Source organism: Arvicanthis niloticus, chromosome 7 (genome assembly GCF_011762505.2).
Source record: "Arvicanthis niloticus isolate mArvNil1 chromosome 7, mArvNil1.pat.X, whole genome shotgun sequence".
Taxonomy (NCBI): domain Eukaryota; kingdom Metazoa; phylum Chordata; class Mammalia; order Rodentia; family Muridae; genus Arvicanthis; species Arvicanthis niloticus.
The window spans coordinates 10,874,716-11,163,073 of NC_047664.1; the positions used below are offsets into that span (position 1 = coordinate 10,874,716).

At 42.1% G+C, this 288,358-nt stretch overlaps 2 protein-coding genes, 4 long non-coding RNA genes and 2 pseudogenes across 10 annotated transcripts; 4 read left to right on the plus strand and 4 right to left on the minus strand.

Moving 5' to 3' along the window:
* Positions 1–1,561: 1,561 nt before the first annotated feature.
* LOC143443015 (uncharacterized) lies at positions 1,562–52,867 on the minus strand. Of its 2 annotated transcripts, XR_013111676.1 has the most exons (5): positions 52,427–52,867; positions 51,902–51,953; positions 31,723–31,871; positions 8,986–9,056; positions 1,562–1,968 (listed from the first exon to the last, which is right to left on the minus strand). It is a non-coding gene; the product is annotated as an uncharacterized LOC143443015 (long non-coding RNA). The 2 variants fall into 2 exon arrangements; XR_013111677.1 differs by lacking the exon at positions 31,723–31,871 and having other exon boundaries at positions 52,427–52,670.
* A 97-nt stretch (positions 52,868–52,964) lies between these two features.
* On the plus strand, positions 52,965–117,683 carry Klhl31 (kelch like family member 31). Of its 2 annotated transcripts, XM_076937920.1 has the most exons (5): positions 52,965–53,491; positions 93,995–94,289; positions 98,190–98,308; positions 109,240–110,444; positions 112,713–117,683. In XM_076937920.1, exons 4-5 carry the CDS (start codon positions 109,273–109,275, stop codon positions 113,443–113,445), a joined length of 1,905 nt encoding a protein of 634 aa, XP_076794035.1. In that variant the 5' UTR covers positions 52,965–53,491; positions 93,995–94,289; positions 98,190–98,308; positions 109,240–109,272; the 3' UTR covers positions 113,446–117,683. The 2 variants fall into 2 exon arrangements, with proteins under 2 accessions (XP_076794035.1, XP_034365020.1); XM_034509129.3 differs by lacking the exons at positions 52,965–53,491; positions 93,995–94,289 and having other exon boundaries at positions 97,893–98,308.
* LOC117712899 (large ribosomal subunit protein eL31 pseudogene) lies at positions 95,400–96,459 on the plus strand (annotated as a pseudogene).
* Positions 116,625–129,217, minus strand: LOC143443016 (uncharacterized). Of its 3 annotated transcripts, none has more exons than XR_013111680.1 (5): positions 129,132–129,217; positions 119,834–120,226; positions 118,993–119,207; positions 117,701–117,842; positions 116,625–117,604 (listed from the first exon to the last, which is right to left on the minus strand). It is a non-coding gene; the product is annotated as an uncharacterized LOC143443016 (long non-coding RNA). The 3 variants fall into 3 exon arrangements; XR_013111679.1 differs by lacking the exon at positions 129,132–129,217 and adding an exon at positions 127,900–128,058; XR_013111678.1 differs by lacking the exon at positions 129,132–129,217 and having other exon boundaries at positions 119,834–120,418.
* A 32,307-nt stretch (positions 129,218–161,524) lies between these two features.
* LOC143442938 (uncharacterized) lies at positions 161,525–163,586 on the plus strand. The gene is made up of 3 exons (XR_013111561.1): positions 161,525–161,760; positions 161,863–162,078; positions 163,334–163,586. It is a non-coding gene; the product is annotated as an uncharacterized LOC143442938 (long non-coding RNA).
* A 46,792-nt stretch (positions 163,587–210,378) lies between these two features.
* Positions 210,379–216,214, minus strand: LOC143443017 (uncharacterized). The gene is made up of 3 exons (XR_013111681.1): positions 215,449–216,214; positions 214,558–214,621; positions 210,379–213,553 (listed from the first exon to the last, which is right to left on the minus strand). It is a non-coding gene; the product is annotated as an uncharacterized LOC143443017 (long non-coding RNA).
* Positions 216,215–216,532: 318 nt separating this feature from the next.
* Positions 216,533–250,521, plus strand: Gclc (glutamate-cysteine ligase catalytic subunit). The gene is made up of 16 exons (XM_034508955.2): positions 216,533–216,975; positions 232,194–232,306; positions 233,282–233,464; positions 236,877–236,990; positions 238,502–238,560; positions 238,644–238,777; positions 242,861–242,935; positions 243,269–243,385; positions 244,242–244,380; positions 244,807–244,919; positions 245,462–245,554; positions 245,836–245,940; positions 247,869–247,950; positions 248,029–248,132; positions 248,202–248,322; positions 249,202–250,521. The coding sequence occupies exons 1-16, from the start codon at positions 216,826–216,828 to the stop codon at positions 249,411–249,413; spliced, it is 1,914 nt and encodes a 637-aa protein (XP_034364846.1). The 5' UTR covers positions 216,533–216,825; the 3' UTR covers positions 249,414–250,521.
* A 3,667-nt stretch (positions 250,522–254,188) lies between these two features.
* Positions 254,189–255,398, minus strand: LOC117712741 (proteasome subunit beta type-5 pseudogene; annotated as a pseudogene).
* Positions 255,399–288,358: the final 32,960 nt, after the last annotated feature.

Here is a 288,358-nt window from a genome sequence, read left to right on the forward strand (position 1 = left end):
GTAGTTAACAAAGGTTTTCTCCCAGTCTGTGAACTGTCACTCCACTCTACTGATTTCTTTTCTTGTGCAAGGCATTTTAGTTTCATGAAATTGTGTCCATCAATTCTCAGGGTAATTACCTGTATTACTGGCATTATTTTCAAAAAGTCCATTCTTATGCCTGTATATTGAAATAGTTTCCTCTGCCAACTACAGAGACTCTGGTTTTAAGTTCTCTGGTTGAGTAAGAACTGATTTTTTGTGCAGAGCAAAAGGCATGGATCTAGCCTCATTCTTCCCCATTTGGACATCTAGTTTTCCAAACACAATTTGCTGAAAAGACTAACTGTGACTCAAAGCATGCTTTGGGACTTTCGCTAAAACATGGGGCCCTAGAGAAGCTCGGGTTTGCTTCTGGGCGCTCTGTTGTATTCCATTGGTTTGATTGTGGGGTTTTGTGCCATTGCCACGTAGTTAATGTTATTGTGAGTCTACAGTATAATTTGACAGCAGCTATTTTCAGTAGTGTTGCTCTTTCTACCTAGGATTGCACCATCTATTTGCAGGCTTTTGTGTTTCCATGTGAATTTTCTGGTTGTTTTTTCACTTCTACAAAAAAAAAAAAAATCACTGCAATTTTAAGGGTGATTACATTGCATTATTAGACAATTTGCAGTAATGTAAACTGTTTCTGGGATATTAATTTTACCAATTTGTGATCATGGAAGGTCTTTTTACTGTCAAGTGTCTTCTTCAGTTTTCATTATACAGATTTTTTTTATTTCTATAAAGTGTACTCATAGTTAATTTTTTGTGCTATGGTAAATAGGATTTTTTTTCCCCCATGATTTCTTTCTCAACAACTTTGTTATGGCATATTGAAAAGGTACTTGGCTCTGTGTGGGTTTATAGCCTGTACTTTGCTGAAGGTGTTTACTAAATGAAAAAGTTGCAGAGTGGAATTTTGGGGGTCCTTTAAATATAGGTTCAAGTTGTCTGCTAACAGGTGTGGTTTGACTTCTTCCCTTCCTAGCTGCATCACTTGTCTTCATGTCTTACTGGTCAAGCTAAGACTTCAAGCACTTCAAGTAGAGAGATTGAGCACCTTGTCACGCTCCCGATTTTAGAAGGAGTCTTCTCAATTTTCTCATTCACCATATAACATTGGTTTGTCCTAAATAGGCTTTATCATACTGAGGTAAATTCCTTCCATTCCTAGCTTTCTTGAGGCTTTTATTACAAAGAGATGTTGAACTTTATCATAGGCTTTTTCTGCATCTTTTGGGGTGATCATGTCTTTCTATGTATTCATAAGTCATGTTACATTTATCGATTTGTATGAGTACAACTTTCTTTGCATCCCCAGTTGAAAAAAAAAACATTCAGTTATGCAGTCGAATCATTTCAATGTTTTTTTTTTTTTTTTAATTTGGTTTGTAAGTACTTTATTGAGAGAGGGGGGGTGGGGGAGAGAGCATTCATCATGGTGTTGTGGCACTATTCCTGGAGATCCGTGAACAAACATCTACACACCCTAGACAAGAAATTGACAACAGACCAAAGTACGCATACCACCAGAGTCTGACGTGCTGAACCAGTGAGTTTTATTGGGGCTACGTACAGGAGATGAAGTGACGCAAAGACCTCACCATGGCCTCCTCACCATGGGTAGCATCTCAGCAAAGCTGGAAACCTGGATCGCAGTGCACAGCCGAAAGCAAGCTAACAGGTTGAGGGAGCCCTTTCACAGCTTAGCTGCTCTGAGCCTCTTGGAGGCAACTCAGCTGTGTAAGTTGTGCATTCCTCCTCCGCTTAGTGAGCTAGTGCCAAGCTCAGAGGTGTATCCCTTCTTATCGGTGAGACAGGGTTCAGCAGTGTATTCCTCCCTTTAGTGAGAGACAGGGCCCAATTCTGCCTTGCATTCCTCAGCCTGGCCTGTTGTTGCTCATCCAGGCAACGACGACGACGATGGTACCACTGCTGCTGCCCCTGCAGAGGAACTCAGTTTCAGATTATTGTTTCTGTTCGATCCTACCTCTCCATAGCCTGTGCTGTCTTGATGTCTCTTGGTCTGTGGCTCAGGCAGGCCCCCGTCTTGTCTCTGTAGTGCAATCAGTCTCTTTCTAGCTTGCTGATAATGCCAGTGTCCCGAGGAGAGAATGCATCTCCGGGACCTGCTGCAAACCAGAGCACAGGCAGTGCCGTGTACCTGGACACCAGTCGGCTGCCACTCCTGATGCCTTCCAGTAAAGGTCTCACTTCGTTTTCTTTCTCTCCTCTTCTGCATTTTCTCTCATGAACTTAAGTCTACTGTTTTCTAGCCTGATTCCTTTCTCTTTCTCAACAGTTCAAAGGTGTCTCTTATGCCGCCATGTTACATGGAAGAACTAACAAATCTTTGCCATTTTCTTTCTACAAAGTAGAAACGACAATCTTTTACAGAGCATCAGTTTGCTGTAGCTAACCTATGAGTAGCTAATAAACGAATACACTTCTTAAAAATTAATTCTACTGGAACCATTAAAGAGTTGAAAAGAAAGTTTTTGAAGAAAACATCAGTACCTGATATTATTGACTTCTCTAACTGAATCAACTAACACAAAAGCTGTCCTGCCAGCATGTCCTGCTTTAAGAAAACAAAATACATGGTTAACTCATCCTAGATCACATTTCAATGGGGACAATTCCTGCTCTCTCTGTGTGTGCTAGAAGGCTTTACTATGGTTGAAATAAGTGGTTATTTTAATGCAACCACAATAGAATTTTCTCTACTGAAAATGAAGTGTCATATAATTCTATACATAGATTTGTAGATACACAAAGCTGAGCATAACTGCATTTGGTACTGAATATATTATATTTAAGGAAATTAAACCAAAACCCACCCAAAAGTTTTAAACATCAGCTTGAGAACCCTCATCTGAGGGATTTATTTTCTCTGAGACACACTGCATGGGAAAAACTGGGGAAGATTCACACTAAAAGCATAACTTCCTAATGTCCACATATTCATAAAATGTAAGGATATTATTTCAAATTTTAAATGCCTTATGTCATGCAGAAAATACAACTTTCTGTTTTCTAATAAAAGAAGCAATTTTCTTCCAGAATACAAAATCTAATTCTGAGTAAAAGCAACCAAAACAGAAATTCAAGGAGACTAAGTCCTGGATTTACAACAAATGTGATTAGATTTCAGAGATGCACACCTCCCCCCAGACCCCTTACTGCCTTGGTATCTCAGCTCTAACTGGAGCCAATCAGGACAAAGGCCTGGAAACTCTGAAGGATTGTGACTTTTTTTTTGGAAATACTCTGCTAAGCATTAACACCTGTAAGCAGCAGAAAGTCTACAGTACATTCTACCTGCTTTCCGTCTTTGTAAACATCTACATATACAGGTTACAGCCTCCCTCGCCCTCTCCCCACCCCTCTCTCTTCTGTTATCACATTCTTTCCTGTTATAGTCAAACCCACTTACCTCAGAATATCCCACCTGCCTCGGCTCCTCATCTTTTCCTTACATATTTATTTGACTTCTCATTTCTTTCTACTTTACTGAAAAGGAATTATGTGAATACAGAATTTCCTAAGCATGATTGCTGGTTATGAACATTTCCATAATTAAACAAAAGGTTAATACAATTAATAATTTTATTATATTATCATTATATTATTGATTTTATATTTTATATTATAATATTATATTTATATATACTATGCAATTAATTTACATGTTATCAATAATTTATAGAATTGGAAACCAGAAATGTCACACCTTCATTGTCGGTCAAACACATGTTTTAATGGTTATGCACCAAAATAAGTTTTTTTTATAATAGATATTTTATGCTTTATGCTTATATATATATTACTATGCATATTCTAGAAATTATGCAATTCTTATTTTAAACTTGAATGCATCAATGAAATTTAATCTATTTCTCTCAATATTTTCAGTTTTGTAAGTTAATGCCCCCAGATAATAGGCAGCCATCAGGAGAAAGGAAAAGTAGACCAGCCAGAGCCAGGACGTTTTGCTCAAGGGAGATGGCTCGAGTTCACTAATTGACTTCTTTGGGGATAATAAACATGTTTCCCACAAGGTGTAGGCATGAGAAGTGATATTTTTATTTGTATGTGACTGTCAACATGATGCTTCTCTTTCCATTCCCTGAAGAAGGAAGTGAGCATGTGTCTGTGTGTACTGACCAGAGAAGGGAGTAGAAAATGTACCAAGCAGACAGCCAAAGGAAAGCAAACTGAATCCAAACTGCGTGCATGGAGAGGCTCACGGACTGAGAACTTGTAAGACAATGGGAAGCACATGACTGTCATTACTACGTGGCCTATGTTGAAGCTTCACTTCCCTTCTACGGCAGTTCTTTATCCATCTCAGCAATGCTGATCTGCCCAAAGCAGCTGAATCTCTTTTATGAAGGCAGCACTGACTTTTCTATGCAGAGTAATGAAATGGGATTGGTGGGATGTGGGATCACTATCCCAAGCTACCTCTGTGGGACTCAGTCGCATGGTACAGACAAACTCTAACAAGGTCCCAGTGTTTTTGTGGGTGTGTGCTGTCGGGAATGCATCGATCTGTTAGGACTTATGCCTTTAAACATGCCTTCATGTAGGTGTTGGGTGAACCTACTGACTTGTATCTAACAAATAAGATGCAATGGGTGTCATGCTTGAAATTAGATCTTACAGATGGTGGCTTTCCTCTCGGGTGTTCATTCCCTTCCCTTGGAGTCACTGTTCTGGGGGAAGCCAGATGCAGGCCCTGAGACAGCCTATGGAGAGACCTCATGATTCAGCTTAGAAGCAGATCCCTGCCCGGGTCGGTACTCAACCAATGAACCTGCAAGGTTCTCCACTCTTCAAGCCTTGAGACAACTGTAACTTCAGCTGACATCCTGATTATAACTTCCAAAAAGTATTCTCGCCAAACCACCTAGCAAAGCTATTTTGAGATCCCAGACCACAAAGAATTCAAGGTGATGTGTGTTTGTTATTTTAAGCCACTAAATTTGAGATGACTCCTGAGCCTTAGGAGATAAGCAGTTGGATCCACAGCCAATAAGAAGCAGGGGGAGAGTTAGAGGTGGGGAGTGGGGGAGATGAAAGAGTAGCTATGCTGTGCAAAATAAGATACCAGGAACCTTGTGGGTGTATCTTAGGTCGATTTCTCTACACTCTAATATGGTTGTCACTGTCGGCTAGGCATATTAACCCAATCTGCAGTCAAAGGAATTTTGCATATAAAATAACTTAAAGATTTTTCAGAACCATACATTATGTATAGCAACACGATTTATAGTATTAAGTAATATTATAGTAGATTGACTTGATACAGTTTTAAACAGAAGAAAAAACTACCTAGCGGATACATTTTTCACATTAACCTGTTTAGGAAAAGAGATTTTAAAAATGTTCTGGTGAGGTGATTCGTAACTTGAAATTTTTCCCTCTTTTGTTCTGTTTAAACTATGTTAATGGATTGGACAGATGTTCAGTGGTTAGGAGCACCTGCTGCTGCTCCAGAGGACCTGAGTTCAGTTCTCAGTACCCATGTCAATTGGTTCAGAGCTGCCTGTAACTTAAGCTTAGGGGATCTGATTCCCTCCTCTGGCTTCCACTAACACCCCATATACATGCCATGCAGTCACCATGAGATACATACATCTGCATAATTGTGGTAATTAGAATAGGAACGGTCCCCATAGATTCATGTGTTTGAATACTTGGCCCATAGAGAGTGTAACTACTAGAAGGTATGGCCTTGTTAGAGGAAGTGTGTCACCGTGAGAGCAGGCTTTGAGGTCTCAGATGCCCACGCTAAGCCCAGTGTTACTTTCACTTCTTCCACCTGCCGATCCAGATATAGAACTCTCAGCTCCTTCTCCAACACCGTATCTGCCTGCATGCTGCCATGTTTCCAGCCATGATGATAATAGACTAAACCTCTGATCTATAAGCCAGCCTCAATTAAATGTTTTCCTTTATAAGAGTTTATGTAGTCATGGTGTCTCTTCATAGCAATACAGACCTAACTAAGACAGTAAAAAAAACTACTTTTAAATAACTTTTAAAATGATGGAAATACAACATAGAAAGAGAGTTGAAAACCTTAGAAAAGAAAGGTTATGTGCCAAGAGAAGTAGGCTGAACACAGCATCCATTGCTCAGTTCTCCAATGGGAAGGAGAAGCTGAAGCTACCTCCAGAGCAGAAGGTCAAGGTCAAAAAAAAAAAAAAAAAAAAAAAGCAGACAGATGAAGCCCATGGCCCTTGTAGACCTCAGACCCAGGTTCAGGCTCTGGTGAAACAGTGGTTCCTCTAATGAACAGGAAAGGTTAATCTCAAAAGAGATCTCACGTTGTCATGCTCAATGACTCAGAAGGCAGTGACCCCCCCTCCCTTCCACCAAGTTCCCATTCCACTTTCATATCTTTGTTTTTTTCTTTGTGACACACTGGGTTAAAACAGGGCCATTCTCACGTGCATGCATGTGAAGCTACCCACCTGTGCATGAGTATTTCACCAGCAGCTACATCACAAAAGACAATGACCTCCTCAACCCCCAGCAGCTCCTATTGGCTCCCCTTGGGTAGAGCAGAGCCCCAAGAGTCCCTGTCTACACTCTGTGATTCTGTGAGTGCTATCTTGACAGAGAATTTTTGTTTTGTATTTTTAGTATGTGTATGTAATACACATGAGTGGGGGTTCACATACATGCTCAAGTATGTGTATGTGTTCATCCACAATTGATGCTGCAAGGCCTCCTTGATCACTTTTCACCTTACATATTGAGGTAGGGTCTCTCCCTCAACTTGGAGCTCGCCATTCTGGCCAGTCTGGCTAGCCAGCTTGCTCCAGAGATTCCCTACCCTGCTACCTGCCCACTGGGATTACAGGTGAGCCATCATACCCACCTGACTTTTGCGTGAGTTCTGAGAATCAAAACTTTTCTCCTCAAGCTTACGTGACAAGCACTCTCCCTGCTGCACCATCTTGCTAACATTAATAATCTATTTTTAGAAATTGATCTACCCTAGGGATCTGGGACTTAAGATTCACAGCTTCAACTTGTTCTGCCAGCACTTCTGGACAAGTGAAGGCCCAGAGAGGCAGTTATGAAGAACAGGGGGACTGGTCCAAGGGTGTGGGCAGCAGGTGGCTGGCTCGGGCTGGGAAGTGCATAAAGAGAGACAACTCACCCTTAGTCGTTGGGAATGGATCTTATCACCTGGGACTTACCCTTTGATAACTCTGAGTCTGAGATGAGCTTGTAAATGAAACCCTGGGGCCACTATGAGTCATCCACTTCCCAAGAACTCTGAAGCTGTGAAGTGTATGTGATGGCCACACTGTATCCCTCCCTTCAGTGGAGGTGGTTAATACTCAGGAGGCCTTATAAGTAAAAGGATGGGCCATTTGCCTGCCCGGATATCAATGCTGAAGTTGCTTTACACACAATGCACTTCAGAAACCCTCTCTGAGCTACAAAGTCCACTCAGGGGATCTGAAAAGTCTCTAGGGTAAAAGAATCTATATGGCCCACAGAATGCAAAACCAACCATAGCAAGCAGAGGCCTTTTCTATGCAAAGAAGAGATGCTAAAGTTGAAGACAGCTCTCAGCAATGGCATAAACTATTGGAAAGACAAGAACCCACACATTTAACTAACTCTCTACCCTCCCCTCATGCAAGTAACTGGCATCTCCAATTGTAAGAGCCCAGTACCAGGAGCACAATGAGATATCCATGTACCTTACGTAGCAATGAAAGTCTACTACAGCCAAGAAAGTAGTAAGGGACATTGCTGTCATACCCCCTCAGTGGCATCAGGAAAACAGCAAATTTTTTTTAAAAAAAAAAATCAAAAGAAGAAAAGAAACAATATCAAATGTTGACCTGTGGGGACGGGACTCACACATTGCTATTGAGAAGGCAAACTTGACCTGCCTCTATGGAAATCGGTGTCAAGTTCCTTATAGAACTAAAAATACAACTACCATGTGACTCAGTTGTACCACTTCTTGGCATATGCCCAAAGTGAGTGGACCACAGAGACACCTGCACACTCATGCTTGTTATTGTAACACTAAATAACAGAATCAGCTTATGTGTCTGCCAGTAGATATGAATGGATAAAGAAATATATAGCTGCAAGTTGATATAATCATGTTAAGTGAAATAGGCCACAGAAAGACAAATACTGAATGACTTCTATTATTCATGAGTTTAAGAATTCTGAATATCTACATAAACACACACATACATATACATACATGCATGCATGCATACATACATATGATATGAAATCAGAAGAAGACTGTGAAAAGGGGGACTTAAGGGGGAGGAATAAGACTGAGGTGAATATGACCCAAGCACATGATATATGTAAAAGAACTTGTCTTTATGAAACCCAACATTGTGTACCATGAATAATGTACACCAATGCTTTTTTTAAAAGTATATTTTCTGGAAGGTAAATAAGCCTAATGATGCAAGAAGTGGAGTCTATTTTAAAAAGTCTTTCATTGGGAATGTTTATAGCCAGGTGTGAAATTACATGCCTTTAATCCTACTGCTCTGAAGGCTGAAGCAGGGGAATTGCAAGTTTGAGGCTAGGTATATAGGAAGGCCTGCATTGCCTATATAGTGTCTCAAACAAAACAAGCAGAAAGGAAGGAAGGAAGAAGGAATTTAAAAAGGATTAAATGAAAGGTTTGCACTTGAACATTTGAATAGGAAAAAAGGAAATGTTTACATTTGTAGCTGATCTTTGTCACTTTCTGAGTTCTTCTTTTTCCACCTCCAACCCCACCACCTCATCACTAGATAATAAAGAAAAAAGGATGAGAGAGAGAGAGAGAGAGAGAGAGAGAGAGAGAGAGAGAGAGCGAGCTTTGGATCTCATTCCCTCCTTGTCTCTTCGTGGAGCATGAGTTACTGACAACCTGCAACCTACCCCCAAGTACAACCAACAACCACTCACCTTGCCTCTTGGGACTCTCCGAAAAGTTCCCAGAATTCCAAACATCACACAACTGCAGAAATTAGCTGCGGCTGGAAAAACCAGGTTTTAGTTAGAGCATGGGGCAAAGCATAGTCAGCTGCTCAGACCGGCTGAAGCAGCCTCATATCCCACCTGAGATTAAAATGAAAATACATTTTTATAATACTTCAGTGTTTTTTTTTTTTTTTAAATATCAAAACTCCAGAATTCTCAAAACTTGTCACCACATACATTATTTGGTATACATAGTATAATGGGCAAATAAGTTCTGAGGACATCTTTCCTTAAGGACCAATGAGAATGCTCAACATTTACGACTACCTACCGTCAAGCACGATAAATTGGGTGCAAACTCAGTACCCCACTTGACTGAAGATGAGAATGTACTCTTTGTAAATTGTCCCCTGAAATCTACACATGCTCCAGGACAGGTGTGTCTACAACAACAGTTAAGTAAAATAAAAATAAAGGTAATAACTACTTTTAAATCTTTCATTGATACAGAAGAAAAAAAAAGAAAAGAAAGCCAATAAATTAGGTGTATAAATCTTTGTGGTGTTTTGGGTGAGAGGAATTTGGTGTTGCCATTGGCAGATTACAGCTTCAGAAAAAACATTAATAATGTATCCTCTAACTGTGGGCAAGAAAATAACTAGTTTGGGTAATGAGTTTCTTTCAGACCCAGCTTACATTCTGGATCTCACAAGTGTTCTTATTGTTGATTGTTTTTAAGCTCTCACCAGCCTGCTATGGCTTGCTCTGGTCTGAATGCATCCCCACCCCAGACTCATTTGTTAAAAAAACCTAACCATCTTTGGGATCATATTAAGAGATAAGACTTTTAAACTCTCATGGACAGGGTAAATAGTCATTTAAAAGAAGTCTGAGAGAGTCCTTAGTCTTTCGTGCTATTTTTAGAAAAAAATGCAAAGGCAGTGCTGAAAGTTTCTTAATCTGTGATAAGATTATTTGTTATTTGTTATTGTTATTGCCCAGTCTATAATTCACCTGCTTAGAGGCCCCGGGGTTTCTTAGCATGCACCCTGCATCAGGACCTTCCCAGGCACATAAAGAGAGTACCTGCTGTTCATTTCATTACCTTTCTACGTGCCTAACTCAGAACTGTTCGTTCTGAAATGTTTCATAGGTAACCAAGGGAAATTGCAAGACATTAAATCAAGGCTTCGCAATGAAAACTCTACATCCAGTCAAGTGAAGCAAGGTGTCCTTTTCTGGGCTCATTAAACATCTGAAAGGTCGCGCTCTATTCTAGACTTGCCCAAAGCAACTGTCCATCTAAAAGCTGTCCTATCCACCTCTGCTTTGGCCTTCTTCTTACAATTCAGAGTGTTTTCTCTCTAGTCTTCCTGTGAAATCGGTGAGCAATTACAGTGTGGATTTGACAAGATCCTTCTGTGGGAGCATGTGTGAAGGCAGCTACCTCCACGAAGGGTCAGCAGCTTTAGGAACACAGGGAGAGTTATCTGACTGTCTTGTCCCCAGCTAAGACTTTTTTTGTTTAAACTTTTCTAGGACTTTTGGAAGAGGTTATTCTTGTACGGGCACAGTTTTCTTTTCTCACTACAGGAGGCATCATGTATAATTAAGCTCTGCACTCCAAAATAGAGGCAGAAGTGCTGATCACATTACTCTCTGCTGAATGTCACCTCCCCTCTGCTCAAGAATCTCAGGATTCCTTGTATTGTCTGCAATCCCATTTGCTTTTAACACTCACTCGATCTGTGCATTCATGAAGCATTTCAGGTTAGAAAGAGACATGCAAACCACCCTGTCAGACTGTAAATCAAGGATTCTCAGCTTGCTCATGCTTCATATTTTGGATTGTAGAAGTCTCTGTAAATAAACACGAGTCCTGTGCACTGTGCAAGATGCTGAATAATATTCTTACAATTTCCCACCAGATGCCAGGAACTCCCTAGTCATTACAATGATAATTATTTCCAGATATTCTTCTTCTAGGCACTGTCCTAGCTAGCTTGTGTTAAGCTTGACACAACGGCACAGTCTGCTGAGAGGAATCACCTAGATCAGACTGCCCTGTAGGCATATCTGTGGGGAATTGTCTTGATTCTTATGTAAGACGGCCCAGTCCACTGCAGGCAGCACCAACCCTAGGCAGGTAGTCCTGGGCAGAATAAAAACAGCCTGCTAGCGGGGGCAGTATGCCTTTAATTTCAGCACTCGAGAGGAAAAGGCAGGCAGATCTCTAAGCTTGAGGCCAGTCTGATCTACAGAAGGCATTCCAGGACAGTCAGAGCTGTACAAAAACAGATACAAACAAACAAAAACAGCTGGCTAAGTGTGAGCCAGTGAGCAAGCCAGCAAGCAGTGTTTTCCCATGGTTTCTGCTTCACAATCCTGCTTGAGTTCCTGCCCTGACTTTTCTCAGTGATGGATTATTGGATGAAGCAAGCCCTTTGCTTCCTAAGTCTCTTTTGGTCAGCATGCTTTGTCACAACAGGAAGGAAACCAGGAAAAAGGACTGTTAGGAGCCGCGGTGAGTGTGACAACATTCGCCATTACAAGATGGCGCGGACATCCTGTGCTCCCACAAGTAAACAACTAACTGCGCAGGTGCAAGAGGCAAAAGCATGCCAAAGTCACTGCCCATCCCGGGGTGTAATATGGGGTGATGAGTGAAGAGCTAATCAGAAGTGAACACGCCACTCTAGGGTACATATAGCAGTGCCTTTCCCAGGCTTGGGGTCTTCCGCTTCTGCTGATACAAGAATAAAGCCTCGCTGTAGTAACTACCCGAACACTGCCTCACATGTCTCTTTCGAGGGCGAAGGGGACTTGGAAGGGACACGGAACAAAGGACAAAATGCCCTTAGTGGAGAATCACTGCTCAGATACTTGAAGGGTTGGTATGGCTTGTTCCTAGTGTGCTTCTTATTGTTTCTTTCATTTGAATCTCACAAAACCCCTGCCTCACACCGATGCCTAATGGAAATACAGTTCTTGATCTAACTTAAGTGACTCCTAATGATTTTACTAACAAAGGAGCAATGGCTAATAGGCTGAATAATGATGATTTATCTGTGGTAGGGTGCTTAGAGAGCCTAGAAGCAAATTGGAAACAGAAGTTGTGCCACTTTATTCTCTTTTGATTTTAACTAGAAAATCATCAGGAAGCTTATTTCAGCAATTTTCCACCATTAAAATTTATGCCCAAATTCCCTGTACAGAGATTATTCCAGGACTAAGATACTTCTCAGAGATAGAGGTTCTTAGGATTTCCCCAGCAACTGCGGCAGAAGCACATCAATTTAGCCAAGGAAAACAGGAACAGTGTCAAGAAAGGTGTCAATAACTTCTGCCTTGTGTGTAGTCTCCTTCAGAAACCCAGCAGGAAACTAGCTCAAAGTGTAAGTTTCCAGAACAAAGGTGGGGCTCATGCCAAAGGGATGGCTGCAGAAAGGAACTGTCATACAAAGTCTTTGTTTTGTGAACTGGCTCAGATGGATGCTATGCCTTTCTTTTTCAAAGGTAATTGTATTTATTTATTTTGTGCATATGTGTGGAAGTATGTGTGTCACTGCATGCATGTGGAGGTTAGAATATAACTTGTAGAAACTTGGAGGAACTTGCCTCCATTTGAGTCCCTGGGATCAAATTCAGATAATTAGGCTTAGTGATAAGTAAGTACCTTTACTTTGTCCACTGAGCCATCACTCCAAATCTTAGCCATTCTTATAAGGCAGTCTTATATATAAATAAATACCTATATAAAAATAGTTATTCTTATAAGACAGTCTTATTATGCAAATAAAACCAGGGAAAGTCACATAATGTCTTGAATCCCTACTCTCATCCTCTACAAAGAGAACAAGAGAGACTGGGATATAACACAAAGATTAATACATTAATACTCAGATCAGTCAGTACCCCACGCAGAAGTACTTCTTCAGTTAAACTGATACTCTTGCTATGGATACCATTAGTTTGGTAGAGGAACCATTTGAACTGCCCTGGGGGGGAAATGTATGTTATTTAGGTAGGAAAAAAATCAGGAAAGCAGAAGACATATAAGCAATGAGGGTAAAGGTCTGAGCATTTGACAGGAGACTACTAGAAGAGGACATTGGAAGGAGAGTGTCTGAAGTCAGAGTGAAGGACCTCTAAACTGACATGGTGAACATGAGCTATGCTGGAGCATGTGAGGAGTCGTGGGGTTTCTTTCAAGATGGACTGGCATCCACTAAAGGCTGCCCGCCCATCTCATGAGGCTGAGTTGACATTCCCCTGAAATGCTTCCCAACTACAGGACTTTCAGACCCTTTCTGTCCTTAAATCCTTAGCATTTATCTTCAATAACAGAATGCACATTTTCTTGAAATGTTAGTAGGTATTATACAAAATAAATTCCATGTCCAAAGAAATAGGGAATTCTGAGATAACAGAAGGTTGTCAGATGTTCAAAACTTGCCAGAGCCTTTTACTTAGTAATATTGGGGAATGTTCATGAATATGTTATGAAGGTTTTCTCAAGGGCACTGTTCACACAGCATCCCAAAGACTGTGCCACCTTTCACCCAGTGTGGAGAAAAATCCCAATCTGCCTTAAACTCACAGCAGGACTACAGCGGATGGCTGTGAGACTGAGGTCACCACACTTAGGGGCAGGACTGGTCTCTACCACAATGTCAGCATGCTTCCTAAAATGATGTGCTGCCTGGGAAAATCCCCAAGCTGGAGCTCCTGTACCCGGCAGCAATCTTCAGCTTTCCTCACACTCACAGGAACCTGAGACACAGCACACCCTCACATACTCTCTAATGCTCCATCCAGAATTGTTAGCACCAGGTCCCCCACCAATGACTTCACGGGAGAAATAACAGATGGAGTTTACTTCACACAGCTTCAGCGAGTATTTTTAAAACAACCTACTCAACATTCCAATTATTCTGAAGAGCGTTGTTAGCTTTACTATTAGTGTAAGCATTCCTTTGTATTCCACGCATCACATTTCCGTTGAATCTCTTTTTGAAAATTGTGATTTCTTTGAACCACTGTGATAGCACATTCAAAGTATATGTCCTTGAGCCACCACAGAATCTTTATTATAAAAGGGAGGAATGGCTAGTGTTTGAAAATTTTAAGAAATAAAGTAGGGGTGTTAGCAAAAAAAAAAAAAAAAAAAACCAATACAGAAAAGTATGTCAACACTTTATAAGTACCCATCCTTATTAATGACTTCAAGCTATGCAATGTCTATGCCAATAATATGAATAATTTCTGTGCCACAATGACAAAGTGGGGTGCCAAACATGACAATGTTGTGCTTGAAATCGTAGCTAAAGCAGTAAGACTAGAGAAAGAAAAGAGCTACAGATAGGAAAAGAGGTCAAAGTATCCCCTTTTTCAGATGATATGATCTTATACATTAGAAACCCCAAATAATCTACCAAAAGTCTCTTAGAGAAGGTTAAAAACCTTCACTAAAGTGGCAGGACACCGAATTAACACACAAAAATCAGACTATGTGCCAATAACATTCTTACAAAGAAAACAAGGAAGTAATCTGTCTCTTTGACAATACCCTGAACAATACCTTGGGGGGAAGTATAACCTAACAAAGGAAACAAAAAGACTTCTATAATGAAAAAATGTTAAAACTTGGAAGAAGGAAATTAAGGAAAGAACCTAGAACAGCAGTTCTCAACCTGTTCTCAACCTGTGGCTCACAGCGCTTTGGGCATCATGTGACTCTTTCACAGGGGTTACTTAAGACTGTTGAAAAACACAGATGTTTACATGATGACTCATAACAGTAACATTATTACAATAAAGTAGCAATAAAAATAAGTTTATGGCTGGGGATCATTGCAACATGAGGAACTGTATTAAGGGGCCGCAGCATTAGGAAGGCTGAGAACCACTGCTCTAAAAGATGGAGAGACCTCTCATGCTCACCAATTAAAATGGCCATCTTACCAAAAGCAATCTACAGATTTAACACAATCTTAATCAAAATCCCAGTGCCATTTTTCACAGAAAACAAACAAAACTTAAACCATATATGGAAGCACAAGCTCTAGACAGACAAGTCAATCCTGTGCAGAAAGAATACTTCCAGAGTTTTCATATTCACTGATTTCAAATTACCACAGAACCATAGTAAACAAACAAACGATATGGTACTTCCTCAAAAGCAGACTTGTGGACCAGTAAGACCGGGCTACAAATTCACACAACTACAGCCACTTGTTTTTTTGTCTTTTACTTGTTTGTTTGCTTGCTTGCTTGCTTGCTTGCTTGCTTGCTTGCTTGCTTACTTGTTTTAAGCTCAAAAAATGTATGCTGGGGAAAAGACGGCATCATCATCATCACCAAATCACGCTGGGAAACCTAGATATGTAAATGTAGCATAATGAAACCAGATCTTTATCTCTCACCTGATACAAAACTCACCCCCGAATGGATCAAGTACTTCACTGTAAGACCTGAAATTACTAGAGAAAGTATCGAATATACTACAAGATGCAGACAGAGGTGGGGATTCTCCAAATAAGATAGTCTTTCAGGAAATAAGGTCATAATCAATAAAATGAGAATTTGTAAAATAAAAAGGCATCCATACAGCAAAGGACACTGTTGAGTGAAGAGACAGCCTGTGGGCATGGCAGAAAATTTTTGCCAGTTATACCTCTCGCAAAGGATTAGTATCTAGAATATACAACAAACAAACAAACAAAAAACCATCAAGAAAAGAATTCAGTCCAAAAAGAAAAAATAAAAGAGCTATGGCACTGGTCAGGGAGTTCTCAAAACAAGAAATATAAATGCCAGTTGAACACTTGAAAAGTTTCAACATCTCTAGCCAGAAGAGAAATGCAAATGTCTAGGATCAAGAAGACAGCATAGGTGTGGAAAATGGGGATCCCTTATCTACTGCACCTAGGAGTATAAACTGGTGCAACCACTATGGAAATCAGAGTGGGAGTTTCTCCAAAAGCTCAAAGTTTAATTACCATACAACTCGGCTATTCTTCTCCCAAGGGACTCTATCTCCTACTACAGAGATGCTTGCTCCTCCAAGTGCCTTGCTCCACTATTCACAGAAGCTATGAGATGAAGTCAGCCGAGATGTTCATTGACTGAAGGATAAATGCTGAGACTGTGGCACACATACATGGTGGACTGTTACTCAGTTATAAAGCAAAATAAAATTATGAAATTCACAGGAAATTGTTGAGGTTGGTTCTAACGCTTTGAATTAATCCAGCTCCCCAAATCTAGAATCTGCATGTTCAAATGCTGAAGGTTCTTGTCCCCAGTTGGTTTTTGATCGATCAATAAAGAGCCAATGGCCAATAGCTGGGCAGGTAGACTGAGGTGGGACCTTGAGATTTCTGTGGGCTAGGGACTGGCAGAGGAAAGAGAAGAGAATAGCCATGATTCACAGGTAGATGGATTACATTTAGAGCTACAAAAAGAAAATCATCTAAATCACAGGTGAGAAGAAATGCAGCCCCAAGAAGGGCTGTCCACAAGCACCTTGGGCATCGAAGACTAGGGGGCCACCCAGAAGGAGCCAGGTCAACAAAGATAAAATATAGAATTAGAGGGTGGTAATCCAGGATTACAGGAGAAAAATGTGTGCTAGCCACAGAGAGGATTAGAACTGCCCAGCCGATGAGCTCTTGAAGGCACTTTAAAATTAAATGGTGTGAGGGGGGGTGTGCCTGTGAGCACGCACACATGCTTCTTTCATTTGCAAATCCAGATGGCTCCTGGAAAGTGCACACAAGGAGTCAAAGCAGCCTAGATAAACTTGCTGCTACAGGAAATTGTATGTACCTAGAACATACTGTAATGAGTGCAGTAACCAAGGCTCCAGAAGGCAAGTGCTACATTTTCTTTCTAATAAATGGACCTTAGCTTTAAAATTTTATATTAGAAATCACAAAGGGAGACTACCCTGGAGATAGAAAACCTAGGAAAGAAATCAGGTGTCATAGACACAAGCATCACAAACTAATACACTAGATAGAAAAGAGAATCTCAGGTGCGGAAGATACCATAGAAAATATTGACACAACTGTCAAAGAAAATGCAAAAAGTTCTTAACACAAAACATCCAGGAAATCTAGGACACAATGAGAAGGCCAAACCTAAGGATAATAGGTATAGAAGAGAGTGAAGATTCCCAACTTAAAGGGCCAATAAATATCTTCAACAAAACTATAGAAGAAAACTTCCCTAACCTAAAGAACGAGATGCCCATAAACATACAAGAAGCCCACAGAACTCCAAATAGACTAGACCAGAAAAGAAATACCTCCCATCACATAATAATCAAAACACCAAATGCACAAAGCAAAGAAAGAATTTTAAATGCAGTAAGGAAAAAAGGCCAAGTAACATATAAAGGCAGACCTATCAGAATTACACCAGACTTCTCACCAGATACTATAAAAGCTAGAATTCTGAGCAGATGTCATACATACCATAAGAGAACACAAATGCCAGCCCAGGCTACTATACCCAGCAAAACTCTCAATTACCATAGTTGGAGAAACCAAGATATCCCATGACAAAACCAAATTTACACAATATCTTTCCACAAACCCAGCATTACAAAAGATAATAGCGGGAAAGCTCCAATACAAGGAGGGGAATTATACCCTAGAAAGAGCAAGAAAGTAATCCTCTTCCAACAAATCCAAAAGAAGATAGCCACACAAAGATAATTTCACCTCTAATAACAAAAATAACAGGAAACAACAATCACTGTTCCTTAATATCTCTTAACATCAATGGACTCAATTCCCCAATAAAAAGACATAGGCTAACAGACTGAATATGTAAACAGGACCCAGCATTTTGCTGCATACAGAAAATCTACCTCACTGACAAAGACAGACATTACCTTAGAGTAAAAGGCTGGAGAACAGTTTTTCAAGCAAATGTGTGGGGAGCCGACAGAAGGCAGCTATCATCCTTGCAGCCATCTTGAGCCATATACCCTGATAAGAGACTTGATTACATTAGCCTGCAACAGCTGAGCACACTCTGATAACATCTTGCTTTAGATACCCAGGATTTTCCCTTGGGTGTGTGAGACTTAAAGGTGTGTGACTTAAGGGTGTGACTGAGAGATCAGATTTAGAGAAAAGACCTAAGGGCATGATTAAAGGCGTGACTTAGAGGCATGGCTTAGAAGTGAGACATATAAAAGGCAAGAGGCAGACAGAAGAGAGAACAGAGAATCAGACACTTCAGAGACTACAACTTGGGAGTAGGAATTAGGCATTAGGAGAGTACAACTTGGAGTACAACTTGGAGTTAGAATTAGGCAGAGGTATTAGGCACTTAGCACTTGGAAGAAGAAACTTGGAACTTGGAGGAACTAGGGACTAGGAACTCAAGACTTGGGACTTGGAGAGAAGAAGAGAGACTGAAGAATAAACGGGATTGAATCACACTCTGTCTGGTCTCCATTCCTTGTGTCCGTTTTCACTCTCTCTCTTGCTGAACCCTGACCCACAGACCGGAGCTGCTTGGAGTAGTAACAAGTTAGTCCCCAAGGCTTTTGGCAGTGTGGATCCCAACATTGATAGAGTGGTCCCCAACACAATGGTCCTAAGAAACAAGCTGGAGTAGCCATTCTAAAACTTCCAGCCGAGAGCACAAAGGGAGGGACTCATGGCTCCACCTGTATAGGTAGTTGAGGGTGGCATCAGTGGAAATGGAGGGCCTTGGTACCTAAAAGTTTGGATTCCCTAGTGTTGGGGAATTCAAGAGCAGGGAGGCAGGAATGGGAGAGTGGTGGGAACACACCCTCATAGAAGTAAAAGGAGGGGGGATGGGATAAAAGGTTCTGGGGGGAATGGGAGAGGAGATAACATTGAAAGGTAAATAAATAAACATCCAATAAAAAACAGATAATGGGTCTGGCAATTGTAGCTGAGCAGTTGAGACTTTTTGTCAACAATTTATTACAGTGATTTCATATAATCCTCAAGGACAAGGTATTGTGGAAGAGGCCCATGGAACTATAAAAGATTGGTGAGACATACTATTGCTGAGACAAAGGATGATGCTGACCCGTGAGCTTGCTGAGTGCCCTGTCAAGGGTGACTGGGGAGCTATATTGGACATATGTTCCTGACCCACCTTTGCTTGACTATATCTCAGATGGGACAAGCTGCCTTGCCTCAAGTTTTTAGACCTTGTGGGATAGAGAATTGAAAAGAGAAATTATGTCTCTTGTATTCTTCTTAAAGGTGACCAGCTATTAGGACTCAATCATGTACTGGTCTAGAAATCAATCTAATATGGGAAATAACAGTCTACTTTTGGAAGACTGGATATGGACTTTGTCAGAGACATATTTGGATGCTAGCTATAGCTCAATATGATAGGATAGCAAGAGATAATGTTGGGACAGGATCTGGATTTCAAACAAGGATTAGTGCATGTTTTAAGGCTCTTCTAATTGTCAACCTAAATTGGTTTTGTCTCTTCTACAGCATATTGTAAGTTGCATTGACTGTATAATTTCCCATTATGTTAGTGTGTTGAAACCTGGCATGTCTGTTACAGGGGTCTATCAACCAGCTTTTGTCTCACTGCCCTGAGTATTAGAAAACCTTGATTCTCTGAATAAAGCTTGAAAGTGCTGGAAGAAGTGAGTTAGGCTTTAAGCAGAAGCAAGAGGGTAACAGGCTTGATTATTGCTGGTATTCAGCTTTAATCTCATTAATTGTTAGCACCACTGCTTCTACAATAGCACTGACATGAGGAGTTAAGACAACTATTTTTGTTAACCATCTAGCTAAAAATGTTACTAATGTATTGAGTATTATACAAAAGGATTTGTATAGGTATCTGGAACAACAAATGATGCTCTATAACCCATTCAAATTATCTGAAGGAGATTCAGGGTTCAAGAGTTAGGAGCCATCCTAAGTCTCATGACAAATATGATTGGAGTAGTGTTACTTCTGAAATTCACAATGATTGTCATTATAATTAGAAAAAAGTTTAAAGATACCTGTAGGATATTTGACATAATCCTAACACCTCTCTGGGTGTGTTAACTTTGCATAGTGAGATTATGAATTTAAAGAATGCTGTTCTGTTGACCTTTGATTCTGCAAATAATGCCGATAAAGTTACCCATGACCTGAACTCAGTATTTTCATTTCAGTCAAACCTCAGAATGGCATATATTGCTTGATCAGGCCAGCCCTTCTTGTCCTGGGAATACTTTTATTCCTGCCCATCATGTTAAAGCTTATCTTTAACAACATCAACATGTTGGCAGCCAAAGTACATGGCTTAAACCTGAAAGTGGACCCTAGACAGAGTTATTAAATTAACAGGCTGGCAAGCCAAGGATGGATAAGATTCTTCACAGAGCCTTACCAACCTAAGGCAGAAGTGCATTGCCTTTGATAATGCATATTCCATGATAGATAAGAAAGGCTTTCTTGTCAGAACTACCTAAGACAGGCTCAGTCTTGTTAACAAAATAAAAAAAGAGGGAGAGGTGGAGAGGCTTTGGGGTTGCTTGGCAAGAAACTGACATGGGCCAAGGACAAGGAAAGGGACTGCTTGACAGGAATATAACATTGCCCCCCCCCCCCCCCAAAAAAAAAAGGCTTCAAGCAGGAATCTGACATTAGACTAGAATAAAGAAGTAATTTCAGGTAGAAATCTAAATTGTAGGCTACAACAAAGAAGTAATCTCAAGCAGGAATCTAAATATTAGGCCAGAAAAAAGAAGTAATTTCAGACAGGAATCTAATTTTAGGCTGAAACAAGGAAGTAGGCTTCAGACATGAAAATGACCTTGGGCTCAGATAGGGAAGTAGGCTCAGATACTTTGATCATCCTGATAAGCAGTGATCATGGGAGTGTTCACCTAACTGGGTTTAATGCCTTGCTTTTTCTTTGACTTTTGTGTTTATTGCCTTGCTTGTTCCTTGACTATTTACATCTATTGTATTGCTAGATCCTCAACCTAGAACTGACCTTAATACATGCATGTAATCAAAATGGTATAAAAGCATAAAGGTAAAGGGGGTAGAGGATAGGGGATTCTAGGGAGGGGAAATGGGGAAAGGGGATGACATCTGTATTGTAAATAAATAAAATATCCAATAAAAATAAAATTTTAGATTAAAGGAAGATGTTATTAATTTTAATTTTATGTGCATGAGTATTTTGCCTGAAGATACGTATGTGCACCAGGTGCATGCCGGTGCCTACAGAGGTAAAAAAAAAAAAAAAAAAAAAAAAAAAGTGTCAGATCTCCTGGAGTTCCAGGTGATTGTGAGCCCTCATATGGCTACAAGAAACTGAACCCTGGTCCTCTGAAACAGGGCCAGTGCTCTTTACCCCAGACCCATCTCTCTAGCTCCTGGATTATTACACTTTTGTGTGTTTAAGAAGCACATAAATAACACTCTCAAAGAATTTAAGGGAGAACACAGGTAAACAGGTAGAAGCCCTTAAAGAGGAAACATACAAATCCGTTAAAGAATTGCAAGAAAACGCAACCAAACAGGTGAAGGAATTAAACAAAACCATCCAGAATCTAAAACTGGAAGTAGAAACAATAAAGAATTTCAAAGGAAGACTACCCTGGAGATAGAAAACCTAGGAAAGAGATCAGGAGTCATAGATGCAAGCATCACCAACAGAATACAAGAGATAGAAGAGAGAATCTCATGTGCAGAAGATACCATGGAAAACATTGACATAACTGTCAAAGAAAATGCAAAATGCAAAAAGCTCCTAACCCAAAACATCCAAGAAATCCAGGACACAATGAGAAAACCAAACCTAAGGATAATAGGTATAGATGAGAGTGAAGATTCCCAACTTAAAGGGCCAATAAATATCTTCAACAAAACTATAGAAGAAAACTTCCCTATCCTAAAAAAGAGATGCCCCTGAACATACAAGAAGCCTACAAAACTCCAAATAGGGTAGACCAGAAAAGAAATTCCTTCTGTCACATACCAATCAAAACATCAAATGTAGAAAACAAAGAAAAATAGTTTTTTTCAGTAAAAGAGTAAGGGAAAAAGGTAAAGTAATATATAAAGGCAGACCTATAAGAATTACACCAGAAGCCGGGAGGTGGTGGCGCACACCTTTAATCCCAGCGCTTGGGAGGCAGAGGCAGGCGGATTTCTGAGTTCGAGGCCAGCCTGGTCTACAGAGTGAGTTCCAGGACAGCCAGGGCTACATAGAGAAACCCTGCCTCAAAAAACAAAACAAAAAAAAACCAAACAAACAAACAAACAAAAACAAAACAAAGAATTACACCAGAATTCTCACCAGAGACTGTAAAAGCCAGAAGATCCTGGAGTGATATCATACAGACCCTAAGAGAACACAAATGCCAGCCCAGGCTACTATACCCAGCAAAACTCTCAGTCACTATGGATGGAGAAACCAAGATATCCCATGACAAAACCAAATTTACACAATATCTTCCACAAATCCAGCACTACAAAAGATAATTGATGAAAAACTCCAACACAAGGAGGGAAAATACAACCTAGAAAAAGCAAGAAAGTAATCTTCCAACAAACCCAAAAGAAGATAGCCACACAAAGATAATTTCACCTCTAATATCAAAAATAACAGGAAGCAACAATCATTTTTCCTTAATATCTCTTAATATCAACGGACTCAATTCCCCAATAAAAAGATGTAGACTAACAGACTGGATATATAAACAGGACCCAGAATTTTGCTGCATACAGGAAATGCACCTCGGTGACAAAGACAGACACTAACTCAGAGTAAAAGGCTAGAAAATAATTTTCCAAGCAAATGGTCCTAAGAAGCAAGCTGGAATAGCCATTCTAATATCAAATAAAATCAACTCTCAACCAAAAGTAATCAAAAAAGATAAGGAAGGACACTTCATACTTATCAAAGGAAAAATCTACCAAGATAAACTCTCAATTCTGAATATCTATGCTGCAAATGCAAGGGCTCCCACATACATAAAAGAAACTTTAATAAAGCTCAAAGCACACATTGCACCTCACATAATAATAGTGGGGGATTTCAACACCCCACTCTCAGCAGTAAACAGATCATGGAAACAGAAACTAAACAGAGACACAATGAAACTAACAGAAGTTATGAACCAAATGAACTTAACTGATATCTATAGACTATTTCATCCTAAAACAAATATATATATACCTTTTTCTCAGCACCACATGGTACCTTTTCCAAAATAGACCATATAATTGGTCACAAAGCAGGCCTCAACAGATACAAAAAGGTTGAAATAATCCCTTGCATCCTATCAGATCACCATGGACTAAGGCTGGTCTTTAATAATAACAAATACAATGGAAAGCCCACATACACGTGGAAACTGAACAACACTCTACTCAATGATGACTTGGTCAAGGAAGAAATAAAGAAAAAAATTAAAGACTTTTTATAATTTAATGAAAATGAGGACATATCATACCAAAACTTGTGGGACTTCATGAAAGCAGTACTAAGAGGAAAACTCATAGCTCTAAGTGCCTAAAAAAAGAAACTGGAGAGAGCATACACTAACAACTTGATAACACACCTGAAAGCTCTAGAACAAAAAGAAGCAAATACACCCAAGAGGAGTAGACAGCAGGAAATAATCAAACTCAGGGCTGAAATCAACCAAGTAGAAAAAAAAAAAAACTATATAAAGTATCAAGAAAACCAGGACCTGTTTCTTTGAGAAAATCAACAAGATAGATAAACCCTTAGCCAGACTAACCAGAGGGCACAGAGACAGTATCCAAAATAATAAAATCAGAACTGAAAAGGGAGACATAACAACAGAAACTGAGGAAATTAAAAAAAAAAAAAATCATCAGATTCTACTTTAAAAGCCTATATTCAACAAAACTGGAAAATCTGGATGAAATGGACAATTTTCTAGAGAGACACCAGGTTCCAAAGTTAAATCAGGAGCAGATAAACCATCTAAATAGTCCCATAACCCCTAAAGAAATAGCAGCAGTCATTAAAAGTCTCCCTACCCCAAAAAAGCCCAGGACCAGATGGTTTTAGTGCAGAATTCTATCAGACCTTCAAGGAAGACCTAATACCAATTCTCTTCAAACTATTCCACAAGATAGAAACAAAAGGAACACTACCCAATTCATTCTATGAAGCCACAATTACACTCATACCTAAACCACACAAAGACACAACAAAGAAAGAAAACTTCAAAAAAGAAAGAAAGAGAGAAAAAAGAAAGAAAGAAAGAAAGAAAGAAAGAAAACTTCAGACCAATCTTTTTTATGAATATCGATGCAAAAATACTCAATAAAATTCTCACAAACCTAATCCAAAAACACATCAAAACAATCATCCATCATGATCAAGTAAGCTTTAATCCAGGAATGCAAGGATGGTTCAATATTTGGAAATCTATCAATGTAATCCACTATAAACAAACTCAAAGAAAAAAAACCACATGATCATCTCACTAGATTCTCAGAAACTATTTGACAAAATTCAACACGCCTTCATGGCAAAGGTCTTGGAAAGATCAGGAATTCAAAGCCCATACCTAAACATAGTAAAAGCAATATACAGCAAGCCAGTAGCCAACATCAAACTAAATGGAGAGAAACTTGAAGCAATCCCACTAAAATCAGGGACTAGACAAGGCTGCCCACTCTCACCCTACCTATTCAATATAGTACTGGAAGTCCTAGCCAGAGCAATTAGAAAACAAAAGGAAGTCAAAGGGATACAAATAGGAAAGAAAGAAGTCGAAATATCACTATTTGCAGATGATATGATAGTATACTTAACCCCAAAACTTCCACCAGAGAACTCCTAAACCTGATAAACAACTTCAGCAAAGTGGCTGGATATAATATCAACTCAAACAAATCAGTAGCCTTCTTCTAATTGAAGGATGAACAGGCTGAGAAAGAAATTAGGGAAATGACACCCTTCACAATAGTCACAAATAATAAATAAATAAAAAAAAAAAGATCTGTATGACAAGAACTTCAAGTCTCTAGAAAGAAATCAAAGATCTCAGAAAATGGAAAAATCTCCCATGCTCATGGATTGGAAGAATTAATATAGTAAAAATGGCCATCTTGCCAAAAGCAATCTACAGATTCAATGCTATCCCCATCAAAATTCCAACTCAATTCTTCATAGAGCTAAAAGAGCAATTCTCAAATTCATTTGGAATAACAAAAAACCCAGGATAGCAAAAACTATTCTCAACAATAAAAGAACTTCTGGGGGAAATCACCATCCCTGACCTCAAGCTGTACTACAAAGCAGTAGTGATAAAAACTGCATGGTATTGGTACAGAGACAGACAGGAAGATCTTGGAATAGGATTGAATACCCAGAAATGAACCCACACACCTATGGTCACTTGATCTTTGACAAAGGAGCTAAAACTGTCCAGTGGATAAAGGACAGCATTTTCAACAAATGGTGCTGGTTCAACTGGAGGTCAGCATGTAGAAGAATGCAAATCAATCCATTCTTATCTCCTTTGTAGCAGCATATTTTCCCCGTAAGTTCAGAAGACCTAAGGTGGGAGGAGTAAGGAGAGGAAGAGGAGGAGTAAGGAGAGGAAGAGGGGAAGGAGGGCAGAGATGTAGGAGGTTGGAGAACCAAGCTAGGAGTGAGAGCCGTCCTGGGTAACAAGTTGTATCTAGGTTAGTTAATTGGGAAACACCTGCAATTGTGTGGGTAGTTTGTTATTGAGCATTCCCAAACATATAAAGCCTTTGGATAATCTAAGCCTTAGAGTCTCATTTCTACTGGGCCCAAGTGGATAGCAAGATGGTCTGGGCACAGCCCAGCCTTGCGGAGACAGCTTGGAAGATTGGCAGAGCCATCTCCCACACTGGTGTCTTGTGGATGGCAGGGCCGGTGTCTCTGGCTGTCTGAGCCTTGGCAGCAGTAAGAACATGCTGCTGCTCGTGACCTCAGGCTTAGCCTAGTCGGGAACATGGTAGCCCCATATCATAAGACAGATCGTGTGTAACCAAATTTAAATATCTACAGCAACACTCCTTGTTCAAAGCTCAAGTCCAAGTGGATAAAGGACCTGCACATAAAACCAGATACACTTAAATAGAAGAGAAGGTGGGGAAGACCCTCGAATACCTGGGCACAGGGGGAAAGTTCCTGAAAGGAACACCAATGGCTTAGGCTCTAAGATCAAGAATTGACAAATGGGACCTCATAAAACTACAAAGCTTCTGTAAGGCAAAGGACACTGTCAGTAGGACAAAGTGGCAACCAACAGACTGGGAAAAGATCTTTACCAATCCCACATCCAATAGAGGGCTAATATCCAATATATACAAAGAACTCAAGAAATCAGACTCCAGACAACCAAATAACCCTATTTAAAAATGGGGTACAGAGCTAAACAAAGAATTCTCAACTGAGGAAACTCGAATGGCCAAGAAGCACCTAAAGAAATGTTCAGCATCCTTAGTTATCAGGGAAATACGAATCAAAACAACCCTGAGATTCCACCTCACACCAGTCAGAACAATTAAGATCAAAATCTCAGGTGATAGCAGATGCTGGCAAGGATGTGAAGAAAGAGAAACACTTTTCCATTGTTAATGGGATTGCAAGCTGGTGCTCCCACTCTGGAAATCAGAATGGCGGTTCCTCAGAAAATTGGACATAGCATTACCTGAGGTACCAGCTATACCACTCATGGGCATATACCCAAGAAGTTGCTTCAGCATATAACAAGGACATATACTCCACTATGTTCATAGCAGCCTTGTTTATAATAGCCAGAAGCTGGAAAGAACCCCAATGTCCTTCAACAAAGGAATGGATACAAAAAATTTGGTACAGTAACATAATGGAATATTACTCAGCTATTAAAAAACAATGAATTAGAGAAAGTCTTAGGCAAATGAATAGAACCAGAAATATCATCCTGAGTGAGGTAACCCAATCACAAAAGAATATACATGGTATGCACTCACTGATAACTGGATATTAGCCCAAAAGCTCGAAATACCCAAGATACAACTCACAGACCACATGAAACTCACGAAGAAGGAAGACCAAAGTGTGGGTGCTTTGCTCCTTCTTAGAAGAAGTAACAAAATACTCATGGGAGCAAATATGGCAACAAAGCGTGGGACAGAAACTGAAGGAGGGGTCGTCTGGAGTCTGTCCCACCTGGTTATCCATCCCATATGCAGTCACCAAAGGTAGACGTTGATGTGAATGGCAGGAAGTGCATGCTGACAGGAGCCTGATATAGCTGTCTCCTTAAAGGTCTGCCAGAGCCTGGCATATACAGAGGAGGATACTCATAGCTAACCATTGAACTAATCATGGGGTTCCCAATGGAGGAGTGAGAGAGAAGACTGAAGAAGCTGAAAGGGTTTGTGGCCCCACGGGGAGAGCAACAATACCAACCAACCAGAGCTCCCCAGGGTCTAAACCACCAGCCTAGGAGCACATAGAGAGAGACCCATGACTCCAGCTGTATATGTAGGGGAGGAGGGCATTGTCTGGCATAGGTGGGTGAGGAGGTCCTTGGTCCAGTGAAAGCTGGATGCCCCAGTGTGGGGGAATTCATGGGTGGGGAGGTGGGAGTAGACTGGTGGGTGGGGGCACATCCTCATAGAAGCAGGAGGAGGGGGAATGGGATAGGGGGTTCCTGGGTGAGAGGGAAATGGGGAGAGGGGATCACATCTGAAATGCAAATAAAATATCCAATAAAGAAAATATGAAGAAAAAAAAGAAAATCAATCTGGAATAGAACTGAAAACTTGCTCTCTGCTGATGGTGTTCTCAGTGACAGAGGGTGCTGTGCAGGCTACTGGGGGTGGGGTGGAGATCAATGGTCTTACCTAGGCAAGATATGACCCATGACACGACTGTTTAGGGGGTTAATCCACTTCCTTTTCATTGGATTTGAGGCCTATTCTACTCATGGGACAGAGTGTATACCTGCTACTGGGAACCTAGTCCAAAGCCTCTTGCTAAGCCTGGGCAGCAAGCACAAAGACATGCCTTTGATCCCCATTAATCACAGAAAAAGCCAGTTATTTCCCTAGAACCTAGGAGGTGGAGGCAGGAAGGTCCCTTGGATTTACCAGCCATCCAGCCTCGACCACCCTACTGAGTGAATTCCAGGCTAATGGACGACCCTGTCTCAAATGAACATACAAATAAAAGCCTGTGGCTAGAGAGGTCTCAGGCCCTGTAATGAAATATATCACTGTTGTTGTGGAATGGACATAGAAAGCAAGTAGATTCTCAATACTTGCGTGTTTACACTCACAGACTTGTTCTGGTCTCAGCCTTGGGCAGAAACGCTCCTTTTTGCAGTGGGTGGTAGCTAATGCAGACTCACGGTTGGGAAGAGTGAGTGCACATGAAGTGTCTGTTTAGGGAGTGCTCATCCCTAAACTGGGCATTTGTAGCTGCTCTCTTCCAACATCAGTGGAATTTTGTGGAAGCAGAAGCAGGAACTAATGTAAGAGCCATGGGGTAGGAAACAGCCGTCTATGAACGTTGTCTCCTGGATGTTACATGGCCATTGCAATCATAAACACATAGCTGCTGGGGGTGCACCCATGGACCTGCATGAAATTGGACCCTTCATTCCATCATGGATGGGGCAGGGGTCAGGGTTGTTCATGAGACCCCAGGTCTCCCTGAGGAGTTGTAGGCAGCTGACGTTTGGTGGGAGAGGAGGTTTCATGTTCTTCAATGTTGTAGCCATTCGTAAGTTTCCCGTGCCCCAATAAATAACTCCCTAACCACGCTCATACAAGCAACCCTAATTCAACTCTGCGGGGAAAGAGGAGAGGAGGGATAAAAGTAGGAGGGGATACTTGGGAGGAAAGGGGTCAGTGGGAGTAGGAGGGGCTATATGAGAGTAATGGGAAGTGCACGTGATCACGTATGTGCGTGCGTATGTATGCTCATGCACATGTTTGTCCGTAGAATTATAAAAAAAATATTGTTAAATTTTCTAAAACAGACCTGACTCTCTTCCAGGATGTAACTCCCAGAAGGCTTGGACTAGAAAAGACCAAATGGAGCTTTGCAGGCCTATGGATTGGAGGAGCTTGACAACTGTTGTCTGAGGGTTGGGGATAAAGCCCAGATGGAAAGCATGTCTAGTGTGGGGAAGATTCTGTGTTCTATCTCCAAAACCAGACGGGGAAGGAGAGGAGCTGCTGTCTGAACTAAGTAAGGTATATATTAGAGTGTACGGCTGGCATACGGAGAGAAAAATGAGTGCCGAGGGCACTGTTTACGCTGACGGAAACAGACGCACTCCTGAGAACTTAGATTCTAGAGCAGCTAGGGCTTATTTACATTGCCAACTCCTTTGAGAACCTAGTTGAAGTGAAAGTCCATTTTGCTGCTACCCTTAAAAAAAAATCTGCATGCAAAATATATATGTGGGGGGTATGTGTGTGCATGCTTGCACATGTGCATAAATGTGCTATGCAAACATGTGGAGGTCAGAGGACAGCATACGGTATTGAGCCTCACCTTCTACATTTGCTTGAGGTCAAATGCTGTGAAACATCACAAGACAACCTCCAAAGGAGCCTTTGACTTCATTTTCTGCTGGCCATCACCTGCTGGGCATGCAGCCTACCCTTAAGATTTCTCAGTGAGCCTCCCTCCCTCCGAAGAAGAGCAAGTTTGCATTTGCAAGTGACTATCAGTTGATGATAGCTCCTGGGTTAGGGATGGGAGCATGTGTCCACTTTTTCTTTTCAGCTCTGAGATCCCATCTAGTGCAGACCTGTGCAGGCCCTGTGCACACTGCCGTAGTCTCTGTGAATTCTTATGTGTGACAGTACTATTGGATCTAGAAGGCCTTGCTTCCTTAGTGTCTTCCACCCCCTATGGCTTCTGCACTGTTTCTGCCTCCTCTTCCTCAGAGTTCCCTGATCCCTGAGGGAGGGGATTTGATGGAGGCATCTCTTTTGGGGCTGAGTTACAGGATCTCTCACTCTTCGCATATTGTCTGACTGTGGATGTCTATATCTTTTCCCATCTACTGCGGGAGGAAGCTTTTCTGATGATGGCTGAGCAAGACACCGATCTTTGTGTATAACAGGAAGTCATTAGGAGTTATTTTATGCTACATGCCTTTGGCATAACCTTAACATTGGTTTCCCCTGGGTTCCTGTCCTATCCAGTCTCAGGTTCTGGGAGACTCCCCGGCATAGGGTTGCTTGTCAGCTTCTATGACGTATTAAACAGCACAAACCCCACTCTCCTCCCTGCACATACAGACGCCCCTCTCCTCTAGTGTCCACTCCTAGGCAGCTGATGAGATTTACAGGTTGCCTGCTCTGGGATTATTTTACGGAGCTTTATTGAAACTGTCCTCAAAATTCTGTTTGAATCTATTCTTAAAGTCTCTCACTAATGAGACTAAGAACCTTGAGAACAGGCCCTCATTTCTTTTGTATTATCTGGCGAGCCAGATAGGACTCTCTAATTCCAGTAATATGCTTGTTGGCCTGGCGTGGGGACATTATGGAAATGATGAAACAGGTAGGCTTTATCTTTCTGTTGTCCCTTGGGGTGGAGGAGGTGGCTTTAAGTGGCTTTAATAAAGCTTTAAGTGGCTCTGCCTCCCTGGGGGGAAGAAAAGACTCTCCCATCTTTCTCTTAGGCTTTTGTGTCTGACTAGAAGGCTGTGTGGTGGGAGGTAAATAATACCGTTTACTCTCTATCTTCTTTCTTGAGGCACAGGATTCTCCTCTCCTTTTTTCCCCCCTCCTCACCACTATTTTCTCAGAGAACTTAAGAGACTTGGGATCAGGTTGAGGAGAAGGGAAAGAACACAGAAAACTGCCCTGTGGTCCCAATACAGTTGGTTTTCTCACTGGGAAGAAGTACCATACAAGGCTAACTAACATGTTCATTTTTAAACGGTTTAAATTTCTGCCAACCCAGATGATCACCAATGTGTCTGATCTCAACCCACATCATGTGAAGGAGGGACTAGATGACATCAAGGTCACTTTCAAAGTCCCAGTGGCTCCTTGTGCTCCCAGACCAACAGTGCCACCTATGGGCACTGGACACATCTCCACCCCTTCTGCTTTTATGGATTCCTCTACACTTTGGCCTTCCTTTCTCCAAAGCTCCACTCCCTTCTATGTACCTGCTTGTCTGATCTCCATCCTGCCTTCCCCCACCCTCCTCCGGTCTCCTTTTCTGGGCAGCTGCTGAGATTTACAGAGTAGTATTGTCAGTGCCTCTATCTCAGATATGATGCAAAAAAAAAAAAAAAAAAAAAAGAATTACTATTTACAATGTAGTTCTATTGAGAGTTGGCACAAAATAAGAGCTATATGCTTATATGTTTTGTCTGCTGTTGTGAGAACTCAGTAAACAAGATAGTCCCCAGAAAGGTCCAGGTACTGACTATACAGCTCAGGGAAAGTGAGGTTGGGGGTAAGTTAGGGGCAGAGGATTCTGAAGTGGAAATTTAAGGTTCTTTGGAAAGTCAGTTTGGATAGTGTTTTTCTGGGACAAACATATGAAGGAACGTTTAGCTGAAGTGGACACAGGTGAAGGACTAAGGCTGACTCGTGAAGGAACGTTTCACGAAGACACAGGAGACAGGATGTTCTGCTAAAGCAAGCACGTGCAAGGACGTGATGAAAGATTCCTTGCTAACGACACACATGTATTGGTCCGCCTTACATTGTGTAGTTGGGACTCCACAGAAAGAACCGCACCAAAACCACTTCTGTCTGTGTGCTGCAGATTCTTGCTGCTTCTGCGGACTCAGGCTGTTTGGCAGAGTGATGTCAGCTGAGACAGCTGAGGCAAGACATCCACTGAGGCAAGACCTGTAGAGGACATGCGATGTTTGGAGGGTATAAATATAACTCGACAGTGATGGAGGCTGAGCGTGGCTTGCTTATAGACCTGGCTGTGCAGTGCTGTGAGTCTCAAATCTTCACTGATCTTCACTTGCTGTGAGAGGCACAGCCAAGAACTTCTCCTGGAGTTCCTGTTCCCTCCTGCTGACTCTAGCCAGGGCCGAGGTAGTGCCACTACTGCTGATTACTGTTTGCTATCCCAACTATCAAGTTAGGTTTATCTGTGAAGTGTTTGCAAATGATCGAGTTGCTGCTGCTGACCTGTGAACTAAACTATCGATTTCCAGACAACACAGATGGGAGTTGCTCCAAAGAACCTTTATAACCAGATCCACTCCCCTGTATCCTTTATTTCTCACTACTTCTGGTGGGTGGTGGGCTACAAGGGAGGTTAAAGCATTTATGAGCCATCATTAAAAATAAGTCTTGAAAAAAATTAAAGTTATAGGATTCAGTATTTCTCATCCAGTTCACACTCGATATGACTATTGCTAGTAGCCAGTGTCTTTAATATCAAGTCTGAGGGGCAAATCCACATCTTCCTCTGTGAATCTGTTACAACCAAACTTTCTGACTTAATTTACATAGTGAGATTCAAATTTTCTATTACCCCCTTTGCTATCCATTATTTAGTGATAAAACAGAAGGTAGAAGGCGAACAGCTGGAAGAGAAACAACGACCAAGTTGGGAACAAAAGGCAAAGCAAGCACTTCTGGAAAATCTATTCTGCAAGCCCTAAAGCTGTTGCAGGATTAAAAATAAAGCATGAAACTGAGCCTGGGGATTTGCTTCAGTGGCTTAGAGGTTGCCTAGTGTCTTCTAGGTTCAATCCTAGCACAGAAAGTAATTACTTAATCAAGTGTAAAAATGCCTACCCCATGTGATAAGATGAATTTTATTTCCTTCTTTCTAATATTCTGTCTTTACTATGTTTAGTACAATAAACACACACCACTTTTAGAACTACAAGGAAAGTACTTTTAAATTAATAAAATATGCCGCTGGAGAACTCCAAATAAAATGTTCATACATGAAGGACCCAAATGAGCAAGAATTGGTTATAAATGGAAGAGACATACAACAATAAAAGTGTTTGCATCAACAAAGGGCTCATGCCTGCTGGGATTGGGGTGGTGTGTGGCCCAGTGAAGGCTTCCTTAGCACGCTTGATGCTTTCTGTTGGTCCACAGCACAACACTAAAAATGAGTCAATATGACATTTGTTGGAAATATTTTTTCCCACCCTTTCACTCTAAGTTGGTACTTAACCTTGAAGGTAAAAGTACCTTGTAGAGAACAAAAAGATGTTTCTTGATCTATTCAGTTAACTCATGTCTTTTAATCATAGAGTTGAGGCTATTTACAGTTAATGCTGTTCAAAGATGTGTATTGTTGTGATTGTTCTTCTGCTTTTCTTCTGACTATATTCTTAGTCCTATTTTGTATTTTGGTAGCTACAAGTACATTCATTTTTCTTTCTGTAGCCTCCTGGCTGTTTATTCCTCTCTTGTTTGATGGACATAAATTCTGTGCATATTATAGGAAAATTTTCTTTCTCCTTCAATAGTAGTCAGGTTGCTATTATGTGGTCTTTTAAAACACATTGTTCTTAGGCTTCTCCGGGTTTTGAAGTTTCCATGGAGAACTTAGCTGTTGAAGTCCTTGGCATGGCTTGTGGTTTTTCTCATGCAGATTTTGATACCTTTTCTTTGTTCTAAGTAGCTAATGTCTGAACTATAGCATGTTGTGGGCCATTTATTTCCCAGTCCTGTCTATTTGGTGTTCTGTGTGCTCCTTGTTTCTGTATGGACTTGCCTTTCTTCTATTTGTGGAAGTTTTCTTCTATGATCTTGTTGAGGAAATGATCTGTGCCATTTGACCTGAGATGATGGGATGATGGATGATGATTCTTCTTCTTCTTCTTCTTCTTCTTCTTCTTCTTCTTCTTCTTCTTCTTCTTCTTCTTCTTCTTCTTCTTCTTCTTCTTCTCCTCCTCCTCCTCCTCCTCCTCCTCCTCCTCCTCCTTCTCCTTCTCCTCATTCTCCTTCTCCTCTTATCCTCCTCCTCCTCCTCTTCTCCTTCTCCTCCTCCTTTTCCTTTTCCCCTTCCTCCTCCTCCTCTTCCTCCTCCTATTCTTCCTGTACATTCCATATATTACACTGTTCGGTTAGAAAAAGGCCCAGAGCATAGCTAAAATTACTGTTCTTCAGATGGATTTCTCTACAGTGAGTGTGTGAAATGTTCTCTTTCTTGACATTGTTCTCACTTGATATTTCAAGATGTCTATTAGAAAGGAATGACAGGACACACTGCAGAAGTCTTGGGCATTGTGTTTAACTCAGCAGGGTCCTGAGTGCTCTCCTGCCCCACCCCAAAGTCAGGGGCCAAAAGACCTTAGAAGCTGCCTGCCTAGGTTCTCACTGAAGTCACCATTGGCCTGTTGCTTCTCTTCCCCCGACCTCTATTCCGTTCCCCATAACAAGACTTTAACTCTCAAGTGTTTCCATCTAATCTTCCAGCTCCAAATTAGAAATGTCACCTTTTAAATGAATTAGACTGTGAAAGGAAAAACTGCCTTTAAAGGAAAACCAAGAGCTTCAATAGCTGCACCTACTGTTTTGTTAGCATAAAAAATTAAGTTGGAGAAGGTCACGGTAACTCCCTGCCTGGACTTTTCCCATTTCAAACCATCAGTGCTATCATTACTCCTGGGCCAGCAATCCTTTCTGTAGTGAGTTGAATGTTTGCAGCCTTATGCAGCAGCTTAGAGACCTATTTCATCTTCCCTGTCAGCTGTTCCTGCCTCGAGGTCAAGACATGGAGCAACTTGTTTCTTGCATCTATTGAGTTAGCTCTATTTTCGTAAAAAGTTATTAGGACCTATTATGTTCTGAGAATCAAGCTCTGGGTCACAGAATCAGAGTTAGAGATCCTACCCCCAACGAACCTAAGCCTGGGATGTGCATCTGTACCAGGGCGATGGGCACAAAGAAGGATGAGCTCACTCCTCCTAGAAGAGTGGTCAGAAAAAAACATCACCTAGAGGTTTCATCAGTCAGCGACTGATAGTATTATGAGGAAAAAAACCATCATTCAAAGACATGGTTATTTAAATCTGTAACCCTTGGATTCATCCTCTACAAGTCAACAACAAGCCCACTATGGTGTGTTTGACTGGAGGCTTTGGGCTCTGGGTTGCAAGTAGAGAACTGGAATCAGATCTACAACACTGGGTTCTCATCCTCCCTGGGCTGGAGTGTACGTCCATAGTTAGTCCTTCACTAAGGAGAGAGAGAGAGAGAGAGAGAGAGAGAGAGAGAGAGAGAGAGCGAGCAATTACATAAGAGGTCCAATGACCCCTTCACAGTGCTTCCTAAGACCATTGGAAAACACAGATGTTTACGTTATGATTCATAACAGTAGCAGAATTACAGTTATGAAGCAGCAGCTAAAATAATTTTATGTTGGACTCACCACCACGTGAGGAACTGTTTTAAAGGGTTGCAGCTTAGGAAGATTGAAAACTTCTGCTTTATAACATAACAACTATTTAATGTTCTCCCATTTAAAAACCAGAGAGCCATGTCTGAAGTGAAGGAATTGAAAGCTGGGTCTGGAGAGTGGCACATGACATAGCACAGTGGTTGGCTGCTGTCACTCGGAGGCGCTCCAGTTCGGTGTCTGTTTCTCGTCATCTGTCACACACATTTATCTCGCCATCTCAGAGCAGACACAGACCCATTCACCATTCTGTGCCTTAGCGGCTAAGGTAAAGAAAACAATGTTCTTCACTGCTTATTATGTTCATGTACCAAACACTATATACGTGATTGATAATCTTCTTATACTCACAGGTTGCCTGGTTACAGAGTCACAGCAACACATCAAGGTCTGCCTGGCTCCATAATGAAGATCCTCCTCTGACTTTCTGAAGTGGTGTGGGCTGCGTAGACTTACATAAGTGAAATCCCGACTTAAAGAAACAAGGACGAATCCGCCAGCACACCATCATTCATTGTTTCTTACTGACTCGGGATATTCTTTTTCTACATTTTTACTGATTTTTAGTTTGTAGGTGTGTGCGTGCACACACATAGGCTTTCACACACGCAACGTGCTAGCACACGTATGCCGCTATGCACATGTGGGAGTGAGTTCTTCCCTTTCACCATGCAGACTCAAGGGTGGAACTCAGGCTGACAGACTTGGTGGCAAGCACCTTTACCCTCTGAGTCACAAGACTGGGACTTATGTACCGATAATGTTTAATTCCAGTTACCTCTGCCAACTATAACCATGGGCCTCAGTCCACTCATTGTCTCTCTGAAGCAATGTCTATTAGATGAGAAAATTGAAGTTGGTGACCCCTACATTCTTTTCTGAAAAACACCTGAGCATACAAGGTGTTTGGCCTGGGGCTCTAGGCTGAAACTGAAGCATAATTTCCTATTCTTATAATTTAAAAATATTTATTTATATCCATTGTACCTTTGAATCATGTTATGAAAAAATTTCAAAAGTATCATGTCATAAATACTCACTCAAGATTTTTCACCTAAAACAGTGGTTCTCAACCTTCCTAATATTGTAACCCTTTAATATAATTCCTTAATGTTGTGGTAATTCCCAACCATAAAATTTTTTTCTTCATATTATTTTCTACTTCATAACTGTCATTTTGCTACTGTTATGAGTCATATTGTGAAGTAGAAGTGTCTGGTTTCTTTGGAGACTCAGTTGTGTCATGTGATTTGTTTCTAGAAACTGTCTCATGAGAGGGTGTTTTGCTGAAGCAGATATGTGGGAAGATGTTTTGCTGAGATCAGACACATAGTGTTTTTTTGGAAGCTGCTTGGAAAAAGGACATGTGATGTTTTGCTAGATCAGGCACTTGAGGGGACACATGTTTGGAAAGGATGTAAATATAATCCAACAGACAGTGGATGACACTGTGGCATTGGTTTGCCTTGCCATTCTTTGCTGGTCTTCACTGGGCTTTGTTGACACTGGTTTCCATTGACAATGCTGTAACACTGGGTCACCTTTCCTTCTTTGCTGATCATTGTTTGTACTGACTTCCATAGAGAGAAACACACCAAAGAACTTATGCTGGTATTCCAGTAGCTTCTTGGTACTTTCTCAGGCTAGGGATGATTGCCAGAGCCTTGCTCTTTCTTCTGAATCAAACTGCCGTTGCTGGTTTGTGAACAGTGTTTGCGAGTGGATCAAGCTACTGCTGCTGATTCTTGTGAACTGAACTGATAATATCCTGACAATGAAGATTGAAATCATGCGAAAAAACTTTTTCTAAACAGTTTCACACTGCCCTTTTGCCCTACTAACCTTCCCTTTCTACTACCTCTGGTAGTGGTGGGCTAGAAAGCATGTTGAAGCATTTAAGAACCCTTATTAAAGGCAGTTGTGAAAAATTCAAGCCTACAATAATGTAAATATCTGATATGCAGGTTACCTGATATGTGACCCCCCAAGACAGTCCTGACCCACAGGCTGAGAACCATTGACTAATAGGTTACTATGCAAAGTCTATGTTACTTACTTTAATTACAGTATTGCAGCTCAGATATGATTACAACGTCTGTTTTCTCCAAAGAAAGTGAGCTGGATTTTCTTTTTAACACATGAAACTGCTACAATAGATTCTTTCCCATAAATGCACCATTGTTCTTGAGGACTAATGTTACTGGCAGCAGGGCTTCTGGAATGATGTACTACAGACTGTTACTGGTTTGTAACTATTTATGTATAGAATAAACCCTAAGAAACTCTAACGGCACTCCAACTGAGTGCTTTAATCTTTTTTAGACTTTGTGTATCTCTTTTAAATGTGGTCCTAGCAATTTGTTTTCATTGTGTTTTTTTTTTAAAAAACAAAAACAAAAACAAAAAACTTAGATTTTAAATTATGGACTACTTGAAACTGTCTGTGTGGTTTCTACTCATAGAATCTCCAACTTGACAGTGGGTGTGGTCTTATCTCTGAGGGGTTTTCATACAGAGCATCCAATCCATTCTCACCTGCAGTGTGTGGGTTTCTTTCTCCCTCATCCCCTGCCCTTGCATGGCCTGGTTTTTTAATCTTTCTCTGCATGACAGCTGTGAAATGAAATTTTATTTTAATTAGCATTTCTGTTTAATAGTGAAGTTGAGCAGCTATTTAGATGCTTATTAGGTTCTCAGCTGCCTGACTGGGCAAGGTAGAAGGCTCAGCTGTAAGTAGAGCAAGGACTCTACTTACAGCTCGAATTTTAATGTAAGAACTGGTAGAACTGGTTTTGAAAAGAAAAGCCCAGAACAGCAAGTTTTGACTTGATGGTGGGCAGGAAGAGTCAGTAGCAGGCTAGATAGAACTCAGGCAGCTGCTTGATTGCTTACATGAGTGGAACTCTGGGTTTGAGTCAACCACTCAGTCATCACCATTGAGACACTTCCATAAAACAGTTTCCACAGAAAGTTCTGGGCCTGTTACCTAGTTCTGGTTATCTGATGCTTTTTGGTGCTAATGAGCTCAAGGACAAAGAGTGAGTGTGAATGCTCCTGTGAGCTTGGTGATTCCCAGGCCCTGACCTCTTGTTCCCTGAACCTCTGGAGTTGGATGAAAGGTGTCATCTGGGAAGGGCACATAGACTTGGGTAGGATGTATTTAATAGCACCTTTAGAGTCTATCTTCCAGTCAGCCAGAGAACCCACGTTTCCACTGTTGACAGTTCCTGACAGCTTCCTAAAGCATGAGTAAATCAGAAGGACCTGGCATTTCATCTCATTCTCTTTTTCACCCAGACTAACACATAAAATTGCTTGGAGAGCTTCAGTGTATGGCAACCTGGTTCACACACATTTATTCCTTGTTGCCTTGATGACTTTCCTACTCCCAGGGCACCTGCTCTTACTTCACACTCATAACTCAGCTCATGAACCTCCTCCCAAGGCTGTATGCTCCTCTAAATTAAAACTTTTAGTTATTTCCCCACTTGGGAAAGGGAAATTTTTTTACTCAAGGCACATAGCATTATTCAAAGAGAGCTACCAACATGACCCACATGCCTCCCCTTATTATACTTGTGTTAGTTAACTTTGTAGCTAGTTAACTGTGTAGTTGTTGTTGGTATCAGGCTCCGAACCCAGTGACATCACATCTAGGCGACCCCCACATCGTTGTCAAGGCAACAGCCGCACACTCCCAGAATCCACCTGGCTACCTCACCTTTACCTGGGAGATACTACGTCACCGCCCATATAAAACAGGCAGGACCCCCCCCCCCCACTCGATCTCTTATCTCTTCCACCTTCCTCTCCCCACCTTTGCCCTATCCCCTGAATAAACCTCCTCCCCCTTGGAACCGAGTGGTCTGGAGTGGCCTGTTCTGAACTGAGGACTTTTTCTTAAAACTAACATTGGTGCGTTGGGCCGAGTTCGAATACTTCAGGAACTGCTGTGCTGCCAGCTGCCGCAGCCGCTAGCTGCTGTGGCTAGGCCTCTACCACTGCCACCATCGCCTCTATGCACGTGGACTCCATCGCTGCTATCTGCCATCACCAACCGCATTAATTTCCACCGCTGCTGCAGACTAACTATGCCTGTGGCCCACCACGTGGTACTCTGCCACATGGGTTAGGCAGCCAGACAGGCCACACAGACCTCGCGGTTCCACTTTCCTGATACCAGACTGCATAAGCCTGCAAACACACACCGGCATATTGATTGGTAAGGAGATTCCAATTGGCGGGAGGGACCCTAGACGCCCAGATAAGGCCTGGCCAGCCTTCCCTGGGCTGAGAGGTGTTGGCATTTGTCTGCCCCAGTCCCTATGACCGGCCTCCTAGCTGAACTACTACTTAGGACATTGGCCATGGCCCGCCCCCCCCCTCCCCCCCTCGAAAGCAGTTTACAGTCTCCCTCCCCGCTCTGAGCCCTTGCAGCTGCCGGAAATCCTGGTACCAGGTTAAACTGCTTTTGGCTGAACTCCAGGAGTTCACTGCCGGGGCTCCTAGGTTGCCTGATTTTCTTGTTGTCTTTACATTAGCTCGGTAAGCCCTCCCTGTCACCCAATGGGCGCTACATTGTCTTCGGCCGCACCCTCAGACACCCCACTGGGTTGTCTCCTTAAAAACCTCAGATCTCTAAAATTAACGCCTGCTTTGAGGCCTTCCAAATTGATACATCTCTGCAATGAAGTTTGGATTCGGTATCCTCTAGATAATGGTTTAAAATGGCCACCTAATGGCACACTAGACCCAGTCATTTTAAAGGGTCTTCATACATACATACAGCAGTCTGTTATCATCAAGGAACACGGCAGCATCGAGGCAGGCATGGTGCAGGCAGAGCTGAGAGTTCTGCATCTTCATCTGAAGACTGCTAGTGGAAGACTGACTTCCAGGCAGCTAGGATGAGGGTCTAAAGTCACACCCACAGTGGCACACCTCCTCCATCAAGGCCACACCTCCTAATAGTGCCACTCCCTGGGCCAAGCGTATACAAACCATCACAACCATGATGGCTATAGCATGTGATAGAGAAGAGCTCTCGTTGCGTGGTGAATAAGAAGGAAAAGAAAGGGGACTGGAGGGTAGGTATAACCTTCAAAGGCTTCCCTACTACTCTTCTAGTTATGCTCTATCTCCTGAAGTTTCCAGAAAAATCTTTAAATAGTGTCTTCAGCAAAGATCAACTATTTAACATAGAAGCATGTGGGTGGACATTTCATAGTTAAACCATAACATTTTTATTATGTAGCCTTTCATATACATTCAATCACATAGTATGTCCTTTTGTGTGTGGCTTATTTTCCCTTAATCATATGTTTGTAAAATTTGGTAATGATGTTATATACACTAGTGTTCCTTTCACAGCTTATAGCATCTTTCTTACCATGACATCGCATGTGTTAATTTGTGTCTTTAACCTGCAGATGAACATTTTATTTTTACTTTGTGATTCTGCCTAGAACATTAAGCCAATGCTCCTTTGGTACATACGTGCACAAGTGATTGTGTTACAAATATACCTCAAACTATACTTCTTGGGTCATGAGACTTTTGGATTCAAATCCAGCAGATACTGAGAATCTCCCAAAGTGATTATATAATTTACATTCTCATGAGTAATCTTACTTTTATTTTTTTTCTCCCCCTTTGAGCTGGGGCTTTCTGGCTGCCAGAGTAACTGAAAAACAAGTTCTGGATTCAGTGAAAGACCCCAATTCAAGGGACTAAGGCAGAGAGTGAATTGTATGCTTCTCTTGTAGGTGTTCCTGTTTGGTCCTTTTTTTAATTTGATGAGACTGTTATGTGAATTCTGCTCACTAATGTTGACTCTAATCATCTGTACATACAATTTTACTTTTTGATTTTTTTTCTGTTATATTCTCTTTTTGAATCCCAATCAGCTTCTCATTCTCTATCAATCAGAGAGAGAACAGTGTGTCTCTTCTCTCAAGTGGCAGCTATGCACAGTTTGGTTTATAAGCACTGTTGAAAAGGGGACAGGATTCAAAAAAAAAAAAAAAATCACTTTAGTTCATGTTCTCAGAAGTTTGAGTGTTAATGTCCTAATCCCCAAGTTAAGAGGTGGAGCCCTTGGGAAGTAATTAGCCTAAGAAACAGGACCCTCTGAGCATAGAAAGACCCCAGTGAGACTTCTCCCCTCTCACCATGGAGGGCACGGTAGAGGACACAGCTATGAGCCAGAAAAGGGGCTGAGTCCAAACACTAAATCTTTTGGCACCTTGATCATAGTCCTCCCAGTCTTCAGAGCTATGGGAAATAAATGTATAGTATTTATAAGCCAGGATGTTGTTATAACATCCCTAATGGACTAAGACAAATTACTCTTAATGGGCAAGGCTGAATGTGGAGACATCAAAACAAACTTAGATGGATGGAAAGACTGTGGCTGACCCAGAGTGCTCACAGGGTGCATCTTTTTATCTGCAAGAGCTGAAGAATGTCTCTTAGATGCTAAGAGATGCTGAGTGCCTCCCTCTGGGTCTTGGTACATGCTTGGCACACTCCTGCCTTGAAACCTTTGAATTACCCCTCCTAGTCTTTACTTCCCTCGTCTGTGTAACCTCAAAGCTTGTACCAGAGAGAGATATAAAAGTTGCAGAATAATTCCTGGCGTCCAATGTCTACTATATAAACAGGGAAAGAACACTGAGAGCTCAAGGACAGCTGCATGGAGAGCAGCGAGGATTCACTTAGGGAAAACTGACTGGTGTTGGGGAAGGGAGAAGAAAGAGCTCCTGAATCAAGTAAACAAAGATATGGAGCTGTCATGGGCCAAGGCTTCTCCACATACATCTCAGAGGCCAAGGTCCAGGAAGGAGGATAGTAAATGGTATGTAATTAAAGTAGAAAACTATCTTGACTCACAAAATAAATGGCCATTAAGAAACAGATAAAGAATCTTGGGCTTTTCATTGTGTTTCCTCCAGGCTTTTTAACTTAATTCATTATTAACATTTGAGTCCAAGGCACATGCCGGGAGGTTGTTCTACCCACAATGAATGAGCAGTGTTTGATTTATGGATACTTCATTACTCGGAGTCTGTGGAGAGACTATCCAGGTTCAAAACCACCCTCCTCGAATCTTGACTTTGAATAAGACAGTTAGCTACTCTCCTTTCTGGATCCTTAACTGTAGAAAGGGCTGATGGAAGGGCCAGGCTTACTGGGTGCTTATAAGACCAAATGTAAGAAAAGACGATTTGGAAGTTCTTGCTATACCACTCAGCACACAGCAAACTCTAGATATTAGTAGTTTATAACATTCCTATTTCTTTAATAGTTTCCTTCCGTTAAAGAATGAAAACTCTTCCCTAAGGGACAAAACTTGTAAGTATGATGCTGTTTTTACCAAGAAACCAACCTAGGATTATGTCACATCCTGCTCTGCCCAGACACTTCGAGACAGACACAAGCACTGCTTCTAAAATTTTGCTCAGCCAAATAGAAACATGATAATGGCTGCTGAGATCTGTGTCCAGATGAATTAAAACTTAATAAAATAAAGAAAGCCTTATATTTCTGGTCATTATTCTGCTTCGAAGAGCTGCTTTTTTTTTTTTTTTTTTTTTTTTTTTTTTTTTTAAGTTTTCCTCTACTCCCAAAGCTTAGCTTTTCAAAGAATGATTAGAAGCCGGACATACATAATTGCTTATTTTCTTGTCCTGTTCTGTAAGCAGCTAGACTGTAGCTGGACATGCTGCACAGAAGTCATGACGTAGAGACACTAGAATTGGTGAGAGAAAGACCCAAAGGGAATGAGGGTATGTCAAGCAAGTTCACAATTCCAGACTAGATTTTACATGTTTCTGGTGTGTCTTAGACAGTTGGACCTGGTGGACAAATGGATATCAGGACTAATGAGATGCCATCACTCAAGAAAGTCACTTGACAAATCCCGATTTTGCAAAGAAATGCTGTAGTGTGGCATCAGAGTCACGACAGCACCCTGGAAACTATTAACTGTGCCTAGATCACCCTCCCACTGGATGTTCTTCATATCTAAGCTTAATGTTTTTAGCACATGCCTCTCTCTCAAGTCTATTTTCAGCTATATATAAAGGATTAATGAAAATAACTCCATCTCCTATGATTAATGTCTCGGAAGTGCATTCCATCTGAGAATTAATAGGGATATGTGAATAGCTTTAGAGTGATCTCCAGAGGAGTCGGGTAAAGAAAATGAGATCACATATCTAAGTTTAACATTTGAATCTTTTTTATGATTGACATTGAACCTCAGCGATAAACCTTGGTGAATATTCATTTTAAAAGAAGTCATACCACAGAGCTCCTTCCTACCATGGAGAAGGTAGAGGAGACAGGGACTTAAAGTTCTGGGCTAACGTAGATTCCATTAAATGCTGATATTCTCCTACAACAGAGACAGAACCCCGATTGTACAAGTGTAACCCCTAACCTTTCAAATCTTCTACAAAGGGAGAAATATTTCTTACTAAGAAGACAATTATAAAAGCAAAGTAAAATCAAATCAATAATTTACAAACCATTAAGAACATGCAGTGGTGACATTCATTCTAAAGCCAAGAAAAAAGCCAGGTTCAGAACTAAGTGTTTTAGTTAGGAGAGATGACAGAGGTTCTGGTTAGTCAACAAAATGATGGACTGGGTATTAGGACTATCTTGTACCTCACTGGTACAAATTGGTATAATTATGCTCTAATTGTATTTTGAGAGAAAAGTTTCATTTTAACAGGAAGGGTGATATGTAGGAGCAGCTAAGGGGGAAGGAGTACTGAGAGGAAGAGAAGGAGTAAGGAGAGGAGAAGCTAGATGATGAGAGAGAGAAGGGGGGGAACATGGAGGCAGATGTTCATGTGTCTCCACCAGTCAAAGATAGTTGATATATATAGGTTGGGTATTGGGTTACACTTCTGATTGAGCATCACCAAACTTATAAAGCCTTTGATTAATATTTTTTTAAAAATGTATAAAAGCAAAAAGGAAAAGGGGGCATGGGATAGGAGTTTTCTAGGGAGGGGAGTTGGGGAAAAGGGATGGCATCTGAAATGTAAATAAAATATCCAATAAAACAATAAAATAAAAAAAGATAAAAAAAAAAAAAAGAACATGCAGTGGTGAATGAAGTGTGGTATAAGTCAGGGAGACAATACAATTCTAAACAGTTATGACTGTTTAGCGATTACCGTATGAATGTAAATATCTACATGCATCTATACTTCTTGTTGACTTGAAATGGAGCTAGAGAAATTTGCCTATTACAAAAATATATGAGGATTTGACAACTAAGTCTAGAGATTTTATATCACATATCAGGAAGTATGTGCCTTCTAAAGCTTTAAGAGCACATTATTATCATACTCAAACATGGTTAGTGGTTATTTGAGTGAGCGCAGACAGAATCACATAAAAACAACAGATGCAAGAACGCCTAGATAGACTCACTAATTGCAGAGGCTGGGGATTTGGAGAAAGAGGTCGAAAATACCCCAGAAGCAGGTGTTGTAGGCATTCCTGTGGCCTGCGTGGGCCTTGTGGGTATTTGATGTGGTAGACAACAGCTTGTTCGAACACAGGGCTGAATAAGACAGTTGGCAGGGGGATTACTGGCTTGGGGAGTTGCAGATTAGAGAATGAGGAAGAGATGATTCAAGCCCCATGTGGGGCCAACTCAGGCAGTATTAGTTTCTGGCTTTTAAGACTCTGCCTGCTCCTGTTCTGGCTTATAATTCAGGTTCTCTACACTCACCCGTCTTAAACTGCAGAGGGTATCCCTGAGTGGACCTCTTGCCTGCTCTTCCCAGGACTATCTCTCCTGCCTGTGAGGCCCTACTCCCCACCTCAAGCTTCTTCTCCTGACTGGCTCTTTCTAGTTGTTTAGGACTCAGCTGAATTCTTATCTCTTCACGGAGAAGATTCTCTTTCCCCTCCTGCCCACAAGGTTCAGTCTCTGCATCTTTTATCAGGTTCTGCATCTTTGTTATTTAAACACTTGTTTGAAGTTCCTTATCTCCTGCCCAAGTTGAAATTTATGAGAAGGAACTTAATCCCAGCACTTTCCATGTTATAAGCATACAGATAATTGGTGAATGGAATGAATGAATGAATGAATGAATGAATGAATGAATGAATCTCCAAGGTGGCTTCAGTTTGTAGCTTTTTCTGCTTGATGAGCTCTTGCTTTAGTGGCATTGGCCATGTGCTAGAAGCACCCAAGTTCCTTGTTACCAAGATCTGTGAGTTAGTAGTATGTTAGCCAGAACTAATTCTCTTTGGTTTGTTAACTAGCTAATGTGATCACTGTGCCACAAAATAAAATCCCCTGACCTAGACAAAAATAATTTTGAGAGTTTTTGTCTTAAGACCATACATAGAACACCCATTTCTAACAACATAGAAAAGTATATTTCACACCATAGAACACCTAGAAATGCTGAATGCCAAACACACCTTCAAGTTTAATATGCAAGTACCATAAGAAATATTCCTGCAGGGGACTCTTGAATCATTCTATCTTTTTATGGTTGAGAGATCCTTGAAGAAATCATCCACTGAGAGGGAAGAAGCAGACACTTGGCTTAGCTCATTTGGCTTCCAAGGGAGGAAAACATCTCCCACCATAACCCGCAATCATGACTTTCCTTGTCATGGATTTCAGGTTTATCTCCCAGAACTCAAAACTCCTAGTTTGAATAACTGACATATTAATGAATTAATGGATTCTTACCCTTGAGCTGTTTAGCAGAAGCCAATGTTAATCTTTTCTAAAGGAGCACAACTTAATCCAGGACTCACAGGAACCTCACAGGCAGAGGCTTAGACACGGGTTTATAATCCAAGTCTATGCAATATTCAGTACACACCACACACACACACACACACACCACAAAAACATGAGCATGGCACAATGAATAAATGCCTGGGAATTTCAGGTCAGTCAGGTATCTACTGAACATTCTAAAATAATTAAACACATGAAACAGTAAAAATTAGGAAAAATAAAACTGCAGAAGATAAATCAATACAATGCTGATAAATGAAACATGGGTGCTCAACAGATAGATAAAAAAGAACAAAGTGAGTATTAGCTAGCTAAAAGATTATTCATAGAGACAAAGAGATGGAAAGGATGTCTAATAGACGCTCCAGACAGATAATATAATGAGATGTCAATATTTGAAGGTAAAGCGATTAAAAACTTTATAAGTTTTTTTAAAAAGATTGACTTACCAGAATCAGAAAGTTTAAAAGTGCTAAGTAATATAAGTAAGAGCAAATCTGTGTATGCACAGTGCAGAAAAGAAGTCAAAGGTCTTAAATAAGTTCTTGAGAATTTTATGCATGAATACATTGTATTTACATCATTTCCATCCCTCCTCCCCCCTCTAATTCCTCCTATGTCTCCTTCCATTCCCTCTCAAGTTCATCACACACACACACACACACACACACACACACACTAGTGTTAACCTGTGTCTTGAGTTCTAATAGTAACTTTTTAATGAAGTTGGGTGCTTTAGAGCTTGGTGTATATATGTTTAGGATTGTCATGTCTTCCTGCTTAATTCTTCCCTTGTTAAAAATAGAGTGCTTTTCTGCATTTCGTCTAATTTACTTTGGTTTGAAGTCTATTTTGTCAGACAGTAGGATAGTGGTAGTAATGCCTGGACCCATTTGTTGGAAATATTTTTTCCCACCCTTTCACTCTAAGTTGGTACTTATCCTTGAAGGTAAAAGTACCTTGTAGAGAACAAAAAGATGTTTCTTGATCTATTCAGTTAACTCATGTCTTTTAATCATAGAGTTGAGGCTATTTACAGTTAATGCTATTCAAAGATGTGTATTGTTGTGATTGTTCTTCTGCTTTTCTTCTGACTATATTCTTAGTCCTATTTTGTATTTTGGTAGCTACAAGTACATTCATTTTTCTTTCTGTAGCCTCCTGGCTGTTTATTCCTCTCTTGTTTGATGGACATAAATTCTGTGCATATTATAGAAAAATTTTCTTTCTCCTTCAATTATGGCTGATAGTTTTCTTGGGTAAAGTAGTCAGGTTGGTATTATGTGGTCTTTTAAAACACATTGTTCTTAGGCTTCTCTGGGTTTTGAAGTTTCCATGGAGAACTTAGCTGTTGAAGTCCTTGGCATGGCTTGTGGTTTTTCTCATGCAGATTTTGATACCTTTTCTTTGTTCTAAGTAGCTAATGTCTGAACTATAGCATGTTGTGGGCCATTTATTTCCCAGTCCTGTCTATTTGGTGTTCTGTGTGCTCCTTGTTTCTGTATGGACTTGCCTTTCTTCTATTTGTGGAAGTTTTCTTCTATGATCTTGTTGAGGAAATGATCTGTGCCATTTGACCTGAGATGATGAGATGATGGATGATTCTTTCTTCTTCTTCTTCTTCTTCTTCTTCTTCTTCTTCTTCTTCTTCTTCTTCTTCTTCTTCTTCTTCTTCTTCTTCTTCTACTTCTCCTTCTACTACTACTTCTCCTTCTACTTCTCCTTCTCCTTCTCCTTCTCCTTCTCCTTCTCCTTCTCCTTCTCCTTCTCCTTCTCCTTCTCCTCCTCCTCCTCCTCCTCCTCCTCCTCCTCCTCCTCCTCCTCCTCCTCCTCCTCCTTCTCCTTCTCCTCATTCTCCTTCTCCTCTTATCCTCCTCCTCCTCTTCTTCTTCTTCTCCTTCTCCTTCTCCTTCTCCTCCTTCTCCTTTTCCTTCTCCTTCTCCTCCTTCTTCCTCTTCCCCTTCCACTTCCTCTCCTCCTCCTCCTCCTCCTCCTCCTCCTCCTCCTCCTCCTCCTCCTCCTCCTCCTCCTCCTCTTCCTCCTTCTCCTCCTCCTGTACATGTAATTCATAGATTTGGCCCTGTCATGGTCTCTGAAAGTTTTTGCATACTCCTCTAGTGTCTCCTTCAAGTCTTGTTGCGTTCTTTGATTGAATGGTCTTGTTCTTTTGCTTTATTTTCAAGCCCTGATATTCTATTTTCTACTTGATCTATTTTATTGTTAAGGCTTTCCCCCCAAGTTTTCTAATTGCTTTGTTGAATTTTTCAATCCTACTTTAATTTCAGCTTGACATCTGTTTGCTGAATTTATTCTTCAAACCATGAATTGTTTTTCCTAATTTCATTCTGTCTACATTTGTGGTTCTTAGACTTCAATCAGGAGTTTGTGCCCAGTCTCTGTAACTCCCTTCTGGTTCCTGTTCATGGCCTCTTGGCCTCAAGTCCTCTGCATGTCTTGATTTCATTGATCATGTTTAAAATTATTCTTTTAACTTCTTTGTCTTGAGGCTAATCCAGTTAATTCACTTTAATAGCATTTCTATAGAGTCTGGAGGTTGGTGGTGATACTACATACTGTCTCGTTTTTTCATATTGGTCAATGAGTAGGCACACAGGTCAAAGTCCAGACAACAAAACTCTTAAGAAGCAAAAGCAATAGTATCCAAAACGAGCAATGACACTGATATTCTACACAGTGACTGAGAAGACAGTATGCCAATGTTTTCAAGATACTTAGAAAAGATAGTTACTTGGCTTAAGTTTTATGCCCATGTAAACTGTTGTCAAATAATAATAATGGAGTGTACTTCCTCATGCTCTACAGATGGATGCAATTTAAGAGAAGTGAAACTAGCTTAGAAGACAAAGGTGGGCTTCAAAACTACAAAATAAGCAAGCACTTAACAGATAGGAAGTCAACAGGATGGCTCTGCTGGTAAGGTGTGTATACACAGTGGAATGACGTGAGTTCAATTCCTGAATTCTACAAGGTTGCAAGGAGAACTAACTTCTGAGTTTCTAGCCTATAAAAGTCCAAAACACGTGTGCAGGTGTGCACATGCACACAAACACACACACAACACAGAATCTAAAATAAATAGGTAATAAAAAGCACAATGTACGTAATTATAAACAGGATTGGTTATATGAGATAACCTAGTAGGAAGGACTAATCTGTGGTGATAGAATGAGAGAGATTTAGAATGTGACAGTAATTGTTGGCTTAGAGTGTTATAATGGTTTTTCTATTATTTGGGAGGTAGATAAAGACATGTATTGACTCTACAATTTGAGTCACCTGTGTGAGATCACACTGTAAATATCACCACTAATGGAAGTGAAATGTCTAATTTTTTTAATTTAATTTTTTTACTTATTCACTTTACTCTCCCTGCCCCCTACCCTCTGGTCACCCTTTCCCACAATGATAAACTGGTCTAAAAAAAAAAAAAAAATCTGTGGTCTGGTGCAGAGTTCACAGTATGAACCTCAGCAGGAAAGCTGCAGTGTGACTAGCCTTGTGAAAGCTGTGTCCTCCTCCAGAGGTTCCTCCTCTCTGGTCTCAGTCACCCTGCATCAATCTGTCTCTCAGCACAACTTCTTCAACTCTGACATATGGAATCATGAAATGTTGCAAATGTAAAAGGGTTTCTGTATGTGCAGTGACTAACACTCCACACAAAGCCAGACGAGTTAGCAACCTGATGCCTCTGCCAGCTCTCGCCCTGTTGCTTCCTGAAACTTCACCATATCCTTGGTTCTTATAAGGTCAAGTTCTTCAAGAGAAAGTCAATCCCTCCCAAAGCCTTCTGAGACTCATCTCCATCCCCACAAGAAGCTTCACAGGATCCCACTGGGAATCAAAGCCTTCAAAAATTCCTTGTTACAGTTGTGTTGGAAAAACTGTATATTTACCAATAAAAGAAGGAAACTTGAATCTGTATCTCTCATCTTGAATGAAAATTCAATTGCAAGTAGATCACACACCTTAATGTTAGGCCCAAAAACTCTGAAACTTTTAGAGGAATGTTGGGAGTACACTGTAAGATTTAGACTTGGGTACAGACTCTCTGAAAAGGATTCCTGCTGTTCAGGGGATAAGAACAACAATTAGCAAGTGGGGTCCCAGAAAATTAAGTGGCTTCTGTGATGTGAAGGAAACTGATATTTCAGTGAAGAGGTAACCTACAGAATGGGGATTAAAAGCTTTTTCAGCTATATATCTGACTGAGTGTTTAGTATACATAAAGGGTTTTAAAAAATGAAACATCAAGAATGCAAGCAACCAAATTGAGAAGCAGTTGGCAGAACTGAATAGGGAGGGAGTTCTCAAAAGGAGAAATACAAACAACTAATAAATTTTCTAAAGTGTGTTCAGCTATCAGGGAAATTCAAATTAAGACAGAGATTTCATCTCAGGAATCAAATGATTACAAATAATAGGGTTGATGGGAAAAGAAACTTTTTTTTTCACTGTTGGTGGGAGTAGAAACTATTGTATCCATCATGGAAATGAGTGCGGGGGTTCTCAAAAGTAAAATAGCTAAAAGTCGAATCTCCATATAACATAGCTAGACCATTCCTGGGCACATAGCCAAAGGATTTAGTACCCTACAACAGAGATACCTATGCTTCTAAATTCACTGTGGCTCTATTCAAAAGAGGAAATAGAACCAGCCTCCATGTCCATCAAGTGAGGGATGGATAATGAAGATGTACACACAAAGGATAAGATTATACCCTGTGGCAAAGAAGAATTAGATTATGAAAATTTCAGGAAAAGGAAAGGATTTAGAAAGTATGCGAGAATAACCCATGTCCAGCAAGACAAATGAAATGGCACACTCTCTCTTTCATATGTGGATCTCAGCTATGAATTTTAGAATAGTGTGCTTAGTACTGAGTGCTTGCACAGGCCAGAAGACAGGAAGGAGACATTAGCACAAGGGAGAGGGGATAGAAGAAAACACTGGGCATGAAAGTGCATTGGGGGGAAAGCTGGGGAAGTCTCAGGCGTGTGGGGAGGAGAGGAAAAGGGATGGATGGGTGGTGTGAAGTAGGGAAAGGTCACATAGAAACTAGTTTCCATCAAAAAATATAATCTATAAATCTAATTTGTTTGTTTTTGTTTTATTTTTTTTTTCAGAAGTGTCCCTACAGGTGAATAATGCTTCTCCCAGAGGCCATGGACTCTTAATAAAAATCCTAGAGTCAGATGTAGACTACTTCCCCACATGTTGTTAACCCAGACACCCTTCAAATAATACAAACCAGTACCATGTTCTTGGTTATCCACTAGAACTTTATGGTAAGAGCCTATTGCTAAAGACAAAGACATCTCACACACTGACCACAGGGCACGGAAGACTCAAGCTAAAGCTGAGGTGGAAGTCTTCTCCCTGCTAGCTATCTTTTATAGCGGTAGAGGTGCTGTGTAGAGTAGAGTCCTGGAGGAGAAAACTCATCTCTGGTGCTTACAGAGCTATGGATTCTGTGAGCTACAGTAGTAATCTGTGAGGAAGTATGTGACTTATGGGGGTAACCAACCCCCCCTTGTGCTTGAATTGGATGACCACACTACAGATGATCATTTATGTGTGATCCTGTAGACCTGGCCAAAACCTCTGCTACAGAACTCAAAGGCTTCGGACAACTACTACTACTGTTTTGCTAAATCGTCATGCTATCCAACAGTCTTCTAAATACTCACAGATAAATGCTGCCCTCGGCCTTCGGCCTTCATCTGGGAAGCTCCTTACTGACTGCAGCATACAATTAATTGAGAGAGAGAGAGAGAGAGAGAGAGAGAGAGAGAGAGAGAGAGAGAGACAGAGAATATGACACTATTCATTTATCTGTATTTCATCGTGGATGGGGAGAGCCCAAGAGAACCCAACCCTACATGAAGCACTAAGCAGCAATTACCAGTCTGTGGTGGCTTAAATAAGATGTCTCCATAGTGTCAGGTTTCTGAATACTTGGTCCCCAGTTTGTGACACTGAGTAGGTTTAAGAGGTGTGAATTTGCTGGAGGAAGTATGCTACTGAGTGTGGGCTTTGAGGTTTCAAATGTCATGCATTCTCCTCTCTCTCTCTCTCTCTCTCTCTCTCTCTCTCTCTCGTCTCTCTGTCTCTCTCTCTCTGTCTCTCTGTCTCTCTCTCTCTCTCTCTCTCTCTCTCTCTCTCTCTCTCTCTCTCTCTCTCTCTCTCTCTCTCTCTCTCTCTCCTCACCATACCTCTTTGGGCTCCTTTCATAGGGCTCTGCCGCTCTGCAGCTTTACCAGGAAGGGAATTCATAACTCGTTTTAATCTCTGGACGCCTGGAACAGGGAGAAACCTGCAGGTTCTCAAGCAGCTTTTTTTCCTGCTATTAGCATTTCAGCTGAAGCCTTAACTCCACAAACAGAAGGCACAGTGTGGAGCGAGAGGTCTCGCCCCGCCCATTCAGCTTCTAGCTCGCCAGGGCTCTTAATGCGCCTATTGTTACCTAGCACTGAAAATAGCGCGCTCTCTCTTAAGCCTCACTGCTATTTGTACTTGTTCTGTACTTGTTCAAAATGCCTGGCTGGTTGCTTTTATCTGTGAAAACTTGCATAATTCCAGGGCAGTGCTGCACACATTTATTGGGGGGGAGAAAAAACATGTTCTCTCCCAGCTGTGCGGAGACGAAGAGAATCCATTAAACAGGCATACATTTTAGCAGGCCAGCTTGGGATACAGGTTGTCATGATCACTTAGCCAAGCAACAGTAACAACAACGAATCAACCGCTGAGTTAATTAGAACCCAGACTCATAGCCCATCCTCAGCTCGTAGAATGAGCACTATTTTCCTTTGCCCTAATTACAAGATAATCTTAAATATTATCATTTTGTAAAAGACCCTGTAACTACAAATTACTTCGTGAACCATGTTATTGGGTCTCAAAATGTGACTGCAGTTTGAAGACAGTTTTGCAACTTGCAAAACAAAACACAAAGGAAAATGTCGTCACCAAAGAATAGCACTGTTACCGGGCAATGACTACTCCACCTCTCCGTGGATGCTGTGCGCTTTGCTCCTCAGTTGCCCCCACACCTATCTTTGAAAAGACGTCAGGATGTCTCTTTGTTTTATCAGCAGATTATAGGTGATAGGTGGTAGATTCAAAAAAGCTGCCAGGGGTGAGTGATGTTTTTCCTGGCAACAGTGTTCTTGTGTGGCAGCAGAGTGAAGAAACCAACCATCAATCATTGTTTAAGATGCTATGTCACCACCATCACAATCAACGGCAATGAAACACAGAAACTAAAAGAACTTTCTGTAAGTAAGCTTGATTAAACTCGGGAACCATAGCAGGCTGTTAGATTACTACTATAGAATTTTCTTTGAATATTTGCTCCGAAGGATTACAATGCTGGAGACTTACAGAGCCCCAGTTTTCCCAGGTGTGCTAGCATCATGGGTGGGAAATCTAGGGAAAGAAAAGAACTCGTGTCTCTTGGACTGTGGAACAGTAACAGAAAATTTGCCACCATTAGAGTGGCGACAAGCCTATTCCCAAACACACAGCTTCGTGTGTGTGTGTGTGTGTGTGTGTGTGTGTGTGTGTGTGTGTGTGTGTGTGTGTATTCAAACTTTTTTAGAACACCAAACTAAAGGTGAAGGTTGAGAAACTCCGGCGATAATTTCCAGCTAGTCTTTACAGATGGTCTTCTACGTGATCACCACTAGGGGGCGAGCAGGCTGTTTCAATTTCCTAGGACCTTTTCCCCACTAGAGGCGCTGAAAGTTATGGAGAGAAGAAGCAGGCTAAAGTCTTAACTGAACACTGGATACAGGGGTTGGGATTCTCTCTCAGGAATCTTAGTCTTATTATTATTAGTCTTATATATTATTATATATATCATATATATCTTTATATATATGATATATAATATATTATATATCATATATATAATATTATATATTATAATTATTATTAGCCTTATTACTAAGAGAATGGATTTCAATGTAAGCTGGCATGGAAATTAGACACATGATTTAAAAAAAAGTAGCCACATGGTAACGAGGGAAGCTTTAGAGAAAGAGAAAGGACGCCCAAAGTATCAGGAAATGCATTGGGTAGGTTCTGGAGGGAGGAGGGGGAAGCGAGGGAGGAGGAAGGAGGGAGGAGGGAAGGGGAAGAAAATGGCTACATTGTACCTCTCCCGCCAAAGCTCATGGTGGCTACTAGGGACTGGGGTTGGGGATCATAGAAAAGAAAATTACAGTATCTTGTTAAGGGAACAATTATCATGCCTGTCTCTTTAACATGGCTTAAGGTGAGCCTACTTTCCTAGGGGTGGTATCTTGCCCTGGGTAACTGCCTGGCCCAACTAGCACGTTAGATCTCCGCCAGGCCAGAGATTCTGTTCTCTTGACCGGAAGGAGTTTTTTCTTAGTGAGCATTTTTACCGGTGCTCTAACACTTTGAACTTCACACACCTCTTACCCTTTGTGAGTCACTAAAGCCCAGGGGTGGGTGAGCAGCATAAAAAGTACTCAATCGGAAGCGGAAGTCTGTGCCTTTGACAACTTTTGCGTCTTAAAATATTTCTTCACTTTCCGAAGATTGCACAGAGCTAGTTCTGCACAGTCCCTGGACATCCACATGGTCCCCGGCTGCTGCCCCAACCAGGGATGTCCTCATGTTCTCTAATGGTCATATGAGACATTGACATAGATCTGTTGGTGTTTAACCCCAGGCTCAGACTTGGCCCTCAGTGGCAGCTTGAAGTGGGACCTCACTGTCACCCGGGTGCCAGGGCTGGCCACTCACAACAGGCTCTTCCTCTCTGCCCTGGAATCTCGATGTCCATCTCTCTTCATGATGTTCAAGCTGTTCTGCTTCTCATTCTCTCCCATCTGAACACTACATTTTCCTTCATTGTGGAGACTTTGATAACTAGACCTTGACAGCTAGCCTCAAAAGGAGGAAGTGGACGGATAAGGGAATAGACCTAAGGGCTAGCTTTAGGAATGTAGCCTAACAGTTTTTAGCAAGGCAGAGGGAATGAGGGAGAAGGGCAAGGCCTGCCAGAACCATATTTGTCATGCTAGCTACAGTTCCTTCAAATTTGCTGTAAGGCCAGCCTGCACAGCACTCTTATGGAAACATGTCTGGCTTCTCCATCTTCCTAATCTACCAAATGTGCCGGGAGGTGAAGCTACTATAGCAGTTCTTCATCCTAACTACATTTCTGATCGTGTGGGGAGCATCTAAGAAAGCAGTTCTGGGCTTTCTCCCCAGTCTGGTTGATGCCTGAGAACTCTCCAGATGATCTCCAGAGTGTGTCTCAGAGAAACTGATGGGATTCTCCATTTTGAGATTTCACAGGAGACACAAAAATTCCAAACAAGTATACAGGCAACTACAGTCTTTCCTAACATTGTTAAATTGTTTAAAAAAAAAAAATAGCCGGGCAGTGGTGGCACACACCTTTAATCCCAGCACTTGGGAGGCAGAGGCAGGCGGATTTCTGAGTTCGAGGCCAGCCTGGTCTTCAGAGTGAGTTCCAGGACAGCCAGGGCTACACAGAGAAACCCTGCCTCAACCCCCCACCCCCAAAACAAACAAACAAACAAAAAACCAAAAAAAAAAAACCCACAAAAAAAACCAAAAGAAAACAAAAGCAAGCAAACAAACAAACAAAAAAAGCCTTCCACTGCTGTTGTTGCAAGGGAAATTATTTGAAAATAAAACTGAATACAATTTTGCAGAAATGTTTATCTTGGGTAACCTTTAGGGTTTTACAAAGTATCCCCCTGCTACCACCCTGAAAGTGCTTCACTCTTCTCCTCATTTTCCTCTTGGATCTTCCACTACCACTAAGTTTCTGGCCTCCTCATCAGGCAAGGACAGAGAGATAGAGGAAGTCATAGTGGTGGTGAGGTCTGTAGGTCTTGCTGCTGGTGCTGGTGGTAAAGGTGAACCCAATCCTCAATTCTCTGACCCAGCTTGGCCTTCCTCTAGCATGCCGCTGCAAGCCAAGGTCAGAGGCTCTGGTTCCAGTTGCCACCTTTATTGCTGCACCTAGGCCATCTTCGCTGACCAGCATTGTGTGCCTTGGGTACTTAGGCTCCAATAAGGGTCTGAGATAGAATGGTTTCTGAGTCTATTCTGGCCAGACAGCTAAGAAAGTCAGAGCCCTATAGACAGGAATGGGGAAAGAGATAAGATGTACCTCAGGCAGCTCCGGTGGCTGGTGGTACCAACCTATCAGGCACCTGACTGGTTCCAGTGAGGGAACAGATTCAGTTTGCTCACAATTTGGACAGGTCTGGTTTTCAGCAGTTGTGGGTGTCAAGAAAAGTATCCAGCAAAGAAGAATGGTTTGGGATGGTACCAGGACAAAAACAGACATTGAAGTAAAAGGTAACATTTCTTTGAGTCATGCATCTGTGACTAAGATAGCAGGCTTCCTCCGAGATAAGGACAGAGCACATTGGGGTTGTTGAAACGGTGATTTTTAATATAGAGACCTGACGTGGTCCCCTCTGGCTCAGGGATTTGCTTCCTAGGTCTCAAGGAACATTGATTCATGAAGGCAACTCTGTGAGAAAGGCAGAGATAAGAATTGATTTTAAGGAGAATTAACCCAAGACCTTAAGAGCAATGGAGCCCTCGGACAACATTTGCAGTATGGCTGTAGGATGCCCCATCTCTGTCAGTTGCAGGAAAGCCTTGCAGCAGCAGGATTTTCTTCTTGCATTTCCTTTGCTGCTGTTTCTATTAACCCCTGGTGGACACAGAGCATTGCAAGAGAGTTCTGTGGCAACAGAACGGGAGTCCCACCTCGCCAATGGTCTCCATGAGGTCCCAGGGAAGCTGGGAAATGTTTCAGTCAAAGGTTCCACTGGGAAACCATCAGCACCCCCAAATTAGGATCACTCCAGGGAGGCTTATATACTGATGTGTGGACTGGGTGAAATGTGTAGAGATAATATGGTCTTAGCAACAGGGTTACTAGGCCTGCAGCTAGGGTGCTGCAGTGCGCTCAGTAGGAACACCAGGAGAACAGCATGGAGAGAAGGCTGACTTGAGATAATGATGACTCCAGGCCAGCCTGGAGGTCCATATCAGCCCTCTCCCATAAGAACAATAACTTCTCTCCCTTCCCTCCTGTGGGCCAATGCTTGGGTCTCCAATGGCTGGAGCAAAGGAGTTGGTAGCTATAGTTTTATTAAGTCTGTTCTGTGGAAGATTTCAAGCTGGATACAATCAGACTCACTAGAAATAAAACAGCTCAATATCTCCATTGTTTGTTCAGAAGTTCACATGAGAAGTCTCCACACCAGGCTGGCAAGCTGCCTCTAGACCACTGGTTCTCAACCTGTGGGTGGAGACTGCTTTGGGGGTTTCCTATCAGATATTCTACAAATCAAATATTTACCTTTTGATTCGTAAAGGTAGCAAAATTACAGTTGTGAAGTAACAACAAAAATACCTTTACGCTTGGGGGTCACCACAGCACGAAGAACTATATAAAAGGGTTGCAGCATTAGGAAGGTTGAGAACCACCGCTCCAGCCCTAGATAGCATCATAATAATGTGATTAGCCAAGGAAGACCAGTGAAGAGAAGCAGACCTATTACAGAGGCCGTGGGGAGAGGTGAGTCAGAGCTCAGACTCTCCATGATCTACATCTCCACCCAGCTTCCTTCCCTTCTACATCTATCCATCTGCTAATCCTTCAGGTCATTCATTCTTGCAGGCCAGTCTGTTCTCATTTCCTATTTCCTCTCCCCCCTCCCCCATCTCCTAAAGAGTATGGACAAGCCAAGGTCTCCTGGGACTGTAGCTGCTCTGTTACCTGATAAAGTGGCTTTGTTATCAGTGTCCTCTATTTCTTAATGTGATTAGTCAGTCCTCAAGGGTGATGGTATTTTCACGGTGAGTCTACCCCGGTTATGACTGTGTTCCAGGGGAAGACATTACTTGTGGGAATGCTTTGAAGCCTGGGTTCTTGTTGGTTTCTCCAAAGAGGATTTCTGTTTAGCTGGGAACATATGGGATAAGAAATACCACCAGTGCTATTTATATTCTTGGCTTGGGATCTTGAAGGACCAAGAAGGTACTGACTTTGAGCCCCAAACCTTCTTAAGACCTGGCCCCACTAAATATTCTGTTTGCTTGGTTGGTTTTAATGCTTTAGGATTTTACATACAGAAGAGGTAGAAACTATACAAGGTTCCTTGCTTCCCATCTTTGAATGACAATCTTCAGAATGCTAATTTAAATAGGTCTCTCTGGCCTGCCTAGCAGGGCACTTCATTTTTGTCCCCTCTCTCCTTTCCTGTAACTATGTATCTCAGTCTTCTATTAAAATCAAAGTTGTAAATCCAGGTGGATAAAGATACCCCCTAGAGGCATTCTGAAATAAGGGCCCTGTCATAGTAGCTTTTTACAATGAGCTTTGAGCCAACAGTATCCAAATAATAATAGCTTCTTTAATACTCACAACAAGCCATTGGACGTCCTGGGATGATCAACTGCACTCATTCTGTATTCTTTCATAAGAGCTAAAGCTGCCTGTAGTGACATATGCACCAATGAAGCTAGTGTGTCTGAGAGTCAAGTCCACAGTCTTCTTCGCAAAAGCTATAGCTGTTTTGATTTGATCAAATATGGGGACTCTCTTGTGTATCAACAGTTCTGAATATTTTTCATCACATCTGATTCCAGGATTCTTGCCAGCATCTCTGGCCCAGAACCACAGAAAGAAGAGAATCCTGGAAATCATGATGCCTTAGGGGAGGCAGAGTCTCTGAGGCTGGAGGAAGGGCCGCAGAGCTCTCTGATGAGTAAACAGAGCAGCCTTTAGGTCAGATCATACATGAATCTGTGCTCAAAGTTCACTAGTGCCTTTGCCATGTAAGAGAAATTACCGAATGCTGTTAATAATGCTTTTTCTCTTCTCTGACAAAAGAAGTATGATGAAATGTAACCCTGTACTTGTTGACTGGCTTACTGTTGTTGAGAGTCTGTCAGTGCCTCTGTGGACCACAGAAAACTGTGACCCTCATTACAGACATTTTGATGCCTTTGTTTTCAGGCTCAAGGAATCTCCCATCCTCATAACCTTTAAGTGATTTACAGTTCCATTTGCCTGGGTTTATGAAGCAGTCTCTTAGAGCTAACAGCACTGAGAGCAGATTGGCTAATTATCGTGCATATTGTGCTTATGTAAGACAGTTCTCCTTTTTACTGCTCTCAGTAATTTAGTCTTCCTAGAAACAAACTCTGAACAAAAAAATATCGCATTAAATGCTTGAACTAAGTCTCCTACTTGCTTGAGTGCAGTAACCATAGTCACGACCTGTATCCAAAAACCTCCAGGACTCACAGACCTGAATCGGGCTAACCAGTAAGAACTGGCTCTGTCACCTTAAAAAGACGAGACAATGTACTCACAATGAAAAACAGGCTTTAGCTGCTTTCTGCACATTTTCTTGACTTAAAAAAAAACACAAGAAAACAAACAAACAAAAAAGAAAACAAAACAGAACTAGCCAGCTAGTGGTGCATGCCTTTAATCCCAGCACTCAGGAGGCAGGGCCAGGCAATCTCTGTGAGTTCAAAGCCAGCTTTGTCTTTGGAGTAAGTTCCAGAACAACCAGGGCTACACAGAGAAACCTTGTCTCAAAAAAAACCAATATATATCAGAAGTAAGCAGATACTTCTAGTTTATTATCATCTCATTAACATTTCTATTTTCTAAGATTCAATTTCCGATACTGAGACATTTAAGAAGGCAACACTTTTAGATTTATTTCCCAATGAGGAAGACTTATTTAGAAATTAAAGCTTCAGTGTATTATAATCAATGATGATGGGAGGTCATCCTTGGCCATCCTGTAGAGTGCTATGGGGTGGAATAGCCAGGTCATCTGTTAGATTTAGTCTTAGTTTTTTGAGGACCCTCAAAAGTCAGTAGACTTCCAGAGTGGCTACACCAGCTTGCCTTCCCACCAACAGGGAAAGAGTATTCCTCTTTCCCTACAACATCAGCGGCTTTTGTTGCCAATTGTGTAGCTGGTCTTAGCCATTCTGACTAAGATGAGATGAAATTTCAGAGTTGTTTTAACTTGCATTTCCCTATTAGCCAAGGGTGATGAAAACTTTTTGAGGTGTTTCTTACCCTATTTTATTTTTTAATTGTTTAAATAAATCCCTAGCTCATTCTTAAGTTTGGTCATGTGTTTTCTTGACTCTTTGTTTCTTGAGTTCTCAGGTTCTGGATATTAATCCTTTGTCGGATATATAATTGGCAAAGAGTCTCTGTAACTCTGCGGGTTTCTTCAACGTTTAGTCAGTTGTTTCCTTAGCGATACAGAAGACTTCAGTTTTATGAAGTCTCTGTTGTAAGGTATTCACCAGAGAAGACTGCTCAGACAGATTTAAGCTGATAGAAAGTCTTTATTAGCCAGCTGGCAACCACACTGGGTGTTCAGGATCCCAGTGTAGCACCAAGCTTTTCTCGGGGTGAACTTTTAAGCACAGGAACTATATTCTGGGTTGACGTATTCCAGTTAACAAGACAGTTAGCCAGACATGGAACAACAGAAGCCAAAAAGTGAGTTTAGTACATTTAAAGACTTTCCCAGAACTATGGACTTTAATGGACTAGGTCTTTGTTTTACTTTTGGCAGGTTGTGCTGTCTATGGGCTGAGTTTTATGGCCTGAATGATATTTCTATTGTGGAGTCAGTTGTGCTAAGGTCTGGGGGGCCTTCCAAGTCCTGGTGCCATATTACAGTCCCATTTATCAACTGTTAGCCTGAACTCCTGGGTAAGTGGAGTCCTCAGGAAGTTCTCTCCTGCACCTATACCTATATCTTGCCGATGTTTTCTTCTAGCAGTTTTAAAACTTCAAATCTAAATTGATGACTTTGATCTGCTTGAAGCAAATTTCTGTGCCTGATGATAGACACTGATTCAGTTTCATTCTTCTGCATGTGGGCATATAGTTTTCACATCGCCATTTGTGGAAGATTCTGTATTTCTCCAGTGTATGATTTGACCTCTTTGTTAAACATTAAATGGCTGAATTAGTGTACTCATGTTTGGGTTTTTGATTTTGTTCCATTGATCTACATGTTTGCTTTACAGCAATGTCTTTTTTTTTTTTTTTTTTTTTTTTTTTTTTTTTTTTTTTTTTTAGATGATGTGGCTCTGTAACATATCATAAAGTCTAGAATGGCTCTCCAGTATTACTCTTTTTGCACAGAATTTCTTTGGCTATCTGGTGTCTTTTCTGTTTTTGGTTTTGTGTGTGTGTGTGTGTGTGAAGAATGTTGTAGGTATTTTGATTGGCATTGCATTGAATCTGTAAATCGCTTTTGGCCAGTCATTTTCAAAATCTTCTACTTATCCATGAACACGAGATGTCTTTCCATTTTCTGGTAGCTTCCCCAGTCTCTTTCTTCACAGATTTGAAGCTTCATTCTACTTCCGTAGTTAGATTTCCCCCCCCCCCATGCCCCCGCGACACTTTGTTTTTGCTGATATTGCAGATGGGAGTGTATTCACAATTTCCTTCTCAGTATGCTTGTTGGTGGTGTATAGAAAGGACGCTGATTTTGTAAGTAGATTCTCTACCCTGTCACTTTGCTGAATGTGTTGACAGTTTCTAGAAGTTTTCTGTTGGGATTTTGGGATTGCTTATGTATAAAAGCATACTTTCTGCAAATAGGGATAATTCAAGTTCTTCTTTTCCTATTTGCATTGTAGTGGTAAGTAGCTAACCCATTCTAAACTCCCCACCAGCAGCTGCGTGCACTCTTCTCACTACCGCCTCAATGCTGTGGATTCTCAAATGAAACACACACACACACACACACACACACACAAAATCACCTTATTTGTATTATGACCTAAGCAGCTCAATGGCTGGTCCACTCTCAAACTTCCACATTGCTAACGCCTCCCCTCTGATACTCCTGAATTATTGCTTACTAAAATCTATATTCCATCTTTGCTACTCCAGACCCAAACAGGGGAGGGGCTGCTCTTCCCCGATTCTTACATGGCTGTGTGCTTTCTCTCCTGCAGATCTCAGACCTGATCCTCCTGCTTCCTTGGTATGGCGATTCTAAATCCTTCTTCTTCTCTGGGTTCCCTTGCCGGGGAAATCTAAAGTCCCGCTTCTGTCTCCCTGCTCAGCCATTGGCTGCCAGCAACTTTATTTGGCAACTAGAGCCAAGTGGGGACAGAGATCCAGGGTGTCTTTCTGTGTAATTTGGGAACTCAGTTAACGTGATATAAGCAATAAACCAAGTCCACAACATTGCATCCCATTAATTTTCTTCTCTTGCCTTGTTGATCTGGAAAGTTCTAGAACTCTGTTGAAAAGAAGTGAGGATAGTGGGCATCACCATCTCGTTCTTTCAATGGGATTGCTTCAATCTTTTTTCTGTTTAGGATGATATTGGCTGTGGGTTTGTTACATAAGCCTTCATCTTGTTGACGTGTGTTCTCTCCCATCCTACACTCTCCAGGACTTTTATCACAATGACATGTTGGATTTTGTTAAAGGCCTTGTCTGCATCTATTGAGATGGTTATGTAGTTTCTGCCTTAAGTCCATTAATGTGGTTTATTATATTCATTAGATTATGTATGTCGACTCATCTCTGCATTTCTAAAATCTGTGCTCAGCACTTACATTGCCACCCCATCCTCAATAGCTAGGAGATGGAAACATCCTAAATGCTTTTCAAATGATGAATGATAATGAAAACATGGCATATATGCATTACAGCCTTAAAACTTTCCTTAAAACATGAAATTTCAGGTATATATATAAATATATAGTCATAGGAAAGATTATATCGAGTGAAGTAACTCAGATCCAGAAAGACAACGTACGGTGGCCTTTTCTCTGTTCTGTGGTTTCTAGCTACAAGTCTTCACATACGAATATATAACCTGGAATAACTGCAGAAATTAGGAAAGTACAAACGGACAATGGCAGTGGGGGGCTTGAGAGAGAAAGAGCAGAATACTGGTGAGATGAAGGCAGAAGCAGAGAAAGTGGAAGGGTTCCAGCTGGGAAGGGAGGAGAGAGTGCAACACACAAGCAGGAGGTAGGGGGACAAATAACACCAATGTCGCTTGATCTCTTGCTCTTGCTCTCTTGATCCCTTTGTCCCCTCTTCTCTTCCCCCAACCCCTCCCCTTCTCCACATGCTCATGGCCGACCTCCATATTCTCTCTCTTTCTCTCTCTCTCTGCCCTTCTCTGTCTCTACTACTCTCTTAACTCCCCTCCCCATGCCCTGAATAAACTTTATTCTATACTAAAAACAAAAAACAAAACAAAAAACAAAAACCATCAAGTTCCATGATTGGATAAAGCCTCAAAATTTTTATATATTTTGTTTATGTAAATATATACACTATATAGATAGCAATAGATGATATAGACTATATAGATGATATAGATATTGACAGATATTGATATAGACATGGGTATAGATATAGATTGTAAATGAAATTATGTCACTTGAGCTTACAGTGTTCCCCACAAGAACCATAGACTAAGAAAAACCCAAGTGCCAAATGAAAAAGCCTTCTTTTAAGATGTTGGTCGGAGTATCCATGTGAGTCCCCAGACAATAAGGCTACTGTCGTTTGTTGTCCTTGGACACCTCTTGGAGGTTGAAGGTAAACCTCCTTCCTGCAGTCTAGCTTCCATGGTAACAGGAAGTACTGTGTAAGTGGCCAAGAGAAAGTGGCAATTAACACTCCTACCCAGCTGTCACACTTAGGAAGCACAATCGTGACCAGCGTGCAGGCTATCCTGAAAGTCGCAGTGAGACTCACTTGTTGATGGTAACCTATGGCTGGGACTAGGAGGTCATGGATCTTAGAAGAGACTCTATGACTACAACTCTGCTAGGCTAGCTTAATCCCTTACCACGTTTTTAACCTTGGTCTTACACCCATAGACAAGGGTAGCTACCATCCCTCACTAAATAAGCTTCTCTTTACAGTAAATGGAGACCATCACAGAAAAACCACAACTAGACACAAAGAAAATTTCAACCAATTGTGGGGATGAAACCCCAATGGGTACATCTATACAACTGCTCCTGCATGTATGGCTCAGGGAACACAGATAATACCAGGAAGTCTGCTATGAAACAGCCCCGCCTGTAAATGGCTGCACAAACAAGATCTGAACAACAGCAATATCAATAGGCAGATGAGTAGAGAAGGTGTAAAATCTCATGGGGTACTTATATATTTGTACATATATAATGTACATATTTACATTATTATGTACATTATATATTATGTTAATATTATATATAATATATCATATTTTCTATTACATATCAATGTATAATTATATTACATAGTAATGTATAATTATAATATATTACATAACATGTACTATATATTGTGTGTATATTATACTATTTGTGTATATATATTATATTTGTGTGTATATATATGTTTTTATATATACATTTGAGAGTGCAGGAGGGGTACATGAGAAGGAGTAAAGAAAGAATCTGAAGGAATAACAAGAAAGATGAAATTATTGTCTTTTAATTTAAATGTATTTAAAAATGAAATAAACAAAACCAAAGGAAGATCGACAACAATATTTAAGCAGCCATGGATTGTAGGATTTCATTTTTCTTCAGAAACGAGAGCACACTGCCCCCTAGTGGGCCCTGTGGAGCCTTGGCAGCCTGCTGCTCACTGCTGTAGTCATTCCTGGAATGAAGACTTGGTTAAGATCTAACGAAATTGTCAGCTTCTTCCTGAGAATCACAGCTCACCTTATCAGGAAGCTAAGAGTTTGGAACGACTGTGGGGTTTCACTCCACCGCGGACCCTCCATTTCTCTCAGCTCCAGAGAACTGCACCAGCCAGCATCGTCCCCAGCCACACGTGTGCACGTGTCGCAGTTACTGCGGGACTTAAGACAGCACAATGCTGGCTACCTGTAAGCTCCCAAATCCAAAGCTCCAGCTGGCACCCGGAGTCGTTTTCACCCCATGGCTTCCATGTAGAGGTCAGAGAACAACTTTGTGGATGGAGTCAGTTCTGTCCTACAGGACAGGAGCTCAGGTCGCCGGGCTTGTCCGTCTCACACTGTTAGCTGCTAAACCATCTCTCTGGCCCACTGTGCATCATTTTAGATAATTTTCGACAAATCATAGAAATCACCATATATTTTTAAAGCTGCATATTATTCCCTCCTATGGAACTGCTATAATTTCTTTAGGTTTTTGTTTCCAGCCTAGCCTTTAACAGCTGAACAATCTCTCTGTTCCCCTACTCCTCCTTTTTTTTGAGACAGGGTCTTTCTAAATAGCCCTGGCTATCACAGAACTCACTGTGTAGACCAGACTAGCTTTGAACTCACAGAGATCCACCTGCCTCTGCTTTTCGAGTGCTGGGATTAAAAGGCATGCACTACCATGCCCAACTGGAAATATTATAATTTTGAACCAGTCTTCTATTGATGTGTAAGATTTCTCTCACTTTTTGATATTCTGATGACTGACCTTACATATAGACAATGTAGGAAAAATTCCTGAGGTGAAATTGACAGGTCAGTGATACAGAATTCAAAAAGTCTTCTATTTTTGGTAAATGTCATAGAATCGCCTTCCACAGGGGTTTGCTACTTATTAAGGCAACCACCAACTTAACTTGATTTAAGTATATAGCTTGATTGAAACACTTTGTAACATAATGAAGAACACATTTGAGTTCACATTCCTGACATACACTGAGGAATCTGGAATTTCCTGAGTGTCAGAACAGTCTTTTGCTGGGACTCGAACTCCCAATAAGGCAGTGACTACCAGCAGGACTTCTATTAACTTTCAGGTGAGGAAGAGGGATGCCAGAAGAACTGGCCATGTTATTGGACAGTCGGAAAGTCCAGTTCCATTCTCTGACATCTCGGGGAGGAGAGAGAAGCTATAGAATTGAGTTCATCTTCCAGAGGCATGAAGTCAGTGATTCCTAAACACATCTCATATAATTCTCATCCCCTGAGGATAGAGGAGACTGGCCTCTGCATGAACAGACCAAGGAGTCAACAAAACAAAGCCCAGCTTTATGACACCCCCACACACATACACGCACCGTTCGTTCTTAAACAGGAGGCTTGATGTTGCTGAGTTCAAAGCCACCACAGGACTTTCCAGTTAGTGGTAAAAAAAAAAAAAAAAAAAAAAAAAAAAAAAAAAAAAAAAAAAAAAAAAAAAAAAAAAATCCCATGTGGTTTTTAGATCTCTAAGCTTACAACTGAAATACAGTAAGTCACCCCGCAGTGGACAGTCACCAAAAACTCCTGGGGAGTCATAGCGGGGTCGCAGTGAGTCCTGGCCCCTAGCTACTTTTCTTAGAGGAAACAAAAACAGCAACAGGAAAACCCAGTGTGCGATGTCTAGTGTGTGATTTAGGACCTTAAACGTCCATTTTAGAAATGGGGGAAGGGGAATCTCCAAAGGTCGAACCCTGGGAAAAGAAAAATCTGTTATCCTCCTCTGAATGCAAACTTGTTTACCCTGAGAGTGGCAGCATCGGCCTTCCGCGGCGTTCCAGGCTGGTCTGGGGTATCGCAGTTGGCTGAAATCTCTAGGAATTGGTGTGAGTCATTAAAATGGAACGGGTCTGTTTCTCCTTCCCGCTTGGTACTTGGCTTCTGTTTTATGAGGAACATTAGTATAGACGATAACTTAGGCAAGCCAAAGGAAACACAGGATAAGCATTGCTCAAAATTTCATTTAGCCTTGGGGTGTGCTTGTCAGGGCCGAGTCAGAGTATTAATCCATTCCTTCTCTTTCCTCCTCTTCACCCTCTTCTTTTCTCTTCTCTTCCTCTCTCGTTTCTTACTTTTCTTCTTCTCCCATCATCCTAGACAGCCACCATTTAAGCCCTCACATGTTAAAAAGGTTTTCCCCTCTTTTTGTTTCTCGGTGCTCAGCCGGAAACTGGTTTAACCTGAGCTTTGAAAGGCCTTTGGCATCCCTCGGCTGTGGGTACTTCAATTCCCAGGGGAACCTCAGCCTTCTGAACCTCCCTCGGAGGATCATTTCTTGTGTTCAATTAGACTTCACCTCAGACACGTGCATTCCAAGAGGCTCAGACATGGCCGAGCAGAAGCCTTAGTGATAGCTAGTTGTGTGACAAGAGATAACCACCGAGCTTTGTGCCATTTGGGAACTACTTCAAGGCCATCCAGGCAAGACTAAAGGCACTTTCATAGATAGGTTCCCTTTTGAGGTTTTAAAAACAAAAACTGTGTATTTATTGTGGTCATGGATAAAATTTATTCATATATGCTTTTATTTTGTTACTTTTTTAAAAAAATTATTGATTGATTATGTATACAGCGTTCCTCCTGCATGTATGCCTGTAGGCCAGAAGAGGGCACCAGATCTCATTGTAGATGGTTATGAGCCACCCTGTGGTTCCTGGGACTTGAACTCAGGACCTCTGGAAAAGCAGTCAGTGCTCTTAATCTCTGAGCCATCTCTTTAGCCCCCATTTTGTTACTTTTTAAAAATATTTCATTTTGTCTATTCATTGTACTTGGTACTGGGCTATGTAAGGATGTTTTCATAGTATATATTATTCATTAAATATACTGTTCATTTCTTGTGTTCTCACTAGTGTCTTCTGTATTGTTTTTTTCACTCTTCTGTTTATAGGTTTATTTTTTAAATTTTTCTAATCTTTACATTTTTGTGTGCAATCTGATGAAACTGTAAGAAAAAAATTATTGATTCTTCTCACAAACAGACAGGGAGTCTTAAAATACTGTATCCACAATCACACCCTCTCAGATATAAATGTTAAAATTCAGGTGAACCCATCCATTTAATTGAAAAATAGTTATTTTTTATAGTTAACAGATAAAAATAAGCATAGTATCTGTGTATCTCATGCTTAGCTACTCTGTTCTATACCTGATAGCCTTTGGGATATTATTTCTTGAAATGTTTAGTTATCTTTTTGTATAAGCTCACACTGTATTGCCTTCAGACACTTAATCAAAACTGTTTTCAGAAACAATGCATGCATGTCCTCGGGTGTTTCTCTCTAAACATCACTCTTAATTCTAAATTTAAAATTTCTCTGATGGAGAGGAAAATGTTAATTGGAATTCCACATCCCTAAAAGAACAGGCCCAGGATTACAGATTTTTAGAAAGAAATTATTATTTTGATTTTTCCCCATTGACAGTTTTTGTTTTGTTTTTTGTTTGTTTTCATTTTTTGTATCTTTTACCACAGGCAGATTTTTCTGAATTTGGCCTTTTGATGACAACATGACATTTGAAGGTGGCCTGGCTCTATATAGGGAGTCTTAGGTCTCCCCCCCACACACACCCTTTTTTTTCCCCTGAGACAAGGTTTCTCTGTGTAGCCCTGGCTGTCCTGGAACTCACTCTGTAGCCCAGGCTGGCCTCGGACTCAGAACTCCACCTGCCTCTGCCTCCCAAGTGCTGGGATTAAAGGTGTGTGCCACCACCCGCCGGCAGGTCTCCCCTATTTTGTGTATCCCTGAGGCCTACCAGGGTGTGAGACTTAACAGGTCTCCACATGTCTAAGCATGTGTGTGCACCTGCATTTACACGTATACCTGTGCCACGACATCAGAAAAACAAAGCAAAGATGGCAAGACACATTGAAGTTCAAGAAGACTAAACAAGCAAGAATTCCCTAGCAGAGAGGACCAACACCCTTTCTCTGAAACAGGGAGACCAAGAAATGACATACATGTCAAGTGTTGCAAAGTTCATGTCCCAGACTATAATGCAGCACCACTTACAGGACAGAGTCATAGAACACTGATGCATACAGGTTATCACTGTTTTCCCGAGTCCAGCAGAAGTCAGTTTGGAGTTTAATGAAAGATTTACTTGCCTTGATGAGTTGAAGGGATGGGAGGAAGTACAGCAGTGACCAGCGAAGCCTGGGGATCCAGTATTACAGGCCGTTCCTCTGCCCTTCACATGCCAATCACTACCTCTGCCTTTAAGGGCTAATTGACACTCACCTGTGTCCTCTGGGAAAATCAATTATTGTGAGTGGCTCTCTACGGATTTAACAGCAGCTACCTAAGGACTGTTACCATTTTCTCTATTTCAGTTCTTAGGGTCCCAGGTCATACTGGAAATTACAAGGTGAGTCATACTTTATTGTGATCGGTGTAACACTGGCTCTGCTCCATGAGGTCAAAGCCTGATTTTAAATGTGTCATTTAAGCCCGACAATTAGATCTTGTTGCACTTTCAGAAAAAGCAAATAAAAACTAACCCAGAAGAAATTCATTCTTAAAATGAATTACTCTCAAATTTCTCTGCCTCAAACTCGGCAATATGTAAGAATATTCACCACATCTAATGAAAATGTGACCTAATTGGAGAACTTGCCACTCAAGTGGCATGTTAAGATTGAAAAAACTACATTGTATCTTAAAGGGGAATCACAAAGTAATCTCCCATGTGTGTTCCAGTGTCATGGACATTGAGAAATGGCTGTGTTGCCTCAGTCACCGGTAGTGCTGGAATTTAGGTGGGATGTGTTTCTCTGACCATGGGCCTGGTTTAGAGATGGTGGGCCACCAGAGACAATGTCTGGTCATTGGCATCAAGAATTCAGATGGATCCAGCCATGGCACAGGACATGCAGACTAGAGCAGACAGAATATGTGATCTCAACCAAAGATGGGCCTCTCGGGATGTGCACAGGTTCTTGAGGAAACCAAGTACATCCTACAAAGGGCTCTGAGTTCTCAGGAGACATCTGGAATTGCATTTAAACAGAGACAGAAGGTAATATCTTTTACTTAGCACACAAAACAAATATAGTCAAATTAAAGTGAAAATTAATAACTACAAATAGTGAGTGATTGTTTAGCATAAACATATCTCATGTGATATTTGGTGCATTTTATATTATAAAAACAATCTTTATCTGTAATTAAAAAATTTAACTGGGCATTCTGTATTTTCCTTTGCCAAGTCTGGTGCCCTTAAGTACACTGTTTTAGGTTTTTGGTTTTTTGGCTTTTTGTTTTCTGTTTTTTTGGGTTTTGTTTGTTTGTCTTCTTCTTCTTCTTCTTCTTCTTCTTCTTCTTCTTCTTCTTCTTCTTCTTCTTCTTCTTCTTCTTCTTCTTCTTCTTTTTTTGGAGAGGAAAGAGTTTATTTCATCTTATATCTTACAGTACATTATGAATGGTAGTCAGAAAATCAAATATGAACTTGGAGGCAGGCACTGAAAAAGAGGTCATGAAGGAAGAGAATTACTATATTATGCAGACTGATTTCTTATTTCAGCTGTTCAGGGATGGCACTTGTGATAGTAAATCATCAGTCAAGAAAATGATTGTTGACCTACTAGAATATCTGATGGAGACATTTTCTCAACTAAAGTTTCCTTTTTCAGTTTGACTCCTGTTAGACTATATTTGATAAAATTAAGAAAAAAGAATGAAAGAAAAAAAAGAAGGAAGGAAGGAAGGAAGGAAGGAAGGAAAGAAAGAAAAATTTTTCTCAAAGAACCAGCTCCTGGTTTTGTTGATTCTTTGTATAGTTCTTTTTGTTTCTCCTGGAATGATTTCAGCCCTGAGTTTGATTATTTCCTGTCATCTACTCCTCTTGGGTGTATTTGCTTTTTTTTTGTTCTAGAACTTTCAGGTGTGCTGTCGAGTTGCTAGTGTATGCTCTCTCCAGACTCCTTTTGGAGGCACTTAGAGCTATGAGTTTTTCTCTTAGCACTGCTTTCATTGTGTCCCATAAGTTTGAGTATGTTGTGCCTTCATTTTCATTAAATTCTGAAAAATCTTTACTATTTATTTCTTCCTTGACCAAGTTATCATTGAGTAGGGCATTGTTCAGTTTCCACGTGTATGTCGGCTTTCTGTTGTTTTTGTTGTTATTGAAGACCAGCCTTAGTCCGTGGTGATCCGATAGGATGCCTGGGATTATTTCAATCTTCTTGTATCTGTTGAGGCCTGTTTTATGACTGATTATATGGTCAATTTTATTTATTTTATTTATGAGGTGCTGAGAAGAAGGTTTATTTTTTTGTTTTAGGATAAAATGTTCTATAAATATCTGTTAAATTAATTTGGTCAATCACTTCTGTTAGTATTACTGTGTCTCTGTTTAGTTTCTGTTTCCCTGATCTGTTCATTTATCAGAGTAAGGTATTGAAGTCTCCTGCTATTATTGTGTGCAGTGCAATGTGTGCTTTGAGCTTTAGTAAAGTTTCTTTTCTGAATGTGATGCCCTTGCATTTGGAGCATAGATGTTCAGAATTGAGAATTCTTCTTGGTAGATTTTTTTTCCTTTGATGAGTATGAAGTGTCCTTCCTTATTTTTTTTTGATAATTTTTGGTTGAAAATCGATTTTATTTGATATTAGAATGGCTATTCCAGCTTGTTTCTTGGGACCGTTTGCTTGGACCGTTTGTTTTCCAGCCCTTTACTCTGAGGTAGTGTCTGTCTTTGTCACTGAGGTGCATTTCCTGTAAGCAGAAAAATGCTGGGTTCTGTTTACATATTCAGTCTGTTAGTCTATGCCTTTTTATTGGGGAATTGAATCCATTGATATTAAGAGATATTAAGGAATAGTGATTGTTGCTTCCTGTTATTTTTGTTGTTAGAGGTGGAACTATGTTTGTGTGGCTATCTTCTTCTAGGTTTGTTGAAAGAAGATTACTTTCTTGCTATTTCTAGGGTGTAGTTTCCCTCCTTGTATTGAAGTTTTCTGTCTATTATCCCTTGTAGGGCTGTATTTGTGCAAAGATATTGTGTAAATTTGGTTTTGTCATGGAATATCTTGGTTTCTCCATCTATGTTAATTGAGAGTTTTGCTGGGTATAATAGCCTGGGCTGGCATTTGTGTTCTCTTAGGGTCTGTATGACATCTTCCCAGGATCTTCTAGCTTTCATAGTCTCTGCTGAGAAGTCTGGAGTAATTCTGATAGGTCTGCCTTTATATGTTACTTGACTTTTTTCCCTTACTGCTTTTAATATTCTTTCTTTGTTTTGTGGATTTGGTGTTTTGACTATTACATGACTGGAGGAATTTCTTTTTTGGTCCAGTCTATTGGAGTTCTATAGACTTCTTGTATGTTGGTAAGTTTTCTTCTATAATTTTGTTGAAGATATTTACTGGCCCTTTGAGTTGGGAATCTTCACTCTCTTCTATACCCATTATCCTTAGGTTTGATTTTCTCATTGTGTCTTGAATTTCCTGGATGTTTTGGGTTAGAAGCTTTTTGCATTTTGCATTTCCTTTGTTCAATTCCTTCACCTGTTTGGTAATGTTTTCCTGTAATTCTTTAAGGGATTTTTTGTGTTTTCTCTTTAAAGGCTTCTACCTGTTTACCTGTGTTCTCCCGTATTTCTTTAAGGGAGTTATTTATGTCCTCCTTAACATCCTCTATCATCATCATGAGATGTGACTTTAAATCAGAGTCTTGGTTTTCTGGTTGGTTGGGGTATTCACTGTGGTGAGCGAATGGGGTTCTGATGATGTCAAGTAGCCTTGGTTTCTGTTGCTTATGTTCATGCCCTTGCCTCTCGACATCTAGATATCTCTGGTTTTAGCTGGTCTTGCTGTCTCTGACTGTGGCTTGTCCCTCCTACAGCCTGTGTGTCAGCACTCCTGGGAGACCAGTTCTCTCCAGGTTGAATTTGGGTATGGAGAGCTATGGCACAGGGTCAGCTGTGGGCACAGATGGAAACCCGAAGGATCCTGTCCCTGGCTTTTCCTTGGTTCCTGTGTCCTGATGATCCTGGGCTGGTCCCTCTTGGACCAGGAATTTGAGCAGAAGTGGTGGTGTTACCTGTGCTCACAGGTATGCCAGCACTCCTGGGAGATCAGCTCTCTCTCAGCAGTATTTGAGTAAGGAGCATTGTGGCACAGGATCAGCTCTGGGCACAGACCCTAAAGCACACTGTTAAGTGAAACAAAACAAGTTGCCAGCCAACCCTTATGCTTGGAATGATTCTGTTTAGTAAAGAAATTTCCATGCATAAAGATGCTTACATAAATAGATACACACAGCCTTGGGTGTTTTGCCTGCATGTTTGTCTGTGTACCATATGCATGCTTGGTGCCTGTGGATCCACTGGGACTGGAGTGTCATGTGAGAACTGAATCCCAGCTCTCTGAAAGAGCAGCCAGTGGTCTTAATCACTGATTCATCTCTCTAGATACGCCCCCATCCACAGATTTTTTTTCTTTTTTAGTGAAAAATATATGTATACAAACCAGTTCCCACTTGTATACTTTCTTGCTTTTTCTACTTCTGATATTTTGTATTAAAAAAGAGCTTAAAGGAAGTAATGAATGTAATATGAACAGAAATTGACAAGTAGGACCTATGAAACCTAAAACCTTCTGTACAATAATAGAAGCAGTTGAAGAGACAGCCTAGAGAGAGGAAGAAAAAAAAATCTTTGCTATATATCTGATAAGGAATTAATTTCTAGAATATACAAAGAACTAAAACCAAAAACTAAATAATAAATAAAATAGCTAATGAAATGTCAGAGCATTCTCAAAAGGTGGACTATAAAAGACCAATAAGTATATGGAAAAATGTCTAGTCTCACTAGGCATCAGAGAAATGCAAATTGAAACTACATTAAAACTCCATTTTACCCTAACCAAAATGGTATTCAACAAGAAAACAAATAATAACAAATGGTGGTGAGGATATGGACAGGAGATTCCCTTATACACTTCTGGTGGAAATGAACCCAGTTCAACCACTATGGAACTCTCTATGGAGGTTTCTCAAAACACTAAAAGTAGTTCTTCTACAGGACCCAGATGCACAACCCCTGGGCATTTATTTGAAGGATTCCAAAATGGGCATATCACAGAGATACTCACATCAGTAACTTCACAATGGCTAAATTATGGAACTAACCCAGCTGCCTAACAATAGAGGAATAGACCAAAAGAAGTATTTCACACAGTGGAATTTTACGTGTCCATAAAAAATAGACAAGCTTGAAAAAGCAAGTGCTTTTAACTGCTGAGCCATCTCTCCAGCCCTGATATGTAAAATTATGTATGTTTATATGACATAAAAGTAGAACTAAACTTATCTAGGGATACAAAGGGTCTAATGAGAAGTGGGGAGAGAACCTCAGTTAGAGGATGTGGAGGTTTGAAAAAGAATGGCTCCCATAGGCTTATATATTTGCAAACTTAGTCACCAGAGCTTGACACTATTTGAAAGGATTAGAAGGATTAGGAGATGTAGTCTTGTTGGAGGCAGGGTGGGCTTTGAGGTTTCAAAAGCCCAAACCATTCCCAAAATCAACCTCTCTCTCTCTCTCTCTCTCTCTCTCTCTCTCTCTCTCTCTCTCTCTCTCCTTCCTGTCCCCTGATCAGGTTATAGCTCTTAGCTGCTCCAGCACCATGCATGCCACCATGCTTCCCTCCATGATGGTCATGGACTAAACCTCTGAAACTATAAGCAAGGCCCCTATTAAATGCTTTCTTTTATAATAGTTTCCTTCGTCACTGTGTCTCTTCCCAGTAATGGAAGAGTGACTAAGACACAGCATATAGATAGGAGTTATGCTCAACATATAATATATGCTTGCACAAACCTTTAAAATGAATTCATTAAAAGTGAAAAATACATAAGTAGTGGGTTCTAGAGAGAGCATGGGGTTTCTACTCATACAGATCATGTTCCACTGGTGTCAATTTGATTCCTTCTTGTTTAGTTCATATCAGGTACTGAGCAAAAGGGAACCCTTGGGAGCCCACTGAAGGCAGAAACTTCTAGGTAAGGCATTAGATTGGTGGTTCACAAACACAGCCCAAGGTTATATTGTAGCCTGGGCTAGGAGTCAGTTTGTACCATGCTAATCAACAGAGTCCCAGGAAGCAAATGTTTTCAGATGAGTCCAAAAACTTGGTCACTGAGCCTATTTTTAAAACTTTGTGGTCCATTCTGAAAGAGTTAAATTGTGTCCCTCAGATACTGTGCATAAAACCACCCTAGAAAGCTATACTTAAATCATTGGGTTACTGGCAGTCTTGAATGTTTAGCCCAGTCTCTATGGTGAAACACAGCCATGAATTTAACCCCCGAATGTCTCCATGGTTTTTCTACGATAGTTATTCCACTTGTTAACACATTTTTATCTTTGACTCCTCCTCCCTTGGTACCTCAAAATAGTCAAGCATGCAAACCATTTGTTCCCTCTGATTCTATTTTCAGAGTGGCCTTCTTTTGGGCAGGGCCAATAGAACAGGTGCAGGAGTTGCTGTTCAGTGCATCTGTAGCCAGAAAATAAAACAAAATCCGTATATTTGAGAGATATGGAGACCAGCTCAGAACTGCTCTTAGATGGCTCTTATCAGGTGACCTCAGAGGGTACCAAGAGTGGGTGTGTTTTTGGCATCATCCCAATGACAGTAAAATGAAGAATTTATTTCTGCATTGTCCTGACTTTCCTCACAGAGAATTCAAGTGATGGTTGAATTCTTAAGGAGTTAGCAGGGTCAGACAGAGCAACAGGCAAAAACTTAATGTCTTCCTATGTTATATAGTATTTTATGCAGCAGTAAGATTTTAAAGAAATTTTGCCTCATCCGGCCAACAACCTGGTGAAGGACATTGTTAGGAAAACAAAGAAGAGAAATAGTTACCAAGGCCCTCAGGGATGTCCAAAAATCAAAAAGTTTATTTCTTCTTTTCTAGCCGGAGGCTGGGTGGATTAACCTTAAATACCAGTTAGATAGAAGGCTTCAGAGGAGGATGGGAGATGGCATGTGCTTCCCTTGTGCAAATTCAGTAATCCAGCCTCCTAGTAGAAACCACAGTGGTAGCCACAGCAGGCCATCTGTGTCCGTATAACAAATCCACACGCCCCAGCTTGAGTTTCTAAGGTGCAGAATAGAAGGAAAGGGCCTGTCTGGAGTCAGGAAGACAAGTCTTCACTGCATCTTGCTTTATAAGTGGTAGGAACATCTTGTCAAAGTCCATGCTGAGCTAATTTTTAACCTCAGCTTATAATTCTTTAAGCTCACCACATTTCTCCCCATGAGTAACTCACGTATTTAGAATCTGTTTTACATAATGTGACCTCAAATTATATTGAAATACCTTAGGCTCGCCATTCCATGATGTAAGTGCCTCATTGCTGTTGGTGGCATTATACTGATTGTGATTTTGTTTTGCAGCAGTAAGGTAAAGGCCCTGACTTTAGGTTGTAGTCTTCCCTGAAGTACACGGCAGTACCAGGATGCACAGTTCAAGTTCAGTGCATCTTTTCTGAGTTTATTTCTAACTCCTTTCTTCACACCTTCATCTTGGTGTGTTCTGAGGCTCGGCAGGAATCAATGAAAGCATTGTCATGGATGTGTTAGTTACTCTGGGTGTGTCAGGCAGAATGAAAACCCCACTTGCCACTGTCCTCTTCCCCTGAGCCACCATCTATTCTAGGTTATATCATCCATTCAGGAATACCTGTAGTGGATATTTTTAGACAATGCTTGTCATGAACTATAAGTAGGGATGACCAGAAGAGAAATTAAAGATAGTTTACTAAGCTGAGAATGGTGGCTTGGGCCCATGATCAGAGCACACAGAAGGCCGAGCAAAGAGGAGCAGGCCTTGGCTACATAGCAAGGTCAGACAACCTGGGCTACACAAAAAGTCATTATGCCAAAAATTTAAATAACTTATAAATTTACTGATGTTTATATCCTTCCCCTACTCTGAACAATACTGTATAGCAGTGTAATAACTACTTATATTGATGAAAAAAGTAGTGATTATTATATTTGCGTTGCTTAAGTAAATCCATAATGTCAGTTTTTATCACTCTTTTAGCCACCTTAAAGCCTTCACTAGCTAACACCACATTTCTCATGAAATGTTCACGAAGCAACATCTGGGGACAAGCAACTACATGACCCTTCCCCCACAGGACTCACAAACATCACAGAGACTGGAAGCTATAATCATTAGTACAAGCAGGATGAAGTGCTGAAGGAGAGATACAAATGACATAGGAGCTATTTCAAAGGACCAATGACCACGCCTGGGGGGGGGAGGGGCGGTGCCTTGGAGGTATCCAAACAAGGTCTTGATAGTGGGGAGAATTTGATGTGTACAGAGAGAGGGCCTCGCAGGGAGACTCAGAAGCATGGAAGCAGAGAACCACATGGATGTGTTCGGGCCACAGGAAGAGAGGTATACGGTTCCATCAACATGAAGGCACATAGATCAAGAGGAGATAAAGAGTTAGCTCCTGCTCAGTTACAGGTTGTAAGTCCAAACATTACTGCATGAGAAAATGTATTTGTGTATCTTCCAAAGAGCCTGATGGGATAATACTATCATCACCTCCAATTCATAAATAAGGAAACATGCATAAAAGTTAATTCATCCTGCTTCCTAGGACACATGTTCCTGAGTCTTTGGGGTCATTTAGCGCCATCTATAAAACCTGTTAAGTCCTCTGATTCTAGATATTAACAAGACTATGTCTGCTTTAGTAGGTTTGCTGGTAGCCTTGGTCATCCCTAACATTTCGAAGTGCACAGAAACACACTTAAATCACATTTGAAAGTCAGATGTGCAAGTCTAGAAGTTAATAACGCATCCTATCACATGAGGATATTACATGACTGTATCACTTGCAGGCATAAGCATCACCGTGTCCAAACTGCAATGTTGCAAAATCACCTTACTTAACACGGTTGCCCAGACAGTGACTTGTGACTCCCAAACAGATCTGTAAACAGCAAGATCTCTAGAGGGATCTGGCTTAATTGATTCACTTAATTAAATAATATTTTCATACTCCTTTCCAATAGTTTTGTTAGTATATCTTAAGTGTATAGAGTAAAAAAGGTTTCATTTCTTTCCCGTTCATCCATATAATATGCTTTTTGGTCACTTTCGCCTCCTCTATTAACCCTTTCTCTTCTGCATTCCAGTCTTAGTCAATGTTCTATTGCTGTGAAGAGACACAGTGACTAGCTCTTACAAAGGAAATCACTTAAATTACAGTTTTAGAGGTTTAATCCATTCATAGCATGGTGGGAAGCATTGCAGCACACAGGCAGATATGTTGCTGGAGACAAGCTAAGAGTTCTACATCCAGATCTTCAGGCCAGAGGAAGAGAGAGCCACTGAGCCTGGCTTGGGCTTTTAAAACCTCAAAGCCCACCCCTCAGTGACACACTTTCTCCAACAAGGCTGTACCTCCTAATCCTTACTGCCACTCCCTAAGCGTTTATATTTATGAACCTATGGGAGCCATTTTCATTCAAACCACCACAATCCCCAATAGATCCCTTTCACGTCCGTCTATCCTTTGTTTCCTCTTACTCCCATGTAAAGCATGTATTACTTGTCTTTGTGTGACTAGCTCATTTCACTTCCCATGATGATTTCCGTTCCCAGTGTTTGGGCTACTGTGGCAGAGAATCCAGAGTGTTAGGTGCTCCTGCTGTGAAATAACTGACTTGGCTCAGAACATGGAGGGATGTTAGGAGCCGAGGTGAGTGTGACAACATTAGCCATTACAAGATGGCGTGGACATCCTGTGCTCCCACAAGTAAACAACTAACTGCGCAGGTGCAAGAGGAGAAAGCGCGCCAAGTCACTGCCCATCCCAGGGCGTAGTATGGGGTGATGAGTGAACAGCCAATCAGAAGTGAACACGCCACTCTAGGGTGCATATAAGCAGTGTCTTTTCCGGGCTTGGTGTCTTCCGCTTCTGCTGACACAAGAATAAAGCCTCGCTGTAGTAACTACCCGAACACTGCCTCACGTGTCTCTTTCGCGGGCGAAGGGGACTCGGAAGGGGCCCGGAATAGAGGGAGAAAACAAAATTCTAAAACATGCAGAGCATCAATAGAGAGGGGTCAGATACCAGAGGATAAGTTTGGTAACATTCTTAATAATTAATTTATTTTTACTTTATGTACATTAGTGTTTTGCCTGCATGTATGTCTATATGAGGGTGTTGGATCTCCTGGAACAGGTGTTACAGACAGTGGTGAGCTGCCATATGGGTGCTGGGAATTATATTAGGCACAGATTGTGACCTCACAGACCCCCACAGACTACAAAGTATACCAGGAGTCCAACTTGTATGCAAAAGCAGAGTCTTTATGAAAGCTTGAGCTTGTACCCTCCAACCTCTCCAGCACAGTGGAAGGTGTGGAAGGGGCCTGAGCTGGTACAAGCCTTGCCCATTTATCATGGTAGCAGGGAGAGGGACTTTCTAGCTTGGCAGTTACACAATTGTCTGACATTTGCTTGGTGCACATCTATAGTAATGAGTTCCACTTGGTATGAACAATGGTTGCTAGCTTAATCAATCAATCTAGTTTAGACATTAGGTACTTTCCCCTTAAGAACTGATTGGTTGTTGCTAGTTGTGAAGTGGCTATTTGCCCATGGCATTTGTGATTGTTACCAGGGTGACATGGCTCCTGGAACAAGTTGGGTTTTTTCCAGTAACTGAGTTCATTCAGAGGGCAAGTTAATCATAAAATGGAGTTTGAAAGCAAAACAGAGTTTGTAATGTTAAGCTCGGCCCTTCAAATTGAATCCGGGTCTTCTGGAAGAGCAGCCAATGCTCTTAACCACTGCGCCATCTCTCCAGCTCCATTTGGTTACATTCTTAACAGCTTGCCTGATAAAATTGGAACTGTTTAAGTTATTGTCTAAACTGACAATGATATGCAGTGAGAAGCAAGTCCATCAACACACAGCTCTCCAAGGAAGCCAAATGGTTTTGTATTGTCTTTCCACTGTGTTGTCTTTCCACTGTTATTAATAATGTGTCATTAATAATAATGATGAAACATAAGCCCTATGTTATGAGTATTTGTTCCCCACCTCTAACCCTTTCATAGTTTTATTCCCAACTTACAAAATGTAGGAGCTGCCCTTTTGGAAGCTGACTAGGTCATGAGGGACTGGGCCTTTCTTTATAAACGGGCCCAGCAAGCCCTACTTCTTCCTTCTACCATGTGAAGTGAAGACATGGAGAAAACACCACTTCTAGGAAGTAAGAAGTGGCCCTTCCAAATACGGGATCAGCCAGTGCCTTGATCTTAGACACCCACCCCACTTCCAGAGCTGTGAGAAAACCATTTCTGTTATTTATAGAGTCCATCCCATCTAGTTTGATTATGGCAACCTGAAAAGTCCTAAGATAGACGAGACCGTGCACCTTCCAATACTGTGCAGTTTTAACCTTTATTACAGACATGGCTAGAAAAACTACTCACTGTGATAAATGAATTGATTTTCATAAAATGAAAGGAATTTCTTTTAGCATGGGAAACACAGGCTCTCTGCATGTGAAACTCTCCCACGGAAGACCTGAGGGCACAGTCTCGCTGCTCTATCCCTAGGGTGCAACAGAACTGCCTGCTCAAAGGCATTTGTGCAAGGTTATGCTAGTTATTGTCAAATTCATCTCCAGGATGCTGTCCCCTGGCAGGCATTGCATCAGAACACTGCTTCCTGCCTGTTCACCCATCTCTGGTACTCTGCGAATGCTTTTGACTTCCGCCACAGGGAAACATGCTTCCATTCTGCTTAGCCTGTTTTTCTTTACTCTGTGAATTTATGTCACACAAGCTCTGTCCCCGTCTCCTCCTATTGCAAGGTATTTATTGTGGCTCTCAACACCAACAAACTCCTTCCACTTTTTCCTCTTATCAAAAACAGAGATGCCACAAGCTATATGGAGGTCACATTCTGATAAATTTCTTATAAACGGAAAATAATCTAAGTGGAAAAAAATCTATGTAATGCACTTGACCTACCTAATATCATATAATAGCAATATGAAAGCCTCGGGATTATCAGTGTTTTTCTCATGAGCCTGTGGCTAATGGGGAGCTTGGCCCTGCCATGCTACTCAGCACTGCCAGGGAACATTATGCATATGTATCAATAGGAGAAACATCGTGCAGTGAGTCACTGTGTCCTGGGACCCATGTGTATCCATATATATATATATATATATATATATATATATATATATATATATTTCCAGCTTTCTGGAATTTCTCTTCTTGTCTTGCCTGTCATGTCCTATCAAAAAACAAGCTAACATGAAAAGGGTTAAAATCTCATGGTGTCCTCCCCCTAGACAAAGAATTACAGGCAACTAATGACTGCTGAGAGCAGAATCAGTTTCTTCCAGGAATGATCCCCTTATTGGTTATCCAGTACAAAGTTGCTCAGTCATGAAACCACAAACAACGACTATATATATATATATATATATATATATATATATATATATATATTCCACTTGTGTGTATACTCATGAAAATGCCATAATTTATATCACGACTTATGAGTATAAGAAGAATAGGAAGAGTTAAATAAAAGTCAGATTCCGAAAGGTTGAAAGGAGGATAAGAGGCAGCAGGTTGGTCAAAGGAGCAGCATGTTCATTCCTGGACATGAAGACATTACTGAGATAGGCACGGAGCCTGAAGACTCCCAGGAGTCCTGTCTCACAGTGCTAGGTCAGGCATGATAGCTGCTGGGATCTGGGTTCAAAGCAGGCCTTTCCACCAACATAACAACAAAGCCTAGCTGGGTGGAGAGCCAGACTCCATCCACTGGAGGCAGTGGAAATCAGGACCACCCATGAACTCAGCTCACTTTCTCAGTCTTACACAGCTCAGGGTCCCTGCTCAGAGAATGGTCCTGCATTCCCTCTGTCTAAAGCTTTAAGCCTGCTCACATGTCACTTTTTCTGACAAAAAAAAAAATAAAACATTGTCAATATAAATTCAGCTTCACTCAGTTCCTTGGAACATGGGCAGAAGAAAGTCAGATTCTCGGCTAAAACATTACCGGAATGACTTCCAGCCCCGTTTCTTTTGTAGTTCTTGTTCCCCAGCGAACTCTCCTGTGCTGAGCCTCTGTCTCTCTGTCTCTCTTGGCATTCTTGTCTTCCAAGCCACCAGAATAGCAGGCTGAGCTCTGCTTACAGCAGCAAGAAGCTCTCCTAGCCCAAGGTTCCAAATGGTCTCATGGCCTCCCTGTAGACAGTTCCAAAGGCTTAAAATCCTTGTGGTTAAGTTTATCAGAGTGACGGTCCCACATATCGGTACCGACTTCTACCTTGGTGTCTTTTCCTGTTGTTTTGACAAATGTTCTAACAATATCAACTCAAGTGTGAAGGGGTTTATTTTAACTCACAGCTCAAAGTACAATCCTTCATGTCAGGAAAATCAAGGCAGAGAGAGCCAAGCAGCTGCTTACAAAGAATCTACAGTTAGGAGAGACGGGATGAATGCTGCTGCTGCTCAACCCACCATCTTCTTTCTGCACCGTCTTGAGCCCCCATCCCAGGGAATGATTCTGCCACAATGAAGATAGGTCTTTGCACATTAACTAACGCGATCAAGATAATTCCCCACAGGCATGCCCAGAGACCCATCTTCCAGGTGAATCTTGATTAGGTCAAGTTGACAACATCATCATAGAGATTAATCCAGAAAGGTATGCAGGGAAGACGTGTGCATTTCAGTGTTGGAGTCTGTCAGAGTTTGGTATTTTACTTACCCATTCCTTTAGTGAACCGCCATTGTCAGTGCACAGTGGACATTCAAAGAAACGTGAATGGTAACCTAAAGATTAACCGAAGTTTGAACATGTACTCTTAAAAACACCCCTATAGAATCCCTTATCTCAAACCGATCTACTACTAACAACAAATTACTCTGAGGAGGTAGCTCAGTGGGTACAGTCCTTGCTATGCAAAGGTACAGACCTTGAGTTTGACCTATATAAAAGCTACTGCTGTAGTATACATCTGTAGTTCCAGTGCTCCTGTGGTGAGATGGGCAGTGGAGACAGGAGCATGGCAGCCAGTCTGATGTGCACAGCAGCGAATCTTGGGCGGCATGAGCTGACACCCAAGGTTGCTCTCAGTGACCTCCACATGTCTGCTGTAGCACATGCATAGCTACACTCATGTACATGAGCAAACAAACACATGTGCACACACACACACACACACACACACACACACACAAATGATTAAGCTGCTCTGTAAGTTACCACTATGATTAAATGATTAAAGTCATTGAAATTGTCTGATACTTTTATAGAGGAAGAAAAATCACCTGGCTCATGTACTTCTCTTACTCTACCGACAGATTCGATCAGTGCCAGGTTTGTGTATATTTAGGTCCAACATCTGGGTCAGAGTAAAGAACTGGTTTAAAATCAAACTGCCAGGGAGGATGATAATTCACTCTTATTTTAAAAAACAAGAGATTTTCTGAAGCTTTATGTACACTTAAAAAGATAAAAACAAATGTGTCACTCTTTCTTGCACCCAGTTGTTCTTTAGTTGAGGCAACAAACATTTAGACTGACAGTACAGTCTATATGTATTTGTGTATAAGGCTGGTATGGAAAACTACAAATGAAACAGACTGTTCTAGAAACCAAGACACTGTATATGGGAGTGTACACACTTACACACAGTAACAGTACCAATTACATAGTCATTCTATTTTTCTACCATTCTGTTAAGTCAAAATCCTGGCACCCATTATTGCTGTGTTTATTTATTTATTTAATCAACCTTCCCGAGGTGACAATGTCCTTCTTGCTCCTCCATCCCTGCCTGCCACATACACTCCCTTGGCCCCACTCACATTTGCACGTTCCATGCCAGGTCCCGATGGTAGGCATCAAAGATGCCATCTTGTTTGCCTACCTCCAGTGAGCCACTACAGAATGACACTCTCCCAAAGCACCGTGCTTGGATAAAAACTCTGATCCAGCTGTTCATCCACCTGGGTACCTCCTTGTTCCATCTGAGCTCTGATTCTCTAGCTGGTGCCAACCCAGTATAGACACAGCCCTTACTCTGCTTGAGTATGAACCCTGAAAAGAGTCACTGTTCCATGTGAATCATGTCTTCACTGGGCTTTGAACCTGCAATCCTGTCAACATTGTCAAATAGGCAATAAGAGCACAGGACAAAGGTGACCAAGCTGCCTATGTATTAGCTAAGGTTGCAGGGTGGGGGGCGGTGCTAGAGTGCTGCAGAACAGGCAGGCCTTCCTGGCACACAAATTCTTTAACATTCATCTCTAGTGGCTGGATCACATTTGAACTAGCCGCAGTGATTACTGGCGCCAGTGCATGTGCCAAAGGAAGCTTTTTGTTCCCCAAACTTTCCGCCAAAACTAAACCAATACTCAAGGCTTTCTGTGGCTATTCTTCAAAACCTTTCTCTGGTGTCAAGCTGACCTGTTAATAAAGCAAGTAAGTCTTTGTTTCATCTTGTTTTTATACATTCAGATCCTGAATTACCTTCCTAAGTCTACGCCAGGTTTGAGGATTCTGACCCACAGATCAACAATGACATCTTAGGACAATGGCTAGACTCTTACCTGATGACCTTCAAGGGCCAGCCATGCTCTGTGAACACATACATAGAACAGTAACACGCATAGCCCAGGAGAATGAACAGAGAATGCAGAGTGCACGGGTCATCCACACATTTGGCTCTTCAGTGCACATCTCTGCCTGAATCTCTGGGTGCCCAGATTGGCATTCATTTGTGCATCTCTGGAACATGGTTCTGGAAGGAAGAGAAAATGACTTCTGTTCAGAAGCTGGGAAGTGATAATTAAGACCAAACTAAAACTTAAGTTCACTATGGGTTTAGTATAATCCAGACATCAAGCCTAATTCTGGCGGTTTATGTTGGAGAACTAAGCACTGCCTCTGGGCTGAGCTCAACCCTGTGAACCAGCTGTATTTGTCCATAAGAATGTTTAAGAAGTGTGTGGCAATGTTGCCAGCAGGCATGTATTCCTGAGCCTACTGAAGTGCCCCTCCTTTACGTTTTAGAGCAGATACCATACCCTTCCTAGACGTGTGTGTGTGTGTGTGTGTTTGTGTGTGTGTGTGTGTTGCGGACTAATCAAATATATACACAGTGTGTGTGTGTGTGTGTGTGTGTTTATTATTTATTAGTATAGAACATTTCAACAATCCCTGTTCTTTTAAGGGTTCTCATTAGCTTAGGAAGATAATTTAGAATCTGAATGTATAAAAACAAGGCAAAACAGACTTCAAGGGCCTGCTGAAGCCACAAATGTCTTATTAACAGGTCAGCTTGACACCAGAGCCTTTTTTTTTTTTTTTTTTTTTTTTTTTTTTTTTTTTTGAAGAATAGCCACAGAAAACCTTGAGTATTGGCTTAGTTTGGGTGGAAAGTTTTGGGAACAAAAAGCTTCCTTTGGCACATGCACTGGCTGCCAGTAATCACTGCGGCTAGTTCCTCTCAGGGGAAGCTTCCACCTTTCACCATGCATTCCTTCTAACCAGAAAGTCAGCAGTCACAGAGCCTGGCCAGTCCATACTCTTTATAGGAAGGCAACAGACGGAGCCATGAGATCTGCCTTTCTTTGGATCTGCGCCCGTGGTGGCCAGGGGATGCTGGACTGTTTACTTTGCAGCCAAAGCCTCGATTTCCTTCATCCCAGAGTGAAAGGACAGGAAGTACCTGAGCTCAGCATCAGTCAGCTGCCAAGTGTTACATTCTGATTTCTTTTTTTACAATGTGTGTAAAAGAAGGTGGCAGAGATGGGATGGTGCCTACTTCACTCATTCATTAATTTGGTGAGGAATGATTGTGTGCTGGGATACAGATGTGGAAAGACAGGCCACATCCTCTGTGAGAGGCGGCAGACGGTAAACAAATGAGTGTCAGATCAATGCTTTATAGGACGGAGCATGGCAATGCATGGAACACTGCTTGGGTAGAAACCATGGAAATGAGGTAGATGACCTCTCAGCCATGACCTCGGTGGGAGGGGCTCTACCTCCAAAGCTCACCCCAATTTGCTTCTGTTCTCCAATGCAGTCATCAAATTGTCCCACTGTTCTCACGCCCCATGTCACTTACAGCCCCATGACAACCTTACAGCAACAAAGCCCTTTGTTGAAGTGGGTTTCTGTCCAAACAGCAAAAGCTTTGTCAGACTGAAATGTTCTTAGTCACCCTTTGTGTACATTTTAGTTCATTTCCCCTTGAGTGTGGGTGGAGGCTTGAGCTCTCTCGTCCTCAGTGTGTTCCTCACCTCAGCCCTTTGTACAGTTGCAGCCATCCTAGACAGTCACCGACTTTTTATAGCTTGGGTGGCTTGCAGGTACTTCCTCCAATCCCAGACCGCACACTCTCCCAGACTCCCCTACAATTGCTATTATGCCCGAGTGCCCTGTTATCGGGTAAACTCTGTTCCTTGTTGCAATTTATTGTACTTGGAAGACAGAAACAAACACTGCCTCACGCTGTCTCCAAAATTGGAGTTGTTCATAGGATCGGTGGAAAAGTAGATCCCAGCTCCTAACTCCCCTACCTTAGCCTCGTCTTAGTCATTATAAAATGAGAGCCAGGGCCTGGAGAGATGGCTCCATGGTTAAGAGCACGTGCTCCTCTTCCAGAGGACCCGCGTTCAGTTCCAGCACCCATTTCCGGCAGCTCACGGTTGCCTGTAATGACAGACCCAGAGGATTCAGAGCCCTCTTCTGGCCACTGAGGATACCCACATACACATCATATACACTCATATAAACACAAACACATACATTATGATAAATGTTTTTCTTTTTACTTAAAGGGGGGGGCAGGTACAAGGGAAGATAGTCTCCTTGCCCCAAGCTTTGAACAAGAAGAAAGTATTGCTTTTCTTTTCCAGTTTCAATCGATCAATCCAGGCTGAACAGGAAAATTAGGAGTGGTAATGAGGCTGAGAGGAAACAGTAGAGGAATATCCTACACACGTACCTGAGCGTGAGTCCCCACCAGGACTGATCATCTTTTTAATAGCTCTCCCAAGAGAAACTGAGCACTAGGCAAGAGGGTGCCAGGAGTGAGAGACTGCTGCCGGTCCCTGGGAGTCAGATCTCTTACCCAGCACAATCCCTGCTTATTTTTTATTTCTCAATTCAAATGTCAGCTTATCCGGAAGCCTTTGTCCTCCAGATCTCGGGCTCAGAGTAATGGTATCCACTCCATTAGGTGGGGGAAGGCGGGGGTTCTGTGGGACAGACCACTGAAAAGCACCTTGTAGGTATTCACTCTCCTACAGATAGTCAGTGCTCAGTCATCTCAAAATATATACATACTAGAAAATCAAATTAGCATAAATTTGGGGACACTGGGTTTCTCCTAGGAAGAGGGAAGAAGTGACAGGAGAAAGAAAGTTATTAATACTCTATTTAGCCAGTGGTTCAAACCTCCCTGCCAATCCCAGCGGTTTGTGTGGGGAAGGAGTAAGCTGGGTTTGCTGTTAATTTCTTTTCTTTTGTCAAGAAACTAAAATCAGCTTTAACAAGATAGAACAGGTGTAGCTTTTAAATCTTTTCTAAGTGAGGTGCTGAGGATTTCCTTCGTGAAGATTGGAGGCTAAAGCTTCATGTGAGGTCTTCATGCCCAGCTTTCAGGATAACAGTAGTCACAAACCATCTTACTATCTGTGTCGATTTCAAAGAGCAGAAAAGCCTGCTTATTAGCAAGTGCTATTTTTTCAAAAACTCAACCACCCAACCATCCCTTTATCACATGCCCACAGCTTTAGGCAAGTGCCAACTTGTGTTGATGTGTTTATTGGTTTGGGTTTTCTGTTTGTCTCTTTAATATCATGTCACTACTGTCATATTGACACCCCTTTCCTCAAAAGCTAGCCATATTTATCACATGCGTCATTAAAGCGGGTTACATGTTGTTCAGGTTGTTTTGACAGGGAGTCACACCATGTTCAACATTTAAAGATTGCATGTGTACATATGTTGAAGATTTACATGGTTCATGTGGTGGTTTGAATATACTTGGCTCAGGGAGTGGAACTATTTGGAGGTGTGGCCTTGTTGGAGTAAGTGTGTTACTGTAAGCATTGCACTATCTATGACACCTACCAAAGAATTTATTGTTGTTTTAACCAAAAAAAATTTTTCATTATTCATTTTCGAGACAAGATCTCATTATCTAGAACAGGCTGGCCTAGAACTTGCCCATCCTCTTGTCTCAGCCTTCCATGGTGCTGACATTACAGGAGAATTCGTGGTGGGTGGGTGGAGGGGCGGCAGGAATCAGGTAGACTCACCTTGATAGGCCCTGGAGAAGGATGTGCAGGATCTAACTAGATGGAAAGGTTGAAGTTATTTTGAAATTCTTTACTTTATTCACTACAGTTGTTGTCACAAAGCATAATTAACTGATTTTATCCTTTATTACTTATTTGTTTTGGAGAGAGAGAGAGAGAGAGAGAGAGAGAACATGTGTGTGAGCACATATAAGTTTGCCATGGTACACACATGGAGGTCAGAAGAGAACCTGTAGGAGTCAGTTCTTTCCTTCCACCTATGGGAGTGGTGTTCAAACTCTGGTCATTAGGATTGGTGACAGCCACCTTTACCTATAGACCCATCTTACAGGCCCTGGTTTTTATTTTTGGAAGAATAAATGCTTTCAATCTGCAAAATCCTTTTGCTGGAGGCTTATCTGCTTTATAAGGGGCTATGTGCTTCCAGCTGACATAACTTCCGCTACTGCTACCGCCTGCTCTGGGTCTGACCCCCTTCTGCTGTGGGCCTGGCTTGCTAGCATTCTGAATGTCCAATTATAGTTGGGTGTAATGGAGTGCTCTCTCTCCTCACACCACACATAGCTGCTGACCTCACTGCTCACTCAGCCATTCCGTTTTGGGCCTTGGAACGGCTCTCACGGTTCTGGTGACACACAGGTGGCATTGCTGAATCGACCATGACCCACATAATTCAGGTTTCCAAAATGTAATTTCCATGCAGCTCCCATTACACAGATATGAATATGGTTTGTGGGTGGGTGGGTTGATCTGCTTCATTTTAAATATCATTTCTTACTTCCACGGAATGCGTCTTCCTTCTGCCAGCCCTTCACTCAAAGTTTCCTGCCCCCAAGTACATAAACTAGGACAGCCCCAATCCAGTTCACCTGGTTAGTTCCTTCTCAGACGGAGACATGGCAGGGCCAGCCATGAGTCTGAATAAAAACATGGGACACGGATAAATATATATTTAAAAGGCCAGGTAAGGCTTTGTGCACACATATTAAAGCCTGAGACAGCTGAAACTGTCTCCTTCAATAGTCTTATTTTTTAAAATTACCTTTGACCTCTTACTGGGCCTAGAGCTGTACATATCTGTGCTAGGTTTCATTCTTTGAAAGTATGGGGCCAACAAGCTCCTATCTCTGAGCAGGAAATGCCAAGATCCTGGACCACTCCGACCATAACTTTAGGAGCCCTGCAGACTACAGGCTAGCATGTCCCACTGACACTTTGAGTCTCAGCTTCATGGGGTGGTTGTTGGAGTGGCATGTGACCTGCCCTTTTCCATCTCTAAGTTTATTAGTCCGGGCCTTCTCTTTTTTACTTTTGATTAAAATGACGAGGGTTTGCCAATCTTGCCTATGTTTTCGAAGAACCAACTTTTTGTTTGATCAGTTTTATGTACTATTTTTTAGTCTCTATTTCATTAATTTTGCCCCGATCTACATATTATATTTCTTGCTATCTTCTGCCTTGGGGTTTTGGCTGCCTTTGTTCTCCTCAGACCTAACGGTACGTCATCAGGTTATCTGAGACCTTTCCGAGTTTTTAATGGCAGCACTCCAAGCCAAAACTTTCCTCTGAAAACTGCATCTGTTGTATCCAAAAGGCTCTGCTTTCATTTTCACTGGATTCCAGGAACTCTGAAATTTTCTCCCTGATTTTTTTTTCAATGACCCGGATCACTCAAAAGTAGCATATTGTTTAATATCTAAGTATTTGTATCGTTTCTACAGTTTTTCCTGCTACTGATTCCTAATTTTATTACACTGAGGTGATAATATACAAGAGATAATGTGTGTGTGCATGTGCTTGTGTGTGTGCATGTTTCTGCATGTATGTACATGCGTGTGTGTGTGTGTGTGTGTGTGTGTGTGTGTGTGTGTGTGTTAAGACTTGCTCCAGAACCTCAGAGGTGGTTTATTATCGTTGAGCAGGAAATGCCAAGAACCTGGACTATTCTGACCATAATTGTAGGAATAGGTAATGTGGGCTGGCTAGAAAAATATGTATTCTTATTTCTGTTAGATGGAATATTCTGTAGGTATCTATTAGATACATTTGATCTGTGGTGTAGTCTAATTCTGAAGTTTCTTCAGTGATTTGTAGCTAAAAGCATAAGATTGATAGAAAATTTATTAAGACATTCTTCAAAAATTGTCAGAAGACAAATTTACACCATTTTTGTTTGTTTTTGGTTTTTGGTTTTTCGAGACAGGGTTTCTCTGTGTAGCCCTGGCTGTCCTGGAACTCACTCTGTAGACCAGGCTGGCCTCGGACTCAGAACTCCACCTGCCTCTGCCTCCCAAGTGCTGGGATTAAAGGTGTGCACTACCACTGCCTGGCCTAAATTTCCACCATCTTAACCAGACAATAACATATAACTTCGAGCCAAGCGCTCTGCCAGAAAATCATGCTCTCTAGATTTCAGAGAGGCTGAGTCTTCAGTCATGCTACACCAGACGAGAGTCCACCTTTCTTCAGTAGATTTTCTTTCTGTTATTTGATAACTCCAGGCAACTTGCATTTACCGTGTGTTCCTGCAGTCACTAGAGAACCATATTCTGTATTTTGAGGACTATGCCGTACTTTCAGAAGACCCCGTGATACATTACCTCCACATATACAAGCAAAGTTAGAACAAAATAGCACTGCTGCTTTTGAAACGTCCCAGCAGAACATGTGACTGGCAAGCTCCACTTACATCAAGAGCCTCTAAGCACCGCTGAGCACAGCCCAAGCACAGGGGCGCTTCAGACAGTCTTGGGAGGTTGAAGAGTCACAGAGACAGCTACAATTTGCATTAAAGTTTGTGTTTCATTGGGCTTCATGGACTTTCAAAGGCCTTTGATGGACTTTCAAATTACGTATTGTTTGCTTGAAGATTATGTGTTTGAAATAATAAGGCATACCCTTTTCTCTCCCCTTGACCAAGGGAATAATTCAGGTCTATTATCTGAAAATTCTTCTCTTCATTCCCATTCTTTGAGAAGAGTGAGTTGTCCCTAACAGAATTTCTTTCCAGCAGAGATCATGTCTTTCTCTGTGTGTCTGTCTCTTTATTTATATGTGTCTCTGTCTGTTTCTCTGTGTACCTCTGTCTCTCTGTGTGTGTCTCTGTCTCTTTCTCTGTCTCTCTCCAGGTCTCTCTGTGTCTCTCTGTTTCTGTGTCTGTCTGTCTCTTTCTGTGTCTGTATCTTCGTCTCTGTCTATGAAATTAACATTTCATGTTAATTAGGAGAAAGAGTGTTTCTTGTCTCTTGTGTCCCATCTTTAAGCCAGCTGTTCTTCTTGAAAACAAAGAGGTTAATGCTTGTGTATAATGAACATGTCAGATTAGTTCTTTAACCCTTGTTGATACGTCAATAAAATGGGCTTGACCTTTTTAAGTGCCCAGTCATGAGAAATTCTGTGTCAGAATTTCAGGGTGTTTCCTGTGTCCTAAGGAGTATGTATGTCACCCCGGTTCCAAATTACTGCTCACCAGAACTTCAGCCCAAGCCTGGCCATTGCTCTCCCGTCATGCCACTGTGTGGCGCACAGGGTGACTTTTTACTACTTGCTATTCAAAACACGCACCAAGGGAAATGTGCAGTGGATTCTCCTGACACTGCTGTGTTGTAGAGAATACTTCCAGGGCAGAAAGAAAACAGAGATTTGATACCAGACAGAAACAAGGGAGAGAAAGGTGCCCCCCCCCCCAGCTAATGGTTTCTTTTATTCTTGAGTGGAACATCATGGCAACGGGAACATGTGGCAGAAGACAGTTGTTCATATTATAGATAAAAAGCAGAGAGGGAGGGGGAAGGGGCACCAGCTCAGTCCAACCTTCTAAAGTTTCCAGGACCTCTCAAAACAGTGCCACCAGATGGGAAGCAGATGTTTAAAAACATGAGCCTGTGAGGAACATTTCATATAAAAACAAAAGTTTTCTTATTTTCTTACTTTTTGAGATCTCTCCTCTTTCTCTCTCTCTCTCTCTCTCTCTCTCTCTCTCTCTCTCTCTCTCTCTCTGTCTTTCTGTCTGTCTCTATCTACCTCTCTCTTTCTCACTGTGTCTCTCTGTCTTTCTCTGTGTGTCTGTCTCTTTGCCTGCCATTCTCTGTGTGTCTGTCTCTCTATTTATATGTGTCTCTGTCTGTTTCTCTGTGTGCCTCTGTCTCTCTGTCTCTGTGTGTCTCTGTCTCCTTCTCTGTCTCTCTCCAGGTCTCTCCGTGTCTCTTTGTTTCTGTGTCTGTCTGTCTGTCTCTTTTTGTGTCTGTATCTTTGTCTCTGTCTAACTGTGTGTATCTCTCTGTATCTCTGTGTCTATCTATATGTATCTCTCTGGTTCTGGTTCTCTATGTGTCTTTCTGTGTTTCTGTCTCTCTCTCTCTCTCTATCTCTCTATTTCTGTGTGTGTGCCTCTCTGTCTCTTTCAGTGTCTATATCTCTCTGTCTCTGTCTGTGTGTATCTCTCTGTGTCTCTGTCTCTCTGTGCCTGTCTCTCTCTATCTCTGTGTATGTGTCTCTCCTTGTCTCTATCTCTCTCTTCTCCCTCTTCCTCCCCCTCCTCTTCCCCCTCCCCTGCCTCTGTCAGCCTTTGGTTATGTTTCCCAGGACAGTCTCAAACTCTGTCTTCCTACCTCAGCCCTGTTAATAGCTGAGGTTAACAGATGAATGCCACTGGACTCAGATTCCTTGTCTTTCCAGTAAGGCCATTGCTGAGTAGCAAGTGTTCTAAAGCCTTGCTGTTAGCAGCATATGGCCCTTGGACTGACAGTATCACCATTACCTATGAGCCTGTGTATAGTCAGGCTCTCAACTGCCCTCCTCTAGACAGACCTACCTTGTATAAATTCCACACTGTTCTCAAGTAACTCCTGTCTGTGTTACTGTGAGAAGTAGCCTTTACAATTACATACTCTTAGTGTTCTAAGTAAATAGGCAACTTAATAGCCAGGTTTATAGACTGCAGTAGCCAAGTGTACTCTAAGCCTATTATTTGCTGTCCAACTGTTCTTTCAACTATATGTACTTTTTATTATATTTTATTTAATTTCTATTAAATCGAAATTTGTTTGATTTTAAATTATGAGTTTTATTAAATTATAAATGTATAATATCTTAACTCTACATACACTTAAATTTTTAAAGGAGAAACATTACATCTTATTACATCATAATCTTGGCTAATAGTGTTTCGAAACTTTTGGAAAAAATTCTTAGAAAGGTTTCACACACTGGTGGGTAGTGGTACACCACCTTTAACTCCAGTACTTAGGAGGCAGAGGCAGTTGGATCTCTGAGTTTGCGGTCAGCCAGGTCTACAGAGTGAGTTACAGGACAGCCAGGACTACACAGAGAGACCCTGTTTTGAAAAACCAAAGGGAAAAAAAGAAAAGGAGATAGAAAAAGGTTTCACACATAACCTGAAACTTACAAATTTAACATTATCAAAGAAAGAATATTTGTACATTCTTACAAAGGCCACTAGAAAGAAACAATGAACTAAGAAACTGGAAAAGGTGTGTGTGTGTGTGTTCTTGTGTGTGTGTGTGTGTTTGCGTGCGTGTGTGTGTGTGTGTGTGTGTGTGTGTGTGTGTGTGTGTGTAAAACCCTTCTTACACTATAAGGTGACATTAAATACTCCGGTCTATTCACAGAATGGCTCTCTGTGGCTGCTCTGGTGTCTGGCTGTATCCTTCCACATTTGTGCTCAGCTGAGATAAGAATCTTCTGGACGCAGTGACTTGATGCTCTGGAGCTGTTCAGTCCTCTGGATGCTTCATCCTCTCCGCTTTATACCCTGAAGCCTGTAAGAAGAAACTCAGCATCGACCCCGCCCCCAGAATCGCCACTTCCTCCGCTCCCTCTGTTACCACAGCTTCCTGCTCAATACGGTTCCTCCAGGTTCCAAAGTTTCCCTCTCCATTGTGCCGTGGCTAAAAGAGTGTGAAGGTAATTCCCATAGTCATTATATTTTACACTTTTGTCATCTTCTCAGCAGTGGCCGTAATTGCCTCCCTTGTCCCAATTTTGCCTGCCATAGCCAGGTTTCCACCAGTTCTCCTCCTCCTCCTCCTCCTCCTCCTCCATAGCCAGGGCTACCTACAAAGTGCCCCCCCCAGCCCTTCATCATACCCATGGTAGCCACCCCCAGATCCATAGCCACTTCCATATCACACATCCACAATAAATTTGCTTCCTGGTCCTGGTCCAAAATTTCTGCCACCACCATGAGATTCCACCGAACCAAAGTTTCCACTTCTTCTATTTTTGGCTCTTTGGATCTCTGCGTTTTTTGTCTTTCTTTTTTTTTTTTTTTTTTTTCTGCATTGTGACCATTGATGATGTGATATTTTTGTGATTCAGTTCTTTCCCATAGGATCATGGCCTATGCCTCTTTTCTTCCCAGACTGCCTATTGGTAATTTAAAAAGTATTATTTTGATTATATCTTTTTTTTCCATGTTCTTCAGAGTAACATCTAGTGATGTTCTTCAGCATCTTCTTTAGCCCCACAGACAGCTTCTTTGAGGGCATGTGGCTCTGGGTTTTCAAGATTCCTCTATGGGAATGATCTGGCTCGGCACCTCTCCCCTCAATTAAAGAGCCTTGCACCCAAATCAGCGTCAGCTTCAGCTGTGGACGGTGACCGCATTTACGAAACCAAATAGTCTTGATCGCAGGGCCCCTCCTAACCACACAGTCTGTGCACTTTCCCATTGCTCATGGTAGCTTCTCAGACTTTCATCCGTGGTTTCAATTCAGAAGCCACCAACAAAGAGTCTAGGAAACTATTCTTTTTCTCTTTTTCTTCTCCACGGGAATAGTTTCTAGAGTGTCCTCCAACCTTGGCCTCTTTAGCTCGGTTTCCCACAGCCTGAATGAGGTAAGAATTCCGCTTATTGGGCTGGAGAGATGGCTCAGTGGTTAAGAGCACTGACTGCTCTTCCAAAGGTCCTGAGTTCAATTCCCAGCAACCACATGGTGGCTCACAACCATCTGCAATGTGATCCGATGCCCTCTTCTGGTGTGTCTAAAGAAAACTACAGTGTACTCATATACATAAAATAAATAAATAAATCTTTAAAAAAAATTCCGCTTATTAATTCTGCACTGTCCCACCCTGCTCCTGAAAGCACGCAAGATGGGATCAGCAACACACTGGTGCTGCTGCAAGCTGGCCTGTGCGTGGGGGAGGGGGAGAGAGTCTTTCCTGTCTCTGCCTCCCACTTTGCCATAGGAATGCTGGAGTTGATGTGAGCCCTACCATCCTGCCTTTCGTAGGTTCCAGAGATTGAGGTCACACGGGGGTTTTTTACCTGCTTAAACCATCGCATCGCACTGGCCTGATGGTGGGATTTCCGTATATGGAAAACAGGGTTGAATGCTTGAGCCATTTACCAGCATCAAGGCAGTGAGGCTTACTGGAATACAAGGGTGTTGGCATTTAGTCTAGGCTCCGCCCCACAGTTACCTGGCAATAGCTAGTTGTGCCTGACTCACTATAAAAGGGCTGCTTGGCTTTCCAACTTGGGCCCTGAAGAATGGTTCCTGCAAAGAAGGGTGGCGAGAAGAAGAAGGGCCGTTCTGCCGTCAACGAGGCGGTGACCTGAGAATGCACCATCAATGTTCACAAGCGCATCCATGGAGTGGGCTTCACGAAGTGTGCTCTTCGGGCACTCAAAGAAATTCGGAAAGTTTGCCGTGAAGGAAATAGGGACTCCAGATGTGCGCATTGACACCAGGCTCAATAAAGCCGTCTGGGCCAAGGGAATAAGGAATGTTCCATATCGCATCCGAGTTCGTTTGTCCAGAAAACGTCATGAAGATGAGGATTCACCAGACAAGCTCTACACATTGGTAACTTATGTGCCTGTTACCACATTCAAAACTCTACAGACGGTCAATGTGGATGAGAACTAACCTGCTGAATGTCAAATGAAGTTGCAGTGCTGCCTCAAAAGGGGGGGGGGCTGTTTGCCCCTCCTCTCTCTTGCTCTCTTGCTCTTGCTCTGTCCTCTTACTCCTGTCCTCCCTCTCTCCCCATTCCCTTCCTCCCTTTCTCCATGTGCTCATGACTGGCTCCTCCTCCTCCTCCTCCTCCTTCCTCTCTCTCCTCCCTCAACTCCACTCCACATGCCCTAAATAAACTCTATTCTATACTATACTATACTATACTGTCCTGTGACTGGTCCCTCAGGGGAAAGCATGGCCCCGCAGAGGCACTCCCTTCCCCTACTCCTGACTATACATTCACCAAATATATTCCTTCTCTTTATCTTTTTATAACACCTAACAAAAGGTACTTCAAGGTATTCTGGAGATGGAAGTAGGAGGAACTCTTGCGTCTAGGCTTTCAATATTAGCCCAGGCAACATAGTAAGACCTCATCTCAAAACCAAAAGTAGAACGACTTCAATGTGAACCATTAAATAAACTTCGTTAGTTTGTTTCTCCCACATTCTGTGCTAAGGATGCACAAGTGGGATCCAAACATCTAAGATCAGGCCAGGCGTGGTAGCCTATGCCTTTAATTCCAGCACTTAGGCAACTAAGGCTAGAAGCTAAGTCCATGGGTAGCCTGGACTACATAGTCAGCTCCATGTTAGTCCATGAGTATCCTGGGTTACATAGTCAGCTCCATGTTAGTCCATGGGTATCCTGGGCTACATAGTCAGCTCCATGTTAGTCCATGGGTATCCTGGGCTACATAGTCAGCTCCATGTTAGTCCATGGGTATCCTGGGCTACATAGTCAGCTCCATGTTAGCTTTGAGTTACATAGGAAGACCTGGTCTCAGAGAAAGAAAGGAGAAAGAGAAAAAAGGAGAGGGAAATGGAAAGAAGGGGGGAGAAAGGGAGGGAGCCCTTTCTTCATCACACCTGTCTTACTGCTACTCCAGCCTCCACTCTTCTGAGCATCTTAAAATCCTCTCTTCACTGAGATTTCTCTCTTTTGTCCCCAATATCTGGGACTACTCAGGTTTCTGTAGCTCCAGCATTTAAGAATGCAGAAAGGTTTCCTCGGTAGGCCACTACAACATCTGATTGATGCAGGGTAATTAGGAAGCTTCTTTTCGATGATCTGTCTGCCTGTTACTGAAGACGATACCCCACTGACCTTTAGAACAGTCATTTCGTACCCTGGGTGCCTATTAAAAGCCCTCTGTCAATTACAATCACTCATACTGCTTTTCTTGCATGAAGTGTTGCCAGAGTAGATGTCTTCCAGCATGCTTCTGAGCAAATTTATTTATCGTGGACCCTCCTGCCAATCAATGGCTGATGGAGAGCTGGTCACAAGCCTGGCTTTGTTAAACTATGAAATGTCAACTCCATAATGAGGTGAGCAGAATATCTCCTGTCCGGGTAAACACGTCTCCTCCTCTACAGAACAGACTATTTATAACCAGTCTCCTCACAGGACCTGAGGTGACGGCTATTTACCTTCCTAGAAACTAACTTTTGCCTACAATTCTCTTTTTACAACTCTTTTCTAGTCCCTGCTTCCATCAATTGCAACCGAACATCCATTTAGCTAATTTTCTTTCCTCACACCCATTGAGTCCTTGACTAAAAAAACAAACGAACAAAACAACCTGGCCAGGTCAAGAAACCCAACCCTTCTCCACCGAAGAGGGCACCGCCCTCTACCCCAGCATTGCCCTCAAGCTAAAGACCAAAGAGGGACAGGAGAGTTCAGGCTGCTCCAGGCCAGCGCGCAGGCTCAGCCGGTTTGCGCCAGTGAGATGGCAAGGGTTGATTCTAAAAATTACTGCCACTAGGGTTTGTCAGGCGGCTGCTGGTGACTCCTCGCTGGTTTCCCTTCTCCCGCCCTCCCTTTTTCTCCACAGATCACCTCCCCAAAGGAGTCTGCTGTTAAACCTTCCCCATTACCAGCGGGCTCTCACTTCACACCGGGAGAGAGAAGCTGGGACCGCAAACTGTCAACTCGTGCCGACTGGATCCTAGGGTGTGTATGGCTGTGTGGGTGGGAGACAGTGGGGGTGTCTGAATGTTGGTGGCAATAGAGCTATTTTCCTGCAGGGTATCTCCAGCTGGGTGCTACAGGTCATGCCCCTTGATCTGAAGTTGGGAGACAGAAAACTTTGTCCTGGAATTTGAGAAATGCTGTAACCAAGGAAACAGACACAGTAACTGATACGTATGAGTGATACGCTCTAAAAGTAAAGTTATGTGAGCTTTGTATTGGTTGTTTTAAATCTCTATACATTAAATCGTATACGTTTTCCTTCCACTATTTTATAGAGAAGAAAAAGCAAAGCAAATTCTTAGGGCTTGCTCAGGAAGTTTAGAATTCCATCTTTAACTTCATTTGTAACCACTTAAACATGTGGTTTAGTCAACACAACGGATTGGGAGAGACACAGGTTTACCGGTTTTAGCTGAATTCACAATACAAAACTCAAATGAACTCTCTCACTCCCCAAAATATAACTTCTTGACAAAATTGAACTCCTATGCCAGCAAATACCCTACATTTGTTATTTGACAGAAAATAAATATAGAGTTTTTGTTCTAAATGTGCACATATGGTTATCATGGTCTATGTTTCACGTTTTTAAAAAACCATTTTGGTGACGAAATGGCAAAGTGGAATCCCTGTTTCAACGGACTTAACTAAAAATGGGCAGCTTGGGCTGTGTCTGTTTCTATTCTGGGAGGCAGAGCTGATGAGTCCCGACAGATGCAGCCCTTGGAATGCTACAGGGACAGAGGGCAGGCACAGCTGATTCTCACCCTTAGCCAGAAGTCCTGTGCTTGCCAGTGAGTGACACTCCGGCACACCTGCACACTCAGGGTGGTGGGCAGTGAGAAGAATGCTCTCACACAACAAGTGACCAGTATTCTGCAGGCTTTGACTAGAAATCAGGTTGAGAACGGGAGTGATTTTATTTAAAGTCAATCCTTTCACATAGATTTGCCCACTTCCAGGTGAGAGCACAGTCATGTTTCCATTTCTTGGCAACATCAGCCCAGTGGTTCTAAATGTATTTTGAACTGTGGACTTTTTCAGGAACTTAAAAAAAACAAACAAGCAAAAACTTCAATCCACTTTATAGAAAAGTATCATGAAGATATGTGAGTGGTGGGTTCAGAATAGTTGTCAGAGCTCATGGGCTATCTAGAACACAAACCCAGAGCGGAGGAGTTACCAGATAAAAGGGCATCCTCATAAACTACCAATACAAAGCAGCTTTTGGAATAAGTATGCCATTCATACACACACACACACACATGTGCACACACATGCACACACACACACACACACACACACTTGTGCACACACATTCTGGTTTATCTGAAATCCCAAGTATGCATCTTATATTTTATTTGCTGGGTGATAACTCAGAATTAGTTAAGTAGATCCCATGTAAAGAATCTTGTCTTCATTGTACTCATCTCTATCTGAGAAAGAGTTAATCTGGGGATTCAAACAGCTGTTTGAGAGGAAATCATTCCAGACCAGATCCTGGCACCTCTGGCAGAAAACAAATAAGGGGAACATAGCTCCAGTCTGACAAAAGGTTAAATTAAAACCCTAAACTCTGTATTGCATTCAGGCCTTGCAAATGGTTAGAACAGAATTGATTCCAAAATCCAGTTTCAGTTCTGTGATAAGCAAAGGAATTTGAGGCTTTAAGACTCAGTTTCCACAGGCCATAGTTGGGAGAGGGGGAGACTCAAAAACTCAATTTCTAATTCCCTTACAAACATAAAAGGCAAAGATAACATAGAAACACCTTTTTGTTAAAACTTTGCTGGGCCTGATAGCACATGTCCTTAATCCCAGCACTCAGAAGGAGAGACAAGTGGACCTTTGGGATTTTGAAGCCTGACCTATATAGACAGACCCTGGCTCAAAATATAAATTTTTTTCAACAAAACCAAAAACCTTTTTTAAAATCCTTTATCTTGAATACAGAGAATCAAATTTTGTTAACTTTGTGTTTAAAGTCTCAATATCTGTAAATAAATTGAAGCCCAGCTCTTAAGTTAAATGACATTGGCAATATTTATTTTTAAGAAAAAAAAACGTGATAATTTCATGTTCAACTTGATCCCTACAAAGAAGTACTTAGTCATGTAATCAACAAATTAATTCATAAAATTCTCTCTCTGTACTTAGAGTTTTGCCTCGCCCAACCTACTGGAGTTTTGTATCCTTACCACCTTCAACTGAAAAGGAAACCCACAGGATTTATGTGGTTCCTCAAAACCTTTACTTCTCACTCAAAAACACTTTGACAACTGGGGCTGGAAAGAACTATTTTGCAGTCTCCATGTGTTTGATTTGGAGCTTGGGTAGGCGCCAGTGGAGCAGGAAGCCTCCTCCAACCCTCTGCTCCCCATGCAAAGTCTCTTCTTTAACCCTTGTGCAACCCTTGTATGTGTGAGTATGACTTGTGTGATTATAGAAGAAAAAAATTTAACTCTGAATTTTGATTTTTCCATTTGTAAAATATGCATAGTACAAGATTTTTAAGATTTCTGCATCATTTAAACTTAGAAAATAGAATTATATAAAGTAGGTAACCAAGACTCTAACATACAATAAGCCCTATGAATTGGATATATCCTAGGTATATACTATTACTTAGAGAGAAATGGCTGTATCTATTTACATTTAATACATATAGATACATAGTTGGTGATCTATATTTTAGAATTATTAATGTATTTAAATTTGGCAAATACAAAAGATGATGGACAATGTGATTATTTGCATAAGCCTTCTCAGTTGCTAATCGGGTATAGAATATATTATACCATCACCTCACTGTGGAAATTGCCTAGGAGACCAGAGCCGTGCGGGCAGAGAGGAAGGACCTGTGGAATGGTGTGGTACCCATTCTTACCATTCTCGCTGGTTCCACGAAGAGCTCCTCTAGAGGCCTGGGGCACGGCGGAAAGGAGACAGTGGCACCGTTGTCAGTTATTATTAAATGTTATATCTGGAAACCCTCCAAGGAACGAAGGCAGAGCTTGGGTAGGCCCCAGTAGAGCAGGAAGTCTCCTTTAACCCTCTGCACCCCATGCAAGGTCTCTTCTTTAAACCTCGAAGGAAGAGGCAGAAAGGGACTAGCAACGTTCATCCGGTCTCACAAGCTCCGCTGCTGTGGATGGCCTGCTCTTTTCAGCATTTCCCACTAAGGCAGGAACCCTGTGAAAAGCACAAGGCATCAATAGTTCCAAGACCACTCTGAAAAGTTCTTCTTCCCTTTGAGCATAAAGGTGGGAACTCATCAGAGCTGCCATGAGCGAGAAAAACAACTCAGCACATGATTCAGGAAAGTGGGGAAAGAACCTTGAAGCCCCTCTCCAGGGTAGCTTGGTGAGAGGGCGCAGCTCACTCAGAGCTCGGTGATCTGAGTTGAGCAAAGCCTCCTAGGTAAATGGGAAACATAATGAGGCCATCAAGTGCAAGCACACATGGTGGCTGGCCATGAAGCATGAGTTTGGCTTATTGGAGGGAAAGCTGTAAAAACCAGGATAAACCCTCATCCAGATTTCAGCTCATGCACAAGTACAATAAAATAGAATAGAATGCATTTGGAACTTATTCTGAAATAGAAAAGGAATATTCTAGAATATTGTAGGCGAATGAGTAAATTAAAGTGAGCTAAGTTGGTCATATATATATATATCTTCGTTGGAATGTCAGTCAGTAGTATTACTATTCTAGTCTTCTTCAGGGAACCATAGTGTTGAGAGCTCATGGGTGGGTTGCTGTTTTTAACAAAATCTCAATTGTTTCATTTTACTAATGCTGGGTGAAACCCTGGTAGCTCAAAGAGGCAAGCACCCAGCCCACCCTCCTCCTCAGCCAGCATCCCAAAAGGAAAAGGAAGTTCTCCTTCTCCATGTGGTCTCCGAAATCCCTCAAACTAAATGTCCTTCTCTTCTACTTCCTGTGTCTCTCTATCCATCCTCCTGACTTCCTCTCACTCTCTATGGTTTTGTTTTTGGTTTTTTTTTTTTTTTTTTTTTTTCCCTATGTTCATTCACTGTCAACTGGTTGCTGGCTCCACCTAGGGTTGACTTTATTTAATCCTGTTTACAAAAACAGAAAGCTCTTGGATTAACGTGTATGCTAGTGCTGAACCGTGTCACAACTAAAAACAGTTTTCCTTTTCAGTAAATAGCACAACCTCATGGTTCACAGTGTAATCAGATATCCCCTGTCTTGTCTAGAAGACATCCTATCTATAAATAGGCATCCCAAACCTCTGGCTGTTACAGTCTTTCTTTCCCATCTTCCATGATTTTCTCTGAGTCTTAGGTGCAGGAGCTGTGCTTTGATGTATAGGTCAGGGCTGGGCACCCCACGCCCACTGAATCTCTGCATTTTGGCCAGTTGTGAATCACTACAGTAATTTCCAGCTCTTGCAAAAAGAAGCTTCTTTGATGAATGGCAAGAATTATTCTCATTGGTGGGTATAAGGATGGGCATTTAGAAATGCACTGGTGTAGAAACTTGAAAGTAGAAATTTCTCCTCTTGTGTCTGACCTCTCAAGCCAAGGGCCGCTGGCTAGGTTTACAGTACCAGGCATCAGTTCCCTCCAGTTGACTCAGCCTTAAGTACAAGTATACAGCTGTTGGTTACTCTCACAATAAAAGTGTCACTATTTCACCATTTGAGGTATCCTGTTTGTTCATTCATGTTGGTGGCCCATTGACTTTATAACTGGGTAGGGCTACTGATTGCTCTTATACCCTGGCGACTTACATAGCACCTTCTGATACTATGAGAGCCAGTCCTTGGGGTAAGGCTTGCAGGTCAGTTCCAGCTCCATCCCTCCAAGCCCTATATCTATGTTGAAAGTGCACAATGTCCTCAAACATAGGTCCTTACCTTCGAATTCTGGAAGACATCCAAGAGCAGCGATAGCTTATATTGTTTGGGGGATTCTCTTGAACCCCCAACTCTGACCAACAACTCTAGAGGAGGGTTCTCATACTTAGTACTGGAATTTTTGTTAGATCATCCATGGCTCTTAGGGGAACATTAACAACCCAAGTGATGTAGCTTCTTTAAACATGTATCTCTATATAACTTTAGTTAATAGTGTGATTCCCTGTATCTTTTCAAACCTTATTAGTGTTATTTACTCCTCTCTTCTCCCTCTGTATTGTCCTCCTTCCCCAATCCTAGTCAAAGCCTCCAATCATTTTTCCCATCCCCACTTCATAGTGCCTGTATCTCATCATTCCCCACTCCAGAGTTATTCCATCTCTTTCACCTGGTTTCTGTGGTTACTACAGGTTACATATTCACCTGTATTCATTACATTCCTCACTACATTCACTATATACATCTAAATATCTGGGGTTTAAAATGAGAGAACACGCAACTTTCAAAGTTCCTGAGCCTGCTTATTTTACTCAGTATGTTTTCTAGTTCCATTTAGTTGCAAATCTCATGACTTCATTTGTTTTCTTTGCAGTTGAGTAGTATTCCACTGTGTGCATGTACATTTTAACTACCCATTAATCAGCTGAAAGACATTCAGGTTGTTTCCATTTCCCAGCTCTTGTGAATAGACATCAATGAACACATTGAGCAAGTTATCCATGGGCTACGAGGTTGAGTCCTTTGAGCATATAACAAGGAGTGATATCTTAGTTACTTGTCTAGTTCCCTGATAAAAAATATCATATCCAATAAAGATACCTCTGAGGGATCATGGTTCCAGAGAGTCCGTGACCATCACGCTGAGGAGCACGGCAGCAGGCAGGTAGGCAGGCAGACAGGAAGGTAAGAGCAGTAGCTGAGAGCTTACATGTAAGAACACCATCCATAAGGCAGAGGGAGAAGAAGGGAGGAAGAAAGGGGGAGGGAGAGAGAGAAACTGGGAAAGGCATGGGTTTTCAAAACCTCAAAGCTAATTCCCAGCTACACATCTTCTTCAACAAGGCCACACCTCCTACATCTTCCCAAACAGTTCTACCAACTGGGAGCCAAGCATTCAAATATATGACCCTATGGAGGCCATTCTCATTCAAACCACCACAAGTGGAAGATTCAGTTTTAGGCTGTTGACCATGCACCATACTGATTTGCTGAGTGGCTGCGCCAGTTTGCAATCCCACCATCAACGCCATCCGTGAATAACTGTTCCCTGTTCTCCACCTCCTCACCAGAATATGTTGTCATTTATTTTCCTGTGCTGATCCTTGCTGCTTGGGTGAGATGCAATCTTAAGATTGTTTTAATTTGCATTTCCCTAATTGTTAAAGACAATAAACACTTTCTGAGGTATCTCTTGCCCATTTCTATTTATGCTTTTGAGAAATATCTTTTCAGATCTACAGCCCACTTTTAGTTGTCCTTCTGTTTCCTTCACTCTTTGCTTCTGAGTACACACACACACATAATATATATATATAGTATATTGTATGTTATATGTAAATATATAATGTGCATATAGAAATATTGTGTGTATTTCTATATAATTATACATGTATAATTATATATATTCTTTGCTTCTGAGAATATATTTATAAATAATCTGGGTATCAATCCTCTGTCAAATGCATAGCAGGCAGAGATTCTCTCCCATTTAATGGGTTTCCTATTTACTTGATTTTTTTCTTTTCCGTACAAAATATTTTTTATTTTACGAAGTCCCACTTGTCAGCTCTTGGTCTTAATTCCTCTGCAAATGGAATCCAATTCAGAAGACCCTTTCCTGTGCATACATTTTGAATGGCACTGCCTATGCTTCAGCATCTTAGGTCCCACACTGAGGTCTTTGATTTGGAGGTAATTTTATGAAGGGAAATAGATACAGTCTAATTCTGGTCTCCTACACATGGACATCATCTTTGTTGAAAATATTTTCTTTTCTTCAGTGTAAGTTTTCTGCATGTTGTCGAATATCCGATGGCTATACTTGTATATTCATGCTTGGATCTTCTGTTTTGTTCCACTCTTCTCACATCTATCGTTGTACCAGTACCATACTCGTTTATCCTGGTTTTACTTCAATATCTCTGAAGTCTATGTTGAAATTTGGAGTAGTAACCCCCCTGGTGCCTGTTCTTTTTGCTTAGCATTGCTTTGGCCATCAAGAATCTGTTGTGATTACGAATAACTTCAGGATGTGTATTTTTAATCTCTAGGAAGAATGATGTAGGTATTTTGATTGAGATTGCATTGAATCTGCAAACTGCTTTTGGTAGGGTGAACATTGCACAATGGTAGCTCGACCCATCCATGAATGTAAGGTGTCTGTCCTTTTTCTAGTATCTTTCTCAGTCTTCAGAGATTTAAATTTTTCATTGCAGTGGTCTTCCACCTCCTTGGTTAGGCTTACATGGAGATATTTTATCTCTTTGAGGCTACTGTGAAGGGAGTATCCCATGATCACTCTCTCAGTATCTTGCCTTTGGTGTATGAAAGGGCTACTGGGTTTTGTAAGTATATCTTGTACTCTGCCACTTTAATGTTTCTTAACCCTTTCAACCCCAGTATCTCTCTCTGTCTCTCTCTCTCTCTGTGTCTCTCTCTCTGTCTCTCTCTCACACACACACATACACACACACACACACACACACACACTGCTGTGATCCCATTCCAACTGTGACAGTGGCCCTATGCTTCTGCATCATCCATTTTCAGGCTAGTTGACTCAGCAGGTGAGGGCCTTGTTTTCTTTGTGTAGGCAAAGACTTCAAAAGCTCACACTGTGGATAAGTAATAGAATTTGTATCAGCGCCATGCTTTCATCACCATTCGGCTTGAAATGTGATCTAAATTTCCTTGTAATCTCTTCTTTCAGCCATAGGTTATACAGAAGCATGTTATTGAAGTATATTATTTAAATTCCTAAGTTTGGATGTTAAGTAGATGCTGTTGTCCAATACAATGATCATCAGCCACTTCTAACTACTAAGTGCTTAAAATGTGGCTAACCCAAAGAAAGATAAATTAAGGTCTAAAATGTACACCTTTGGATGTTAAACAATCCTTTCACAAGGGTCCCCTAAAACCATCAGAAAACACAGATATTTGTCAGTTACAATTCATTATAATTACCATATTCATTACAATGAACCACTGCTCTAGACAATTTGGCATGCACATAAATTTTCCACAGGCTTTATACATTCATGTTGTATGTAACACTTCACAGAAAAATACAGAAACTAAGATGGGGGTGTAATCTGCTGGCTGTCTGCTCAACTAGGATGTGACTCCCAGCAGCTCAAAACAACAAACAAACAAAACCATTGTGGGAAGTAGATACTGAAGACACAGCTTGATTGATTTCACACCTGCTTAGAAAACATAAAGCTCTGGGTTCAAGTATTACCACATAGAACCAGACATAACGCTGCACACCTGTAACTCCATCATTCAGGAGGTAGAAGCCAGAGGATCAGGGGTTCAAGATCACCCTCACCTACATAGCAAGTCTAAGGTCAGCCTGAAATGCAAGAAACCTTGTCTCAATAGCCAACGACCGACAACAACAGAGAGCATCAAGAAGAAACCCTCCCACCCACTGATTTCTCTTTACACTGAGACCACTCCCTCTGTGCTTTAGCTGTCTGCTGTTGCACCAACACAATCATAAACTTTAGTATTTGAAGTTTTCCTCTTTATTTTGAAAAATCGTATTTAAAAGAGTTTAGTGGGAGAACAGTCTAAGTTTCCCCAGACGATTATCATCCCCAGAGTTCTTGGGAGATTCAAGATCCCACTGGGTCTCCCCTTCCTGAATCTTCTGCAGACTCTCCCCTCATGGTCTTAGTGAATGTGGTTCCCACAAATTCTGTTGCCCAGCTCTTCCAGTCAGAAGTAATTCCTGTTAGGACTATAGCTGTCCTGTGCAGTACCAGCTCCAGCCTGCTCTTGGGCTAAAAGCCATCAAAACATGTTTGCAGCTGCTGACTCCCTGCAAAAGCATCCTTAGCTTTTGCTCCAGTGTCTTCAGTAGATTCTCCTGCTTTTCCCATCCCCACTCTTACTTCTAGCTAACAGTTATAACATTATAAACGAATTGGAAACTTATTAAGGAAAAGGGCACGGCTCATGTAAAAGTGACACAGAGACTAACAGAGTAGAAGAAAACATTTAAAACCATAAATTACATTATCCTTGATTCTAAAGCCCACTAGTCACACGTACGCAGAATCTTCTGCTGAAATTTCCCCCAGAGCCTCAGCATATCAACATGTTTAAAAACAAAAACAAAAACCTTTCAGAAGGCTCCCAGAATGCCCTGGACCCCATCATGATTTAGAACTGAAGAATTATGCAGGTCCCCTCAGGGTGCTTTCTGAGACCCAATTTCAACACGGTGACCTGAATCCTTTCTGGTTAGCAGGGCCTCTGCTTTATCAGTTATTTGTGTTTAAAATCACCTCTACACCTACATGCCACTAAGAAATAAACATCTAATAACAGATAAACAAAATCGTCTTAGTTAGGGTTACTATAGTCACCTTAACTTTCCACTTCATCATCAAAGGACATCAGGGCAGAAATCTAGAGGCAGAAGCTGATGCAGAGGCCATGGAGGATGCTAATTATTGGCTTGAGCCTTGTGGCTTGCTCAGCCTGCTTTCTTATAGAACCCAGGACTAGGAGCCCAGGAGTGGCACCACCCACGATGAGCTGGACCCTCCTCCATCAAGTTTTAAGATTCACTAATTAAGAGAATGTCCTACAGGCCTGTCTACAGCCTGATCTTATGGAGGCATTTTCTCGGTTGAGGTTCTCCTCTCTCTGAAGACTTTAGCCTGTGCAAATTTGACATAAAACTAGCTAGCACAAGGCTACTTAGCCATTTAGTCTAAAAGGAACACAGATTACTCTTCCAAGTCCAGGCTTTTTCTGAAAATCCATTATGTGCACAAATAAAACACTGGCTACCTGGGTTCTTCCAAGGACTCAGACAAGGCCTACATTTCCTCTGTTATAAATGTAGCTTCTGGCTTCCAGTTGGCATTTGTTCCATCTTGTCTTGTGAGCACAAATTACATGTTCACTGTACACCGTCATTCCTAGAAAACTGCTGTCCATCCATGCAGTAGTGGATGGATATTGTATATGATGAACAAAGTATGTTTAAATTTCCTCAAACAAACCCAACAAAGGGGGACATTCACCACATAAGTGCCATGCGTTTTGGAAAGTAACTGCAAAAATCAATGAGAAAGAACATATGTTTGTTAAATATGAATGTAACTATGACAATTTGAGCAAAGTAAGAAAAAACAATGCCCCAAACAGGCAGAGCCTCTGGTCTCTGGCTCCATGCTGCTGTCTTGCTATGTCCTACTGGGCAAGCATAGGGACAAGTGCCATTTGGAGCAGAGAGGGCAGGTCACAAGAACACAGATCCTTTGCATCAAATTCTCTGACAAACCCTATATTATATAACAGTCACTAAATTCTAACTACAAGTATAGTTTCAAATACACTAGGTTTCACCTATCACATTGCTACCAATGTTGCTAAAAGGGTCCTCTTTTCATAATATTTTATAAGTTTGCATGGATTCCTAAACTTTAATATTTTTTAAAGGAACACCTTTCAGGTGGTCACTTTTTGGTTAAGCCTTTCCAATATTTCTATTCCACAGTTGAACCAGAGAACTGCTGGTTGCTGCTGGGCCAGAATTGCTTAGCCAAACACCCTTTGGGAGAGTTCATCTGAAAATACACACATTTCTAGAATCACAGTCAATGTTTGAGGCTTGAAATAATGTCACTGAGATGTGACATTAAGCATCTCGCTTGATGTCTTTAAACATATTTTGAGGATTAACCTACTTTATGCAATTATAAAGCTATTCTTATAAGGTTTCTAGTATGATATTTCAAAGCCCAAAGCACAATTAAAATATATTCATATCCTTCTCTTTCAGTGAGCTGTTGACTGTGACAGCGCTGCAGCTAACATGGCACCCAAAAAGAAGACTATCAAGAAGAACAAAGCAGAGATCAACGAGATGACTATCATCGTAGAAGACGGCCCCCTCAACAAGCTGAATGCTCTAAATGGGCTCCTGGAGGGAGGCAACAGCCTTAGCTGTGTTTCTTCTGAACTAACAGACACTTCTTACGGCCCCAACCTACTGGAAGGTTTAAGTAAAATGCGGCAAGAGAGCTTTCTATGTGATTTAGTCATTGGTACCAAAACCAAGTCCTTTGATGTCCATAAATCAGTGATGGCTTCATGCAGTGAGTACTTTTATAACATCCTTAAAAATGATCCGTCGACGAAAAGGGTAGACCTCAATGATATCGCCCCTTTAGGCCTGGCCACAGTGATCGCATATGCTTACACAGGAAAGCTGACCCTCTCTCTGTACACAATAGGAAGCATCATTTCTGCCGCCGTGTACCTTCAGATCCACACTCTTGTGAAGATGTGCAGTGATTTTCTGATACAAGAGATCAGTGTTGAAAACTGCATGTATGTGGTTAACATTGCCGAGACATATTGCTTGAAGAATGCAAAAGCAACAGCCCAGAAATTTATCCGGGATAACTTCATTGAATTTGCAGAATCAGAGCCATTTATGAAGCTGACGTTTGAACAGATTAATGAGCTTCTCATAGATGATGACTTACAATTGCCTTCTGAGCTAGTAGCATTCCAGATTGCAATGAAATGGTTAGAATTCGACCAAAAGAGAGTGAAGCATGCTGCAGATCTTTTAAGCAACATTCGCTTTGGTACCATCTCTGCACAAGACTTGGTCAATTATGTTCAAACTGTACCGAGGATGATGCAAGACGCCGATTGTCATAAACTGCTTGTGGATGCTATGAACTATCACTTACTGCCTTATCATCAAAACACGCTGCAATCTAGGCGAACAAGAATCAGAGGCGGCTGCCGAGTTCTGATCACTGTCGGGGGACGCCCTGGCCTGACTGAGAAGTCCCTCAGTAGAGATGTTTTATATAGAGACCCTGAAAATGGATGGAACAAGCTTACAGAAATGCCAGCCAAGAGTTTTAATCAGTGTGTGGCTGTGATGGATGGATTCCTTTATGTAGCCGGTGGTGAGGACCAGAACGATGCAAGAAACCAAGCCAAGCACGCAGTCAGCAATTTCTGCAGGTACCCATTGCTTTGCTGGTAATACCAATGAATCAAAATTGCCTTGACCCAGAATAAATAATGCCTGCTATCTTTGTTCATTAGCCAAGTAGTAGTAGCCGTAGTACTGCTTTAGAGATTTTGCACATTTTTGATAAAGTGCATCCAAGACGTATGCACCCTAGATTTCTTTTATTTACTTTTAATTTATTACTTTTTTAATTTTTTAATTTTAATTTATTACTTTTTAATATTTTTTTTCAGTTAGCATGCAAAGAGATGGATTTCATTTCGGCACGTTCATACGCATATGCCATTACGCTTTCTTATGCACACCCCTTGCCCACTCTGTTTCCCTGCTCTGCCTCTCTCTTATTGGTTCCCTTGTGCTTCCCTACGAGTCCTCCCTCTGTTTCCATATCACACAAATTTTGTTAACACCCTGCCCTTAAAATTTTTCCCTCCCCTTTCATGGTTACCTTCCTATTTTTATCACATCCACACAGACACAGACACAGACACAGATAGACAGACAAACCGACAGACACACACAGGGAGAGGGAGAGAGACACAAAGAGAGATGCGAAGAGATTTAAATTCTGCTTATGAGAACACGTGGACTTGTCATTTTGAATCTAACTTACACTTTGTTTAAGATAATGCTCTCCATTTGCATCTATTTCTCCCCAAACGTCATACTTTCATTTTTTTAGTCTCTGAACATTCCCATTGTGCATTTCTCACGCATTCTCTGTGTCCATTTGTCTGTGTAAGCATCTTGACTAATTCCAGCTCCTGGCTACTGTGAATGGTGCAGCAAGAAGCACAGAAGTGTGCTCGCCTCCACCGTGTGTTGACTCAGAGTTCCCTGGGTTCACCTCCTCTGGGTCAGATGGCAGTTCGGCTTTGAGCTTTCTGAGAAACCTTCATATTGATTTTAGTCACTGTTTATACTCTTAACAGCAGTGAATAAGGGTTCATCTCTTCCCACACCCCCATTAATCTTTTTGTCATTTGTTGTCTTAACACCATCTCTATATATTTTGTATTTATAGGTATAAATATATTCTTTTAAAAAAATAATCCAAGCAATTGATTTTTAGATTTTTTATTCCTTCTTGGTCCTGAGCCGAGAACTCTACCTCTGAAGCGAGCGCTCTACCTCCAAGCCGCAGCTTCAGACCTGTGCTCAGTTCTTATCTATAGCTGTACTTCCGGTTTTTTGTTTGTTTGTTTGTTTGTTTTTTTGGTTTGTTTTTTTTTTTTTTTTTTGGTTTTTTTTTTTTTTTTTTTTTTTTTTTTTTTTAGATACAGGGTTTCTCTGTGTAGTCCTGGCTGTCCTGGAACTCACTCTGTAGACCAGGCTGGCCTCGAACTCAGAAATCCACCTGCCTCTGCCTCCCAAGTGCTGGGATTAAAGGCGTGCGCCACCACCGCCCGGCTATACTTCCGGTTTTATTTGGGACAAGGGTGAACTCTATTGACAGAACTTCTGAACTCTGTGAACAAGGGTCCATGTATTCACTGGCTCTGCCTCCTTCCCTTCAGCTGGGTTTCTCACCGTTTAATACACAAGCCAGTTTTCTTTGTATTGATTTATATACTGAAAATACTACAGCACAAAAACAAACAAACAAACAAACCTATAAACTGGAACTTTTACCAGTAGGACACTACTAAGAGAGATCAAGTCTTTGTTGATGTTTTTATACATAATTCCATTGGCCTCTTTGTATCAGGTTCAAAGAGGTGGCTTTGCTTTCTACCAGTGCAATGAATGGCCAAGACAGACCAGTGAGAGCTTTTTAAGAGAAGAAATCTAATCAATCAGGCAATTCCTATCCTAATTAAGCAGCAAGAAAGAGCTAGGGGTATTGGTGTCTGAAAAATGGGTAGAATCGCTTTTAATGTACAGGTTCCCTCTTAAGATACCCAGTTTCTATCCTGTGGCCCATTAAATCCGGGGACGGGATGAGGTGAGAGGGAATTGATAAAGGAAAGAGATTTTGGTGGGAATCTTTTGTTGTGGTTTGGTTTGGTTTGGTTTGGTCTGGTTGTTTTGGGGTGTGGCTAAAGTAAATATTTTCTGAATGGGGAGAAAGAAGGGTATCCCCCCTCTTTTTTCTGAAAGAGATGGGGAGGCGGAACACTAGCTGTAGCGGGGTGGGAAAGTTAGAGGTGGAGCTGAACTGGGACCCTTCCCTGTAGGGCGGGGGACAAGGTCAGGATTCCCACTTCTGCAACACAGTCCCCCTGCTCCGGCAATCAAACTGTCCTCTGTCATCTCAGGTACGATCCCCGCTTCAACACCTGGATCCACCTGGGCAGCATGAACCAGAAGCGCACGCACTTCAGCCTGAGCGTGTTCAACGGGCTCCTGTACGCCATGGGCGGCCGTAACTCAGAGGGCAGCCTGGCTTCCCTGGAGTGCTACGTGCCCTCCACCAACCAGTGGCAACCCAAAGCGCCGCTCGAGGTGGCGCGCTGCTGCCACGCCAGCGCCGTGGCCGACGGCCGCGTGATCGTGACGGGCGGCTACATCGGCAGCGCGTACTCGCGCTCCGTGTGCGCCTACGACCCCGCGCTTGACGCGTGGCAGGAGCTGCCCGAGCTGAGCACGCCCCGAGGCTGGCACTGCGCGGTGGCGCTGGGCGACAGGGTGTACGTGATGGGGGGCAGCCAGCTGGGGCCGCGCGGGGAGCGCGTGGACGTGCTCACGGTGGAGAGCTTCAGTCCCGCAGCGCGCCAGTGGAGCTTCGTGGCGCCGCTGCCCGTGGGCGTGAGCACGGCGGGTGTCTCGGCGCTGCACGGCCGAGCCTACCTGCTGGGCGGCTGGAACGAGGGCGAGAAGAAGTACAAGAAATGCATCCAGTGCTTCAACCCCGAGCTCAACGAGTGGACGGAGGACGACGAGCTACCCGAGGCCACCGTGGGCGTGTCCTGCTGCACGCTGGCCATGCCCAACAGCGTGTCCCGCGAGTCACGGGCCAGCTCGGTGTCCTCCGTGCCGGTCAGTATCTGAACGCATTGCTTCCCAATGTGGTCAAACTGTGAGTGGGCCACCAGGAAAATATACACCATTTACTACAGTGATGGTCGTTCAAAGTCGATCCAGAGGAGCCCCTGGACGGCTTTAAATTCTTAGTTTAGCACCATCTACCTCAGTCTGTCCCCCACCTTCCACCAACAAAATAAAGGGTTGTAGCCAACGAAAGAAGCAATTTCATTCTGCAGCCACTGGGTGGCCAACGGAGTTTGTTACAGTCACTCTTCCTAAATTCACAGCAGTTACACAGGCGCTGAGATTTTCCCACGGTGTACACGTGAAACTTACTTGACTATGCAATTTCCTATCCAAAGGAGTATTTTCCTCTCTGTTTCTTGGGGTGGGGGTGGAGTTGAAAATACCCATTTCACATTTCCAAGTGAAAATAGTGTACACCTATTCATTCTATTATTTCAACATAAAAATTTCTTTCCCCCTACTTAACTTGAAAGAGCTTTTAAAAAGACCTCATGACATAGCCACAAAACTCTAAACGAGATGTGGATGGAAAGCTATACATTCTACCTGGGAAACGACAAAGTGGCAGTTTGGGATTAATGGTGTGTACACCCCATCCTGTCCTTGAAGCTTCTGCCATTTTCCATCATAAAATCCTACTCTCAGAAAAGGAACAGTTTTCTGCCATTTAAAGCATTTGGCATTTTTCTTAGAAATATTTCCACTGTAATCCCTTATCCTCAGAGAGAGAGACTTTCGTGTGTGTGTGTGTGTGTGTGTGTGTGTGTGTGTGTGTGTGCTGGATAGTAAACCAAGGACCTGGTACACACTAGCACTCTACCAGGGAACTACATATCCAGCCCTCTTTTATTTTCATTTTTGAGACAGGGTTTCACTAGGTAGACCAGGCTAGCCTCAAACTCCCAGTGTTTCCTGAGTGCTGGGATTAAAGGTTTGTGCCACCTCTCAGACCTCTTTTTTTATTTTACAGTAGGATTTTACTAGGTTGGCCTTGAATTTAAAATCCTCCTGCATCAGCATACCCAGTAGCTGGGATTACAAACCTGTACCACCAGGTACAGCTTTATCTTACACAGATATGGTTAAATTGCCTCTAACGTTAACCCAAATAATCACCAAATAATACTATGTTCTTCAATATCATTAACTACACCTTAGCCTTTGACTGTACAGCCAACAGCAGTAATTTTACTGACTCCTCTTTCACGTGGAGATGATGAAGTAATTATTTGGGTTCTCAGACTTGGCAATCACCAGATCAATAGATGAGCTCCTCACTGAGGAATGCTGATAGTGCACTTAAAATATTAACCCCAAAATAATGCTCGTTATAATTTACTTTTGTTAATACCACTTATTCCAACTTGCTTTGCAAATCAAGGTGTATCTGTTTTGTTTTCATTTTAGTTTTTTTTGGGGGGGGGTATTTTGGGTTTTTTTTCCTAGGGGGACAGGATCTCACTATGTAGCTCTGGCTGCCCTAGAATTCATTAGGTAGACCAAGCTGTGCTCAGACTCGGTGAGATTTGTCTGTCTCTGCCCACTGAGTGCTGGATTAAAGGCATACGCCACACCGCCTGGCAAAGTTGTATTTTCCTGCTACCATTTCCTTGAGTTAACTGCCAAGTTTGGAAGAAAGGGAAAGAACTGTAGTAAATGATGCATGTTTTCTTTTAATATATCAGTTTATTTTTCATAGCATATTTGTTTTGGGAAGGAAGTGCCTATCAACTAGTCCTTCCTTCTGTACAATTAGAGAATTTGGAGTGATGGAGAGGCATCTGGAACTATATCTTGGTTATCACCAATCCCAGCCTTTCCTACTACAAGTGTGTGATAGCTGTAATGGTCATGTCTAAAGCCCAGTTCCCTTGTCTGTGAGTTAACACATCTGTAGGTGCAGCTAGACTCAGGATGAAGATATTTGAAAACGATGCATAGCAAACATGTACTGAATATTTCTCCCCTCCCCCATCAATACAGCACAACAGTTTGCATAGCAATTGCGGGTTATTAGATATTATAATAACATAGAAACAGTATAACATATAGAAGAAGGTGTGAGAAGGTTGTATGTAAATAGTACATGCCATTCTGTAGATGGGACATGCGTGTCACGTGTGTGTCACAGGCACTGGTGTCCTAGCAGGGGATGAGGTATGTCCTGGTACCAATCTCCCAAGGATACTGAGGGATGACTACATTTTATTCCAACTGTGAAAAGTGGTTCAAATAAAACATTCTTGTAATGACCTTCCTCATCACCCCTTATGAAAAGTTCTTTTTGGGGTATTCAATGGTGACACTCAGAAACAGACTGTAAAAAAAAAGTAAGATGCCATTAGCACAAAAACACACAGAGAAAGAGGAGTTTCATCAATTACAGGGAAAACCTAAAGGCGCCTGCTCCTTTGACTCCATGATTGTGCGGGTTGGAAAACAAAACTGTGAGAAAATGTTTTGGGGGAGCAAGCTATTCACTGGCCAAGGTCCTAAGTTAGCAGCGATGCAACTCCATTTTCAATGCATCGTTTGGCCACAACTTGCTAAGGGCATCCGTCGCATCTTCTCATGGCAGTGTAAGCATGCCTCTGCAACAGAAAAGCCTACAGTATATGGGTAATTTTGAGAGAGAGAAGGATGCTTCAGTGTGGGCTAATAATAATACGTGGACAAATAGATGTAATTCATTTATGTGCACTAATAGCTGTGCCTCAGTAGAGAATGTAGGGCTGTGTGACGAGATGGACCTCAGGCTCTAGATGAAATAGATGCCAACACATTGTAGCATCTTAGGATTTAAAACATGGGGAGGGAGACAGAAAATAGAGGGACCTCTGTTGGAGCTGGTAAGGTAGGCTGTAAGGCCCACATGGCTGCTTTCCAGAGGTAAACCACAGCCCTATTACAGCTGGGTAAATTGCAGTCACTTATGTTTTGTGTTATTAATCTGAAGACACGGGAATTAGACAAAGCTGGGCTTACCAAGTCCAGGGTGCGCTGAGGTTGATAGAACACGGTACTTGAAAGCTAGTGAGTATCTGAGCCCCAGAAGAGCCTGCACTGCCATTAAGGACACAAATACAAGGAGACGCAAAACGTTCTGTTACCTTCAAAGTCTTTAATCCATCCCAAGTTGCTTCTCCCCGAAAGCACAGTCCACTTTCCAACTGCAAACCTTACATGATTTTACTGTGGTTCACGCTCGCCTTTATTCAGTTATAGCCCCAAGTCAGGACCCAAACATCTTCTTCTGTTTATTTTTTTCTCAAAGAAAATGACTTGTGATTTTCGTTAGTACCTGAGTTCCGTGATTAAATAAATGTACCAGCTCAGCTTATCAGAAAATACCTTGTTACCCAGCAGCCAAAACAATAAAACTCAAGCTGCCTTTTTCTGAATGGGCCAGAAACCCGATAAGAATGTCTCCAGGAAGCCAGATCTTAATAGAGTATGTCCATCTTCTCTGGGCTCCTGGGCCAGCCTGTGATCTCTCACTCACAGTTAATTTCGGTAAGCTGAGCGCATTTCATTTTCACTTCCTGTTGTAAGGATGGGTCACAAATAGAAGGCACTTTGACATTGCCCTCTGGCCTGGATGGTGAGGATGCAAGGAAGCTGTTACAGCTGAGGTAATAAGGAAGTGAGTCCTGAAAGGTTCTATGCTTTAAGACAGGGTGATGATGATATGTGTGTTTTACAATGTGTATGTAAATAGAAGGTGTGTGGAAATAGGAAGTAGGCTCTCTGCTCCTGCTCCCATCATCCTGCCCAAGTGTCTTCAGAATTCAGCTAAATTATTAAGTTAAATGGACTTAAGTCAATTTGTTGCATTTGTTTTTTCTTAGTTACAACAGACTCAAACTTTGTAATTGCTGAGAGCTGGACCCCTACCCCAGCACTGGCACAGAGCAGCAATGAAAGGCCTCCTTTTCATAGCAATATAAATTATACCCAATACCTTCCATTCTAAATTACTAGAACTAAAGGATTAAAATATTTACAATTTACCCCCCATAACATGCCTTTTAGCATCCCCTCGAAGGGATTTTGACACAAAATGTTTATCTTGGATACTCCTTTAAAAATGTTTGTTATGATTGTTTATCCAGCAAATTTTGGCAGAAGTCTCCTTGGCTTAAAACATTCTGGTTTCCTATAAAGAACGACAAAGAACACTGTATTTCGTCTTCTTTTGTAAGCTCACCACTGTTAATAAAGCTGTGTACAAAAGAGTTGGATCAGTGCTCACCGTCCGGCAGTTTTGAGTGTTGTTTCTTTGATGCTTGGAGTATTTATGTTTTCCTTATTTAGTTGTTGTTACTATTCGTCGAAGCGGAGACAACAGCAGCAGAGAAGAAATGATCATTGAAAATGTTGCAACAGCTTTGAGACTAGAAAAAGAAAGAGGCATAAGACAGCACTAGTGGTTAAAATGACAGAAATCTACTGTTGCCATTCAGTCCTGATATCTGTAAGTTAGATTGCCTGTAAATTCTCATCCTAAGTCTACCTGAGAACCTCAAGGACAAAAGACCAAATCCACTATTGTCCAATTGGACCAAGCTGTATTTTGGGGTGCACTTGGAACTGGCCAGCTGACTGGTGCTAAGACAGAATCTGAGAGAATAGCCCCTGCTGGCCTCTTGAGATCCTTTTCTAGGAGAGAGAAGGTGTTCACAGGGGCGAGAAAGTTGGCTGTTAGACACCGTTAGCAACATACAATGAACAGGAAGGAATAAGGCTAAGGGTATATATCATGTGAATGGGGTCACAAGCTTAGGTTGATAAACATGTTTTGCAGTTTACATCAGATCTAAGAAACAGGAACTTACTCTTAATTACAAATAGAAACCTTTACATGCAAGGACTTAACACAGGACAAGCAGGAACTTATTTTCTAACTATAAACAGAAACCTTAACCTGCATAGGACAAATAAGAATTTATGCTTAACGGTCTTAACTGCAAATGAAAACCTTAGCCTATGAGGTATAATTGTTCCTGTTTTGGTTTTCCTGAACACAGACCATCTCACACAGACTCACCGTCGTTTGCAGTTGAAATAAATATATAGGAAACAGATTCTTATTATTCTGCAGAAATCTCCTAACCATGCTTTTTTATCACAGCTTTTCAAATCTAATCAAGTACTTAAGTAATATTCTTGAAGCCAGCTTAGTCATATCTCCTACATACTAAGTGGAAACATTGTAGTCTTAAGCCTCTCTGGGCCCGGTAGCCACATGAGACTAGCTGCAAACAGAAGCCTGCTGGTGCCAAAGTCCCAGTTCTGAGCATGGGAGCCAGAGGCCCTAACTCTCTGAACTGGCTTTGAAATCCCACATAATCCCAACTTTCTCTTCGGGTTTCTACTCCTTCCAATTCACACACCGGTCTCGCTCCACATTCAGGGCAGATGTGAAGTTGCTCAACAGCGTTACTCACATCCAGGCTACCCTGGGATGTCTCAAATGAGTAACTATTTGGCTTTGATGTTTTGGCCGAAGCTTGGCGAAAAGACTTGAAAAGTATTTAAACTTACCTCTAGGCTTTCCCCTCACTGAAGTGGTACAGAAAAATCCCTGAGGTCTATCTCAAGAACTTCGGAGGCGGAAGGGATTCTTCCTGGGGCTGGTTCTCGGAAACACTAAGGTTTTGTCATTGTTGTTTAGCCGCATTGGCCGTTTGATTTAGGAATAAGTTTCGTGTGCTCATGAAAACACCGATCTTCCACCCAATTCCAGATCAAACAGGCTCCTTTGGGAATAATGAGAAAGAAGGTAGTTGGAGAGATGCAGTAACCTGAGAAGCCTAAGTTCTTACACAGCTGCTTTCCTTAGGCCTCCCAAGACAGCCTGACCACAGCTCCAATTTTGTCTTGTTATTGAACTTTAACTGCAGAGGTGACTGAAAAGTTAAAAACAAAACAAAACAACAACAAAAACCACTGGCTTTCTTTCATTGTTATTGCCAGAACAGGAAAAGGGGAGACACATAACTTTTATAATTGTAGCCAGCATTTATCTCCACCCGTCAGTCACAGCGTGCTCAAAGAAGGAGCACAGGTGGCAGAAGTTAATAACCCATGCCTTTTCATCTGGCTCTTGTTGTTTTGAGACACAGGTCTTCCCAAAGACCCTACATTCCAGCTTTCTGTTTCCTTCCATCTAGGGACATCTCCACTCTCAGTTAAAGGGGAAAGCTGCAAAAGCTCTATTTTTGCTAGCTCAGTATGGAGGCTATCTATATCAAATCTGCTCATTTCTCTATTCACGGGCCCTACCTAAGTTCAAGTGTGTTGGGGAAAGTCTTATGTGCACGTGGTTAGAAAGCCTTTGGAAAAAGTAGTTTTCACAGTCTCTATGAAATAAGCGGCCACTTACCTTCTCCATGGTTGTCATCATGACTCTACCCAACTCCCATTTGACTCCGCTGACCCTGGGCTGAAAGCCCCCTCTGGGTCACTTCCTAATGCTACCTTGTCCTTCCTTTATGTTCTGTCTCAGCCCAGCATCCTTACAGGGAGGTCTAGAGCAGGGATGAAATGTATGCTGTAAGCCTTCAGCCTTTGCAGAAATCTAGATCCCACAGACCATCAAGAAGCATCTACGGTTTGGAAAATGCCCTCTTCACTGTTCCCAGCCTGGGTCTCCATTTCCCTCTTCATCCGGAATTCTGAACATTCTTTGGACATTCCTCCCGTCTTAAGCTTTAGTGTATACTGTACGCCTGTGACCAGTGCTGCTCACTGCAGTCGGAGGAGGAGTTCTCCAAATCTGAAAGGGAAGAAAAGCAAACATGCAGAGAACTTAAAAGAGGACTAATGTGCATCTATTCTTAGTTGCTGTTGTGAGGAGTCCTGGGGCGGGGTGAGAAGGACAATAAAATGGCTGTGATCTGCCCCCCAAGTCTTATTCCCTAGCCTTAATAAATCTTTCTTGTTGACTGAAGAGTTGCAACTTGAGAGATGTTTTACGGCATCTCCATTCTGCATGTGTGCAGCCAAGGAAACCCCGTGTGCTAGCGTGATTCTTTCCATTGTTTAGGGAATATTCTTCCAACACAGCTGGGCACCAATCAGAAGCTAGAATACCCTTGTGAACAAGGTACGTCTTCCTCCGGGATAGTAAAGACCTGCAACCTTCCAGGAGGTGGCTCTGTTGCCCGGAACACACTCATTAAATGAGGAAAGCCAACTCTACAAAGAGCAATTAAATTAACAAGCCCATATTTTGGCAAGCTCTGAGTTCTCCAGGTCTCTCCCAGGGGAGAGAAAGGTAAATTCAACCGATGTCTGCCCTCAGAGGGATCAGAATTAGTCCAAGGTTTTCTAGCCAACTCCTTTGCTGGTTATTTCTCAACATTACGCATGGCTACTCTCTCTCAGCTATTAGGACTACATCCTACAGGCTGACACTATGACCTATATTTGTATTAGTCTGCAAGAGGCTGAGAATATTATTAGACATGCGAGTTTTATATTTCTTTCTAGCCCTCTCTTGACTTCAGCATTGTGCTTCTGGTCACAATTACAGCTCTCCCCAGCTCCTGCCAGAAGACCCTTTTCCCAGTTTCCAGCTTGTAATGTATTTGCATCACCAACCATAGCCTATCACCATGGCATATTTTCTTGTTGGTTTATGTTCTGGCATCTCTTTAAGAATATGTTTCTCAGCTGAGAGGCCATGGCACACACCTTTAATCCCAGCACTTGACAGACAGAGGCAGGTGGATCTCTGAGTTCAAGGACAGCCTGTTGTGCAGAGAGAGTTCCAGGACAGCCAAGGCTACACAGAGAAACCGTGTGTGTGTGTGTGTGTGTGTGTGTGTGTGTGTGTGTGTGTGTGTGTGTACATATGTATATGGTTTATAAATATGTATATGTATGTGAATATACATACACATATACATATGTTTATATATACTTCTTAATAAGGAAGATCTTTTATACCTGACTCACTGCTACATGCCCAGTATTTAGAACAGTGTCTCGTTTACGACAGAGCCCAGCTGTCCTAGGTGAGTGGATGAAGGCAGTAATAAGTCATCATGACTTACTGCAGATTGACTTGTATTCCAACAGTACTCATTCATTTAATCAACAAGCATCTGCTGACTGTCTATCACATGCAAAACACTTCCCCTTACCCCAGGAATCACTAGAGTTGAGAACAATCGAGTCACCATCATGATAACTAGAACTCTACCCAAACCATCTGGAGGCAAGAAACAAAATTGCTTGGAAACATTATAGGTGAAATAAATTAGGCAATGAAATCTTTACTACCTATTTCTTTATTAAGCAACCTCACAAGATTGATATCTCTGGGGCTATTTCCTCATTATTTTTAATTATAGCTTTCTCCCTACAACTGCCAAACATTCTAATGCATGCTAGAGCTAGTTTCACTGTTTAGCCAGTGATTGCTCAATGTTCACTTTATATATGTATGTATATATATATATATATATATATATACATCCATACACATATATGGATATACACATAACCATCATCTGATAGTATAATAGTGTGTGTGTATATGTGTGCATGCACGTGCATGACACAGCTACATATTTGTATGTGGCAGGAATTTTCCTGCCCATTGTATTTGCAGTGGAGCTCAGTGATTGGGCAGTAGAAGAGGTGGGTGGAGCTGGGAGTTGGAAAGAGACAGGAAAGAGGAAGGAGAGGAAGAGAAGGAGAGGAGGAAGAGAGAAAGATAGCTGCAGATGTATGGGTCTCTAGCAGTCTTGAAGAATTATTTATATCAAAAGGTTAGATATTGGGATAACAATTCTATTTGTGTGGGCATCTTGTGTATTGAGAATCTGCTGATCTATGAATCTATTGGATAATCTTTAAGCATTAAGAGTCTTCTTTTTACCGGGTACTGGGAAAATATATCTACCACATGGGGGTGGCGGAGTTGGCCCCTGAGCCATGTTTAGAGTCATAGACTCCACAGAGCTGACTGGCAGAGACAGCAGCCATGCTAACATCTTGTGGAGCCAGGGCCAGCACCTCTGCCACTGCTAGTATGGGAACATAGAGCGAGAACATGGCGGCAGCCAGGGAGCTAACCAAAGCTGGGCCACCCACAACATTTGTATTCCAGGATTAATATCCCTTCTGAATCTACTTCCCTAAAAGAAAGTTAAAAGAGCTAACAGGTAATTCCATCAATTCCTTAGGTAACCACATTCCTGGTAATGTAGAGAAGCCTGAGACGTTTGAATCTACATATAGACACTCAAGGCCACTTCTGCCTCAAGAACAGGAGACAGAACACTTTCTAGGAGAAGGACACTTGCACCCAAACCATGGTGCCCTTGAAAGCTCAGAAGTCTCCATTAGTGGCTCTGTCATTTTCCTCAGACAAGTCACTCACAGCAAAGTCCTGAGTAAGAGAACAGTGAAGCTCTATGCTGGAATCACTAGCATATTAGGAAAATGAGATATTGTTTAAAGAAATAAAAGGTGTCAAATTCTGTGGCTTCAGAGGTCTTCACAGAGGCTTCCTTCTGAAGATGACTTAGTGTACTGGAACCTAACCCTAGGGTGACTTTAGGAGCCAAATGCAGAAAATAGCAGGGCTATGAATAGAATTATCACTGATGGTCCCCATCCAGGGATACTTGCTTTGAAAAGACAAAAACTGGCTCCAACAAAAAACTATGGAAAGCTAAGTTGTTTCCATTGATTTGTCCTGAGATCCACCTCATTATGTAGGTGCCATTGGTGACATTCAGGCCACTGCTTCTGTCTTCCTGCATGTGTCTGCGTACACAGAAGAAGGCATTTTCAGGGAGAGAAGACCTGCTTGGTAGTTACCGAAAACTTAAGACTCTGGGCTAAAGAAATAAATGAATCAGGAGAGAAGTAAGCACATCCTAGTATGTAGGTAGCATGAGTTCTCTGCCACAGTATGTACCACTAGCACACTTGTGTACAGGATGTGGGTATGATCAGTAAGGCTTTGATGATTGCCCCTAGGTTTGCTTTAGAGCATGCAGTGTCCAGGGCTTACAGGTTGGTTCCTCTGCCCACACTCACCCTTTTCCATTTTTCACTAAGCACTGCATAAATAATATCTTTCCATTTTTGCAATGAACAAAGCTGCAGAGCATGATTTAGCTGTTCCTGGCCTCCACTCTAAGCCCTACTGAGGTGAGATTTTAGTTGCTGGGTGTTTGTTTAGAGAAAAAAAAAAAATACCCTGGCAAGGTTCAAGTCTATCAATTATGGTGCTCAGACAGAATACTGGCAACCAGAAATAGAAACAAAAGAGAGCCTGCTGACTGCCACAAAAAGTAATAAATTTTAGAAGTCTGTAACAGGTGCATAGTACCTTAGATTTGTCCCTTTTCTGTTGCTATGATAAGACGCTATGACCCAAAGCAACTTACGGGAGTGTTTGGCTTACAGGAAAGACGGATAAGAGTCCATTGTGGCTAGAAAGCATGACAGCAAGCAGCAGGCATGGCGGCAGGAGCAGGAAGCTGAGAGCTTACATCCTCAAACATGCGCCTTAAGCAGGGAGAGCACCCTCAGAGTGAGGACTCAACCCCCACCCCAGTGATGTACTTTCTCCAGCGAAGCTCTACTTCAAAGGTACAACAACCTCTCCAACAGCGCCACCAACTTGAGGCCAAGTACTTAAATATCTGAGCCTCTGGGTTACATTTCCTATTCAAAACACTATAACCTTGTTGGTATGAACTGAACACTAGTTCTTTGGGTTTCTTGGAGATTATGGTTTCTACTGCCAGGATTGATTTTATAATAAGAACTCAACACATTTTGAAGATAGAACGAGAACTAGCCAAAAGTTCTTGCTAGTTGGGTAGATGAATATCAGACCATGTGCATTCAGGTGCAATTAGGCTTGCTTATAGCAGATCACATAGCCCTGAGCCACCCACCTAGAACACAATCCTCTGAAGCTACAAGCTCTTTGTTAGACAGCAGTTATCAAAAAATGTCACAGGTCACAGATGCAGTTCAGTAGTACAGTATTAGTTATCATGTGAAAAGCCCTGGACTTGATTCCAAACACCAATAAATAAAAGATGGCCTAGAGAAATGGGTCAGTGGTTAAGAGCATTGGTTACTCTTCTAGAGGACCCAAGTTCAAGCCTCAGGATGCATGTGGTCACTCATTACCAGCTGTAACTCTAGTACCAGGGGATCTAGTCCTCTTTTGACCTACACAGGCACAGTGCACGGACATACATGCAGGCAAAATACCCTGCACACAAAACAAATAGCAGGTAAGCAAACAAGATGCAAACAAGACCACCTCTTCACTTGAGGATACATTAGACTTTCTTGATAAAGAAAACTCACAAACTTTTTAGCTCATGAGATGCTGAAAGCTCAGCTCTAAAGACAGACATGGTCGATGAAAGAAACACCAAAATCACTCCAGTTCCAAGAGACTAAATCCAAATGCATCTTAAAGGCATCTCAAAAGAACGTACAACAGCTTTAGAGGGAAATCATGGAGAGTTTGAATAGAAAACACGAAGTGGAAGCTTCTGGTTTCTTTGAATGTCAGTTGTGTTGGATAATGTTTTGCTGGGGCAAATGTGAAGGAGTGTTTTCCTAAAGCAGACACAGGTGAAAGGATGTTCTGCTAAAGCAAGCACGTGAAAGGATGAGTGATGAAGGATTCTTTGCTAATGACACGTATGTATTGGTTCAGCTTACAATACATAGCTGAGCTCTGTCGTAATTCCATAGAGAGAAGTGCACCAAAACCTCCTCCGGTGGTGCCCCGGTGGTGCTCCGGTGGTGCCCCGGTGGTGCTCCGGTGGTGCTCTGGTGGTGCTCGGGTGGTGCTCTGGTGGTGCTCTGTGGTACTCTGGTGGTGCTCCGGTGGTGCTCCAGTAGTGCTCTGGTGGTGCTCCGATGGTGCTCTGGTGGTGCTCTGGTGGCTTCTCACCACTTTCAAGGACTCTGGCTGACTGGCAGAGTGATGTCAGCTGATACAGACTCATGAGAACTTTCGCTAAGACAGACTCACATGCTGAAGCAAGACATGTACTTAGTGAGGCAAGACATGGAGGGACACGTGATGCTTGGAGGGAGTGTAAATAAGACTCAACGGACAGTGCCGAGGGCTTAACTTGCTTGCATGGCTAGCTTTGCAACACTTCTTGATCTTCACTTTGCTGAGAAAGGCACAGCCAAGTACTTCTCCCAGTGTCCCTGGTGGTCATGGTCCCTCTTGCTGACTTGTGCCAATTTGCCTGAGGCCTGGTTGTCTCAGGCTAGAGAACCTGACCTAAGTTTGAACTCAGGTAAACAGGCCAGAAACCTAAAATTAGTTTCCAAGTTACCCGCCAACAAAACCTGAGCCTAGCTCCAGTCTCTAGGCTAATCCCCAACAAGAATTTAGTCTCCAGGTTGCACCCCTAAGACCAGCATCTCAGGTTATTCCTCCAACAGATCTACAATCCCAGGTTAGTTACAAGCCTACCCCCTGCCTAATGACTACCAGTGCAGAGGGAAGCAAAAAATTAAGTTTATGATATGACTCCCAGCACCAGCCAATTATGTCAAAGGCCATGGTAGCTCTCCAATTAGATGCTCAAACACACACACACACACACAGAGAGAGAGAGAGAGAGAGAGAGAGAGAGAGAGAGACGCGTGCACACACAGACACACATGCTTATAGATTTCTATAAAATGTTTCCCCGATAGACATTCACGGCTACTCTTCACCAAAACTTCCTCCACGACAAAGGAGCACTGAGGGGTCCAAGCTATTGCAAATAAAAAGACCCTAGTGTGATTGCATCGGCTCAGATCCTGTCCGTTTTTTTGGAGATCACAGACATTTCCCTGGCACTACAGTGCTGCCACTGCTGGTTTGTGTTCTCTATCCCGACACTATCGAACTGAACGGCTGGTATATTGGAGAAGTGTTTGCGAGTGGATCAAGCCGGTGAATCAAGCCACCGCCAATGACTCCCGTGAACTGAACAGCTGATTTCCTCGCAACGAAAATGGGATTTGCTCAAAAGAAACATTTCTAAACAAGTCCACTTCTCCTGTATCTTAATAACCTTTCTTTTCCACTTTGGTAGGCGGTGGGTTAGAAGGGAGATTAAAGCATTTAAGAACGCTTATCATCATTAAAAATAGAATGAGAAAAAATTAAAACCACAAAAATGTGTTCTTTAGGAAACCCTAAAATGCTTTTCCCAAGAGATTCTAGGGTAAAAGGAAAGCGTTTGGGAATGGAAGGACATAGAAAAGTACGACTAAATGGTTGAAAACTCCAACACACCACGTTGTGAATGCATTAAAGTGCCTGACTGAAACCAGGCTGAAGAGGCTAAATTGTGAGCTTCATTCTGGAGAGTTACACTGTGCTCTGGTTTGCTCTCTGTTGATGGGATAAGCACAATGACCAAAAGCAGCTGGGAGACTGTAGTGATTTGAATAGGACTGGCCGCCATAGACCCTAGTGTTTGAATGCTTGGCACTGTTAGGTGGTGTGACCTTGTTGGAGGAAGTGTGTCACTATGGGGGTGGACTTTGAGGTCATCTATGCTCAAGTCTGGCCAGTGTGATGCTGCTTGCAGATCAAGATGTAGAACTCTCTGCTCCTTCTCTTCCCCTTCTCCTGCACGCTGCCATGCTTCCTGCCATGACAGTAATGGATTAAACCTCTGAAACTGTAAGCCAGTTCCAATTAAATATTTTCCTTTGTAAGAGTTGCTGTGATTATAATGTCTCTTCACAGCAATAGAAACGAAGACAGGGAGAAGAGGGTATATTCTATCTTATAACTTTCAGGTCACAATCCATCACTGAGGGAGATCATGCAGGAACCTGGAAGCAGGAGCTAAAGAAACCATGGAAGAACGCTGCTTTAGTGGCTTGCTCTCTGGGCTCACGCTCGGCTACCTTATGTGTACCTTCTAAAACCACTTGCGCAGGGCTGGAATCATTCACTATTAATTGAGTCCTACACACCAATTGTTAATCAAAGAAATGCCCCCCCCCCATAAACTTGCCTAAAGGCCAATGTAATGGAGGCAGATGGTCCTAACCTGTATCAAATTGACAAAAAAAGTAACCAGCATGAGCACACACACATAGAGAGAGAGAGAGAGAGAGAGAGAGAGAGAGAGAGAGAGAGAAAGAGAGAGAGAGAGACAGAGAGAGACAGAGAGAGACAGAGACAGAGAGACAGGGACAGAGAGAGAGAGAGAGGGAGAGGGAGAGGTATGGAGAGAGAGGGAGAGAGGGAGAGAATAACAACACAGAACGACACAAGATGGATAAAAAAAATAGACCATACAGACTGTCAATCAGATGTCAGTGTTAAGGAAACACATGATACTGCCAATGCAGGGTTTTTTTTCCCTCAAAAGGCTTAAAGGAGAAAAGAAAATAAATGAAAAGCTTACAAATCAAATAGAAAGTTACCAATCTGTGCGAGCAGTCTGAAAATCGGCATGTTGGAACAAAGGATCAATAGCTTCAGCTGACACATCAAAGCCTTGATTGCACCATATCAGAATAAAAGTCAGCAGAGAATTGATTGAGTTATCTCAGTAAAAATGCAATGCCCACCCACATAACGAGTAATGTTTGAGCCAGGCCTAGGACGCTTGGGGCCTGCCCGGTCCTCCAGTGGAGAAGAGGCTAATGCTGGGCCCTCCACAGCCTCAACCCCAGTTCTGCCTACACTCTCCCCAAGAACTGTTTCTCTCTTCCTACGCAGACGGCTCTTTAATCAGTGCTACATTAGCTCTTGTTGAGGGTCAATATCAGCTATCACCCTAAAGCAAGATTTTAAAGGATAAGTATTACAATATTGTTTCCACTATCATGGAACCAGCATTACATTTTAATTGGAAAAGAAGGTCATAATTACATACATATTGTTGAGTTTTGGCAACGGGTAGAAACATTTGAAAAAATCATGACCACTCATCTCTGTATGCTATGATAGCTATTTAAAAAAGTAAAAGTAATAAAAGTCAAAACCAGCCTGTTGTCTTAGCATTTGGGAGGCTGAATTCAGGGCCAACCTAGGCTTCATAATGAGTTTGAGGCAAGTCTAGGCTAGAGAGAAAAACCCTGTCTCAAAACAAATTAAATTAATAATTACCTAAATAAATTTTTATTCATTTAAAAATATGCATTTAAATTCTAAAAGAGCCAGACAACCAATAACATCTTCAACTAAATTTACTATGTTTTTACTAGGATAAGCCTAAGGCATTCATTGCAGGAGTTGGTGTTTTGTGATCATTGATTTCTCATTTTAAAAGTTCTTTTAAAAGTTTATTATTTAGGTTATTTTTTGCTTTGTATTTCCATGTTGTTTGCATTGAAAATAAAATTTTATACATATATATGTGTGTGTATATATATATTATAGATATTGTATATATAGATATATATCATGTGTATCACATATATGACATGTTGAAGTCTATGAATATATCCATTTGGATATATTTAAAAAATAATTTTAAGAACTATAATTCTATTATATATTCTATCCCAATAGCAAAAAAAAATGCAGCACTAACTAAATAATAGCAGTTAAACTATAAAGAGATTAGTCTAAACAGCTCTTAAGGAAAGAAGATGCATGCAAGTTACCTGGGGCCACAGGTGTGACAAATTACAGGTAAATGCATACTTACCTTTTGAATTTTTGTGTCTAGCAACGTTCCAGGTATGGGGGAAATCAAAGATGAATAGACTGTGTCTCACCATCCCTAGGGGTAGAGGAAAATGAAGCAGGAGACTGGGGAGGCAGGTAAACAAATTATAACTGTATGATGTAATATCTGTAATTACAGGGGTATGTGCAGGATCTCGTGGGATAGCTGCTAAATGGATGGCAGATTTTATTGAGAGAGGCCGAGGGCTGGAGAGATGGCTCAGCCGTTAAAGGCTAGGCTCACAACCAAAAATATAAGAGAGAGGCCGAAGCAAAGGAGGAAGCTTCAACCTGAAATTTTTGTTTTTATTTTTTAATTGAAAAAAAAAAAAACCATACAATATATTCTGATCAAACTCCTCCCAGATCCTCCCCACAATGGTCTGGAAATTCAGCGTGACTGGGAGTAATACGGTATGAAGTTTTCGAGAAATGTTGACATCTATTTGTCTCTTCTAAGGTCTTTGGAAAGCAGTCCAAAATGGGAAATGAAAAACTAGAGTTGATAAACAAAATTGCTAAACACATGGTCTGGAGTCTGGACCCCAGTTTCTGCAATTGTAAGGATCACAATCAATGATCCTTACTCACACTTACTATCACACCTTACTTACTCCATCAAGTGGTTATAAATATGCAGTTAAGAAATATATGGGAAAATATTTTGAAAACACAAAGCTAGTCTATATATTTGTCAAGATCATGACATTTCTGTATTGAGTTACCTACAGCCAACATTTAATTACCACTATCACAGATGAGAAATATGTGGCTCCTCAGAATTCCATAACATATTTCTTCTTGACCTTTGCATGTCTGTTCTGTCTTTGGTTTCCAAACATCTTTGAAGAAAAAGCCTGGGCACGCTTTGTTACCCTAGACATGCAGAAGAATGAGGAAGGTGAAGGAGCCAAGGAGCTAGAGACAAATCAGAAGGTGAGCTCCTGAGTGTGCCTCCAACTCACATTCCCTCCTACACAAAGGTACACAGGACACCAGAAAGGAATGAGAGGGGGTGAATATTTCTAACAAACATTCTAGTAGCCACCAAGAACAGGTAAGGACACATTGTATCTACATGATCAACAGTAAAATTCATCTTTGTAATAGTCCACTGAGGGAGAAATCATGTTTCAAAAGCTCAATGCAGAAGAAATTCCTACCTGCCTGCACATTGCTCTTCCCGTGCTCCCAGCTCATCAAAGGCCACTGTCTTAGCGACTCGCTGTCCAGCTCTATGGATTCTAGGGGTACCACTGTCCACCCCAGGAACTGCCTCTCATCCTTAATCTCAGCTCAAATGACACATCTGATACCAAACGACAGAAATACCTCCTTTTCTTGAAGCCACTCAGCTTAGATTTGTGGATAAGAATCCCGGTCCTAAAGACAAATCTACCTCCATCTTAATCCCAGACCTGCTGCTTTTGATGGCCTCTCAGGCTTTGAACTCTTGTCTACAAGTGAAAGGCTGTTGTGGGGACGTTAATAACAGTTGATACATAGATTAATAGCAAATGTTATGTTTTAAATGACTGTAGAAGCTTAAACTTTGGAATAGTCATATTGAGGGACATTGGAACCTTTAGAAGAGGATGCAAAGTGGGAAATTCTTTTTTTTTTTTTTTTTTTTTTTGAAGGGACTGAAAACATCAAACTGGGATCCAAAAAGAAGCCTTTCCTCCTTTTATTTGTTTTTATTTTGTTTTGTTTTGTTTTGTTTTTGTTTTCCAGACAGGGTTTCTCTGTATAGTCTTGGCTGTCCTGGAACTCACTCTGTAGACCAGGCTGGCCTTGAACTCAGAAATCCACCTGCCTCTGCCTCCCAAGTGCTGGGATTAAAGGCGTGCGCCACCACCGCCCGGCACAAAGTGGGAAATTCTTAGGTTATTGGACATACACCTCCAAAGGGAATTGTTGTTCTGGCATGGCATTGTATATTTATTGTCCAAGTACACAGGAGCTGAGGTAGGAAGATCACACAAGTTTTATGACAACCTAGACCTAGTGAGGTTGAGGCCTGAGCTACAAAGTTATACACTGTTTCAACAATGTAGAGTCTGTAAGGGAGGTTGTTACAAAGCCCTGACTAGTACTCTCTCAGCTCCTTTCAGGAATTGGTATAAGTGTTTTGTCCCATCACAAGCCCCCACTATGATGAGTTGCCCTTACCAGAAGCCCAAACAGATGGAGCTGCCTGGTCTTGTATTGAAACTTCCCAACCGTTAGCCAAAGTAAATCTTTTTTCTTGATAAGTCAGTTATGTTAGGTTATCATAATAACATAAAGCTAACAAGTAGTCAGGCCATTTCTGAATATCTGAATGTGGAAGAACCTTTGGAAGTGGTTGTGGGAAGAATTTGGAACAGTGTGGAGAAGCTGTTTAAAGAAGTTTGGTGGTGGCGCACGCCTTTAATCCCAGCACTTGGGAGGCAGAGGCAGGCGGATTTCTGAGTTCGAGGCCAGCTTGGTCTACAGAGTGAGTTCCAGGACAGCCAGGGCTACACAGAGGAACCCTGTCTCGAAAACCCAAAATAAATAAATAAATAAATAAATAAATAAATAAATAAATAAGTTTGGCCCCTGCATGCAGCTTAGTGAGCAATTCTAAAGAGGGCTCATTCCAGAATGTCAATAGAAATGTGGACATGAAAGTCGGTGTTAATTGGGTTTCCATGGAAATGAAGGCTCTATTAGTTGTAGAAATGCAGCCATGCTTAGATCACTATGGCAAATAAGTTTTAGTTTCTTGTCCAGACCCAAGGTTTTGAGAAAGACAAACCTTAACAGTGATGGAGTTTACTATAAACAGGAGATGTCAAGAAAGTAAGCATCTGTTCTGTGACATGGCTATCACTGGCTTCTTTTAGTCACATTTACAGTAAGAGGATGGAAAAGGAGTGAAGTTAAAAGATTTGAAAACTTCTTGGATATACACATAAAGATGCAACTAAAGAAGTTGAAAACAGATTAGCACTGACAAAAAGAAAAGAAAAACCAGAACCTAGCATGTTAGCTATTTTTTGTTGTTGCTGGTGCTATGATAAAACACCACAATCAATGTGTCTTATAAAAGGAAGCACTCACTTTGGCTTACAGTTCAGAAAGAACACTTATAGTGGTAGAGGAAGCTTGGCAACGATGACCAAAACAGGAAGCTGAGAGCTCACAGCTCTATTCACATACAGAAAGCAGAGAGAATAAAATGGATGTAGGGTGAAGCACAAACTCTGAAAGAAAGACCTCAGTTACACACTTGTAGCTTCTAAAGCTTTCCAAACACCTCCAAACAGTGCCACCAACTGGGGACCAAGTGTTCAAAGAATTGAGCCTATGGGGCATATTGCTCATTCAAACTCCACCAGCTGCAACACCACCGTGGTTAGTGTTAGTCACTTTTCTATGGCTGTGAAGAGACACCATGGCCAAGACAACTATTATGAAAGAAAGCATTTACAGGGGCCTTATGTACAGTTTCAGAGGCATAGTCCATTATCATGGCAGGGAGCATGGTGGCTCGTAGTAATTGAGAGCTACATCCTGATCTATAGACTAAGAGAGCATGACACTGCACCTCACTTGGGCTTTTGAAACCTCAAAGCCCATCCCCAGTGACACATATCCTCCAACAAGGCCACACCACCCCTTAAACCTTCTAATCTTTTCCAATAGTATCACTCCCCAGACTAAGCATTCAAATATATGAGCCTGTGAGGACCATTCTTATTCAAACCACCGCAAACACGCACTTATCACAGGCTCAAAAGTGTAGCACTGGGGCCCAAGAGATGGCTCAGTGGTTAAAAACACTGAATGTTCTTCCAGGTGACCCAGGTCGTATGCCCAGACTCCACATAACAGCTCATTACTATCTGTAACCCCAGGCTCAAGGGATCTGATGTCCTTTTGTGGTGTATGAGTGCTCCATGTATGCATGTGATATGAGAAATACAGACAGACAAAATATCCACACACAGAAAACAATTTTTATTTTTATTTTTTACTTTTGGTTTTTCGAGACAGGGTTTCTCTGTATAGCCCGGGCTGTCCTGAAACTCACTCTGGAGACCAGGCTGGCCTCAAACTCAGAAATCTGCCTGCCTCTGCCTCCCAAGTGCTGGGATTAAAGGCGTGCACCACTACTGCCTGGCCAGAAAATTATTTTTTAAAGTGTAGCATTATTGATTTGTTTCAAAGACTTTTATGTTACTTTTTTTTTTTTTTTGTCACTGTGATAAGATACGTAATAGAAACAACTTAATAGAAAGAGGACTTATTTTGGCTCACAGTTTTGAGGGATACAAATCCATCATAATGGGGAGAACCAGGCATTTCCATTCATAGCAGCAGTAGCTCACAACACAGCTTGGCAGAAGAGGAATATGGTGATTTGAATATTCTTGGCCCATGAGAAGTGGCATTATTAGGTAGAAGAGCCTACTGGAATAGGTGTGGCCTTGTTGGAGGAAGTGTCTCTGTGTGTAGGTAGCTTTGAAGTCTCCAGTGCTCAAGCTCTAGGAGAACAGACCCTCCCACTGGCCTCTTGGCTGCTTGGACAAGCCAGTCTCCACCTGGCTGCCTTTGAATAGAGATGGAGAACTCTGGCTCCTCCAGCACCATGTCTGCCTGCACACTGCCATGCTTCCCACCATAATGATAATGGACTGAACCTCTGAAACTGTAAGCCAGCTCCAATTAAATGTTTTCCTCTATAAGAGTCTGGGAAGAGGGGGATCTAGCTCAGTGGAAGAGCGATTGCCTAGCAAGCGCAAGGCCCTGGGTTCGGTCCTCAGCTCTGAAAGAAAAAAAAAAAAAGAGAGACTGGAAAGACAGAGGTGACAGCCATTATCCTGAGGGTAGAAACTGAAGGCAGTGTGAACAATATATCCAAGAAAATAACTATGTTGGCTCCATCTGGAAGCAAATATCCCTCCAAAGACTGACCCACATGTTAACATGCCTTAGTCATGGTGTCTCTTCACAACAATGAAATCCTAAAACAAGGAAGCAGAGAGCTCAGGCCAGAAGCAAGGCTACACCAGCCATTCATTCTTTTCACCTAGAATGGTGCCACCAGCTGGGAACCAAGTGTGCAAACACACGAGCCTATAGAAGACATTTCACATTCAAACCACAACAGTCTGGAGCAGAATCATTTCACCGAAGAGCTCATGACTACCCTGTTCATCTAGGACTGCTACAGTATTCACCTGCCAATGCTCAGGCCACGGTTGCTAAAATTCAAGAATATCCACATAGTTTCCCGGTGGGAGCAGACCTTGGCATTGCCCCCACCACACTCTACTTTTGGAGGTTTGTGAAAGGCAAGTTATGAGGTCATGGTAGCTTCTATAATAAACCATATGAACAGCAGTCATAAATTCAGATGTTGAAACAATACCAAGCCTTGTTATAGTTCATCAACCCAGAACCTAAGTTGCTAAGTTTGCCAAACTATCTTTTTCTTCTTTTCAAACAAAACAAAACAAAACAAAACAAAAAAAGGTCTGAGAGCCTGGCCATGTGAATGCAGGCTTAAAGTATCTACAGTTTCCCTGTAGGCTAATGCCTACTGGATCCATGAGAATGAAGCAATGACACTTCAGCTTCAGTGGAGAGCCTGGGAAGACAGAGGTACCAGGTACATCCAGTATCCCGAGAATAGGAACTGAAGTCAGTGTGGAAAACATATCCAAGAAAATAACTGTGTCGGCTCCATCTGGGAGCAAATATCCCTCCACAGACTGACCCACATGTCAGGCAAGTAGCTTAAGATTTAGTATTTTGCCTGTTGAGTTTCACAACTTCCTGATCCATCTATTTAATTTCCCTATTCTTCCCTTTTGGAATGAGCTAACTAGCCTGTGCATATTTCCCGTTGTATCCAGGGAGTACACTCCTCGAATTTTGACTTTTTTGTGGGCTCAAAGATGAATTTTTCTAGTCTTGGAGACATTAGACTTGGACCTTTGAGAAAATCTTAAGCAATTAAGACCTTGAATTCTTAGTGTCGCCAACTGGTTGAGATTGACTCTGCTCTACTTAGAAAACATAAACCTACAAAATAGCCTGGTTAGTTTTAGAAGCCCTGAACTTTGAACGTTCAGTGACACTCAATGACTTTTCAGGACATCTCCAAGAGTGTGTGCCAGAGGCGCCGTGACTTTATGTGTTAAGTCTCTGCACTCTGCATCTGGAAGCTTTCAGAGCTCTGGACTGCAGCTGTGCCTTCAGATCTGAGCTCAGTTTCCAACTACTCTGACTTCTCAGAAGCCAGAACTAGTAATTATTAGTGGATCTCTGAAATTATTCTAGTGACAGGGGCCTGCAGCTCTTTCCCAGTCTTGGCTCTGAGCCCTTAATTACCCAGGAATGTAGCTGGACTTTGGCTACTTTGTGAGTTCTTTTTTCTTCCACCCTTCTCCACCCCTTTTCTTCCACCCTTTCAGCCCCCTAATACTAGATATGAGGGGGGGGGAAGAATAGAGGGGAAAGGGGGCCACATTATCGTTAGATTACTTCCTGCTGATTAGGGCTCTCCAATTCCTTAGGGTAAATTTGATTTTCACCGTCAGGATATCTAATTTCTTCTTTTACTTAACAAACCATGACCCGTAGCAATCAACAGCAACAGACCAACAACCAACAGTGCACCAACCGCAACCGCACCTTTTGGGGCTCTAGCATTTATGTACCCTACGAAGAGTCCCCAGAATTCCAAATGTCACACACTCCCAGAACTACCTGTAGGTGGCAAAATCACACCCTTACTTGAAAATGAAGTAAATTATAGTCAGCTGCTCTCTGAATTAGACCCGCATCCCACACCTGGGATTAAAGCAAAAACGGGAAAACATATTCTTAGAATAGTTCTGTGATTTTAAAAGAAACCAAAATTCTCACTACACAGGAACTATTCACCAACCCTCCAGATGCTGGTTGTTCTTGACACTAATGGGCCTTGGTGTTGTCTGTGTTTTATGAAGACTGTTCAGTCTGCTCTCCTTGTGCTTAAAAGCCATCAGTAGACAACAAAACAAGAGACAAGTGGGGCCCAACGTCATAAGTTAATGAGATGGCTCAGCAAGTAAAGGCAGTTGCCACCAAGCTTAATGGCCCAAGTTCAAGCCCCAGAACATATATAGTGAAGAAAGAGAACCAATTCCAACAAGTTGTCCTTTGATGTCCACATTTGCACTGTGGCATGTACAACCACTCCACTCCACCCCCCATATTAAATAAATGTAAAAAAAATAAGTTTTTTAACTAAAAAATTAAAAGCACTGAGATGGAGTTTTCTTAAGGCCTATGCTCAAGAGAAAATTGCAAATTTTGACCGATGTTATTGCATTCAACTAAAAACTTCTACACACTAAAGAAGACTATCATCAAAAGGTGATTTGACAGAGTTCTCAACAAACTCCAAATATTAAGCACCAAAAAAGAAAATCAACAAAAATGAATTTGAGAATCCTGGCAAAGTCAACTTCACACCAAAATTAGGCCAAGGAAATAAAAATCATTTCACATTGATTAAGGGAACAATGAATCAAAAACAATTCTATATGTGCATGTGTCAAATGTTGGCACACCTAATTTCATAAAACAAACCCTAATGAATTTAAAGTATAAATTGACCTCAGCACAAAACTAGTGAGTGATTTCAATATTCTAATCAATAGGCAGATCACCCAGATCAAAAATAGTAACAGGGAACAAAGAAACATCAGAGTTATATGACAGTACAGATCAAAATGAATTTATTAGAAACCTGCCTAATAGTCCATACAAACACTTCAGAAAACAGTTTCTCAGGCCTATGTTAGAGAACATTTTAAAGTCTTCCTCAGCTATATAGGGAATGTCAAGAACACATCTCAGTATTTTTCCTACATGAATAACATGATTAGAACAAGATTAGAAAAAAATCAGGAAAACAATCTCTTTCATACTAGTGTTAGAAATGAGATTCAGAATGCGAAGAAAGCAGACATGGCAAGATTTATTCTTGATCAAGAGGGTACGCTTGCAAAGAAGAACACACACCAAGATAGTAAGTGCACTTGGGTTTTATTCTAACTCTGGTGGTGGTTGTGTCTTTTTCCCATTGACTAGGCTCTGACATCACAATTTTTTCCAGTGGAGAGGATTAAAACATTTGCATAAAAGTCTCACAAGGTGGGGAAGATGAAAATTTAACTCCTTGTCCTAAACACCAGTTTTATAATAGAAAAGGCTCATTGTTGATATCTCCTACAATAGTGTCTTTTAAAATATCTAGGAAATGGACTTATCCACCGAGCTTAAATGACGATAAGAAGTGTGTGTGTGTGTGTGTGTGTGTGTGTGTGTGTGTGTGTGTGTGTGTACAAATACAAGATATAGAGGCCAAAGAGGCCAAGATGAGAGGCCTCGGTGTCATTACCCTTGGACACCATTCACTTTATTTTTGAGACATGGTCTCTCACTGGGACCTAGAGCTCACTGATTAGAGTATGCTGGGTGGCCAGTGAGTCCCAGGATTTGATGGCTTCCCTTCTCCAGCCCTGGGAATTGTAGGCACCCGCATTCTAGCTTCTTAGGTCTGAACCAGGTCCATGTGTTTAAGCAACAAACATTTCAGTGGCTGAGTTTTCTCCACAGTCCTTTACAGCAATGTTTTACTCATCTGCTAACCGTGAAATTATATCCATTTCAGGAAAATGAATGGAACTGGAGATCACCGTGTTAAGCAAAATAAGCTGGACTCAGACGAATACTACATTTTTTCTTGTGTAAGGAACATATGCATGTATATTATGAATGCATAAATAAGTATATATGAAAGACATAAGAATGAAAGTGTGAAAAGGTGGTGAGAGGAGAGTTGAAGGAGGGGAGAAAAGGGAAAAGCACAAAGTAGATTTAAAAAGATAAAATATCTCACATATTATGTAACATGAAGGGGATGGGGGAGACTCTTTGAAAGCAGGAAGTGGACCTGTGAGAGGAGGGGACATAGGCCTGTAAAGATCATGGTAAGCATGAGAAAAGTTCAATGATACACATGCATGAAAAGAGCCTAGCTATGATAACTGCAAAAAATTAAAAACACCGTGTAAACAAACTTGCCATCACCACTCACATGTAGAAATGATCTATACAGGTAAATGTAATGTAGAAAATGATCTATATTTTCTACATTAGTTTTATCACAGCTGTGGTGAGTATGTGGCATAGGTGTTTATCTTGACTCTCAATTTCAAAAGCTTTGGACCTTAGCTGGCTGTTTCTATTAAAATGAGCCTGAAATGGGGGGTGGGGGGGGAGGGTGCATCACATGGTAGACAAGAAGGGCAAGAAGCAGACAGGATGTCTTTGCTAGCATGGTTCTTTCTCCCCACACCCTTTCATTTTATCCGGCTCCCCAGACTATTGGGATGGTGCTGCCCACATTCGGGGTGGGTCTTCCCTTTAGTTATTCATCTCTGAGAACACCCATGAAGGCAAATCCAGAAGTACGCTTAAGAAATGCAGGCTGTCTTCGTTTGCTGTCTGTTTCTGACCAAAAACAACTTGGGAAAGGAAACAGTTATTCCACCTTACACCTCTTGGGTCACAGACTAAGGGAAGTCGGGGCAGGAACTCAAGGCAGGAACCTTGAGGCAGAACTAAACAGAAGTCGTGGAGGAATACCACTTACTGCTTGTTCTCCGTGGCCTACTCAACCTGTTTTCTTATAGCACCTCAGCCTACCTGAGCACCTGCACCATCTAATGTGCCTGAGAACCCCTCCCACATCGCGATGAATCAAGAAAATGTTCTCACAGACTTGCCTGTGGGATACGCTGATGGAGGTGTTTTCTCAGTCAAGATTTTGTTTCTAGACTTTATCTTGTGTGTCAAATTAACAAAAACACTAACTGGCACATTACTATTTCTCAGTCTAACAATATTTGCCATCCAACTTTGTTATTTCTGTAATGGCAGTAACATAAAGGAAATTATATGTTTTGTTGACAACATTCTCATTTAAACAAGTGAAGAACAACTTTTTATTTCCCTTTGGAATGTTACCTAGATAGTCACCATTAGGAAAACTCAGATCTGTGACAATGTCACACATAGTATGAGCACAAGCTTTTCATCCCTTCATCAGGACAGGAATGGATACATTTGTATCCACCTTAGCAGAGATCCTACAGCTGAGTGAGAGTGGGCATTTGATGGGACATTGTCACAGTTGCCTCTGGCAATGAATAATATACTGACTTATTATCATATTCTTTCCTTATATTTATTCTTTATGTGTCAGTTGACTTTATATTAACTTTTAAAGTTATGTACATTAGAGGTTATATTATCTATGAAAATAATTTCAGGACATTTTAAGAAGTTTTAGGTTTTTATTATAAATCAGAAATGTAGGGCAGGTAGAATTACAACCTGGTCCCAGAAGCAATTTTGTCTCATCCTTTCTTCTGTTGGCCATTTTGACAGCAGGTGGTGCTAGAAGAGAGGCACTCCCCCAAAGACTTACTGGGCTTAAACCCTCTACCTTGACACCTCTCCAAATATATATAAGTACATAAGTAAATAAACTTGTAAACAACCACTTTTACTTTTTTAAATTTGATTTTATTGGTATATTTCTGGTGATCTGGCCAGAAATTGGAGAAAATGTAACTTTATATGGTACCCACATGGGTTACAGTCAGTCCACTTCTAAGGGAAGTCACCAGTTCACTGGTGACTCACCAGTTGGGTGACATCTATAAGTCTGGTGTCTAAACACAAGAAAGATCCTGCAACCTTGATACAACCTGTAGAGTCAGATTCTGCATTATGAGAAAAGCATACAGGAAACACTGGGTTTTGGTAAAGAAATCATCCAATGTTCAGGTTAGTATAAAGTATGACATGACCTGAGTTCATAATCTTAGTTGAAACTATCATCAGGCCTCTTAGCTCAACAATGAGGATTTCAGTCATTTAATGAGAAGGACCACCCTCTGTCAAACAGCTAAAGAACAAGGCAATACATCTTAGCTACTTTAATACCTCTGCCTGCAAAATGTCCTATCTCTGAGCCTATGGTGAGCCTCTTAGAAGGATTATAACACTGAAGCACAGCTTTTACCAGAGGGTATGTATGCTTCTGATATGCCAGGTACATGGTATTATTCAGATTTGAGTCATCAAATATAGATCAAATTAAGGGGAAAGGCATTGAAAGAAAACAAAGACATCAGAAAGTTTCCTCTGACAGGCACAAACTAAGACAATAGGTGTTACATGAACACTGAAGAGTTTAGACAGTACAATGCTTTGTTATAGTTTATGAGCTCATGGTACTCAAAAAAGCTAATACAGTCGAACAATGGCTGACATATCAGGTTTGTCAGTCATATTATCAGTACTTGACAGTTTGCCAAACTGCCCTTGGCAATGGTCCTGGATTCACACAACAAAAAGAGGAAAAGTTAGAATGGCCACTTTCCATTTGACATTTAGAAGCCCCAGATTATCTTAATGAAAGATAAATAAAAGTGAAACCAGAGAAAAAAAAATAGCCTGCCAAGACCGCCAGGTTACTAACTGTGCTTTTCCCACCAGCATACCTAAACAGCAAGGACCAGAATGTTCCGAGCACATTACAGAACTTGGCTTACTTTGGCCATGGTGCTTTACAATAGTTTCCTGAGATTCCCATCAATTGGGTGGCTTGAAACAAGAGAATTGTGCTCTTTCATAGTTCTGGAAGCTACAAACTCAGCATTAAGAATCCAGCAAGGTTGGTTCCTTCTACATGGAGAATTCAGTTCATGCTCGTCTGCTAGTTTCTGGCAGCCATCAGGTATGCACCTTGTGCACTCTTGGGCTTATAGATGCGTCACTCCAATCTCGAACCATTTTCTCATGATTATGGTTTCCCTGTGTGCCTCTGTGTCTTCAAATAGCATTCTCCTTACTCTCTTGGTCTCCAGGGCCAAATTTTCTTCTTACAAAAACATCATTGTATTGAATTTGAGCCCAGCATAATGACCTCACTTTAGCTTGATTGTACTTGCAAAGATTCTGTTTCCAACCCTTAATTCACAAGTAACAAAGGTTAAGGTTTCTGCTCATCAATTAACTGTTGACAGACTTTAAATACGTTAATAGCTAAAAAAATAAAAATAAAAAAATTAGAGTGCATCAAGTTCTTCCCATTGAGAAATATCTTCATTTCCAAGATAAAGAAACTAAGCATTTGGACTGGATCTTAATTAGGGTATGTCTCTTCTAGTAGTACTTAGCTCAACTCTTTTTTTCTTTCCAAATTTGTTTATTTATTTTTCAATTTATTTGTTTTTATTTTATGTGTATGAATGTTTTGTTTTCACAGGTGCGTCTGAAATATATATGTACCAGGTGCCCCTTGAGGTCATAAAAAAGCTTTCAATGCCCTGGCATTGGGGTTACAGATGGTTGTGAGCCACCATGTTGGTGCTGGGAATTGAACCTAAGTCCTCTAGAAGAAGAAACCGTGTTCTTGACTACCAAGCTGTCTGGTTAGCCTTTTGCTCATCTTTTATTTTTGGTGTTTTTCTAGGTTTTAGAAGAGATTTATATCTACTTTGTTTTTTTAATTAACTCTGTGTGTACAAGCTAGTTGAAAGAAGGTAAATTTATAAAGGCTCCTTAATTGGCCATCGTTGTCAATGAAGCTGGAGAAAGAAAGAATGGAAGGCATCTATAAGTAATTAAACTAGTACCAGACCAGAGGCATGCTGTGTGCAAAGAGCTGAAATAGATTGGAGTAGAGAGTAGGAAATGTGTGGTTTTTAAAAAAGAAAAGAAAAGAGAAGAGAAGAAAAGAAAAAGGAGAGACAGCATTTTTGATTATGTTCTATTGTACTTACTGAAAATAAATGTCAGCATGTCCAGTTAGCATTCGATTGTAGGACTTCCACCACACATGTCTTCTACAACTAAAGGGACATGTGGAGCACACCATGCTTATGGTCCATGAATACACTGAAGAGAGTGTGGATGCAAGTGAATACCATAATTTGAATTATACTTAGTGAAAACAAAGCAAGTGTTAGTTCAAAGCCACACATGCCTACAGCTGCCATACCTGACAACGTAGTACTAAAAGAAAAGAAAATTGGTTAAAAAAAAATCAAGACATTTGTGTGGGAGACACATATCTGTATACACGCACACACACACAATGAAAAACCTAATAAATAAACCATATATAGACAACGCTTTTTAGCATTCTAGGTGTTTGACACTATTCCAGTTTACATACGAATTTCTGCTGTTGCATTTGAATGTAGAGCATTTGAGTTGGATCAGGTTCATGGCTTTGTTTCAAAGATTCCAGGGGCGGGCCTTACTCCACGCAAGTATATAAAAATGGGGTTCGTCTGTTGTAAGAAAACTCGGACCCAGATAACCTAGTTTTGTTGCATCTTAAAAGCAAGAAGGGGATTCAATTTAGGGCTGTCACCTTCAAAGTCACAAATGGAAAATAGAAATACCCCTAAATGGCTCCCTACTTTCTTTATTTTAGTAAAAGACAATTAGAAAGGAAAACTTGCTCAAAGAGAGACTGAGATTTATCCTTCCATTTGCTGTTTGTTTGTTTACATCAAGGGTCAGCTACGGCCTATGGAGGTGATGTTCACCTGTCTGGAATGGTGTATTGGTACCCATTTGACATCTTGCCTGTGGCTGCTTCTCACTGCACTGAGCTGTGTTGGCCACAGGGACTGAAACATTTACATTCTGTTGGAATTTAACAGAGAGGCGTTGTAACCCCTTTACATCGCTAGATACTAAAAGCACTGTCAGACACCAGCACCCAGCACACGGTTTTTAGCTACAAATCTGCAACACATTTCCCAGCATCTCTCTTTATTTGGCAGTTACATGACCTCAGTTCTTAAAGAAAAAAAGCTTGGCATTGCTGCCTATTGTTAAAGGCAATTTAACTGTCGAGTCTAAACAAGAATGTTCTAGTAATCATAAGGATGGGGTTCTAAAAATTAGTACTGTTGGGGGATTAGAAATAATAGAAAATTTCTATTGGAAATGATAGGAAAAAAAGTACTGAATCCCTTAACAGTTGTTTCATGACTTAAAGTAAGGAATGAAAATCGTGTTACTTTCTATGACTTTTTTTTATGAGTGTGTTGGACTAAAATGTGGTTCTTCTCATTTCCTCTCCCCTTTTCCTAAGGCAGTAACTCCTATGAAGTGACCACAAGTAGCACTGGGCACCTGAACTTCCTCAGAGGGCTCCATGTTTCCTAGACACTTAGGTCCCCGGGAGCAGATCTTTAGGGTCCTGCATCCGTATTCTTTCCTGTCTTTCCTGTCTCTTGCTTTGGTCTGTGGGAACAGTCTCACTTCAGACAGGGCCTCCTGGCCAGCTCCTGTGGATCAATGCCTCAGTTGAACTGTCTGCCTGGCTTTCCATCAGATCAACATTGATTCCAGGCTTTGCAGCAAAAGTGCCAGCCTTGGTCTATCCCAGTCTGTCTGACCTCATCGTTTTCCCCTGAGGGCACAAACGTCCAGTCTCTAAGCCACAGGGACATCTACGTAATATGTTGGCTATTTCCTTTTTATTAAATCTGCCTTCCCATTACTGTTTCTGGGTTAACTCCTCTCAGAACATATTAAAGCAGGAATGGTCTGCCGATCCTTTCTCCCCTGTGAGATAAATTAGTCTATACACAGTATTTCAAGTCCACCTGTCTATCCCAAGTATTTTTAATAGTGCCTATTGTGTTGGCTGTTATCTTAGCAAGATATGAACCAAAATATATTAATAGTTCCTTAAGTCCTACATCTGCTCACAGAGTGTATGAAATTAAACATTTCTGAGAACAGAATTCAGTTTTAGGTGGCTGAAGCATTATCTAACATCTCTTTTGAATATCCTTCAATTTCTGTTTTCACACTGAGTACAAAAAAACTTCAAACTGTGCTTTTAAGTAGGAAGAGAAGGCAAGAATACCTATGGTGTTCATCGTTCTGATTTTTAAGATAAATTTACTTTTGCCGAGTGGGAAGTAACCCTGCAACCTACACAAGCTTTGTCTAAGAAGCATGAAATCACCCTAACACAGTGGTTCTCAACCTTCCTAGTGCTGAAACCCTTTAATGCTTCATGTTGTGGTGACCCCCAACCATAAAATTACTTTTGTTGCTACTTTCATAACTGTAATTTTGCTACTTTTATGAATTGTAATAAAAATATCTGTGTTTTCCGATAGTCTTAGGAGACCCCTGTGAAAGGGTCTTTCCACCCCTAAAGGAGTTGAGACCCACAGGTTGAGAACCTCTGCCTTAACGGGGTGTTTTTTTTATGGTTTGAATATGAAATGCCTCCACAGGTTTATGTATCAGGGGCTCAGCTGTCAATTGAGGAATGCCTAAATATTCAACCTAATCACGAGAATACTCTTTCAATACATTCACAGTGAGATAGCACTGTGGGGTGGGGGAGGTGTTGGTGAAGAAGAGAGGGTGTCCTGTAAAAGGAAGTTGGTCTCTGGGGACATGGACTTGGAAAAATATATGTGTGCTTTAACTCTTTTTCCTGTCTGCCCATCGGCTGCTTCCTGCCATGATGAGCAGCCTTGCCCCAGGCACAGCAGTGAAATAAGACAGTCATGGACTAAATTGTCTGGGATTGTGAACTAAAATAAATACTCCTCCCTTGAGAGTTTTTTTTTTTTTTTTTTTTTTTTTTTAATGTCACAGGGGTGAATAGACACCCAAAATTGATCCTGGGGATGTGGGATCCTTTCTATGATTGTTCCTGACAACGTGACTCAGAAGTCTTTGGCACTGGTTTATTGGAGGGATGTGGGTAAGTCTGGAGATGAAACAAGAAAAACTCTAGAAAGCTAAAAGCATAACCAGCTTAGCAGGCAGTGATGGTGGAACTCAGAACACAGCTGCTCACAGGCATGCAGAGGGTCTGACTGTCCTCCGAAGATACTCACAGGCATACAGACTATCCAACTATCCTCCAAAGACACATCCAGGCATGCAGACGGCCAACTGTCCTCAGAAGATCCTCACAGGCATGCAGATGGTCTGACTGTCTTCACAAGATAGTTACTCACAGGCATGCAGCAGGTCCAACTGTCCTCGTGAGAATCCGGTAGAGATGAAGCAAGAACAACTTCTAGAACCCTGAGAGTGAAACTGGCTTAGCAGCCAGTGACAATGGAACTTAGAAGGTAGAAGGAGTGAGGAACGACTGGGAATTTGACAAAAGACCATTTGTCTTTCCTCTGGCAAAGAGTTTGTGTATATTTTGTCCAGAGAGAATGAAGATTTCAGGGGTGGAAATTGTTTGAGCCAAGGACAACATGGTTTCTAAAGCGATTAGAGCACTTTTTTTAAAAAGCCACATCCTTTGAATGGAAACATCAGGTGAGATTCCATGAGCACATACTGGGACCTGACTCAATGCCCCCAAGTTCTGGGTTCAGTCATACAAACCTTTCAACTCATTTCAATGACTTTGCTTTGAGAAGAGAGAGCCAAGTCTCCTTTTATTACAGGGCCACCTAGGGAATTACTTCCCCATCTGGCTACCCAGATACTCCGGGAGCCTGCACTGCTGTTTGAGTGGGCCACAAGCACTAGCTTGTCTGTGTGATACTGGGTTTTCATGCATGCAAGAATGTAAGGACTGTGGGCCCTCGGAGGCTTCCGTCCCTATTTCAAAGGAAAGCTGAGGGGTGATGAGGGTTGAGAGCATAAAGAAGGGTTAAGCTCACTATAGGAAGGCCCTGTACGAAGTTGTGTGGATGAAACTTAAGACAGATATATAGACCCTTAGGATGTTAGAGATTCTCAAATACTGACTGCCTATGGAGGAAAGCTGCAGGCAGTAAGTAGGGCCAGTCCAAGAAACATGTCACTTAGACTGCAACTAACAAAGCCGTGAACGTAGTGCTTCCCAGCGCGTCAGTCATGACGTCATTTACCCCCACCACCACCACCACCACCACCACTCCTGGACATGGAGCTACAGAATTTAATGTTTGCCCTCCAGATTTCCATCTTGTTGAGCTAATCCTTCCTTCACATTCTTCTATCCCTCCATTTTGGAGTAGACATATTTATCATGGGCCATTGTATGCATACACTGGACGTAATCTCATTTTAAAATTATTATTTTATTAATTGATGATAATTTATTATATTATAAACAATAATAAATTAAATTAAAATCTCATTTTAAATTAAACTGCAGAGAATCGCAGTCAAGTAAGCATTTAATTTTAGAGGAGATGTTTAAATTAAACTGAGAAATGTCAAGACTATCTAAGACTCTTTGATTTTATTACAATTTTATATTGTAGAATACACATGAACACTGAGGATCAGGGGTGAGATATCATGGTTTGTATGTGATGTTTTCCCCACATAGACTTCTCTAGTGGTGGTATTGTTGCCAGTTTAGGAAGTAATTTAGACCTAAAAGCTCTGAAGCTCTCAACAGTAGTTAATTCCCTGGTGAATTCACAGTACAGTGGTATTTGGGAAGGTGACAGAAAGCAGGAGGTGTGACTGGAAGAAGGGAAGTAGGTCACCGTAGCATGCTCTGAAATAGTGTACACGATCTTCCCCTTTGCTTCCTGTCTGCTTCAAGGTGAGCTGCTTTGCTCTGGGTCATAACATTCAGCTCTTTGCTAAGCCCACAGCAATGGATCCAGTTTTCTGTGGGCTGAAACCGTTAGGTAAAAATAAATATTGCCTCCTTTTTCAGTTAATTTTTCTCAGGTACTTGTCACAGACATAAAAATCTGCCTTATCTGAGTAACTTTTGTCATTTCATATGCAGTAAGAATTTCTCCCCACCCCCCCAATATTACAGAGAACTACAGAGTTAGTATATTTATCTAGCATGGCTACCTTTCTCTATGACAAATGGCATCCATTTTTATGTGGTGCTAAATTAGCCATGGTTAAGATATGCTGGATGCTCAGTATTCATCCCCTTAGCATGAAGTTTTAAATTTCTGATTCTGTGCCAACTGAACTCTCCAAACAGCCAGCCCTAGAGACTGAGCTCCAGCAGGGAGTAAGCTAAAGACCAGGAAGTAAGAGTGCAGCTCTCTGGCAACAGCCAGACTAGAAATACGCCCGACTCAAATATCACCTGGGAAAAACACAAATTAGTCTGTCCTTAACATCACTTGTTATGTGTCTCTGTTTTAGAAATAGCAACGTTCGAGTTGCTGGTGGGACTAGCGGATAATGGGATTATCAGAACAATCGCTTGGTCAATACTTGGAAACTTCAGAGGCTGGACACGATTCAGCCATGAGATAATCTGTGATCTTCAGACACAGGTCTGTTTTGGAACATTGGAGCCGGGCTAGAGCCTGCACTTGCCTGCTGGTAGTAGATCTATCCCGTACAACAGAAAACCCAGGAGAGCCTTACAGCATGCACTGGACTTACTGTTGTCCTTGTACCAGAATACGAGTTTAGAGCCATCTCTTTCATTAAACACTGATCTCTGTCTGTGAGAGTTAAGATCACATCATTTCACAACCAGCAGTCAATCAATTAAACAAATTTATGGGTTGGTTTTTTGTTTGTTTGTTTGTTTTTTTTTTTTTTAAGCTTCACACAGTGCTCAGATGAACAAGTTGAGTTGCTAGTGGGAATTTAGGGACTCCTCCAAAGGAGAAAAAAAGTGATACCTTTCCATTCTTTAGTCCGTTTTGGCTCACACACAAATAGGACAGGAATAATGGTCCCACACTGAACTGAAAACTAAAACTATCTGTGTGGGGGACCCTGATATAAACAGTTAAAACTAACGAAACTTCTCCTAACACCACCAGGTGGCACAAAGTCCCATCGAGCTTGGCTGGAGAGATTCATACACATGTTGCAACTCTTTGTATCATCTTCTAGGAAGAAGAGAACATCAAAATCAAACGTTGTAGGTTCCCTTTGGACCCTATGGTCTCCCTAACCATAGATTTTTTTTTTTTTTCTGCTTTACAGTACCAAGTGCACATTCCTTCCCTCAGCGTGGGCCTCCGATCCAATCAGAAAATTGACTGCCACTAAAACAGCCATATCATTGTGGTACCAGTGGGTTTTATTTCACCTAACAGAGCTCAGCATGCGGGAGGTCACAGATGAGTAATGACCTTTGACACGCTGTCTCTCCCAGCAACCTGAACAGCAGAGAGGAAGCTTCCGGCTTAGTTCCAGCTTGATTTCTTGGTATCTTGTAATAATAAATAAATAAATAAATAAATAAATAAATAAATAAATATGTGCTCTCTTCAGGAATAGGCTCTTACCGTTTACTTCTGGTGGACAATCAAGAACAAGGGCAATGGACCGTATTATTTTGGGAGCCTCTGGGGCTTCTGTGCCCAACAACTCATATGGAGATGCTCCACGTGATGCCATGCTTCTAATTAAAAAACAAAGCACCTATGAGACCTGGGAGCGGCGTTTCCTGCCCACGCAGGGTACTGCAGTCTAACCTCGTTCTGGCTCACATTATCCATTAGCTTCTAAGCAGTGAGGTTTTTGTGATTTCCATACCCCCCTTGTTTTTATCAGCCCTCCCCCACTCCCACCTTTCCCCCAGTCACCCGCTCTCTTTCTCATTTGAATTTTTTTTCCGTCCTAGTGTCTCCTCATTCCCACTTTCATATCCCACAGACTGCTGTAACCACAGGTGAGTGGCCCATATTCTAACAAATAACCACATGCCCATAATAACCTCATACCTGTAATAACCCCTACCCACACTCTTTAAATAAACTTACTGGTTAAGGGGGTGAGGCATAACAGTAGGAGGTGAGGGACTTGCACAATAGCGTTAGCTATCCTGCTGCCTTCTTTCAAATGAGAGGCTAAGCTCAAGGACCATACAAAGCACGTTCAGAAAGAGTGAAAGCCTAAAAATTGAGCACAAGGAGAGGATGAAAACGCTCAGTAGTCTTGGTCTTCGGTGCTGTCTGGCCTCTAAGCGCCGTCCACGCTAAGCTTCTGAAGGTAGGGTCTGGTGGATGGGGACCTGCCCAGCATATGTGGGACTCTTGTCTGCCTTACAGAGGAAAGAGGGAGTGACAAGAATAAAAGAGAAAAAGTGGGAGGCGTGTTGGCTTGAAGCCAAGGTGACTTCTGGGAAAGTGAATTCCTTGACAATTCCCCAACAACAACGGCTCCTAACTTACTTGTAATTCTATCACCTTGTTACATATTTGCCTCATGACAACCCTGCACCTGCATCTACATGAAAAGAAGTCACATGGCACAGGCTCAGTTCTCTACTCAGTGGGTATAAATTAACACGACTTTTATTGCAGGAACTTTATAGAAGACCATGAGACAACTTGCAATGCCTCAGAAACAAAAAACACATCTTTTAAAAACAAGATTTATGCGTGTGTATGTGTGTGTGTATTATGTGTGTGTGTGTGTATGTGTGTTGTATGCTTGTGTGTGTATATATGTGTGTGTGTGTATATATGCTTGTGTGTGTATATGTGTGTGTGTGTGTGTGTATATGTGTGTGTGTGTATATGTGTGTGTGTGTGTGTGTGTGTGTATGTGGGGTGTCTGTGTGTATGTGTTGTATGCTTATGTGTGTGTGAGTGTATGTGTATGTGTATATGTATATGTGTATATGTGTGTGTTGTATGCATGTATATGTGTATATATATGTGTGTGTATGTGTGTGAGTGTATTGTATACTTGTGTATGTGTGTGTGAGTGTGTGTGTGTTGTATGTTGTATGCTTGTGTGTGCACTTGCCTGTTAGGGCACCTGTGGAAGCCAGAAGTTGGTGACATTGAGAGTCTTCACTTTATTTGTCATTTGTTTTTTTTTAATGTTTTAAAGGAAATTCATATAGGCAATGTACACATGATTTTAAATCAAGTTGGAAAGTGTGCTTGAGAGCAGTACTGAAATGGTGTTGAGAGAACATCAGAGTAGCTCTGGGCGGTGACCCATGTGACAGGTTGAGAGCAGTACTGAAACGGTCTTGAGAGAACACCAGAGCAGCTCTGGGCGATGACCCATGTGAGAAGTTTATATGAGGCTTGGCTAGATTTCAGTGAAATGTATTTGGAAACAAGAAGCCACTTTTTGTCTGCTTAACTTCACTCTTCTCTTTGCAAATGAGTGATGCTGATCTAGATTGCTTTGAACTGATCCTCCTGGGCAGGACAGAGAACAGTAAAAGCCCTGGCAAGCCTAACCCCTGCCTTCATCCTTCCTGCCATTAGAGAGTAATACATGATAGAGAGGAGAGGAGAGGGAGCTTGCCTTGATGTCTGGAATCGCTCATGTGCTGTGAGCAGACCTCACGGACTTCTACTGAATGGAACCATTACTCATATCTGAAAAGAGGGCATGCTGTTTAACTTCTGTGACTGACACCTGAGTACAGCAAAGAGGAGGAGCCATTAAACAGCTTGAAGAGGAAACAGAAAACAAAGCACGGCCCCAGCCAGACAAGCACGCCTCATCCTACAGAGCACAAAAGGTTGCAGCCTTAGAGAAAGGCTCTGCTCCATCGAAGGACAAGGACAGACTTGGCTTTCAACAGAATTTTCTCTGGCCTAAAGGTCAGTCTGGCGGCCTAGTTTCTGCTCTTAAACAATCAACTTGACCTACCTATGAGAGCAAGCATGCCCTTCACAGACTGTACTGCCAGCTCCTCCCAGTTTCCACCTTATCTGGATTACTACCTTGGTTTCCACTTCACTTCGAGGTGCTAATGAGGCCTAACACTTGGCAATCCTGGGGATTTAGGGCCTAGGATCTCAAGCAAGCTAGGCAAGGGCTCTCTCTGCCTGCCACTGAACCACAGCCACCGTTAGCACTTGATCATTAATGTGCTAAGTAGAGAAGTTTACTTTTTTCCTTTTTTTTAATTTATTTTTTTATATTGTATTTACATTTCAGATGCCATCCCCTTTCCCCATTTCCCCTCCCTAGAAAACCCCTATCCCATGCCCCCTTTTCCTTTTTGCTTTTATACATTTTTTAAAAAATGTTAATCAAAGGCTTTATAAGTTTGGTAATGCTCAATATCAATCAGAAGTGTAACCCAATACCCAACCTAGATATATCAACTATCTGTGACTGGTAGAGACACATGAACATCTGCCTCCATGCCCCCCCTTCTTTCTTTCTCTACTGTCCAGAAAAGGACACACTTGCAGAATAGTCGACTGATTATATCTGCCTAGACAGAGTAACCAGCCCTTAATAATCCTGCATCACTAAGGTCTGTCAGATGATTCTGGGCCAGAAGGCTGAAGATTTGATGCTCCAACGTTTGGTAGTAAAGGGGCTTTCCAGGTGTTCAGCGGTCTCTATAAATCGGCTAAGTTTTAGAAGCTATGCTTAGTGCTTCCCATAATTTCAGTTAACTCAGTCATTCTGGATTTCTGACAGGGTTGAAGACCTATAGTCTCATAGCCAATCCTGGCTATTTACTTTGAGAGAAAAGATCTGAGTGGATGGTTTTCAGCTGACATTCATTCTAAGGCCAAGAAAAAAAGCCAGGTTCAAAACTAAGTGCTTTAGTTAGGACAGATGACAGAGGTTCTGATTAGTCAACAAAATGATGGACTGGGTATTAGGACTATCTTGTACCTCACTGGTACAATTAGGAATAACTATGCTCTAATTGTATTTTTGAGAGAAAAGTTTTATTTAATAGAGAAGTTTAAAAGTCACTCTTCTGATAAATTAGTTAAGAGCTATAATTGCTAACATAAAGTGTTATATAGATATAACACTTCTATATCTATCTGGCTGGAGTTTCTAAACCTAGCTAGTTGATTGGTTGCTTCTAGGTCATTTTCTGAAAAGGGAAAAAAAAACTTTAGGAGATTTTATAATATTAACTTGATAAATAAATAAAATAATTTGGTAACAAGTTATAATGAGTAAAAAAGAAAATAAACACTGCATAAAATAGAACTGTGAATGAATCAAATAAAAGGTTTTTTTTAGTACATTATTCTAAAATAAAAGGTGTTTTTTTGTTTGTTTGTTTGTTTTTTGTTTTGTATGTTACTCTATTTAGAGATCTTGGTGCCAACTTTTGAACTAGGTGAGGAAAAAAATAAGTGACTTTTTGGCAAATATATAATGTTTAACTTTTGACTCGTTCTAGTTTAAGCTTTGTCTGCTTGAAGGAATTTCAAAAATGACCCAGCTCTCTTGTTCTGCCTGCTACATGAGTGTTCTTAGAATCAAAGTCTCATTTTTCTATGTAAGTAAGTTTTTATTTCTACCTAATGCAGCCAAAGTAGGAATGACCACACCATTTGGAAATTCTGTAAGAAAACAAACATCAGCAACAGAGTTGCCTCCCCAGAATTGGCATGTGAGTGTAATTTCTGTAGAATTTCTTTTACAAACTTCTAAGGTACTTTTTTTCAATATAGCATATTTTTGTTTGTTTGTTTCTTTGGGAATTTCCCATCATGCCTCTCCATCACACTCATTTCCCAACCCTTCCATGTCTGTCACACCACCACCACCCCCAAAAGAAGAAAATAAAAAATTTAAATTTAAATATGAAAAAGTTCAGTTTGTGTTATCTATATACTCACTGGAGGGAGTCAAACTCTCAGTGGTCTGTCCCTTAAATAAAAATGATTCCCCTCTGCACCCCCACCAGAAGCCATCAGTTGTGGAGAGCTGACTTCAGCATCCTATCACTCTTTTTAAGAGTTCTCAATGGCTTCCTGTTCAGGCTGCTACTTTTTTGAGAGGGTTGGGGTTGAGGGTAGGGATTGTCACAGAAGCCTTCCATGTCCCTCTTTCTCACTATGCACCTGCAATCATCGATATCACTGCAAAAAGTAGCTTCCTTGCTCTTCTCAGTCAGTAGGAGCACAGATCATTGACCTCTACATGGTGTCAGGTGACAGTACGGACCACGATCATGGGCCACCTGCTACAGTAGGCCCATGAACCCAGACAAGAACCCTGGGGGCATCCCAAACCACAGACATCACTGTGGCCTCAGATGACAGAGTAGGCCACTCACATCAACATGGATCTCAGCAGATCGCGGGCCCACAGACATCAACATGGCTTCAGGCTGCTGCACAGACCACAGACATCCACAAGCTCTCTGGTGGTCGCATGGGCCGTGGACAACAACACAGACCCTGTCTGTGGTAGGACCTTGGCCCCAGACATGGGGCAGCCCAGACCACTCACAACTGCCTGGTCCTCACGGCTATCACATCCCATTGTGCCTCCAGTCCTGCCTCTCTCCACAGCACACATACTGCTTCATTCTTCTATCTTCCCATCTCTCCATCAGGTATGTTCATCTTAGCGGTGACTGCCACCCAGTAGCATTACCAGTTCTAAGATTTTAAACATACAATCCCCATTCCACTTGATAAGCTATTTTATTCAAATCTGAAGTTATAGTCTCAGTGGAAGCAGCCACACTAGGAACCTCAGAGATACTTTCCACAAGCCATCTTTGTCTACCCACCATCTGCTTCCAGGTACTGTTCCAGGTTCTCCATCATTGATTTATCAGCATAGCCCAGAAACTCCAGAACTTTGACAAAATCCATTACAGTAAAATATATGTATATATGTACCTTAAAAATCACCTAAGAGTCACAAGGGCTGAGAATTATAAGCTGAGGAAATGTTTTAATCAGTAATAAAGCTAATATGAAAATTTGGACTAACTGATAAAAATTATTTTTTCCTAAGATACATGTAAAAGTGCAGTAAGATTTTGATGTTATCAACAAAATATATTAACATAAATATTTGTCTTAGTATACCCATCATAAGGCAAAATACATTTATGCAACAAACAATGTTTCCAATGCTTCTTGGCCAGCTATGTGTTATTGAGAAAGCATTAAAAACATGCACAAAACCCCGATGAAGCCCTCAGGCATTTTTAAGAGGGTGTACAACATACACTGAAGTAGATAAGTAAGTACTGTTACCCCACAGCACCCTCAGCCACCTTTAATAAGTATCAGCTTATCCCCAACCACAATTCCACTCCATTTAATTTGAAATGAAGCCACCACATAATCTGCATTTTACCCACGGTGTTCGGTGTTTACTCTCTGAGTTAAAACATAAGTATAATGGCATCATGCCTTTTGAAAGATGACAGTCACTCCTGAACACCATCAGTTTCTCAATCAGCGTTTAAAGGCTTCCATCTACCCAAATGAGAGGTGTGCTTTTTTCCACTTTTTCCTTTGAAATAATTTCAAATTATTGAAAATTAGTAAAATAAAATGCTAGATAGAAGCTTTGGTACCCTCTACCAGTTAACATCTCGCCACATGCCACTTTCTTAGTCTCTGACCTTTTTGTACTTCCATGCACATACAGAAACATGCACACATGCATGCGCGCACACACACACACACACACACACACACACACATCTCCTTTCCCTTGAATCATGACAGAGTAAGTTGCAGACATTCTGCCACTTTATACCTAAATACTTCATTGTATATTTCCTGGTAGGTATATTCTCTAAAAATAATCACATTGCAATTATCGAAATTAGGAGATTTAATTTTTCTATATAGCCAATAGGTTCTATTCAAATGTCTCTGATTTTTCTCAGCACACTTTATGGCAGTCAGGAGCCAGTACAAGGTCACATGAATTGTTTTCCCTTGTGGCCAGCTTTGATTTAAAGAGTTCTTCAGTCCAACCCCATCCTCCTCCCTCCTCCCTCCTCCCTCCTCCCTCCTCCCTCCTCCCTCCTCCCTCCTCCCTCCTCCCTCCTCCCAGATGGCAACATCTTTGAAGAGAACTGAGTTACAGCAGCATCCAGGTTCACTGTTCTCCACCTCTTTAGGAATTTGCTTTGCCTCAGTAGTTAAAGCTATGTGATAAAGGGGTGTGATTCCTACATTCCAGAATGCACTCCTTGATTGAGACCCATTATCATGAGTCTATAGTCACAATATATAGTTAATGTTAAACTTCAAGGCAAACTTTAAAATGGCAGAAGCTGCAGCCAAGGTGGTGCTTAGACAGCACTTGCTCTGTACACAGTGCCATTTACCCTTCATAGCAGCAGAGAAGGACAGTCTGATGACCATCCCCATTTTCCTGCAGAGAACCCGAGGCAAAGAGAACTTGGTGCTACCACATTGCTAGACTATGCAGCCTGCAATCCCACCCCAGCAGTCTGGCGCTGGGGCAGTTCTCCTTGTCTCTTAGGTAACCTCATCCACTTGCTCTCTAAGCACCCTGCCTGGTAGGTGTCTTACTTAGTTTGTTTTGTATTGCTGTGACATAACACCAATGCCGAAGCAACTTGGGGTGTAGAGACATGACCTCACCTTATAGTTTATCATGGAGAGAAGCCAGGGCAGGACCTGAAGGCAGGAACTGAAGCAGAGGCCTCGGAAAGTTATTGCATACTGGTTTACCCTTTATTTGGAGCTTAACATGCTTTCTTATACAACCCAGAACGATCGGTTAATAAACAATCATTAATCAAGAAAACACCCCCACAGACTTGCCTACAGATTAATTTGAAAGAAGAATTTTCTCAATTGGATATATCTCTTCCCAACTGACCATAGCTTGTGTCAATTTGAAAAAAAAAAAAAAAAAAAAAAAAAGCACAGTGAGTACCTGGGATTTATGGTGAGATGTCTGTGGCTATGATATTATGATGCATGTACGTACTCATTCTTCCTCCCTGAATGTTTCCTGACATTCAGCTCCTAAATTCTTTGGGGATCTATGGAGTGACGAGGTCCTTTTGTGTGCTGAGATGGCTGGTGGCTAAGGGCTCTTAGATGTGATTACAATGAGGAAGGGTGGGTACTGGAAAGACTTAAGTGTGATTAGGGAGTTAGAACTTTCAGTTCTAGGCCCTAGCCTCTTCCTCCACGGAAAGAAGAGATGCCACAGGCTAAGCTCTTACAGTGGCAGATGATTTGATCAACTGGGTCAATAAAAATCTAAAGAGGCCATAGAGATGACTAAGTGAACAGGGTCCACTGCTGGAACTAGAGGACCTGAGTTCTGATCCTCAGCACTTATACAAAAAGCCAGGCATAGTAGTGCACACCTGATAGTAGTGTCCTGAGCAAGACAGAGGCAGGAGGATGCTCAGACCTCACTGGCCAGCCAATGTAACCAAACATCGAGTTCTAGGTTCAATAAGAGCCTGCCTCGAAAAATTAAGGTGGAGAGTGATAGAGGAAGATACCTGGGATCACCTTTGGGCCTCTGTGGGCTTGCATATGCACACACACATACACACACACTCATGCATGCACATATAGGCACACAGGCACTGTTCAAAAAGCTTCCATGAACTATATGCAGCAGCTAACTATATGAAGGCACCTATAGACCCAGAGAGCACAGAGACGCTTCATCTCTCTTTCCATATACCCTGTTCTATGTATCACATTCATCTGAGTCTTTTTCTGTGTTCTTTACAATAAACCAGTAAGCATAAGTCCTATGAGCCATGCTAGTGAATTAATCAAATCCATGTAGGTGGTGATAGGATCCTGGTCTATAGCTAACAGTAGAAAGATGTATAATACCCTACTGTCTCAAATGGACCAGTCTCAAAAAACACTTAACTTGAAAGAGCCAGCCTCCAGCTAGACAGTGTCAGAATTGCATTAAGATGATGGTTTCCCATAGGAAACGCTTTGAATTTTGGCAGATAGGAGTGAATGGTCTGTGTGTTGGCTGTAGAAACTTGGGTTCTGTTTTTCTTATTTTAAGTAGAGGTATAATGCCTTGTTTAACTTCATAGACCTCATAAACTATATCTGAGCTAGGTAGAAAAGGAAAACCCAGAGGAACAAGTTATCAACAGACAATAGTTCCCTGAAAGCAGGAAATGGCAGGCCCATAATCAGGCTTAAGCAAATTAAATATTTACTCAGCTGACACAAGTAAATATTTCATTTTTAATCATAAGTCACTTCAACCAATATTTAGCTACTATCCACCATTTGGGGGAAATTATGTGTTTGGGTGTGTGGGGAATCCATGAAAAAAGAGTCTTTGGGAACAAATAAAAAGTTGACATAAATCCTGAGAGGACTATTGAAGTCGGGAAAGTTTCAGAAGAGACGTGTTTCTTTGGTAGTGTAAGCTTTTGAGTGGGTTTGGAAAGCCAAGGGGCTATACAGCATTAGTGTCGTGACTGGAGTAAAAATGCAGTCTGAGGGACCCGCAGGCACAGGGTCTGCAGAGAGAGGGGAGCCAGGTCATTGTAAAGAAAAGAAAAAGAGCAAAAGAAAAGAGATTTGCTCTATCTCAAAGCACGTGATTGAGAACAACCACACTTTTTTTTTCCCCCACTCGTACCCATAGCCAACTACCTGTTGGGAAAAACATTGTCAATCCAGGGGATGCATTTGTTCTGGTACTGTGTGTATATCAGGTGGTCTTCCACACTGATCTCAAAGCAAAGAGAGCCAGCAGACCAGCAGAAGCGATCCCTTTCCTTCCGACAGGAATGTGCTCCTGGTTTCTGCTAAGCATTTAAGCTCTTGCTGACTCACTGTGACAACTCTAAGCTGCACCGGGCTAAAGCTCAGAAACTCGAGATAAAGCGACAAAGCCTACCATCGGCTCCTGAAAGGCGTGCTATCTGGCTCCATCATACCTGGCTGTATCCTTAGTCATAGTGCGGAGGGTGCAAGCTGAGAGCATACAAATGAACTTGCCCTCTGAGCAAGATCAGTGAAGGGCGATTGTTAATACCCCAAACACCATAAACTATCCACTCCTCCAGCACTGGTTTGATGTAGTGCCTACATACATATTCTTACAGGAAAACTTTTAAAAGCTGGGCTTGATGGGGCAAGCCTGGAATCCCAGCTACCCAGGAGATGGATGCAGGAAGACCTGCTTGGTTAGGACTAACCAACCTCAAGGCCAGCCTTTGGCATCTTAATGAGGTCCTGTTTAAAAATCAAAAGGGCTCAGGATGTAGTTCAGGGACAGAGCTCTTGCCTAGCATGTGTTAGGCCCCAGGTTGAATTCCCAGTGCCATAAGCAAAACAAAACAAAAAGTCTTTAAAAAAAGAAAAAGAAAGCATGGGGGGGGGGTGGGGGGAAACAGCTGAAACTTGACAGGGCACACAGATGTCACTACTTAGCTACTTTAATTGCCTTTCTCATTATTCAGATGGTATAAAGGTAAAGGAAATCCCTCTTCCTTTGACCTCGGAATGTTGACTGACAGGAACTGACAACACATAGGCTATCAGGAGAAATGATGCAGCAGTTTGCTAATGTATCATTAACGGGAGCAGTCGTGGGAGTGTGCCTCCACTGAGCCAATGAGGTTCAGATGTTAGTGTAACTCCTCAATCTCTCAGTAAGGCTCAGGAGTGTGGTTTCTCACTAAACTAACCCAGTGAGGCTTGGATGCCTGTATACTCTTCTTCATACAGGAATAAAAGCCTGGGGGGAAATAGAGGCAATTTCAAGGGATAATAAATGATTCTCAAGGGAATGGATAAGCTTGGAGACAGAGATGAGATTACAAAGTGATTCTCTGGAATCTAAATAAGCCAGAAAGAAAGATGTTATCTTGGGACAGAGTCCACCCCTGTGTGGATGCACTTTGATAGACTATGAGCTTCCTTCATGAGAATGGATGGCAGTTGTGATCTTTTGTGGGTCTGGTGTTAATGCAGAGTAAGTCCTTCCCTGTACCTGTGGGAGAGCTGGGATAAAGAGGATGGGACTCAAGGGATCTAAGACGACTCCTCCAACTCCTCAGCATGTCAAAATGCACACTTTGGGGTACAATTTTGTGAATCCCAACAACAGAAACACGAAGAAAGCATAGCAGCCATAGCACACGTGCTGACGTGGAGTTGGAGGGCTTCTGTGCACATTCCATTACTATGCAATTCAAGACAGAATATTTCTCTTCTCCTCCTCTAGGCAAGCTCTTTCATGCCCCTTGCCAGTCAGTGTTTTCCCATGAACGTTCTGGGTCTCATAAAACAATATCCCTCAACGTATAATTCTTTGGCATGTTCATAAACAGTCTCAATGCCAGGGTCTTTCTAACCTCTTGTTTCTTCTCTATCATAGGAAGGGCTTCCCCATATAACCTCATGTGGAAGCTGCTTATGAAAAAACTGCAATGTCTTAAGACCTTTTCCTAGGAATTACATCAATTAGCAGAAAGATTATCTTAAAAGGAACTAAATCATGCCTGAGCAGATTAATCTTTCAGTTTCCTGGCCTATTCAGCTCCGAACAGTGCTGGTTATCTTCAAGATTACAATCTCAACATATGAAATCGGGGAAGGACACAGAAAATATGTAACCTTTTTACAACACTCTGGTTCACACAGTAACTTTCCGCCTCTGCATCACTGCCTTGCTTTTCTATATTAGGCAGTTTTATACTCTGGTGTCCCAGATGATGAAATAGTGATTCAGAAAAGTTCTAACTCATCCAAGGCATCTTTGTTGATGACTCTAATAGATAAAAACAAACAAACAAACAAACAACAAGAAGAAACTATCCACAGGACCAGGCAAAGTAAGCTAGCCAGTCACATTATTTGGAAAGAAACACAGAATATTATTTTTATATGCAAATCATAATCTTCATTTTCCTTTGTTCTTTTGTAAAGACACGTTGTAAAAAATAGTTAACTTTTTTTTTTTTGGTTAAGTTTACTGTAAAAAAAAAAAAAATTATCACTGAATGATGGCCCTGGTATTAGTTCTGAAAATACCTAACAGAAAACCTGCTGTAACCTAGACAATGTATCACAGACTCACTGGCTACTTCCCTCATCAAATGGTTGTCGTGGAGATAAAAAGGCTGGACCCAGTGTTCTGACTATAGCTAGTGAAGTGGTATAAGGTTGCAACACTGTCAACAAATTCAGTTTTTTAATCAGTGCAAATTACCGATGGGTTATATAGACTGTCTTAGGGCAGAGCTCTACCTGTGGACACTAGCTGGGGAACTCTGCTCTAGTTCGTGATGTTCAGGAGGAAAGAACCTTGTGAGCTAGGATCATGGACAGATCTCAGAATGAGACAGGGCTTCTTCCTAGGGGCCAGGAATCTTTCTAAGCATGTGTTAAGCAAAGGACTTGATCTTGGATGTCTTGGCTTTCTCATCTATAAAATGAAGATAGTCATCATACTAGAAGCAGAACGAGAGGCTATAGAAAGTTGTCAGGACAGAAGAAAGCAAAAGGAGCCCCTCATACTGAGCCTCTGACTTTATGGATTTGCCTGTTCTTACCTCTTCTGTTATTTGTAAAAATGTGTATGTGACCACTGTGCCTGGTTTCTTTTATTTATATAAGGTTTGCATGCCTTATTCATGCTATAGTGTGTGTTGGAAGTTATTATTGAGTGAAGGACATTCTGTTAGTTGATAGAAATCTAAGTTGTATAAATTTCTGGGCTTACATATTCAGTCTTTATGAACACATACCAAGGAACAGAATTGTCCTATATTCTGTGTTCTATAATAGCTAGGTCATCATAGGTTAGTCAGGGCGAGTGATTATTGAGACAGAAACAAAAAATGAGTAACGTATATAAAATATGATCACAAAATAAACACTCAAGAAGTGTTATTAAATATAAAATCTTACAACATAATAAATACTCAAGAAGTGTGTTATTACCTGCCACATAAGTTGATCTTACATAAAATGAATTGAAATGCATTGGATCAGACAAAAGAATAAATCAGATTCTCCTAATATGAGAACCTACCTTCCAAACATATATAATGGACAAATAGCAGTGGAGATATATATATTCACTCAAGCTCCAAAAGAAGACATTAAAATAATCTGGAGTCAAACCGTGGAGGGCAATAGTTGACACTGTAGATGTCGTGAGGTGACAGGCCAGAGTAAATTCACAGGGCCTAGGAGACAGACATCACGAGTCGGGATCTAAAGTCCCTGGCAGCAAGAAGCTAGGAGGGTTTGTCTCAACAGAAACTCTCCTGTCCCTCCAGCTGCTGACTGGCATGAAGCAGTGTCTTATCCTGGGGCAGAGGAGACAGAGCCTCAAGAGCACAGAGCTGGCAACTTAATCAGTGCACTGATGTCACTCTTCAGCCTCCTAATCTGTCTCTCCATGTTATGAAACCCTCAAGCCAGGGGACAAAGGTAGTATTTATACAGGGACAAGTGAACAGCATGAAAGCCCAGCTTACTCAGCCAAAACCAACTCATAACCAACGAATCTTCTAGAAGCTGAAACCCAATGAGCACACACTTATGAAGATCCCCAGAGATGTGTCCCCAAGGGGAAAAAAAAAAAAAAAGACCAAGAAGCAAGCCACGAAGTTCACAGGTAACAGAGGTCACGTGAGGTGAAACAACACACGGTGAAAAAAGGGTTGCACAAATTCAAAGGCTGGAAGAAAGAAGGGGGTTCACAGCGATGTGCAAACATTTTGATAAAAAGAATAAGCAAACTTGAAATTGGGCTGATTGAATCGAGGCACCGATCTGATCCGAACTGAACTGAGCTGAATGATTATTGCCAAGCTTTTCTTTGGATACCGATATCTTCAGAGAAAAAAAATGCCATAAGTAAATATGAACTCTCCAGCAATAATTTTGAATTATTTTTAAACAATCATGCTAACTTTTTTTTTTTTTTGATTCAGCTCCTATAGTTTTTCTTGTTCACAGGGACTTACAAGAATGGCTGCGCCACTCTGCCCAGGTGAGCATGTGTTCATGGCAAGGAGAGGGGCACAAGAGCAGCCGCTGAACGCCTTGGTAATGGAACGTTTGTGAACTGAAGGTAACCTTGGAAATCCGAGTGTGTCAGACACACTTCTACTTCCAAGGAGCAATGAGTACACCCGCCGGTCTATACTTATGCTCAGCTGCGAGGGAAAGACGGTAAGCTGACGGAAAAAAAAAAAAAAAAACAGGGATAAAGGTTCTAACTTAGAAGAGTGTCCAGGGATGTGTTTAGCTACAAATACCAGACACTCTAAGCCCAAAACTTAAAGGGAAAGTGCTCTCTGTGTGTTAAGAATAAGAAATCAAGGGCTATCTCTCCAAAGCTGATGGATTTCAATAGGTCACTTCCGGTTTTTGCATCCACCGTCATCAGAATGAGGCTTAGAATAAGGTGAATGTTCATGCTTTCTCTTCTTTGTGCAAGGTAGCTACCACCTCTCTTTGGCATTCAATCTGTATTCCTGCCAAGGAGAAAGGGGGAAATAAGGCAGAGAAGTGTTAGAAAAGCACGTGACCACTGTCTCACGGAACAATATGGGGTCACATGATCTCCAGTTGCACTATGATCCGATAAAGTAAATGGGTTTTTTAGTTTGACACTCTGGATAAAATTAGGCTCTTTTAAAAAAGAAAAGGGTGCTAAGAATTGACGGAGTGAAGCTGGTTACAAAGCTCAGAGGCAGAATACTGGCTATGGCTCTCGTCCTGGCAGAACCTCAGCCTTGCATGATATTCTGGCTACATCGGTTGTTAAATATTACTGAAGTTATAGAACAACCATGTGAGGAGGTCTGAGCTTTAAATGAGCACTGAGTTCTGCAAAGCCCTTACTACCTGCAGATAAACATGAACTAAACATTACTAATTTTCTACTCATTTCAGATAGATCCCCTTTCTTCATCTATAATTTCAAGATTTTGTAAAATCTTGTGACCAGTTTTATGACACACACTTGATTGTGACTTAAGGACAGTTGTTTAAATATGCATTATATATTTTTATCTAATAATTATGTTTATGTGTTATTGTATATTATATAAACATATAATATAAATGTTTATATGTTACAGAAATAAGAAATACTGATGTTTAATTAAAGGTAATGTTCCATAGTCTACTTAGAATATTATAGAATAAAGAATATCTTCTAAATTTGTAAATTTCTGAATCCTAAATACTCCAAGCCTTATTATTTGAATGGAGTTTTGTTTTGTTTTAATGAACTTACAAAGATGATCTCAATGTAAATAGAGTGCAGCAGAAATCTTAGGGTAAACAAGACAACTTTGAGTTAGGACAGGAAAAATTAAAACAGCAAGTCCTGAAGTTTTGATTATCGGGAACATGATCAATGACTGTTTAAAATGACAGAAGCCCACATTTGAGTTTATTTATTAAGCCGTTTATGTAGGTCAGTCCCTCTGAATGAAGACATCAGGACATCGGGAATATGCGTGAGCAAGTCCCCACTCCCGCAAGAAGTGCGATGAAGATCATAGCTCACCCCCCATGAGGACTTTGGTTACTTGTGATATGTCAGCTAAAAAGATGTTTATCTTTTGTCTTTTTAAATATTCACATTACTTATGCAATCACCATTGTATGTAAACATTATATAAGATGATTTTAAGGTTCAAAAATAAAATAGGCTAAACTTAATTTCAGCTTTTGTTGTTGTTGTTTTTTTTTTTTTTTTTTTTTTATCTATGTTAGAGCTGAGTGCCAGGGATGCAGGTGATTAAGCCAAAGCGTGACTTCAGTGTGCCTCACATGACATCAGTGTGCCTCACATTTAATGTGCATAAGAAGAATGACAAGGGATGAGGGCCTGTTATTTAAAAACAAGTATTCAAAACTGTGAGATGGCTCAACAGGTGACAGCAGTTGCCACCAAGCCTGATGACCTGAGTTTATCCCCTCAGACAAGGTACAAGGAGAGACTTCCTCAAGTTACCCTCTGACCTCCACGTGTCTGTTGTGGCATGGGCACACCCACACATAAACATACATGGACACACAATAAATAAATTTTAAAATGTAATAAAACACATGAATTCTGATCTAGTTCTCTCGTGTTGAAGCCAAGGTTTCTTTTGCCTGTCTCCCACACTTTCAAGTGATGTTGGTGCTGACTGAGTTTGAACCTCAAAAGCCTAAGATGTCTTGAATCCTACATTTTCATTATCCTCTGTTAAAAAAAATTCATGTAAAATAACTGTGAGATAGACTATAGAAACAGAATAATGGTTTGCTTCTGTTAATCTCATATAACTGTGAAATAGACTATAGAACAGAATGACTGATGGCTGGCTATGGTTAGTCACTTACATCTTAGAACATACATGAAGTCTGAGGAGAATGCCATGTGCTTTAGAAATCCAGCCAGTCTGCCAAGACAATGATGAACGGGCATAATGGAGACAAGAAACTGAAAAGTTTCGGTTCTGACCTGCCCTTTGAATGCACAGAACATATGCCAAGGTTTTACTAAAAGGTAGTTTATGCCCAAACTTGAGAAAACTTGTATTCTTGTGTCTTAAACCCTCTGCCCCTAGTGCAATTGGGTAATACTGGAAGGTTTAGTTAATATCTTGAGTCTATTTCCTGCAAGGAAACCACATTTTAATCAGGCAAACAAACACGATTTAGGTTAGCTAATAAGCCATAAGAAGCAGAGCAAATTGAAGACCACTGTGATGATAAAGAACAAAAGGGGGTTGGGGGGGGGGCATCGGCTTCTACAGGGCTGTCACATGAGATGCAATCTCTTAGAATCTTTACCCCAGATCTTATATATAACAAAAGTAACTTTTTCTAAGAATTCTAAAGCTTACTCGCTCTATCAGCAGAAACAGAGAAATGCTGACTGGTTTAACATCCCCATGAGTTAGGAAGGTATATACTTGTTTATCCACAGTGGCAGTAAACAACCGAACACTTTCTTTCTCGTCCACACCTTCCCTGCCCCATGCAGCCAGCCAGTCCCCTCTGTGTCCCCTGTGCAACTAGGCAACTGGGGATCTGTTTTCAGTCTATAGCTTTTCCCATTTTAGAGTGGATGCAACGGAAATCACATGGAACACAGCCTTTTGGTCCTTTCGAGATTCACCATTGCTGGCGTATGCATCCCCTTGTACTTCCATAGTAAGCCAAACTGAGCTGGAGGCAAAAGGAAATCTTACCCTTGTATGCATGGCTTAGTGTGCTTGGTAAGCGTAAAACCAAAGTAGTGGAGTAGCAGGAAATACTGAAAATTTGAATATTAGGTATGTTAATTGACATATGGCACTGTTTATTTTTAAAGATTTGTTTAACATTTAAACATATTTAATGGACCATTGTAGTGAGCCGCTGTTTCAGTGGCTACACATTTGCATTTCCAAGATGGCGCTGGCCGCGTGTCTTCTCCAGATATAAACAATTATCTGCGCAGTTGCTAGGCAGATAGGCGTGCCTTAGTCACTGCCAATCCCGAGGCATATTATTGGGTGGTGAGCGAACAGCCATTCAGAAGTGAATACGTCACTCTAGGGTGTATTTAAGGAGCCTCTTCCGGTTTCTTCCGTCTTTTCCGCTTTTGCTGTTACAAGTAAAGCCTCGTCTGTAGTGATACCCGATTACTGCCTCCGTGTCCTTATTCGTGGGCGAAGGGGACACAGAAGAGGTGCGCGTAACAACTGGAGCCGAAACCCTGGAATTTCAAGGCACCGCGGAAGACCCCCCAAGTTTTGGGGCGGGTTAAAAAAACTACAGGATACGGGGTCACCTTTGGAAGGTATGCTTGGGGTAGAAACCTTCGTTGCGGGTGGATATTCACCCATTGCCACGGCAGCAATAGGTAGCCTCTTGTTTGCGTTGCTTTCAGCTATTAGGGCAAGTCAAGAGGTTTCAAGAGAGGTCAGCTCCAGGCTATCAGAACCAGAGTGTGTTAGTGTTAGCCGGCATCAGGCCAAGGAGCCTGGAGGTCAGGCCAAAGAGCCTGGAGAGATAGAGTACTCAAAAGGAACAAGGGCTACTGCAGAGTCCATTAAGCTTGAGGCCCCTCCACCGGATGGTGGAGAGAGAACGGAGGTCAAAAGGACCCCCCCTGTACTTCATTAAGGAGCCTGACTCCATAGAACTGGGCAGCTCCGAGGAGGAGAGCATAGAGGAGGAAGTAGTCGCTTGTGCAAAGGATAGCCGTTCTGAGATAAGACTAAGAAGGATCTTAAGTCACTCAGCCCAGCCCCACCGACCTCGGCCGGAGCCAGCGGCTCGCTCGGGCTCGAGGGTCCCCTGCCGTGCTTCTCGGCTCCTCGGCTCGGGCTGTGGGAACAGAGACACTGCGACAGGGCCTGGGTCAGACCGGTTGCAGAGGCGTCTGCGCTCTGCTACGTGTGGCGGCTTGCAGCCCGGCAGAACAAGGGAGCGTGCTGCGAAAGGCAGACAGAGGAGGGAGGCAGTTTGCCTTGGGAAGCTGCCTTCCAGCTGCGGGCACACAGGGAGTGTCCTGCGGGCTCAGAGCAAGCAATGCCAGTGATGGAACAGATGATCTTTGAGGATGTCATGGCTGGGTGCCGTGCAGCCATTGTCCCTCGTAAGAACAAGAAGATACAAGATTGGCTAAGGGCCTGCTGTGGCCCGGGGTGGGAAGCTGTTTGTGTTTCCTTCACAGGTGAAAACAGTTTAATTTGGGTCCCTGGCTATCGGAGTGTGGCTGGCTGGCGTAGCCGCTCGGCCGGAGGTGCGGGGCGCAGGAGGCGGAGCTGGAGAGTCTGAAGATTGTAAAAGAAGGAAGCTGGATTACAAGATTTCGGCTCTGACTCTCCTGCCATTTGTGGCTGAGTATATCGATGTGGGATTTGGAAAGTGGAATGGGAAGTTGGACCAGGTACAGCAGCAATTGCAAATCCGGATTTCCAGCCTTGATGGAGTGCGGATGGAACCTGTTTCCTGTGGAGATTTTACTTCTTAAATGTCTTCTGCTCTTTTCTTTCTTTCTTTCTAAAGAGCGGGAATAGGCCTGCTTGATACAGCTCTATGATGTGAATTAGTATTCATAGATGGTTGGTTTATAAGCTCAAAGCCCAACAAAAACGTGACAAGGTAGCTTAAAGCCTAAGCACTCGCAAGCCTTGGAGCAAGCATCCCTCCCTGAAATTTGACTATCTAGGCTGGAAAGTAGCCTATGACTGCGACCCTCAGTCTAAGCACTCCAGGGGTTCGTCCCATTGCACTGGGAAGATGAGAGGTCTAAGTCCAGTCAGCTCTTGCCTAAATAATTGTGGTACCTAATAATAGGTTGACAGCCCTCGCACTCCTGGGAGCTATACTCCATTGCACAGGGATGGGTGTCAATTCTCTTTATATTTCCTTAGCCCGTGCACCCAGAGGACTGGTCTCCATTGCACCTGGAAGGGTAAGGAAAAATCTTCGGGCTATAAGCTCTTGATCACTTATTCCCCCAAGATGGAGTTTGCTTGATCGGGTTTGAGTTCGAATCTTATTTGGTACTACATTTAATCGGCAAAAGGCTGTTTCATATTAATAATTTAAACAGGGGGAGATGTAGTGAGCCACTGTTTCAGTGGTTACACATTTGCATTTCCAAGATGGCGCTGGCCGCGTGTCTTCTCCAGATATAAACAATTATCTGCGCAGTTGCTAGGCAGATAGGCGTGCCTTAGTCACTGCCAATCCCGAGGCATATTATTGGGTGGTGAGCGAACAGCCATTCAGAAGTGAATACGTCACTCTAGGGTGTATTTAAGGAGCCTCTTCCGGTTTCTTCCGTCTTTTCCGCTTTTGCTGTTACAAGTAAAGCCTCGTCTGTAGTGATACCCGATTACTGCCTCCGTGTCCTTATTCGCGGGCGAAGGGGTCACAGAAGAGGTGCGCGTAACAGACCATAAACCATGATGCTGATTGAAGAATCACTTTCTGGATTTCTTGACTTGCCCACCTGTCTCAATAATTTCTAGCCATAAAAGCAATGGAGGAATTTTAATGTACATATCTTGTACACAAAACTAAAAATAGTTATTATATGTCTTTCACAGAAGGAGTGTTTCCCACATCCCATTAAGATTATGAGTCCTGCACAAATTCAACATGATCATTGGTCTGGGAAAATAGTAGATGCATGCCCATGAATATGACAGCCATACAGGCTCCACTATCAAATTCCTGCTGGAAAACACTGAGGAAAATAGACTTTTATAAAATCATTCTATACATTTATTTTTAACAATGCGGTTAAACAATAGATTAAATTTATTGTTGCCTGATTTTTGAAGCCTCTTCCTTGCCCCTTCCTCAATACTGTGTGAGGGAAAGTTCAGCTTCATATTTCAGAGATAATCCCAAGAAGTACAGGCATCCTAGTCAGGGTTACTAGCGCTGTGATGAAACACCAGGACCAAAGAAGCTCAGGGAGAAAAAGGTTTACTCAACTCATGCGTCCTCATCGCAGTTCAACTCCAAAGGAAGTCAGAAAGGGCAGCAATCAAGTAGGGCAAGAACCTGAAGGCAGCAGCTGATGCAGAGACCATGGAGGAACACTGCTTCCTGTTTGACTCCCATGCCTTGTCCAACTCTTGGTTGTCTCCTGTCACCATCCCCTGCCCCAGTCATTCCCCTTCTGCGGTTGGCATCCTTACTAATTTCTGACCTCTCCAGTGGCTCTCCTGCAGAGGGAGAGCCCTGACTATCTTCGAAATGTTCTTTCCTCAGAAAGCTACCTGGATGGATCCTTGCCCAAATCTCCCCTCAAGGAAGGCAACCTACGTAATCACTCTAAATTTAATATCCTATCATTTAATATATTTGATCATTTAGTAATATATTTCATCATTTAATACGATGCCCTAACTATGTGGCCAGCCACACTCCGCTGATCTTCTGCTGTGGTTTTCCCTCTTTTTAATCATGCGTATCCCTTTCTGGTGGCCTGTGCAGTGACTTGTTTGCTGTAGTTCAGATCTTCCTTGCAGTAAGGAAGTTGTATCTGTGTGTCACTCACCGTGCCTCCACCAACTACATCAGCATCTGCATGTGGTACATGCTCAAGAAACATCTGGGATCCAGATATGGTGATTGCACACATGAAAGCCCAGCACACAGGAGACTAAGGCAGAGGACTCGCAATTTGCCTTCATAGCATACTGTTCCTTGGAGACAAAGAAGCTTGATATATATATTTATCCATATCACTTCTGAATCATTTTTTTATGTGTTCCTTTGCCCTTTTGGCTAGAAATCAGAAGCCTGTGGAAGTGGTATTTTCTTCTTAATTCACTTTTAAATAGTAGTCCTGCTATTTGCTTGTGAAACAGACAGTAGCGATGATGTAATATGAGCAGACTCTGTTTTGGGCACAGAAGAGACACTGGGAATGCAGGTTTTGGTTGAATTTGTCAAACAGAAGACAGGATCTGCTCTACAGTCAGCACTAGGTCTAGACGCTGCCCTGACACTGTCAACACTGCCTCCACAGACTCACACTGTCGGAAAACATTTGCTCTTCTTCCAACAGTCAAGGTCAGGAGATAGGATCCAAATTAGAGAGCAGAAATGGGTTCCTCTATCAAACATGGGAAAAGACAGAACCACAAGCCAAAGAACTGCTTCTAATGTGGAACTGCTCTTGTAAAAAATAAAATTCGGGATATGTTTAAACAATCCTAATATGTAATCCTGCCAGGGAAATCTAAAACACACAGGATAGGACACACCTCAGAGTAGGCCCAATGGTCAGCTTAGAAGCTGGGGACTCTTGTCTACAATCCATGTATCCAATATTGGTTCAGAGCTGTTTGTGAGAACATAAACCTAAATTCATGGTGAAATATTTATTATTTGGATATATCGTCACTGGTATAAGGGCTGAGTTAAATGAACAGATAATTTCATTTAATTTAGCCAATCTATAAGCAGTCTCATTTCCCCAAACCTAAAGCGATAAGCAATTAAAACTATAAAGAACATATATAGCATGGAGTAGAGAAAATACCAAGTACAGAAAAGTCCTCAGTGACACTCAGCTTCAGTCCTCACCACAGTGATCTGACACAGGGAGAACAAAAGCTGACTCCACCCACACACACCAACATTAGACTTAAAATGTGGGCAGAGTACAGAGACAACAAGAGAGATGCTACCAGGCTTTGTTCTTCAAGGCAGAAAGTCCAGCACCACATGGTTCATTTCTTCACTTATTCATTTGTCCATCTGTCCATCCCCTTGGTGCCCACTAAAAGGCAGGAAGATGAGTGTCACCCAGAGGATAAGAGAAGAGTCAGCTCCTGGTGCAAGCAACTCCCAGAGAGTGGGAAAGTTAGTCAGAGGAAATGCCGCTAAGATGTACCAGGGTCAGGAGCAAATGATCTCTGTTCTTACTCATTCATGAAAACTAACGTTGATGGCATAGACGTATGAATGGGGTAGACTACAGAGGTCACTAGAGGCCACAAAAGAACAAACATAGCAGAAGGTGGATAATGGGTATCCACACTGGGACGTGGGGTGTAGTTCTAATGTTACATAGCACAATAGGAAAACCACATTTTACAATCACACAAAATAGAGATGTGTAGGAGAAGCTAAGGTGGGAGGAGTAAGAAGGGGAAGAGGAAAAGGAAGAGGAGGAGCTAGGGAGAGCAGAGATGTAGGAGGATGAAGAGCCACACAGGTATGGAGAGCAGTCCTGGGTAACAACTTATATTTAGGTTAGCTAACTGGGAAACACCTCTAATTGTATGAATGTATTGTTATTGAACATTACCAAATATATAACGCCTTTGATTAATATTTAAGCTTTAAAGTATCATTTTCTACAAGGCCAGCGTGGATGACAGGATGGTCTGGGCACAGTCCAGCCTTGTGGAGACAGCATGGAAGATTGGCAGAGCCATCTCCCACGCTGCTCTCATGGGTGGCAGGGCCAGTGTCTCTGGCCACCTGAGCTGGCGGCTTGAGCCAGCGTCCGCCACTGCTTGTGGCCACAGGCCTTGCCTAGTCAGGAACATGACAGCCCCTTATCTCAAGACAGATCGGGTGCCACAGTTTTTAAATATCACCCACTACAGAGAAGACTTTGAAATACAAAGGAAGAGTCTAGAGTTTATACTACATGTCCTTTAAAAACTAACTGAAGGCTGGAGAGATGAATGAGAAATTAAAAACACTTCACTCCTCAAGCTTGAGGACTGGAGTTGAGATCCCAAGACCTACATAACAAGCAAGAGTATAGCTCTATGCACAGCTACAACCCCAGCACCAAGAAAGGCGGAGATAGGGTTGCTGGGGCTTGCTGGCTGCCACCTTAGCTGGAATACACAAGTCCCATGTTCAGTGAGAGACCTTGCTTCAGAGGAATAATATGGGAAGTAACAGAGAAGATGCCTTATACACCCTCTGGTATCTGCTGTCACGGGCATGCATACCCGCACACATGTGCACACACATGCTTTACACACATACACACACACATGCACACACACACATGAATAAAATGCAATGGAGGCTGAGAATTATTAACTTGCTTTAAAGGTCAAATTGCATGGAGTGAGCACATCAAGCAACATTTCTGTGGCACAGGAACATTTTTTGAATTTAGCACCTTTATATTTTTATGTGTATTTTAATCAAATTAATTTCTTTCTCACTGACTTGATGAATAAAAAACATTTAGTTTTTTTTTTTTCTCCCTTGTTTTAATTTCTTCAGTCCCCTCCAGGTCTTTATCCTCAGGTCTGAATTACAGCAACACTGAACAAGAGAACTTTTGTCTAGATGCTTGCTTAACATTGCCACCAGCAAGTATGCAAATTTTTTTGTTTGTTTTGTTTTTGTTTTTCAAGACAGGGTTTCCCTGTGTAGTCCTGGCTGTCCTGGAACTCATTCTGTAGACCAGGCTGGCCTCGAACTCAGAAATCCGCCTGTCTCTGCCTCCCAAGTGCTGGGATTAAAGGCGTGCGCCACCACCGCCCAGCCGTAAGTATGCAATTTATTTACCTATTTATTTTTGGTTTTTTGAGACAGAGTTCTACTATACAGCCCAAGCTGTCTTCATATTTTCAACCCTGCCTTTACCTCCCATTGCTGGGATTATAGACAGACATGATGACCAAGCCCAGCCCAGAAATAGTTTAATCTTTTGAATCTTAACTTACTCTAGACAAACTAACAATAATCCCCACAAGGCCGCAAGATTCTGGAAACTGGTGACATATTAAACTATGACTCAGTGTGACCCTGACTCTAGGGGAAATCACCCATGAGAGGGATCAATGTGACACAGAATGAAAAATTTAATTGAAAAAAATCTCAAAAATGCTATGAAGCTGATGGCTTGTCCTTGAACTAGTTAATGTGGGAACTGTAGTGGGTACTGCTCTGCCACAAAATCTGAAATCAGCTAAGAAACATGTTTCAGCCCAGACTTCCTCTTGGCTAAGGAAGTAGTTCTGGGAATGCTTTTCTGGCATGTCAAAGGCCTCCATTCAATCCCTAACAAGCGCACATACGTGTGTGCATGAATATACAATACATACATATATATATAAACTTAAGTTATTTTGAATTAAATGGTCTTGAAATTCCTTGAACTGAAGTGGAAGAGATTTACATTGACCAGAGTTCTGAGACAGATGCAGATCCGCACATGAATATGTGTCTACGTTATCAGGTTCATGGTGAATGCCTCTTTTGGTCATATTTTTGACTCCTCCTAATGGGAGGAGCATCAGATACAATTAAGTAGTTTTTGAACTTTGGCTTCAAAGCCCCTTCTGTCACTTATCAACCTAAGTTAGTCATCTTAATTGATCTTTATTTATCTTCACTATAAAATAAAACAATATCACTTAATTTAACAGATCTCTGGGAACACTTACGACAGAGCTACAGGAAGTAAAGAGATTGTTATGACAGAGATACAGGAAGTGGGAACACTGTTATGACAGAGATACAGGAAGTGGGGACACTGTTATGACAGAGATACAGGAAGTGGGGACACTGTTATGACAGAGATACAGGAAATAGGAACACTGTTATAAAGGGTTTAGAAGTGTGTCACCTAACAGTTGACCAACACAGGTTTGGAACCTGTTGGGTTTTTTTTTTTTTTTTTTAATAAATCATAGACTAGTCTGGTCATATTCAGCAGCTTCAACACAACCTCCAAGTATCAAATAAGACACATAGCAATGATCACATTGAGGTAACCTCCAGTGGCTGAGTGTGTAGTCAGTCTTCGTGCCTCATCTGCTTTGTGATATGCCCAATCCAGGCCTGATCCTAAAACAAATGGCACCCTGTCTCTAACCCTAGCCATCTTTGTTTAGTCTGGTAAACTTTTACCCAGATGCCCTTAATTATACACACCCCACTACCCTTTCCAGAGTAAACATACTGTTAGGTCCACCTACTTGGAGAGATAGTCTTCCCTTGGAAAGGGCACCCTCATCGATTACCCAATACCAGATGGTCAGTCCTGAAAACATACACACAAGTAACATCAGAAGACTGAGCAGGTTATACTTATGTATTTAGGAATGTATATCTATATGCTTATACATATACAGATGAAACATTTATTTTTTTAAAAAAAAAACAAGGTCATGAATTTGAAAGAGGGAAAGAGAAATATGGAAGGTTTCGTAGGAAGGATTAGGAAAGAAGAAATAACTAAATTATAATCTCAAAAAAAAAAATAAAAGACTATTTTTACAAAGGATCTACCCATGAGGCCACAGATACCCTCCCACTTATTTCCAGCCTCCTCTCTCATGCCATTGACCAGAATGGGTCCAACAGCACAGATCAATCCAGAACACTGGAATAGAAGCAACACCAGAACTAGGGAGCCGGGTATGCATGACATACGCAACTGTGGTTGCAAAACTTGACAGGAGAATAATGGATTTGAGGCCAACCTGGATTACACAGCAAGACTTCATCTCAAAAACAATCAACAGCAAAAACACCTGTAGCTTTGCTCGGATGCTGTCTGCTACCCAGAAACTGGACCAAGTGCTGACCAAGTTGATTTAAAAGATGATTCCCCCGTGGGAAGTTTAGACTGCTGAAGGCTAAAGCACAGTTTAAGCTCAGGCAGGCCTGAGCAGAAAGCAAGGCGGGAATTTGAAGACCAAAGGAAGTACATATAGTAGAAACTGCTAGATTGCAGCTAGCCATGTCTATTCCCTGCTGTCTCCCCATGTGTCTGCTCTTAAGGACCCAGGCGGCACTTCTTGTCAGTATCTGTGAGAGGGTCTTCAAAACACAGTCATGAAAATAACTATGCAGAGCCTAATTATTCCTGTTTCTGAACAATCCTTCTCTAAGCAAGAGTTCCACACTGTTCTGATTCCGTGGCACAGTGTTTTTAGTCAGCTATTCTTTGTGTTTAATTCCATGAGGAGGGACTGATACATCAGTGAAAACTTAAACCCTTTTCTGGTTGAGCAATTTGGTAACATTAAAAAGCACCTGTTGAGATGCCTGGCTTACTAGTCTCTTCTAGCCTGTGCTACTGTAACAGAACAACAAGGACTGTGTGATTGATGGATGAATGGATTGATTTAAAAGTAGAAGTGCTACACAGGTCTGAGAACTAGGAAATCCTAAGTCTGTGTAGCCCTGCCTCTAACTAGATAGGAAAGCATTAGTCATTCCATGGCAGAAGGTGGAAGAGCAACAAAGCATGAGGGGAAGGTAGGGAAGAAGGGAGAAGAAGAGAGACCCTGAACTCATCTTCTGTCTGCAGTCCATTGTCTAGACCAGCAGTCTCCTCCCACAGTGGTGGCACTAACCTGTTGAAGTGGGCAGAACCCGTCAGAACCTCTGAAAATTCACACCTCTCACCAGGACTGCCTCGGAGATCAAGGTCCCCAGACCCATGAATTGAAAGAGATCATTTCACACCATGGCATTTGAATTTTGTTCCCCAAATTAGTGTCCTACCTCCGTGCAAATATATTCACTCCACCTCAACAGCTTCAAAACTTTAACTCGTGGGGCAGTGGCGGCGCACGCCTTTAATCCCAGCACTTACTTGGGAGGCATAGACAGGCAGATTTCTGAGTTTGAGGCCAGCCTGGTCTATAGAGTGAGTTCCAGGACAACAGCCAGGGCTACACAGAGAAACCCTGTCAAAAAAAAAAAAAAAAAAAAAAAAAAAAAAAAAAAAAAAGCAACAACAACAACAACAACACACACACACACAAAAAAAAACTTTAACTCAGTTCAGCACTAACTCAAAAGTCCAAAGTCTAGAGTTTCATCCAAATAGATGCTGAGTGAGATTCCAGGCGTGGTTTATGTTAAGGCAAATTCTTCTTGATCTAGGAGGCTGTGAATGAACAAGTCACATGCTTCCAAATTACAGAGCTGAGATAGGCACAGAATATGCCAAAGAGAGAAGTAGGAAAGAAGACAGGAGTGGCTGATTCAAATGAAGTCCTCAAACAGCAGTAACTATGCATGCTGGAGAACAATTTCCTTTGCCTCAGTGTTCTGTGGCTTGGATACACTGTGGGGTGCCCCAGAGAGTCAGCAAGCTCTCACAACAGCCGCCACCCCTAACCCCATGGCTTTGCTTAGTTTAGACCATGCACCAGCTTTCACAGGGGAGGGTTTCACCCCTGCAGCTCTCTCTGGCTGGCAGGGCATGCTGCTTACTCTACAGTCAGAAGTAACCACACTCTTATGGCCCCATCACGCACTGTTCTAGTAGCAGCTGCAGACTCCTGTCTCAGCAACAAGCCTGCCTAAGCCCTAACCCTTTCTAGAACATTCTTTAAATTTTAGAAGAGAGAAGAAAAAAAAAAGCCATGCCCCCCCCCCCCCGCCCGACACACACAGAGTTCTTCTACTCCGTGCATATGCAGAGTCAACCCTACATGGACACTGCCAAAGCTGACCGCTGACCACTGGAGTCCTACAGAGCTATGGCAAAAATATATCTAAAGCCACTTGAGTGACTGCAAACTCTCTAAACAGCACAGGGCAGTGAAAGCTGAGGTCCTGCAGGAGACTCTGAAAACCTTGCTGCCAAGGTCCTCACTGGCCTTGGAGATTTGCAAATGCCTTTCGAGCTCTTGTCCCATTGCCTCAGTAAGTAGAAATTGACTTCCTCTTACCTACAATAATCCATTTGGGAAAAAGCCAAGAGATAGAAGGAAGAATTCTCTATAGGTACGGCTGGCAACAGTTTTTTTTCTAGGTAGTAAATATTTGAAGCCTGCCAGTCATGTGATCTCTTTCACAAATGTTACATTTCTCATTGAGCAACATGAAAGCAGACAGGTGGTTGAATGAGCATAGGTATGTGTTTAAGGAAACCTTCTTCCCCAGGTGACCTAGACACTCAAATTGACAAAGACATAAAAGAAGCCACTAAGGTCTAGAGTTTCATGATGCATAATGACAATTCTAAAAGCTTGGTCAGTAGCCTGTTGCTGTTGGGAGGTCATTCGACCTTTCAGACATGAGGTCTAGGGAGTGAAAGGCAAGTTGCTGGAAGCATGCCATTGCGAAGGTCTTGGGACTCAGCACCCCATCCTCTCTCTGCTCCCAGTTACCATAAGGTAAACAGGCCAGTTCTGCTACATGCTCCTACTATAATTCTCAAACTTGAGTCAAGCCCAAACATAAGGCAGCAGCTTCAGGGAGTGAAATCGTCAAAACTATGAGCCAACACAAGCCTTTCCTTGTCACATTTGTTACCTCTGGCATTTTGTCATAGTGACCAGAAGCTCACGCACAGCTACTCAAAAATCATTTGAGAATTTAGCATAATACAGTAAGCCAGGGACAAATTTTAGCTCACAATAGAAAGCAGAGGGCAACACCAAATAGAAATTCTGTTACTGAAAACTATTTTATCTGAGATCAAATATTCATTAGCTAGGCTAGGGATTGCATAAGAAAAGTCAATAGACCCATTCATGTGTTGAAATCTAATCCCCAGAATGAGAGTGTTGAATGGTAGGTTTTTGTGTGAGATAATTTGGTCATGGAGTCTGTCTACATGAGTAAGACCTTTGCCTTTGTCTGAGGGAATCCTGTCTCCTTCCATGTTATGAAGGTGCACAGAAAGCGCCATCCATCAAAAAGCTCTCAGCAGGTACCAAATCTGTTTGTAATTCAACCTTGGCCTTCCAGCCCACAGAATTGTGAAAAATGGAGTTCTATTGTTTATAAAGTATAGTCTAAGGCATTTTTAGTAGTATAGCAGCTCAAATAGGCAGAGACACCTTCCACTCTGAAAAAGAAAAGGGAATTGTTAATATTGTTAATGAATGCAGACTTGGCAATCTGTGTGTCAAACTGGAATCCTGAAAGGAAAGGAAAAAGAAACAGATGGAAAAGGTGCTTGACTATGACCAGCCAGCTTTGTTGTCTGTCACCATGCCTTTCCAACCATGATGGACTGTATTTTCTCAAATGATAACTCATAATAAACTTCTCCTTTTACTACTGTGTCAAAGCAATGAGAAAAGTAGCCAATATGGAAGACTGATACCAAGGGCAAGGTTATTTCTGAGACAGACTTGACTAACTGGTTCTTAGAGCTTTGGGACTCATTTACAGAAAGAATGTGGGAGAATTTAGAATGTCATAAACTGAGCTCAAGGGGATGTTCTGATGGGAATTTGTAAGTCCAAAATGATTAGAGATTTATATGGGGTTTGGGGGGAGGACAGGGTTTCTCTGTGTAGCCCTGCCTGTCTTGAAACTGGCTTTGTAAACCAGGCTGGCCTCAAACTCAAGAGATCCTCCTGCCTCTGCATCCCAAGTGCTGGGAATTAAAGGCCCCGAGACACCATGCTGACCACCCAGCTTCAAATTTATTTCAAAATAATTCCTTGACATGCATACAATTTGAACATTTGTTAAAGATAAAAGCAAATGTGTACATTAATGAGAGAGTATGCTTATTCACTTTTACATAAAGGATTAAATCTTCACTGAGTATCTGAAACTGCCGGATGCAGCATATCTTCAGCACTTTTTAGAGCTGATTGCTATTTTGATTTTAGAATCATCGATGCTGAGAGTGCTGCTTTGCCTAAATACACAATACAAATGGGAAAAAAATATGTTTCCAGGCTGTTTCAGAAAGCACTGGAAATTCCATCTAATCTCAAGCCAAACTTCACAGAACATTTTTTTTTTTTAATGAAATTCAAGTTAGCAAGTCAAACATCATTTTTTTTTCCTGTTTACTCCCTCCCCACTTTTTAAAATTTTAGATTATAGTTGGGCAGTGGTGGTGCCAGCACTTGGGAGGCAGAGGCAGGCAGATTTCTGAGTTTGAGGCCTGGTCTACAGAGTGAGTTCCAGGACAGCCAGGGCTACACAGAGAAACCCTTTATAAAAAAAAAAAAAAAAAAAAAAAAAATGAGATTATAATTTAATTAAAACATTCTTCCCTTCCTTTCCTTCCTCCAAATTCTCCCATATATCCCTCTCTGCTCTCCTTCAAATTCAAGGACTTTAAGAAAGAAAGAGAGAAAGAAAGAAGGAAAGGAAGAAAGCAGTAAAGAGAAGACTAATTGTCATACAGCAACTTTTAAAATCAAATACTCTTTACAAAAAAAAATCTAAAGCTACCCTCCTTGATACATGCTGAAGAAAAATAATTGAAAACATGGTCTTTGTTTTCTACAAATAAACCATTGTATCTCTGTAAGAAAAGACAACTTTTTGTGTACAGTTAAAAACAAAAAACAAAACACTGCAGTTCAAAAAATATACTAATCTCAAATTGGAATCAAAGTATTTCAGGACGTGCTTATTGATGTTATAACATTTATTGGTGTAATGTAATGTGACCAGCACATGCCGTGTGAAGCCCCTATGTTCTGTGCTCAGAGCCAAGGGTATAGTGACGTTATATAATGCACTATGGGCAAGCACTGTCAGAAACACATTAATTACACATTTGCCTTTGAATTAACCTTTGGTCATTGCACATTCAGAAACCTTTAACTGATGCCAAGTTTTCCACAGTGCTACATTCAGTTAAGATAAGAGGCTTCAGATAGAATAGCAGTCCACAGTGTAAGAAGCTGAGTACCTAGAGTTTCTAATTTTCCCTGAGCCTTGACCACCACCCACCCCCACCCCCCGCCAAGTTCCAAGTGCATTCCTTCAACTGTCTGTTAAATACCCACCTACAAGTCTCTTCAATTTAGCATGTACAAAAGCAAACCTGTCTTCTGCCCACTCTAATATTTTGCTGTTACTTTATTTCCTCTATCTCCATTCACTATTGCAGTAATCACCAAGCAGGAGAAGAGCCTGGACCATCTAGCAGATCACCCTCCCCACCCCACCCCCACCCCACCCCCACCCCACCCCCCATTCACTGGCTACTCTCTTTCCTGAGCTTAGCTATGGTTTCCCTAAAGGAAATCTGAGAAATAATCTGCTTATTTCACTAGTTACTTTTCTCATTGCTCTAACAAAACACCTGGCAAGAAGCAACTAAAGGAGAGGTTTAATTTGGCTTATGGTTCAAAGACACACAGTCCGCCATGGTAGGGAAGGCTAGCAGTGGGAGCGAAAGGCAGCTGGGCACACTACATCCACACTAAGAAAGCAGAGACTGATGAATATTTGTGCTTTCCTCACTTCCTCACCATTTATTCATAAAGCCCATTGTATGGTATTGCAATGTTTACGGTGAGTCTTCCCACCAGAATTAATCCAATATAAACAATGCCTCGCAGACATGCCCAGAGATTTGTTTCCACTGTGATTCCAGATCTCATCAAATTGTCAGTCGAGATCATCCATTACAGCTACTACAGTGAAGGGATTCCAAGGAAGAGAAGTGGGGACTTGTGGGAAGAGCCAATCCATAAGTGTGTGTTCAAGCAAGTTGCTGCTTTAACAATGGAGGACTATGAGGAACTGTGTAGAACGTAGCTAAGAATTGCTTTTCTGAAGAATCAAGAGATATTATACCCAAGCTTCTATCTCTCAAATCAAAGATTATCCCATAAATCACTAGTCCCCTGCATTTCCAGTTTGTACATCTTCACAAGTCCTAGTGTGTTCCTGAAGTTTCCTGAAAAAAGAACAAAGCATAGAGACATCAGGACAACAGCAGACTTGCAACCACCTCAAGTGAGGTATTGCAGGTTACCTGCAAGAATGAAGACATTCTCAAGAGACACTTGGGTGAAGTAGTCTGATGACGAGCTGTCTGAAATCATTTCCCAAGAGACAAGGTCCTGGTTGGTAGTAGGGCCCTAGTGTTTTCTTTCACCTAGCCTGAAACTTTTGGGGGAGTTCCAACTTCTTGGGCTCTATGGTTTCGATAGATAGCCAAAAGACTACTTCACAGGAGGTACTGGAACAGAGACAATGATGATGGACTACATCCTGGTAAGAACTGCTTAGATATGCAACCCTTTAAACTCAAACCCTCTGTTAGGACCCTAAAGCTAAACTGGGGCCAGCAATAGTCACTCTTTGTTCTTCTCTGCAGTGTAGCCACATTGAATAAATCTTTTGTTGAGTTTTCACTACTGCTATTAAACTGGCTTATTGAGAGAGCAAGTGGCCAAGTGGCTGCATGGCTGTTAGGACTGGTAAGGTCCAGGGTCTGACTCAATGACTCTGGTAACCATGGCTGCTGGTGCCAGATGAGTCAAAGTGTCCCAAATACTTACCAACCACAAATCATTAGATATATGACTTTTCTTCCAGCCTTACATAGCTCTCAAATTGCACCTCAGTCTTTTGTAGACCTATTGGCTGACACCAAAATTGATGTCTATTTCTACGTGTTCAGATATATGTGACTACAAAAGAGAATATTTGGAAAAGAAACCCCCCTGACCCTCCTTTTGTTCAGTCTGGACTGTCAGTAATAGCTGCACATGTAGACTTTGAGAAGTAGTCTTGTTAGTTCTAGTAACTGTTTGAGGATAAAAAGGAGGATGGGACTGGGGCAAAGGAAATTGTTACAAACAACTATATACTTTTCCATGTAAAATAAATAAATTTCCAATGCAGCCTCATCAAGCAGTTTCAACTGTGGACTTTTCTTCCACAAAGTTGTTTGTGGAAAAGCAGGTACTTTTAGAGACAATCACCTGTGCTATTTGGAATGCAAGAGGAACCTGCTACCTTTGGTAAATGATCATACTTCTTCAAAGTTTGTTTTCGTTTGATTAAGTTCTCAGGAGAATAAGGAACCATCTGAATGGCTGAGTCAACCTGCTTTGCCCTTTCAGGGTGATGAAAAGTCAACCATGTATCCGAATCCTGGATTCTCCACCTACAGGCTTTTTTTTGAAGTATACTGGGGCTTCCCTTGAAACTCCCTTGTCTCACATCTTTTCCCTTTGCAGTCCACCACTGCATAATTTTACTTACTGAAGAAAAACCCTTCATCAAGTTATAGTAACCTAAAGTCAGAACAGCAAAGGCCACTGTGTAGTTCTTGCCGAAGAGAAAAGCAGATACACTTCTGGCTAAGACCCGCATGGAACATGGACTTCCCACCTCTTGTTTTCCAATTAAAGTCATTTGCACTCAACAACCCAGAGATAGCAAGGTTCCTCTGTCTTCATTGAGATGGATTTCAACACCAATTTCTTTCCCCTAATTATTGTCTCCTGATTTAGGAGAGGGCAACAGAATAGACCTCAGATTCTAGAAACATGTCTTTGGAAAAAAAAACAAACAGTAAATTAATGACTTCAAACTGAGCATGTTCAGGAATGTGCCCACCACTATAGGTGATGAGCAGTCCTTTATATGTTCATATATAGAAGAAAAACTCCCAGTATTCTTGTTGGTAAGTCACTGCTTTGAGTGCCATTTCCAGGACTCTCCTTACTTTGTACAAGTAGCAAATATTTCTCTATTCTTTTGGATGTATTTATTCAATTCCCATCAACAAAGAAGAGAAGTATTATATTTGGCTATAAAATTAAAATCATCCTGTGCACATTAGACCACTGGAAGTGAAATGTCGGAGTAAACAGGAAGATGAAAAGCTCTTGCAGAGTGGAAGGATATTTTTCAAGAATACATGAGAAATTAAAATTTAGAGTCTAAACATTGACAATTCAAAATTAAAATTATAATGATAAAGAAATTTGGTACTATTAACATGATCGCTCTAAATTACAAATTAGATACAGACACTATGCTGTGGGAAATAGAGGACTTATCCAGAACTAGAAACTCCTAGTGACATGGGTAGCATTGGGGATGTGGTTTGTAGCCCAGGCTGTTCTTAAACTGGGTGGATATTTTATTTTTTTTCATATGCCTGCTCTCATACTTCCATGCCTTCCTGGCCTTTGTAGATTAAGTCCTTCAGAACGCTGATTATTCTTAACAGCTTCAAGGAAAATTCTATCTGACAAAATGAAAATAGCAAGGGGATCATAGTTTTGGCATTTCACCTTGAGAACACTGGGTACTGCTTCAGAAACACAGAAGATTCGGGATCGTGAGTTCCTTGAAATGGAGGGGTAGAGGGGAGGGGAAGAGGAGGGTTTTCTGACTAAACAACTCAGAGGGAAGAAGAGGGCAGTGTCTAACATGGAAGCCACTAAGCCACTCGGGGTTATTGGTACTTAGTGACTAGTGTTTTGGTACTTAAAAATGACTAGTGAAAGACAACTGAACATATAAATTATATATTGGATATCAAAGACCTCATAAGAAAATAGTGAAACATCTCATTAAGTTTAAGTAATATTATGATGATATAATAATAATTTTTATATTCTTTGGTAAAAATACATTATTAAACCCAGTGATCACTGACAAAGAAACAAAGAAATCAGATTGGCTAGAGGGTCAAAAACGCTGAGAAATAATGATTGGAAAGTTAAGCACACTGTCGAACATTCCCTGATATACATTTGAATAATTCACAACTGACACATCTGCTGGGTTTCCAGCCAAGGGTTGTCTGTGACTAGCACATCCTAGAACAGTGGTTCTTAACCTGTGGGTCGAGACCCCTTAGGAGACTCAAATGACCTTTTCAGAGTTCACCTAAGACCATCAGAAAGCACAGATATTTACATTACGACTCCTATCAATAGCAAAATTACAGTTTTGAAGTAACAATGAAATAATTTTATGATCGGGGGTCACCACAACATGAGGATCTGTACTACAGGGTCACAGCGTCAGGAAGGCTGAGAACCGCTGCACTAGAAGGTATCACTTAGAGCTATTGCATAAAAAGAATGGGTATCTGAGGACAAATGGTAAGTATAATTCAAAAAATTAATTTTTATATTCAAAAAGCTGCTGAGCCAAAGTCAGTAAACAATATTCACTCATAAGCAAAATTTAACTAATACCATATTAGGCATAGCAGAGTAAACTCTGAGACGATTGACTGATTCAGCACCTATTAGAAATATTACCTGTCACTAACTTCAACTTTAGAGCTTGGACAAGAGATAATAAAATCAACACATTGCTAACAATGAGTTCATCTAAGTCCTCAGGTAAAACATTTCAATGACATTAGCCATTCTTAGACACTAAGGCAGTCTTAAGAAACCTTATAGCCCGAGTTATAGCAAACCAGCTAAATTAAGCTTCAAGAGTCTTAGAAGGAGCTAGGGAGATGGCTCAGTGGCTAGATCACTTACTCTGCAAGTATGTGGACTTGAGTTTGAATTTCCATAGTAAAAAAGCCAGCCATGATTCTGGGGTTGTGAGGTGGAGACTGGTAAAACCCAAGAGCTCACTGGCCAGCCAGCCTAGCCAAAATGGTGAGCTTCTTCCTTAGTAAGAGAGCCTTTCGAAGAAGTAGCCTGTTAAGATAGGAAAAAACTGTACCAACTGTGCTCTAACCTCCAGCTGTGTGACCTCAGGTGTGCTGAAGTCCCCGAAGCCTTCAATTCTGCTTCTCTCTGCAAAGCTAACCTCAAGGCTAAAGAGGTCAATGCCTGGGTCTTTTGATGCCTGCACTGACTCTCTAGGGGTCCCTATGGGAGTCCCAAATAAGTAAGGCTAGGAACCAAATAGATGCAGAATTAAAATTGACTATAGTCTGGTGCTTAACAATACATAAGAATGTAGAATAATCAACAAAGAATTATCAGTTATACCATAGATGTCCTTAAGTTTCTAGCCAGCAGGATGCTACCAGCTGAAATGCTTGGGAGAACAGGATCCCACTGCCTCGGCCTGCGGGGTCTTTCAAAGGGTACCCTAAGAGAAAGGGGGAGAGAATGGAAGGAACAGGAGATGAAAAGAATGGGACCAAGACAAATTTTCTAATCAAGGTCTGTCGAGCTGTATTTTCTCAGGCAATTTATACAGGCAGGGAAGGGAATAATGTGTTTGGGGGAATTTCACAGAAGCTGGGCATTCTGCCACTGTGGATATCTTGCAGCCCCGATGTTTTTGGCTGGCTCAGGGTGCAGTGACCACTTTCCTTAGGGTGCAGCGACCATTGGCCACCTGCTTTCTCAGGAGTCGATAGCTGAGGAAAAACAAAACCTAAAACTATTCTTTCAAAATGGAGTAAGGTTGGCTCCCGGCACCCACTTGATATGATGTCAATGGAAAAGGTAGGTATGTGAATTATGCTTGGTAGAAGGCACTGAAACTTTATTCCCCACTATACAGTTACAAAGGTTCTTCAGTGCTAATGTTTTGGGAATCCTTCTAATCCTATGAAATGACGGTTTGGACAGTGCAAATGAATAACGAATGACCTCAGTTCTTACCTCGCCTGTCACAGCTATAGGAGCCAGGATTACAGTTGCATATTACATGACTCTGTGCACACGGGGTTAGTCCAATGACTTTAACAGAAACAACAATAGGGTTTCTATATCTTATCATATGTCACCGATGAATATCACAGGACAAAAAAATTAAACTAGGTAAATTTAGTTTGAATAAATGAATGAAAATGTATTGTAAAAGAAGAGGAAACCCTGAGACATATAAACAAAAGGTAATTTTCATCAAGGATTAAACAAGACAAAACAGACAAAACTAATTTTCTTTTTCATTTTTAAAAGAAACCACTTGGCAGAAATTCAAATTCCTCTAGCGTCAGCATTTCTGGAAATCAAAATCTATGCTCAAGGTTTCATTTTCTGCCCCCAAACTGTGTTGTGAATACCAACTGCTTGGCTTTAAATCACATAAGAATGTGGGACTCAGCTCTGGCTACTCAGAATGAGGTACGGGTTCCCTTTGCATTAATAATAAATACCTAGTGCAGCTCCTGCCTGCTTGATTTTGGCATGACTATGCACCATGTGCAAAAAGTAAAACTTCTTGCCTTGCCAGAATGCTTTGGGGTTGTGAGGGCGTTTTCTTGAGAACCCAAACCCATCTCTTATATTTTCAGTACTGGAAACTGAATCTACAGCCACATGAATGCCAGGCATACCCTGTCCCAGTGAACTATATCTCCAGATCTCTTTCAGCCTTTTAAGATAGGGTTTGCTAAGCTGCCCAGACTGGCCTTGAACTTGTTCTGTAGCCTTCTCCGTCTTGGAACTTGTGATCCTCTGCTTCAGCTTTCCTTGGATTGGGAATTATAGGCCTGTGCTACCAGGTCTGACTTTTTCTTAAAACTCTCTGTGGTGTGTGTGTGTGTGTGTGTGTGTGTGTGTGTGTGTGTGTGTGTATTCCAAGTTTTCTAAATTCCAACTAAATTAATGAATGAATATATAAATACAACCCGTTGGGTCTATTTAATGTTGCTTGTATGTGTGTGATTCTGAGACTGACTACTTGGATAACCCACTAGGGAAGACTAAGACGCCCTCTCAACAGTCATTATGTAGCAGCTGAAATGACTGGGTTGTGTTTTTTTAGTTTAGTTTTGTTTTTTGTTTTTTTTTTTTATCAAAGCAACTATCCTAAAGACTAGTCCTGTCAACAACTAGAATCTCTTTAAACATTCCAGGCATTCCAGGAAGGCAAAAGACCTTGATATGGGGTGTTATCTCAAGTCTGTTGAAGTATTATGTCTGCAGAATTTCACCTACAGAAAAGCATGTCCACAGGAATGAACTGTGGCTTTTGCCTTAAAAAACCCCACCCTGGTTCCAGCCAAGCCCACAGTCCCAAATCTGACCAAGAAAATTGTGGTCAATTGCAACTTAAATAAAATTCGGCTGATCAAAATCTCGATAAAGTCTAGATGGCCTTACAGAGTTCTCAGACTCCATTGCCTGGAGTTCTTTGCCCAGGGGTAAGATTGTGAGCTTTCCTCCACTTCCTTGTTAGCATGTCTGTTGATCCCCCCATTGCTCCCACCTTGGGTATGCAGTGATTTCTTGGGGAGACTGTTTCACAGAGTGGGAGATACAAAGGTCCTTGTGCTTACAGATATGCACTAGGGAAATCAGGCAAATTAAACATGCAAAATTGCCTCTTCAAATATAGAGCTGTTTTCTGCCCACAATCATAGAAGTGGAGGTGGTTAATAGCCTGGTGACCTTTGCACTGTGTGACCTAAAATACATCGGATCCCCCCACCCCCACCCCAGACCCTTATTATGAACTAGGCTTTCTCAGTCAATCTATAAACCCCATCTTAATGGAAGATGTCACATGTATTTTACAAAGAGTTTTGATGTGCTCGTGTCTTAAGCTTTATTGTGTACACAGGATTGAGTTAATTATCAGCTAGAAACATCTTCCTAAATTGTGCTATATTTACATAAACTACATGGTGTCAAACTCTAAGTTTGAACCGACACTAGCCACTGAGTCATATTAAAACCTGTTTCCTTCTTCTCTCTTGTGGATTGACACTCAGCTGGGCCATGGTATTTACAGAGACTGTCCACAACTGACTCTATGATGGAAGGACTTTTCAGGACATAAAACACAGCATGTAGACAGCACCACCTGCCAAAATTAAAAACAAAAAAAACAAAAAACAAACAAACAATAAAAAAAGACCTAATCCATCAAAGTCTATTTCTAGAAGTCTCTAAATGTACTAACCCTGCTTTTTGGCTTCTGTAGTTTAGCTTCTAGCTAACTTTTCTTGTTAACTGAAGTATGTCAAACACCCAGTGTAGTCACTGACCAGGTAATACAGACTTTCTATAGGCTTAAACTCATGTCTGAGCAGTCTTCTCTGGTAGATAACCCACGACACACACAATGCAGGCTTTCTTGTGTTCTGCCTCTTACAGTCCTCTTCTTCACTGTTTCCTGAGCCATGAATGCAGGAACTGTGGTGTAGACATGTCCACTGGGGCTGGGCACCCATGATCATTCATTTTCTGCATTTCAACCAGTTCTAGTTTTCTGTAATGGTTCCTGCTACAAAGAGAAATTTCTCTGATGGGGTTGATCTACGCTCATCTGTGGGTAAACAGAATAAGTACTTAGAATGCAAGTAAAACTTACGTTGGTCTAATAACGTTTTCATCGTAGTAGTCGTAGTAGGTTCTCTAAAGTCATGACCTCACTAGCCCCAGGTAGTTGGCTAAGCTTCCAGGACCAAGTATGAGTCCTGTCCTCTTTCTCCTGTTGTGTGAGAAAGTCCAATTAGAGAGCTATTGGTTACTGCCAAGATATGAGGGCCACTATGGCACCTTTGGGACTAGCTGGCTGTGCTGGTCATTGTCATGGTCCACAGGCGTCACAGCAGGGTAAGACTGAGAGGTTTTCACCTTTGGCAGTTTACACATCACCTTCTGGTACTGTGACTTCTCAGGGAAGAGGCTTTCATCAGCTACCTTTCTTTTCTTTAAGATTTATTTATTTTTATATATGTGAGTACATTGTAGCTGTCTTCAGACATACCAAAAGAGGGTATCAGATCCCATTACAGATAGTTGTGAGCCACCATGTGGTTACTGGGAATTGAACTCGACACCTCTAAAAGAGCAGTCCTTTCCAGCCCCCATCAGCTACCTTTCTTATGTAACCCAGTACCACCTGCCCAGGAACGGCACCACCCACAGAGGGCCAGATCCTCCTACATCAATCAGCCATTTCAAAAATGCTCCAACAGACATGTCCATGGGCCAATCTGATGAAGTCAATTCCTCAACTGAGGTTTCCTCTTCCCAGGTGTACTAGGTTGACAACCAAGATTAGTGATCACATTTTAGGAATTTCAGTATTCAAACACATATCACCCTGGGCTCCGTCTTCCACAAAGCATGCACAACTTAGACTTTCTGCAGCTTGGCTTAAAACTTTCATGGCTTTATCTTCACCTTTTATTTTCCCTTCTTGGGATAAATTCTTATGCAAAACTCAGCCTTATCTAGATATTCTTTTCTCTTTTTCTCTTTTTAACCTCATACTATATCCTTCTTAACTGTCTCTCACACTAACTTACTGTTTCTTGTTTTACTTCCCTAAACACTGTTGGATAGTATTCCCTTGGTACACTGTAGCAAATTAAGATGACCTCTAAACATTTTTATTACAATTTGTTTTCCTGTTGCACATCACAAGACAACCTTCTCTCCATTTGAGGTTTCACAGGGATTCACTTTTATTCTGTGATCTCAGAGCCTGGGAAATAGAAAAGGTCACATTGTCAAGCCTTTTGTTGTTGAAGATTATATAGACTATAAACCATACCCAATGAGCAACTTACAAATCCTTAGATAAGAGTTTACAACATATCTTCTTTTTTTTTTTCAAGAATGCAAAGAAATCAGAGATAAAAGTGGGGTTTTTTGTTTGTTTGTTTGTTTGTTTTCCTGGAACTTACTCTGTAGACCAGGCTAGCCTCGAACTCAGAAATCCGCCTGCCTCTGCCTCCCAAGTGCTGGGATTAAAGGCGTGCGCCACCACTGCCCAGTGAGATAAAAGATTTTTAAGAGTGAGGAATCTTAGGTATAGAGCAGAGTGAGTTTAGATTTATTTGGGGATTATTTGTCCATGGCAGTGAGAATTTGGAAAGAAGGTGTGCCAATTTCTGCTCTTTGAATGGGGCCAAGTTTTTGCAAATATAATTTGAGTCCATGAAGGAAGGAAGGAAGGGAGAGAGTGCTTAGCTTAGCTCCGGCTGGCTGCAGAATCAGGAACGGGGAAGTGCATGTAGCCCACATGAGCAGGCTGAGAGCCATGTGGAGGACACAATGGCTAAAGGATCAGACTCTAGAAACTGTAATCAAACTCACAGACCTCTGCAGTGCTTCTAAGAGCGGATTCCAGATGCCGAAGCAGAAGGGGGTGTGTTGCGTGTGCTGCAGTTTCTGCTCCGATCCAGCTCCAACTCCAACGCCCAATTCTTGCAAATCTAAAGGCAAGACATTCACTCAGTGTGGGAAGGGAGATCAGACAGAAGTAAGCAGGGCTTGGAGCGAGGAAAAATGAATAAAGAAAGAAGAATTTTTTTCATGTTCCCCTAATCGCTTAAGTGGTATATTGAGATCAGGTTCGATAAGTTTAGAAGCTAGGTGTAGAAGTTATGAGGACATAGTTTTATGGATGAGAAGAGTCCCAGGCCTGGGTCAGAAGCATCCCAGGGACCCAGGAAGAGACCAACCAGAGAAGGGACAAGTTATCATCCAGTAGACAGGACCAGGGCTAAGCCCAAGCAGACATGGTTTACCTGGTACCAGGATTTTCAAGAGAAGCCAAGAGGGTGAGAAACTGTGCTGAAAGAACAAAGCCTCATCCAGGGCAATGGTCAGAATGCAGAAGCAAGAATGCAGAAGAAGTGGCTAGCACCAGTCTCAGCATTTCCCCCTCACAGAGGCCCCCTGCTCCTTCCTGCAGCTTGACTCTCCTAAAAGGATCCTCATTCCAATAGCACTCCCTAAGTGTAACCTTCCCCCCCAGGAATGGCAAAGCTGTTCTGGTAAGCCTGAGAACAGATAAGCAGAGGCAGGTTTTAGCCTCCACATAGTCTTCTCATCTTCAATGAAGCTGCACGCTCCCTGATGGATGGCTAGACTCTCCCCAACACAGGTGGCTTATGGCCTTGGGAGAAGCAAAAAACCACACATCCTTAGAGAGAAAATCAAGCCAATTAAGCGTTCCCAGGCAGCTGTAACCAATTTGTAAAAACACTTAACCTTAATAACACCATAAAAAACAAAAGAAGTCCAATCGTGCGACCCCGCCTGCTGACCCTGTCCACTGCCCAAACAGGTGAAATTATAGCTTTCCTTATCCGCCATGTAACCCTGAAGCCCCGGAACCGGCTTGTATAAAATCCCTAAACTCGTAGACTTTGCTCCATGCAATTTGCAATCCAAACCTGGATTTGAATTAAAGGCTCTTTTGTTTCTCTACATCAGATATGACAATTCTTTCAGATCTCTTGGAGATGCCGAGACCTGGGCATAACAAGAATCAGAGAAACATTTAAGCAGAGTTTGAGAGAGAACTCACCAACTGTCAGGGTTGGAAGGATTGCCTAGTGATTGGTGAAGCAGAAAGCAGATCTGTCGAAGGCGTATCAGGTAGGTGGGATTCCAGTGTGGTTAAACACCAGGAGAGTCCCTCTGAGGTCCCAACCCAATATTCTGAGATATAATGCAGCAAGGGGGTATCTTCAGTGGGCCCATGCTAAGGTGTACCCCTGAGAAGTTATGCCATGAAACAGATCTAGTATAAGAGGTTAATTGGGAGAAGAGAGAGGAGTAAAAACCTGGGGAAGGGAGGGAGTCAGACAAGTGGACATGTAGACAGACAGACAGACAGACAGACAGACAGACAAGGAGCAGTTAGAGAGCCATGAGGGCAGAGAGAGGGGCCAGAGAGGTGGCTCAGAGAAGAGGGAGACATGCGCAGAGAACACAGAGAGAGCTGGGGTGGCCGGTGGTCCTTTTTATCTGCAGCATACACCTGGTGTCAGGTGATGCAACAAATGATGATGTAAACTGTTGCTAGGTCTCTGAGAGCAGGCCAATGGAATTGCTTGTACACTAACAGGGGGTGAATGTTTTGTAAACAAGACCAGGCAGAAAAGTACACAGAGAACCAAAAATCTTTGCATGTTAACCCTGTAACTGAGATTTTAGATAACAAAAGACATCCATTAATGTTTTTACTACACATTAAAAAGTCAGGAGGGATAGTTTTCCTTATTCTCCTTTTTAGACAGGGCATTCTCTCTTAAAGTGTCCCTGTTCCATTTATGCCATGTTTTTCTTTCTTTCTTCTGTTCCAGGATATGGATCACCCTATGAAACCTGAGATTGTGTTATTTACTGGAAAAACCTGTTTCTAGTTGTGGTGTGGCTCAGCCATCAGGCTTTCACCCCAGCATCTGACTCCCGAGTTTTTATTGGTAAAAATTGAATGTTTGATATTTTGTTAAAAACAACATTCTTCAATCTTCTTTCTGTCCTTCCAACATTCAGTCTTCTGTAACCTCCTTTCCCTATTGACCGTTAAAGCTTTTTTTTTTTTTTTTTTTAATATTCTAGGACTGATTTTTTTTTTCCTTTGGTTTTTCGAGACAGGGTTTCTCTGTGTAGCCCTGGCTGTCCTGGAACTCACTCTGTAGACTAGACTGGCCTTGAACTCAGAAATCTGCCTGCCTCTGCCTCCCAAGTGCTGGGATTAAAGGCGTGTGCCACCACTGCCCGGCTAGGACTGATTTTCTAATCCCACTTATGATCAGGTTTCCAGGAAGCCACAAGTGGCCTTCATGAATCTCTTTCTTATTGTCCTGTGCAGGTTGTTGCCTGGGGAAGTGTTTGTTTTTTAAACTCTGTCACCATTAGACACTGTCCAGGTAAATATATTCTTTCCCAAATAGCTTTGGTGGCCTTTCTTATATCTCAGTTTCTCCATTAGAGAAAACAAATGCTCAATAATGACATGAACTTAAGCCAGGAATTGATTGAGGCCCAAAGAATCGATCCAAATAATTAGCCATTCACTGCCATGGGATTTCCTATCAGGGGCCTCAATTGCCTCTTTAAAGTTGGGATCTCTGAACTGATGAAGATGGGGATGCTCACAGAGCCCATGTCTCTCCCCAGCAGGAGAAGTTCCCTAAATAAGAACCTGTATTGATGGGGAGTTCTGCTGAGAAGGGGAGGTTTTGGCTAGCCTTCTGACCTTGTTTAAGGTTTTTGTTTTGTTTTCCTAATTTGGCAGATAAAGAATAAAGAGCAATTGGATCTGGTGGTTCAGACACTGGGGCTCTTGGCACAAAAGGAGGAGGAAGGTGACCAAGGGGAGCCATTTAGAAGGTGGACTTTCCTCTTCTGGTTTAAGTTGCCAAAGTTGCCCTGGGCCCCTTTCTGCAGCTGACTCCTGCGGCTTTTATCATCAACATGTGCTATGACAGATTGGCCCAGTCTTTGGCTACTGCTTCTTTTTCCCTTTTTTTCAGGATTTATCTCCTTTAAATTGGTGCATGTCCCCACACAGGGCTATGTGGAAGGTATTTTACTATTACTTGTCTAAGATCTTTTCTCCTTCCTATTATCAGAAGAGGAAGCCTGGTTTTCTGTTCCTATCTTGTGTTAGTGATGTCTTGATGAGAGGCTACACTTCCCCCCTCCACGTCATATCTGAAAAATCTGGAAATCACGACAGTGGCATTTCTTGGCTACTGGTGGATCCCTATAAATCCGTGACTGGGTTCTTCTTCCTAGAGGAGTCTGAAAGGCTTCTAAGTCTAAAAGGAGTCTAAATCACTTCAAGGTGTCCCCAGATCAGGCCCCTCCCGTAGGTTTCTTACATTTTGTCAGATCACTTCATCTCCAGCCAGGCCCTTGGCAGTAGGCTGGGGCCACAGGGTGAGAGTCCACATTCCATTCACATCTGAATACACACCTCATTCACCCTCCCACAGTCTCCAGGATGTTCCCACCACCAAACCAGCACCAAGACTGCAGTGCTCCCATTTTTTCTCTTGTTTTGGGAGTCATCTTCCCAAAAGCTCAACATCTGTTGTAATGGCTGTCAAGGGACCATCAGGGGAAGAGTCTTCATTTCTCTTTCCCATCTGCTAGCTTTCTCACTTCTGAGCATTGAAGGTTTCTGGTATTCCCCTACACCCTTTGTTTCCCATTTGGGGAGTGATCATATGATTGACATCCCAGTCACATCCTCGGAAAATTTTCAACCATTAAGGTGCTTTCTAGACCAGGTTTCTTACCTTGGTCTCTGTAAGAAAACGGGTTGCCTTGGTGTTGCTTTGGGGTTCTTATCTGCATTGCTGGGAACACCTGGAGGCCTGGTCTGCTTTGGTATGTAAAATATGCACCTTAGTCCCTTGTCCCGGGGTCCAAAACCAAACAGTGCTATTTTAGTGTCTCTATTGCAGTAAAGAGACACCATGACCACTCTTATAAAGGAAAACATTTCATTGGGACTGGCTTACAGTTACTGAGGTTTAAAGTATTATCACGCAGAGCAATGGTGGCATGCCTTTAATGCCAGCACTTGGGAGGCAGAGGTAGGCGGATTTCTTTTTTTTTTTTTTTTTTTTTTTGGTTTTTTGAGACAGGGTTTTTCTGTGTATTCCTGGCTGTCCTGGAACTCACTTTGTAGACCAGGCTGGCCTCGAACTCAGAAATCCGCCTGCCTCTGCCTCCCAAGTGCTGGGATTAAAGGCGTACGCCACCACCGCCCGGCAGGTAGGCGGATTTCTAAGTTTGAGGCCAGCCTGGTCTACAGAGTGAGTTCCAGGACAGCCAGGGCTACACAGAGAAACCCTGTCTCAAAAAATAAAAAATAAAAAAATAAAAATAGAATATTATCTCCATGGTGAGAAGCATGGTAGCATGCAGTTAGACACAGTGCTAGAGAAGCTGAGAGTCCTACATCTTGATCTGCAGAGAGCAAAGGAGACCATACATACCACACTGGTTGTAGCTTGAGCATATATGAGACCTCAAAGCCCACCCACACAGTGACACACTTCCTCCAACAAGGCAACACCTACTCCAACAAGGTCATACATCTTAATAGTGCCACTCCCTATGGCCAAACATTCAAACACATGCATCTACGGGACCATTCCTATTCAAAGCACCATAAGTGTCCCTCTCAAGATAGGAATCAGCCCTCTACCCTCTTCCTGTTACTTCTCTCTGGTAGGGAAGAAACCTGGCAGGGAAGGTGAATTTTCAGTGAGTGAAGAACTTGACTAGGGACCTAAAAAGTAGCTTGATGAATTAAAAGTCATGTTCCCTTCCTTTTGCTGATAGCCACCTTAAATTTCTGGCTTTCAGCTTGGCATGGTGGCACATACCTTTAATGCCAGCACTTGAGAGGCAGAGGCAGGTGGATCTCTGAGTTTTAGTCGGATCAGTTCTACAGAGTGAGTTCCAGGATAAAAACTGATTTTTAAGACATTTCAGCTTTCATGGCTAGAGAGATGGCTTGATGGTTAAGAGCATTGACTGCTCTCACAGGAAACAGTTCAATTCCCAGTACTCACATGGTAACTTACAACTAGCTGTAACTCTAGTTCCAAGAGGTCTGATGCCCTCTTTTGATCCCAATGGGCACCAGTCACATACATGCACATGGGCATGGCAGCAGTCAGGCAAAACACTCATACACAATTTTTTTTTAATTTTTTTTAAATTCTGCTTTTCATTACAGCCTTTCTAAAATTACCTAGGTTCAAATTCCACACTTTCCTCTAATCCTGGTCAGGTAGTCTTAGCCCACTCAAGAGAGTATCCCTGACCAGACTTCTAAAAGTAAAAGCTCACATATAAACATCAGGAAGTCTTCCGGCCCACACCCTCATAGTTCACTTACATGCTGACCTCACCTTCTGTCCCTTCCCTGTCTTCTCTTGAATGGAGACAGCAAAAGAGGAACCAGAAGGAACGGGCTGTTGGTAGAAGAGTCAGACTTCTCTAGAGGGATCAATCTGGCAGAATGAATACCAAGTAAAAGCAGATTTCTTACACTGGCCTCTGTGGTACAGTCCAAGCAGTCTACCGATGCTGGAGAAACTGAGAAACCTGATGCCGCACATTTCCTGAGCCTGGATGCCTCATCCTTCAACCCAACCCCGAAGGCATGGGGGACTCCTTCAGAGCCGTTGATCTTCAGCTGATATTAGAAGCCTGGAGATGCTGGCTTCTGATATCCGTGAAGGAATATAGCAAGCAGTATCAGCAAGAGAGTAGAAGAACTCACCAATGACACAGAGATACAAGCAGGGGGGAGAGAGTGCTATCTTTTATTTGGCTGCCACAGGGAAGTACTACCTGTGTTTAGAATGGATCTCCCCACTACAAATAACCTGATGGAGAACATCTCTTATAGATAGGCCCAGTGGCGTCGCTCTTAGATCAGCGGTTCTCAATCTGTGGATCTCTACTCTCTTGGGATCACATATCAGATATCCTGATTATTGAATATTTACATTACAATTCATAACAGTAGCAGATTTACAGGTATAAAGTAGCAATAAAATAATTTTATGGTTGGGGGTCATCACAATATGAGTGTGGGGAGCCGACAGAAGGTGGCTATCATCCTTGCAGCCATCTTGAGCCATATACCCTGATAAGAGACTTGATTACAACAGCCTACAATAGCTGAGCACACTCTGATAACATCTTGTTTTAGATACCAGGGATTTTCCCTTGGGTGTGTGAGATTTCAAGGTGTGTGACTTGCCAGGCGGTGGTGGCGCACGCCTTTAATCCCAGCACTTGGGAGGCAGAGGCAGGCGGATTTCTGAGTTCGAGGCCAGCCTGGTCTACAGAGTGAGTTCCAGGACAGCCAGGGCTACACAGAGAAACCCTGTCTCGAAAAACCAAACCAACCAAACAAAAAAAAGTGTGTGACTTAAGGGCATGACTTAGAGATCAGATTTAGAGACAAGGCCTAAGGCCATGACTTAAAGGTGTGACTTAGAGGCATGGCTTAGAAGTGAGACATATGAAAGGCTAGAATCACACTCTGGTCTCCATTCTTCGAGTCCGTCCTCACTCTCTCTCTTGCTGAACCCCGACCCGAGGACTGAAGCAGCTTGGGGGCAATTACGGGCTCTAACAACTTAGTCCCCAAGGCTTTTGGCAGTGCGGGTCCAACATTGATAATGTGGTCTTCAACATTTTGGCCCCCAAGCATGGGGCAGCTCGGGCCACAACACATGAGGAACTGTATTAAAGGGTCCCAGTATTAGGAAGGCTGAGAACCACTGCCTTAGTTGACTCCAGATCCACTCAGACTGACAACAATGATTAATTATCACAGGCTTGGTGTGCTGACACATACCTTTAATCCCAGCAGCTGGGATCAGAGACAGGAGGATCTCTGTGAGTTCAAGGCAAACTTTTGGTTTTATGGTTTGCATAGTGAGACCCTGTCACAACAAAAACCAGGCATCACAAGGAACAGGGAAACAAACTAAAGATGGGTATAAGAACGTGGTTTCTGGGAAGGACATAAATGTGGATGAAGACTCAGTTCTCTAGAACTCAGGGGGGGAAAAAGAGATTCCACACCATGTGCCATCAATGGCCCCATTGCCCTGCTTTGTGGTCTCCCTTCCCTTGAATCTGAAGAACCTTTCACCAGAAGCATCCTGCATAAGTGATGCTTTCTAAGATTCTTCGTGACTCTCAAGGTCAAAGAGTCTGTCCGTATCAAATCCAGTAAAACTAAAGGTTTCTGGCTTGTGAAAAATGCTACTCAGATTTTCCCAGCTTGTACATGTATTTAATTTTTCTGATAGTAATTTTAGAGATGAGGATAAACCACAAAGATTCTCAAAGAAAAGTATAGGATTTCCATTTTCCCAAGCTACATAACTTAGCATTCTGCTAACATTGCATGAATTTTAGCCCTAAGATCTCTCGGATCTCCTGACACCTGACATATTTGACACACTAACTATTTCCTGTTCACTTGTGCACCACTCAGCAAATGTTAAATATGTCAACTATGTCTCTGTTGCTATTCTGGGTGCCAGGAGCAGAATTACACACTGAATGACACAAGCAGATCAACACCCTCATCCCAGATGTGATTTGCATGCTTACATGGTATCTTGTTTGTTTAACAATTCTCCTTCACCTGGCCTTTCTAAGAACAATCCCCCCACAACCACCCCCTTGAAATAATCATTTCCTCTCTCCAATCACATCCATTCTCCGTAGCTCTTCCTACCACAACTGTCTTCCCACCTCATCCATCTCCGTGCAGCCCTGCCCACCTCATCCAGCCCTGCAGCACTGCCCACCACTTTTCATCCCTTTGCCAAGCTTCTGTGCCTCTCCTAGGATCCTTCTTTCTAGTCGTCCAGTGGAGGAAGCTACAAAGCACCACTGATCCCTGAGGTTCAGGAAGTAGTTACGTTTTCAGTTTTACTGAAGTGGTTTGTTTTCTAGGATTTAAATTTCAACTCTAAAATCAAATCTCGTAGGAACAAGGGTCTACCCATTTCTTGGTTCATATATGCTACAGGCTTGACAAAGAAAATTATTTAATAATACTCAACCAAGATGAATGGACAGGATATTTGTCTCTTTGTTCAGGGAACATTAACAAGCAAAGAGTGGGTTTATCTTAGAGAAAATGCAAATGATTTGTTTAACCTCCTTGAGTTTTTGTACTCATTAGAGATTTGTTTGATGTAGATTTATTATGGTCAGAAAGGATACACAGAGGTTTTTTTTTTTTTTTTTTTTTTTTTTTTTTTTTTTTGGTTTGGTTTGGTTTGGTTTTTCGAGACAGGGTTTCTCTGTATAGCCTTGGCTGTCCTGGAACTCACTCTGTAGACCAGGCTGGCCTCGAACTCAGAAATCCGCCTGCCTCTGCCTCCTAAGTGCTGGGATTAAAGGCGTGCGCTACCACCCCCCGGCCACAGAGTTATTTCAACTTTTCTAAGTTTGTTAAGATTTCATGTGTGTGTGTCCCAGGATGCCTTCTGTTTTAAAGAAGCTTCCATGGGCTGACTAAAATCTACATTCTTTGGTGTCTTGGAATATTCTGTAGAAAACAGAGACGCACTCCTACTATGGCAAAGATTTTCCCACACAAAAGGAGGAACGTTTGAATTTACCGAAATAGACCTTTACAGTTTTATTATGTCATATACTAGATACGTTACTATGACGTGTGGCTCTCTAGTTTCACAGCAAATTAGGTTTTTAAATTATACACAGTATTTACTTATTTCTTGGTCAGTAAAATTTCCAGCTTACACCCAAACTTAGTGGTATCCTCTGGGAGTTAAATTCTGGATGAGCCTCTTATGGCTGGTTGAGGGAGCTCAATATAAGCTAGCATACTCGGAGTCAGTAGACCTAGAGACAGGCGCATAGCATGATGGGAGAGGGTTAAGAGCATAATGATTTATTAGGTTTGGAGGTGAAATGAAGAACAAGCTCAGAGAGACAGAAAGACCAAAGAGTAAGCATGTCAGGTGCTAGATGGTCATGTGCATGTATGAAGAGGTCTCCCGTTATAATGACAATGAGCCAGGCAGCATCAATCGAAAACGGAATAAATGATTTATGTATAGGTTGAAATAAACACCTGCGAGCTGCAGCAGGATGGAAAGGAGACTTTGAACTGACCACAGATCCCAACATCGGGGAACACAGACAATGAGCCCTGTACCTGGAAGGGAGACTTGGACTTCAGGGACAACACAAGCCTTGGAAAGGGGAAAAGATGAAGAAACTCTAGCCAAAGAACTCAAGTATGAGAAGAGACTGTTACTAGATTCTAGGCAAAGAATTTTGGAGGGAGTCTAGAGGCTGTGAGAGAAATTAGTTAAGAGGGGAGGAAGCCAGTGAGGTGGATCAAAAGAGAAAAACTAAGAAAAATATGAAAAGTAAGAGACAGGATGCACACTATGTCCTTTCAGATGGTGACCTAGGCTAATGAGCCAGCTGACTCGAGTTAAAGTATCCTACTGATGCTTTAAGACTGTCATCTCAAGATGAAGGTAAGACAATACCTACAATCAACTTCTTTAAGTCAAAGCTTCCTGAGCTACTTCCACACATAACTCCTTTCACCTGAGAAAACTACACAGCTCCGACCAAATATGTAGCTAAATGAAATAAGTACGCAAAGAAATCACAGAGAAATTTATTTTTAAAATTTCTTTGGTATGCATATAATTTACCATGCATTAAAAATTAAAGAAAATTAGCATACTAATAAAATGTGTAGGGTTTTTTTTTTTTTTTTTGTCTTACATTAAAAAAAAAATCTTAGCTAAATATTTGATGCTGTGGGATACAGAGAATCTCCAGTGTTTTCAGAGTTGATTGATATTTTAATTTGCGATCATCAGTACTGGTACCACCACCTCATAAACACATAGTACAAAAATGGCACAAGTACATTTACAGACATTTCTGAATTGATGGAAATCCTCTCCTAATTCCAAATCAAAATTTGTTGAATGAATTTTTTTAATGAGACTAAAGTCAGAAACTTTTACTTTTGAACATTTTTTTGAAACATTTTTAAATTTCAAGAAAATTTTTAAATCAAGCATTCTAGGGGTTGACGAGGTGTCCATCGGTTTGCCTTACAAATGTGAGACCCTGAGTTCAGTCCCCTGAACCTACATCAAAACAATGACAGGCAAGGTGACACACATGCTTTTAATTCCAGCACTGGGCAGATATCTAGGGCACACTGGTTAGTCAGCTAGATAGTGTGAGAGACCCTGTCTCAGAAAACAAACAAACAAAACCCAGAACGAGCAACATCTAAGGAATAACACTCGACACCTGACAATATCTGACCTCCACATTCATGTACGCTCGATCACCATCCAGCCTGCTTTCAGAAAAGGGATAGGATAGACATCGAATCTTAGCCATCGTCTTTCACACCAATCAAATAAACATATTTAATGACACTTCTTCATTTCTACTTTTAACAAAAGAAAGGAGGCAACTCTGAAAAACAAGAGAAATCTAAGAAGCAATTCTCGAAGTAAGATGAGTTTAATTCTGGCAAGAATGTGGTGTAAAACATGGGCTGTTGAGTGGAAGACACTGACATATCTTCTTTTTTTTTTAATTTTGAGGAATATTTTTCACATATCTGATTTATTACAGAAGATAGATAATTCAAAACTAGCATATTATCAAAAGAAATTTGCCTGCACTAAATTTTAACTTAAAAGGAAATCAATTAGATTTCCTGGATATGCACAAAGCTTAAAATTAATTTTTTTTATTTTGACTATAAATATATAGATCTATTTAGTCAGTAAAGTTCAAGTTTTTTTCAGGAGTAATCTGTTGGTTCCAGTGAGTTTCCCGAAGTTTTGCTCCTTGATTATTTCCATTCACTTAATTAAAAGGAGGGCAGTGTTGCGTGCGCCTCTCATGTCCCCTTCGCCCTCAAAATAGAGACATGTGAGGCAGTATTCGGGTATTATTACCACAGACGAGGCTTTACTTGTAACAGCAGAAGCGGAAAAGACCCAAAGCCCAAGAAAGGCACTGCTATATGTACCCTAGAGTGGCGTGTTCACTTCTGATTGGCTGTTCACTCATCATTCCATATTATACCCCGGGATGGGCAGTGACTTTGGCGCGCTTTTGCCTATTGCACCTGCGCAGTTAGTTGTTTACTTGTGGGAGGACAGGATACCCGCGCCATCTTGGAATGTCGAATGTTGACATGCTCACTGCAGCTCCCAACAGGGCAGTAATTTCTTCTCATATGTTTCTGAGAAACTGGAAAGAATACTGTATATCAAGAAGAGAAATACTGCTCTTCTGTAAGGTAGATTGGAATTCAAGATCAATGAGATTTTTAAATATAGAGATAGGAATATTTAGCACTTTACTAGAGATTATTAATGGATTTTCATAGTTTGTGGGAGAGGAGTGTTGTTTAAAATGCATTCTCATACACTCTAAATATAAACCTTTGTGACTTCAATGTTAACATGTATTTGTTACATATTAGAAAGGAACAGTTACAGTATCCTCCCCATATAAACAAAATCAAAGTGGAACTAACTAGTGACCAATTAATTAGTGACTTAAGCTACACATGAGAAAAATTGTCAGTGTTACTATATATAAGACTTTTCATTACACAATTCAGATTAAGTACATGGAAACTGAAATTCAGTTCAAAGAACTCCATTAACAACAGATGAAGAATAGACATTTGGCCAAAAGAACATTGGGAAGGCACTTCAAAATAATCATTAGAACTACTCAGCTCCAGTCAACATACTCAAACGTTCTTCTATTGTTTTCTTTTCATACAGGTGGATGACTACCAAATATACTAAATTGCACTTAATTAACTATTATATATGTTACTATTATGATATATAAATGATAATTAAAATGTAAACTTATATTTATAAAATATCATTTCATAAATTAACTATATTATTGCTGACACATTGTCTTACATAGATGGAGTCATGAAGACCCACCAGGGTTTGATAATAATGTGTGCTCTAACCAGCCTTCATTAGCTTCCTTTTTCACTATAATACCTAGATATTTTTTGCCTTCTGTTTAATTTGCAATACACATACATATGCGTGCGTGTATACACACACACACACACACACACACACACACACAGGAGAACATCACTAAATATAAACATATTAGGGGGAAAAGCAAAATAAAACATTAGGGTTTTTTCTCCCAAATTTGGATTATATGAACAAATAAATCACTAACCCAGTAAAAAAGGATATTTTCTCACTTCAACACACAAACAAATGTTGTGGGGGCAGTCACCAACAAAGACTGCTCAGACATGGGTTTACGTCAATAGAAAGTCTTTATTAGCCAGCAGGCGACTACGCTGGGTGCTCAGGAACCCAGTATAGCACAGAGCCTTTCTCAGGGTGAACTTTTAAACACAAAATCCATATTCTGGGATGACATACTTTACTTAACAAGAACAGGTAGCCAGAAGCAGAACTGTGGAGGCAAAATAGTAAGGTTAGAACATTTAGAGACTTCCCCAGGCCTTGGATGGATTAGGCCTTTTTTTGGCAGGAAGTGCTTGTCTACATGCTGCGTTTTAAAACATGAATGGTATTTCAACCATGGAGTCAGTTGTGCTGCGGTCTGGGGACCTTCTAACATCTGGGAGTGTGTTACACTTATAACTGAGATTTAAAAAGAAAAGAAAATACATTCTTACACTTATTTCATCAAAGGCTTACATCCAGTATATTAAGGAATTCTAAAAATGCAATGAATAGAAAACATCTCTGTTAATTAGGTGAAAGATTTAACCATTTCACTGGTGACTTTTGCTAGTCACAGAGAGATATGAACAATAATGGAAATCTTTATTGTTACTTACCTGGACTGGTAACTGGGGTTCTTTCCAGTTTTTGTGGGACTGATTTTTCTCATCATAAAGGTGAATGTTTCTAGTAACTCTCTCCCATTGATAATTCTGGAAATGCAGACTGAATTTAGACCAAACAAAGTCTGTATGTAGGGAAATTACAGAATGAAGAAGGGTGTAATATCTTTTACAACTTGAGGAGCTCAGGGAACCTGAAGAGCATCGTCCATTTTGATTGAGAGTGCGCAGAGGGAGAAGAAGAGTCAAAAGATGTAGCAAGGCTCTGGCTGCCTGTCTCCTTTGCACAGCTGGCTCCGGCTGCCCATCTCCTTTGCACCGCTGGCCTGCCCCATAACTGCTGCGAGTCAAAAATGAGAGAGTGCACCAAGAAAGGAAGACTGTCCAGTTGTTTTCAATCCCCTTCTTCCTGTTCTCCTGGCCAAGCTTCAGAAAAGGTGGACGATCCCTTATGAGATAAATCAGCCACCATTCAAAGACTTCAGAGGGGAACATCTAATTCAAGGGCAGTGTGTGGAAGATAACAGCAGATACATTGACTGCTGTTCTAGTAGCTAAACCTTAAACTCACAAGGAAGTAAAAAACAAAGCCCTGAGCACTGAAACCATAGCTATGATGCTACTGGGAACAGGAGGAGACTGTCAGAACACATCCCAAGTAACTGAGGTTTAAATCACATGCTGAACAATACACACAGGAATATGGAAGCAGAGAATAAACTGAGATAAGCACACACAATTGGAAAAATAGAAGACACTGGTGTTAGAAAAGAGAGAAAGGGCCAGTAAGAGAGCAAATGCAAAAAATTAGATTTCAGCTGCTTCTGGTGGTGCAAGTCTCTAATCTCAGCACTTGGGAGGCAGAGGCAAGTAGATTTCTGTGAATTTGATAGCAGCCTGATCTATACAGCAAACTCCACTTCAGCCAGGACTTCATAGAGAAACACCAGTGTGTGTGTGTGTGTGTGTGTGTGTGTGTGTGTGTGTGTGTGTGTGTGTGAGGGGGGGGGGATGGGGACAGAGATGCCATGGGCAGTCTGATGGAGATGGAGGAAATCCCTCAGTTGGGGTTCCCTCTTCCCAGACAAGTCAAGTTGTCAACCAAGATTACCCATCACAAATAATAAGGGGATTTTTATGAGAGAGAAACAGTTGAACTTTCATTAACTAAGGCATGTTAGAAAAGAGAAATCCCATCGCAAAACTATATATTCTTTACTGTAAAAATTATTAACTATTGCCATGGGCTATAGGTAATACAATGAAGACAACTCCTGAACCTTCACAATTAAAGCAAACACAGAAATGTCCACTTTCCAGGTGACATTTACTTCTAAAACCAGTGAGGAAATTACTTGTGTGTTCTAGAAATAAATTTCCTACTGCTGACCATAATTCCACTAAGTCAACAGTGAAACATCAATACGCACATAATTTGGTATCTAGGTTATAAGTCCTATAAGCTTTTTTTTTTTTTTTTTTTTTTTGTTTTTTGTTTTTTTCGAGACAGGGTTTCTCTATGTAGTCCTGGCTGTCCTGGAACTCACTTTGTAGACCAGGCTGGCCTCAAACTCAGAAATCCGCCTGCCTCTGCCTCCCAAGTGCTGGGATTAAAGGCGTGCGCCACCACCGCCCGGCTCTATAAGCCCATATTAAACACCATTTTGTCACAGAGACCTTTTCTGAGCAACATCCTCCCCATTTAACCGCTCTTGGTTCTTTATTATAGAACTCATCCATTGTCCTAAAACACTAAACTAATTCCCGAAGGCCTTTAACACCGGTGTCTTGTCACCCAACAACACTGTAGGATGACAACTACTGGCCTTTTGTTTGCCCTTTTGTCTCAGTTCCCAGCACAGTACCTAGCAACTTAATTCCCATCAGATCTAGTTATGGTTTGAAGTCTCCTCACTTTATTTCTGTCATTTGTCATTCCCTTTATTGTGCCATTACACTTCCCAGTAGTTGACCCCTAGGAAGTGTCCATTGGTTTCAAGAGCTACTAGACTATCAGGGAGAAGTAGGCAATTGACTCCACACCACAGGTGCTGAGGACAACGGGACTCTTCCCAGAAGCACTACAGAAACTGGGAAGGGTGGAAGGAAGAAAGGTCACTATCCAGGTGACCTCCCAGTCAAGAGCTGACTTTTCTGGAGAGCCCTGAGCCCAGTGCTAGTTATTCTCCTGGAAACCGGGGAAGTTTCAGAGCAAGGCGGCAGAGATGGAATTCAGAATATGCCATTCACTAAACGGGTAAACTTAAAACAACGCTTACAACACACCTGATGGCTACCTTTTCAAGTACAAGATGGAGAAATTGCTGGCAACCTCATGCCTGCTTTGGGAATCAAATGAGAAAGTGCTTCAGAATCAGAGCATACTGAGGGACAGGAAGAGAACAAAGAGGTTAGTTATTTGACTGCGGGTTGTAAACTTTCCAAAGGGAGATTGTAAAGACAGACATTAGACCAGACAAGTCAGCCTCTCCTCAGATTATCTCGTAGAATGAATCTGTTAGTCCCCAAAAGAGCTATTACATCTTAAGTAAGTGCAGTAGTACTTTTTGTTATTTCTATATGGATTTCAGTCAAGGCGATAATGTTACTTGGCGCTCTCATCTGCTCAACCTGAGGACTAAGACTCTCAGAAGATAAGGACGTTGCTCGGCCTACTTCCTGGCTTTCTGGATTTGAGCTCTTGAAGGCTGCTTGAGATAATTTGGCTCCACAAATAAGAGAGAAAATAGTCCTGGCTTTTATTATTATTTTAATCAATAATAGCTGCAAAGAGATTTCATAGAAAAATTTCTCAAAGTATGCTTGTGTGTGTTATGTTGTTTAAAGCACAGTAACTGTGAGACAAGACTCAGATCTCCAGTTTGATTTGCTTGTTTGAAGCACCGTCTCATTCTGTAACTCAGGTTGGCCTCATACTTGGGATCCTCCTGCCTCAGCCTCCGAGGTGTCAGGATTAAAACTACACACCACACCAAGCCTGGCAGATTGTTGCTTTACTATTTTTCCCCCAGAACTAAGGCTGAAAGGTAAACATATTTGCCAAAATTCTTAACACATTTACACTAATATTTTGAAAGAGAGGATGCGGTAACAAATAAAGAATCTAGACACGGATCCAGGCTGTCATCCGTTGTATTCCTTATCCCTTCCCTGCCATTCCTCACCTTTCCTTTGGTAATTTTTTTTTTTATTATCTTCACACGGTTTCTAACATCATTTCTCTGGCACACTGGAATTACTGATTACTACAATCAAAGCACAAAAGCACACTGGCCATTGTTTTGACATTATTTGAATAGTATATATTCCATGTTGCTGAAAGAAACCCAGAATTGTTTAATCCTGCAGCAACACCCTACCTGAGCTGAGCTGTTAACAGACATTAGGAGTTGAAGTAAATACTTGCAGACTTATGTGAATGTTTCTTTGGCCTTTTAAGTAAATTACTATATAATCATCTGACTATAAAGCAGCCCTAAACTATAAACTGGTCACAACTTGAAAAGTAAGACTTGAAAACATCAAAATATACTACCATAATTAAAATATAATGACCATGAGTCTCTACTTCCAGGTAGAAAATATAAGAAAAGAGAGAGAAGAAACTAGTTTTAGTAAGGGACTTTTTACTTCTTGTGAGAACCAACCCCAGACTGACAAACAATTTTGAAACTGATACAATTAATACAGACCGTTACTTATTTCTTATGAAGTTGACATCCAGTGTACTAACCCTGGACCATTTGTTCTTTTCCATTCTTCATTTACATTTTCTATGTCCTCCACCCTCCTGTGCCAGGGACCATGCTTTGCCCTTCTCTTCCTACAGAATGCTATTGAATAAGATATCAAAATTATGCCATTAATTACTGTCTTCAGCCCAAGTAAAGTTGGAGAAAAATGTAGGATATCAAGTCAATTTATAATATAAAATATTCTTTAACATTTTGACACTATTTTGGGGACACCGAATAAATTCTATTATAAATCTCTCATAAATCTGTCATACTTTAAAAATTAGCTAAACACAAAATTTATAAGTGTATGAGAAAGGGTACAGTGAAACCACCCAACTGGACCACTCCATGGGTAGAAAGTAAGGTTTATTGGGGATCAAGCTGCCAAGTCTATTTCTCAGAACAGACAGAAGAACAAACTCCTGGGAAAGCAAGATGTGCTGTGTCAGTTAGCAGGCCTTTCACTAGAGAGTTAGATGCCCTTGCCCAAAGTAATTGACCTTTGGGGCAAATTAAGGGAGGTTCCTGATAAACAGCCCCTTTGTTTACCCAACAATCCTTCTGTTTACCCAGCCAGAGTCCTTCTGTTTAGGACCCGGTCACCAGCACTGCCATTTGCCCCCACATCACACCTCCCGTACCCTCATCCCTCCAGCCTCCATGCCCCAACACCCCTTAGCTTTGGATCTAAAAATAAGGACCCGCAGCTTCCTCATAGAAAGAAAGAGCTATAGAAGGGAAGTAAGCATCTGGGTTGTGTTTGTTGGTTGGTTTTTTTGGGTTTGTTTCCTTGTTTCTTTCCTTTGCATTTAAAAAGGATGTTAGATATCTTACCTGAAAGTGTTGAAAGCTTTTCTGCTTCCAATGACAGATGTTACCCTGGGGGGGGGGGGGGGGGGGGAGAGGGAACACGGGAAATTCTCTTAAGAATCTGGCAAGCTTTTCAGCATGCAAGATCACAGGACCTGTGGCTACATTTTTTGGTAAACTAAACAAAGCAGGGTCTGATACAGGATATAATAGGCACTCCCTATAATGTTTTTCAAGAAGACATTTTTAAAAGATCCAGTTTAACTTTGTCTTACTCTAGAAAGAAATCTCCATGAGAACACACAGGCTGTGTTACAGAATCAAGCTACTTCACAGGGCAAACAGGGCAAACTTCAAAGTGAGTTCTTTGTGGCCAGACCAACACCACTACTCACCTCACAGCTAATCTGTGAAGATACTAGTCCAAATTAGAAAATAAGAATGGCTATTTGCAGAAAGATCTCTGCAGCCCCATCTAGACAGAACGGTGAGCCTTGAGCGTGTGTGGGCAAGCCCTTCACCACTGAGCTCTCTTCCCAGCTCTGTAAAAGATTTCGCAACTACTTGTTTACACAATAAAGACAAAGAGTGCCAACTGTAACCTCAGTCATAATCTACTTTCTAAGATGTGTCCTTACATTCGGGGCTGGGGCTCCTGCTATGGCCACTGCAAAGCCACTATGACTCAGGAGAACAGGGTGTCCTCATCAGGCTTGCTTCTACAGAGCTGTTCCCTGATCCTATCCAGGACAACGGAAACACTGGTTAATTCTCAGTATGTGGAAATAGTTCACGCTCTCTCATCAAAGTTTGATTTGTTTTTATCTGGAGAGGGAAGAATCTTACCTTACTGTGACCTTTAAAGACACATCTTTAAACTATCTAGAGAATTTTCACTTTAGATATGAATTTTCACACAGGACATTATAAAATGATGCTAAAAAGAAATGGCCTGTGCTTATTAAGGGTCACTTTTTTTAAAAAAAAAAATCATTTAATCATTTTCCTTTTAAAACACACCATTCCCTGCAGATTTTGTCATGGGGGACAGAGCTAGTCTAATAATGCCTGTGTTACTCTCATCTCTCAAGACTGCACTTTGTGACCAGGGATTCAACATCTGGTGTGCCTTCAGGCCTTTCCTTGTATCTCCCTACATCAGCACATAGTGAGGGTCACAATGTCCTACCTCAGTGACTAAGCCATGTATGAGGGTTTCCTGAAGATTGATCTCAGGGTTTATGCTTGTACTATTAATTATGCTTGTACTTAATTATGCCAATTAAGCCACATCCCAAACCTAAAGTAGACATTATTCTAAAATCAAAAATTATAGACAGAGAAATGTAAGAGTATATAGATAAAATTATTTAAAATACAGTAGGCCTAACTGTATTATTCGGAAAATCTATATTGAATGATTTATACCATCACTCAGTCAAAATACCTGGGATTAAGTGTAATTTCTGTGGTTCCATATTTCTATAAGAACTGAATTCTACAAATCAATTCAGCCCTGAGAAGTAGTTTAACACAGAAAAGCATGCAAAAACAAAGAACAAAATCCCACCCTAAATCCATCATAAAAATCAATGCTTTCTACAATGTTTATGGATAAGGAGTTTAGAAGTTATAGTGGGGCATGTTTTTCATCTCAGAACTCAGGAGGCAGAGGCAGGAGGATCTCTGTGAGTTCCAGGACAGCTTGGTCTATATAGTGAGTTCCAGGACATCCAGGCCTACACAGAAAAAAAATCTTTAGTGTAAAGTAAAGGTGTATTGTGGGTATATGAGACATTCATTCCTTTACTTCTCTTTCTTTTACCCCTTCTGGCTAAGAACTCTGTAAGCTATAGGTCCTATTCAAATGTCGACAGCTACTATGTGTAAGCTTTGTTTTGTTTCTGGCAAAGTGAGGAGAGTGGAATGAACTTGGACTTTGAAGGCAAACAGACTGGATTAAATCCTGCCTCTGTTTATTTGTGTGCCTCGTTAGGCTCCCCCCACTCTGGAGAATGAGTTAACATCTTACAATAAGTAGTCTTTCTCAACCTTCTTAACAGTACGCACTGGAAACTCACTCTCTCCTCTCCCTCCTCTCCTCTAAGCTCACTGCTGATTCTTTTGAGGCAGGTTCTTATGTCATCCAGTCTGACCTTAAACTTGAAACCCTCCTTACTCAGCCATGTTCATGCTTGTAAGGAGCCTGTACAGCCACAGAGTATATTCACCCCCAAGGCTGTTGCTGCCCTCCCTCAGCCAGCTGTGACCCAATCAGGGAGACAGTATCATCCAATTCACCGCTCCTGCCTTGACATTTCTGGGTGGAGGAGGTCAGCATAGGAGTACCCTGAGATACACAGGTCACACTCTGGGCGTTTTGCTTATTTGCTTTGTAGAAAGAATCAAATATAAAGCTGTCCAAATCATTGACTGTTGAATAATGTCTTTAGTGTCTTAGTTCCCCAACCTTGTCCAGATCAAAGACAAATAGACAACTTGATCACCTGGTCCCCATCTTCCTGTCCAAATACATTTTAGAAGAGTAGTGTGTGTGTGTTAGAGGGGGGAGACTGCAACCATTTTCTATTCTTCTCAACAAATCATTTTAATGACCTTGCAATACTTAAGGAAAAGTAATGGACATTTAAGTGTGTGTGTGTGTGTGTGTGTGTGTGTGTGTGTGTGTGTTGATATCAACCTACAGTTCCCAATCTGATGCTTGGTACTATTGATCTCAAAAACTGGATCATTGCTGTAGGACTGTCTTGTACACTGCTTTTAGGTGACTTCAGTTTTTTTTCCATAAGAGTCTATTACATTTAAATCTAAGTGTTACAATAAAATAAATGGCAGAAGGCACAGTGTGGGGGAAAATAACTTATGTACAATTATGATATTTTAGAAATTGGTCTTATCTAAGCAAAGTTGCTAAATGTTCATTATGTCTGTCTTTACATATACATGTAATTATGATTTGACATTTTAAAATCTCATCATCCAAATAAAATAGGTTGTGTTCCAAGCCCAATTATTTAAAGATATCTAATCTAAAATGAAATGTACATATGTTTATATAAATTTAAGTGAATGAAATGGAAAGAGTAGAATCTAAAAATAAAGAGTAGAATCCTTAAGTGTCTACTTACCAGGGCCATTCATTACCCATGCCTGTCATTATGAAACAGTTTCTCTACATGGTGAATGATGCGCTCAGGTTTTGAGTGTTGGCATATTTGTTTAGCTATTTTATTGGGTTCCACACCTCTTCTTTCCAACCCCCCCCCCAAAAAAAAAAAAACCACTAAGAAGGAAAAGAAGGAAGTTAGAGGGAAAGGGGGACATAGTCCTCTGTATATTACTTTCTGCTGATCAAGGGCATCAGGTTCTTAGGGGTAAAGTCAATCTTTGTTGCAGAATATCTCCAAACAGCAATCCGGCAATAGCAAACGAAGAAGCAGGCAGCAGCAGAGGAAGCAGCAGTGGCCACTGGTCCTTTCAAGGCTTTACCATTTGTCCCTTTCCAGAGTCCCCAGAATTAAACTATCTGCAACTGGGCAAAAATCACGCCCCTGCTAGTGCTTGAGGCAAATCATTATCACCTGCTGTGAAGCAGCCTCTTACCCCACACCTAGTATTAAAACAAAAACATTCGCTAACAGGGTTATTAAAGAAACCAAGATTCTCACTATCATTGTTTTTTTTTTTTTTAATGGAATGTTCTATAATTTAGAACATCTGATAATGTGGAATGAAAAATACCTGGAAAGCAAATGTACAGAATTCCCATTTTCAGAATGAAGGAAACTATTAGTGTCTGAAGACTCATCCTTTCCCATCTTCCTAGGCTCCCTATCTCTTGCTGAAACCATCCTTTGTGTTCCTCTATCTCCAGCCCTAAGAGCTACAAGATTAGCAGTGTAATGACAGAGAATGGATGTGTACTCCATCACATCTGCTTTTATGATGTTAGAAATTTTCACAGTAAAAAGTTGTTTTTTTTTTTTTTAAACCATGTTCCAGTAAGAAAGAGTAAATCTACTGGGTGCACATTTAGCCCTCAAACCATCAGCGTGGCACCTGTATCTTCTTCCCCAGTGTTTGATTAGGTAAAAAATGTTATGAGTATGGGGGCTTGCCCGCCATGCGTCCTCATCCCACTCATCAACCCATATGTCCTGTGAGAACTTGCTTCTTAAAAGCATGGTGTCTTGCTCCCACACTGACCCTCATCACTCACTCCTCTTTGTAACTACAGGAAAACAAACACATTTCCTTTTTGTTGTTGTTTTTTCTTTCTTTGTTTCTTTTCTTTTTCTTTTTTCTTTCTTTTTTTTTGTTTGTTTGTTTGTTTGTTTGTTTGTTTTTCGAGACAGGGTTTCTCTGTGTAGCCCTGGCTGTCCCGGAACTCACTCTGTAGACCAGGCTGGCCTCGAACTCAGAAATCCACCTGCCTCTGCCTCTGCCTCCCAAGTAAGTGCCAGGATTAAAGGCATGTGCCACCACTGCCTGGCAACAAATACATTTCTACTTTTCAAAACTCCAGATAAACTAAAAGAGGAAGATGGGCATGTGATGTCAGGACCTGAGAAGTAGAGGCAGGAGGATCAGGGGTTCAAGGCTCTCTTTGGCTCAACAGTAAGTCTGAGGTCAGCCTGAGCTGCCTGAAACTGTCTCAAACAACAAAACACAAGAGCTTTCCATTTTTATTCAAATAATAGTACGACTCAACGGCATGAGTTTCAACACTACGCTGTGCAAAAGTATTTTCATGTCCTCAACGCTTTTAGTGGTACTGGCACCAGAGAATGTTTGGGATGAAAGGGGAACCTCATTTCCAGACTCATTTGTAACAGGTCCCTTGACAGTAAGTACACCATGCAAATCTGTGAAATATGTCCCTTTGGCCTCTTCCATCACAAGAAACAAGAGACTTCCTTGGATTTGAACAAATCCCAAGGATAATTCAAATAAAGGATGAAAATAAAATCCCTTACACATCATTGCTACTGGCTGCTTCCATCAATTAAACTTAAGACCCAGCTTGAAGCTCTTCCATTGTGAACTTGGGGGCTTTGGAGAAAGGGTGTGTGTCAGAGGAGGTGTGAATGGTAAGTGGTATCTGTTTGGTTTCAGACCTGGGGACAAATGATTGAGGTGCTAGTTTACATACCAAAACAGACCTGGCCTCTAGGTTCTCCCAGCATTCCTCAGTCCCTACCTGGCACACCCTGCCCGAAACCTTGAACTTTCCAGCCTAGAGGCTCGGTTGCCCTTCCCCAAGGCTCTTCTTTACACAATCCATCAACACATTTAGGTCTCCTCTCTCTCTCCCCGTCTCTCTCTACCCAGGGCGACTTCCCTTGCCTCGGTCCTTGGGGCCACTCCCCCGCCTGAGAGCAGCTTTCCAATAAGCCTGCCTTTACTATAATATAATCTGGTTTGAATTGGCTCATTTCACCAGCAGCGGAGAAATAACCTATCAATATCGCATCTGGAATCCCACTAAGGACCGCCGAGGGCTTCACCCAGGCTGTGCTCTGTGCTGTAGCAGAAAGCCAGCCAATTGAAGCCACAGTTCAGGCCCCTACAGGTATTCTTGACATGGTTCCTAGTGGCCTCATTGAGAAAACCTAGCAACTAGGTCCATTCTTCGGCTTCCCGGTTCATCTAGCAGACTGAGCTGAGAGTAACACTGAAACCCATCGGAGGCCATCGGGCACTCTCAGACCCTGGGCTGCTTTCATCAAAAGAGTCCCCAAGGCACCACGCCTCCGCTTCCTTCGCGGGATCTCAGGGAGGCAGCCAACGGGGAAAGGTGACGCCCGAGGAACGACGCACACATCCGAAGTGGCTGCTACGACAACGCCCTCCCCGTGGGAAACGCGGCAGCCTCCGCACGGGACCGGACCCCTGTGGGCGGCTGGCCCGCGCAGAGTGCTGAGTCACGGTGAGGCGGCACGGCGCGCCGGGGGGAAGGCGGGCCGGTGATCACGTGGCCAGCGCTACCACAACAACGGCGGGCGTGCGGCGACGCCCTGGCTCTGCGGGGCCCGTGCCAGCTCCGCGTCCGGGTTTTCCCGCGGCCTGCAGACCGGGTCTGCGCGCGCGCTCACTCGCTGGCTGGCTCGCGCGGCTGGGTGCCCCAAGACCTAGAGCTTCTTCTCGGAAGAGTTGACCCGGATGCGCCTGGGATCGTGATGGAGGGAGAGCTGGTTCTGCAAGCTGGGAGCTTTTTCTTCCCTTAGCATCCCCTCTCGACCCCTCCGCCTGCTGAAAAATGAGCTCCGGAGCTGAAACCCGACCGGCGGGCAGTCTGTAACAGTGCAATCTTGGAAACATGCAGGTGCAAAGAAAGCCCTGGCAGAAGGGAGCCACTTGCTGAGCGTTGATTCATGGTGGTGTCTCTTTTCTTTTTAAACATAGTCAAAGGCACACTCAGGGAACAGATCTGCCCATTGGCGCCACAGTGCCTGTGGCCAAGTTACTTTCGGAATTCTGAGACCTTCGCATGGGAGTGAGCGCTCAAAGTTCAGACACAGAGCAAGAGAGCGCCCTGTGCGATGGTGAAACCCAGATCAGTGCATGCCAACTCAGATCATGGAGTAAATCCCCAGGACGTTCAGTATCGCGTCGGAATTTGACTATGCTAGAACTTGTCAGTTACTGAACCGTGCAAATCTGTTTCCTCCTGACACTGAGTTGACACTCTCCCTGGAGAGTGGTCTCTCTGTGAGAAAACAGCAGGTGTGTGGGGAAAGTACTTTCCAACGTGTAAACAAAAGCCTACACCAGCTGTTTCAAGGAAGTGGAGTGCAGGCCACAGACATGTCAATTTTTTCAGTAGCCTTAAAAAACTGAAAAAGATGTTAGTAGGGTAATGTAAATAATGGGCTATTTATTTTAACCAAACGTATTTGAAATCTATTTTATCAACACTACATATACATATGTAAATGTATTTGGTTTCTTGAGACAGGGTTTCTTTGTAAGGCCCTGGCTAACCTGGAACTCATTGTGTAAACCAAACTGTCCTTGAGCTCCTCCTGTGTCTTCCTCCCAAGTGCTGCAGTTAAAAGTATGCACCACCACCACCTGGCTTAATTTTATTTATTTATTTATTTATTTTTGGTTTTTTGAGACAGGGTTTCTCTGTATAGCCCTGGCTATCCTGGAACTCACTCTGTAGACTAGGCTGGCCTCGAACTCAGAAATACACCTGCCTCTGCCTCCCAAGTGCTGGGATTAAAGGCGTGCGCCACCACTGCCTGGCCTGGTTTAATTTTTTAATGAGATATTTTTATTTTTGTAGTAAGTCTTCAAATCTGATATCTCCTGGGTCACTAAATTTTCATCAGAAGACTTCATTTGCATATTGATTTTATGAAATTTACTGTTGAAAATTCAATGAGTGCCGGGCAGTGGTGGCGCATGCCTTTAAACAGACCTTTAATCCCAGCACTTGGGAGGCAGAGGCAGGTGGATTTCTGAGTTCGAGGCCAGCCTGGTCTACAGAGAGTTCCAGGACAGCCAGAGCTACACAGAGAAACCCTGTCTCGAAAAAACAAAACAACAACAACAACAACAAAAATTCAATGAGTGCACATTCACAACTTGTTCCAAATGTATGTACATACAAGTGTCGCAGTTACCAAGGGAAAGATGACATTTTAACAAGTTGGTTGTTGTCTTGCTCTAGCCCAGGCTAGCCTCAAATTTGTGGTAATTCTGTCACAGCCTCCAGTGTGTGTTTGGGGAGTGGAGGGTGTTATAGACAGGAGAGACATCACTGCTACTGAAATCAATTTTGAAACACATTTAAAACAATTAAGTTTAAGAAAACTAAAAATTCACTTCTTACGTCACGTCTGTGGGATTCCAAGTGCTTAGTCCTCACTTGAGGCTGGCAGCTGTCCTGCTGAATCCTGCAGGTGTATGAAAAACGTGAGGTGAGATTTTGAGGATAACCAAATCATCTTTGGGATACTTTACATGCAGGTAAAACAGCTTTTCTCCCCATCTCCCATACCTCCTCTTTCCACAGAGAAGCTAACATTTATTAAGCACTAGTCTGCATGGAGCACTTTCCTAGAAGTATAAAACACACACACACACACACACACACACACACACACACACACCACCTCTACTCTACGGAAAGCCGGTATCATATAGTAGATAAGTAGAGTTGTATACAAATTCAGACACAACACAGATTAACCAAGTTAGAATGATTAAAAAAAAAAAATTATTCCAGCTATGTGCTAGAGAAGACGGCATCAGCTGTCTTCTCGGTTTTAGATGTCATCTAACCTGTGTACATCCTTAATCCATTCCACCATGGAAACCACAGCCATACTTTCAGTATCTGTGGTCCCAAGCGCTTCGATGGACACATTCCATATGAAGGCAGTGAGAAAATATTCCTTTCATAGGTTTATCAATTAGTGTTTATTGAACTTTGTGATTAGTGTTCCTTAACTATTAAATCTAAGGCAAATGTGAAAGTTCATGCCTCTAATTCCAGCACTCAGGAGGCTGAGGCAAGACGGCTGCCTGGAGTTCAAGGCCAGGTTGGGCTACCTAGTGAGATCCTGTCCCTAAATAACTACCAGTTAAAAATGTAGCTACAGTGTAGGGGGAAGGGTGGGATAAATGTTCTCTGCCCTCTGTACGTGAATGGATCATCTAGTTACTGCATATATTTATCCAGTTGCAAAACATTAATCGAACAACTACTAGGGCAAGGTACCTTCCCTTCGTTCCCACCGAATCTACTTCCTAGAGCCTTCAGCCCAGGATAAAGTGCTCCTGTGCAATGGAGTCACCACTGCTGGATGAATCTTCGCTTCTGAAGGTGGGGAAACTTCTCACACTGCACATTTGGAGACAGTCACAAGACCTCTTTTGCACAATGAATGATGTCTGTGCCAACCAGAGATCCCGTTGGCGAATAGTTACCGTAGAGGACCTACAAGGATGACACATATATGTCTAATCGCTGTTCATACATGAACGCATGTAAATAAACAGCAGTCACCGCTGTGCAATCCATGCCATGTGGAGCTGTACACATTCATTAAAAAGTATTATTCAGCCGGGTGGGGTGGCGCACATCTTTGATCGCAGCACATGGGAAGCAAGAGGATCTCTGTGAGTTCGAGGCCAGCAAAGCCAGTCCGGGACAGCCAGGGCTACGCAGAGAAACCCTGTCTCGAAAAACTAAGAGGAAAAAAGAAAAAAAAAAAGTATTACTCCAACTTTATACCAGTACAAAACGTTGAGCAGCTATTTCAGCTGCCTCCCGAGTTATTTTTCCCAACACATTTTTATCTCTCATCATTTTGTAATCATGAGGCCCACTTCCCACCTAAAAAGAAATCTAGTCTGTCTCTTTCTTTCTTTCTTTCTTTCTTTCTTTCTTTCTTTCTTTCTTTCTTTCACGACAGGGTTTCTCTGTGTCGCCAGGCTGTCCTGGAACTCACTCTGTAGACCAGGCTGGCCTCTAACTCAGAAATCTGCCTCTGCCTCCCAAGTGCTGGGATTAAAGGTGTACGCCGCCACTGCCCGGCTAGTCGGCTTTTCATTAATTCAAACAAACCTTTTTTTTTTTTTTTTTCTTTTTTCTTTTTTCTTTTTTCTTTTTTCTTTTTTTTCTTGACCCAATTTGCTCTTGGGACCAAGACTTTTCACTCCTTATTTGCTGACAGATAGCCAGGCCACCGGCGGACACCCACGGTCTCAGCCCCGCCCCCACCCAGGCCCCGCCCACGACCCACCGCTTTGTCCCTTCCCCCTCACCCCCCCACCCCCGCCGCAGCCTATAAAATCCGGAGCGCGGCGCGCGGAGCGGCAGGCGCGGAACTGGGCATGCTCGGTGTCGCTGCAGCTCTGGGTCGCAAGTAGGAAGCCCGTGCACGACACCGGCGGCGCCGAGTGGAGCGCTGCCGCGGCGTCCTGGGCCGCAGGGCCGGCGTGGGAGCGCGAGACCTGGCGGCGGCGAGAGACCGCGGCCCGGGCTGTCAACCGCGCGGCGGGGTCCGAGCCGGAGCGGGAACGGACGGGACGCCCGCCGCGCGGCCCGAGGGCGCCCCCAGAGCGGAGCTGCGGCCGGGAGGAGGATTCGGCCATGGGGCTGCTGTCCCAAGGCTCGCCACTGAGCTGGGAAGAGACCCAGCGCCACGCCGACCACGTGCGGAGGCACGGCATCCTCCAGTTCCTGCACATCTACCACGCAGTCAAGGACCGGCACAAGGACGTGCTCAAGTGGGGTGACGAGGTGAGCCCGCGCGCCTTTGTTCGGCCAGGCCGCCCGCGGCCCCGCCGCCGGCCCCGGCTCGGTGCTGGTGACTCCGGCTCATTCATTCTTGTCGGGACCAAAGCCGCTCGGATACTGGGAGGGCCTGAACGGGAGGGCTGTGTGTGTGTGTGTGTGTGTGTGTGTGTGTGTGTGTGTGTGTGTGTGTGTGTGTGTGTGTGTGTGTGTGTGTGTGTGTGTGAGAGAGAGAGAGAGACAGAGAGAGACAGAGAGAGACAGAGAGAAACGCAGAGAGAGACACAGAGAGAGACAGAGAGACACACAGAGAGAGATGAATATGAATATAAGAATGTTTGCTTTCGGGCGTCCGGTCGCACAGTTCGCCTTGGAGATGAGTGTGAACTGGAGATGAGTGTGAACAGGACCGACTTGCCCCTGCTGGCTTGCTATCAGGTTTCAAAGCTCCAGGGTGTTGGCTTCGGCCCTCCATCATTTCTAGCTTCTTTTTGTAAACGCCTCATCTCACACCTGTCCTCAAACTTTAGAGTTATATACATTGCAACAAATACGTGCATAGACGTTGCCTTCCTAAAAGACCGGAGACTTCATTATCCCGTTTATCTGTAAATGCTTACAATTTAGAGGTTAGGTAAGACTGGTTATATCCTGCAGCTAAGCGTTACCAGTTGAGTGCTAAAACTTGTGAATGATCTCTGGGACCCATCTGAAAGCGGCAACGCTAAAAACATTTATTTTAGTGCATTCCCTGTTTTTTAAAAAACACACTGATAAGAAGATATATAAACTTAAATAACCTTCTGAGTCTGACCTTTGTTGTGTGGGCTTGGCATTTACCGTAGACAGTGTGCCACTCCTGTATGTAATTTATCCTTTAGTCAGAATTATCCTTGGGCTAAGTTTCAGAGTGTTGCAGTACCAGCATAGAATATCTTGCTAAAAGTTAGTTTTTCTGTACTTAATGTTGGTAGATGATTCTGCCATCTGCAGCTGGAAGAATTATAAGGACTAATAATTCATGTTTCTACAAAAATTGCCTATCATTTTTTTTCAGGAAAGGGACACACACACGTTTGGCAGTTCTCCAGTTATAGTCCAAAGTTGGTGTGTATTTACATTTGACAGTTCTTCATTCGTGTTCAGTGTATCATTTACAGGGCAGGGACATTATGGTTTTTATTCACCTGTTTTTCCTAGGGCCTAACTATGTGCCTGGTATAGTTGGCAGCAGCAAATTGTGTCGTCCTTTAAGGTCCTTGTGGAGCCAGCCATTGTTGAGCAATCAAAAATTTACTTTGCATCTTTCACCATTTTACTAGGACTCCGTAAAGACAAAACTAAAAACAAACGAATGTCTTTGTAACCGTTGTTTTAAGTTCAGCTTCATCCACAGGAGATGTGCCTTCGAAGCACAGTGTTCACCAAGTCCCTTTCCTTCCTTGCCTTTTCTCTAGTAACCAGGAACCTCCCAGATCCCCCTTTCTTCTGGTTTAGAAAATGCTCCCCCTGTTGGCAGGAAGATCATGTACAACTAACTGCTTGTTTCAAGAGACTTCCATGGCAGACAAGAGTCCGAGTGCAGTGAGAGGAGCTGCAGAACAGGACCTGAAGGTTACCACACATTTCCATCGTGAATGAGAGAATGAATAGAGAGCTGGTACCAAGTTTACCTTCATCCCTGCAAAAGGTCAAGGAGAGTAAAGAAGCCTGGCAACCTTGTGCACTTGCCTTCTGTCTGGATGGGGGAGAATGTGGGGCCCAGCATTTCACTCAATTGACACTTAGCTGTGTAGCCCTGACCATCCTGGAACTCACTGTGTAGACCAGGCTGGCCACAAACTCACTCAGAGATCTGACTGCTTCTGCCTCCTGAGCGTTGGGCTTAAAGGTGTGCACCATAATTGCTTGAAAAGAGCACGGTCTGTTGAGAAGTTGGATTCCAGAAGTGTAATCCTCCAATAATAAGTTGCCTGGCTAACACTGTTCCTACATTATATGACATCAGCAATATCCCTTGAAAACTTACCAGCTGCTGAAACTGCATTTCCCCCCCAAATTTTTTTTTGCAAATATTCTAAGTTGTGTACAAACCTATAAACTTCCCCCCAACCTTCTGGTGTTGAGAGTTTCCTTGGAAGTAGCCTGACACTAGAAGGATTAGAACTATGAGAAGTTCTAAGGAGGAAGTGTCCACACCGCTCTGGTGCTCCTGAAATGACACTTCTGTGAAGCCTTGGTCTCCTCCAGGGGGTTCACGCTCATGCCTCTGACCTTTGGAGCACACATACCTAGCCTCTGTCGTGGTACATTTTTTTCTGGCAGTCTCATGTCTGAGTATTTGTTGTGATGTCAGCCTTATGTACAAGAGAAGTTATCACAAGTCCTTGTGCACAGTGGGAACTTACTGTCATATACTGAGGAGATGTCTGAAGGCTGGTCAGGATCTTAACACAACATTTGTAAGTAGGAGCCTTGGAGAATAACTGAGAGACAGACTGAGTAGATAAGAGGCAGAAGGTGTAATGAGTGGTATGGGCCCTGGAGATGAGGCTAGCTCTTCTGGGGAGAAGTGTTTTAGATGTGGTGTGTTGCACTGGATAGGCACAGTACCAAATACAACAGTGGTTTTTAACCTGTGGGTCATGACCCCTTTGCAGGGGGTTGGGGGACACATCAGATATCCTGCATATTATAATTCATAACAGTAGCAAAATTACAGTTAAGTAGCAATGGAAATATTATGGATGGGGTCACTACAACATGAGAACTGTATTAAAGGGTCTCAGCATTAGGAAGATTGACATTGTATCTGTAGGGGCCATGGACTTGGTTGGAAAAGAACTGCAGCCAAACTTTAAAACTGGTCATAGTTATGTTTGGAAGAGAGCCTGCCACTTGAGAAATATTCGGCTCCATGTATGAGGACAGTGTTTAAATCTCCACACCAGAAAGAACCATGTTTACTCTTAGCCAGGCTGAGCATTGGGTCTTGAGCCCGCTTACTTCATTTTTTCTCATTTCTTCCAGCTTTTACATTTGAGTGTGGACAGGTTGGATAGGATTTTTTTGTTTGCTTGTTCTTTGTTTTTCTTTTTTCTACACATGCCTATTTCGCCTTTAATATGACAGCTCCCAACTCTAGCCACCATTTATTATGACGTTTCTTTGGGAAATGAAAGTTGTAACTTGAAGAACTAAATACTACTTGTTCCTGGATGAGGATGATGTGGGAAAGAAGGAGTCTTCATGTACAGATTTTGTTTATGGCTCAGTGTTTGTATTTTAAAATCCTAATGGAGGAAGCTGAGTGTGGTGGCACACACCTTCAACCCCAGCATTCTGGAAGGAGTTGGATCTCTGAGTTTGAGGCCAGCCTGCTCTATGTAGTGAGTTCCAGGACAGCCAGGGCTACATTGAGGGACCCTGTCACAGACAGACAAACAAACAAACAATAAAATACTGATACAGGGCTAGGGACATGATTCAGCCAGAGAGTTCTTTTCTGGTATGCATAGGACCCTTGGTTTAATCTCCAGTATCCTGTAGTGTAGCTACTACTTAAAAAAAATATATATATATGTATGTATATGTATATATGTATATATACACACACACACACACACATACATACATATATATATTGCTGTCAGCTTGGCCCAGCCTTTTCAGTTATTTAGTAACAGGCTTGAAACCTGATTCTAAAGTTTCAGTTTATGTGCATGTGTGGCATGTTTCCAAATCCCCTTTTACAACACTTAGACTGTGCAGGTCATGGAGCTGTCAGGACATAATGCAAAAGGCAGATATATAAAAAAATGTCATGATGTTCAGGGAGTGAGTAAAGTTCTGAATGAACAAGTATGGTTTGACTTGAGTCGAGTCAAGGACCAAAGCCTCAGACTCATGGGAAATTGGCAAGGTCTTTCCCATACTGGTCAGGTTCCAAATTGGCAAAGCCTTCCTCTGGTCTGAGTGTGAGTGTTACATCCTAAGACCTACAGAGATCTCCTACAAGGCTGGCTAATCCCCTGCCCCTGTGTGGAGGTTCTTGGTTATTGCTGTAGTTGGTGCCACACATCAGAGTGAGCATAGCCTAGACAGGACAGTGTAAACATTTAATGGGATAACACCAACAAACAATAATGAGTAATCTGCAGTATGCTCACTTCTGCCTGATGTGCCTGGGAGAAGCATGTAAACTCATTCCATGAACAGCTCCATGTTTTGAAGAAACTAAAGTCACAAGACTCTTGTTTCCTTGGAGTTTTCTCACAAGTACTCAGAATTCCCCTCACATGACTCCATTCTTGGACCATGTTCTGGCAAAATAGCTATTCAGAACACAAACTGAAATTTCATGTTGGATTTTATATTTTGACAGTTGAATAGTATAACTACTACCAAAAATAAATAGAACTAGAAAAACAATTAGTTTTATATCCTTTCGTAATTTGGGTTTGGTCCTTGCATTTAGTCCTTCCTTATTCCCTAATATTTAGCTTTTTACAATTCTCTTTCCTATATATTATACTGTACTTACATATATATTTATTTACATATATTATTAGCTAGATTCCAAATATAAGTTTTCTTTCTGAGATTGTGTCCTCTCTTAAGTTCATTCTAAGCCCATTCATTTTCCTGCAAGTTTTGTGATCACATTTTTCTTTAACGCTAAATAGTTTTATATATAATATATGTGTGTGTGTATGCTAAATTTTCATTATCTGTTCCTCTGTTTGGACAACTAGGTTGATTCCAATTCCTTTTTATAGTAAAAAAAAAAAAAAAAAAGGCAGCAATAAACAAGTAAATACCTCTGTGGTAGGGTATTGGAATTCTGTGGGGAAATGTCCAGGAGTGAAATAGTTCATACTACTAATGGTAGTTCTATTTTTAATTTTTTGAGAAATCTTCAAACTGATCTCCACAGTAGCTGGATTAATTTTCATCCTTACCGCAGTGAATAAGGGTTCCTCTCTCCACATCCTCTTTCACATTTGTTGTTAGGGTTATTGATGATAGCCATCCCAACTGAGGTGGGTGAGGGGACGTAAGTAGTTTGAATTTTCCTGATAGGGATATTGAGATAGTTATTGGCCATTTGTGGGGTGTTTTGTTTTGTGAACACTGTCTACTCAGTTAACCTGTCTGTTCATTGATTGGCAGTTTTACTTCCTTGGTATTTAATTTTTGTAATTTTTATAAACTCTGGATATTAACTTTTTATCTGAAGTGAAGACAATTCATTTCTTAATAGATATTATAAAGATTCTGGTTCATGCCTCCCTCCCTCCCACCCCAATCTATCTATATTTCATAGCAAAGAAAGGCAACTTATATATTGTATTTGTGCATACTCATGAATTTATGTTGAATATTGCTCCAGTGTTGGCTGAAAGGACTGGGTTTTTTTTTTTTTTTTTTTTTTTTTTTTTTTGCTTGCAAAGTTGTGCTTTTCTATCTACTCTCTGTAGTTTTCTCTGTGTTGGTTGCACTGCCCACTGATCTAACTTTGTCCTTTGATTTCTGTAGAGCATAAAGTCAGATGATATATATACATCTCTCTTAGGTTTGGATTTCATTTGTTTTTTATTTTATTTGTTGCTTGCTTGCTTGCTTGCTTGCTTGCTTGCTTGCTTCTGGAGACAGGGTTTCTTTGTATAGCCCTAGCTGTCCAGAAACTTGCTCTGTAGACCAGGCTGGCCTCGAACTCAGAGATCTGCCTGCCTCTGCCTCCTGAATGCTGGGATTAAAGGCCTGTATACCACTGCTTTTTGTTTTTTTTAATTAGTTTAAATTTATTTCTAGAGACATTGAATTTCTATGAGTTTTAGAACCAGGTAGTCAGTTGGTATAAAAAGAGTAAGCCCTCATGAGATTTTGATCAATTTGAGACCTAAACAATATTGAATCTCCCTAATCATGAACAAGTAAATCTCTCTGTACATCTTTAATTTTCAGCAGTGTTTTGTAGTTTTCTATGTGTTGGTCTTGCACATACAAGACCATGTACACTTGCTGGTTTTCTAAATTTGTCATTTATCCTTCAACCTTCTAAACCCACTCTTCAGGACACTGAATTGCGATAATTAGTATGGTTCTGATGACTGCTTTGGACATTTCAGGTCACCTGCCATTTGGTTGACCCCACCTCCATTTTTAGTGTGTTTCTGTGCTTTGAATGCTTGGTAATCTTTGAATGATACAAATAAACTTAACCTTGCTAGGTGCTTAGTGTTTATATATTCCTGTATGAATTCATAATACTTCTGGAATATAATTATTTAGAGAGAGGATCTTTTAAAATAGTTTTTATAGTTTATGAATAGCTCCAGAAAAGTCTACATACTTCTGTGTTCTCTACCCAGTACCCCTGCATTATAATTTAGTTGGAGTCAAACACTTTGGGGTATGTCTGCATAACATTGAATTCTGCACAACTTTCTGAATTCTTGAGGAAGAGGCTCTGCTCATTTTGTTTAAGGGTAGGAATAGACGCCTCCCCACTCTGTTACTGTCCAGCTCTGTTCTCCTTTGTTTCTACTCTGTCCAAGCTGGCTGTCTCCTGGTCCCAAGACACTCAATAACCAAGATTAGCCAAGCTTTTCTGGTTTGTTTTGGTATCCTTTTATTTTTTATGGTGCCAGGGATTCCAGTTAGGCAGGGCTTTGTGCATTCTAGGCACATGCTTTTAATACTTTTTAACTGTTTGAGTATGTTCTAAATGCCAGCAAGTTTTGAAAATCCTGTAATACACACAACAAATATTAGAACATGTTTTCTTTCCTTGTCAGGAATAAGTTTTAACATTGTCTCTGAAACAGCATGCACTAAAGGCTATGATCCTATTGTGTAGCCACACATAGTAAACTTCTGAATTTTTGTCTGTAGTAAGGAAGTAAACCTATTTGAGCCTTGCAGCTATTCTAAGAAATTAACAAGTAGAATAAGTGGCACAAACTGCTTTTCAGAAAAATTGAGACAAACTTTTCTGACACAGTAAGACTTCAAAGGCCATATTTCCATGGTGGGCTGCTTCCAAATTCTGGAGTACTTATTGACTACTTCCCGTATACCAATGCCGGCACACTGACCCTAGGAAAAGGCAAAGACTGGACCAGTCCTTCTTGAGATACTCAGGCTGAGCTTGCTTTACAGTTAGGCAGCCTCTGCTGAACCAGAGACCTTGACCTTTAGACAGGATTCAGTTTTGTCTGAATGTCCCAAGTCATGTCTAAAGCAGGCTGAGATGACTCTGATGCTCAACCTGCTAACATTAGGTACAACTTTGGAATGGAACCCTGACACTGCCTCTGAGCTGTGATTTACAGAGTATCTGCATTCAGATTCTTAATGGTTTGGAATGGCATTGAACTACATATGCTGGGAGAAAGGGGACTTGTGTTTCTGACATCCTATCTCTGAGGCATACATGATCCTTTGTGAGTACAGTGGGTACATTAGAGTTACCTGTTTTGGACCCCTGTTATAAAGGGGTGTGTTTACTTACCTCAGTCACTGAGTGGGGTGCCACCCATAGAGAATACCCATGCATGTTCTCTCTAGTAATGGACTACTTCCATGCTGAAGCCGTACAATCCACAGTTCTCACACGCTTAAGATGATGACCTCAGCTTCCCTCCAGCTCTGCCTACTGCAGGGCAGTCGAATGAAAACAGCCTCTCTCTGTATGCATGTGACTAGAACTCTGGCAAAGGAATATAGTTTGTTTGGGGAAAGAGCTAAGGAGTTCATTTGTCCTTAAAATCTAGATGCTAAAGTTTGAAGCACAGTTGTTTTGAGGTAAATAACTCCTTATATTTATAACACTATGAGTTATTTCTGGTCAAAACAAACATTACATCAGTAACCTGAAGTGCTTCCTTCTTAGGCTTGAGTGAGAAGACTAGTTCTGTTCATTAACAAGGTGGGGTTTCATACATGTCAGACTACTTAAGACAACATGCTGAAAGTAATTGCATGATTAAAAAAAAAAAAAACTAACATAAATTTAGAGGCCCAGAAAATAGATGTTTTATGTCATCCTTAAAGCATAAAGAAGCAGGGTGGCTTAGTGGATAAAGGTGGCTTGCCCCACACCCCCCAGCAACCTGAATGTGACTGCTGGGAGCCACGTGGTGGGATGATAAACCAACTCCTTCTAATTACCATCCCATCTGCATGTTACACAGTCACGGTGCACACAGGTACCCTGACTGCCCCAGTCCTAAATTAATAAGGAAATGTGGAGAAAATTGTAATCCATGGGAAGGAAGTCTATATTCATGGCTTCTTTTCTGCCACTGTCAACAGTGTGGGTCAGAATTCTGGTCTCTCTTGGGTTTTTGTCCTTTCTACAGTACTAGAAACGTTCTAGTACTAAATACTCTGTACTATTTAGTTGAGATTAGATAACTGAAATTTTGTATTTACTCTATATTAATTAGAGTCTAAATAACCATAAGGAAAACTTTCCTTTTGTGAGAGTCGCAATCCTATCTTCTCTCTTCTAATGACTTGAGTTTTCACATGGGCCCCTTCTTACTTGAACTAGGCATGTGACATCTCCGTGGGCCAAAGTCTCTCAGAGGTAAGTCCACATACAAGAGAAGTTCACTTATGCAGTGTTAAAATTTCAATGAACAGTTAATATGTTCCAAGGTAAAAATAACCAGCCAGCTCTGGAAGCTACAGGCCTGATCAAGCATGCCAGATGCCACCCAAAGATCAGGTCAGGATGAAGCCAAATTTATTTTTATTTCTAAATATCTAAACTTCCTCTGGAGTGTATTGTATGATTCTGTGACAAATTGACATCTTGAAGTTACGAGGAGGATGGGAAGCTATTATCTTATGGCTCATGAGATGTTTTAAGATTCCACTAAAACCACTCCTTTTTGAGGCATGAGGAATTTATTATAACATCTCACCAGTTTACAGTACTGCCATATTATCACAGGCAGAAAGCCACAGGACACTTGGTACTCCAAAACTGACCGGTTCTTCAAAGCCTGATGGGAAATGCAGTACAATGCACCTTGAATCAAATCTGACCCATCGCAAACTCTTGTATGGAGATTTTTGCATTAGAATTTTGTCTTAAGTCAGTGTTCTGTTGGTGTGAAGAGATACCATGACCATGGCAAGCAACTCTTTAAAAGTAAACATTTAATTGGGTCTGGCTTACACTTTCAGAAGTTTAATTCATTATTATGGTAGAGCATGGTGGCACACATGACTCTGGAGCAGTAGCTGAGAGCTACATTCTATCTGCTGGACATGGGGACAGAGAGCCTAGGCCTGGCTTAGGCTTTTAAAACCTCAAAGCTCACCCTTAGTAACACACTTTCTCCAGCAAGGCTGTACCTCCTAATCTTTCTAATCCTTTCCAAGAGTCCCACTCCCTAGTGACCATGCATTCAATATGGCAATCACATGAGCCGATGGGAGCCGTTCTTATTCAGACCACCATAGTTTTCTCAGTTTTACACTGTGCTCAATACAGATATTCTCAGTTTGGCATTCAGTTTGTCCCTACCTAACTTTGGGGTGACTGACATTAAGTAGTACCAGTGCAGCTTCCACCTTCACACAGTTCAGGTCTGTGTGTCATGCTGGATGTGAAAATGGCGCTGTCCAATTGGATGGCTGAGAGTATGCCCCCAAAATGAGTTATTAATATTTTCTGTGTTGGGAATCTTGTTTCTGAGACCCCAGGGAAGGCCCCAGGGTTAAGAGTTATGATTTAGAGGATAACTATTGTGGGATGAAGCCTAATGTGGGAGCTCTTGGTACATCTTCTGCTGAGACATCAATCATCTCCCAGGTGTGGCTACAGAAGTAGAGTGTGTTGAAGGAAGTTGTATTTATGTTGAAGGAATGGTCTACAGACACTTGCCTTTGTGTGGCCAGTGTCCCTTCTAGGAATTAGCTTTAATTTAAACGGCATATCCTCTGGGAAGCCCTATTTTTGATCAGGCCCTGATACTGCACATAGATTTTGAGCACCTTAATTTAGCTTTCTTGTGTTATTGATGCCTTTCTAGCTCTAGTGCGATGTGAGAGCAGAAGCTGCATCTCCCAGGCTCTTCAGTGTTCCCAAACCTTCTCAGCTCAAGGTTCTGTTGATGAATAAAAGAATAAAAGAAATAGTGTTAGCTGGACCATGCCTTAGATCTAGAAAACAGTTTCCACACACAGCAAAATATTAATAACCACTTTAGGGGCAGAACTCCCAACTGTCAGTGATTTAGTAATCTGTTCTCACTGGTGCCATGACCATCACAATGGCTGTGGAGGTGTTCAGGAGTTGTTCTAAGGAGAAAACTGGGTCTCTGGGGGAGTGCTGAGGGTCCTAAAAATTGACTCAAACTACTATAGAGGCTGTAGTCAGCCTACAGCGGAATGGCTGGCCTGAACCCAGTCCTGGAGGGTGGGTGGAGACTTGTCTAAGCTATAAGGAACTTTGCCTTCCTGCCCTTCTGCACTGTTTTTCCCTAGGATATAGAGTCCCCAACATGCTGGGGGTTGGGGTGGAGGTAATATATGGTACTTTGTGGTTCTTCATACATCAGGTTCACATGTGTGTGGGATGGGTTAAATGCTTTCTGAGTGTGGAGATTCCTTAGTTGTTATTCATATAGACGCTGACAAAGGAGCTTTCCTAAAGTACAGCTTTCTCTGGAAAACTGTCCGATTATTCTAGAGAAATGGATCACTTGCTCTTTACTCACCTCAAGTAGAAGGTGGAGCTTCATTAAATGCCCAGCATGCCCAGCCTCTAGCTCCCTTCCCAGTGGCTTCAAAATTATAAAACTAAGAGGAGGTGGAAACTTTCTTTAATTTGTTCTACTGGCAAATGCCACTTACAGGCTTCATATAATTCCTAAGATTTTTAATATTACTGTTATTTTAACCTTTAATACTACAAATATTTGCTGTATGCCTGTTCTGTGTTTAGTATATTACAAAGTACTCTACATCACCCTCAATTAAGTTTCATTATTTTTATTGGTATAATTTCACATGAACATAAAGATGTTTACATTTGCTCAACCTTGCATTATGACTTAGGATTATATGTCTGGTTGTTCCTAGCAACACTAACACAGCAGTGTTCACAATAGTCTTTTATGTGTGTCTTTGTCTTGATTCAACAGCTCAAAGATATTTGCGACTACTACATACTATTTTTATGTCTCTGTTCTTGATTCAACTGTTGAAAGTTATTAGGGACCTTTATCTAACAAGATAAAAATTGCTCTCAGTAATGGAAATGTCAAGAACCTAAGTGTTAATGTATAGAGAAAGCAGTATACGTTTAAAAGATAGCAAAGGGGGCAGGCATTTTTACTGGGCCTGTTCTCCATATGGAAGGATAACTCATAGGTGCTAGACAGTCTTGTTTCAAATTCTGTGTAGGGAGTTGTCTTCTGTGTGCTATGGAGAATAGACGTATGTGTTGGAAGTTTTTTCCTCCCCTGCTACGTCTGGGATGCTACATTGATTACATGATATTAAATTCAGTTACTCTGCAGCCCATTTATATTTTCAGAATAGTGTATGTGTTCAGTCTGCTTATGAGATGATGCTGGAATTCTGGCCTTATCTAGCCCAGGCAGGGTTAGAAGGTTGGCATATTCAGTCCCTTATCATAGGGTTAGTTACTAAGACAGCCTCCCAGAGGTTCCTGAAGCCGTACACAGCACTGAACCGTACACATGGTCCTCCTACAGTGCATGAGTATAGTCAAGTTGAATTGCTGCTCACAGTGAGAGAGTAACAAGTAGTTAAATAGACTATAAGAAGAATTATGTGACTGATCTTTGTCAGAAGTAAAGAGTTTTGGGGATTGCAGGTAACTGAAACCAGAGAAAGAAAACCTCATGTAAGGTGACTGTTTCTGTTAGTTACACCAGCTGTCTAGGTGACCTAGCTGGATTTTGCTTGCTCTAACTTGTTCCTCTTGGAGAACAGAGTATCTGTGGGTCAGAAGTCCTTGTTTGGGTGGACTAGGTGAAATTGGTTCTGAGATGGCTGTCAGACAACCCTTCCCCAAGCCTTTAACATGATAATTCATCCTCAGCACCCTTGTACCTGAGAGTTGCCGTGGTAGCAACTGGAAAGAACATAGAAGTAGAAAGTGGCACATGAATAACCTGTCTGTTCCTGGAAAAGGTGCGAACACTCATTTTCGTTGAGCCCCTCCCTCTCACGTCTGTCTCTGGAACCTCCTGAACCCAGGTGTTGGGATATTGACTTGGGGTTTATCTGGCACTAATGCCTTTGAGCTTCTGTTTTGAATTTTACCTTATTGATAATTTATCACTTCATTCCTGGGCACCTTCCCTTCTCCATTGCACTCAGTTGTGTTGTCCCACATTTCCCAGGATAGGAATGGCTCTGGTGCAGTGACTGAGAATGTTGTGTGTTGTCAATCCTTGGAGTCAGTGTGGCACAGGAGGCCTCCACACTGGTGCATTATTTTCTCTGGAGCTCTGTTTCTGTTGTATCCGAGGAAACAGGAAAGGAGCAGAATCCAGGCATCATCACGCAGTCGTTGGCTGTGGCTTTAGGTGTCATCTGTGGGAAGCCTTGGCTTACTGTGTTGTTTTTGCTATCACTCATCTAGATGACTGGGCCGAGCTCCATTTAGCCCTGCTTTGGTTGTTAGAGTCCATTAATGTTTTGAGGTGACTGCTGCTGCACTGGAGTGAGTGAGCAGTGAGGACTGCTATGGAAACGCCAAAAGTTAGTTTTTCTTTCTTATGTAGAAAGTACTCTGATATTTTCTACCCTGTTTTCTTCATGAGCTCACAGGATGATTATTTTTGCTTAAAGAGTCTGGCTTGTTGGCATCTTTAGGGTCATTCGTTCACTTGGCTGAGTTAAAACAGATTGAGTTTGAGCTCTTTGTCCTTTTGCTCTTCTCGATGCTTTAAATTCGAGGCCAGGAGTTCTGAAATTTAGGATTTCAGGTTTAAACTAGGAAACTAACCAAAGTCATTTCAGTTTAGTTGTATAATTACCACAGATATATTTGCTTATTTGAACACAGATGAGTGATGCAGATCCAGTAAACTAAGAGTTCTCTCGTAGTGTTTCTTCTGGAAAGCAGCTTATCTGCTTAAGGTATCCATAGCTGGTGATGCCAGGCAGACTCAAGCAGCCAGAGAGTTAAGGGAGAATGTTCCTTCCAGCTATCAGAATCAACTTAGGGAGCGAGCGGAACTTTCCTGGTCTGTCAGTGGAAGTGGGAACCTGCAGTGATAGAGTGCTCTCTCCAGGAAGTGGGAATGTACGGGGAGTGAGAGCGCTCTGTTGATGAGAACTGGAACTGCTGATATAGGTGATGGTGGGAAGCAGCGATCTCAAGACAGCCAAAAGCAGATGCAACCCAACCGTTTAGGCTCCCACTGACCTACCTTTACCAGCAGTAACTCCAATCCCGTAGACTCCATGATCTCTCAAAACAGTGCTATCAGCTAGGGACATGTGCTCAAGCACCTGAGGCTGTGGGGGAACATTTTACATTTAAGCTGTAACAATAGGCTTAAAAGGTTAAGATTTGTGTTGTGCTCATTCGCAGACAACTTAACATACCTGTGGAGATGGAGCCCTCAGCTCCAGCAGTGCTAAGCTGAGGAGCCCTGGGTCTGGATGCTGTCTGGAAGGCTGTCATGGACAACCCTTCCACACTCTTGGGCCTTTGTTTTCACTACATTAACTGAGGGGTATAACATCTCATCTTATTGTTTCACATACCTAAATCAGTGTCACCCACCCTTGACAGGAACCTAAATCCATCAGTTAGATGACTAGTAATATTAATTGCAGTTGGCTGGTTTGTTTTCTTTTGTTTTCTAAGCCTCTGTGCCATTTCCTGTAGTTAGAAATGTTCATCTGTCTATATGTTTTAACTGAAAAACAAAATAACCTTTTAAATTACTGCTTCTGCCTGGTATGGAGTGTATACCTGTACTCTCTGTGCTAGGGAGGCTGTGGCAGGAAACAAATTTTGGAGTGGCGGCTTAAATGCCCAGCATTACTGAGCTAAGCCCATATAACTAAAGAATAGGTACTGACAAGCAACTATATAATCTCAGAAGACAGCAGACAGGCTACAGGCTGGCTTCTGGATAGAGTTAAAGGTTGTGGTTCTGAGTTTATATGTGAAATGCCAAGAAAAGAAAGTAGACATGCTTTAACCTACCTTTTCTTTCCTCTTCTCCCCTTTTTCTTTAATAAAAGTAGGCCAAGCCTGATATCTGATATCCTGATATATATATGGCTTGTCTGTCTTGTGGGCCATCAGCTTGCCACATGTTCTGTCTGTCTTTGAAGAGTCAGCTAAGCATTGGCTTGAATAACCCATCCCCACAGCTTCTCACTTAGTGTGGATAATAGGTATTTCATTTAAATCCCAGATAGTGATCAATAATCTTAACCTTCCACACCAAGTCTTGTTGTTTTTAAAGCATGCTATAGCAGAGAAAGCAAAAGCAAGCTCAAGCTGTACTCTGTCCACAAAAGTCTCTCTTTGGTATTTGACCTGTAAATTTTTTTTTTTTTAAAATTCGGATTCTACCATGTGTAATAAATGCACCAGTGTGTCCTGCATTATAAATGGTATGACACTACAGATCAAGTAAGTTGTCTTAGATTACCTGTGCCGTGCCAAAACTAAATTGTTGGAGCCTCTAAAATAATATCTTTACATTGGCGTGTTTATGATTTTAATCCTTGGAGGAGGACGATGGGGAATTGCAGGACTGTAGAAGAATCTGCCAGGAAGTGTAATCTAGCTTGACTCCTAGAGAGCCTCTTGGTAACAGCTGGGGAAAGGAGCAGCAGCGTGCCTCCTCGCAAACCGCCCTCAGCACCTCAGCACCTCAGCACCTCAGCACCTCAGCACCTCAGCACCTCAGCTCTGACGCTGGCTCCTTTAAGCAGCACTTGCCAGAATGAACATGTGACTTTTCTGTGGGATATGGAGCAGAGGAGAGGAAAGAGGGATTGAAAAATGAGTTCTTGTCCTCCCACAGTGAACCCCAGACTGCTCTGCAGGCTTTTATGCCATGCAAAGGGCTACACAAGCACATGTGGCTGTTCCCCTTTCTGTGATTCCTTTCCAACCTTTATGTTTCTCTGCTCTGTTTCTGAAGGTCATGTTGAGTTCAGGTCTGGAAAACCATTAATCTCTTTATTACTTTCCACAGGTGGAATACATGTTGGTGTCCTTTGATCATGAAAATAGAAAAGTCCAGTTGTTACTGAATGGAGGAGATGTTCTTGAAACTCTGCAGGAGAAGGGGGAGAGGACAAACCCCAAGTAAGTGATGCCCTCAAGTCTCATCCTAGTGCTTCTGGAGCCTTTGGAGTAACTAGGACATAGGATCTTTTCTCAGCTGTCTTGAAGGCAGGACGACAGAGGGTAAGAGTGTAGGCTTGGGTGCCAAGTTAGAGTCTCCAATTCTGGTTCATCTATTTGGTAGGTGAGTAGCCTTGAACAACCTCTCTGTGTGTGCCTCAGTCTCCTCACCTCTCTAAAGTATGGATAACAATAGTTACCTCCCAAGCACTTTAGAATACTCGTAGTCAGCTACAGTGTGGAGGGTGTGTTTCTTACAGTGTGTTTCTTAGATACATTTCTGAAATATGATTGAGATCCATTGCAGAGTTTTAGACAAAACTGGAGGCAGCTTGGTTTTAGCAGCATGATGGATATTTAAGTCTTTCCTTCTTCCTTTTCTCCTCCTCCTCCTCTTCCTCCTTCATTTGTTTTTTTGTTTGTTTTATTTTTCAAGACAGAGTAGTCTTGGCTGTCCCAGAGCTTGCTCTGTAAACCAAGCTGGTCTTGAACTTGGAGATCTGCCTGCCTCTGCCTCCCAGTTGATGGGACTAAAGATCCCATTACCACTACACTTGACTTTTTTTTTCCTGGTTAAATATTTCTTTACCTGGGAGTAGAGAGGGGCCAGTAGTTCAATCTCTATTTGGTTGCTTTGGGAAACTGCATTTGAGGACCTCGATATTGAGCTAAACATATGTAAGACGTCAGTTCCTTCTTTGTACAGTGGACTAGCTTTATCCTGGACATGCATTTTGAAAAACTTAAAAACACTTTGAACTCAACATTTAGCAGCCTCAAGTAGTTGAAAGCTATGGAAAATTTACAGCTTTAATAAGCCTTTTATTTATCTGTGCCCAATATCTTTAAAATTTTTAAAGCAACTTTATAAAACTTCAAAAAATTGAGTAGACTACAGCAAAAGAATAAGCTGAAATTAAAATGACTTCTCCATAGCCACCCAACCCTCTGGAGACCGGAGTATGGGAGTTACATGATCGAAGGGACACCTGGTCAGCCCTATGGAGGAACGATGTCTGAGTTCAACACTGTGGAGGACAACATGAGGAAACGCCGGAAGGAGGCTACTTCTGTATTAGGAGAACATCAGGCTCTTTGCACTATAACCTCATTTCCCAGGTTAGTTTCCACGTCAATATGTTCTAGCAGGAATATCAGACTAGAGGTTCTGAAGAAAGTAAACCATGAACTGTGCATTTCCCTTGACAGTTCTCACACTTAAAGGAAGTTCCTACTGTTGGACAGGACAGCACTATCATCTTCAGAGTTCACTTTAAGGAACTAGTGCACAACTGAGTCACTCCCCAACCCCCACCAAATCTGTGTTGTAAATAAGTCTGCAGTCTTGTGTTGGCTACCTTCACAGCTAACTTGGGACACGTGTGGCTCATGGGCTGTAGGTTGGATTTGCCTGCTAACATTTGATACACTCACTCTTACCATAGGGCTACACAAAAATTTCATAGCATCTTCAGTTGATGGGTGGGCTATGCGCTGGTAAAAGCACACACATGGACAGGGTTGGAATGACCCTATGACTGGGGGCTGGTTGGTGGTGTGTGGAGAGTGTGGCTCTGGCCCACTGGGGAGGAGCCCAGTCAGTGGACTGTAGCAGTTGTACTTAAAGACACATTCAAAGGAACATCTGTCCTCCAGTACTCACTGAGGTATTCTGAGCTGTGGCTCCCATCCCCCAGAGTGCCTTTGAACTTGGAGGAGGGAGCATGCTTTCATAATCTGGGCAGATATCTACCACAGATAAGCGAGGTCATAGGAGCAGTACCTTGGGGCACACTTGTTCCCGGAGTGTTCTTGCCAGATACTGACTGAACAAGCTGAGTCACATTTGTATTGTGCTGGAGATTTAGGGTTTGTCACCAATAGTTATGATGGTAAATGCCAGTAAGTAAGCATAGTGAATGTGTTCTCAGATTAGGAAGGAATACATGAATGTCCAGTATTGAGTATAGTGCCCCTATGTAAGACTGGAGTTCTTCTCAAAAGCTCATTTGTCTATGTTAGATGTCTGCCTCCTCCATCAAAAGAGTTATGGGGATGAGTATCCTTAGCCTTAAAGCACTAAGCTGTTGCGTTGCTGCTTTTCCTTCTGGGGGGACAGGCATTCAGAATCATACCAGTGATCCTAGAAGGACATTATTTTACATAGGAATTAGTAGCTTTTAACCTCCGTGTTGCTATCCTGCAGACAGTAGTTAAAACCTAAAAGTCAGCTCACAGATACTGAGAGACAGTGCCTTTTCTTTTCCAGACCCAGAGAGGCTTTGCAAAGCTGAGGAGACAGTAGAGATTAATCAAATACCTATTATATAAATATATAATGATAAAATTAAGGAGTGGCATGGGGTGTGGATATGGCTATGGATTCTGGGGTAGAGGAAGGCTTCTCCAAAGGAAGATGATTGGAGTGATGTCTAAAACTCTAGGAGGCATTTCATAGGAGAGGGAGCAGAAGGATATCCCGGGGGAAGAGGAGTCACATAGACACCCTCGTGGGAAGTAAAAGATAAGGAGTTACCCACTGTGACCAGGAAGCTGGGGTGCAGGTAACTGGTGAGGCCAGGTGGGCTGTTAGGAACTTTGATTGTTATTCTGAAATCAGTAGAGACTTCAGGGATCTAGGCTGGGTATATAGTATCACACGTGTGCTTTGTAGCCCTCACCTGAGTTGTTGGCATGAGAGCAAGTACATAGTAAGTGCCAGGGCGTGCCAGGCAAGGGAAAGGGCATTCCCCAGGTACTGCGGTGGTGATCTGGTTGATGGTAGACAATGACAGTGGAAAAGTGATAGGTTGTAAAGTGACAGAATCTGCTAATCTGCCGGAGAGGAGGGGACAGATGAAGGATAGTGCCGTAGGTGACACTGGGAAACCTTGAGGTAATGGAGTAGCAGCCTGAGAATTCGGCTGTGGGTGTCACTTGTCAACTTTTTAGCAGACTTGCAAGTGCATTGTCTTACATTTTGCTTTCTCTCCTTACTATTAAGAGAGTTAATACATCTTGCTTTAGCAAACTAAGGTGGGGCAGGAGGAGGCAGCACAAAGCTGAACCGTTTTAGACATTTAAGAAATGTCCAGCATTGAAAGACAGTGTTCTTTCTGGGCTGCAGAGTAAATGTCTTTGGTTAAACTCTACTGTGTATCTTGCCTCAGTTAATGGTTCTATGTGGAATAGTTCTTCTCTAGTGAAAAAGTTTATAGTGGCTTCTTCCATTATAGAGAGAATTGAATAGAAAGTCTATAGTTCTTTTTTTTTTTTCTTTTTTCCTCCTCCTCTTCATCTTCAGATGTTGTCTGGTCTTTCTTTTTTTGTTTTTTGTTTTTTTGTTTTTTTGTTTGTTTTGTTTTGTTTTAGACAGGGTTTCTCTGTATAGCCCTGGCTGTCCTGGAACTCACTCTGTAGACCAGGCTGGCCTCGAACTCAGAAATCTGCCTGCCTCTTCCTCCCAAGTGCTGGGATTAAAGGCGTGTACCACCACTGCCCTGCTGCTTTTCCTTTTCTTGTCCTTCTTTTTGAGACAGAGTTTCTCTGTATAGCCCTGGCTGTCCTGGAACTCGCTCTGTAGACCAGGCTGGCCTCTAACTTGGAGAACTGCCTGCTTCTGCCCAGCTCGAGAAAGCTAGGATTTCCCCCCAGGTTAATATCTGTCACATTCCTAAAGAGGAGGAGGAGGAGGAGTTGTTTGTTGTTATTGTTGTTGCCGCCCATCTAAGTTCACAGGTTCAAGAAAAGACTTTACATGGTTGCATGAATATCCAGGAAGCCTTGGTGCTAGGAACTCTTCTTCAGATGAGAACAGCAGTCTCAGCTGTTTACAGGGTGGTGGGTAGCCTCTAGGGACTTGTCTTTGTGAAAGAAAGGCAGGGAGTTGAAATAAGGTCTGGGTTAGTAGGTCCTAACCCAGATCTAGAATCCTGTAAAAAGCCTGCTTTGTTTTGCTTTCACTGACTGGGAAGTATTCCTTTACTCAAGTGAAGTGAGGGGTCTGAGCACCGTACTCAGAGAGCTGGATGGAACCTGTCCTGAAATTAGAACTCTTCTTAAAACTAAGTCAGACAATAAGGTTGGATCTTGGATATCAGAGGGCGCTCTGGTATAAATTGAGGACATTGGAGGCACTGCCTAACCTTGAGGGACTTTTGAGGAAATAGTAGAGGCAAAAACCAGAAGACTTGGTCCAGATTCATCAGGAGGTTGGAGCAACGTTTGAATAGGGTTGAAAGGTAATTGTGAGCACTTATATGTCGAGTGAGAACAGTTCCAAAGCTGTGTAGAGCACCTGAACCTCAGAGTAGCATGTGACCAAGGAGCTCATTCAGACCTTAGGGGAAGCCGAGTAAATGGGCCTAGAGCCTAGATGCTGAGTGGAGTAAATAACTGTGGCCCCAGTGCAGGACAGTATAATACAGAAAAGGGTCACCAAGGGGCCAGCATTCACGTTGGTTTGGAAACACTGATCCACCTCTAGAGTGGGGAATAATGGAAATTATTATTCCTTCTCAATTGGTTGCAGACTAGGCTGTCCTGGATTTACACTGCCAGAGTACAGACCCAACCCAGAGGAAGGAGGCGCATCTAAGTCCCTGTTCTTTCCAGATGAAGCCATAAACAAGCACCCCCGCTTCGGGTGAGTGAGGCTCAGACTGCGGTCTGGGGTACAGTATTTGGTCTGTAAATGCCTCTTAAACACGTGTTGGATTCGGAGGAGACAGCAGACACATATCTGCTCGCGTTGCTTCATGCATACGGGTTTGCTTTGTCCATTTCAGAGCCATCTTTAAACTCCTTGGTTCCTTTCCTCCAGTTGAATTTACAGAGTTTTCGGTCCTGATCCTGCAAATACGTGTAATGGGAGTTTTCCTTTGCCTGTTCCTTTCCCTCTCTTAAGTTACCGCTGGGGTCTCTCATCGCCCAGGTTACTCTGTCTGCTCTGACAGGTCACTCTACACACAGCAGTTAGCACAAGCATTCTCCTTGTATCTAGCTCTGTAGTTGAAGTTGCTTCAGGTCCTGCACCAGCTTGATCTTGGCTTTATTCCTACAGATTCACTCACTTACATCGAAAAGAAGCTCCTGACCCAACATGAGGGACACTAGGAACTCTCAACTTACTCCTTTTCTAAGCTTCCACAGTTGTCACATTCAAAGTCTTTGTAAGGATAGACAAAGACTGACTAACTGACTTGTCCTTTTGTTTGCTTGTTTGAGGAAAGGACTGTCATTCATTCCTTCATTAATTTGCTTGCTTGTTTGTTTACTTACTTATGGCAGGATCTGTCTATGAAGCCTTGGCTATCCTGGAATTCACTATATAGTCTAGGTTGGCCTCAAACTCACAAAGATCCTCCTGCCTGACTCTAGTACTGGGATTAAAGAGCATTATTATGTGTTTAAAAAGAAAATACTCAGCTACTGCCAAAGACGGATCATGATAATTATAAAAGCTACCCCAGAATCCCTCACAGAAAAGGCTAGCACAGGAGATCCTCGTGCCCTGGCTGAGGGATCAAAGCAGGTGTCAGGACAGATGTCGGTCACAGCACTGTTGAACTAATTGTAGTCATATAACATAAAATAAGTGAACCTTGGTTTCATAATTTATTGAACCTCATTCATCCAAAGTGTTGCTGCAATTTATATTCAGTTTGGAAAATCTGAGAGGAAATTTTTTCCTTTCTTTGTGCTGTTAAAATTGTGTTTGAATTAGGGCTAGTCACTGCAAGTAAGTGTACAGTGGCCATAATGTATGCATCAGGTAAGAATCCAGCCAGTGTGAAACAGGTAAAGAATTGAGACTCCAGTGATAACCAAAACCTAAGTTCTTAAATTTGACTAAAATCATGGGAGTTTTTATGAGAAATGTTAGAATTAGCTGGACTGTGGCTGCCTGTGAACACCTGTCTAAGCTTAACTTGGGTTAACAATAGGTGAGCAGAAAGAGATGGTCCCCAGGCAGAGCAAAGGAACTTCTGTTTACTAGTCCTCTTTCAGGAAACTCTTAGGGTAGCATGTCCCATGAGCCACGAGGCTGTCTTAGAGTTTTAGTTTGAGGTGGGATTCAGTTCCATTCCTTTAGATGTGCTTAAATTCCAATGTAGCAGTTCTTGGGTGACCTATTCTTTTGTTTGGTTGTTTTAGTACTCTAACAAGAAACATCCGGCATAGGAGAGGAGAAAAGGTTGTCATCAATGTGCCAAGTAAGTGTGTGGGGCTGGGGCTGGGGGCAGTATGTCCAACTGTCAGCCTCGATTTTCAACTCTTCCTCTTTTAATTAATGCAGTATTCAAGGATAAGCGTACACCGTCTCCATTTGTAGAAACGTTTCCTGAAGATGAGGAGGCATCAAAGGCTTCTAAGGCAGACCATATCTACATGGATGCCATGGGATTTGGGATGGGCAACTGCTGTCTTCAGGTATTGCCTCTATTGCACCAAGAGACTGTCTTCTTCTTCATGCTTGTGTCTTGTTTAAAGTCATCTTCTAATCTGATTCAAAAGATAGCCTGCCTTGTGGAAGTGATGTTGCTTTAGTAAAGTCTTTTGTAGCTATCTTCTGACTAAGAATCTACAGTTCACCATAAAGGCGTGTGGTTGTTACTAAATTTAGTATCTGTTGGTAAACAACGGTTTGTGAATGCCCTTTCTAGATGCCTGATTTTTACTGCCATCTAGTGACAGCCTTTGAGATGTTAGATAAGGTTCAGGTCCCTGTCTGAAAAATTACCTCTGGGGGAGAATCCAGTGACTTTATGATCCAAGGGCAAAGGTTGTTTGGCATTTAAAGTTTTATTCTTGTGCAAAGCTACCTCATGATTTAAAAGGAATAAATATTTAACAGTCTTTGCCTTGTCCCTGGCTAAGCTACACAAGAAATACAATAGTATTTCTCAGTTCACGCAATTAAAAGTTTTGTTGGGCCTAATCAAATAACTGGTGGCCTCCAGCAGTGTCTGTGACAGACTCCCTCAGGAGCAGAGTGGGGGCTGCAAACTCCTACTCCACACAGGCCCATGGTTGAGTCTGCCCCTGCTGTCCTTGCTGCACTGGCTCACTTGATTAAACTGACTGTAGCCTCAACACAAAGAGTACAAAACTCAGCATTCTTTTCTCAGGATGCAGCCCTACACACAGTTGTCATGGCAGCCTCTCAACTGTTACTTTTAAAATTACAGATAATTCAGATTTAATACCCAAGTCAGACTTTCCCATGCTGTATGTTTCTGTATCATGATAAAGGAAAAGGTGGTTTGTTTCCTCTGCATATTTAAGTAGGATCAGATATGTGGCCTCCCAAGAGAAGCCAGAGCGTTCCCTTAAGAATGGTCACACATCATTTAAAATGAGGCTGACTTTTGACTGTGTTACCTGCTTTCTTATCTTAAATACAAATAGTTCTGGAATGAACTAGTAAGCTGTAGCATTGAAAATCCATGGCTTCAGTATTCTGGGAGTGCTCTTGGAACCCAGCCCTTTCTTGGCTTAATATTGATCCAGGGTCTATCAACGTTACACAGCGCAGCAGTCTCTCTTGAGACACTTGATTTATGTGAATAAATGAGTCCTACCGGTGGGGACAAAAACATTTTCACGTGTAAAGACATCTTCTCTATTCTATTTAAGGTAGTCCCCCAACATATCTAGTTACAGTATTCCACTTCAAAAAGTTGTAGTGACAGATAATTCAGACATGTGATAAATGAGATGAACTCACAAGTAGTTACAAAAGTCCCTGCCTTATATCTTCTGACTGGGACCTAAAGAAAGTATTTATTATAGAAAAGCACAAAAAGGAAAGTCATTGTTTAGTTAATGGTAGACTTAACTAGACAAAACAAACCTCCTCCAAATGTGTGAGCCTGCTGAGTGCTCTAGTGCTCGCCTGTGCTCCCAGTGCTACAGAAGGGCCTTGAGTCAGGCCAGCCTGGGTTCCGTAACCAGACCATCTCACAGAAAAGTAAAGCTTCACTCTTCAGGGGTTTGGAGAATTTAATAAACAGAAAAGGGTCATGCCCTCATGGACATTTTTTTTTCTTCTTTTTTCTACTTAAGAAAATTATGTGGTTTCAAAACCAGATTCTAGGTAAATTTCAGATTTGGTTTCTAATCTCCATGTTTTCATAGTTCCTCCTTTGCTTCTTGTCATAATGACATTTCCTCCTATGTGATCTCTTAAGAGGACAACAAAAGCTAGAGCTTCCTATGCATAGACCTTTGTGAGGGAATCAGAGCTCCTTGGTTTTGCTTTCCCACAAAGGCACCATCTACAGTGGCGTTCACTTGGCTGGATGCACATAGTGTTTCAGCCCTAGAGCCAGGAAGCTCATTCAGTCTACATAAGATGCCTGTTAAAACAGAACTTTGAAATCCCAGGCATTCCTCTTCATAGATGTTTCTAAAGCTGGGTTTTTCCAGGATGTACCTACGAATTCTCTGCTCTGTCCTAAGCTACCTAAAGAAAGTCAGTCAGACACCATCCAAGAAAAGTATTCATTACAACATCTGCAAAACTAAAGGTAGTAATGCACAGTAGCATATTCAAGAGTCACAGGAAAGACGTAGATCTACTAAGAAGTGCGTGTTCAACAGACTCTGTCCATCACAGCACCCAGAAATACTCGACTCTTACATCTCTAAGGTTTTAAAAGTCTCTCAACATAGCTTCTCTCCATGTTCCCCTCTTTATCATCCTCTTTATGACCTTCTGTCAATTTAGTAAGTAGATGGCAAACACTGCTCCACATTCTTGGGACAGAAGACATGAGGACAGAGTCCTGGTGATAGGTGTTAGGACCACAGACCATGAGCAGTATTCTGCTCATCCAGTTCCATTTCACACTGAATCCTTACTCCATACACGTGTGTACATGCATGCGTAGACCAGAGGCCAACCTCAGCTGTCGTTCCTCAAGCACTGTCCACAGGGTCATTCATTGGCCTGGAGCTAACAAGCCCTAGGAATCTGCCTATCTTTGCCTCCCCAGCTCCAAGACTATAAACACATGCCACCACACCCAACTTTTGGTGGGGGTTTTAGGGATCAAAATCAGGTCTCAGTGCCAACAAGGCAAACACTTTACCTTCTCAGCTGTCTCCCTGGCCTCACAGATTGTCAGTCTCACGTCATTAGACAAGCTGCCTCGCCTTGCTTATCAGTGGCTTTATCTCTAGCGCCTCTCAACTTTTACTGTAACGTTGGAGACTTTTCCTTAATGGCTACAACATAGCCTCACATTGTCTTAATCTGTCCTGGCTAGTGAGTTGTCATTACTTAATGTGCTACTCACTTCAGCCTTAACATGGAAACTACAGGAAGATCAGGACACCAAGTTATTTAAATAATTGTTTCAGAAATCAGATGCCCTATATAATTCAGCAGGTGTGTCCCCCATGGAACTTGTTTGATGATATAAGGGACAGTTGAGATATAGTTAAACTGCTGGAACTGTCATTAAAATAACACTGAGATTCTTAACAATGCTTTCACTAGCCGCTGTTATTTCAAGGTTTAAGCACATCAATTATTTCTTGCATCAGGACCAAACTCAAACTGTTATTACTGAATGGTCATAATGGAGGAAATTAAAATTGTTTTCAATTTGTGGTTATACCAGTTATGCTGGTCTCACAAAATGTACTCCTTGACCATCACTACCACCCTTCCCTGTGAAGAACGCAAGACTTTGTTTCTTTGGGGTTATTATTTTAGAGGATTTGTTTTAACCAATGTGATTTCCCTACACTTTTTTGGTGCTGACTTGCTCCTTATGAGGTTTCCTAGGTAATCTTCCTAAATGTGTCAAAACATTCCAGCGCAGATGTTTCCCTCTGAAGTCCAGAGCCTTGGAGACCTAGTTGTTTCCAGGGCTGTTTCATCCCCTTATACCCATTAACCCACACATCACAGCACCTGAACCTCTTATCCTCTAGCCTCCGATTCCTTTATGCCTGAGGACCCAACCAAAGTCTCCATCATCCTCTGTTCACTGGTCCCCAGAACCCACCTGCTTCGACTCTGGTAGGCTTGCAGCTTTCTCCTTCTCAGACCAGCGATTTCACTCTAGTCCCTTCTGGCCTTACTGCCTTCCACATCCCCAACAACTTCACCCCACCCTGCTGTGCTTGGAAATACACCAAATACACCCCTCCAGTGTACTTGGAAAGCTGTCCATAATGTCACCAAACCCTTCTTTATACCAAAACACAGTAAGACTTGTGCTATTTGAAGCCAATAAGAGGCCAAAGCTCTGCTGCCTTGTCTGAATCCGTTCTCTTTCCTGGCTTGACTGGTTTTGGCTTACACTGCTGTTTATGAGTTGTCCTTATGCAGTGGGACATGATTCCATACATTCACCCAGGACAACTTGTAAGCCAAGGTCATACCTGAAGCCACATCTGTGATGTGACCACCTTCTTTTCTCCATTCACTGTCCTTCTCAGACTTACTGTTTCTGGGCCAGATAATGACTTTGTGTTTTAATATTTTTTGTTCTCAAACAGGTGACATTCCAAGCCTGCAGCATATCTGAGGCAAGATACCTTTATGATCAGCTGGCCACTATCTGCCCAATTGTTGTAAGTAGAAAGTGTCTTTCTTTAAATACGTCCTCGTAGAAAATAAGACCGCATGCTATTTACTGAACTAATAGCACATAGAAGGAGCACTGAAGAGAACAGTAGTTGCTCATTGTTCCTCCATTGAGGATAGCATCCTTTCTCCCTCTGCTAGTATGTCCTTGTGCTATAGAAGGGATGGTTTTAATGAGTACAGGACTTGGAATTTTCTCGTAATTCTATTGATAAAGCAGTAGCTGAGAGTACATACAGTGGAATGTCAAGGGTGCTGCGTGGGTGGGGCCTTCTCTGTACACAGCGCTTTGACCTGTATTTGCTGTCTTCTGTTTTTAGATGGCTTTGAGTGCTGCATCTCCATTCTACCGAGGCTACGTGTCAGACATTGATTGTCGTTGGGGAGTGATTTCTGCATCTGTAGATGATAGAACACGGGAGGAGAGAGGACTGGAGGTAGGAATGGTTTTTTTGTTTTGTTTTGTTTTTTTAACCTTAATCTTTTACATTACACAGGGGATGTGTGCATATTGTAACCAGTTGCATTTTGAAGTTTCCCTTAGATGTTTACCCTCTAGGTCTTCACGTCAGGGGAGAGAATACAGGTGGTGAGCCTGGCTTTGTTTTAAGTGGGTACATGAGGAGGAGGGTGCTTGGTTTGTGTGGGAAGTCAGTTTTTATCCTTGCTAGAAATCTGTATTACATGTAGCTTCTTTTAAAGATACTGCCCATTTTGTGTTGTAGCAGTCACACCGACAGCTGTTTTACCAAAGGCTCTGGCATGTCCAGTAGTTTCTGATAGGAAGCTGGATGGTTTTCTCATTTGAAGGCTTTAGGCTTTTCCCTGTAAGGTCAGTTTATCGTTATTAGCATTTCTTGTCCATGCTGAACTGTAGCAGTGTGCACTTTTAACTCTGAGCTCCAGGAGCATGCATCACCACCCACCTCACCGAGCCAGGTACCCAGGTTCATCTTAGGTGAGACTCTTCAGCACAAGGACCTGGCTGGACATTATTAGTCTTGTTAAAGACTTCCACAAAGGACATCTCCACTAAGGGCATTTCTGCTCTGGCTCTTTCATAATTATTCACAAATTGTTGAATGTCTGCTATAATTTTGTTGTTGTGTATGAAAGAGAAAGGTTTGAAGAGGGCACACGTGCTGCAGTGTATGTATAGAGGTCAGAGAACAACACTGTAAGTCCGTTTTCTCCACTCTGAGTTCCAAGAATTGAATGTAGGTCCCCAGGCAAGTGTGCTTCTGTACAGTTAATTACCTGGCTGTTAATTTCAGATCATTTCTTCTGTTTTAGCCTCTGAAGAACAATCGCTTTAGGATCAGTAAGTCTCGGTATGACTCCATAGATAGCTACCTGTCTAAGTGTGGTGAGAAGTACAATGACATTGACCTGACCATCGATAAGGAAATCTATGAGCAGCTCTTGGAGGAAGGTGAGCAGTTCCCACAGCTACGTTGTTCATATGTGCACCTTTTGTTCTTAAAAGCGCTTTACACTTTTTGCTGACTCCTGGTCTGGTTTCTGTTTTTAGTGTGAAGTCTCTAACTTTTCTTATGAGGCTGCTTGTTCCTAAAGTTTCAAGTTCCAAATACTTGTGAGATCTTCTTGACTTTTAGCAAAAGGAACTTGTTGGAGCTCTGTATCTAGGTCCACACCAGTGCCCAGCAGGCATTGTGTGAGGAGTGAGTAAACTCCGAGTCTTCCCCAGTGTCCATAGGATAAAACCCTGGGCAAGGTGAGAATACTGACCCACCCAGTCATCCCTAAGCTTCTAGACCCTTTCTTCAGTCTGTGGACTTAGAAATTCTACATGGTGCTTTGCCCTTTGTAGTTAGTTCCCTATGGTCTGTCTTTGCAGGCATCGATCATCTTCTGGCACAGCATGTTGCTCATCTCTTTATTAGAGACCCACTCACTCTTTTTGAAGAGAAAATACACCTGGATGATGCCAACGAGTCTGACCATTTTGAGGTATCTCTCATTCAAATGTCTTACATTACCTAGTACAATACAGAACTAAGTGAGAAAAACTAAGGAGGAATTTAAAGTGCTCCCATGATTCTTCCTAGTCAGACTACTTCTCAGTTCTGTGAAACTAAACCCCTGTGGCACAAAAATAAAGTGTTGCAGACATATCTTGAAGCACACGTTTTCTCACAGGTCACACTCGACAAAGCGTTTACATTGTTAACTTTTTTGTATTTGTAAATTGGGAAGTATTAGGTGTGAGTAAACAGTGAACAGTCTTTGTCCCTAATTAAGTACATGTAACCTAAATCTGTTCTAAATGTGTAGAAAGTTAATTTGGCATGCTGGCACACACCTTTAATCCCAGCACTTGGGAGGCAGAGGCAGGTGGATTTCTGAGTTCGGGCCAGCCTGGTCTACAGAGTGAGTTTCAGGACAGCCAGGGCTACACAGAGAACCCATGTCTTGAAAACCAAAAAAAAACAAAACAAAACCAAACCCTGTGTAGAAGGTTGGTCTCATCTTCTCTCTCTTTGCTGTTATAGAATATTCAGTCCACAAACTGGCAGACAATGAGGTTTAAGCCTCCTCCTCCCAACTCAGACATTGGATGGAGAGTAGAGTTCCGACCGATGGAGGTGAGGCCCGTGCTCCAGCCCAGAAGCTCCCTCTGGCCGCTCCCCACCCTTCTGATGCTCTTCCCAGAGGGCTCTAGAAAGCAGGAGGAATCCGAACTTTCTATGAATAGCAACTCCAAATGCCCGGGACCTGATACCCACATGTGACGTGGATAAAGGACTTCCAGCGGCAGGAGGGGAGGGGAACATGAACGTGCTTGGGAATAATCCAGTCCGAAGGGCCAGTGAGGGGCAGCCGGGGCAGGCAGTCAATTCCTAACATCTCTGGTCTTCATCTACAGGTGCAGTTAACAGACTTTGAGAACTCTGCCTATGTGGTATTTGTGGTACTGCTCACCAGGGTGATCCTTTCATACAAACTAGACTTCCTCATTCCACTGTCCAAGGTAAAGATGGTGTGCTTACACCGATGAACACAGACAATGTAATGGGGATTCTGACCACAACAAAGAATAAGACAAAAATACAAAGTCATCAGGAGGTGTACGACAATGCACCTAAGATCTCTAGCACTTGGAAAGCTGAGGCAGGAGGATCACAAGTTCAAGGCCACTTTGGCTTCATAAGCAAGAACCTGTGTCAAACATAAAAAGTAAATAAATAAACGGTATGAAGAAAGCATTTGTTAATTCTAAACAACTGTCTTAAGAGCAAGGAAACAGAACCATCTTAGTAGTATAAAAGTGCAGTGCAGACATCCCGCAACAGGGGAATGCAGTGAAGACAAATGAGGACAAACACAGACATGGAGAGATGACTGCAGGTAAAGGCACCTGCTTCCGAGCCTGGTGACCTCAGCTCATTTCCCAGGACTCCCACACGAGTTGTCTTCTGACACAAGCACATAAAGAATAAACAAACAAATATAAACATCTTTTTTATGAAGAAATAGGCAATACCCTGGTATATGTTGCTTTTTGTAAGACATTTCTCAAACAAGGACAAATGCTAAAAATAAGAGATACAAAAGGAGAGGTAACAATGACTTTTTAAAATGATAACAGAAATGACCAAAGAGCATCTTTTGTTCACATGCCTTGAAGATTGATAAAAGTCAATCAAAAAATCTTCTCAAAAATAGACATTATCTGAAATGTATTCTCACCAAAAGTCAACAAAATAATACTCAAGAAAAAAAAAAAATCCCCTATTTTTCTTTGAAGTTTAAAGTGTCTTTCCTAATAGATCTTGAAGTAAGCTGAAACTTGAATGACTGATAGACAGGAGAATTAATGGTGGAGAATGTTACTGGAATGAAACTAGTAAAAGCCAAGCATAAGCCCGAACCTTAGAGCTGCCCACAGCCACAGTTGCAGTCAGCCTGTTGCTTGAGTGTGTTCCTGCATCATCTAGATATTCACAAGGTCCTTAAAAGCAGCAAAGAGTAACAACAAGGTTCTCTCCATAACGAATGTGGGCGGAGGTTAAATGATCGCAAAAGACTTTGTAACCAGGCTGGAGGGATGGCTCACTGAGCAAAGCGCAGGTCTTCACCATCCTTCAAGCAGGGTGTGGCAGCACACTGATGGAACCTGAGTTCTGCAGGTGGAGACAGGCGGTCCCAGGCTCAGTGGTTAGCCAGTCCAGCAGAAACTGGGAGCTCCAAGTTCAGAGAAAGGCTGTAATTGAGAAAGGCCCCCTAACATCAACTTGTGGCCCCCACCCTGGCCCTCCAGCTTGTGTTTGTATTTTGTATACTGAGGTTGCACATAAGATAGCATTACAGAGAGCTGGAGAGGCCATTCAGTTGTTACAAACAGTGAGTAGCCTTCCAGAGAATGCAGGTTCACTTCTCAGCACCCACATGGCAGCTCACAACCATCTGAAATTCTAGTCCCATGGGATCTGATGCCCTCTTCTACCCTCCAAGAGCACCGCACAAACATGGTGGACAGATACACATGTAGACCAAACACCCATACACATAAAATGGGGGAAAAAAGATAAAGATAACATTATAAGAAATTTAAATTTTTATTGGAGGAATTGAGAATTCATGAATGAGCTCTACCAGATAGGCAAATGGTATTGGTGACTCTGCCTATGGTGGGCTACCCAGTACTGCAAACCTAACACGCCCCTCACTTAAGCAAGGTGGGTCTAGGGTAAACATTGACCTTGAGACCAAGAGGGCCAGGAACTTCTGGTACTTTCTGTTTGGTTTGGTTTATAAAGTAAGCTTCCCTTAAGTTCCCATTGTATGATGAGCACGTGGTCTGTTCTTCCTGCTGTGAAGGGTTGAGGGGAGCAATGCAGGCACTGGCTTGTTTGATCCATGGTGTTCTGACTTAGTCCTGACTCCTCTTCTCATTAGGTTGACGAGAACATGAAAGTGGCACAGAAGCGAGATGCTGTCTTGCAGGGAATGTTTTACTTCAGGAAAGACATTTGCAAAGGTATCACGTGTTCGGGGTTCTGGGGTCAGTTCATGCTGGACAAGCTGCTGAGCTCATCTGTGCTCTCCTGGTTGGCAGGTGGCAACGCTGTGGTGGATGGGTGTAGCAAGGCCCAGACCAGCTCCGAGCCAGCTGCAGAGGAGTACGCTCTGATGAGCATAGACACCATCATCAACGGGAAGGTATGGCCTGAACAGGGCTCTGCACGGTGAGCACCAACTGGCAGGGTTTACAATGTGTTCTTCTTGTAGGAAGGGCTGTTTCCCGGACTCATCCCCATTCTGAACTCCTATCTTGAGAACATGGAAGTCGATGTGGACACCCGATGCAGTATTCTGAACTACCTAAAGCTAATTAAGAAGAGAGCATCTGGTACAGTTACTTCCTTTTGTCCGCCCCCTTATGTTTGCTTCTGTAACATGCTTGACAGTAGATCACACTTTAGCCATGCTCGTCGTCCACATTTGACGATTCTACAGTTGCATACACCAATCTTAGGCTCGAGTTGAGAGAGCTTTTTTTTTTTTTTTTTCCTGGCTCATGAAATAGTGATGTGTTTTAAAATGTGGCATCTTCAATGAGGTGTGGTGACTGCAGTGTCAGTCCAGTGTCATCTGTGTGTATTGCACGTCACCATTAACTTTTGTTGGGCTAAATAATCCTGGCTCACTCAGGCTGTACCACTGACATGTGTACAGCTCTCAGCCCCTGTACAGTGCCTCTGCCCAACCCCAGGCCTTTTTCTTGTCAGTTTTAAGGTCTCATTTACAGTGCCTCACTGGCCTTGCTGGTACTTACACAGGGAACAGCTCATGCAAACCTCAGTGCAAATGCTATGAACATCTGGACAAAGGTCATCTGTAACAGCATATCACCTCCAGGATGTTGTATCTATGGCTTCCCTTTTTATCCCCCACTCATCCCTGTAGGGATCCTATAGTCCTTTGAAGGAAGTAGTTACATAACAGCAGCATCTAGAGACATACCCCTCTGGCCAAGGAGGAGGATAAACCAGCTCTTACAAATACTGGCTCTGTCTCCTAAGAGCTGGTAGTGTCAGCCTATGCGTGGTATCTTTGTATGTGTGTGCGCTTCTTGCTGTTCTGCATCCTGCCATTTGTCCCCAGCAGGAATCCTTCTCTCAGCCCTTAACGTGGGATACTCCCAGGTCATGCTGGTTTAGAGGCATGTATGTGTTCACTACTTACTCATTAAATACCTACTTTTAAAAACACCCTTTTTCTTCTTCAGGAGAACTAATGACTGTTGCCAAGTGGATGAGAGAGTTCATTGCAAACCATCCTGACTACAAGCAAGATAGTGTAATAACTGATGAGATCAACTATAGCCTCATTTTGAAATGCAACCAAATTGCAAATGAGTTGTGTGAATGTCCAGAGTTACTTGGATCAGGATTTAGAAAAGCAAAATATAGTGGAGGTAAAAGTGACCCTTCCAACTAGACATCCAGCAGAAAGAGGGTGTGTCGATATTGAGTGGATGGCAGGTGCAGCCCTAACTCCTGGCCCACTCAGATGCTATGAAGACCAAGGTGGCCTGCTGTGTTTCTGTACCAGTTGCCTGCAGATGACTAGAAGCTTCCTTCAGTAGGTAAATCTGAGTTTGTACATGTATATACTAAAGTATTTTTATGATTAACAATGTATTTTAATAACATTGTATCTAAAGTCATAGTGAAATGGCTTGTACATTTTGAATTCTTACTCTGGAGCAACTACTGTCTAAGCAGTTTTGTAAATGTAAATTGTACAATAATACCTGCATTCCAGAGTTTCAAATGTTTACTGTAAATCTTTTAATACTACCTGGGACCTGATTCACTGAAATTTACTTTAAAAAAAAAAAAATGCTTTCTCATACCTGTTTGAGTCACCTCTTTTGCTATGTACGTAAAGTCACTGGACTGCATTGATGCCCTCCAAGGGCGAGGCACCTTACCTCTGACGCTTCCTTTATAGAGCAGCCAATTCTCGCCACTGAACTGAACTCTGCTAGCTCTTAGAACAGAAACTACTTTAGGATTTGTCTAAATATACAGACTCAGAGAATATTTAGTTTCATCTGATAAAAAGGAAAATCATTTCCTTCTATGTGCACCAAGCAGTCTGTCAGATGTTGTCTGCTCTTCCATTATCACCTGCTGTCTGACCTCTGCTGATGAAGGTCGATTCAGTGCGGTGGCCAAAGTTTCCTGCCCTTTCTCTCGTTTGCCATAGCAGATTTGCAGGCTGTCTTCTAACAGCTATTCATTTCATTCCAGATTTTCCCTGGGGAGTATTCTGCATCCTGCTTGCTTTCTCTATAAAACTCACAAATCAATCATGAAATGCACTAATTTTTGTGAATCAGGACCCTAAATGTTTAATTGTAAATAATTTATTTCATAGATTGCCTTAGCTTTGTGTTCTCTTTTAATTGTTAACTAAATTTAACTACTTCTAAAACAACTGTACTGTAGATGAAGCCAAGCTTTACAGATATAAATATTTACACTGTAATGCTAATTTTGAAAGATTGCAATAAAGCCGCTTAAAGCTTTAAATACTAGAACTGGCTCTCTGTCTCACTTCGAAAGTTAAAGAAAGTATTTTTTTTTTACAGTTCTCTTATGTAAATTAGGTTGAAAAAAGATAAAATGTTCCTAGTATGAGAAGGTAGAAGAATGGGATTCATATTTAAAGGTAGTACATGGATGAGTAGTTTTCAGGTTGTTTAGTTTGGATTGGGGGGCATTGTTGTTGTTTTAGGTTTTGTTTTTATTTCTAACTATGTAACCGGCTACTGGTTTGTACCCACTATGTAGGTCAGCCTGGCCTTGAACTCATAGAGACCCACCTGCCTCTCCCCACTTAGAACAGCTAAAAGCATGAGTCAGTATGCCTGCCCTTGGTTGCGAGGATTTTAGTGAGGCCAGATTGTGTGATGTCATGTCATCATTTCAGCTCTCCGGTCTTCTAAGAGGAGGAATACTAAGAAAGACAGGTCTCCCTCAGTAGACTTCACAAGACCTGGACTGTAGCTGATGAATTGCTTTGACTAGGAAAGTGAATTTTTCTTTTCCTCTCAGCCAGTCTCATGCCACTGGGCCAGTGATGACCTGGAAAACGTAGTCTACACTGGAGACACTTAGGCAGAGGAACCAGTGAACCTGCAGAACTGTTTTCAACCTGTCTGGATCAGTGTCCCTTGCCCATCCCCTCACACACACCAAGTTCATGGAGTATGTTTTTGTTGGTCTATACCTTCGTGCGTACAAAGCTTAGACAAGAACAGCCCAGACATACCAATATCACGAAGAGGGTTACTTCCAAAACAGTGCTCCCTTCAGGCAAAGGAAGCACAAAAGGATTCTATTTTGTTCAGGGACCTCATTCAGAAAAGTACTTCAGGGGCATTTCAGGGACATTTCCAAGCATGCTCCATTTAAGGTGATACAATTAAGGAAGGAAAATGAGTGTGCTTATTTTGAGATCATGGTATACAGGTGTTTCAGTTGTTGAACTAGAAGACAAGAACACATATCAGTGTGCTGGGCTTTCATCAATTTTCTCTGTAAATAAAGGAACAGCCATGTGGAAGAGCATTACTGAAGGAGTGTGTTCCCAAAGGGCCTTCCCCTGCTCACCTTCCTCCGGGCAGTACACTCAGGGCAGTAACTCCTTAAATGATCTTCAGTAGCACTTAGCACTGTAGTCTACGTAACCTAGAGTGGAGTCTACATTCCTAGATTGTTCGTAAGCTGTGTGTTGCTTGTCTGTTGGCAGATGACTTGAATGCAACACTTATTACCACTTCACGTCCAAGTTACACATATATCAATTTAAAGCATGAGCACTGGTCTTCAGTGTATGTCTAGATTGTTCTGCTAAGTTTTAAACCAGGCAAATTTTAGCCTATGTCATATTCTCTTCTCCACTCCTAGACAGCAAGTATGACCCCACGACTCGTGAGCTTTACCATCTAAACAGCATTCAGGGTCGTGAGCCAAACTATAAATATTGGCGTCAATAAAAACCGCTTTGTATGTATGAAGAAGCCTTGTGAAACGTCACTGCCTTGTAAGCTAATTAAACACAACTTTAAAGAAGGAGTTTGGATGGAAGTACCTCACATTAGTGAACAGTGCAGAGGAGACAGTTACTAAGTGAAAATTTTCAGTGCCAGGCATGCGATACTTTGTATGAGTTACAGGTCGGAGAGGCTTCAGAGGCACCCAAAATGATGCAGGTAATTACCATTACTCTTGGGTGCCCAACAGGGTGGTTAAGACTCTACTGTTGAAGGTGACTCCATGCTTTGGTTGCAGGACACAGAAAACTTCATTTTATACTGTCCAGGAAGCTCTCTCCCTGCTGGCTTGCTGGCTTGCTGGCTTGCTGGCTTTTGTAGTACCAGAAAGGGCTGTATAGGCTGCTGAAGGAGAAAAAGATACCAATCATCTTACACAATGGCAGTCTAGACTCCGAATATGACAATACCCACCTACCAGGCAAGATAGGCCCCCACTGGACCAGATTTGAGGTCTGTTCCACAGCAGGGAGCCACTGCCTACTGCTGTAAACATGGGGCTCAAAACCCATGGTTAGAGAAGTTAACAAGCCCAGGGGAGAGAACCTGTTATATGTGTATAGAGTGAGTGTCTCCTCCTCTTCCTCTTCTTCCTCTTCCTCCTCCTCTTCCTAAATTAGCCTCCAACTCACCCCTCTGCCTAGATGTTATTTAGAAGTGTGTAGCTTGACTTCAGAATCTTTGAGCATTTTTCTAGATAATTACTCTTGATGTCTAGCATAACGTCTTTGCTCACAAAATATTCTGAGTTATTTCAGTGCTCTGCAGTTTTTAAAAACCTCTTTAATAACTCATCATCTGGCCTTTCATGGAGAATATCCTATATATACTTCCACACAATGTCGACTTGGCACCTTTGGTGAGCCGACTTCATTGGCAGTGTTCAAATCTTTTATGCTCTTATTCTTTGGTTTTCTTTGAATACCTGGGGTGAAGTGTCCAAGGTGACTGGGCTCATCTATGCCGCTTTGGTTTTTCCCAAGTACCTGAGCAGTGTGAGTAGCGGCCGTGGCCTCTAGGGTTGCAATGCTCTTTCTCAGTCAATTGCACTGCAGCTGACCGTAACAGCACCCCTCCCCCTCGCACCATTTCTGCTTTGGTGTTTACTTTGATGTAGTCACATCAGCTCTTTAGATGATATTTTCATATCATTATACCTCTTTAGATGGCACTTTCGTGACATTTCGTCCATTCTTTTATATACCTATCTGGTTTTCTAACTAAGCTACATCCCTCTCATCATTAGGCCTTGATTTGTAAAATATTTTAATTGCAGTTATTTCGTCTGTGGGCATTTATGGTTCGGTCAGGCCTCAGTACAGCAACCTCTTCGTTCTCTTTTTGTCTCTCCTGTTTCCTAGTCCTTTCGTGTACATTTCTTCCTGGTTTGGGCTATGTAATCTTCTCATCACTATTAACTCATTAGTTTCTGCTAAAAGTTCATCTTTACATATTTCTTAATGACCATAGTGCATATTTCTACCATATTACAGCGAAGCATGGATCTACATGATAATGTGTACTCATGGGAGTCACACAAGAGTCTTCAAATCGTATGAGTCAGTAAGTCCTCAAGTCATAAGAGTCTGCGTACTCTGGTCACCAATCTTCAGGTGGTGGCCTTTACTGAAGTGAGTAATGTACAATCCAATGTTGGTACTTTAGGCTAAAAATTAAACATCCAAAGTCTTTGTATCTCACACATGTGAAGACCTAGCAACAGTGATAGCTCACAAAAACCCACTAGTGAACTGCAGTTCGGTTATAAAATGTGTGAAAGATATGAAGAAATATTTTACCAAAGAGGTAAGACAGTTAACAAATAGGCAAGCACATGAAAAGCCACTCCACGTTGCTAGCTACTAGGGAAAGACAAAAGGACATGGCACAATAAATGATACTACAACTTACTAGAAGTGCTGAAATAGAAAATAGTGTAGCTACATTGTTAGCAGGACAATGGTAACAGCCACTCTGGGAAACAGTTTGAGAGTTTCTGATGCTAAGCATATAACTGCCATTCGATGCAGATGTGCTCTAGGGCATTTGTCCCAAAGAAATGAAAACTCCTATTTATACGAAGACCTGCTTATAGCAGCAGCTTTATTCCTAGTAGCCACATAGAAGCAGCAGCTCAGCTAACTAACCTTCAAGGAATGTTGAGCAAACAGTGGTACGTCTGTATATCATCTAAGATGAGGTGGCAACAAATAGGATGAAGCGTTGATCCGAGCAGCAACCGGAGGTGAGCTCCCAGTGAATCATGCTAAGTCAACAAACACAGTGCCAGTTAGCTTAGTTTCAAGACGTTGAGGGCAGAGGAGAGGGATTAGTGTGGTTAGAATAGGTGGATCAGTGCAAGAGCTGCTCTGGATGATGGAATTGCTCAGTGACTTGACTAGGATTATGAATACACGAGCCTACAAAAGTGACAGACCCATGTGCGATGATAACACACAAAGAATGGTACAGGTGAGACTCGAGTCCATAGATGATACTGTACAGTCTGGACAGCCACATACATTGGAGACAAATGGTAAAGTGTGCATGGGATTTTTTTTTTTTTTTTTGAATGGGGTACTATTATTTATTATAACCAGGAGAGCCACCCTCCAGATGCAAACAGACACACCCACCTTCCCTCGGGGGATGGATACACTAATATACTCATCCTGTAAAGCAACCACCTTGTCACTGGAGACGCAGGAATAGGCATCTCTGTAGGTGGCTTGATAGATGGCTCAGCGGGCCAGATCATAGGCTTCCTCCACTTATTGGTCACAGGAGTAGCCTCAATCCATAACACCACAAGCATACCTGACCCCACCGAGAAGGCAGTCCCAGAGATTTTGTTCCCCTTGCTGTCTACATAATAGAGGCCAGGGCCTCTCTTATCCCAACCACAGAGCATGGTGCCCATGGACAACCCCATGCCTTTGTACTGATACACCATGTTTGCAAGCAGTTTGGAGGCCGCTGCGACAGATACTGTGAAGCTCATAGATTTGACATTGCCGAGCCAGCAACCGCTCCCAAAAGCTGCAATCCCCTGCAGCCCCAGCCATGGTGCCCAGAAGGTAAGGGCTGATCTCTATCACTTTCTTTACTGTCTGGGAAGCAATGTAAACGCCTGCTGTGGCCTGGGAATCGGCTACAACAGTGACTTCACGACGAAACTTGAAGGCCAGGGCGGTGGTTCCATGAAGCATTTCAATTCGTGGATTCTGGGACACCCCAGCTCAGTGCGGCTAGGCTCAGCCCGTGACCAGGACTCCCCTGACCCAAGTCCAGCAGATCTGCACGACCTCCGAGTGCTGATTTACTGGCATTGGCCGCTGCGACACACTGGCCAGCGCCATGTTAACCAAGGCTGTATTACTTTGTGTAACTGGATTCATCTACAATCATCTCTGCTGACATTCACACTGGTTAATCAGTGATGTGCAATTCTAGGTGCTTGACACACGTCATTTCCTTCATCTTTATTACATCCTTCTGCAAGAGCTATCACTATTTCTATTGCTGGGAAAGAGACTGACACAGAGTCGTCGGATGAACTGACTTCGTCACTAGTCCGGTTGAAGGCGACCTTGACTGGTGTTCATTGGTGGTGATGCTACATAAAGACCACTGGGTGATTTATGGAAAATCGTAGGTTCTGGTCACCCTTCCAGTGACTCACATTTTAATTTGAAAGTAATTTAAACATTTGGTTGGTTGCTCCATGGAGGGAGGGGGGAGGAAGAATATACTTTTTTATGATCCTTTGATTTCCAAAGGATCAAGGAAATAAAATACTATTTCATCCCCATTTGGGCAGTTTGCATCAACACTGGTGTCATTACTTATTTCTTCCAACTTCCCAAGGGTTTCTGGAACATCCTTTGTAGCAGCATGTTGGGTGCTGACCCCACTGGGTTTCCAGCAAGTTTACCCACAACACCCCTATTTTGCATAAGGTTGCCCAAAGGCAAAGTCAGTGTCAGATAATAGCAACAATGCAGTCCTTCATTGAATAATTTCCATATACACAGACTGAAATAGTCTGTGTCATTTAGTCAGAACTAAACTTGGTGAAATGGGTTCTGTCGGTGTGTGGGGTGTGTGTGTGTGTGTGTGTGTGCGCACATGCGGACATGATGACATGCCAACCCTCAGATTCTTTGGGCCTGCAGTTTCACAGGGTTCTGTCCACTTTGTTTCTGAGCGGGAGGAGTAAAGAGAAGGAGAGGAGGAGCAAGGGGAGGAAAAGGAAAAGGAAGACATGGAGAATGAGAGAGGGGAGATGGAGGCTGATGTTCGCTTGTCTGTAGCAGTCAAAGGTAGTTGGTATATCTAGGTTGGGTATTGGGTTACACTTCTGGTTGTATGGGCATCTTGTTATTGATCATTACCAAACATATAAGCCTTTGGATAATCTAAGCATTAGAGTCTCATCTGTACCGAGCCTATGTGGTTGGTGGGATGGTCCAGGCACTGCCCAGCCTTGCAGAGACAGTGTGGAAGACTGTCAGAGCCATCTCCCACGCTGGCGTCTCGTGGGTGGCAGGGCTGGTGTTTCTAGCTGGTGCGCACGTGGCCTCTGGCCACGTGGCTGAGCTAGGCAGAGACGCTGCAGCTTAGTCGGATAAACTTTTTAAAATAATTATAACAACACAGCAGCATGGCTAAGCATGAGTTAAGCTAGTGCAAGGTGACTCACCTTGTGGCAGGCAGAAAGCAGATAGTATGAGCAGGGGTGAGGGGAGACAGCCTTCATGGCACTCTCTGTAGCCTACTTCCTCCAGCTTGGCCCCATACGCTTCTGTAGATGAGTTTAGAACACTCCTGATCCAATTACCTCTCTGAGGCCCCCTCTAAGCATTACTACATTTGGGAGTCAAGCCTTCGCTATATGGATCATTGGAGACTCCTTTCCTATTTAAAGTAATTCAGACACACATGGCAAAGCTATCGACGCCTCCTGAAGGCAGGTTTTGTCTTTGTGGTTTTTAATAAATTATAACTTTAAATATATTATTTGAGTCAAATAACATAAAGTAAAATTAACTTGCTTGCTTTCACTTCTGAAAATTGACGTCTGAGACGAGAACAAAGCTTTCTACGTACCTTGAAATTCCAGCAGTGCCCCCATGGTGGCAGTATAAGACTAGTCAATATACCTGCAGCCTTCCAGGACCATGAATTCACCTACAGGCAAAGGCAAAAACTCCAGAACTCTGTGAACCGGAAAATCAGCTTGCTCTGAAGACAAAGTGCCTCATACATCTGGGTTATTAACCTTAGAAACAAAGAAATGTGGCTCTCTATCCAGACAGAAAACAGTTTCTTACGGGGAAACAAAGCATCTACTTGGTGAGAGCATCCTTTTCATAAGGATTGGACAGCAGCCAGCAGCAAACACAATGGCCCTGTCTACAAATGTTTGTCGCGTTTCGTTTCCTCTGCCCCTGAAAGCAAGCATTAGAGAATAAATACTTCAGTTCTCCTTCCCTGGTTGTCCCCTATGGCTGTAAACAAAGGGACAACTGGACTATAGAAATGTCACATATTTTTCTTGTCTTGACCTTATGAACCCCTGCCTGCGAATCAGACTAATAGTCCAAAAAACATGATTCAGTCAAGGTTCTCAAAGCACTTTATGGAGAGTAATAAAGGTACCTCCCCAACTGCAAACATACCGGGCCATAAGCATTGACTGAGTTATAGCCAAGCCCAATAGACACGCAGCTCGAATTGGGTCTTCGTTGTAGTAGTGGTTTGGTTCTTTAGCCATTGGAACCATTTATTGATCAACAGATTAACTCCTATAGGTCTTGTTTTTACTTTATGACTTGGTCATGGCTGACTGGATTAGAGGCAACTGCCTAACTAACTCAGAGCCACCAAGGGCCTGTGCCAGTTAGCACACAGGTACCGGTTACTACTTCCAACCATGGGGAGATGTTAGAGAGAAAGCCCCAGGACTCCTGAGGCTAAGGCCATGGTTGTCCAACTTTCCTTATATCCTAAAGGGCTGACAAATGTCCTACCCAATAAATTTGTAGCTTATTGTAAACTTACTTCAAGTGAGTATCTGCTACATGCATCTTCTGACAAAGATAGCATCTTTCTGTACAAAGTTCAATGGGGTACAAAAAAAATTATACCCCACAGAATCTGCCCCACAGAATCTCCCTTGCTATCAAAATGAATAGATTCTCTGGAATTCAAACCTATTTTGTGACCCCATCTCCCCTTGCTCTCCATAAACATAGAAATGATAATACATGCCTGATGAAGTCATTCAAGCAAGAAGTGATCACCCAGCCAGGTGCCCAGCATAAGGTGCTCAGTTAACACAAGCGCCAGCCCTGCCTGCATCATTCCTATAAAGAAAAAGAAACAGCCAGGAAAACATTTTCCTGGAGTCTGGAGCAAGCAGTGGTGACTATTCTTGAACAAAAGGCATGAGGAGGGCTGTGAGACTAAAGTCCTTTTCTGCAGAGAAAGGGTAGCCTTCATGTGCTTGAAGCCAATGGTGCATATGAGAAAGTCCCAGGGGACCTGAGGCCAGTTGCTAGACAGTAAGAGTACAAAGCAAATATATCCCTCCTAAGCAAGCCACAGTGCCTCCTGCTACTTACCGGTCTCTCCAAGGGTAGAGAAAATGTTCACTCCATCAACTCGTGATCATGAAGACATAGAAGCCTGGTGTGTGTGTGTGTGTGTGTGTGTGTGTGTGTGTGTGTGTGTGTGTGTGTGTTTGCAATGAAGTCAGTGGGGATGGCAAATAGAAAGCTCTGCTAATGGGAAAATCAAGGTGGATCCCAGGATGTAAGTCCCCGCTCTCTTACCTGTGGGTATCTTGTGTTTCTCACTCATGGCCTTTGTGGGCTTCTGTGGAGTCTACAAGGAGAATCACCTCATGGTCACATAACACTGCTATCTCCCAGTCTCACCATTCCAAGGAGGTAGACGCCGCCATGTTGCCAGTGTGTTTAGATATGATGCAGCATCAGAGTTCAGCAATAGGTACAAATTGCCAAAAAAGGATTGTAATATATTTAATTAGTATAATAATTGATACAATAGATTGTCCTATGCCACACTGCCAACAGCGCAGATTGGGAAACTACCCTAGTCAGTTCCCACTGCACCAACATGGCAGTGCACAAGCTCGGGCTCTGTCAGATGAACATCATTTTGGCAGTAGCTGTAGCAGCCCTGGGCCTTTTGATCTTGTAGGGGTCCTGGGAAACCAACTTTGCAGGCTACCTGGAGGAGTAGCTGAAATGGCCAGGAGGGCTGTACCTGCTCTTTTCAGTTCTCCATGTTTTATTAGATGGGTTGTTCAGGAAGGAAAGGAGAATGCTATGTCTTTGAAACTGTCAGTAGAGCCCTAACAGGCTTTTCCATGGTCTAGCTACCATGGAGTTGTGTCCAAGATCAATGCAGAGCATAGAAGAACTATTTCTTCAAAGCCCTTCAGAACAGGGGAGCACTGAAGTCTTTTCGAAAAATTAAAAGTAAGATTATTGTGTGATCTAACAAATCTAATTCTGCACATGCACGTGCCCTCTAAGAATGGAAAGCATGGTCTCACGATGTATTCATACAGAGCGGCAGCATTCACACTAGCCAGAGTTAGGGTAACACAAATATCCAACAACAGACGGGGGAGGGGGCGGGGAGGATGGACTATTACACACAGTGGAATAGTGGGTAACTTTTAAAAAGAAGGAAATACTGATCGGGTTTAAAACATGAATGAATCTTGAAGACGGTATGCTGTTAAATATGCAGTCACAATACAAATACTGTATTGTCCTCCTTACATAAAGTAAGGCGAGCAGCCAGATTCATTGGCAGAGAGTGGTAGTTGCCGTGAACTGTGAGGAAAGAATGGGAAGCTGTTTGATGAGCCTAGGATTTCAGGTCTGTGAGGTGGGAATTGGTTGGACAGCGGTATTCATGTATTCGCTGCAGAGCTGTGCACTGAGGTATTGCTGGTGAGGATGAAAAATGGCTGAAGTGATCAACTTAGGATTTATATGTGTTGCCGGGCAGTGCTGGCACACACCTTTAATCCCAGCACTTGGGAGGCAGAGGCAGGCGGATTTCTGAGTTCGAGGCCAGCCTGGTCTACAAAGTGAGTTCCAGGACAGCCAGGACTACACAGAAAAACCCTGTCTCAAAAAACAAAAAAAAACAAAAAAAACCAACAACAACAAAAAAAGGATTTATATGTGTTTTACCAGTTAAAGGTAAAAATACATAGCTAAAATATTTTTTTAAATGGACTGCAGTGAACATACGGAACAATATAAACTCACACAACATAAAGCAAAAGCTCAAGTGGGGTTGATCTTCACGGCAACTCTTGTTTGCCGGCACAACAGCCAATGCTCACTTTCAGGAAGCAGAAGGGAAGTTCCCAACTTTAAAGCACAATGCCAATTGCTTTAAAATATCCATATCTTTGCCTTTGCCTTCTGTTTTGTGGCGTGTCTTGAAAAGGTGGCTAGAAAGGCAATGTCTACAACATGTGTATTTATATCTATTCAAAGAGCCTCTTCCCACCATTATTTACAATGAAGAAAATTAGAGCCAGGCATGGTGGCACACTGACCTGGAATCCCAGCACGTGGGAGGCAGAGGCAGGCAGATCTCCGCGAGTTTGACAGAAGCTTGGTTTACAAAGAGAGTTCCAGGACAGCCAGTGCTACACAGAGAAACCTTGTCTTGGCAAACCAATAAATAAATAAGAAGGAAAGAGAAAAAGAATGAAGGCAGGCAGACAAACAGAAAAACAGTCAGAGAGAGAAGGAGGGAGGAAGGAAAGGAGAGAAAGAATGAAAAAAAGGAAGGAAGGAAAGAAAGAAAGAAGGAAGGAAGGAAGGAAGGAAGGAAAAAAGGAAGGAAGGAAGGAAGAAAGGAAGGAAGGAAGGAAGGAAAGAAGGAAGGAAGGAAAGAAGGAAGGAAAGAAGGAAGGAAGGGAGGGAGGAAGGGAGGGAGGAAGGAAGGAAGGACAACCCAAAGTCTAGTCAGAGAGAGATGCTATGTGACATTTCTCTATGTATATATACATATGACAGAACACCCTTCATGTAGATTGTTAAAAACTATTTTTCCAAACAACTTCTAAAGTCAAGAGCAAATTGTTAGTACATGAAATAGGGTTAAGAATATCATGTCTACTGTATAATATCTATGAATGTGTATGCCATATGCACATCAAAGCAGGGCAAGATGACTGGATGATTGCTCCAGGGCTTCTGCAGAGGAGCCTGTCTCACACAGGGCTGCTAACCAACAGCTCCCAGTTAGCGGACACTGTGACCAGCAGCAATGCTGTCCCCTTCAGCTCCCAAGTTGATTTTCATATGGCCTAAGCTCTACTTACAGGACATAATCTCATCACTGTCACACATATGTGCACACACACATACACACACACTTGTGCACATACGCACATACAAATGCACACACTCACACATACTGCCAGTACTTGTGAACGTGACCTTATTCGGAAACAGGGTTTTGCAAGTATAACTAAGTTAAGGGCTCTAAATCCAATGTCTGCTGTCTCCCAATGACTTCTTCCCATCAGGGTTTGTTGTCCATCAATGACTGCTGTCTGGTTGCTATTGTTGTTGTTGTTTTAAATATTGGGGACACACAGACACACAAAAAGGAAGGCCATGGAGGCCAAGATTAGAGTTAATGTTACAAGCTGAGGATGTATCTCTAGACACCACCAGAAATGAGAAGAATCCTGAGAATTCTTCCGTGTGGCTTCAAGGGAACGTGCCCCGACAGTGCCTTGGTTTTCCACTGTTACTCTCCAACCAGGAGAGAACAACATTCTGCTATTTGAAGACCCCTAGTTTGTTGTATTTTTGCTACAGCAGACCTAAGAAACTAACACAGTCCAGAAAAGCTGAAGCATAGTGGTCACTGGCTCAAACAACTCTTTTTCTATTTCAAAGTTTATTCACTTTGGGAGAAACCAGCTACTTATCTACTCTTCCTTGATGAACAGTCAGAAATACTTGACAGGTTCTGGAATTCCTGAATGATATCACCGGATCCTCCCACCACCCACTGCTCTGCAAGACGTTCAGTAGTAACTCACTACCAAGATATGCCACAGGAGGGAAGGGCTTCTCCCGGTGACCTTTACTTACCCCTACAGTATTTAAATCAGGAAATATTAGCTGTAGTCACGGCATCTCGAATGATACCTAGCATATAGAAAATCTCAATAAATGGGGCTCAAGGGCATTGGAGTGCATGATGGCCACAGTATGGGGAGACATGCACCTGTTTCTCATGACCACAGACTCTTTCTTTAGTCAAAATAATCTAAAACCACTTTCTTATTTCTGTGGTCAGAGAGAAAAGAGCAATTTCTACACTTCCTCTCTCAGAAGGAAGGTCTATCTTGGTCTGTTGCAGCCTACATCACTTTACTGTAGAAGCAGGTGCTGAGTGCGCAGGCCGAGGGCCTGGGCATAGCTTAAACAGCAGTAGCACACTAGGCCATAGCAGCTAACATCCCTGAGACCTCAGTTCTGGCCACAGAGGACCACAGAGACAGTGAAGATTAACCTTGACTATTTGGACTGTGTCAAAGGCCACCTGAGTATGGAACACAAAGGATTCCTAGCTCCACACCAGGGTAATTGCTGTGTGGTGCTGGGCATTGTTTATAGAGTAGGGTGGACAGACTGTAGTCAAATACCATCACAAGAAGGTTGCTTGAGGCCCATAGGCCCAGGCCTTCCTCAGAGAACACAAAGGGCATTTGTCTGACTCGGGTCCAACCATCCTAACTTAGCTCGGGTCTCCTAACCAAGACTATTGTTTTCTCACTTTTTGCCAGTATCTCTTTCAAAACTGTTCATTTGCTCAGGAGTTTGCTCTTCCTTCAACCTCCCTGCTGTGAGGGGCCTAAGATGTCTCACTAGTTGAAACTGATTCCATCTCAGGAGGCAGCATTTTCCTGTGCCTTTGAACTTGAGGAAGAACCTAAAAGTTGCAGTGCATCCTGGGGTTGGACTCATAACTGTTCTGTCAGAGACACAGGACCTGAATGACAACCCCCTGTCCCCAACAGGACCTCCTGCCTAGCACACTCAGGCCACCAACCACCCAAGAGAAACCAGGAGCCTGGCCAGGTTGGGCTCTGACCTCCCTGGCAGCTTAACCTCTCCTTACCCTTGGCCTACCATCACCACCCCTTAGGGAATTTCCCCAGAGATCTAATGGGAAGCCAGCATGGGCTGTTTCCATTCCATGTGACGTTGCCTTTGCCTGGAATTTTATCTCTTAATCGCCTGCATGTTCTTTTCAGTTTTCAAAACTAAGATCAATGTCTCTTCTAAATTCCTTTCTTTGGCCTGAAAATATTGCAGTGACTTGACCCTGCAGCATGCAAGGTAGTATCTCTTCATCCTTTCCTGTATTCTTGGCTCTGTGCTTGGGTCACATGGGACTCTTGCTGTCCCCGGAATTCCCAAGTATGCTCCACCATTGCTGTTTCAGTGTCTGCTCCTCAGCCCAGAGTGCTCTTCTACTGCAAGATGTGTGTCTGCTCCTGTGCTCCTGTTACCACTCTCTAGCCCTGGCTCCTCCAAAAGCTGATTTTAAGTTATTTATATATGTGTATGTTCTCAGTCCACCTCCCAGTAGGACATAAGTCCAGTGCCTACAGGAGAGGTCTTGCTCACCCCCACAGTGTAAGCATGGAGAAGAACATCTGGCCAGATGCTTCCCAGCCTAATAAACAGCAGCTGAATAAAGGCTGTTTGAATTTGATGTCCCAGTGCCTTCAGACCACTCTGAATGAACAGAAGACTCCAGGTGTGCCTCATATAGATTTAACTCAAATGAAGTATGAACAGGCCAACCAATAGAAGCTACTGTGAATCTCTCGGGCTTTTGGGATAGTCCTGTGGCATCTACAAAAGCTATTTTACTAATGAAGAAGCATGCTGAGAGATCATCTAGGTTTTTTGGCCAAGGCTATAGGCCCTCCAAGCTTTTGCACTACTCCACTTGGGAGCAGAAGCTTGGTTGAGACACAAATCATTGGCTTTGGAATCCTTTAAATATAAATATGAATTGTGATGGTGATAGTAAGAACTGAAGGGCATGGGGAGAGACACAAGATGCTATAAAGGAAGAATTGATAGGAGCTGAAGAGATGGCACAGTGGTTAAGAGTGTGCGCTGCTCTTACAGAGGCCCAGAGTTCAGTTCCCAGCACCCACAACAGGTGACTCACAACCACCTGTAAATCCAGCTCTGTGGGATCTTATACCCTTTTCCGGCTTCCAAGGGCATGGCACACACATAAACAAGTAGCTAAAAGTAAAATGAAACATTTAAAAAATGAAATAATTGAGACTATTATGTCAAAAACCGTAATAACTCGAAAAGGAAAGGAAGTAGACATTGAACCCCAGGCTGGGCAGCGGCAGCTGGTAATGGGCAACCGTGACTCTTGAAGACACTGGAAGCTGGTTTGTGGCAAAGGGCAGGCGTTGTGAGAGAGGTATGATCTTTGGATGGTGACACGTACTTTGCGTCATGGGTCTATAGGTCCTCGTTGCAGAAACCAGAGAGGCGGCATTGTTTTGAACTTCCTTTATATTTATATTTATATTCCTTTAAATATAAATGGGTGCTGCTAACACAGGGGTGTGCCTGGTGAGTCTAAGGTGACAGCAGAATATTCTAATGAAACCTTCAGCAGAAAGTTTGTTCAACTAGCCCGGCCCTTGGATTCTATTCTTGGATATCATGTCATGGAAAGTCATAGGAAAGAGGATGTCTCTCAGGTGGGACTATGGACGGTAGGGTCACACAGTCGGCCTGGGAATGTTTTCAATCAAAAGAGGAAAACAGATCTGACCTGGCCCTTGAGCAAAGAAGAGTTTTAGTTTTAAAGAAGTCAGGAGAGAGAAATGGTCCAAAGAAGGTGCAGAGCCGGTCAGCAAGGCCAGGAAGCAGAGTCTAGATGCCTACGATGGCAAGGGCTTGGCCAGGAAACAGGGTCTAGATGCCTACGATGGCAAGGGCTTGGTCAGATTTTTGTTTGTTTGTTTGTTTGTTTTGTTTGTTTTTTAAACAAGGCTCACTATGTAGCCCAGGCTGGCCTTGAGTTTTCACTCTTTATTCCTTCTGCCTCCCAAGCATTGTATTTACAAGTGTGGTCCAGGAAGTCCTTGAAAGGACAAATAAATTCCTTCAACACCTGTCATCTTGCTGTCGCACCAGTACATCTCGTTCACACTCACAAGAATCCCTGTTGGGCTAAATTATGATTTCAGGAGAAGCCCAACTTGACTGGGTGAAACAGAAGGACAAGGGTAAGCGTAGAACCCTGCCTGTCTCTACTTAGCAGTCTCCTGAGTAAACGGAACAGAGGCATCACTGGCTACTCTCGTTCTGCCTCTGCAATGCTGAGTATTGAACCTAGGGATTCGTACCTGTTCAACAAGTTCTTTGAGTTACAGCCACAAAACTCCTTGTACTTTTTAAGGCAGGATCTGAGGTCTCACTCTGTTGTTCAGGATGACCTTGAGCGAGCTTGAATCCTCCTGCCTCAACATCCTGAGTAGCTGGGACTGTAGATCTGAACCACAGACCCAGGTAGCTTGGTAAGATATATTTACTCTTTGGTTTATATATTTGGCTTTGTTTCAGCAAAGGTGAAGATAAAATTACCTATCCTGCTAACTAGCTGCTAATAAAGGTGGTGTGTCCTGTGGGTACTGCTGGGTACTACATGTGCAAAATCCCACCCATGGGTGATTTGGCCACTACCACCTCTTGCGCCTCCTCTTCCTCCTCCTCTTCCTCTTTCTTCTCTTCTTCCTCCTTCTTCTCTTCTTCCTCTTCCCCTCCTCCTCCCTCTTCTTCCTCCTCCTTTTCTCTTTCCTTCTTCTATTCTTCCTCTTCCCCTTCCTGCTACAAGACAGCTCTTCAGAGAACAAGGAGTGACGGTAAAGTTGAGGCAATCAGAGGGCATTGCCACAGCTTGTTGTTTAAATTACATTACTTAATTGCTTATGCAATTTTTATTGCTCCTGGGTGAAATTATGATATTTGAATGTAAAGTTTAGATAAATTGAAACTTTACACAGTAGCCTATACTACTTACTTTTAATGTTTTACATATACAAAGTTCTAAAAAAATTTAAGAAAAAGTGTAAGTGAGACAATTAACATTAATGCTTAAGACTATAAATCTATTTTGTAATTTACTTATTTAGTTCTTGCCTGTGCATGCTCGTTTATGTTGAATGTCTCAGCATCTTATTTTCTAGGGCATGAAGCTGTAGGACCATTTTAAGTCATGGTTTGTACGCTAAAATGAGCCTTCTTTCTCAGAGATAAATAAAGGCATAGCTACCAAGACGTGAAACAGAAGAAGAAAAGTCTAAAGGAGAAGGTTTTGAAGGTTACGGGAACTAGAAAAGGGCATCACTTTAGGGATGAGAAATTCTTTTACACAGATCAGCTGCCTCATGTATTTGAAACATATACACATTTTGGGGAAAATCACTCAAAGCATACAAGTGATTGTCTGAATAGAGAAGACAGTAGGGGCTTCACAGAGCTCTGTGTTAAGCTGGTACTTTTCTCAGGAGTGTTGGGGGCCGACTTTTAGCAGAAAGCGGCTATCAGCTTTGCAGCCATCTTGAGCCATATACCCTGACATGAGACTTGGATTACAATAGCCTACAACAGCTGAGCACACTCCGACAATCTTGGTTTAGATACCTTGAGATTAAAGGTGTGTGAGATTAAAGGTGCATGAGATTAAAGGTGTGTGACTTAAGAGTATGACTTAGAAGTATAGAGATCAGAGTTAGAGACAAGACCTAAGGGCATGATTAAAGGTGTAACTTAGAGGCGTGGCTTAGAAGTAAGACGTATAAAAGGCAGAGGCAGACAGTAGAGATTCAGACTATAGAGGGTGAATCAGACACATCAGACATTAGGTAGAGTCTGCCCTCACCCTGGCACTTGCTGAACCTCAACCCGCAGACCGGAGCGGCAGCTTGGGCCGGAATACAGTGGCCGCCCAAACGTGGGTCGGCCCGGGCCTCAACATTTTGCCTGGGCTGCGACGTTTTTTGGCTGCCCCAACGTGGGGCTAGTGTGGACCCCAACATTATTTTGGCCGCCCCAACGTGGGGCTAGTGTGGACCCCAACACAGGAGAAATCACTTCCTGGATCTTTTTCCTGTACAAAATGTGTGGATCCACTCAGAGAAGTGAAGAAAAGCAGGATCTAGAAGAACTTTCAGACACTGGGCTTCCTAAGGGAGGGCCACCTGTGTGCCTCAGGCCTACAGGGAAGATCTGACTGGTAAAGAGGTGGGCACTGGTAACTAATGGGGATGGCTAGAAAAGAAAAGCAATGCCATTCTCCTGGGGGATCGGCAAAACCCTGTGTTGCTTTTACAATTTGAAGACTGTGAAGACTCCGTGTTTATGTCCTGCTTGAGTTTTTACCTTGGCTTCTCTCAATAATGTACTGCCATTGAGACGTAGAAAGCCTTTCCTCCTCAGGTTGTTTTTGGTTATGGGTTTTATCGCATCAGTAGAAAGTAAACCAAGACACTGCGTCCCCATGCATGGGGGAAAGAGAGTTGGAAGAGCCTGAAGGGGCAGGCAGGCTTCATGGGAAAGGTAACTTTCAGAGTTATGGACTTGCAAAGTGGTGAAACCAGACCCTGGACAGAGGAGACCTTGAGAGCTGAAGTACAGGGTGGGGAAGAGGCAGGATGACAAGCAGGATGACAAGTTCTGGGGTCAGACTATTGTTCCGTAGGCAGGTGCTCAGGGTGAGGATGGAGAGAAGGCTGTGGCTACTTTAGATAGAGTTGGCCGTAAATGTGGGTTCAACAAGTTTTTCTTTTCTTTGAGGTCAGCACTGGGGCTTGTTCAACATATGCTTCTGTGCTCCTGCCCAGTTTCCTTCAGTCAGAGAAGTAGGGAATCAGTGTGTGGGTTTGAGGTGACAGCAAAAGGCTAACGTGTAATTGGCAGGCTATGTCACAGTCCACTGGTCTCTACCAAAAGCTCACGTCACTGGTACCCACAGGCAGTAAAGGCAGTAAAGTGAAGTAAAGCCGAGCCAGTAAAAACTTAAGGGACCCTGCAGGCAGCTCCCCACAAGTTTTTCTTTTTGTTTGCCTCCATTCACCCTTTCCATGACTCTAGGAAGTAGAGACGGCCCTCTGGTTTCTCCTGGTGATGCTGCTGTCGAAGGGGGCCATGCATGAGTTAGTGTGAGGATTTGAATTTCCGTCTAACTCAAAATGAAGAGGAAAGGTGACAGGAGAAAGGACATTCTGATAGAGACTGAATGTGAGGGTGAAGGAAAAGCAAGGTGAAGCACCCCTCCCCCCACTCCACCCCACCCCCAAGCAGCTTTAAGGCTGAGGCTCCTGACAGCTCAGGCCCGTTAGGGAGCAAAAAAGGCTGACCTGATATAAACACTAGGCCATCTGCAGTTTGAAGACTGTTAATACCACCGTGGAGAGTTTACTGAGAAATGTCCCTCAGAGACCTATGTACTTGAGCACTTGGTCCCTGGTTGGTGGCACTATTGTGGAGGTTATAGAACCTTTAGAGAGTGGAGCCTTGCTGGAGGAGGTCCATGACTGGGTGTAGGCACTGAGGGTTTATAGCCTTGCCTCACATCCAGTTTACGCTCTGTCCTGTATGTGATTGGAGGCATGAGCTCTCGGCTTGCTGCTCTGGCTGCCTGCTGCTGTCCCTCTCCCACCAGTAGGGACTTACCCTCTTTCCCCTCTGGAACTATTACCCAGAATAAACTCTTTCGTCCATAAGTTGCTTTTGCTCATGGCACTTTATCATAGCAAGAGAGAAGCATATGATACAGAAGTAAGCATAAATATCTTACACAGACACAGGCACACACACACAGACACGGACACACACACAGGCATGCACACACACCACTCTTTTGTGTACAAACAATGAACAAATAGCAATAATTCTTCAATGCACATTTGTTAGCACTTGTTCTTTTTTCTTTCTTGAAAATTCATTCTTTATTGAGCTTATAACTTGTATTCACTCTCCGTCTATCTCTCCCCACCAACCTGTGTGTGTGTGTGTGTGTTTCTCTCTCCACAACACAGTATTCAGCAGTGTGAACTATTTTTAATAGCTTTGTTTAATTTTTAAAGACCTATTTATTTCTATGTTATGTATACAAGCATTTTGCCTGCATGTGTATCTATGCACCTCAGACACAAAGGGCCCACAGAGATCAGAAGAGGGCATCGGATACTCCAGAACTGGAGGTACAGATATCAGTGAGCCATCATGTGGGTTCTGAGAAACAAACGCAAGTCTTCTGCTAATTAGTTTTATGTCAACTTGACACAAGCTACAGTCACTGGAAAGGAGGGAACCTCAATTGAGAAAATGCCTCCATAAGACCCAGCTGTAAGGCATTTCCTTAATTAGTGATTGGTGGGGGACAGGCCAGCCCATTGTGGGTGGTGCCACTCCTGGGATGGTGGTCCTGGGTTCTATAAGAAAGCAGGCTGAGCAAGGCAGTAAGCAGCATCCCTCCATAGCCTCTGCATCAGCTCCTACCTCCAGGTTCCTGCCCTGTTTGAGTTTCTGTTTGGCTTCCTTCAGTGATGAATAGTGGTGTGGAAATGTAATAAACCCTATCCTCCCCAACTTGCTTTTTTTGGTTATGGTGCTTCATCGAGGCAATAAAAACCCTAAGACAAGTAGCATGTGCTCTTAACTGCTGAGCACCAAATGGTCGTAACCGCTGAGCCATCTCTCCAGGTCCCTAGGTACATGTCTACATGCATTCTATAACCAGTTCACGTGTAGATATGGGCTGCACCAGGAGAGTGGAGTGTGGTGTTGTTTGTCAGCTAGGAAGGACAAATAAAAGTATGCTTGTATCAGACATAAAACTTTGGCCTGGAGGGAGTAGGGCTGCGATCCAGATGTAAAGAGAATGAATGAATGAATGAAAAAAATCTTAGGGCTGGGAGAATTTATGGCAGCATTTAAAAATTCATCCCATCCTGCACTCCTCTCCTAAGACGGAGAAATATTAAAAGCTTGGCTCGGTTTCATGTCACTTTTAATTACAGTTACTCACAACGAAGCAAAGTGGCTTAGCTTAAGCAACTATGAGCTTGTTTCTGTTTCTTATCACAATCCAGAAGCCACCTCCTCCACCCCCTACACAAGGCGGAGGGACTTTGGTCCCTCCCCAGATTACCTTTGTGAATGATAGATTTTCCACAGAGAGGCTGTGCTCACTGAGTGTGGCTTGTCAGTCTGTGCCCAGGATGACTTTTTATCTCCAAGGAATAAGGGGGATGGTATTAAGGACAACTGTTACTTTAAAACTTTAATCCTTCAAATAAAAGGTTGCTTGGACACACCTGAGGATCTTTGTTTCTCATAGGCTGATTTCATAGAGAGCATCATCCTGAACCGCAAGGTGGGGATGAGACGGGATGTACCACCAAGGAGAAGCCCACACTCTGGATGGACATGCAAGGATTGAATTGGAATATACATTTTGGAACATTTTGTATATGTGAGAATAGTGATTACTGAAATAATTTTTTTTTAAATTTTCATTTGTTTACTTGTTGGTTTGTTTGTTTGATGTATGAGTACTCTGTCTGCATGTACACCTGCATGCCAGAAGAGGGCATCAGATCCCTTTATAGATGGTCAGGAGCCACCATGTGGTTGCTGGGAATTGAACTCAGGACCTCTGGAAGAGCAGCCAGTGCTCTTAACTGCTGAGCCATCTCTCTGGTCCAATTGTGGAAATAATTTAAAATAACTGTAGCTCAGGAGTCACTGTGGTGCCAATACATAGTATGACAATGGAGACTCTCAGGAGTTGCTGCTGTCTGTCTCTAGGACGAAACTGGCCTGAAGAACTCCTGCCAATATCAGTGCCCTGTGGGACTAAAGCATGGATAGTGTCTGCAGAACCAGAACAGCTGGTAAATAGAAGGGTGGGGACCTGCCATGTATCCACAGGACTTAACATCTATATTTTAAAAAACGTCATTTGTGAACATGGAGCTCCTTGGTATAGGATTAATACAACTAACTATAGTGTAGTAATTATCTTCCCAAAATTTCTTGGCGACGTTTATGGTGAATATACCAAACTATATAAACGGCACATGATATATAAAGTAGGACCCACAACTAGTACTTATTCACTGAGGAGCTAAGCCAGGGTTTGGGATGTACAGTGATCTGAATAAGACCACAATTCATGGACTCAGATATTTGTGTATTTGGTCCCAGTTTGTGGTGCTGTCAAGGGCAGGTTAGAAGGCATACCACTGCTAAAGAAAGCACATCACCGGATGCAGGTTTGAGAGTTAAAATTCTAACTTTATCTTCAGTTAGGTCTTTTATGCTCTCTCGCTCTCTCTCTCTCTCTCTCTCTCTCTCTTTCTTTCTCTCTCTTTCTCTCTCTCTTTCTTCCTCTCTCTCTCACACCCACCCACCCTCTCTGCTTCACTGCATTTGAAGATGTGAGATGCCTTCCAAGTGTTGTCAAGCCTCCCTGCCATGATAGGCATATATCCCCCTGAAACCATTAGCCAAAACAAACTGTCTTCCATAAGTTGCTTTGGTTATGGCATTTAACCACAACAGATGAATGGCTAATAAAAAGTTGGTCCCAGAGACTAGGCTGTTGTGGCAAAAATGCTGATCATGTTGGGGGTTTTTGGAGGAACGTGAAATGCTTTGGAACTTTGGACTAGAAAGTGGTCAAAAGCTGTTGGCATAGTTCAGTGGGTTCTTCTAGTAGGAGCCTATAAGATTCTTGTGCTGAGGAAAATGCAGATAGTAGAGGCCTGGGTCAAGGGGTTTTAGGGGGAGGCAAAATTTTTTACAGTAACTGATCAGTCTTATTTTAGCAAAAAAAAAAAAAAAAAAAAAAGTGTGGCTTTTTGTCCATGGCCTAAGAACTTGCCCAAGGCTAACTTAGCAAGTAGTAGACTAATTTCTTTGACAGAAGAAATTTCAAGGTATAATAATATCAACTCTTTAGCCTAGTTATTACTAATTGCTCTTATTCAGGTCTACAACTTAAAAAAAAAAAAAAGAGTGAGTAAATAAAAGTATACAGGTTGGAGAGAAAAGCAGCAGTGGGAAGCTTATGTTACAGCCAAGGTAGGTACTGGAAGAGAGGCTTCCATTGTTGAGATTGATGCCTTTAAGGGGAGGGCACCGGAGTAAAGGGAAGGGTCTCCAGGGAAGGACCACACCCAGCTAAGCTTCCAACTTTCAAAAGAAAACCTAGGAAGTATTCTGCTCCTTGAAAGCAACTGGAAACAAACACTATTGTTCTTGTGGTTTAAGAGGATCAGGTTCCATCCCAGGCTGGCAGCCAAACTTAGCAGTGTTGTCCATGTAGAACTGATATAAGAGTGAACCGGTCATAGACTCATCCTCACCTATTTCAGAGATCCTTTAAGTCTTTGTTTTATGGGAGTCCTTGCATAAAAGCCCTGAAAGGACAGGAAGCTCTGAGAGGCCATAGCATGTTGCTGTCAATGTGAAGCCTGAATTGCAAAGGAGACCCCGAGATGCTGGAGATGCCAGAGCTATGAGACATCTGCTAAGGAGAGCTGTATACAAGGAGGGGGACCAGTCCAAGGGAGATGTATGTTATAGAAAGCAAGGCTGGGGGTGTTTTATCACAGCAACAGAAAAGTCACTAATACAGGGTGTTATGGTTTGTATATGCTCTGCCCAGGGAGTGGCACTATTAGAAGGTGTGGCCCTGTTGGAGTGGGTGTGGCCTTGTTGGAGTAAGTATGTCAGTGTGGGTGTGGGCTTTAAGACCCTCATCCTAGCTGCCTAGAAGTCAGTCTTCCACTAGCAGCCTTCAGATGAAGATGTAGAACTCTCAGCTCTGCCTGCACCATGCCTGCCTGGATGCTGCCATGTTCCCACCTTGATGATAATGGACTGACCCTCTGAACCTGTAAGCCAGCTCAATTAAATGTTGTCCTTATAAGAGTTGCCTTGGTCATGGTGTCTGTTCACAGCAGTAAAACACTAACTAAGACACAGGGCAAGAAGGAAATGAAGGGCCTGGAGAGATGGCTTAGTGGTTAAGATACTGGCTGCTCTTCCAGAGGACCTAGACTTGATTCCCAGCACTCACATGGTAGCTCACAACCATCTAGTCACAGGGGATCTAGTGCCCTCTTCTGGACTCCAAGGGCACCACGAATACATGTGGTTCATAGACACACACACAGACAGACAGACAGACAGACAGACAGACAGACACACACACACACACACACACACACACACACATTACAAATAAACACTGTTTTAAAGAATAAAGTTTAGATGTTAAATTGGAAAAGTTGGAATGATATGGTCTGACCTCCATCTTTTGATGAGGAAGGGAAAGCAAGAACTCGCTTGTCATCACAGATGAATGCTTGTGGCAACAGTGTTCTCAACAGGCTAAAACTAGAACAACCTAAAGGCTCATCAGTGGGTCAATGAAGGGAGTATGGTACATGTAGGTTCCATTGGGTAATGGTTAGCAGGCTAGACCGAAAACGAGGTCAGTTCATATAACAATTTACTATTAAGCTATAACAGGAATAAAATACACGTCAGCAGAAGTGAACCATGAAAGCATTATTCCCAATGAAAGATGCTGAACACAAAAGAGAAAGCGCATGATCCATTGATATGAAATATGCAGAAGAAGGAAGCAGAAGGATGATTGACAGTCTCAATGGCTGGAGAAAGACGGAGCAGGGAGTAGTTCACAACACAAGCAGTTACAGGGTTTGTTTTGGAATTCTATAGAACTGGCTACACAAAACTGAGCAAACTAACACCACTGAACTGTTCACTTAAAGTTTGAATATTATTACTGACTTCAGACAAATGCTAGGAAAATTACAGTAAATGTGATTCCTGTCCTGAATTATTAAAAAGCCAGCGTTCCTTCAAACGATGCCAATGTGGCCACATAGACTGAGTGACCACTTACAAGAAAGCAGAAAACAAAGTCCAATAAAGAACTTCTTATGTCCCGAGTCTCGTGGGAAAAAAAAAAAAAAAGAACTTCTTATGACTTGTAATTTTTTTCTTATAAGGCATAAAAGCATAATTATATTTATTTATACATCGAAGTGGGGTTTTATTGCAAATGAAAAAGGACATGAAATCAGAATTATTCAGGAAGTTTTGGTAGTATGCTGTCAGTGAGGTGTCCATAACCCCCCATTGCTCCCTACCTAAAGGTCTCTGCTTCCCTCACCATTGTTGTTTAAAGAAGAACGACTCACACAGGCTCATATATTTGAATGCTCTCTGTTCCTAGTTGTTGAACCTTTTGGGAAGGATTAGGAGGTGTGGCCTTCTTAGAAGACATGTACCACTGACAGTAGGCTTTGAAGTTTCAAAAGCCCATGCCAGGCCCAGTTTCTCTCCTTCTCACTCTGCCTACAACCTGTGGATTAGATGTAAGATCTCAGCTACTGCTCCAGTGCCATGCTTGCCTACCTGCTGCCGTGTTCCCTATCTTAATGGTCATGGACTAACTCTGAAACTATAAGCAAGCTTCATGTTAAGTGCTTTCTTTCAGAAGTCACCTTGGTCATGGTGTCTCTTCACAGCAACAGAACAGTAACTAAGACCCTCTCACCCCACTCTGTAGCTCCCTACTACTCTCCAACCCCCATCAGATGCTTGCTCATTCCTATAACTCCTGAACTGGTCCTTTCCCAGTCAAGCGTGGTGGGGGTTCTATCTGGCTGCGATCTCTCAGGTGCTCTCCAGCTACACACTTGCATGTTTACTAACCTCGCTATACTTTCCTTATTCAGTATCAATATAGGATTCCCCCCTCCCTTCTCCCCAAATACACTGTGCAAGGATCTGAAATAACGCACACGCTTCTGGAAAAAGCATCCACTCATTTCATGAAGTCTATGGGTCTCAAATTTGGGTTGCATAAGAATCAGCCAAGGAACTTAATAAAACACAGCTTCTAACTCAGATGATGTTATATTTCTGGAGCTTCTTGGTAATGTTGGCACTGCTGAGTGGGACCATATCACATTCTCCAGTTGTCTGGGGTCCAATGGTCTAAGGTCCTATCTGATGGTTCAGTCCAAATTATACAGCCTCTATATTGGTTCTGAATTACACTGTAGTTCTCTACTAGGTTGTCAACCCTATTGCCCATCATAACACAATCAGGATTTACCTAACCCTTGACAGCTCCTTATCTTTATGGATTGTTCTTTATGAAAAACAACATATTTGCTTTATATACTAACTTGAAAATCATTATAGAAATTTTATACCTGCATAAATCTTATAACTAAGTAGCTATGGCACTATTCCTAGGTAGATACATCTCCCACACATTGGACAAACCAAGATGACTTGACCACACATACTACAAATAACCAAAGAGTAGAGTTGCTTTGCTTCTTCAGCCTGAGAAACCATAGCTACTGCCAATCTAAGGATAAGTTGCCCTCAGCCAATACAGTAGTGTGTGTGCATGCGTGTGTGTATTGTATGCGTGCACATGTGCGCATGCATATGTGTGTGTATACACGTGCACTGGGGACTGAACCTGGAGCCTTGCACATAGTAGGCAAGTTCTCTGCCACTGAGCTACAGCCCAGCCCCAGTCAGCATCTTTGTCCTCACTCTCTCCCCATTTCTAAATTCCAAATTTCAAATTATAACTCATTAGTGAAGTGCTTCAATGAGCTGCAACCAGCACTTATTTGTAATGAGACAGTGCAGGGAACAGAATGAGAAAGATCCCAGGACCCTATGTGCATGTCTGTGTGTACATGGGTGGGCATCATAGTATAAAATTTACATCATTTTGTGCATCTCCACAAAAAAATGCTCTACCTGATTATTAGTCCTCAAAGACAGAGCAGCCTGCTTCAACACCATTTCCCATTAGGTAAGATCATTTGCCTGAAGTGTTGGGGGCCGACTTTTAGCAGAAAGCGGCTATCAGCTTTGCAGCCATCTTGAGCCATATACCCTGACATGAGACTTGGATTACAATAGCCTACAACAGCTGAGAACACTCCGATAATCTTGGTTTAGATACCTTGAGATTAAAGGTGTGTGAGATTAAAGGTGTGTGAGATTAAAGGTGTGTGAGATTAAAGGTGTGTGATTTAAGAGTATGACTTAGAAGTATAGAGATCAGAGTTAGAGACAAGACCTAAGGGCATGATTAAAGGTGTAACTTAGAGGCGTAGCTTAGAAGTAAGACATATAAAAGGCAGAGACAGAACAGATCAGAATCAGACTGAGATCAGAATCAGACACATCAGACATTAGGTAGAAGACACTTGGCTCTAGAGAGAATCAGACTGAGATCAGAATCAGACACAGCAGACAGAGGAGACAGAGAAGGAGACACGTAGAGGAAGAGAGACTGAAGAATAAACGGGATTGAATCGCACCCTGTCTGGTCTCCATTCTTCGAGTCTGCCCTCACCCTCGCTCTTGCTGAGCCCCGACCCAGGGACCGGAGCGGCAGCTTGGGCCGGAGTACAGTGGCTGCCCAAGCGTGGGTCAGCCCGGGCCTCAACATTTTGCCTGGGCTGAGACATTTTTGGCTGCCCCAACGTGGGGCTAGTGTGGACCCCAACACTGAAGAATCTAAAATGTCTAGTTGAAGCTGGTAGACAGTTGCTGGCTTAGCCACCAGCCGGCATATTTGGGAGCTTTCTCAGCACTTATGGCTAATAATTTACTTTGCTTCTCATTCAAAATTTCCATTCATTCATAGATTACAGAACCCTTCCAATCTGAAATCAGTCTAATTCTTGACTATTAATAATAAAAGGGAAGACAGAATATAAAAATTGACACCTGTAACTGACTTAAAAACTTCCTTATTCTGGTGATTTTCTATATCTGTCTCAAAACCTAAGGTTGAACAAACACATACCATGGCCATATTCTTTGCACCTTCTCTCCTTGTGTACTCCACACTGTTGCACAGGGCCCCCCACTGAAGGAGAACATTGCAGATACTCTTTGTCATGTCAGATCAGCTAAATGCTAAGGGCCAAGCAGCTGAGCTGCCTCACTCTGCCACGGTCTGCTTCTCTGCTGGGGTCTGTTCCACCTTTAGTGAGCCACTCTTTAGCAAGGCCAGGTTAAATTTGATCCCAGACCACCCTGAGTTTGATCTAGTGGTCTGGGAAGCAAGGTAGTTGTGATTGTTAACCCCGTTGTTGCCATTTGTAATTGCTATTTAATGTTGTATATGATAAACTGGTTTCTCTAGAGGAAGGCCTTAAGAGAGCCTCAGATCCTAACTCATGAGTACTAATGTCCCATTAAACATTCACTGTTTAGGATAATGTGTGTTAAGCATGGAGGTCTAATCATGGCACTGGAGACCATAGAAGACGCTTCAAGAATAGGAAAATTCATGGCACACCCCATGTCACCTCAGAATCTAAAGCTGCACTCAGATCGGGTCAGAATGAGCTGTGTAAAGGACCAGAAAGTCTGTTCAGAATGGTGTGTGTACAAAAAAGAAGAACTGTGTGGACACACAAAAATCTCAACTGAAAATTCGTGCAAATTATATTTTTACATCTGCTGGCCTTTTCCCATATCCTCTTGCCTGAGAACTTCATCAAGTAGAAATGAAAATAATTTTGTATATAGCACACACATTTCAAACATTAAACTGCTCCTGGTCTCTTTATTCTACTTCTTCCTATAGCAAATAAGAATATCCTATGATAATCTGAACTGTAAGTGATCTTACTGTATGTCATGGGATTCCCCTTCTTAACTGCACTTGAGAGAAAAGAGCAGAGGGTCATGTAAGTCAAGGAAGCCAGGGGGCTCAGCTGTCTGAGTTACCCAATAAGCTATCATGGCTTTAGCCCTACTTAGTAATAGACAACACATTTTTCTCAGCTTTCTTATGTGAGACAGAGAGAGAGGGGGGAGGGGATCTGGAAGTATTTTCAACTTATGTACTGTTGGTATCAGCCTCCGAACCCAGTGACATCACTTCTAGGCGACTCCCACATCGATGCCGAGGGAACAGCCCCACGCTCCCAGAATCCACCTGGCTCCCTCACCTGTACCTGGGAGATACTACGTCACTGCCCATATAAAACAGGCAGTACACCGGACTCGCGCCCTCTTTAACCTCTTATCTCTCCCACCTATCTCTCCCCACCTTTGCCCTTTCCCCTGAATAAACCTATCCCCCCCCCCTTGGAACCACGTGGTCTGGAGTAGTCTATTCTGTACGGCGGCCGGGTTTTCTTTCATCTTCCTTTCATGTACACCTTTTTAAAATTTTAATTTAATTAAAAGATTTTAGCTGGGCAATGGTGGCGCATGCCTTTAATCCCAGCACTTGGGAGGCAGAGGCAGGTGGATTTCTGAGTTTGAGGCCAGCCTGGTCTACAGAGTGAGTTGCTACACAGAGAATCCCTGTCTCAAAAAACCAAAAAAAATAAAAAAATAAAAAAATTTTAATTTAAAATAGATTGTTTGTTTGTTTGTTTGTTTCGAGACAGGGTTTTTCTGTGTAGCCCTGGCTGTCCTGGAACTCACTCTGTAGACCAGGCTGGCCTTGAACTCAGAAATCCGCCTGCCTCTGCCTCCCAAGTGCTGGGATTATAGGCGTGTGCCACCACTGCCCGGCTAAAATAGATTTTTAAATACAATATATTCTAACACAAATCCACACCCTTTCTTTCTCTTTCTTGTTAGGATACAAACAGGCATCTAAAAATATAATAATCATAAAATAAAATTAGATAAAATAAAAATGAACAAACTAAATAGGACAAAACAAGCAAACAGAAGAAGAAAAAGAGTCAAAGAAAAAGCTCAAGAAATGCATGAAGTCACCGGGACACACATATTCGCACACACAGAAATCCCATAAACACAAAACCAGAGCCTGTATGTAAAGAAAAACAAACAAACAAACAAACAAACAAACAAGGAAAACCTGACAAAGCATTAAGAGACACTTTTAATGGCTGTTGCCAGAGCTGGAATTCAGGTCCCGTAAGGAGACTAACTGGAAGTGTCTGAGTCTCGGGCCCTCAAGGCGGCCCCACCCCCACCTCCAGCTGTGCACAGCCTCACAGCTGGAAAGTGCAGTTAGAGGAGCCTGCTCCTCTGAGAGCTGGCTGTGGGATCTTCCCTTTGTACAGACTGCTGGAGTCCTTTCAGCGTTTCGTTTACTAGATGGTCTAACAGTCTACCACCCACACATAACCCACAACCACTCTAAAATGTATATCTGAGAACCAATCACACACTTCTACTGAAAAGTTTCACATTGTTACTTTATTAAGTGAAATGCCAGTGGCCAAGTGCCAGTGAAGCCGGAGACTACCAGTCCTGGGCAAACCAAAGTGGTATTTGCATGCACGGCTGAGGTTGGAGAAGGAGGAAGTCTCTGGGAGGGATAACTTCCAAGTCAGAATAAAAATTTGCTTTCCTGATTTGTGAATTTATTTACATGAAATAATTTGAAAGGCATGATTTGCTTCGCACTTAATTGAAATTACGGTCGTCACAGAAACACTACACTGTTAGAGCACTGTGCTAATAACGTTGGAACATTTTGTTTTGAGCATGTTTCTCTAGGGGAAGAGGAGGCTCAGTTTAACACATGTATCCGCTGCTTTAGACAGAAAAAAATATTTGACATCCTTCTCCTGATTAAGCAGCTTGCTTTTGTTTCAAATCTCAAACTCGTAACAAAAAAAAAAAAAAAAAAAAAAAAAAAAACCATTTAGTCAGAAACTGAGTCAACTGGGTTAGTAGGATAATGATCACACATCCCTGAGCTGTTGACGGCCCACCCTGTTTTGACACCCTTAACCAGTAGATCCTTTGTAAGGAGACACTGGCATTCAGAGGAAAGCAAAGCACCATCCCCCCTTGGTCTTTTTAGGGAGCAGGATTGTTGACACCCATTCAGAGCTGCGTGAACCCTGGGGGGCCCTGGGGGAGGGGCCGGGCTGAGGAAACCTCTGCTTGGTGTTTATAAGAACTTAGAGTGGCTGGATTACTGAGTAGCATAGAATTCCTATGGTCAATATTTTTAGATGGGTGTAGGTAATATCAAGAGTACAAATTCAGACAAAATAGTAAGTAATCTGAAGCAAACAGACTCGGTAGAGCAGGAGACAGGAACAATGAAGGTGAAAGTCCAAGTAGGTGATAGAATTAAAACAGGAAACCATGAAATTTCTAAAGGATAATGTAAACGCTAAATCTAAATAAGTTTCGTTTTCTCTAAATGACTATCCTTGTGGTACTGCAGGTCAAACCTACAGCCTTGCAAATGCTAAACAATGCTCTCCCATTGAGCTCCTCAAGGCCCTTGATATTTATAAGTCTAAATTTATTCTTCTAAATAATATTGGACAACTCAAGGTAACATTAGGTATTATAATGACCTTTAAACACAGCATCACAAGTATAGTGTAAGAAAAACACTGATAAACTGGATTTATTATTTTGATGGTTGTTGTTGGTGGTGGTGGTGCGTGTGTGTGTGTGTGTGTGTGTGTGTGTGTGTGTGTGTGTGCGCGCGCGCGCGCGCGTGTGCATGCGAGCGCGTGTCCTCCCTCACATGTGGATGTCAGAGACAACTTGTGGAAATCAGTTCAATTCTCTCCTTCCTTCCATCATGAGGGTTCCTGTAATCAAACTCAATTCAGTGGGCTTGCCTGGAAATTGAGCTATTCTGCAGCCCAGTAAACTAGATTTAAATTTTTAAAAAGCTCTATCAGGCTCTGATATGCACACACACACACACACACACACACACACACACACACACTCACTAAATAATTTCACTTTAATCTTCAAAAAAATCCAGTGTTCTACATGGCTGGTAGGTGGTGGGGTCAGTACATCAAATACTTGCCCACAGTGAGGTTTGGATCCCCAGCACGAACCCAGAAACCAGGCTGGCATGATAGCCACCAGGAATTCCAGAGCTCTGAAGGCAGAGACAGAGGGTGTCCTGGGCCAGCTTGCCAACAACACTAGCCAAACACATAGCTCTTGGTTGACTATGAGACCCTCACTCTACAAAGTCAAGTGGAGAACAATTAAGAAAGACATCTCCCTCTGGCCTTCATGCCCATGTTCTCACATATGCTCACACACATGCACCCCACACATGCCATGTACACACTAGGGGGGAAAAGCATTCTACAAACAATACTGCAGGACCAGAGGCAGATCATACTGGCAAAATGGGTACCTAATAAAGTACATACACAACATCAAACTGTTGCAACTCAGTGTTAAAAGAAAATAATTCAGCCAGGCCCTTGTGGCACAAGCAGGTGGATCTCTGTGGCTTTGAAGCCAGCCTGGTCTACAAAGCAAGTTCTGGGTCAGCCAAGGCTACATAAAGAAACCATGACTCGAAAACAATAATGATAGTAATTCAATTAAAAAGTGGGCAGAAGATTGAAGAGATTCCTCAGCAAAGCCGCACTGACAGAAGGGCATTCGGCATCTTTGTCACTAGAGAGTTATTCATTAGAATAACAAGGAGACACCACTCACCTGTCAGAGCATGTAAGAGTCAAAACATTGACAACCAGCACTGAGGACAATGGAGAGCTAGGAGAAATCTGACCCAGTGCGGGAAGGCACAAAACCGTACAAGCTCTCTGAAGGCTTCTTGGAAGTGCCTTACAAAGCTAAATAAAATCTTCCCATATGATTCAACGACCACACTTCTTGGTATTTACTCAAACAAATTGAAAACTTATCTCTACCCCTAGAAACTGTACAAAATTATTTACAGCAGTTTTACTGACAGAACTTGGCAACCGTGGAGCTGTACTTCAGGAGAGGACAGACGGTGCTACATCCAAAGGATGGAGCATCATCTGGTGCGGAAAAGGAAGAGATCAAGCCATGAAAAGATGTGAAGGGACCTGAACATGCGTGTAAAAGAGGGCGATTTGACAACCGGTGCTGGCGAAACACGAGGAAAAAGAGGAAACGAATCCAGTGCTGGAGAGAGCACAAAGTAGTGAGTCTCTATGCAAATCAGTGTGAAGTTCCTCATAGAACTGAAATTAGAATTACCACATGGCCCGGCTATAGCTCTCTTATTAGTACTATATTAGGGCATTACACAACATTACAGAAACTATTATAACTTGATGTTAAAATAATTACACAAAGATCACATGAGCCGGCTACACTACTTACTCTTTTGAGTCATTGTACCACAGAAATGCTTGCTCAACCATGTTTATGGCTGTACTGTTCAGAAGAGACTGGAAATGAATCCAGCCTAGATGTCCATCCACAGATGAATAGAAAATGTGGTCCACATGCACAGTGGGATTTTATGCAGCCACAGATTAAAATAAAATAATGACATTTGCAGGAAAACAGATGCACCTGGAAAGCATTATGTTAAATGAAATAAGGTGAACTCACAGAGGCAGATGCTGGATGTTTTATCTCATGCGGAACCTGGTTTTAAAATCATGTACTCGGTCATCTATATGGGGGTCATGAAACTAGAAAAGAGAGTGGAGATGGACAGAAACAAGGAGGTAGGACACAGGGAGAGTCGTGGAGTACATCTGACAAGGTGACAGTGAGCTAACCGTAAAGGAAGGTAGCTAGCCAGAGCAAGGACGGGGTGGTTGAAGGCAGGGTGGGGAGGGAGGAGAAGGAATGAAAAGAAATGCTGTATTATTACGTGTGTATGAGGGCATGTTGATGAAATACAGCATTCCATCTTCTAGCCCAAAAAGTTAACAGGAAGAGAGAGAGAAAGAAAGTGGGAAGATGGCCATCTGATAGGTCCAGAGAAAAACTGATGCTGAGATTGGTGCCTGTCAAGAGCTAACAGAATGGGAGGGGCAAATCGGAGGAAGACATACATCAACAATGTTATCTGTATCTCGTGTGTGTGTGTGTGTGTGTGTGTGTGTGTGTGTGTGTGTGTGTGTGTGTGTGTGATTGTGCACTCACATGTTAAGTGCATCGCTATCAGAGGCCAGAGGGGGAGTCAGATCTTGGAACTAGAGTTAATTGGCAGTTTTGAGCTGCCCCCAGGTGGGTGCTGGGAACCGAATTCTGATCCTCTACAAGATGAGTAAACTGTCTAACTGTTGCTATTCGGACAGTGAAACTCTAGGATAAGGTAGTGACAGACACTGGACATTGTGTATTTGTGAAAAAACACAAAACTGTACAGTTGAAAACGTGAACCCTGATGTAAACGATGAGCTTTTCATCAACAGTAACTTCTCAACACTGCCTCAGAGGTTGTAAAATAGCTACCATGCTGTTTTCAAGATATTAATGGTGGGGGAAATTATAAAGGAACAGGGAGGATTTTATCAACTTTTTCTGTACATGTAAAACTGCCATAGAAAAATTAAGTCAACTAAAAAAAGAAAGGGCAAGGTTCCATTTAGGACGTGGGAGCACACAGCAGATGGACTGACTCTGGCCCTTTTCAACCAGGGAAGGCTTCCTGGAGGAGGTGAACTCTATCCTTGGTCTGGAGGGAAAGGAGAAAGGGAAAGAAAGATGGAGAGGTGGGGAGAGAAAACATAAAGGAGAGGGGAGGAGGAGAAGGTGAGAAAGAGGAGGAGGGAAGAAGGAGAAGGAAGATGGGGGAGGAGGACAGAGGAAGAGAACCAGATACTACAGGAAGACAGGGTAATGTAAGGTGGTAGGCTGATTAATGCTTCCCATGCATGGCAAATTTTAATTCCCAGACTTGCAAAAGTCTTCATAGAAAAATAACAAACTAAAATTGTAAAAGATCTTTGCAGAGGTAATAAAGGCTTGCTTGCTCCCTCTACGCCTGCTTTTGCTTTTAAACTTACTTATTTCAATATAACTGTACTTAAGTAAATATCTTTACACTGGTGAGTACAGTGAAATTTAATAATTCGACTAATCCAACACAATTTAAACCAAAAAGCTGTAGGTAGTATAAATTTTAAGCAGAAAAAAATTAAGACTTGAAACACATATTATTTTTGATTTGTGTTGAAAAAGAAATATGTGCTATAGTATAAAAGCTTAAAGCTAGAGACAAGACAGCCTTTTGTGATGTTTTAATGTCAACTAAATGAATCCAATGATTTCAATACAGCTGTGGAGGTAGGTAAAAGGACCCATGCAACCAATCATTGGCTGTGCAGATCTGGTAAGCCCTGTATGACATCTCAATCTGCATCAGGATTCAAGCAGTTCCCTAAGTCTGCAGAAATATCATGAGGGACGCTCTGAAAAACATGGAATTAGATCCTTTATACATTAAGTCTAAAGTTTCATAGTTTTTAAGAAAGCATTTTTTTTTCTGAGTTAAGTAGATTACCTGATTTTACATAAGTTTTTACATTTGGGTTCTTCAAGGTGATAGGAACATTTACACATGGACCAGTGCCTGGTGGCCATGGAGTCCAGAAGTGGCTATTAGAGCGGGAGTTACAGACCATTGTGAGCTTCATTGTGTGGTGCTTTCAGCCACCAAACCATTTCTCCAGCTCCTGGGCATTAACCTTGATGGAAAAAGTTGGTCTTAACATCTTTAAGTTCTCCATGTGGAGTATCTTAGTTTGGGTTTCTATAGCTGTGAAGAGACACAATGACCGTGGAAACTCTTATAAAGGAAAACATTTTTTTTTCACTGTTCAAGGTTTATTTGGTGTTTTTGTTGGCATGACGCTTGAGTGGTTGGTTCCATCACCCATATGCAGATTTTACATTTCATATAATATTGCAATGTATGCTACAGACACATATAATAACATAAAATATCCTGTAGAACACTTATGCACAAGATATGCACAAAGGACTTACACACTGGAGCCAGGTTATGACTAACTGGGAACTCGTTGGCCTAGGCATGTTTGGTGAGAGTGCCACAGGGCAGCAATGCAGCAGGCTCACAGGGTACTCGAAGCCTGCACACAGTTGGCAGTGTGCCTTGGAGACAGTGGGACTGTCATACTAAGCAGGTTACCACTACACAAGTACCACTTGGCAGTAGGGTAGAGCTGTGGGAACTAGGATTTTTTTTTTCCCCAGACCACCTCAACACAATTGTACTAAACACAGCTCAGATGAGAAGTGTGTGGTCTCCATGGAAACCCTGCTGCAGCCTGGACAGTGAAGTACTAAGACACTGGGAAGACCTTAGAATTGCAGCTCCTTCTGGATTCCCCAGAGGGTATGTGCACTCTTCTTCAGGGAGGCCTCTTCCTCAGGAGTCAGTGTCACCTTCACAACATCCGAGATTCCATTTTGTTCCCGCATACAGGGGGCATCGAAGACATCATCATTGATTCCATAGAAACCCTTAGTCATCGTGGAAATGGGATGCACCCACCTAAGGTTCTTCATTATGCCCTCAGTCAAGTCTGCCACAGAGAGGCCATTGGCCCAGGATGTGTAACCTTTCAGCTTGGTCACCTCATATGCACTGTCAACCACATGCTTGTGAACATCCTTCCCCTTGTCTGCATCAGTGCCCACTTCTGGGTTCAGACACTTCAGGGAGACGCTGGCAATGTTCACAGGACTCCACACAGGCACACTGGAGTTGCATATTCAAACCAACATATTCCACTCTCTAGTACCCATAGTCTTGTTCAAACACATAAGTCTTTCAAACACATAGAGGGCCATACCTAGACATAGCATAATGCAAAAATACATTTAGTCTAACTTCAAAAGTCCAATAGTCTATAAATGTCTCAACAATACTAAAAGTCCAAATTTTAAAGTCTCTTCTGAGAAGGTGGGGAAGAACCTTGAATACCTGGGCACAGGGGAAAAGGTTCTGAACAGAACACCAATGGCTTATGCTCTAAGATCAAGAATTGACAAATGGGGCCTCATAAAATTGCAAAGCTTCTGTAAGGCAAAGGACACTGTCAATAGGCCAAAACGGCAACCAACAGATTGGGAAAAGATCATTACCAATCCTACATCTGATAGAGGGCTAATATCCAATATATACGAAGAACTCAAGAAATTAGACTCCAGACAACCAAATAACTGTATTAAAAAATGGAGTACAGGGGGGTGGGGGGGGGATGGGGAAAGGGGATGCCATCTGAAGTGTAAATAAAATATCTAATAAAAAAATAACAAGTATAATAAAAAAAAATGGAGTACAGAGCTAAACAAAGAATTCTCAACTGAGGAAACTCAAATAGCCGAGACTCACCTAAAGAAATGTTCAACATCCTTAGTCATCAGGGAAATGCAAATCAAAACAACCCTGAGATTCCACCTCACACTAGACAGAATGGCTAAGATCAAAAACTCAAGTGATAGTAGATGCTGGCAAGGATGTGGAGAAAGAGAAACACTCCTCCATTGTTGGTGGGATTACAAACTGGTACAACCACTCTGGAAATCAGTCTGGTGGTTCCTCAGAAAATTGGACATCGCATTACCTGAGGACCCAGCTATACTACTCCTGGGCATATACCCAGAAGATGCTCCAATATATAACAAGGACATATGCTCCATTGTGTTCATAGCAGCCTTATTTATAATAGCCAGAAACTGGAAAGAACCCAGATGTCTTTCAACAGAGGAATGGATACAAAAAATGTGGTACATTTACACAATGGAGTATTATTCAGTTATTAAAAACAATGAATTTGAGAAATTCTTAGGCAAATGGATGGAACTAGAAAATATCATCCTGAGTGAGGTAACCCAATCACAAAAGAACACACATGCACTCACTGATAATTGGATATTAGCCCCAAAGCTCGCAATACCTAAGATGCAACTCACAGACCACATGAAGCTCATGAAGAAGGAAGACCAAAGTGTGGGTACTTTGGTCCTTCTTAGAAGGAGTAACAAAATACTCATGGGAGCAAATATGGAGACAAAGCATGGGAGAGAAACTGAAGGAGTGGTCCTCTGGAGACTGTTCCACCTGGGTATCCATCCCATGTGCAGTCACCAAAGGAAGACACTGATGTGGATGGCAGGAAGTGCATGCTGACAAGAGCCTGATATAGCTGTCTCCTTAGAGGTCTGCCAGAGCCTGAAATATACAGAGGCAGATTCTCACAGCTAACTATTGAACTGATCATGGGATTCCCAATGGAAGACTGAGATAGAAGACTGAATGAGCTGAAAGGTTTCGATGCCCCATGGGGAGAGCAACAATACCAACCAACCAGATCTCCCAGTGACTAAACCACCAGCCTGGGAGCACATAGGGAGGGACCCATGGCTCCAGCTGTACATGTAGGGGAGGATGGCATTGTGGGGCATAGGTGGGAGAGGAAGTCCTTGGTCCAGTGAAGGCTGGATGCCCCAGTGTGGGGGAATTCATGGGTGGGGAGGTGGGAGTGGGTGAGTGGGTGGAGGCACATCCTCATAGAAGCAAGAGGAGGAGGGATGGGATAGGGGATTACTGGGGTGGGGGGAATCAGGAAAGGGGATCACATCTGAATTGTAAATAAAATATCCAATAAAAAAAAAAGTCTCTTCTGAGACTCATGCAAACTCTTAACTATAATCCCCTTTTAAATCAAAATCAGAGAGCAGATCACATACCTCCAACATCACAGGATATACAATACCTTTCGAAAACATCACGGTAAGGAAATACTGAACCTAAGCAAGACAGAAAATCAGTTGGGCAAACTCCAAACTGCATCTCTGTGTCTGAGGCCTAAGTGCTTTTCGGATCTCCAAATCCTTTCAGTTTTATTGACTGCAACAAACTTCTTTCACTTGGGCTGGTTCCACCCGTTGTTTTCCTTGGTAGGTATCTGTCAGCTCTGGAATCTTGAACATCTCAACTTCAGTGTCTGAGATCCATACAGGATCTGGGCTTCTGAAAATGGCACTTCTCCAGCTCTGCCCTCTGTAGCACTCTAGGCTCTGGTTGACTCCACTCCACTACTGCTGCTGTTCTTGGTGTCATCCCATGGGATTGGCATTTCCAATACGCCGGGGTCTTCTGCTGCAACTATGCATCACCAATAGCCTCTCATAGGCTCTCTTCATGGTGCCAGACCTCAACTTCTTTGCATGACCCCTTCAGTTCTGGCCATCGACTGCAATTAAGGCTATACCAATGGTCTTCCCTGACCTCTCACAGTGCCAAGCCTCAGCTGTTCTCCATAACCCCTTCATGCCTTCAAAACCAACACCACCTGGATGATTCTTACTCATTACCAAGTCCAGCTATAGCATGA

Coding starts and splice junctions, on each gene's coding strand:
- Klhl31 (XM_076937920.1), top strand. CDS start 109,273: ATGGCACCCAAAAAGAAGACTATCAAGAAGAACAAAGCAGAGATCAAC. Junction 110,445..112,712: donor GCAGTCAGCAATTTCTGCAG/GTACCCATTGCT, acceptor CTGTCATCTCAG/GTACGATCCCCGCTTCAACA.
- Gclc (XM_034508955.2), top strand. CDS start 216,826: ATGGGGCTGCTGTCCCAAGGCTCGCCACTGAGCTGGGAAGAGACCCAG. Junction 243,386..244,241: donor GGGAGGAGAGAGGACTGGAG/GTAGGAATGGTT, acceptor CTTCTGTTTTAG/CCTCTGAAGAACAATCGCTT. Junction 244,920..245,461: donor ACGAGTCTGACCATTTTGAG/GTATCTCTCATT, acceptor TTGCTGTTATAG/AATATTCAGTCCACAAACTG.